This window comes from Spermophilus citellus (assembly GCF_964194105.1).
Source record: "Spermophilus citellus genome assembly, chromosome: 3".
Classification (NCBI taxonomy): Eukaryota; Metazoa; Chordata; class Mammalia; order Rodentia; family Sciuridae; genus Spermophilus; species Spermophilus citellus.
The window spans coordinates 80779071-81039842 of record NC_138184.1 but is presented as its reverse complement, the minus strand read 5'-3'; the positions used below and the strand labels follow the sequence as shown (position 1 = coordinate 81039842).

Sequence of the window (260772 nt, the reverse complement as noted above, 5' to 3'; positions counted from 1 at the left end):
ACTGAGATTATAGGTATGCACCACCGCACTGAGCTCTAGTTTATTTTTGAGATAAGGTCTTGCTAAATTCCCCAGGCTGACCTTGAACTTGTGATCCTCCTGTCTCAGTCTCTTGAATAGCTAGGATTACAGGTGTGGTGCATTGCACCCAGTTCCATTCCCATTTCATAATTAAGAAAGCAGAAATATGGAGACTTATATACAGCAAGTAGTTCACAGACTACAACGATATTGCCATTTTTAAAAAATATTTTTGGTTGTAGGTGGACACAATATACTTATTTGAATTTATGTGGTGCTAAGGACTGAACCCATGCCTCACACATGCTAGGCAAGCACTCTACCACTGAGCTACAACACCAGTCCAACATTGCCATTTCTGTAGTGCAACTGCCTACAGGTTTTCTGTCCTTCTGTGGCACAAATATATGAAACACTTGACTCAACTTAGGTACATGTGGGAGCTTGGATAGGTCATTCATTATAATCAATCAAGTCTCAGTTTTTTTCCTCTTATTTTTTATGATACCAGAGATTGAACTCAGGGGTGTCTAACCACTGGGTAACAACCCCCAGTTCTATTTATTTATTTATTGTACCAGAGATTGAACCCAGGGGCCACTAAGCCACATCTACAGCCTTTTGTTTGTATGTTTTTTAAGACAGGTTCTTACTGAGGTTTTGGGGGCCTCACTAAGTTGCTGAGTCTGGCTTTGAACTTGCAAACTTTCCTGCCTCAGCCTCCCAAATCACTGGGATTACAGGTGTGTTATCCTGGCACACAGTTCTTTCATCTTAAATGAAAATCTCGGGGCTGGGGATGTGGCTCAAGCGGTAGCGCGCTCGCCTGGCATGCGTGTGGCCCGGGTTCAATCCTCAGCACCACATACAAAGATGCTGTGTCCGCCGATAAAATAAATAAATAAATAAATATTAAAATTCTCTCTCTCTCCTCTCTCTCCCTCTCTCACTCTCTCTCTAAAAAAAAAAAAGAAAAGGAAAATATTTTAAAAAAAAAAGAAAATCTCATTGAGATTTAAAATGATTTAGTGTCTGCCAAAATGTCTGCTTTGTGATAAAAGTGCTGTGTGAAGTTCAGAGCTTTTCTTTTCTTTTGGCAGTGCTGGGGATCAAACCTAGGGCCTTGAGTATGCTAAGCAAGGTCTCTACCACTGAGGTACATGCCCAGCCCCTTATGAACACTTTATATGTGACAAAACCAGGCGCTTAATAATAATTATTTTTATTTTATAACCAACATTGATATTTTGCCCAACTAATGGAATCATAAGCTTTGCAATACCACAACAAGTCACAAGAGGGAGTTCAGTTATGCTTTTTTTTTTTTTTTTTTTTTTTTTTTTCAGTTGCAGGTCATTTAACAAATACTCTGGGACACTTACCAGGTGAAAATCCCTAAGATTACCACAATTTTCTCTTCTCTCTTCTCCCTCCTCCTCCTCCTCCTCCTCCTTCTTCTTTTTTCTTTTTTCTTTTTTTTTTTTTTCCAGTGCTGAGATTGAAACCCAGGCCTCATATTTGGGTAGGTAAGCACTCTACCCCTGAGCTACACCCCCAACTATTTTGTCAGAATTTTTACCTTATTTTTTGGATACACCCACAGGCCACAACAGAAATAAGGATTGAACTCAGGGGCATTTCACCACTAAGTTACATCCCCAGCACTTTAAAAAAAAAAAAGGGGGGGGGGGGCGGATGGTCAAAGTCTCAATTAGGTTGCTTAGGGCTGTTCTAAATTGCTTAACTGGTCTCAGCCTCCCTAGTTGCTGGGGTTACAAGTGTGTACCACCACATCTGGCTTTTGTTAGAATATCTGAAGTGCTCAAGTGAGCAACTCTACTTTTATTTATTTACTTACTTATTTATTTATTTTGGATGCTGGGAATTGAACCCAGGGTCATTTGGTCATTACCAGTCATTTTTGTTTTATTTTATTTTGTTTATTAATTGAAACAGGGTCTCACTAAATTGCTTAGGGCCTTACTAAATTGCTGAGGTTGGTTTTGTGTGTGTGTGTGTGTGTGTGTGTGTTTGTGTGGTTTCAAAATTTTATTTTTGTTTGTGGGGGGCTGTTTTTAATAATGAGGATTGACCTTAAAAAACAAATGCCAAATGACTGCTTTGATATAAGGGGAGTAACCAAGGACAGGGTAGGGACGAAGAGCTTGAGAAGAAGATTAACATTAAACAGGGATGAGAGGTGGGAGGGAAAGGGAGTGAGAAGGGAAATCGCATGGAAATGGAAGGTGATCCTCAGGGTTATACAAAATTACATATAAGAGGAAAGGAGGGGTAAGAGAAAAATAATACAAGTGGAAGAAATGATTTACAGTAGAGGGGGTAGAGAGAGAAAAGGGGAGGGGAGGGGAGGGGAGGAGAAGGGGGATAGTAGAGAATAGGATAGACAGCAGAATACATCAGTCACTAGAATGGCAATATGTAAATCAATGGAAGTGTAACTGATGTGATACAGCAATCTGTATTCGGGGTAAAAATGGGAGTTCATAACCCACTTGAATCAAACTGTGAAATATGATATATTAAGAACTATGTAATGTTTTGAACGACCAACAATAAAAAAAAATAATGAGGATTGAACCCAGGGGCACTTAACCTTGAGCCAAATCCCCAGCCATTTTTTATATTTTATTTAGAGACAGGATCTCAGTAAATTGCTTAGGCCCCCACTGAATTGCTGAGGCTGGCTTTGAACTTGGGATCCTACTTCCTCAGCCTCTGAGATTGCAGGAGTGCTGCCAAGCTAGGCAGCCTGAGACTCCTCTTTAACTTGAAATCCTCTTGCCTCAGCTTCCGGAGTCGCTGGAATTACAGATGTGTGCCACAACTTTGACCTCAGTCCTTTTTTTATTTTTTAAAATTTTGAGGCAAGCTCTCTAAATTGCTGAGACTGGCCTTGAACTTGTGGTCAAATTGCTAGGATCACAGACATGTGCCACCATGCCCAGCAAAGGTCTGACATTTATATATTATTTTTCTTTCTTTTTTTTTTTAAGAGAGAGTGAGAGAGGAGAGAGAGAGAGAGAGAGAGAGAGAGAGAGAGAGAGAGAATTTTTAATATTTATTTTTTAGTTCTCGGCGGACACAACATCTTTGTTGGTATGTGGTGCTGAGGATCAAACCTGGGCCGCACGCATGCCAGGTGAGCGCGCTACCGCTTGAGCCACATCCCCAGCCCTATATATTATTTTTCATGCATCAAATATGGTTCTTGGACTTGGGACAATGGCACACACCTATAAGCCCTGTGACTTGGGAGGTTGAGACAAGAGGGTAGCAAGTTCAAAGCCAGCCTCAGCAATTCAGCAAGTCCCTCAATGACTTAGTGATACCCTCTCTCAAAATAAAAAGAATTGGGAATGTAGCTCACTGGTAAAAGCCCCTGGGTTCAGTTCCCAGTACCACTTGTTACTATTATTATTATTATTGGACTGTGGATATAGTGCAGTGGTGAGTGCTTGCCTAGCATGCATGAGGCCCTGGGTTTGATACCCAGCACCACACACAAAAAAATGGTTCTTAGTACTTTTGTATACATTAATTTATTTCATCATCCCAACAACCCTATGGGGTAAATACTATTTTTCTATTCTTATCATTTTTTCACCTTGAACCCAAGGTGAATTGTAGCCTTGAGCTATATCCCAGCTCTTTTATTTTTTATTCTGAGACATGGTCTCACTAAATTGCCCAGGCTGGCCTCCAACTTGCAGTCCTCCTGCCTCAGCCTCTCATGTGGCTGGGATTACAGGCATGCACCACCTCAGGCCAACTTGTCACTTTCATCTGCCAAATTTCTCATTTACTCTCCCAAATCCAAAACAAAAACCAACTCTCCTAGAAATCTTTCCTAAATATCCCAGGTAAAATAGGAGAAATAACTTATAATTTTTTTTTGCTTTTCCCTTGATTGTGTATTATTTCAGAGCAGGAATATATTTTAAGCATTTTAATTCCTACCTTTTTCTGATGCTCTGCCATTGAGCATAGTCTATAGTCTGATAAGGGGATGTAAGTATTAAGCCAACTGTGGAAAAAATACCTATGTCTCAACTAGCCTTTCATGGGAAAGATTCACTTGGAAATTACTTGCTTCATTCATTTATTCATTCCTCATGGTGAAATGTTAGTCTGCTTTGTTTTTTGTCTTGTTTGTTTTTTGTTTTTGTTTTGTTTTGCTTTTTTAAAGACAGAGAGAGAATTTTTTAATATTTATTTTTTAGTTTTTGGTGGTCACGACATCTTTATTTTATTTTTTATGTGGTGCTGAGGATTGAACCCAGTGCCCCGCGCATGCCAGGCGAGCGTGTTACCGCTTGAGCCACCTCCTCAGCCCGTCTTGTTTGTTTTTGAGGTGCTGTGGAACCTAGGGCCTACTAGGCAAGTGCTCTACTGCTTAGCTGTACCGCACCCGTCATGCAGAGGGCAAGACCCAGGCCAAGGAAGCCAGATTCAGAGATCTAGCAATTGAAAGAAGATGAGAGGCATGGTAGGAATATTGGCCATTCTTTATTCCGAAGTGGCAGTAGCCTCTACCCAGCCCCTGAGCCATTTCCATAGGCCCTTTTTTTTTTTTTTTTTTTATACACAGGCCAAACAAAGAAGGCACATGGCTAATGGGTTACAGTAGTGGGTGCATGCTAACAAGTGAATGTTCATGAACTTGAGTACATAGGCTGAATCAGGGTATTTCTGACCTGACTGCACACTGACCATGACATAGCTGATTCATGGCCTTGGCCACACACTAAAAGCATACCATAGCTCACCAGAAGCCTTGGCAAGGAAGCCTAACTATAACCACTCTGGTCCTGCCTCAACACCACCCCTTTAAGATTTCTCACCGAACAATCTATGTATCTGAAATCTTCTGCAATGACCCCTTAGTGAGGAGGACAGAGCCCTGCACCCATAGGCCACAACAGAAATACACATTGTAACAACATACAAACAAAAACAAGTCCCATCACCTAGGATTAATAAAAGCCATTGCCATCCCATATTGAGTGGCAATAAAAGTCTTTCCCCATCACATCTAGCTGTCCAGTGGTAGTCTGGATTTGCCAGGTAGTCCAGCAGCAGAACTCCCAGGCACTTCGGTGCATACCCAGCAGGCAGAGGTGTTTGCTGCTCTGGTGTAGGCTTGTGCCCAGTCCACAGTGGTGTTAGCAAGGACACACCTATAAACAAAAACACAAAGCAGTTCTGGGCACTAGCACAGACAAGTCATGTCCATCAGGGAGGATGCACGCCAGCTCTGAATCCTAGGGAGGTACGGTGGCTGTTTGTGGCGGCTTCCCTGCTGTATAGTGGTCCCACACTCACATGACTTGGTCCTGAACTTCAGCAAGCTCTGTGTGCACCACTACCGGGAACTCATAATTGGCCAAGTGGAAATAACAAATGTGCCCTCTAAAATCTGTGTCCCAGCCAGGCACAGTGGCACACGCCTGTAATAATCCCAGTGGCTTGGGAGCCTGAGGCAGGAGGATTGCAAGTTGAAATTTAGCCTGAACAACTTAGCAAGGATTTATGTAGGTCAGCAAGACCCTGTCTCTAAATAAAATATAAAAAAAGGGCTGGGGATGTGGCTCAGTGGTTAAGCACTCCTGGGTTCAATCCCCAGTACAAAATAATAATAATAATAATAATATTATTATTATTATTATTATTATTATTATTATTATTATTATTATTATTATTTTATGTTCCTTCTGCAGGACCCGGCCAAGTTACCTGTCAGGGAGAGCAATTCACTAGTCACCTATGGTGTCACAAGGAGATCACATGCCAAGCCTCTTCTCCTTAGGGCTAACAGGGCTACCCAACGAAGGAGGGGGGCTTTTTATTGTTGAGGGTCTCATCCATGCCACAGTTTGCCCTGCTCAATCCAGTGGGAGCAGGTAGAGAACATCCCCTTGCTTCTCAAACCCAGGCTTAAGTCCACATCCTCTGCTGTCACCTGGACCTGTATTGGGCCCTGTGCAGTGCAACAAAGCCTTCACAGGAGCTGGTCCCCCTCGCTACAGACACACATTCAGAGCTCTCACAACTGCCCAGACACTGTGCCCACCTGTTGGTGGCAGGTGGGTTGACTGCTGTTCTGAGTCCAGCAGACTGTGGGTGACCTGGGACTCACCGCTTCCATTGAATCTGTAACTGAGTTGCCCATTGCTGCACATTGTAACCTGGGAAATGGGTCCCTTGATCACTCTCTATTGTGATGGACCAGCCATACAAGGCTGTGAATACGGTCAGGGTGCAAATCGTAGTACTCTGGTCACTTGACCACTGGGCCAGGCAAACAACAAGGCTGCAGCTTGTCCACTACCGTCAAGGCAAATGTGGCCCCTTCAGAAAGCTGAAGGGCCAACGTAGTCAACCTGCCATCATGTCAAAGGGATGCGTCCACACATTACCTGACCACCTCTGGCTCCAAGTCATTAGTGGTGTGAGCATTGCTGAGCACAAACCACACATGCCTGGCAGGCCCCTACCAGGGCATCTTATGTTAGAGGCAGAGCCCGCTGTTTGACTACAAGCCACCTGCATGCTGTAGACATGATGCAGCTGCTACCACACCCTGGCCCAAGCCTCTGCTCCATCATTCCCTGGGCTAGTCAGGGGGCGTGGCCAGGGCCATGTACTATAGTTATCTCCTTCTCATGGCCTGTGGCCCAAAGGTCCTGCCCCATGGCTTGACCCCACAAAGGCCAATGCCCTACCATCCAATTCTCTACTTCCCAGGTAGTCACCCACAGAGTTAACCCCTCAAACAGACCAGCTGACTGGACAGATAATCAGGGGTCCTGGTTCCTGCAGTGCCACAAAACTCAGCCCTCTAGCAGCTCTGTTCATTCTCGCATCGTGCCACAAGGTGTCAGTAGAGAGCTGTGAAGCAACAGATGTCCCATGGGCAGAGGGCCCTGTACTGGACCCCTCAGTGCTCCAAGCACTGTGGCCTACAGGGCTGGCCCTTCCTTAAAGGGCATGACTCTGTCAGCTCAAGTTCATCAACACGGTCTGGTGCTTCCTCAGGTGCATACTGCAGCAGCCCTGGAACCTGTTGAAGTTCATGGGACAGAGGACTAGTGGACAAAGCTCTCCTGTGTTCTAAATATGCCCCCTGTTTCACTAGAGCAGACTATGCCTGTCCTTGGGGTGACTGCCCAGTTCCACACCTCTCCTCTCAAAGGATTCGTGGTAGGCACCAAACCCTCAGCAGCACCAGTAATGGCCTCCGTGGCCACCAGGCTACACACAGGGCTGCAAGCTGCTTCTTCATCAGGGTGCAGAGATCATCTGTACTCTTCACTACTGTGACGGAAACCTACTGGTCTTCACAGCCGCTCCTGCCACTGCCACAGGCCCCACCCCAAACCCAAACATGAATATCCAGCTCAAAGGGGTGAGCGGGGTCTACCACTGCAGGACCTGAGCTTGCTGAGTGGCCCTCTTCGTGGCCTGAAAGGCCAGCTCAGCACTTCACTCCAGTCCCCCAGTGCCCCTTTCTTCACTAGAGCATACAGGGGATGACACAACAGGACTACATGGGGACTGAAAGCCCGCCAATATCCCAATGGGCCCACAGAGGTTTGCAATTGTGCAACTGTTGTTGGTCATATGCCTGGATTTTCTCAAAAGCTTCTGGCACAACTCTTTTTTTTTTTTTTTTTTGGTACTAAGGATCAAACCTATGGGTGCTAACCACTGAGACACATCCCCAGCCCTATTTTTATTTTATTTAGAGACAGGGTCTCACTGAGTTGCTTAGTGCCTTGCAGTTGCTGAGGCTGGCTTTAAACTCGCTATCCTCCTGCCTCAGCCTCCAGAGCTGCCAGGATTACAGGCATGCGCCACCGTGCCTGACTTCTGGCACAGCTTTCATCTTACCCAACCAAAAAACACCCAAGAACGTAACCAAGAAGCCAGGCCCCTCCACCTTGGCAGCGTTTACTACCAGCCACACGTCTTCAAATGGGCCACTAAGGTCGGGGATGCAAGCTCTAAATTCGTATAAGAGAGTCAGAAGTCAACGAAGCATCATCAGCATAATGAAACAGTAGGTGGCTGAGTCCACTGGATCTGGTCACTGGCCACCAAACCATGGCATGTGGTCAGGCTATGCAAATAACCTTGTGTCAACACTTGAAATGTCTGCTCAGCCTTTCCATGTGAAAGCAAACTGCTCCTGGCTCCCTGGGGCCAGAGCAATAGAAAAGAAAGCATTAGCCAGGTCCAGCACAGAGTGATTAGGGCACAGAGTTGGCTGGTCCATGAGATCATGCACTGCAGGAATGGCTGCATACAGGGAAGGCACCACTCTGTTCCATTCTTGGTAATCCACAGGCATTCTCCACGTGCCCTCAGGCTTCTTCAGTGGTCACACTGGAGAGTTAAAGGGGTGGGCTGGGGGCCATATTTTGCCTACTTCCTCCACTTCCAAGACAGTAGCTCCAATTTTTTTTTTTTTTTTTTAACTCAGGGGCACTCCACCACTGAACCACATCCCCAACCCTTTTATTGCATTTTATTGAGAGACAGGATCTCACTGAGTTGCTTAGTGCCTTGACATTGCTGAGGCTGGCTTTGAACTCGTGCTCCTCCTGCCTCAGTCTCCTGAGTCGCTGGGATTTCAGACATGCGCCACCATGCCCAGCGCAGTAGCTCCAATTTCTGCATGTCCCCCATGAGGCAATAGTGTTTCACTGTCACAGTCCTCCAGGGTTGTGGCACGACCTGGGGCAGGTGTTTTGCATATCCTGTCATAACCGCCTTCACATCTCACACATGGAGGCAGAATTGCCACCAGGGTCTGCAGCAGTGGTCCTTGGAACACATCTCTACCCAAGATATACTCTGGGATACCAGACACTTGTACCGTATATGCTCATAGGGGCAAATGACCTATCCCCCGTGGTAAGGACACTGGCTTTACCTTGATGGTCTTGCTGGGGCTGACTTTGAACTCACAATCCTCCTGCCACAGCCTCCCGAGCCACTGAGATTACAGGCATGCGCCACCATGCCAGGCTACTCTGTGCATTTTTTTTACTGCCCTCTGCCCTCCTTGGCTTCCCCCAAGCTAGCCATCATAGTACCAACTTCATTAATGGGACACCCAACATATGGGGCTAAAGTAACCATCAAAGTAGAGGGTGGAGCATTCTGCAAATCCAAGTCTCTAATGCCACCAGTAAACTTTTCACCATCTGGTCCCTGTGTATTCAGATTAAATATCACCTGACGCATGCCACGCTCTTATAGAATCTGCACCAAATCGGCACACGACTGCCACTTACTTACTGGCCTCAGTCCACACAGCTCGCACAGCTGCATAAATCCAGTCTATTGGGGAGCGATTCCATTTCCAGGCCTGCAACTGTTCTGCGATGGCTGTCTCTGGGAAGGGTGGGTGGTGATGGATGCCAGGTGCTCCATCTCCTCTGGACAGCAGACCATGCTGTCCACCCCTAGATCCTACAATAACAAAAACCACGCAGCCAGGGACTCCCTAGGCTGCTGGTGACACTGCTTGCCCAAGTCCACTTATTCTGCCTGGGTGTCTGGCCAGTATGTAGTGTACTCTGTAGCATTTGGCTCCCCCACTGCCTGACCTCCAGGGGTCTGGGGCTGCTCATGTCTCATCTTCTGCACCATAAGGTGGGCTTGCAGCCGGGGCTTCTCCTCAGACTCTTCTTCAGATTCTACCGTGACCTACAAGGTCGAGGTCCTGCCTGTTTCATATACATCAGCTTCCAAACTGCAAATGCGCTGCTTCAAGGCTTCCTCCTTCTCCTGGAGGGCCTGAAGCCTGGCAGCTTCTGGTAGAGCCTGGTCCGTGTTGGCTTTCAAAGCAGGGAGAAAAATCCACCCCTCTTGTCCCTCTGCTTCCTGGGCAACACTGTCTTTTAAGTGGGAACTCAACGTTTGCAAAGGTTCCCCTGCATTCACAGGTGACCCATCCACGGTATCCCAATTCTCCACAGGAACCCAATTCAATATGACTGTGGTGACTACATGCTGCCTGGTGGCCACAGGTACCCCCCTCGCCCCCCAGGGTCAATGTATCTCTTACCTGGGCTGAAGCCTGCTGACTATGCCAATTGTCACACTGAATGCAAGGCTCAGGCCTGGGAAACCAGGTTTGGGAATCTGGCAGTTGAAAGAAGATGAGAGGCACTGTGGGAATATTGGTCATCCTTTATTGAGAGGTGGCAATTGATCCTAGCCAGACCCCTGAGCCATTTCCATAGGCCTTTTTTTTATATAGAGGCCAAAGATGGCACACTGCTAACAGGTTACAGAAGCGGGTGTCTGCTCACAAGCAAATGTTTCTGACCTTGAGAACACACTGATCATGACATAGCTGATTCATGGCCTCGGTCACACATTAAAAGCATAACATGGCTCACTGGAAGCCTCAGCAAGGGAGCCTAACTATAGCCATTCGGGGCCTGCCCCAACATCACCTCTGACACTGTTGCCTTAAGTTCTTAATGAGCAAAACAAAAAGTTGTAACCTTATGTTGGTTCCTAGTAGTACTTTGAGAATTTTAATGGTCTGTGCACCTATTTGACAGACCTGGAGCACTGATTGTCTGGTGTTATGGCTTCCAGTACAGAGGCTTAAAAAAAAAAAAAAAAGTGTTCCAGAACTTTCTTATCTGAGTGTGGCAGCCAAGATTGAATGGAGGCATACAAAGGAAATCGGAGAGAAAATTTTTCAAACTCAGAAGTAACCTTGTAGCTGGGTGCAATGGTGCACACCTGTAATCCCAGCAACTTGGGAGGCTAAGGATCACAAGTTTGAGGCCAGACTCAGCAATTTAGCAAAGTCCTAGGCAATTTAGTGAGACCCTGTCTCAAATCAAACAAACAAAACAGCTGGGGAAGTGGCTCAGTGATAAAGTGCCCCTGAGCTCAATCCCCAATACCAAAAAAAAAAAAAAAAAAAAAAACTTTTTAAAATTAAGAGTCAGTTTTACTACAAAGAACTTGGATTTTAGTTTATATAGAAGTGTTGAGAAGCCAGGAGTGGTGGCAAACACCTGTAATGCTGGTGGCTTGGAAGGCTGAGGTAAGAAGACCACAAGTTCAAAGTCAGTCTCAGCAATTTAGCAAGACCCTGTCTCAAAAAAAAAAAAAAAAAAAAAAAAAAAAAAAAAAAAATTAAAAAGGGGGAGGGAGTTGTGGCTCTGTGATAAAGCACTTGCCTGGCCTCACTTGCGTGAGGCCCTGGGTTTGATCCTCAGCACCACATATACATAAGTAAAATAAAAGATCCATTGACAACTAAAAAAATATTTTTAAAAAAATTAAAAATAAAGTACAAAATAGGCTGTGGATGTGGTGTTCAGTGTTCAGTGGTATCCAGCTCCTGGGTTCAATCACTGATACAAAAAAAAAAAAAGTGTTGAAAAATTATTTTCACTACATCCTCACCTGGTTGATTTCCACGTTTAAAAGTTTAAGGGTCAGTTGGCATCGTGGTGCACGCTTGTGATCCCAGCCGCTAGGGAGGCTGAGACAGGAGAATGGCGAAGCACTAAGCAGCTCAGTGAGACCCTGTCTCTAAATAAAATCTAAAATAGGCTTGGGGCTGTGGCTCAGTGGGGTCAAGTGCCCCGAGTTCAATCCCCGGAAAAAAAAAGTTTAAAGGGTAAAACTTAATTAAAAGCAAGTCAGTAATACTTTTTTTTTCTTTTTAACTTTTCTGTAGTTGTAAACGGACAGCATACCTTTATTTTGTTTATTTTAATGAGGTGCTAAGGAGGGAACCCAGAGCCTCACGCATGCGCTCAAGTATTGAGCTACAGATCCAGCCCACTCTTGTCAGTAATTCTTAAAATTTAAAAATAATTGATTGGCTTTGAAATGAAACACTATAAGTCAAAAAGCTCTTACCTTCACTTAATTTTTTGTTGTTGTTGTAGATGGACAGAAAGCCTTTATTTGTTTATTTTTATGTGGTGCTGAGGATCGGACCCAGTACCTCACATTGCTTAGGCAAGCACTCTGCCACTGAGCCACATCCCCAGCCCTATTTTGTATTTTATTTAGAGACAGGGTATCACTGAGTTGCTTAGCAACTGGCTCTTATTGAGGCTGGCTTTGAGCTTGAGATCTCCTGTCTCAGCCTCCGGACCACCTACACTTTTTTTTTTTTTTTTTTTTTTTAAGAGAGAGAGAGAGAGAGGGGCAATGATTTCTTTTTTTTTTTTTTTACATGTAATCAAATTCTTAGAAGTTTTAGAAAGTACATGAAGTATAGTAGTATCTGCCATACATGTTTATACCCCACATTCTTGATTCTTTGAATTAATGTTTGTATTTATGTGCTTTCTTACACCTGAATTGAAATTAAAGACTGGTTTAAAAGTGAAAAGAGAGAGAGAGAGAGAGAGAGAGAGAGAGAGAGAGAGAGAGAGAGGAGAAGTTTTTTAGTATTCGGCGGACATAACATCTCGGTTTGTATGTGGTGCTGAGGATCGAACCCGGGTCGCACGCATGCCAGGCGAGCCACATCTCCAGCCCCACCTACACTTCTTAATAGAAAAAAATAATTCCCTGTATAGGACTTACTACATATCCCAAGATGCAAGAGAAACTACATTTCCCACGATGCCTTAGTACAGGAAGGAAGTGAGAGGAGACCGCTTCCCGTCATTGCATATAGACCGGAAGCCCGGTACTTAGTTCTCTTTCCCATCTAGCAAGGTAAGGGAGGCGGCTCTCTTGGAAAGACTGAATTTCAAGACCTCAATCCTTCGCCATCCGAAACCCGAGGACGTTAAGTCGACACCTACAGGGGTCGAGCATGCTCAGGGTCAACTGAGAGGCTTTCCAGACGCTTTATTTCTTTGACCTGGATTGGCGGCGGGGAGTGAAGAGTGAGGTGGAATGCGGTGGAGGCTCCGGCTGTTCCCCACGCTCTGGGGCTGGGGAACCGGGGTCCCTGTGGGCTGCCGGAGCGAGCTGGTGGGGCCAGAGGGACGCGGCAACAGCGTGTGCTCCGGCCTTCTGAGCCCGGGTCACAAAATACGCTGCTGAACTAGTCTCAGCCACGTTGAGGTTTGAGGCTGCAGCCGGTTGCTCCCGCGTCTTCCCCCACGTCCCTGACCGGAAGTCGCTTCTTAGTCGTGGAGCCTATGTCTTCGGGAATGATCCGAGTTTGGGCTGTCATTTCCCTAAACCGAATTTGTTGAATTGAGCTAGTGGTCTTAAGACTTGGGAGCAAAGATTTTTGAAAGCAAACGATTTCAAGCTCTGTACTCGCCTCTTCCAAACTTTGCAAATTTTGTTGAAGACTCTCCTAAGTTTTTAAGTTTGCAAAACAGTAATACTAAAGTAGGTCTCGCCGGATATTTAGCAAAAATCCAACGGATGTAAGAGATTTGCAAATTCTCAAAAGTTTAGTCTGTTGGCAGGGGGACCTTAATATGGGTTAGTGTGGAGTTGGGGAAGAAAGCCAATATCTTAAGGGGGAAGGCTTGTAGAAGGGAAGCCCAGCCCACCTCTGTGTGCAGTTTTAATATTGCCTTGTTTTGGGGTGATTGATGAAATGTCTTTTTTATTTTTTTTGGTAGATGGCGGGTGAAAAGGCTGAGAAGCCAGACACTAAGGAGAAGAAACCTGGAGCCAAGAAGGCTGATGCTGTTGGCAAGGATAAAAAGGAAGACTCTACGGATAAGAAACCCAAGAAAGGAAAGCCCCACTGCAGCCGGAACCCTGTCCTGGTTAGAGGAATTGGCAGATACTCCCGATCTGCCATGTACTCCCGAAAGGCCATGTATAAGAGGAAGTACACTGCTGCTAAGTCCAAGGTATGGAAAGAAGAAAACCAATAACCATTATGTCTCCGCGTTCATTCTCTGTCTCTGACTTTTTGATGCATTTGTCTTTGTAGGTTGAGAAGAAGAAGAAGGAGAAGGTTCTTGCTACTGTTACAAAACCAGTCGGTGGTGACAAGAATGGTGGTACCAGGGTGGTTAAGCTTCGCAAAATGGTGAGATTTGGGGGAGGCTGTGAAATGGGATTTTTAAATTAAAGTTGAAAATTTAACGATGTTCTTGTGCACTTAAATAACACATAAGCTCCTGCTTACCAGAGGATTGCTAGTTGAAGATAAAGGTTCTGGTTTTGCAAAGTTGTCTTCAAAACATTTACTACATCTGATGTAAGTTGAGTTAACTTTCCTGAGCTTTGTTTCTGATAGGTTTATAGTGAAAGTGAGACTGCATGAAATAAGTTACTTATACTGGAATTGTAGCTCAGTGGTTGGGCTCTTGGATAACATGCACAAAGAAAGCCCTGGATTCCTTTGTGAATAAAAGAGGAGTGAGACCTGTTGCCGTGAGGATGTCATACTTGATTTCAACTAGAAAACAAGCTGCATCTCCTTTTTTTTTTTTTTTTTTTTTTGTTATTTGGGTTTTCCCCCTCTTAGTACATATAAAATATAGTATGTCTGAAATGCTTTCTGAAGGAGAGTTTGTATTAGAGGTCAGTGACCCTGAAGAGGTGGAAAAGCTTGTGTGAGAATGGCTCCCTTACAGCTGTGTAGGGTAGCTTGCCAGGCATCTCTGTTTCCAAAGTCTGAATAGGTGACCTACTTGCAGTTTTCTTTTCTTGAACACTCAACTCCTGTGTTAAATTGTATGCTTTGTACATAGAAGATGTGAGCTTTTCTAAATTTAAAGTCTGTTTTGGAAGATGAAAAGAGAAGGATGTAACTAAAGCATTTGAGTTTCAAACAAGGAAAAAGATTAGCAATGTTTTCATGATACCAGATTTGGCTCTTCTGATCTAATGGTTTACTTAAGTAAGTGGAGTCCATGAACTGTCTCTAGCCTAGATACTACCCGACTGAAGATGTGCCACGGAAGCTGTTGAGCCACGGCAAGAAACCCTTCAGTCAGCACGTGAGAAAGCTGCGAGCCAGCATCACTCCTGGGACCATCCTGATCATCCTCACTGGGCGCCACAGAGGCAAGGTAAGCAGAGTGCCTAATACAGTATGATTTAACCAGTATAAGTAACTTATTTCTATCATCATTACAGATGACACCTATCCATTTGCTTGGAAATGTGTTAGCCTAGTGTGATTGCTTCCAGAACTGCTGAGCTACCAAATTTGGGTGGCTTGTGATGTGGTTAATTCAGAAGTCAGTTTTTTGTGGTGCTAAGGATTGAACCCAGGGCCTTGTGCATACAAGACAAGCACTCTAATAACTGAGGTATATTTTTAGCTTTCACAATTCAGTTTTTAATTGGAAAAAATCTTTTGTTTAACTTATAGAGAGTGGTTTTCCTGAAGCAGCTGAGCAGTGGCTTGCTACTTGTGACAGGTAAGAAAATCCGTAGATTTTTATGTTCTGAACCGATTTTAAAACATTTGCAGTATATGTGTTTCTGCTATTTATGCTGTAGTTTCTTAATACTGAGCTTCTGGTCCTCATTTCATTGCCTTATATATGTGAGATAAAGGGGGCAAGTATTTAAATTTTTGTAGCAACATATCAAATAACTTTCATCTAAAATACCGAATGAGCCAGGCAAAAGGGCTGGGATGTGGCTTAGTGGTTAAGTGCTCCTGGATTCAATCCTTGGTACCAAAGTAAACAAAAAACCCATGTTTTTGATCAACCTGTAAAAGTAAGTGACGTGTCTTTTACCAGCCTGGGTCACCTGAAAAGATTTGAGGGGGCAAAGGCCCTGGACAGACAGATACTAGAACATTCTAGATTCTGGTACAGTTGAATTTTTCTAAATCAGGATTAATGCCAAGTTAAAATCAGTAATTGTTTCCATTTTACCTTATTAATGTTTTCTTTAGGACCTCTTTCCCTCAATCGAGTTCCTCTGCGTAGAACACACCAGAAATTTGTTATCGCCACCTCCACAAAGATTGATATCAGCAACGTGAAAATCCCAAAACATCTCACTGATGCTTACTTCAAGAAGAAGAAGTTGAGGAAGCCCCGACACCAGGAAGGTGAAATCTTCGACACAGAGAAAGAGGTACAGTTCTTTTCTCTTGTCACTTGTGACAGCACTTGGGGGATGGGGATTGAGGGCTAAGCATTGTATTTGTAACTTGGTAATAGTAACCTTTTTTAAATGTCTCATTTTCTCTTTAGAAATACGAGATCACAGAGCAGCGCAAGGTTGATCAGAAAGCTGTGGACACACAAATTCTACCCAAAATCAAAGCTATCCCTCAGCTCCAGGGCTACATGCGATCTGTTTTTGCTCTAACAAATGGAATTTATCCTCACAAATTGGTATTCTAAATTTCTTACGAAGAATCTAATTAAATAACTGATACATTTTATTTATTTGTGTCCTTTTTATTTTATTCTTGTTACGTTGGTCTTTAGACAAATTCTAACCTTCCTGTAGGTAGGGCATGACCCTGCTGGTGTGATGGGGTTTTGCCTCTGGTGTAGGGTGGGATTGGAGGAGACCCCCTCTGGGGAGTGGAACCGCACCCTCCTGGGCCTTGGAAGAGCCCTTTGGCTTCAGATTTATCCTTAGTATCCGGTTTGTTTTTCACTAACCGCCCCCAATGTCAGCCCACATTACTAATCAGCCTGAATGTCAAAGCTAAACCATGCACAATAAGAAACCACACACTGTCCACCCCTCCAGTTACTACCCATCCATCTCTCTGTAGTGCTCAACTCTCAGCCCCCCAGCCATAGGCATAATAGTCTTTTGTGTCTGCAATCCAAACAAATAGCCAATGAGTCAGTTATTTTTATAGCATAGAAGGTGTATGCTTTGTATACTATTGAACAGTTGATAGATTTTGATTATTTTACAAAAAAATGCCCCTAGTCTAGTATTCCATCCTATGGATAGCTGATGTACCATAATTTCTGGTTATATAAGTGGTGCACTAAAATAATCAGAAGTATATATATAGAGAGAGGCAAGTCTGTGTAGAACAAATTACCCAGTAATTGTGTTTTGCTGGATCAAAGGATTTTTTGCATTAGATGGTCCCAGACTACCCTCTAGTTGTAATACTCTATGTGCCTGATAATGTATGAGAGTGACCCTCTGAATCAGTTTGGTTTTTTTAAGATATTGATGGGCATTTATTTATATGTGGTGCTGAGGATTGAACAGAGTCCCTTACATGCTAGGCAAGTGCTCTACCACTGAGCCACAACCCCAGCTTCCTAAATCAGTTTTATTGATATATATTACATAACGGCAAAATTAATCCTTTTTGACCATAATTCTATGAAAGGACCTCAAAAAGAATTTCCATCACCTCATAATCTTCCTTCAAGTTAATTTACATAGTCAGCTGTTAGTCCTGGCAACCAGTGATCAAATTTCAGTTCATATAGTTTTTGCCTTTTTCTAAAATGTCGTTACTTAGGTAGCTTTTTGAGTCTGGCTTTTTTTTTTTTTTTTTTTTTAATATTTCTTTTTTAGGTGTAGATGGACACAACACAATACCTTTTATTTTTATGTGGTTCCGAGGATCAAACCCGGGTCCCGCCCATGCTAGGGGAGCCCTCTACCACTGAGCCACATTCCCAGCCCTGAGTCTGGCTTCTTAACACAATATCTAATATCATAACTCAGTGATTATTATTAACTAGTATTCCAATGTATTGGTCTTTCGGTGTATCCTTTGAAACGCATTTGGTGTGTTTACAGTAATTTATGATCATGAGTAAAGTCACAACATTCACATACATGTTGTATGGACATACTTTGTGATGCTGGGGATCCAATTCAGGGCCTCATGCGTGCTTGACAACTGCTCCAACATGCAGCTACTACCCCAGCCCAAATGCATAGTGTTTTAATTTTTTTTTTAATGTGATGGGTTGTTTATAAAAATGGTCACAAGGAATCTTACATTCCTCTACATTAAACCAGTGATCCACAAACAGGAAGTTACAGAAAAAGCAGTGGGTTTTTTGTTTTATTTTGTTTTTACTTTGAGTTCCGAGAGGTCCAACCAAGGAACCACTGGTTTTGGTGATGGCCTTGCCAGCCTAGTGTAGAGGTGGTACAGGGTATCACATGATTGGGGGATGCACACAGGTATGTGTTCTGGTCTCTTCCAACCCCTCTGAGTGTTATGTGCTGTTGAAGATCAAGCAAAGGCCTCACACAGGCTAGGCAAGCCCTCTGCCATTGAACTATGGCCCAGCCTTCCCTCTTCTTACAATACCACCAGTATTTAATTTGGATTTTTTCAATTTTTTATTTGTTCTTTTTAGTTATACATGACAATATAATATATTTTTGACATATATACATGGAGTAGAACTTCCCATTCTTGTGGCTGTACATGATGTGAAGTTACACTAGTTGTGTATTCATATATGAATATAGGAAAGTTATGTCTGATTTATTCTACTGTCTTTCCTTTTCCTATCCTTCCTCCCTTCCCTGCATTCCCCCTTTGTCTAATCCAATGAACTTCTATTCTTCCCTCTCCCCACCCCACTACCCCCTTATTGTGTGTTATCACAATATCAGAGAGAACAGTTAGCCTTTGGTTTCTTGGATTGGCTTATTTCACAGAGCATGATATTCTCCAATTCCATCCATTTACTGGCAAATGCCATAATTTCATATATATATGTATATTTTGTTGATAGATCTTTTTTTTTTAATTTATTTATACATGTTGCTGAGATTTGAACCCAGTGCCTCACACATACCAGGCAAGTGTGCTACCACTGAGCCTCAGCCCCTCATTCTTTTTTATAGCTTGGTAATATAACATTGTGAGACTTTATTCTAATCACTTCCCCTAAACACCATAATTGCCCAAGCTGGCTACCAAGTTAGAATCTTCTTGCCTAAACCTCCCAAGTCATAGATTAAAGGTGAGTGCCACTAAGCTCAGCTGTTTCCATTTCACCCTCTTTTTTTGGGGGGTGGGGGAGTACCGGGGATTGAACTCAGGGACACTCAACCACCGAGCCACATCCCTAGCCTATTTCGTAACTCAGTGAGACAGGATCTCACTGAGTTACGAGTAGCTGCTTAGCACCTCACTTTTGCTGAGGCTGGCTTTGAACTTGAGATCTTCAGGATCAGCCTCCTGAGCTGCTGGGATTAAAGGCATGAGCCACTGTGCCAGGCCATTTCACTCTTAATTCCTCACAATGAGTATTAAACTCCAACATGAGTTTTATTTTGCTTTGGGGTACTGGGGATTGACCCCACTGGTGCTTTACCACTGAGCTACATCCCCAGTTCTTTTTGAGACAAGATCTTGCTAATTGCTTAGGGCCTTGCTAATTTGCTGAGGCTGGCCTTGAAGATGTGATCCTCCTGCCTCAGGCTCCCTGGTCACTGGGATTATAGGTGTGTACCACTGTACTCAGTCTGTTTTGCCCAGCCTGATCTCATATTCCTGCGCTCAAATTGGTCCTTCTACTTCAGCCTCCTGAGTAACTAGGACTATAATCATAGACTATTGTACTTGGCTTACATTTTATTTATTTATTTGTGGTACTAGGGATGGAACTCAAGGGTGCTTTACCACTGAGCTACATCCTCCAGTACTTTAATTTTTTTCTTTCTTTTTCTTTCTTTCTTTCTTTTTTTTTTTTTCTTTTTAGCTGGTCTTGCTAAATTGCAGAGACTGGCCTTGAACTTGTTATCCTCTTGTCTTTGCCTCTGGAGTTGCTGGGATTACAGGCATGGACAAACCTTGCCTGGCTTATGTACAGTTTTAGAAATACATGGGAATACACATACATAAGCCAAAGGTTAAAAAGGAATACAATTTACCCAAATGAGTTTGGAAACATTCACACAAACACCTACACACAAATGTTTTTAGAAACCTTACTCATAACTGCCAAAACTTTCAAGCAACCAAGATGTCCTTCAACAGGTGAATGCATAAACAAACTGGTACATCCATATAATGAAATATTTAGTGATTAAAAAAAGTGAGCTATCAAGTCATATTCTGAGGAACCTTAGATACATATTGCTGAGGGAAAGAAACCAAACTGAGAAAGATCCATATTTTATGAGTCAAAATATATGACATCCAGGATGGGGATGTAGCTCAATGGTACAGTGCTTGCCTAGCATGTGCAAAGCCCTGAGTTAATCCCCGGCACCACAACAAGAATCATCATCATTATAATAATAAAAATAAAAATTTAGAACTAATTCTATGAGATCGTAAAAAAACAGGCGAAACTAGGACGATAAGAACAGTAGTTGCTAGAGATTGGGGATAAGGGATAGAAATGAACAGCAGGGACAAATATTTAGTGATAAACAGTGGGTAAATTATATTGTATGATACCATAATGATAAATGTATGTCATAGATTTGTCAAAAACCATAGACTATACATAACAAATAGCTCTGATGTCAACTGTAGACTTTAGTAATAAGTCAGTATTTGCTCATCAATTAAAATAAAGATGCCACACTGAGATACTAATTATAGAGGAAATGGGGAATTGTGAAAGGTATATAAGAACTCTGTACCTCCTACTGAATTTTTCTGTAAATCTAAAACCACTCAAAAATTAATGTCTTGCTGGACATGGTGGCACATGCCTTTTTTTCCAGTGGCTTGGGAGGCTGAGGCAGGGGGAATCTCGAGTTCAAAGCCAGCCTCAGTAATTTAGTGAGGCCCTAAGCAACTTAGACCCCATCCCAAAATAAAAAAACAAAAGGGGGTGGGTTTGTGGCTCAGTGGTTAAGCACCCCTGGGTTCAATCCCCGGTACAAATAATTTTTTTAAGTCTATTGGGTTAGGGATATAGCTCAGTGGCAGAGCTCATGCTTGGTATGCATAAGACCCTGGGTTTGAGCCCCTCCCCCCCCACACACATACAATCAGAGTCTATGTCTAATCCCCTCCCCAAAAGTGGCTGGAAGTGTCCTTAATTCTCTTCCAGAATTGAGACCTGTACCCTGGAGTTACAGATGGGGAAAGCAAGTCCAGAGAGGCTAAGATATATCCAAGGTCCCCAGCAGATTTAGTAATGGCTCAGGACTAGAGACCATGATTCCTGCAGAGCTGCTTTGTATCCAACACCAGGCAGGAAAAGCACAGAGAAATTAGTGTTTGATGACTTTGAAAATGAGAATAGTCTGAGAGAAAGAAGAGCCTGGAGGGAGATGGACCCAGCTTTTCCCACTGGAAATCTGAAGAACTTCAACCGTCAAACATGGCTGGGGTGGGGGGCAGGTGTACAGATGCATTGCGAAGGTAGTAAGGGGATGGCTCTCTCACCTTGCCAGAAAAAAAGATTGTAAATTTTTTAAAAAATCTATTTCTACTTAAAATTATGTTCTCATGACTCTCAAGCATCCCTTTGAAAGGGATTCTGTATATAGTGTATATTTGGAATTTTATTACCATTTATATTATAGCTATAGTTGTTAATTTTTTGAAAATTTTTTATTCGTTCTAATTAGTTATACAGGACAGTGGAATACATTTATGCACTTTGGTATACTTTACGTAAGTGGAGAAATTAATTTTAAACTACAAAAAAATCAAAATCTATTAGTTAAAAAATATATATATGGAGGTGGGATTGTAGCTCAGTCATAGAGCATGCGCCTAGCAATGTGCTGTGTTTGATTCCCAAAACCAGAAAACAATAAAGCAAAAAACCACCTGTAGTTCCAGCTACTCCTAAGGATGAGGCAGGAAGATCATTTGAGCCCAGCAGTTAAGGCAAACCTGGACAACATGATGTGATCTCAATCAATCAATGAATAAATTCAAAATGAAAATAATTTTTTGCAGCTCAATTGGAAATGGCATAGGATTGAAGTTTTGCTTTGGGGGTCAGATGGACTTGTATTAAAAAATCTGACTTGGCTGCCTAATGGTTCCTTTTTGTGATCATGGGTATGTAACAACGATGGCAAATGCTGTGATCCCGACTACAGGCAAAGCACCTAAGTAAATCATCCTCGGAGCTTTTTTTTTTTTTTTTTTTTTTTCATTTTGAGACAGGGTCTCACTAAGTTGTTGAAGGCTTGGCTAAGTTGCTGAGACTGGCCTTGAACTTGGGATCCTCCTACCTCAGTCTCCTCAGTCCTCAGAAGTGTGCCACTGTGCCTGGTTCTGCGATAATTTTTAAAGAACTTTTATTGTGTGGGACATGGTGGTACACACCACCATCGAAGTGGCTGGGAAGGCAGAGGCAGGAGGATCACAAGTTGAAAGCCAGCCTCTGGGGAGGTGGCTTAGTGATTAAGTGCCCCTGGGTTCAGTCCCCAGTACCAAAAAGAAAATAATTTTTATTGAGGCAATATACGGAATATATAAAATTTACCATTTCAGATGGTGTAGTTGGGTGGTATTAAGTATATGCAGATTCCTGCATAACCATCACCAGCATCTCTGAACATCCCCCCCACCCGCCCCCAGTATTGGGGATTGAACCCAGGACCTCACACATAGTAGGAGAGCACTCTGCTATTGAGCTGCACCCCCAGCCCCATCTCTAGATCTTTTTCATCATCCCAAACTGAAATGCCCCCCATTAAAAATTAAGTCCCCAAGCCAGGCTTGTTGGCACACACCTGTAATCCCAGTGGCTTGGGAGGCTGAAGCGGGAGGATCTAGGGTTCAAAGCCAACCTCAGCAACTTAGTGAGGCACTTAGCAATTCAGTGAGACCCTGTCTCTAAATAAAATACAAAACAGGGCTGGGGATGTGGCTCAGTGATTGAGCATCCCTGGGTTCAATCCTCAGTACAAAAAAAAAAAAAAAAAATTAAGTCCCCATTCCCTGCAACCCCACCCCAGTCCCAGTTACCACCATTCTACTTAAAAAAAAAAAAATATATATATATATATATATATATATATATATAATGATAGAGCTTTATTTTATTCACTTATTTATATGCAGTGCTGAGAATTGAACCCAGTGCCTCACACATGCTAGGCAGATGCTCTCCCACTCAGCCCCAGCCCCAGCCCCCCTATTCTACTTTCCATCTCTCTTTTTTTATTTTTTGGTACAGGGGATTGAACCCTGGGGCACTTAGTCACTGAGCCATATCCCAAGCCCCCCCTTTTTTTAAAAAATTTCATTTAGAGACAGGGTTTCACTGAGTCGCTTAGGGTCTCACTAAGTTGCTGAGGCTGGCTTTGAACCTGTGAACCCCCTGCCTCAGTCTCTGGGCTTACAGGAGTACGCTACTCTACCCGGCCCATAAGGAGACTCTTCTATGGGGAAACTAAAACCTGAAGGATGAGTAGGAGCTGGCCAAACCTAACAGGCAGGGAAAGGCCTTCCAGGCAAGGGGAACGGCAGATACCAAGGCCTAGGGAAAAGAAAAATCATACAATCATCTAACAAAAAATGGACGAGGCCAAGGTGATTGTCTGAGATCAAGAAGGGCACTGGCCTGAGATGAGACCAAGAGGCAGGTGACAAGCAGGGAGCAGAGGATGCCTGAAGTGCACCCAAAAGGTGGAAGAACATGGTGGCTTAACGTTTGAACTTCTCCAGCAAGGCATCTTCAAATTCGTTTAGTGCTAAAAGCCTTTACTAAGCTGCTGCTTTATTCTAAGCACCATGCCAAGCATTCGGAACTAAGGGATTAGACCACAGAAATCTCAGTGGCTGACAATATTGAACATGAATTGCACCTTTCCTGGGTCTGTGGTTGACTGGTGTGGTCCCTGCTCCCCAGCTGAGACGTTAGGGCTTGGCTCCAGGCCCAGTAGTCATGTAACAAAACACATGCATGTATAATCTTTTTTTTTTTTATGGGGGGATGAACTCAGTGGTACTCGACCACTGAGCCACATCCCCAGTCCTATTTTGTATTTTATTTAGAGACAGGGTCTCACTGAGTTGCTTAGTGCCTTGCCATTGCTGATGGCTGGCTTTGAACTCACGATCCTCCCGCCTCAGCCTCCCAAGTCACTGGAATTATAGACGTGAGCCACCGCACCCAGGGGCTGTATAATCCTAATAAGGGAGAAAGTGAAGAGTGGAGAATTAGTATTTTCAGTCGCCACAGAGCTACAAACAAAGCTCAGGAAAGGGAATGGTTCAATGCAGTCTGTGGGCAGCAGGTACTTTGGTATATTAGGTGGTGGAGGGAGAGGACTGTCTGAGAAGTGACACACTATGCATGATGGTTCCCAGCCCATGTTTATGTTTCATAACTGTGATCCCAGTGACTCATGCAGCTGAGATAGGAGGATCACAAGTTCGAGGCCAGCCTCAGCAACTTAGTGAGACCCTGTCTCAAAAAAAAAAAAAAAAAAATAATAATAATAATAATTTTTAAAAAGGGCTGTGGTTGGGCTGGGGTTGTGGCTCAATAGTAGATCGTTTGCCTAGCATGTGCAAGGCCCTGGGTTCAATCCTCAGTACCACTTAAAAATAAATAAATAGAATAAAGTTTAAAAAATAAATTAAAAAGGGGGGGCTGTGGTAGAATGTGGGTCAGTGGTAGAATGCCTCTGGGTTCAATCCTCAGAACTCCTCTCCCCCCAAAATCACTCTATATGAAGTCTAGAATAGAGAAAACACTGATAAAAAATGAAAAAGTGCTAGTAATATAGAAAGATCCTGAAATCTGATTGACATTGATTTTTATTTTATTCTGAAAAAGTTTTTTTTTCTTTTTTTGTGGTGCTGGAGATTAAACCTAGAGCCAAGGGCTTCACTCCTGAGCCATACCCCAAGCCATGATTTTTATTAATTAGAACGTTTTATAAAAACGAATTTTTATAAAAAACGGATGTAAAAATAAGTAAGTTCCAGGACAGTGTGAGACAAAAAATTCCAAAATTTGTGAAGAAAAAGAATTTAAAAAAGCTGGGAGTGGTGGTGCATACCTATAATCCCAACAACTCAGGAAGTTGAGACAGGAGGATCACAAATTTAAGGCCAGTCTCAGCAATTTAGCGAGGCCCTAAGCAACTTTGCAATCTCACAATAAAAAATAAAAAGGTCTGGGGCTGGGAATGTGGCTCAAGCGGTGGCGTGCTCGTCTGGCATGCATGCAGCCCAGGTTCGATCCTCAGCACCACATACCAACAAAGATGTTGTGTCCGCCGAGAACTAAGAAATAAATACTAAAAGTTCTCTCTCTCCTCTCTCACTCTCTCTTAAATAAATAAATAAATAATTCTCTAAAAAAAAAAAATAAAAAATAAAAAGGTCTGAGGATGTAGCTCAGTGGTAAAGTACCCCTGGGTTCCACCCCTACTACCACACACACAAATCATACGTTAAGTTGAAAAAAATTCACGTTGGGTTGGGGTGTAGCTCAATGCTACAGTACTTGCCTAGCATGCTTGAGGCCCTGGGTTCCATACCCAGTGTTGAAAAAAAAAATTCATGCACTGATGTCCTAACCCCTAGATACCTTAGACTATAACCCTGTTTGGATATAGGGTCTTTACATAGAAAATCAAATTAAAATGAGATCATTAGGGTGAGCCTTGAACCAATAGACTGATGTCCTTATAAGAAGAAATTTGTAAGAGAACATAATCTTGTAAAACAAAGTCTGGACAGACAGAGGGGAAACAGTATCTGTCTACAAGCCAAGAAGAGAGGTCTGGAATGGACCCTACCTTCACAGCCCTCAGAAGGAACCAACCCTGCTTGGTTTTAAAGGTAGGTACTCTCATCCCTTTAATTTCTTTCTTTCCTGTTTGTGGTACTGGGGATTAAACCCAGGGCCTCTCAAACACTAGGCAAGTCTACTGATCTACATCCCCAGCTGTCATCCATTTAAAGATGTGAATCTAGGGCACAGACAGGTGATATAACTTGTTCATCATCGGAACATGCGAAGGAGTTGGGACCAAACCCAGGCGGTTAATGATCCAAATACCACACACTGTATTCCACATAAATGCTCTTCTCTGAGTAGTCATGCTACTAAGGAAGTTTCCCCATCATCCTCGAAATACATTTAGTGAATGTAAACCTGTCAATTATCAGCTTTAACCACAGCATCCCACTGATCCAATGAGGTCCCCTTAGACAACTTGATCTCAGGCTCAGGATGTGGCTCAGTTGGAGAGTGCTTGCCCAGCATTAGCAAGGCCCTGGTTCCATCCCTAGCATCGAGAGAGAGAGAGAGAGAGAGAGAGAGAGAGAGAGAGAGAGAGAGAGAGAGAGAGAGAGAGAGAGATATGCAGGTTGGACTCCCATACAAAGAAGGCACTCAGTGAATACCCAATCAGTGGGATTAGTTTTGCCCACTTTTCCTTTGTGAAATGACCTTTATTTTTCTTTTCTTTTTAAATTTTCTGGTGCTGGGGATTGATCCCAAGGTCTTGTGCATGCTGGGCCAGGCCCCTACCATCGCGTTACACCCCCAACTCCGTCCTTTCCTTCACCTGTTTTTGTAGCAGGGAATGTTTGCAATATTCCAAGCCAGAACTGGAATTTCTGGCGCAGCAGTGCCTTCTAGGTCCACAAGAGGGAGCCGGAGGACGCGGCTCCTCTCAGATCTCCCCGGGGCTGATTTCTGGAGCGGAGAAGGCTGCAGTTGCTGCGGCTTCCTCCTTGGGCTTTTTCCCATCAATGTGGAGGACTGTTCCTTAGTTTGGGTAATTCAGCGGAGCTCCAAGGAGGATTTCTTTTTCCTCGTTTTCGAATAGCTCTTTCATCTGATTTCCTTTCCCTGCACCCTCATAGACCCACCCAAGAGCCAAAATAGTCTCCCTTGACAGGAGACCCTGGAGAGCCTACAAAACTGCTCAGAAAGAAGATTCCGAGTAGGTGTGTGCATTTCCTCCTTGAGCTGGTGATTAAAGGGATGGGAACAATCTCCCCCGCAGGTTCTGTCAAGTGTGTGTGTGTGTTCACCAGATGTTCATTTGTGGTTTATTTCCTTGGTGTTTTTCAAAGGCCTTAAAAATGAACACGGCTGCTTCGTCTAAAACCATCCTTCAATTTCTATTAAGGTTTATCGAGGGCCACTTATCTCCTCACCACATGCACATATTTGTGGGTCCAGTAAAGGATTACACACTCATTTTAGACAGTCAGCTGGTACAGCAAATCAACAGAAGGGAAAGATATCACAAAATCCCAGAGGGGCCCAGCTTAGCCACGGCCAGTGACTATCACGTCAGCAGCTGGGCCAGAGGGAGATGGTCTCCCTGGACCAGCTCACACCCTCTTGGGGAGATGCCTCCCAGGGGTGATGAGGTCCAACCTGCTAATTCTTTCTGATTTTCCTATGCTTCCTCTTAGCTTCTAGCTTAGAGTCGCCAGGCCAACAAATTCCCTCGCTCCTTTCCCCATCTTAATTCTCTTATTTTCAAGTGGAAAGTAGAAAGGACAATTCCAAACAAGTCAGAAGTCACAGCCCTTTCTTGTCTATGAGTGGGTGTTTCCTGTGTGTGTGTGTGTTGTCTTGACTAAATATGGGTTCCCTGGTTGACAAAGGGAGATTTCTTTGTCTTCCTGATCCATTCTGAAAATTCCCACTCAAAGACACTATTTCTAGAGGGGGGGGGGTCTGTAAATATTAATTCATCAGCTGCCTCATGGAGATCCCGCAGTCCTTGGACTAATTACTGTTGTTAAATATTAAATAACTAGCTAAGTGCAATGTCCCACACCTGTAATCCCAGAGGCTGGGGAGGCTGAGGCCAGAGGATCGCAAATTCAAAGCCAGCCTCAGTAATGGTGAGGCATTAAACAGCTCAGTGAGACCCTTTCTCTAAATAAAATCCAAAATAGGACTGGGGATGCGGCTCAGTGGTCGAGTGCCCCTGAGTTCATTCTCTGGTACCAAAATTAATTAATTAATTAATTAAATAACTAGGGCTGGGGTTGTGGCTCAGTGGTAGAGAGCTTGTCTAGCATGTGTGAGGCACTGGGGTTGAATCTCAGCATTGCATAAAAATAAATAAATAAATTATATACAAAATATTAACTAGCTATTCATTATGTAGTCTGAGGACCTTAAGACCTAAATTTGTGTTGTTTTCATTAATTTAAGTGAAAGACAATAGTTCCTGGGCATCTTGACTCCTGATCTTTAAATATAAAATTAAGTATACCAAGCCAGGTGCAGTGGTGCATGCCTATAATTGCAGTGACTCAGAAGGCTGAGGAAGGATGATCTCAAGTCTGAGGCCAGCCCCGACAATTTAGTGAGACCCTTTCTCAAAATAAAATTTAAGGGGCTAGGGTTGTGGTTCAGTGGTATAACGCTCACCTAGCATGTATGAGACACTGTGTTCAATCCTCAGTACCACATATAAATAAAATACAGGTATTGTGTCCACCTACAACTAAAAATATATTTAAAATAAAATAAAACAAAATTTAAGGAATAAAACAAAGTTTAATGTTCTTTTTTATGTTTTAAATTTTATTTATGTATTTGTGGTACTGAGGATTGAAACCCAGGGGCATTTTACCACTGAACATCTCCAGCTTTTTTTTTTTTTCTTTCCTGAGACACGGTCTCACTAAATTGCCCAAATTGACCTCAAAGTTACTATCCTCTTGCCTCAGCCTCCCAAGTAGCTGGGACTGCAGACTTGCATCCCTGCACCTGACTCCTGAAAACAAAAATTTTTAAAGACCTTTATTTTATTTATTTTTATTATAAAAATTGTGATGCTGAGTATTGAACCCAGTGCTGAACACGTGCTGGGCATGTGCTCTACCACTGAGCTACAATCCCAGCCCTGAAAATAATTTTTTTTAAAGGGCTGAGGGTGTAGTTCAGTGATAAAGCACCGAGGTTCAATCCCCAGTAACAGAAAAAAAAAAAAAAAAAACAAAAAAAAAAAAAACAAAAACAAAACCAAAAAACTACTAGAGCTTTCCTTTGAGCTACCTTCGATGGCTATTTAGAGTTTAAAATTGTGAGCAAAGGGAATTAAGGTGTTTCCTTACAGCAAAAATAAGGAAACTGGGGTTGCAGAATCAGGTAGCCCTGGCTGGGTTCAAATCTGAGCTTTGATGTTTACTATTTTGCGGCCCTGAGCAAAGTGATTCTGGGTGGTTTCCCAGCTGAAAATGGGGAGAATTGATACTACCTGTCTAGGGTTATAGTGAGGATTTGATGAAACAGCCATTCCATTGTGCGCATGCGCTGGGAATTGCTAAGCAAGGACTCCACCGCTGCTTGCACCCCAGCCGCGGGCCCATCACAGTGGCCTGTGTTATTGTTTTCTTGGCACTGATCTGCTCCAAACTGCTGGATTTGAGGTTTGCTTGCTTCTTGTCTCTTTCCCCCCATCAGGCTGTCAGTTCCATAAGAGAAGACTTTTCTACCTTGCTCATTCTTGGAAACCCAAACCACGAACTATGTCAAATAGCAATATGTTGCTAGACTTGGTGGCGCAAGCTTGGAATCCCAGCGATTCAGGAGGCTGAGGCAGGGGGATTGCAAGTTCAAGGCCGGCCTCAGAAACATAAGGAGACCCTGTCTCAAAATAGGGCGGAGTGGGGGGGGGGGAGTACTGGGGATGTGGCTCAGTGGTAAAGTGCCCTGGTATTAATCCCTTATGCAACAAAACAAAACAAAACAAACAACCCTATATATCTATGTATATCATATAAATAGATCTATCTATCTATCTAATCTATCTATTTATCTATAGTTGAATGTGTAAGAGGAATAGCCATGTCATTTTGGAGCATTTTCTACATATATTGGAATAGCTCTCTAGTTCTTTTTTCTTTCTTTCTTTTTTTTTGTGGGGGGGGGGTTGCCGGGGGTTGAACTCAGGGGCACTCGACCATTGAGCCACATCCCCAGCCCTATTTATTTATTTATTTATTTATTTGTATTTTGTTTGGAGACAGGGTCTCACTGAGTTGTTTAGTGCCTCGCTTTTTGCTGAGGCTGGCTTTGAACTTGCGATCCTCCTGTCTCAGCCTCCTGAGCCGCTGGGATTACACGGGCATGCGCAACCGCGTCCAGCAACTCGTTTTTTGAGGGTCAGGAGTCAATTTTTCATTATTATTTCAGATATTTGATTATCTTCATCCTATATGCCACCCTAGGCTTTGACATGGGGGGGGTGCTAAACAAATAATTGTGAAAATAATATCATGACAATAAAATAAACAATTGTTGTAAGGAGCATGAGACTGTGATAACAGTACATCTTGTAAGAATTATTTAGTTGGGAGGGAGGCGGTGCAGGGTGGAGGAAGCAGTAAGTTTGAATCTTGTTTCTGCAACTTAGTAGCCAGGTCTAAAGCTGTGTCATTCTGAGCCTCAGTTCTTTAAACTATAGGACTTTCTGTGAATATGCTCTGAAGGGCATTACATTCCCTTATGAATGGTTGGGTAAATGACTCCCAAGTGCTACATAGATTTTCAAATTAAAAAAAAAAAATCTGCATTTATTTTTTTCAAAAGCCATATATGCTCTAAGACAAAACTTAAAAAAAAAATTTTCAAAGTAAAAACCACAAGTCCCCAGGCTCCTTTAAATATACTGTTTAGACTCACCCAAGTGTTATCAGCATGATACTTAGACTTTTATTCTATACCTGTACTCATATATGCATGTGACTTTTTTTTTTAAAAAGGCAATCATCCTATAAAGCTTATTTTCTATGTAGCAGGAGCAGTGACACAGGCTGAGGCCGGAGGACCACAATCTCAAGGCCAGCTTTATCAATTTAGTGAGATTCCGTGTCACAATAAAAAACAAAAACATCTGGGAATATAGCTCAATAGTAAACATCCCCCGGGGTTCAATCTCTAGTACTGCCCCCTCAATATATATATATATATATTTGTTGTTGTTGTTTGTTTTTTTTAAAGATAGGGTCTCAAAAACTATGTTACCCAGGTTGTGTTACCCAGACTCAGTTGTTCAAAAGACTCCCTATCCCAGCTTCCAGAGAAGATGGGACTGGTGTGTCCCACCACAGCCAATTTTAAAATTGAATTTTAAAATTTACTATTTTAGGCCAGCTGCCAGGACACATGCCTGTAATCCCAGTGGCTTTGGAGGCGGAGGCAGGAGGATCAGGAGTTCAAAGCCAGCCTCAGCAATTTAGTGAGGCACTAAGCAACTCAGTGAGACCCTGTCTCTAAGAAAATACAATATAGGGCTGGGGATGTGGCTCAGTGGTCGAGTGCCCCTGAGTTCAAACCCCGCTCCCCATACCTTCTTGCCCCCCAAATTACTATTTTAGTTGTTTTTTTCCATTTAGTAATTATATCATGAACATTCACTTGTATTAATATTCTTTATAAACATTATTATGATTATTATTGTTTCTGTGGTACTGGAGATTGAAGCCAGGAGCATTCTACCACTGACCTACTCCCAGAACCCTCCTACTCTTTTTTTTTCCTCCCCCCAATTTTGTAACAGGGTCTCACTAAATTGCCCAGGCTGCTCTGGAACATCAGTCTCCTGGGTAGCTGGGATTACAGGTATGTACCACTGTGCCAGGTCATAAGCATTGTTTTGAATGGTTTCATAATATTCCACATTATTGACATGTATTTCAGTTAACCAATCCCACATTTAAAATAATTATATTTTTTCCTCTTAAAAACAAGACTGAGGACGATTTTTTTCTCTGAGCCTATTCACTCTCCCTTGAAGGTTTTTTTCTCTCTCCTTTAATAAACTCTGCTATGCTTTAACTAAAAAAAAAAAAAAAAAAAAAAAAAGAAAGAAAAACAAAAACCATACTGAGCTGCATATCCTTGTACTACTCCCTTGACTATGTGTTTATTTCCTTCAGACAACTTCCTCAAAGTTCAATTGCTGGAACAAAGGGAGTGCACCTTACTATTCTTCTTGTTGTTTTTAAGTAACAAGAGTATAGAAGTAATATAGAGAGAACAATTTCACCTCAACTATTCCAGACCAGCCTCACTCCCTTGGGGTAGCTCATATTAACAGCTTGGTATGTTTTTCCTCTACACATTTTTCTCTAGACATATAGCTGTTCCTTTCTTGTTTTTACAAAAATGGAATGTCATTAAGATCTTTAAGATACATTTCAGTGTTGAATATAACAGTTAAAATTACTATTAAATGCCAGGCATTGGCCTCCAAGAGTTGTTGACAGCTGCTTTACTTTCACGCTTGTTTTTCCCTCCCTCCCTCCCTCCCTCCCTTCCTTCCTTCCTTCCTTCCTTCCTTCCTTTTTTTTTGGAGTGTTTATCCATACTACACTATTCAGTAAATACTAAGTATGTACTGCACAGTTCTACCCATTGCTTATGACCGGTGTGCAATGCCTATTCTGCGTCAGGCTCTCCCCCACCCTCCTCTGCCTCTGGTGCTGTTTGGAACCCACGATCTCGAGCATGCTAGGAAACCGCTCTACCCGAGCCGCGCTTCGGATTTCTGCAAGGATCTCATTTAAACTAGACTGCAGGGTTGTGAACCTCCAAGTTCTGCTAAGGATGGGGGTATGGCCCCAGAGAGGGGTTACACCGGCGTGAGGGAAGGGGAGGTGGTGATGTCTTCTCCTAGTGCTTGCAGACCAAAGGTGACCCCGAATGGCTAGGGGAAGAAGGGGCCGGTCGGGTCAGCCCGAGGGCAAGGTGGAATGGAGGGCAAGGTGGAAAGCTGGGCGAGGTTCCGCAGCCCCAGCGCCCGGGTCCGCGGGGGCGGTGGGCGGGGCCAGGCGGGAGGGCGGGGCCTGTATTGTCCGCTCCGCGGGGCATGCCGGGAGCCCCGCCCCCAACATGGCGTCTCACTGACAGTTGGCTGCTGAGCGGCAGAGGCGGATCCTGCTCCTCAGGGCGGCGGCGGCTGTGGCAGCAGCAGGGCCGGGGTCTCCGGGGCCGGGGTGGGAGGATGGCGGCTCGGGCCGCCTAGGGCGGAGCTGCGCGGGCGAGGCGGCCGGTGGGGCGCTGCGGGCGGGCGCGGCGGCCGCTGCCATGAGCTGGTGAGCGCTGCAGCTCCTGCTCGCGTCTCCCGAGCCGGGCGTCTGTCTCTCCTCAGCGCCAACCCCTCAGCCCGGCCATGGGCTCGTCGGCGGCAGCGGCGGCGGCGGCGGCCGCGGACTCAGCGCAGTGGCTCTCGGTGAAGGAGGAGACCATCTTCCTGCACGACGGGCTGATCCGGGTCACCGACCTGGCCGAGCTGCCCAGCGAGATCCTGGGGGCCCCGGAGGCCGCCGACACGGACCTGGAGGTGAGCGCGCCGACCCCGGCCCCGCCGTGTGGCCCACCTGGGGCGCGGGCCCGTCCCCGCCGCGCCGTCCGCGAGCCGCCGCCGGCTGCCCTGCAGGTGTGTGGGCGCCGGGCGAGCAGGTGCGGCCGGGCCGCAGGTCTGCAGACCGCACGCCGCCCGCCGCCTGGCGGCCCCGCGCCCGCCGAGGATCTCATTTGTGGTTTCCTTCTGAACGTCCCGACACCCGGCATTTTATTACACCATCCCTCTGCACGGCCTGGATGCCCCGGAGGAGCCGCCGCCGTCTCCCGGGCCCTCTCTCCCCTCCCCCACAAGCCCCCTGCGCTCACTCCCAGGGCACACCCAGGTTGCTCAGCTTTGGGGACGTTTTTATTTAAACATTGCACACCCTCCCCCTGCTCTCCTTCCCAAGTTCTGTGTCGGGGTATGTGTGTATGTGTTCGGGAGAGGGTAGTAGCAGCTGCCGGTCCTCGATGGGCAATTCAGCAACTTCTCTGTGTCGTGCCTCGGATTGACACCCGGCCTTTGTCAGGGAAGCGGGGTGTAGACAGCGAGAGGGATGCTACCGCGGCCCTCCCTGCGCTCACGGTGGAGGGTCACAGGCTCCTTAGGCCGCAGGGCCTTTTTGTGTGCTCAGGGGTCGCGGAGAAGCCCAGGCTTAGGGATCCTCGGCAGGTGCAAAAGCGGGTCTCAGCAGTTGTGCTGCTGGGGTTGGGGGCAGAAGGAAACCGAATATGCCTGGTGGATGGGAACTTTCCACTGGCTTCGCTCGGTTTGATGTTTGCCTAGAGGTGGGAAAACTGGCAGTATCGTTTTATCCGCGCCGGCAGATGCTGACGCGGCTGCCATTCCACTTTGTGGGATGACATTTTGGTGTGTAGGTAGCCTGGGGTGTCATGAAATTCTTATTGTCGCAAGGAGGGCCCTCTGGGTAAGGCACAGAGAGGATGGTCTGTCTTCTGTCTATAAACGGAATGCGAGGAATCTTTTGTGTTTTGTGGTTTTCCATGCACTTTGGCTTTCAGCACAAGGAGCATTTTATAGAAATGGATTAAAACCCATTAATGTGTGTTTCTGGAAATGGCAGTGATCTGTTCGCGTTGGCTGAGACATTTGGACGTGCTTGAGATGCGAATACGTTCCACTGTATTTGTCTGGTTTTGAGGTTGCTTCAGCATTTCCGTTTTGAACTCTTAATTGACTTATTTTACAATCTGGCCACCAAAACTGAGAAGATATAAGTTGGTAGGGAATTCCTAACATGAAATTATAATTTTATTTTATTTTATTTGGGACTGTTCTATAAAAAGCAAGGTGTGTCTGAGTATCTTATCTGTCTGAAAACTCAAGGAGTATTATGCTATGACGGTGGAATCTCAATTTAATTGGCTCTGTTATATGTGAAAGGTGGGGATTGGATGCTCTTTGTGTCTTGGAGATTAATCTAAGTTCATGGAAGCAAATATAAATATGTGTATACATATATAGAGATACGGATGTGTATGAATTATTTGCAGGATCAGAACGAATAAGATTAGCTAAAATACCTGTGCCATTAAATTGGCTTTCCTAAAATGTTTACCATATATATTGTGTGAACTTGTCAGCTGTTTCACCCAAAGAATGATTTTAAAAGGATTCTCTGACCTGGTAGGTTTATTTATTTATTTTTTCTTTTAATTTGTGGTATAGCCTCTCAGAAACTAACATGTGAATGAGTGGTAAATATTTGTGACTGGCAGTAGTGAAGAACTTTTTTTTTTTTTTTTTTTCATTTCTTTCCAGGTATTATATGGGCTACATAGCATCAGAAGATAGACAGCTAAGAAAAGCTTTTGTGGCTATTAGCTTTGTTTGTGAGGGTATACTCACATTTAATTATTTAATAATGATTATGATTAAATATATCCTTTGTGTCAGGTATTATTTTTTTAAATTCTCAAAATACCTTGGGAGCTAAATCTTGTTACACATTGTAAGAGTTGTATATAGTACACTGTACAATTCTTGTATGTACAGGTGAGACAAGTAAACGTTAACAGGTATACAGCTTGCTCCAGGTGACATAGTTAGAGAGCCTGGAAATTAACCCAGTTCTGTTCATTTCAAATACATTTGCTTCTAATCAATACTTTACTCCTCCATGCATGTATGAACCCCCCCCCCATGAAACCCAGGGCCTCACCCATGCTGAACATGTACTTTCTCACTGAGCAAATATTCTAACCCTATTTGTAATTATTATTTTTTTTTAAAGAGAGAGAATTTTTTTAATATTTATTTTTTTTAGTTATTGGCGGACACAACATCTTTTGTTTGTATGTGGTGCCGAGGATCCAACCTGGGCCGAACGCATGCCAGGGGAGCCTGCTACCGCTTGAGTCACATCCCCAGCCCTATTTTTTTTTTTTTTTTTTTAAAGAGAGAGTGAGAGAGAGAGAGAGAATTTTTAATATTTATTTTTTAGTTCTCGGCGGACACAACATCTTTGTTGGTATGTGGTGCTGAGGATCGAACCCGGGCGCACGCATGCCAGGCGAGCGCGCTACCGCTTGAGCCAAATCCCCAGCCCCCCAGCCCTATTTGTAATTATTTTAAATCTCATAACTGGCTATGGTTGGTGTAATAAACAAGTATCTTTATTTCCTTCCTAACAACTGTTTCTTTTTCATATTTGAGGAAGATTAGAAGTTTATCAATTGTTTAAAGATAACTTTTTTTGTGTGGGGGGGGTACCAGGGATTGAACTCAGGGGCACTCAACCACTGAGCCACATCCCCAGCCCTATTTTGTATTTTATTTAGAGATAGGGTCTCACTGAGTTGCTTAGTGCCTCGCCATTGCTGAGCCTGGCTTTGAACTCCAGATCCTCCTGCTTCAGCCTCCTGAGCTGTTGGGATTACAGGCATGCGCCACCATTCCTGGCTACCATCCTAATCAAATGCACTCTTCTAAGCTTCGATTTCCAATGCATATTTGGTTGAAAATGGCTATTCTTTATTGGGTTTTATTGTATTGGATCCTCAGTTAACAATTTGATTACGAGGGGTGGAACCCAAACTAGTTTGAGTAATTTGTGACTGGCAACCTTAACGCTTAAGACTGTAATAGATCACAGTTTTAGAGCATGAAGGGAACTTAGAATGACCCACAGAGATAATTGTTTCCCTCATTTTAGAAAGAAATCATTCTAGATGGTTGGGAGAGATTATGACTTCTTGGTGTTATAGCATCACTAGTTATGGCAGGGCAACAAATAGACCGGGGCTTTCCTGCCTTTGAATTCTGGTGGTTTTTCCACTCTATAAGTGCTATGCAAAGTTAAATATCAATCTGAAAAAAGAATCCACTCTAAGAAGTCAATTAGCATTGATTTAGTTTTTTTTTTCTTTTTTTTTTTTTTTTGTATCAGTGATTGAACCCAGGGGCACTTATCCTTGGAGCCATATATCTAGCCCTCATTTTTTATTTTTTATTTTGAGACAAGGTCTTGCTAAGTTGCTTAGGGCTTCATTAAATTGCTGAGGCTAGCTTGAATTTGTAATCCTTCTGTCTCAGCCTCCCAAACTGCTGGGATTACAGGTGTGTGCCACCATGCTTGGCTTGAGTTAGTATTTTCATTTAAACAAGAGCAAAATGTTTGAATTAAAATTTTTCTTCCCAGTTAATTTTAGATAAGTTTTTGAAAAAGATCAATAATATTTAGTCAGAAGATTAATATAGAGCTGGAGTTATAGCTCAGTGGTAGAGCACTTGCCTAGCACATGTGAGGAACTGGGTTGTATCCTCAGCACCACATTAAAAAAAAATAAAAAATAAAGGGTATTGTGTCCATCTACATCTAAAAAATAAAAAAATTAATACAAATATTTGTGGAATTCAGAAGTGATCTCGTTTCACTCTCCTGGATGTTGAGGTTATAGCAATGGATGAAATAAAATCCTTGTCATTAAAAAGCTTATATTTAGGGGCTGGGGTTGTGGCTCAGTGGTAGAGTACTCGCCTAGCACATGCGAGGCCCTGGTTTCAATCCTTAGCACCACATAAAAATAAATAAATAAAGTAAAGGTATTGTGTCCATCTACATATATACATATATATGTATTAAAGCTTGTATTTAGTAGGAGAATATAGATAATAATAAATAATAAGTATGTGACATGTACAGTCATCCCTCAGTGTGTACTTGGGGGAATTGGTTGCAAGACCCCCTTGAATAAAGTGGTGTGGTGTTTGCATATAACAGAGGCACATTCTCCTACATTCTTTAAATAGTTTACTTATAATACTTAAAACAATGTGAATGGCAGGCAAATAGTTGTTATACTGTATGGTTTAGGGAAAATGATGAGAGGAAAAGGTTTGTACATGTTCTAGGTCTAGCTGCATGATACATAAATGACTGGCAGGGGAACCCTGCTCAAACAGTGAGTGCTGGAGCGAGACTTAGGGTCTTTGAAATGGCGGGAGGCTGCTGAGGGCATGCTTACACATCACTTCAATTGTGTGGATTCAACATAATGCTTGGTGCAAGGCAAATTCAGGTTTTGCGTTTTGGAACTCTCTGTATATTTTTCCTGAATATTTTCTATCAGTGGTTGGTTGAAACTGCAGATATGGAGGACCAGTTCGTGTGTCTGCATCCATGCAAGTGTTATGGCAGATGACAATTGTTGTGGGAAAAGAATATCTGGCTAAAGAGATGGAGAGTAATGTGGGAGGACTCTGTTTTATATCAGGTAAACAGGAAAGGAAAGCCTAGGATGGCTTTTGGGTGGAGACTTGAAGGATGTGAATATAGAATGTGGCTGCTGAAGAAAGAGCAGCCCATGCAGAGAAGACGTCCTTAGCAAGTTTGGAGCTCTTAGTCCTTGTCCAGTAAGCAGAGGGGAGAGGAGAGTGATGTGAGTGCAGGGTGCAGATCAAGTAGGGCCTTGTATGTAAGGTACTTGGATATTAGTTGAGTGGATCAAGTATGCAGAGCAAGGCATTTTCTTCTCCTGTAAAAATATCTATCTTTCTTTCTTTTTGTATTGGGGGTTGAACTCACAGGTGCTTTACCACTGGAGATAGATCCTCAACTCCTTTTGTTTTTGGTGAGACAAGATCTTACCAAACTGCCTTGAACTTGTGAGCCTCCTGCCTCAGCCTCTTGAGTGTGCACTACTGTGCCTGGCTAGAACATTAGTGTTTTTATAATAAAGGAAAAATTTAAAAACAAAATAATGGCTTATTTGTGAAGTTCCAAAAGGTTTCTGTTTTCTATTTCATATTTCTTTACAAATTCCAGTTTGGCATAGGCATTAGATAGGTAGCTAGGTAGATAAGTTGATTGCATCCCGGCTAAGATATGACTGGGCTACATCCCCAGCCCTTGTTCTCAGTCTTCATTGTTTGCTTATAAGGACCTCCCATTCCCTGCCACATATACATCCCCCAAATCAAGACTTAAACTTGAATGTTCAAATCAACTTTATTTGTGACTTCCCCAAACTGGAAACATTTTGGCTATATAGTGAATTAAATAAACAAATAAGTAAATAAATGGGTGATACATCCATACAATGGAATACTACTCAACAATAAAAAGCAACAAACTGTTAATACTCACAGCATGGATTTATGCTGAGTGGAAGAAGCCAGACAAACAAGAATAAATAATTTTAAGATTCCATTTATATGAAATTCTAGAAAATACAAATGAATCTGTAGTCATTGCCTGGATATAAAGGTGGGCAGGAAGGGATTGGAGGGAGGGATTATAGAGGAACATGAAGAGATTTTGAGGGTGTACACTTTAAATATGTGCAGTTTATTGTAGCAACTTATTACTTGAATAAACAAAACCCACGAATGCCCAGAGTGTTTTATGAATACACTTAGGACATGAAAAAGGCTAAGCAGTGTTTTTTGTTTTTCGTAAGGTTCTTGGATATTAGTTAAGTGAATTAAGTGGGCAGAGCAAAACATTTACTTGTCCTGTAAAAATAGCTTCTTTCTTTCTTTCTTTCTTTCTTTCTTTCTTTCTTTCTTTCTTTCTTTCTTTCTTCTCTCTCTCTCTCTCTCTCTCTCTCTCTCTCTCTCTCTCTCTTTCTTTCTTTTTGTACTGGGGGTTGAACTCAGTTGTCATGGAAGGGCAAAAGCATTTGGATTTGGAGTAATCAGCTGAAGTAGCCAAGGCTTTGGGAACTTACGTGAAATCTTTGAGATGATGTGTAGATATTTGTTGATCTGTTGTCCTAGGAGAATACCACTATCCTTTTTATCTTTAGGGCAAAATCCTTGGGAAAGTCTATACATACTTTATGGAATTCCAAATTTTAGATTTGGAAAAATTGAGGAATAAATTAATAAATTGCTCTTGTTGATTGGTAGCATTCTTTATCATGTAGTCAATGAGCGCTGGAGTAAGAGTCCCTGAATCTTGGTGCAGTGTTCTATGAGATTGGGCAAAAGCTCAACCAGCTCTTAGGCACATTTGGTAGCACTGAAATGTGAGAAGGAAGCATCTGAAGCCCTTGTGAGGTAGTATGGCCTGGAGTTAAAGTCACATTTAAAGAGTCAGACTGGAATTGAAATTCTAGCTCTGACCCTTGCTGGCTGTGTGACCTTGGGCAAATTCCACACCTTTCATTATCCCTGTTTCTTCTTCTGGTGTAACATCTTTGTCATCATTGTTACCATCACCATGACACCAGCACAGCATAGTTCATGCCAGTGTCTATGCTGAACGTCCACACCCATTATCTTGTTTAACCTTCATGAAAACCTTATAACCTTGTAAAACCATATAGCCTTCATGAAAACATTATCTTTTGAAAAATATAAGTGTATACATAAAAAACTAGGGCACTCTGGCACATACAGAAGTAACTTGAAGAATATCATATACATAGTGGCAAAGCTCAGGCTTAAATCCGTTATTCCGGCCCAGGGTTCATATTCTTAAACTTAGTGTAAAGATTAATAATAATAATGCTTATAATAATAACAAATAGGGTTAATGTAAGAAATAAAAATGGAAGTGATTATTTTTTATTTTTTTTAAGTTTTTTTTTTTTTTTAGTCATAGATGGACACAATATCTTTATTTATTTTTATGTGTGCTGAGGACCAAACCCAGTGCCTCACGCATTCGAAGCAAGTGCTCTACCAATGAGCTACAACCCCAGTCCTGGAAATGATTATGTATTTGAAGTGTATTGACTCTTTATTTTTTTTAAATTTATTTTTATTTATTTATTTATTTATTTTTTTAGTTGTTGATAGTCCTTTCTTTATTTTACGTGGTGCTGAGAATTGAACCCAGTGCTTCACACATGCCAGGCAAGTGTGCTACCACTGAGCCCCAGCCCCAGCCCTAGCCCTTGACTCTTTTTATAAAGTGCTATGTTGTTTTATGCATATTAGTCAGCTGCTTTTTATAAATGAAAGCAAAATTCTTATTAACATATTAAAAAAAAAGATTTCTCTGGAATTTTCTTCCTTCCCAACTGGGTTTGCATTAGCTAGGCAGATGAGATAATAGTCTTCATTTCAGCTTTTCTCCAATTGTATTTCTAAAGTCTTGCTAAATAAATCAGCTTTGATTATTATCTGCCTTCTTGGCTTCCATATTGACTGTTACAAAATACCTTCTGTTGGCTAAGGCTACTGGGTAGGTTGTCATGCACCTGTTCTTTCATAGGTTATAAAGTGCCTGTGGTGATAATTATGAAAGGGATGTAGATTTCTGAGAGTTTCCCATGCTTTCTCTTCCCTCCTCTTCTTTCCATTTTCTATAACAGTGGTCATAGGGTGGACACAAGGAGTGTAGTCTGCAAGAAATTTAGTCAATAGTGATACACAAACGTAGATAACAGCAGATGAAGCCAGGTTTGGTGGCGCAATTGTAATCCCAGCTACTTGGAGGCTGAGGTAGGAAGATTAAAAGTTCAAGACCTGCCTGGGCAATTTAGTAAGACTTTGTCTCAAAATAAAAAGGGCTGGAATATAGTTCAATGGTAGAGTGTCCCTGGGTTCAATCCCCAGTAGTCCCCCAAAACAAAACAACAACAGCAAACCCAGCAGGTAGTCAGGTATGGGACAAGTACAGTTATTTCAAAAGGAGAGAAGACTGCAGAAATTGTATTATTTTTTTTGTATTTTTGGTTACGCTGGGGATTGAACTTAGAACCTGAGCATGCTAGGCAAGTGCTCCACCCCTGAGTAACATCCCCATCCCTTTTTATCTTTTATTTAGAGACAGAGCCTCACTGAACTGCTTAGGACTTTCAAAGTTAGGTTGCTGAGGCTTGCTTTGAACTTGTGATACTCCTGCCCAGCCTCCTTAGTCTTGGGATTACAGGCAGGTACCATCTTGCAGGTTCCCTCATCCTTTTTTAAAAAATATTTATTTTTACTTGTAGTTGGACACAATACCTTTGTTTTATTTATTTTTACGTGGTGCTGAGGATGGAACCCAGAGCCTGGCATGTGCTAAGTGAGTGCTCTACCACTGAGCCACAACCCCGGCCCCTCCCTCATCCTTTTTATAAGGACACTTGTGATTACATTTAATTTATGGCCCACTCAGATTATGGAAATCCCCATCCCCAAATCCTTAATCACATCTGTAAAGTCCCTTTTGCCATCAAAGCTCCTGTTCATAGTTCCAGAGATCAGACGTGGAAGGTGTCATTTTTAGTTAGGTGTTTTGGGAGTTTTCAGTTTTTCTTTTGCAAACCAGTCCTTCAGTGCACATCATTGCATGTCCATGGGTGCACATGTGATAGTATTTCTCTAGGGTATATCCTTAGAGGTAGAACTGCTGGGTTCTAGGTGACCATTTTAATAAATACTACCAAATTGTTCTCCCAAATGGCTGTGCCAGTTTCTACTCCCAGAATCAGTGTTTCATGGGACCGCTTTTCTTCACACCCTTGTGGAGACCATTTTAGAATTCAAGAGTTTGCTTAAAATTTTTCATTTTACTTAAGCCAGTGGCTCTCACTCCATAGATGACATTATGTATCACTGCTATTTCTTCAAATCTGCTATTTTTATAGTAGGCATAATTGGGTATCTGGAAATGCATGCCAAACCCTGGTCAGCTGTAAGAGCCAGAGTTTTCCCTTGGTGCCATCCAGCTCTTATCAGTTCACTTCAGGACCTCTCTGCTTGATCTCCTTCAGCTCCTGGCACAACCTCATTTGGGTCAGTAATCCAGTTAATACAGTCCATGTCCATATATAGGCAGGAAAGAAGATGACTTCTTAGTCTGTGATGTTTGGGGACGCTGCCAGAGGCCAGCAGAGCCAGGGAGCTGCTCTCACCAGGCTGAGATGCCTTGGTTTTTGAAGTATGCTCAGAGTGCACAGCACTTGTTTTAACAATTTGGACTCAGATTCCCTTAAAAGTTTCTCTGTTCCATATTAATATAATGAGTAGTTCCACATTTTTGAACCTGATATTAAGTGAATTGTATTTTGTGATATGCAAAACTTTGTGTGGGGGATGGGGACAGTACTGGGAATTAACCCAAGGCCTTGAGATGCTAGACAGATCTCTATCAGCCCTTTTTCATTTTTTGTTTTGAGACAGAGTCTCATTCAGTTGCTGAGGCTGCACTCAAACTTGCCATCCTCTTGCTGCAGCCTCCCGAGTAGCTGGGGTTACAGGTGTGTGCCACCATGCCCAGCTGCAAAATCTTTTAGATTATAAAAAATAATACATGAATACTGTAGAAAATATTAAAAAATATGCGAGACACTGTTTAAATAGCCTGGAATTGCATCAGCTAGAAAAAAATATTATTTTTAAAATTTTGAACCCAATACCTTTATTTTAGTTATTGAGTTTTATGTGATGCTGAGAATTGAACCCAGTGCCTTGCACGTGCTAGGCACATGCTAGGCAAGTGCTTTACTGCTGAGCCACAATCCCAACCCCCCAAATTAATTTTTAATTATGTTCTTCAAATCATTCTTTAGTATACCAAACTGGCATTATATACTATGTATTGTATTCTTACTGGATACATTTTGTTGGATTCTATTTAAAACAATTTTTAATGGCTATATAGTAGTGTCGTGCACCCCCACCTCCCAGTTTCAGAACTTGGGGTAATGGGGCACTACCAGTGAGCTGCATCCCCAACTCTTTGTGTTTTCTATTTTGGGAAAAGGGTCTCATTGGATTGCCCAGGCTGCCCTGGAACTTGCCATTCTCCTGCTTCAGCTTCTAGACTAGCTGGGATTATGGGCAAACACCACCATGCTTGGCTACACAATAGTTTTTGGATGACTATGATTGTTTTTTATTTTACTACTATTACTTTAAATCTGTTATTATAAAGATAATACCAATTTATAGAAAGTTAAATGATTTTTAGTGCTTAGAGTCATTGTTTGATAAAAAGCTTGGTGAATTTTAAATTTGTAGCTAATAAAGTGTGTTTCTGCAACCTACTACTGTTGACAAGTTACAGTATAAAGGTATTTAAATAGTACTATATAATTCCTCTCCTAATAACATTGAACATATATGTGGAGCTTTGAGTTTAGAAAGTGCTATTACATACATATATGGGATAATTAATGTTCCATGATGGGACACATCAGAGTGCACAAATTTGAATCCCTAGTGTTTCTACTAAAACCCGCAGTTGGATGAATTACTAGGTCAGAGTACAGTATGTAGCAATTTTAGATTAACAGTAAGGAGATACATAATTTGCAAACTATTTTATGCAAAAATTGTTTATTTAGTAATGCTAATAACTACAGATGCTTTAAGTAGTGGTTTTATACCAACAAAATATTAACATTCAGCTTGTATTTGTAATGGATCTTTTCTGTGTTTACTGTGCTTGCTTTGTGCTCTGTAGTTTGCATTACTGATTTCATATGAACAATAGGTGTAGCTATTTACTGGACTGAGTAGAAAATCAGGACCTTTGTCTTTGTTGATATGTTTGGTTTTCTTACTGTTGAAATAAGAATAGAAGAAGAATCTGTGTCAACATATTTGCATTTAAACAGTGGTACATAATAGAACTAACTATCTTTATTTCTTTTTTTTTAGTTTGTTCTTTTTAGTTATACATGACAGTAGAATGTATTTTGGCAAATTATACATACATAGAGTACATAACTTATTCTATTTAGGATCCCATTCTTGTGGTTGTACATGATGTGGAGTTACCCTGGCTATGTATTCAAATACAAGGCTAGGGAAGTTATGTCTGATTAATTCTACTGTCTTTCCTATTCCCCTCCCTCCTCCCTTACTTCATTCCCCTTTGTCTAATCCAGTAGATTTCTATTCTTCTCCTCCACATCCTCCCTTGTTTGGGTCAGCATCCACATATCAGAGAGAACATTTGGCCTTTGGTTTTGGGGGACTGGCTTATTTCATTTAGCATGATAGTTTCCAGTTCCATCCATTTACTGACAAATGCCATTATTTCTTTCTTCTTTACAACTGAGTAATATTCCATTGTGTATTTATACCATACTTTCTTTTTTTAAAAATTTTTTTATTAGTTGCTCAAAACATTACAATGATCTTGACATTTCATACATTTGATTCAAATGGGGTACATAATCTTATTTTTCCATGTGTACAGATTGCAGGATCACATTGATTATACAGCCACGTTTATACATAGGGCCATACTAGTGTCTGTTGTATTGTGCTGCCCTTCTTCTTTATCCAGTCACTTGTTGAAGGACACTATGTTGTTTCCATCCTTAGCTATTGTGAGTTGAGCTGCTATAAACATTGATGTAGCTGTGTCACTATAGTATGCTGTTTTTAAGTCCTTTGGGTATAGACCGAGGAATTGGGTAACTGGGTCAAATGGTGGTTCCATTCTAAGTTTTCTAAGGAATCTCCATACTGCTTTCTATAGTGATTGTACCAATTTGCAGTCCCACCAACAATGTATGAGAGTACCTTTCTCCCCACACTCTCACTAACATTTATTATTACTTGTATTCTTTATAATTGTCATTCTGACTGGGGTGAAATGGAATCTCAGTGTAGTTTTAATTTGCATTTCTCTAATTGCTGGAAATGTTGAGCATTTTTTCATGTATTTTTTGACCATTTGATCTCTTCTAAGAAGAATTTGTTCAGATCCTTTTCTCATTTTTGATTGCATTATCGATTTTTCAGGTGTTGAGTTTTTTGAGTTCTTTATATAATCTGGAGGGTAATGCTCTTTCTGAGGTACAGGTGGTAAAAATTTTCTCCCATTCTGTAGGCTCTCTGTTCATGTTCATGTTCTTGATTGTTTCCTTTGTGTGTGTGTGTGTGTATGTGTGTGTGTGTGTGTGTGTGTGAAGAAGCTTTTCGGTTTGATGCCATCCCATTTATTGATTCTTGATTTTACTTCTTGAACTTTAGGAGTCTTATTGAGGAAGTTGATCCCTAAGCCATTATGATGGAGAGTTGGGCCTACTTTTTCTTCTAGTAAGTGCAGGGTCATTTGTCTAATGCCTAGGTCCTTAATCTACTTAGAGTTGAGTTTTGTGCAGGGTGAGAAATAAGGGTTCAATTTTTCATTCTATTACATATGGATTTCCAGTTTTCTCAATACCATTTGTTGAAGAGGCTATCTTTTTTCCAATGTAAGTTTATGGAAAAAATGTATGTCTGATTAATTCTACTGTCCATCCTATTCCCCTCCCTCGTCCCCTCCCTTCCCTTCATTCCCCACTGTATGTCTAGGATGAGATAACTGTATTTATGTGGATGTGTCTTTGTGTCTTCTATTCTGTTCCATTGGTCTTCATGTCTGTTTTGGTGCCAATACCATGCTGTTTTTGTTACTATAGCTCTGTTCTTTATTTCTTGATATCAGTTCCTACCAAATCATTAAGTTATAGTGTAATTGTAAAACAGTTTATAGGTTATTTAATCTAAAAAGAGGAAATACGGGTAAAAAGTTCAAAATATGTTTAGAGACTTTGGGGAAAGGGTGTTTTGATGAACTTATAATAAAGAAAAGTTTATTTTCCCAAGGGGATATTCCCTACCCCCAAGACTTTATGGTTGGTAAACTTTAAAATAAATTTTTTCTTAAATTTTTGTAGTGCTAGGGATTGAACCCAAGACCTCACACATGCCAGAGAAGCACTTTACCATAGAACTACATCTCTAGCTCCCTGTAGAGATTCTTTTTAAATTTTTTTTAGTTGTCAAAGGATATTTTTTTTATTTATACGTGGTGCTGAGAATCAAACCCAATGCTTCACACATGCTAGGCAAGTGCTCTACCACTGAACCCCAACCCCAGTGCCCCTGGAGGGATTCTTATCCTGAATAGAATTCCCAGGGTTTATGAACTTGGATGGGAACAGTAAAAATTCATTTTTACTTTCACATACTTTTAGCTGAAATTCAGCATTTCCTCCAGTTATGAATGTAGTCAACAAACCTCCATAGAATTGGCAGAACCTGTGACTTTGCAACAAGCATTATAGGTATTATTTTATCATATTGCAGTTGTTGAACTGTCTTAAAGTATGGTTTATGCTCACTATTGCTTAGGAAATATGGTAATTATTAGATCTTGTTATCCAATGTGCTGATAAATGAAGCTCCTATGTTATGATGTCATAGGTTTGTTGAAATATTTTGGTAACTGTATTTAAGTGTACTATGACAGGTTTCTTATAATCCCATATTTTGGTTTTGGTTTTGACTTTTGTTGTTGCTGGGGTGGGGGAGGTGCTGGGGAGCAAATGCAGGGCCTTGAGTATGTTAGGCAAGTGGGTGTTCTGACTTTGCCCATTTGTCAAATATCCTGTCATTTACAATGAAGTTTTATTTATTTATTTATTTGTGTGTGTGTGTGTGTGTGTGTGTGTGTGTGGTGCTGGGAATTGAACTCAGGACTTTGTGCATGTGAGGCAAGTACTCTACCAACTGAGCTATATCCCCAGCCCTGAAGCTGGGTTTTTTAAGAAAATAAAATATCTGATAAAATGACTTTTTTTAAAAGCCCAATTTTCTCCCCTCCCCTTTGTCTGAAGAGAATGTTGGTCAGCTGAAGGTATGTGAAAAAAATTTCAGTAACACTTTATATTGGTGTCTTATACTTCTAATTGAAAACCATTTTAAACAGGTGGCCCCAGGCAGTAACAGTTGCTATCCCCAGAGAAACATTGTTTTTAAAGTCCGAAGTTCATTTTACTTTCATCTTCTCTATAGAGTACTCTTGTGGTTTCTTTTATTGTTCAATTGTTACTTTACATTTGCTGCTGACAGGTTTCAGGAGTTTTGCTTAAACAATCTCCAGAATTGTGCTGTTCAGTTGGTTGCCATTGCCCACATGTGGCTGCTGAGTACCTGGAACATGGCTAGTCAGAAATGAAATATGCTGAAAATATAATGCATAGAGTACTTGGACGACATCATGCCAAAAAAAGGAGAAAGATCCCATTAATATCAATATTACTTTATATTAGTTAAATGTTGAAATGATAATATATTGGATGTGATGGGTTAAGTAAAATATGACTTAAATTTTAAAACATCAAAATTAATTTTATATCTATCTATCTATCTATCTATCTATCTATCTATCTATTTATGCAGTGCTGGGGATTGAATCCAGGGGTGCTCTACCACTGGGTTACATTCCCAGCCCTGTAATTTTTTTTTTTTTTTTTTTTTTTTTTTTTTTTAATTTTGAGACAGGGTCTCACCAAGTTACCCAGGCTGGCTTCAAGCTTTGGATTCTTCTGCCTCAGCTTCCCAAGAACTGGGATTGTCACTGGAGAGAAATGTCTTTGGAGAAGGGTCCAAGGAGTTCTGGAGGGAAGGGGGAATTGGACTCAGAATCGGCTGAGTTCTTGGCCTATTTGATGGGAAAGAATTTCAGCACATCCCAGACAAAGGCATAGACAGAGGTTTATTTAGGAGGTAGATACATATTCAAGGGGGGTTGCAGAGTGTTTCGAGAATGGAAAGCCTCTCCTTGGGGCGGGGGGGTGGTGGTGCAGTATTTACAGAGGGCTGTATTTAGGGGCTGCACTGCAGGTGGAGCTAGGGTGGAGTGGCAGTTTCCCCTATAGCTTACATATTTCCCACATTTTAAGAGCTCTGCTTTCTGCATTTCAGTGACTTTTGGGAGTTTCCTTTGAGACTTAGCATATATCTCTCTCTTTATCCTAAATCCTTATCCCAGGATTATAGCTGAGCCCATTGGGTAGGTTTGTTATCTTTATTAATGTGGCTACTAAAAAATATTAATTTTTTTCTTTTTTTAATTGATTTTATTATTTTTTGAAATACATGACAACAGTGGAATGCATTACAATCCTTATTACACATATAGATCACAATTTTTCGTATCGCTGTATATAAAATATGTTCACGTCAATTTATGCCACTATACATGAACTAAAAAATATTAAATTTTTGTATGTGTTTTATATATTTCTTTTGGATAGTGTTCCTTTAGACAGATTGGCCAACTTGTCCTTAGGGCCATATCAAGATAACTTTTTCTCAGTAAAAAGCTCTTTAGTTGTTGTTTTGTTTGTTTTGGTATTGGGTATTGAATGTGGGGTGCTTTACTACTGAGCTGTTTCCCTGTCTTTTTTTTTTTTTTTTTTTGAGACAGGATCTCATTAAGTTGTTGAGGCTGGCCTCAAGCTTGTGATTGTCCTGCCTCAGTGTCCCAAGTTGCTGGGATTACAGGTGTAAACCACCACACCTGCTTAGAGAAATAGTTTTTTTTTTTTTAAGAGAGAGTGAGAGAGGAGAGAAAGAGAGAGAGAGAGAGAGAGAGAGAGAGAGAGAGAGAGAGAGAGAGAATTTTTAATATTTATTTTTTAGTTCTCGGCGGACACAACATCTTTGTTTGTATGTGGTGCTGAGGATGGAACCCGGGCCTCACGCATGCCAGGCGAGCACGCTACCGCTTGAGCCACATCCCCAGCCCGAGAAATAGTTTTAATAAACAGAGAAGCTGGGCATGGTGGTGCATGTCTATAATCCCAGCTACTCAGGAGGCTACAGTAGGAGGATTGCCAAATTTGGGGTCAGCCTGGGCAACTTAGACCCCTGTCTCAATATTAAAAAAATTAAAAAGGTCTGGATAAATTATTCAGTGTTAAAGCACCCCTGGGTTCCAACCCCAGTGCTGGGGTGGTGATGGAGGTGGGAAATAGTGGGAATATTCTCTTTAAAAATGCTATAGTAGGGGCTGGGGTTGTATCTCAGTGGTAGAGCACTTAGCTGGCACATGTAAGGCACTGGGTTTGATCCTCAGCACCACATAAAAATAAAAAAATAAAGGTATTGTGTCCATCTACAACTAAAAAAATACGGGGGCGGTGGGGGGGAGAATGCTATAGTACACATCTGTAACCATCTAGCTTTATTTATTATAAGTCAGAATGAGAGACTTTAGAAGAGACTTTGTTTAAATTGATGGGATTATTTTGCTGTTTGTGTTATACACATAATTAAAATCATGTTTATGGCCATGTGTAATGTAGTATATAAATTATCTGTATATTTAGAAATTTTAGACAGCACATGATTCAAAATTTCTAAGGTTTCCTACAGATGCAGCTCAGTGATAGAACACTTTTGTAGCATGCCTGAGGCCCTGAGTTTGATCCCCAGCTTCAAAAAACAAAACAAACAAAATTGAAAGTTTGAAAAGGGAATACAGGGGCAAGGCTTCACATCCTTCCCACTCCCAATCCCAATAACAGCCAGCATTACTAGCTGCCTAGGTCCCCCAGGGACAGTTAGTGCGCACACAAGTGATACATTAGTCTGATTTGCTGGTCTCCCCTTTCCTCTGTTCTAACCTAACCACCTTAGCCTGTTGGTGTTGTAATAGCAGGACTGAAAGGCTCCCATCCTCAGGGCCTTCCTCTTCCCTCTGGATGAAGTTAGCTTCCGTAAAGCCACCACCAGGTGGGTAATAGAGCTGGCATTTTTGAGACTATTAAAGAATGAAATTATTATTTTTTATTTATTTATTAGGTGTAGATGGCCACAACATAATGCCTTTATTTTTATGTGGTGCTGAGGATCAAACCCCGGGCCCTGCCCGTGCTAGGCGAGTACTCTACCGCTGAGCCACAATCCCAGCCCAAGAATGAAATTCTTAAAACTTAGCATGTTGAAAAATAAGTGAAAAACAGTGACATTACTCAGGAAAACTTAAGCCCTGTTTACAGATAAGTGGGGAAGTTTTGAAACAACTGGAACAGTGACTCTTTTCAAATAAATATATATAGTTGTTTTAGCACAGTCCCAGTGAGTACAGATAGATCTTTCAAGGACCATAGCAAAAGAGACAGGGGACCTTTAGCTCAAAGGCTTACTGATTGCAAGACTGTTTGGTAATTCTTTAATAATTGGGGATACACCATGTTAACTGGACCTAGAACAATTCTCCTAAATTTTGATATGGCAGGTTCATCTCCTCTTTCTCCAAGCAATTATGTCAGTACTAAAAAAGTCACCCTTCCTGCTTCTGGAGTTAGGCACTTATATGTTAAATAAGTATTTAACATATTTGATACAACATTAGTGTTTTTTTTTTGTTTTGTTTTGTTTTGTTTTTTTTGTGATGCTGGGGGCTGAACCCAAGGCCTTGTGCATGCAAGGTAAGCACTCTACCAACTAAGTTATACCCCCAGCCCAACATTAGTTTTTAAATATGTATAAAACTCTGTATTACATGGTTCTTTGCTTTGCCTATCATTTTTGGAATGCATCTTAACACGTGGGGTCATACAGATTATTGTGCCCTCTGGGACTCAGAAGGATAGTGTGCTGAGTCAGTGACAAATAACCTGGTACTCCAAAATGCTGCGCCTCTGGCAGATATATACAGATATAGAGAGGGAGCCCAGGCCTAGGTGGCAACACATCTAGCCAGCTTTTAGCCCAGCTCTTTTAGCCCAGCTCTTCTCTATCAATGAGAAGACTTAAAGGAAATATATGAGGTAACATACTCAACAGCGACTGGCACGTGGCATTTAAAAATGAAAAAAAAAATGTCTGTGAGATACAAGTTTTGCTATTAAATGCTCATTATAGTTCAGATATTGGACTTCTCAAGTTTTGTTGGCATGGTGCATTCTAAAATCATGTGTCATCACGGATAAATAGATAATATCCCTAACGTTCTTTAAAACCTGGAAAAAAGAGATCCTTATTTTTATTTACATATAGTTGAATAAAAGTAGATATTTGTCTTGATCTTGATTTCAACAGGAATAATATTGTTGGTTATTTTGCTAGGAACAGATGAGACTAAATGTAATTTCTCCAAATTGCATTGAAACAATTCTTATGATTTTTATAATTTTCTCTTATACATTCTTTTTTATATAGGCGTCTTCTCTCTTTTATTCTTTCATATATTGGGCATAAAAGGTCAAGGTATTTCCTTATTGAGAGTTGCCCCTCAGAATATTATTCTTGGGCTGGGTGTGATGGTGCTCACCCAGGTGGTACACACCTGTAATCCCAGAAGTTTGGGAGGCTGAGGCAGGAGGATCACAAGTTCAAAGCCAGCCTCAGCACTTAGCAAGGCCTTAAGCAACTAAGTGAGGCTGTCTCAAAAATAAAAAATAAAAGGGCTGGGAAGGTAGCTCAGTGGTAAAAGCACCCAAGGGGCTCTCACCCCAGTACCACAATAAATGAATGAATAAATAAAAAAATAAGTAAACAAAACAAGCAAGCAGAAATCATTTCTAGTTCATAAGTCAAGAAAAAACTATTGTTGCACTTGTGTACATTCCTTTCTCTTAATTTTCTTTGGGCCCTGTAGCAGCATGTGCATACCACCTGAGGTTCTTGTTAAATTTTAGTTTGGTTCAGTGATTCTAGGGTGGGACCTGACATTTTATTTATGTATGAACCATATTTTGTTTAACTGACTGCCTTATTTTGTTCCTCCTAAAAATAATCTTGTGAAATAGTATAGGAATTATCTTTTAGAGAAGAGAACACTGAGGCTTTGCAGTTAAAAAATAAAATAGATTTTAGTAGATGTTTATTGAGTTGGAGGCCTAGAATTATAATGATGCCATCCATACCATATGCCAGCATTTTGTAAGTGACAAGTAATATGATAGGGTTCTGAAACAGTGAATCTGGGAGTCTTTGAATACTATTTAATGTTTTGTTGTTTTGTTTTGGGTTTTGGTACTGGGTTTGATTCCTGAAGTGCTCTATCATTCAGCTATGCCCCTAGCCCTTTTTATTTATTTATTTATTTATTTATTTTGAGACAGGGTCTCCTTACATTGCCGGCCTTGAATTTATGATCCTTGTGCCTCAGCCTCCCTCCTGAGTCACTAGGATTACAGGCAGGCTCCCTGCACCCTGCAGTGTTTAATCTTTTTATCTTTGTTATATAGGTCTCTACTTTGGTAAAGAATGTTTTGTATTGTTTTTGGTACTGTGAATTGAACCTAGGACAGCTTTACCAATGAGCTAAGTCACCAGCCATTGTTTAAAATTTTTATTTTGAGACAGGGTCTTGCTGAGTTGCTTAGAGCCTCACCAAGGTGCTAAGGTTGGCTTTGAACTTGGGCTCCTCCTGTCTCAGCCTAACTAGTAGCTGGGATTACAGGCATGAACTACCATGCCTGGTTAAGAATGTCTAAAAATTTATTTAACCATTTTTTTTTTTAAATCACATGGACTTAATGTCCAATTTTCAGAGATTAATATATAAGAAAATTACATCCCCATCCTGAATGCTCCCAAATAACTACCGTGGTAATTGGTGTTCATTTTTTCTTCTTTTGAGATGGAGTCCTTGTATTATCTAGGTTGGTCTTCAACGTCTTCCTGGGGCAGAGATGCTCCTCCTGCCTAAACCTCCCAAGTAGTTAGGCCTATAGGTACGGGCCACCATGTCTGATTACTAATGGTATTTCTTACTTGGCTATATTTCCTCAGTGACAGTATTTGCTTCTCAGTTAAATTTCGATTCCTCTTCTCTGAGCTTATTTTTCCCATTCTTTCTTTCTTTCTTTTTTTTTTTTAAGTAAGTTTTCCTCTTACTCTATTTGTGTGAAGAGAATGGGTGCCATTAGGAATGTGGGTTTTACTTTCCAGTCACATCACATCTTAAGCTTTTATAGTCATAGAACTTGTAGAGCTGAAAATGTCTTGAGATCACTTAATCCAGCTTTTTGTTCAGAAGATACTGAGTTCCTTTGGTCTATCATGGTCGATACTGAGAAGTTGGTGGCTTTTAAAATTTCTCTGGAAAATTCAATAGGTTACGTAGAGCAGAGCTTCTCAAAGTGTGATCCATGTACTGGGAACCATTTGTTACTCTGGTGACAAGATATATACAAAGATGGAGAGGAAATACTTAGAAACTTCAAAGTTTGCTATCTGGGCAGCCTAATAATAAAACTTAAGACTTATATTTTTTATGTCCTATTTTTCACTTTTTAAAAAATGATTGATTTTGTTTACATTGTATAAAAATATTATTCTACAGTAGATTGAAAGAAAATAAGACAAACAAAAAAACTTGATTTTTTAGCATAGTGTGTGAAGCACTGATGTAGAATATCCAACACAGTGTCATGTAGAAGTCTCTTCTGCCAGTTTTCAAGTACAAATAACTGTGGGTTTTTTTTTCTTTTATCTTAAAAAATATTAGTTCTGGGCTGGGGATGTGGCTCAAGCAGTAGTGCGCTCGCCTGGTATGCGTGCGGCCCGGGTTCGATCCTCAGCACCACATACCAACAAAGATGTTGTGTCCGCCGAGAACTAAAAAAATAAATAAATATTTAAAAAAAAAATATTAGTTTTGCTGTAGTTTGAAGAGAGATTTATACATGGTAGAAATGTAATACATATTTATTCTGATCTTGGAGATACTCATTTAATGTGTTACTATACCCCTAGCTCAGTAAGGTTGGAAAAACTTAAGCTAGTAAGCTATATCCAAAATATTTGAATATGTCATGGCAATATTTGTATGTTACCATCTTGGATAAGAGAAGGAAACGACCTAGTGAGAGAAGTATTGGGACTGGGGTCAGATTTCTTGTCATTTAGCTTTTGGAAAGCACATAGTTGTAACATTATTTAGTGTTCATTTCTATTTTAATGTAATTTTGTGTCATTTGTAATGCCTCTTTTAGTTTTAGCAATCATCCCATGTTCTTTGGAATTAGAGTAGCCTTCTCCTGGTTTCTTTTTTTGGGGTGGGGATAACCAGGGATTGAACTCAGGAATATTCAACCACTGATCCACATCCCTAGCCCTGATCCTTCTATTTGTATTTTATTTAGAGGCTGGGCCTCACTGAGTTGCTTAGTGCCTCGCTGTTGCTGAGGCTGGCTTTGAACTGGCTATCCTCCTGCCTCAGCCTCCCAAACTCCTGGGATTACAGGAGTGCATCGACACATGGCCTCCTGATTTCTTAATCAAATTGTAGGTGAGCATATCTGTGACATAATAGACATAGACTATCAGAGGCTGTGAACTTAAGTGGTGTTCACAGGTTTGAGGGACATAACTTCATACTACTCAGGATCATGAAATTGTCACTCCCTATTTAATAGTAGAAAGGTCAGTGACGAAGCAAGTGACTGTCCATCCCCTAAAAGGCACCTCTTTTTAGAATTCTGTTTACAATCTAAGAATCCTTAAAAATAAGATTCCTTTTACTTACTACATTTCACTTTGGCAAATTTTAAATCCTCTACTTGAACATTGTATATGATGTCTACATAATATGATTAATCTTTTTCCATATGATGAAATGGAATGACACATTTATTTTTCAAAATTTTATTTGGCAAATCCCTCTTCTTCCTTTTTTTTTTTTTTTTTTTTTTTGGTGGTACTGGGGATTGAACCCAGGGCCTTGTGCATGCTAGGCAAGCACTCTACCAACTGAGCTATATCCGCAGTCCCCAAGTCCTTCATCTTATGTTTATTTAAATATAGGTGAATATTTTATCTGTAGGGCAGCTATTCATCTTTTTTTTTTTTTTTTTTTTTTTTTTAGAGATTGTGAGAGAGGAGAGAGAGAGAGAGAGAATTTTTTAATATTTATTTTTTAGTTCTCGGCGGACACAACATCTTTGTTGGTATGTGGTGCTGAGGATCGAACCCCGGCCGCACGCATGCCAGGCAAGCGCGCTACCGCTTGAGCCACATCCCCAGCCCCTCATCTTTGTTTTGAAACTAGTTTTCTTTTTTTTTTTTTTTAATGGTACCAGGGATTGAACCCAGGGGTGCTTAACCACTGAGCCACATCCCTATCCCTTTTTATTTTGAGACAGAGTCAGCTAAATTGCTGAGGCTGGCTTTGAACTTGCAGTTCTCCTGCCTCAGCCGCCCAAGTCACTGGGATTACAGGGTGTGCCACCACATCTGGGTTGAAACTAATTTTTATTTGTACAAAGCTCAAATTTTTAAGGTATATGATGTTTGAAATTGAGTTAGGATTTGAGATAACCAACACATAGTCTCCTTCATGGCTATTAAATTATATGTTTTTCTTTTTTTCTTTTTTTGACACTGGGATTAAACCTAGGGGTGCCCTACTGCTGAATTACATCTCCAGACCTTTTTATTTATATTTATTTATTTATTCATTCATTCATTTTTTCTTTTTTGGGGGTGGGGTGGGGGGTACCAGGTATTAAACTCAGGGATCACTCAACCACTAAGCCACATCCCCAAATTGCTTAGCACCTGGCTTTTGATGAGGCTGCCTTTAAACCTTTGATCCTCCTGCCTCAGCCACTGGGATTACAGGTGTGTGCCATAGCCCAGGATCTCATTTTGTTAAAGAGACCAGGTTTTATTGTGTTGCTCAGGCAAGCAGTGATCCTCCTGCCTTAGCTTACTGAGTATCTGGGACCACCAGTGTGTACCATCACACCTGACTAAAATTGATAGTTTTTTTTTCTTTTTAGATATACATGACAGTAGAGTATATTTTGACATATTATACATACATGGAGTATAATTTATAAATCATTTTTTAAAAACTGTTCTTCTTTGCTTCCTATATTTGCAGAGGCATAAGTAGAGCAGGGAGATTTTTGTTAAGTGTCTAAGTGTTATTTTATGGCTAAATCCCAATGAGGCTTTCTGTATTATGTTATAATGACCCACACGAAGTTCTTCTTCTGGGTTGGACTGCTTGTTGTTCTCTCCATCCTGACCTTCTTTTCCCATCCTTTAGAAATGTCTTTAAAAGCCATGAGGAAGGCGATGTGATGTTAATGTTTGCACTGCTTTAAAGCCCACTTCTCCAACTTGTATTTATACCTGGATTATTTCTGCCTAGGGTTTGAAATGTTAGAAAATAGACATGAAAATTTTCCTACGAAACCTCTGCTTTCCTTTCTTTGATAGGTTATGTAGATGGTCATTTTTCTCTTACTTTCTAAACTAAATTCACCCATACTCCAATTTATGTAAAAACAAACATTCAAACTGAACATCGATGTTGTCATATGTGCGCACGCACATACGATATAGTTCTGGTCAGTGCTTTTTTTTTAAGAGAGAGAGAGAATTTTTTAATATTTATTTTTTAGTTTTCAGCAGACACAACATCTTTATTTGTATGTGGTGCTGAGATTGAACCCAGCGCCCCACGCATGCCAGGCAAGCACGCTACCACTTTCTTTTTTCTTTTGTTACTGGGATTGAACTCAGGAATGCTGTACTGCTGAGCCCCAGTCATTTATTTATTTATTTATTTTTGAGACAGGATCTTGCTAAGTTGCTGAGGGTTTCACTAATTTGCTGGGGGTTCTTGCTCAACTATTGAGACTGGCCCTGAACTTGTTATCCTCCTGTTCAGCTTTCCCAGCTGCTTAGATTACAGGTGTGTGCTACTGCACCTGACTGTGATTTTTCATTCTGTGGCCCAATTCTTTACCTCCAAAAAAGAGATGAAATTGTGTTCTTATGATATGGTGAGGAAAAACCCAGATTTTTGATCAAATCAATTTAGTATTGTAAAACATAAGAAATAGAGCTTTTTTTCTCTTCAAAAACCTGTGGTTTTAGAAGATTCAGTGAGAGATTGCACAAAACTTTTAGATTGCAGAAAAGAAAAGCAGTGTTCTTGCCGTGCACAGTGGTGCATGCCTGTAATCCCAGTGGCTCAGGAGGCTGAGACAGGAGGATCCAGACTTCAAAGCCAGCCTCAGCAAAAGCAAGGCCCTGAGCAACCTAGTAAGAACCTGTCTCTAAATAAAATACAAAATAGGGCTGGGGATGCTGCTCAGTGGTCAAGGGTCCCTGAGTTCAATCCCTTGCACCTCTGCCACCAAATGGTAGAGTAGGTATAGAAAAGCATTTGATGATTGCTAAAATTTTAAACATAGAATTACCACATAACTTACCAATTTTATTCTTAGCTATATTTCCAAATGAACTTAAAACGCATATTCAAACACTTGAACATGAATATCAATGGCATCACCATTTACACTAGGAGATATATGAAAATCCAAATTTTCATCAGGAATAATAAAACAAATGTGTCTATGTATTTATATGTATCTATGTCTGAGTAAGCACATGTACATATAGATATATTCATACAAACAAATATATATCTATATATAGCATCCAAATATATGTTTGAATATTACTCTGCAATAAAAATGAAGTACTGGTACAGGCCACCATGTAGACAAATATCAAAAATATTAAGAAAAGTAAGCAAATCAGATATGAAATTTAACCTGTGTTATAACTACATTTATATCAAATATCCAAAAATTGGAAATCATGGAGTTAGAAAGGAGAGAGTTGCCAGGGGCTTGAAAGCCATTTAAGTGAGTGGTTGCTTAACAGTTTACATGCCTTATTTTCAGTAATTAAAATGTTTAAAACAAGGTAATTCTTGTAATTATACCACAACATTGTAAATGTCACTACATAACTTATTTTTGATGGGCACTTTTATGAGAATTCAACTCAATAACACCAATACAAAAAAAATCTTGAAAACACTGAAGTCTATAGAATTATAGCTAGAGATGACAGAAATGAACTATGGAATTGAACATAACTTTCTTATCCTTGTATTGAACACATGAAAAGAGTAACTGCATTATTTAGAGCCACAAAAATAGAATCCTAAATACAATGAGTTATACTCCATGTATGTATAATATGCCAAAATATATTCTATCATCATGCATATCTAAAAAGCACAAATAAATTAAAATTAAAGAAAGAAACTATGGAGTTATAGTCTCCCACATATACTATGCATCACCAAGCTAAAGTATGGATGGTAACACTGGATGCCAGAATTCAAGAGCCTTCTCTGTGTCGGGCAGTACTCTTGATTCATTATTTACTTTGTCCATATCTTTCCAGTATCTTGAGTCCTGATTGGAAGACTTCTGATCTTACAGATGAGTACACTAAGTTTGAGGTCACCATCACTGCAGACTAAGTTTCTGACAATTAATTTGTGTGATTTTCAATTTACTGAATCATGTATCACAATTAAAAGTCAGTCTTGTCCCCCCCCCCCCCCCCTGGGAGGAGGAAGCAAGAGGTAGAAATTACAACAGGGCAACAAAGCCATCTGCATAAACTATTAATGTTAAAAACTTGATTGTGGTCATTGTTACACTGGTAAATATATATGTCCAAACATGAAAAAGTATGGAATATATATATATACACACACACACACACACACACATAGTTTATTGTATTTCAGTATTACCCTAATACACTTGTTTTAAGTTTGAAAGAAAGAAATACATATATTCCTCAGAAAAACAAAGTATATATTTGGAAAGTATAGGAAAAGATGCTAAACATTATATGTCATCAAGAAATTACAAATTAAACACACCTATAAAAATTTACAAAATTTTAAACCTGACAATATCAAGAGCTGGCAAAGATGGGGCACAAGAAGAACTCTCATAAATTGCTGTAGGGATAACAAAATTGAACAGCCACTCTGAAAGACAGTTTGGTAGCTTCTTAAAAATTAAATATAGACTTAATATGGCCCGCTAATTGTATTTCTCAGGTTAATTTAATGAAATTGAAAGCTATGTCCACACAAAACCCACATACAAATGTGTACAGATTCTTCATTCATGATTGCTAAGAGCAGGAAGCAGCTAAGAGAGACTTCAGTAGCTATTTACCTGTTATTAATTTAATTACTATGATATATCCATACACTGGAGGGTCATTCAAAAATTAAAAAAAAATGAAATTTACTATTAAACATGAAAACACATGGAGGCATCATAGATAAATATTGTCTGAAAGAATATACTGTCTGAAATGCACATTTTTTGTGATTCCAAATTTGTGACATTCTGGAAAAGTCAAAAAATTAAAAATGTTTAACATTGACAAGAAATCAGGGGGAGTAGAAGATGCTAAAGAGGGGAATAACAGGGATTTCTGGCATGGGGAATCTATTCTATAAGACACCATCATGGTGAAAATTGACATTATTCTTTGTCAATGCTTAAAAAACTGTAAAATCAGTGTTTTACTAAATAATTAAACTATGTATTAGCATTAATAATTATTTAATACCATCACTATTGACAAAATATTTTGATTTTGTGCTTACATCAAATATTTCTCAGTAATATGCAAAACAAAAAATAGTGAAAACTCTGAATAAGGAAAGGCATATGGGAACATGGTACTATGTGCTTCATTTTCTTGTAAATCAACAACTCTCTTTAAAATAAAGTCTGTTCATGTAAACAATCACAGAAGGCTTGGTAATCTTTCTAGCCTCAAACATGGCCTGCCCTAGGACTGGCCCTCAACAATAAAATTTGTACTGAGAATAAATAATTTTCAAATACCTTGTTTTTCTTCTTTCTTTCTTTCTTTTCTATTTTTACAATTTTCATTATCTTTTTAGAGAACAGTGAACATAAGACCTTAGTGAATAAACTAGTACCTTACATTCAAAATATTTTTTAGTTTTCGGTGGACACAACATCTTTATTTGTATGTGGTGCTGAGGACCGAACCCGGGCCACACGCATGCCAAGCAAGCGCTCTACCGCTTGAGCCACATCCCCAGCCCCTCTGAGATTTTTTTTAAGTCCATCTCATTTCCAATATGCTACCTATAAAATGAGAGTACTTTCTTTTACTCACTCAACAAATCTCTGGTTGAAATAAATGAAGATAGTCCAAGTAAAGAGGTATGCTGATAGACATTAAGGGACAGATAAATTGTGGGTGATATTACTGAGAAACACAGTCCTATTGATCAGATAAATAGTAGGCATTTGGTGATACTTAGAGCTCTATATTCTTCTTCTTTTTTTTAATATAATTTAACCCTTTCCACGTGGGTCTTGTATTTCTGAGCTATGGTAGTTACTAACACTAACCTACCAGAAACAGATAACAGGGTCTGTGAGTCATTTCTGTCCAGATCAAGTTCCATTATGCTCACAACAATGTTTAGTAGAGTTGGACATGACCAGGGCCAGTCAGGAGCTTCCCTTACGTTCTCAGCCAAAGTTAACAGAAAAGAGGTTCTTATTTTGGTTCCTAGAATGGGAAAGAGAAAATCCTGCATGATTGGCATCCACAGTTCTTTTTTTTTTTTTTTCAGTTCTTAAAGTACCTGCCATGACTAAGCTGGACGGTACAGTAGCTGAAGAAATTATCTTCAAGCACAAATTGGTTCATAATGACAATGTATACCTGCTAAATATTCAGTATGATGAGGGTGAGAGAATGAGAAGATGGACTCCAATGGGAAGGGGTAATTAGAAGGAAAACTGGCTCCCTCAGGAAGAAGGTGCTTTAACCTGTCTTCATTCCCAAATGAGAAAAATCATTAGTAAAATTTCTTCCTTCCTTTCTCTCTTCTCTACTTTCTTCCTTCCTCATTTCATTGGTTATTTCCTTCTTATCTCTCACTCTCCATTTCTTCCTTGATTTCTTTCTAAGAGAAGATGTCTCAGTTCACTCTCCATATTTACCTCTCAGAAACTTGTCATTTGGAAAATAAAGCTCTATGGGAGGCATATCCATTTATATTGGGTGTCATTACTCTGAATTGTTTTCAATTGAAAAACCTGAAAAATATATTTTAACAGTATATATACTCACATGAAACATTAGTCTGGATCATTTATTTGTTTATTTATTTTCCTATACAACAAGCTATACATACCTGGGGTCTAGTGAGAGGCCCTACATTGTTTTGCTAGGAAGAGAAGCAGAAAAAAAAAAAACACAACAGCAATAAAAACCAGATTGTTTTTATCACATTACTGACTTTTCTATAATAAAAGAAGTTTATAATAATTTAGAGAAAGTTACCTTATCTTTTCCTGAAAAATATTCAAACTTTCAAAGGTATTTTCACTGATTTTTCACCAAAATATCAAAGGATAACTTTATTCCCTGAAAACTTTAAAGAAAAAATGTTTTTCAAAGGCAATTTAAATTCACTCAATGAATGACAATGGACTTTGGGTGTTCAGGTAAAGTAAGCGTTTTCTATAGAAATTTTTGTAATTTTAAAGGAGAAAGGTAATTGGATCATCAGAGTACAGCTTTGCCCCAAATATCTGAATCCACATATTGATGTCAGGATGGCCAAAGCTTGGGAAAGCAGTGTTCTTAAAGAAACTCAGTTTCTGGGGCTGGGATTGTGGCTCAGTGGTAGAGAGCTTGCCTAGCATGCGTGAGGCACTGGGTTCGATTCTCAGCACCACGTACAAATAAACAAAATAAATGTCCATCAACAACTAAAAAAAATTAAAAAAAAAGAAACTCAGTTTCTTAAAGAAATAAAAGCATAGAAAAAGATTGGAGCAAAGTAGAAGACAGGAGACCTCAAAACTTGGGCAAAAGGAAGAGTGTGGCTCTCCAGCTTCTTATTTCTTATTCGTCAAATTGTGCTCTTGGATATTAAGGAAAGACTGGCTGATAATTAAATTTCTCTAGCAAGAAGAAAGATTTTTGCTTTCCTTTTTTTGATTAAAAAATTTTTGAGGGGGCTGGGGATGTGGCTCAAGTGGTAGCGCGCTCGCCTGGCGTGAGTGCGGCCCGGGTTCGATCCTCAGTACCACATACCAACAAAGATGTTGTGTCCGCCGAGAACTAAAAAAAAAAATAAATAAATATTAAAAATTCTCTCTCTCTCTCTCTCTCTCTCCTCTCTCACTCTCTCTTTAAAAAAAAAAAAAAAATTTTTTTGAGGGACTGACGTTGTGGCCAGTGGTACAGCATTCGTCTAGCATGGGTGCTGGGTTCCATCCTCAGAACCACATAAAAAAATAAATAAATAAAATAAAGGCATTGTGTCCATCTACAACTAAAAAAATATTAAAAAAATTTTTTTGAGTGCAGATCAAACCCAGGGCAAATGTTCTACCACTGACCTATACCTCCAGCCCTAGATTTCTGATTCTTAGTGATTTGATTCTAGGATGTTAAGTTTTCTTGGTGTGTTTTCTCTCTTTCTCTGTCCAGTTCGTATTTCACAGCATGATTCCAAAATGTATAACTTGGAAAAATATGTGTGTGTATATAAATATATACATATATAAATATACAAACATATGTAGATATATATATGTGTGTGTAAATTAAAATTTTTTTGCAGTGCTGGGAATTGAACCCATGGTCTCATGCAAGCTAGGCAAGCACTCGACCCACCCAGCCCTATATATATAGATAGACACACACACACACACACACACACACACACTCACACACAAGCTTTTTATATTTACAAGCTTTTTCTTTCCTAAGTAATGTAATATTCAAAGATGGTAATCTGTTCCCCTGCTATGGTAAGTTTCTTTTGGTTGTTTCTGTTCCAGTAATTCTATCCTTAGGGAAGGTTTAATGCTGATGGCTAATGATCTTATTTTGGATTATTTTTCTTCATGTTTTTATTTTTATTTATTTTTGGTACCAGGGATCAAACCAGGGGAACTTAACCACTAAGCCACATCCCCAGACCTTCTTATTTATTTATTTATTTATTTATTTTTTAAAAGATGGAAGGATTAAAGCACAAGGCTAGTTAGCTAGGAACAATGGCTAATTAGCATTTCAAATTTTTCTTTTTTCTTTCTTTTTTTTTTTTTAAAGAGAGAGAGAAAGAGAATTTCAATATTTTTTAGTTATCGGCGGACACAACATCTTTGTTAGTATGTGGTGCTGAGGATCGAACCCTTGCCGCAAGCATGCCAGGCGAGCGCGCTACTGCTTGAGCCACATCCGCAGCCCCCAGACCTTTTTATTTTTTATTTTGAGACAAGGTCTCACTGAGTTGCTTGGGGTCTCACTCAGTTGGTGTGGCTGGTCTCAAACTTGTGATCCTCCTGCCTTAGCATCCCAAGTTGCTAGGCTTATAGGAGTGTGCTCCTGGGCCCAGCCCATGTTATTTATTTAAAAATATTTTTAGTTGTAGATGGACACATTATCTTTATTTTTATGTGGCGCTGAGGATCAAACTCAGTGCCTCACTCATGCCAGACAGGCATTCTACTACTGAGCTGTAGCCCCAGCCCCTCATGTTTTGTATTTTGAGCTACCTAATGTGACTTAAACTAAGTAGATATCTTATGTATGTATTTTTATTATCGTAATCATTATAATTTTGGTTGTTGTTGTTGTTGTTGTTATTATTATTATTATTATTATTATTATTTTGATGCTAGGGATTGATGCTAGGGCCTCACATGTGGCAAGTGAGCTATACCCCCATCCCCAGAGAGCTTGTATTTATTGATCATTTTTCTATCTCCAGATGATATTGAAACTATCCTGATATATTTTAAGAACTAGGCATTCTGTAAAATAAAAGCCAAAAAGCTTCTGAATTGGAAAAGGTCTCAATATCCCCAAAACTGCATGTGCTCTTGAGCCCTCTTATTATGCAATGTGGTAGTTTTATTTATTTACTTGTTAAATTGAATGAAAGCACCAAAATATGAAAGTAAATGGTCAAGGTAGGCATGTACCTTATTTATTCACATTTCTGAGAGGTAGCTAGTTATTGGTCATTTTGTCCTTTTTTTTTTTTTTTTTTTGGTGTGTGTGTGTGTGTGTGTGTGTGTGTGTGTGTTCTGTGGTAGTAGGGCTTGAACACAGGGCCTAATGCATGGTAGGCTGTAACCCTGCCACTGAGCTGCACCCCAGCAGTCTTTGTTTTAAAGACTCGAAAAAAGAGGAAGAGAAACACAAATGAGCTACATACGGTTGATTAGAATTTTTCCTTTAAACACACCAAGCAGTATTACATCTGTTAGTCTACATTACTAAATAGGTATGATGAAGTTCTTAGCAATGAAATCTTTCTGAGTGTAGCGTTTTAAAAAATTTAAATTAATGTATTATGATCGTCCATGATGTATCTACTGCTTTACAGGTGCATTGGGGTGCAACTAAACACGCTAAATTAGCACCTTTCACTCTTACCCCTTGCCTAGAAATTTCTATTTACTAAAGCAAGAGATTCATTTTTATCTGCCCAGCTACTATGCATAGTTTATTTGACAGACAAGGAATCTCTAGAGTTCTCTTTATGGGGATACTTGCTTAGCCCTCTTTCCTAAGCCATTCTCTAGTTTTCTACTATTAAAAGACTATTCAAATTGGTAACCTGGAGAAGATGTCCATGTTTTGAGCCATCTTCTGAGATAGCAGAAATAAAGCCACCCATACTCCCTTATCTGCGCCCTGGCAGACACTGAACACACTCCACCCTGCATGTTTGGGTAGAGGTGATAGTGTCAAACCACCCCTTCTGACCTGATGATGAGCCTGATCCCCTTCACACACTGGGGACCTTTCTTTTTACAGTAATCATCTATTACCTTGTAAGCAAGAAAACTTGAATTCTTTGTAAACACTAATAAGGCAGGTCAGGAAGGGTATGCAAGGGCTAGCTACTTGATGTACCTATGCAGAAAGGTAGATGCAGCTCTTCAGGTCTCTTAAGATGTAGAAAATAAACCCTTACCCAAATAAAACTGATGATTTCATCCATAAAATAGGAAGCAAGGTAACCAATGACCAAGTCACCTGCACATTTTGAATTGAGGAGATGATTTTGCTGTCATTCACATTCTGGTAGATATCTGACATAGAGTCCAACACTTGCTTAGGGGAGACAAATTGGCCCTTCATGTAGATCAAGACACTCTTAGTATTTGGTTCTAATTTGCTGTTAGCCATGTTGTCCTGAAGAGTTGATCTAGCCCTCTCACTGAAAGACTTAATAACCAGGAGAGCACAGGGTGGTATGGTGTGTGGCCAGAAGTACTGCATCATAAGTCACAGCAGGTTGTGAGTAGAGAATAAAAATTGAGGCTGTGTCTTGCCAGCAGCTTATTTTAAAAAATTGGATTATCTTTCTTATGAGACAGAGTCTTGTCCATTTGAGGGACGCTGCAAAGATGCTTGATTCTGTGAAGACTAGAAAAACGAATTCATCTGAGAATACTAAAACATATAGCTTATAAGGTAAAAACATGTTAGGAGATTGGGTAGGGTCTGTCTTACTTCATTGGCTTTGTGGGTAGCAGTAACACGTGTCTTTGATAAAGGGAAGCAAGATAGGTCCTTCTGAGTTTCCTCAGAAGCAAACTCTTGAGTTTCTATTAGCATGCTTGTGTTCTTGGGAGAGCATGACGGTACTGCTCTGGAAATCTGTGAAACCAAAACAGGAGAGGTTGTGTAAAATAATAGTAACAAGCTACTTCCCCAGAAATGATCATTGCCTTCTTTGTTTGGGCATATTATAAGAATAGCATGTTTATTTTGGACTTTTGAGTTCTAAGAAGATATTTGATGCTAAAATAAAAAGTTCTTTATTATATTTTTATATTTTGTATTGTATTCTTATTTCTAATAGCCTTTCCAAAAATATAAAAATTTTCTGAAATATTAGATTATTCAAGGTATTCCCATCCTACTTTTTTAGAATTAAATAGGCTTCTTTAATCAAATTCACTTTTCTCCCTTTTCCTCAGCCTTTGCCAAAAATAAAATCCTCCTACACCTGCTCACCCATTTTTTCTGTGTAACACTCCAGGCACTGTTTCTAGGAAAAGGTTAAAATTAAGAATAAGGCATTTCCTGCTGACCACCATATTTGTACTTCCATAGCTGCATTTTGGGCCAATTTCTTTTGCCATCTGTTCTCAGCATGGATAAGTTGAGATTCATCTATCAACAAGAGAAAAGCAAAACTACATATTTTCATCTAACTTCTTCCCCAGAAGCATGGCTTAGCTTTGCCTATTAGACTCTTCACTGGCAAATAATTTGACATGGAAATGCTATACAAATTTTTTTTAAACTTTATTTTTTTATTTAGTTCTCTGTTTTTAATGTGGTGCTGGGGAGCGAACCCAGTGCCTCACATGTGCTAGGCAAGTGTTCTACCACTGAGCTACAGCCCCAGCCCCCATACCATTTTTTAAAAATGTCAATTTTGCTTTATGTATAATTTTAAAAATAGTAGAAATATTCTATTTTAATTTTATACCCTTCTTTATTTCCTAATGTAGTATTTTAAGTATTTTCCCATGATCGTATGTATGTTGCTCATCCCTGCCCCTTTCAAAGGCAATTGCTATTTATTGTACATACTTGGGAATAAAAAAAAGAATCAACCATAAGTGCTGGGGATGTAGCTCAGTGGTAGAATGTTTGCCTAGCATGCAAGAGTTCCAGGGTTCAATCCCCATACCTTAAACAGAGAGAAAGAGAATTAGCCATAATTCCTGTTAATCCACTGTTAAAATTTTGAACCTGTCCCTCCTCTCTCCCTTTCTTACATATATAAATATCAGTGTATATACATATATATAAAGCATATATATGCATATTTTAAAATAAGAACTAGGGTTATACTTTATATAATTTTTTAGTGAATATAAATTTTTTCATCTGTATTTCCATTTGACAAGGCATTTCAGGAGCATCATAGAACCCTTTTTCAGGGGCATCCTAGAATCTGTTTGTTAGGACTTATTTCTTTTTAACATTAAAATCGATCAGTGGGCTGGGGATGTGACTCAAGCGGTAGCGCGCTCGCCTGGCATGCGTGCGGCCTGGGTTCGATCCTCAGCACCACATACAAACAAAGATGTTGTGTCTGCCAAATACTAAAAAATAAATATTAAAATTCTCTCTCTCTCTCCCTCTCTCTTTAAAAATAAATAAAATAAAATAAAATAAAATCGATTAGTTCCTTAACTCTTGCTTTAGAGTTGCTTTTACAAATGGAAAGGTGTTAGGGTCACCCAGATGAAGTGTAGGTCCTGTCCTCCTAATGCACCCCCTTGTAGAGCAACTCCTGTGTTGATCTAGTTTTTCTTTATATCAAAGCAACTATAGCTTTCCTCTGTGCTTAGTGACTTGATTAAGTAAAAAATTTAAAAAAATTTTTTTACACCTGCAATTAGAATTCTTGGTCTTTAAAATGTTCAACTTTAACACTTCACCGTGTTCCACCATTTCATGGCCTGTCATCTCTATGGCTTGTTAAACTAAGGAAAGAAGTATTTCTGCTCAAGCTTGGGGTAGGGACACTAGCAGAGCCTATGAGGTGACAGCCTGAAAAAACTCAAGCTTGGAATCCTGCATATTGCCTTATTACACATCATCCATATAAATGGAGTGTGTTTATAGTTCATCTGGCGAGCAGTTGGCACGAGAACAAACACAGCTTGGGCCACCATACTGTCCTTATGTTCTAAATCAGCAGTTCTTAACACCTGCTACAGGGCCCCTTCTCCTGCCTGAGCATCTGTGCTTTAGGGAACCGGAGTGTGATGCATCTCTGAGATTTGTTGAAAGAGAAGAAAGGTTGTGAACCACAGCTCCGAGTTCTGTCCACTAGGGGTTCAATGTATGATATATGCATACTGAGATTAGTATTGGAAATGGAAATGCAAGTAAATTCCTTAAGTTTACCTGTTTTTGTTTTTGTTTTCTTTTAATCACTAGATTATTTCCAGTTCTGGAGTCTCATTTTTTAAAGAACTTAACTGATAGATGCCAACTCATTTATCATCATTTTTTAAATTGGACATTGTTCCCCTTCCTGTGAAATATAAATATATATTTTATATAATAAATGTATATATTTTTTGGGAAAGATGTTGAGGTATGAAATATTAGAGCCCATAGGGATTGTGAGCAGTAGTTGGAATGCTAAATTTAATCCACAGATAGGTTTTGTTTGGCATGCAGAGGTTTTAAAATATATATGAATTTAGCCAGGCATGGTGGTACACACTTGTAATCTCAGGTACTTGGGGTGCCGAAGTGGAGAATTGCAAGTTCAAGGCCGTCAGGAGCAACTTAACAAGACCCTGTCTCTGAAAAAAAGGTAGAGTGTCCCTGAGTTCGGTGTTCAGTACTGCAAAAGAAAATTCCAGGCTTGATTTTGAGTGCTTTGAGAGATGTACATCCTCCACGTGACCCTGGGCATCACCATCTCCCCTACGTATAGGTATATGAACTACCAATGCAAATAAGTGATAACCTGTTTCTACTAGGAAAGATCTTATTATTTAGGGATGTGAAATTCCATGACTCCTTTTCTTCCACTTTAAAAAAAAAAATGAGAGCAACCAAGTAGGACAGTCACTGAACACATTGTCCTGCTCCCTTCCTCACCTTTATTTTATTTTTTTTAAGAGAGAGAGAGAATTTTAACATTTTTATTTTTTAGTTTTCGGCAAACACATCTTTGTTTGCATGTGGTGCTGAGGATCGAACCCGGGCTGCACACATGCCAGGCGAGCGCGCTACTGCTTGAGCCACATCCCCAGCCCCCTTCCTCACCTTTAAATTCATGATTAGGGGAAAAGAAGAGCAATTGTCAAGACTGTAGAAATCAAGGAACTTTGGCAGCCTCATACAAAAGCTTTATTTCCTGCTTCTTGTTATGAAGTGGTTGCTTCTCTCTATGGAAACCCAAACGTAGCTTCAATCATTAGATTGCCTTAGTTTTGTCTTTGAGATTGCATGATCTGGTATTTAAATAGCTCATTTTAGCAACGAGGGCCAATTTATATGTAGTAACAGACTTCCTCTTTTTCCCTCCCTTTTTTTTAAATTAGGGGTTGAACCCAGGGGTGCTATATCACTGAGCCACATCCCCCGCCCTTTTTATTTTTATTATTATTTTTTTTATTTTGAGACAGGTTCTTGCTAGATTGGTTAAGGCTTCAATAAGTTGCTAATGGTAGCGTCAAACTTGTGATCTTCCAGACTCAGCCCCCACAAGTTGCTGGGATTACAGGTGTCTACTGCCGCATCTGGCTAGACTGAATTCTAAATAAAAAGTTAGGGTGGCAGCGGAAGGTGGGAAGCATTTCCCAAGTTGTACCTGATAAGAATTACTGGAATGCCCTTTACATATGCAGATTCCCAGGCCCTCTGGTGGTGGGGTGGGGTGGGGGTGGGGGTGGGGGGTTGGAGGGTATGTCCTCAAGTGATTCTTACCAGGCATGTGTGGGAAACATGGGTGGTATGATTCAGAATATGGGCACTGAGTGAAGTGACCTTGGCCATTGGTTTGTTCTAGACCAACCATTTTCTTATCTGTAAAATGGGGACAGTAATCTTCCTTACTTAACCTAGACTGTGGTTTTCCAGATGAAGGACGTAGTGAATAGAAGCTTCTTAGCAAAGTTTTTGGTACATAAGAAGTATTGGTAAATGTTGTTCCTCCATTAGCAGGCTTTCCATGAACTCCTGAGCCATAGCTTTCTAGAGCATTCAGGAAAGACTGATGTTTGCTTTCTTTTCTTTCTGAAATAGCATCTAACAAAAGCATAATGTATTGATTGGAGAAAATTTGAAAAAGCAAAAGGAATAAAACATAAATTACTTTTACCTTAATTTCATGAATTTACTTCTGACAAATGCTATAACAATATAGTCAGTTTTCTTTTGAAAAATAGTGAGATTCCCTTAAATTGCTTATTTTGCTGCTCAGATTTGTGTTTCTTATATTAAGGTTTTGCTTGTTTGGTTGATTTTGTTTATTTTTATACACCCTGATTAAAGTCTCAGTGTGTGTGTGTGTGTGTGTGTGTGTGTGTGTGTGTGTGTGTGTTGGGGGAGGAATTGAACCCAGAATGTATTACATGCTAGACAAGTGCTCTACCACTGAGCTACACTGTAGCACCAGGCCATGTTCTTAAAGCTCAATACTCATTAGGTTCTAGAAACTATTATAACATTGCTGCAGATTTTGGTTTTTAGTTTTAGTTGTTTAATTAAACAAAACAGTGTAGGATATTTTTTTCTTTTTTTCTGATACTGGGGATCCAACCCAGGGGCACTGTACCACTAACCTACATTGCCAGCCCTTTATATTTTTTTATTTTGAGACAGGGTCTTACTAAGTAAGTTGTCCAGACTGGCCTCAAACTTGTGATCCTGCTGCCTCCATTTCCTGAATCACTGGGATTACAGGAGTGCACCACCATGCTCAGCTATTATATTTATGTGGTTATTGTTGTTTTTTCTCCTTAAAGCCATTATGGATTGGAAATGGTTAGGGCTAAAATAAAGTCCCAAGAGTGACTGTTCTAAATAAATGGAAATAAAAATTTATTACTAAAAATTGTTAAGTGATCTCTAAAACTTGCCTCAGGAGGCCTTGTGAAGAGAGATTTCGGGTACATTCAGTACTATTCAAAGCCTATGCCATTGTCTTTCTGCCATAGTTGGCCTCTTCCAGGCATGTACATCCCAGCTCAGCTTGTTTAGTCACAAAGGCTAAAGATACTCTATGCAAGATATATAGTATTGTGTGTGGGGGTTTTGTTTTGTTTTTGTACCAGGGATTGAACCCTGGGGCACTTAAACACTGAGTCACATTCCCAGCCCTTTTTTGTATTTCATTTAGAGACAGGGGCTTGCTGAGTTCCTTAGGGCCTCAATAAGTTGCTTAGTCTGGCTTTGAACTCGAGATTCTCCTGCCTCAGCCTCCTGAGAAGCTGGGATTGCTGGTGTACGCCACCACAACCAGCATGTAGTATTGTCTTTAAAAACCAACCAACCAACCAAACAAACAGCCAGAGCAATTAGACAGATGAAAGAAATTAAAGGCATAAATATAGGAAAAGAAGAACTTAAACTAGCACTATTTGCTGATGACATGATCTTATACCTAGCAGACCCAAAAAATTCAACCAAGAAACTTCTAGAACTAGTAAATGAATTCAGCAAAGTGGCAGGATATAAAATCAATACCAATAAATCAAAGGCATTTCTGTATATCAGCAACAAATTCTCTGAAATGGAAATGAGGACAACTACTCCATTCACAATATCCTCAAAATAAAATAAAATAAAATAAAATAAAATAAAACACCTGGGAATCAACCTAACAAAAGAGGTGAAAGATCTATACAAGGAAAACTACAGAACCCTGAAGAAAGAAATAGAAGAAGACCTTAGAATATGGAAGGATTTACCTTGCTCATGGATTGGTAGAATTAATATTATTAAGATGGCCATATTACCAAAAGCACTTTACAGATTCAATGCAATTCCCATCAAAATCCCAATGACATTCCTTGCAGAAATAGAAAAAGCAATCATGAAATTCATCTGGAAAAATAAGAGACCCAGAATAGCTAAAGTAATTCTAAGCAGGAAGAGTGAAATTGGTGGTATCGCAATTCCAGATTTTAAACTATACTATAGAGCAATAGTAACAAAAACAGCATGGTACTGGCACCAAAACAGGCTGGTAGACCAATGGTACAAAATAGAGGACACAGAGACAAATCCACAAAATTACAACTACCTTATATTAGACAAAGTTGCTAAAACCATGCAATGGAGAAAGGATAGCATCTTCAACAAATGGTGCTGGGAGAACTGGAAATTCATATGCAACAAAATGAAATTGAATCCCTTTTTCTCACCATGCACAAAAGTCAACTCAAAATGGATCAAGGAGCTAGGAATCAGACCAGAGACTGCGTCTAATAGAAGATAAAGTTGGCCATAATCTTCACGTGGGGGCAGGCCCCAAATTCCTTTTTTTTTTTTCCTTATTGGTTGTTCACAACATTACAAAGCTCTTGACATATCATATTTCATACATTAGATTGAAGTGGGTTATGAACTCCCAATTTTACCCCAAATGCAGATTGTAGAATCACGTCGGTTACACATCCACATTTTTACATACTGCCATATTAGTGACTGTTGTATTCTGCTACCTTTCCTATCCCCTACTATCCCCCCTCCCCTTCCCTCACATCTTCTCTCTCTACCTCATCTACTGTAATTCATTTCTCTCCTTGTTAATTTTCCCATTCCCCTCACAACCTCTTATATGTAATTTTGTATAGCAGTGAGGGTCTCCCTTCATTTCCATGCAGTTTCCCTTTTCTCTCTCTTTCCCTCCCATCTCATGTCTCTGTTTAAAGTTAATCTTTTCTTCCTGCTCTTCCTCCCTACTCTGTTTATAGTTGCTCTCATTATATCAAAGAAGACATTTGGTATTTGTTTTTTAGGGATTGGCTAGCTTCACTAAGCATAATCTGCTCTAGTGCCATCCATTTCCCTGCACATTCTATGATTTTGTCATTTTTTTTTTTGCTGCATAGTACTCCATTGTGTATAGATGCCACATTCTGGGTTGGTTCCACAGTCTAGCTATTGTGAATTGTGCTGCTATGAACATCGATGTGGCAGTATCCCTGTAGCATGCTCTTTTAAGGTCTTCAGGGAATAGTCTAAGAAAGGCAATAGCAGGGTCAAATGGTGGTTCCATTCCCAGCTTTCCCAGGAATCTCCATACTGCTTTCCAAATTGGCCGCACCAATTTGCAGTCCCACCAACAATGTACAAGTGTATCCTTTTCTCCACATCCTCGCCAGCACTTGTTGTTGTTTGAATTCATAGTGGCTGCCAATCTTACTGGAGTGAGATGGTATCTTAGGGTGGTTTTGATTTGCATTTCTCTGACTGCTAGAGATGGTGAGCATTTTTTCATGTACTTGTTGATTGATTGTATGTCCTCCTCTGAGAAGTGTCTGTTCAGGTCCTTGGCCCATTTGTTGATTGGGTTATTTGTTATCTTATTGTCTAATTTTTTGAGTTCTTTGTATACTCTGGATATTAGGGCTCTATCTGAAGTGTGAGGAGTAAAAATTTGTTCCCAGGATGTAGGCTCCCTATTTACCTCTCTTATTGTTTCTCTTGCTGAGAAAAAACTTTTCAGTTTAAGTAAGTCCCATTTGTTGATTCTTGTTATTAACTCTTGTGCTATGGGTGTCCTATTAAGGAATTTGGAGCCCGAGCCCACAATATGTAGATCGGAGCCAACTTTTTCTTCTATCAGATGCAGAGTCTCTGATTTGATATCAAGCTCCTTGATCCATTTTGAGTTAACCTTTGTGCATGGCGAGAGAAAGGGATTCAGTTTCATTTTGTTGCATATGGATTTCCAGTTTTCCCAGCACCATTTGTTGAAGATGCTATCCTTCCTCCATTGCATGCTTTTAGCCCCTTTATCAAATATAAGATAGTTGTAACTTTGTGGATTAGTCTCTGTGTCCTCTATTCTATACCATTGGTCCACCCGCCTGTTTTGGTACCAGTACCATGCTGTTTTTGTCACTATTGCTCTGTAGTATAGTTTGAAATCTGGTATCGCTATACCGCCTGATTCACACTTCCTGCTTAGAATTGCTTTTGCTATTCTGGGTCTTTTATTTTTCCATATGAATTTCATGATTGCTTTATCTATTTCTACAAGAAATGCCGTTGGGATTTTGATTGGTATTGCAATAAACCTATAGAGAACTTTTGGTAATATCACCGTTTTGATGATGTTAGTTCTGCCTATCCATGAACAGGGTATATTTTTCCATCTTCTAAGATCTTCTTCTACTTCTCTCTTTAGGGTTCTGTAGTTTTCATTGTATAAATCTTTCACCTCTTTTGTTAGGTTGATTCCCAAGTATTTTATTTTTTTTTGAGGATATTGTGAATGGAGTGTTTTTCCTCATTTCCGTTTCAGAAGTTTTGTTGCTGATATACAGAAATGCCTTTGATTTATGTGTGTTGATTTTATATCCTGCCACTTTGCTGAATTCATTTATTAGTTCTAGTAGTTTCTTTGTAGATCCTTTTGGGTCTTCTAGCTATAGAATCACGTCGTCCGCAAATAGTGATAATTTAAGTTCTTCTTTTCCTATTTTTATGCCTTTAATTTCTTTTGTCTGTCTAATTGCTCTGGCTAGTATTTCAAGGACTAAATTAAATAGAAGTGGTGAGAGAGGGCATCCCTGTCTTGTTCCAGATTTTAGAGGGAATGCCTTCAACTCTTGTCCATTCAGAATGATGCTAGCCTGAGGCTTAGCATAGATAGCTTTTACAATGTCAAGGTAAGTTCCTGTTATCCCTAGTTTTTCTAATGTTTTGAACATAAAGGGATGCTGTACTTTGTTGAATGCTTTCTCTGCATCTATCGAGATGATCATATGGTTCTTATCTTTAAGTCTATTGATGTGGTGAATAACATTTATTGATTTCCGTATATTGAACCATCGTTGCATCCCAGGGATGAATCCTACTTGATCATGGTGCACAATTTTTTTGATGTGTTTTTGTATTCGATTCACCAGAATTTTATTGAGGATTTTTGCATCTAGGTTCATTAGAGATATTGGTCTGTAGTTTTCTTTCTTTGAGGTGTCTTTGTCTGGTTTCGGAATCATGGTGATGTTGGCCTCATAGAATGAATTTGGCAGAGCTCCCTCTTTTTCTATTTCCTGAAATAACTTGAAAAGTATTGGTATTAATTCTTCTTTAAAGGTTTTGTAAAACTCCGCTGTATACCCCTCTGGTCCTGGGCTTTTCTTGGTTGGTAGTCTTTTGATTGCTTCTTCAATTTCATCCATTGATATTGGTCTGTTCAAATTGTGTGTATCCTCCTGACTCAGTCTGGGCAAATCATATGACTTAAGAAATTTATCGATGTCTTCACTATCTTCTATTTTATTGGAATATAGGTTTTCAAAATAATTTCTAATTGTCTTCTGTATTTCTGTAGCATCTGTTGTGATATTGCCTTTTTCATCCCGTATGTTAGTAATTTGAGTTCTCTCTCTTCTTCTCTTTGTTAGCATGGCTAAAGGTCTGTCGATCTTATTTATTTTTTCGAAGAACCAACTTTTAGTTTTGTTAATTTTTTCAATAGTTTATTTTGTTTCAATTTCATTGATTTCCGCTCTGATTTTAATTATTTCTTGCCTTCTGCTACATTTGCTGCTGTTTTGCTCTTCCTTTTCTAGGGCTTTGAGATGAAGTGTGAGCTCATTTATTTGTTGGTTTTTTCTTTTTTTGAGGAATGACCACCAGGCAATGAATTTCCCTCTTAAAACTGCTTTCAGTGTGTCCCATAGATTCCGATATGTTGTGTCTGTATTTTCATTTATCTCTAAGAATTTTTTGATTTCCTCCTTTATGTCTTCTGTAACCCATTGATCATTCAGTAACATATTGTTCATTTTCCATGTGATGTAGGATTTTTCCTTCCTTCTTTTATCATTGATTTCCAGTTTCATTTCATTATGATCAGATAAAATGCATGGTATTATCTCCACCCCTTTATATTTACTGAGGGTTGCCCTATGGCATAATATATGGTCTATTTTTGAGAAGGATCCATGTGCTGCTGAGAAAAAAGTATATCCATTTGATGATGGTTGATATATTCTATATATGTCAGTTAAGTCTAGGTTATTGATTGTGGTATTGAGTTCTATAGTTTCTTTATTCAACTTTTGTTTGGAGGATCCATCCAATGGTGAGAGAGGTGTGTTGAAGTCACCCATAATTATTGTGTTGTGGTCTATTTGATTATTGAACTTGAGGAGAATTTGTTTTATGAATGTCGCAGCACCATTATTTGGTGCATAAATATTGATAATTGTTATGTCTTGTTGGTGAATGGTTCCTTTTAACAGTATATAATGTCCTTCCTTATCCCTTTTGATTAACTTAGTCTTGACGTCGATTTTATTCGATATGAGGATGGCCACCCATGCTTGCTTACGAGGACCGTGTGCGTGGTATATTTTTTCCCATCCTTTCACCTTCAGCCTGTGTATGTCTTTTCCAATCAGATGTGTCTCCTGGAGGCAGCATATTGTTGGATTTGTTTTTTTAATCCATGATACCAGCCTATGTCGCTTTATTGGAGAGTTTAAGCCATTAACATTCAGAGTTACTATTGATATATGGTTTGTACTTCCAGCCATGTTTGATTATTTATCCTTTTTTAAAAAAATTTAGTTTGTTTCTCCATGATTATCTTTCCCCTCGCCCTCTGTCTTTACCGAGGCACTTCCCACTGATGGTTTTGGTTATTGTTTTTCATTTCTTCCTCGTGTAGTGTTTTGCTCAAAATGCTTTGCAATGCTGGTTTTCTGGCTGCAAATTCTTTTAACTTTTGTTTATCATGAAAGATTTTTTATTTCGTTGTCATACCTGAAGCTTAATTTTGCTGGATACAGAATTCTTGGTTGACATCCATTGTCTTTCAGTGTTTGAAATACGTTGTTCCAGGATCTTCTCGCTTTCAGTGTCTGTGATAAAAAATCCGTTGTTAACCTTATTGGTTTACCCCTGAATGTAATCTGCCTCCTTTCTCCTGTAGCTTTTAATATTTTCTCTTTGTTCTGTATATTGGATATCTTCATAACAATGTGTCTTGGCGTTGGTCTACTGTGATTTTGTGTGCTCGGTGTCCTGTATGCATCTTCAATTTGTATATCTGTTTCCTTTTTTATTTCTGGAAAGTTTTCTGTAATTATTTCATTCAGCAGGTTACTCATTCCCTTGGTTTGAATCTCTGTACCTTCTTCTATCCCGATGACTCGTAAATTTGGTTTTTTTATGTTATCCCATAACTCTTGGATGTTTTTCTCGTGATTTTTTACCAGCCTTTCTGAGTTGGCTAGGCTCTTTTCAAGATGATATATTTTGTCTTCCTTATCTGACGTTCTGGCTTCTACTTGCTCCACTGTGTTAGTGATACTCTCAATTGAGTTTTTAATTTGGTTTATCGTTTCCTTCATTTCTAGAATTATTGTTTGATTATTTTTTTATAATCTCTATCTCCTGATAAAGATGCTTAACTTCTTCTTTTATCTGTTTATGTAATTCATTCTCAATGTGTTCTTTCACTGCTTGAATTTGCTGTCTCATGTCCTCTTTAAGGTTGCATTCCATCTGTCTAAGGTGTTCCTTGAGTTCTTTATATGACCATTTTTCTGATGACTCTAGGTCCTCCTGAATATTTAGGCTGTCCTGCATTGTTTTTACTCCTTTTCTTCCTTGCTTTTTCAAATTGCTCATGTTACTTCTTGTTCTGTTTGACTGCTGAGTTACTGTTTACTCCTATAAATTTATTTGATGCTTGGGAGGAAAGGTATTAGAAGGGAAGGGAAGAAGTCACTAAAGAGAATGAGAGTAAGTAGGTAGAATTCAAAGGAAGGGGGAATAAGAAAATTGAAAAGAAATGAAAAAACAAAAGAAGAAAAAAAATAGGAAATAAAAAAAGAAAAAAATTTTAAAAAATAATAAAAAAATTAACATTAAAATTAGAAGAAAAAATTAAAAAAAATTGTAAAAAAAATTTAAAAAACAAGAAAGAAAAATGAAAATGAAAGAAAAAACCCAAATCAAAAAAAAAAAAGAGAAAAAAAAAACCAAAAAACAAAAAAACTAATAAATGCAGTGTTAGAGTTTGATTAACTTCTCTTCCATTAGGTGGCGCTGTGCCCACCAGGCCAAGTTTCTCCTGTCAATACGGGGAACCAATCACTGTGCAGCAGCTCCTCCCAGACTGGGCGAGTCTCCAATCCTGAGTGCCTAGGGCCTCCTCTTGTGTCTAGTCACTTCCCCACTTTTCCTCTAGTCAGGCCCCTCTCACGGGTGCCACTCACCACAATACTGGCTACACGCCAGGTCTGCTGCTCCCGGGAGCCCTGTTTTCATGGACGACTGGGCACACTCTCCCTGTTTGCCATCCCTCAGACCCTAAGTTTGTAGAGCTTGGGGCTGAGAATCCTCAGTGAATTTTACTTACCCTCCAGTAGCCATGCCCCCAGTAGCTGGTGCAAGAGACCTCAGTTGTCAGCACTGGTGAGAGCGGTAGCTGGGAGTTCCGCTCCGTGGGTCCCGCGCCACGTCTGATTCCCTCGGTATGGCTATCGCGCTCACGGGAGAGCTGGAAGGGGCCCTTACGGGAGAGCTGGGAGGGGCCTTTGGGGTTTCCCCGATGTGTGGAGAGGGAAGGCTAGGGAATTACACACCTGTAGCCACAGGTTTCAATGAAGTTATCTCCTCCGCCGCAGTCTGGTGACGTCAGTTCTCTGCCATGGTGGTATCTCTTGCAAATGGCGACAGTTTGTTTCCCTTTGCCGGGTGACCAATGCAACGGGTGGGTCCTTACTGTCTCTCCCAAGCCCCGTTTCAAACCTGTGGCCACTACCTATGAAGGCTCGGTTGGCATTTACCTCCGTAGGAACAGAAGGGCCGACCAGTTGTTTCAGCTGGATGGATTAGTGCTGAGTCACAGCTGTTTGTCTGCGGGAAGCAGGCGAACGGGAGCTTGAATTCAGCCGATCCGGGCTCAGTGTGTGTTCTGAGAGGCCCAGACTGATCGCCCCAGATCCACGTCAGTTCAGCATTGCCTAGTGATCCTGAGCAAACAGAATTTAGATTGTTTATGACTCTCTATGCCCGCACAGCTGAAGAGGTCAGAGACTTGATCTCTCTGTGCCCGCCGCCATGTTGGAATCCTCTCCCCAAATTTCTTAATAAGACACCTATAGCATAAGAGTTAAAACCAAGAATCAACAAATGGGACAAATTCAAACTAAAAAGTTTTTTCTCAGCAAGAGAAATAATATGTGAGGTGAATAGGGAGCCTACATCCTGGGAACAAATTTTTACCCCTCAAACATCAGATAGAGCTCTAATCTCTAGAATATACAAAGAACTCAAAAAGTTAAACAACAAAAAAGCAAATAACCCAATCAACAAATGGGCCAAGGACTTGAACAGAAACTTCTCAGAAGAGGATATACAATCAATCAACAAATACATGAAAAAATGCTCACCATCTCTAGCAATCAGAGAAATGCAAATTAAAACTACTCTAGGGGCTGGGGATGTGGCTCATGGGGCTGGGGATGTGGCTCAAGCAGTAGCGCGCTCGCCTGGCGTGTGTGCGGCCCGGGTTCGATCCTCAGCACCACATACCAACAAAGATGTTGTGTCCGCCGAGAACTAAAAAATAAATATTAAAAATTCTCTCTCTCTCTCTCTCTCTCTCTCTCTCTCTCTCTCTCTCTCTCTCCTCTATCACTCTCTCTTTAAAAAAAAAAAAAAACTACTCTAAGATACCATCTCACTCCAATAAGAATGGCAGCCATTATGAAGTCAAACAACAATAAGTGCTGGTGAGGATGGGGGTGGGGAAGGTACACTCATACATTGCTGGTGGGACTGCAAATTGGTGCAGCCAATTTGGAAAGCAGTATGGAGATTCCTTGGAAAGCTGGGAATGGAACCACCATTTGACCCAGCTATTCCCCTTCTTGACTATACCCAAAAGACCTAAAAAGTGCATACTACAGGGACACAGCCACATCAATGTTTATAGCAGCACAATCCACAATAGCTAGAATGTGGAACCAGCCTAGATGCCCTTCAACAGATGAATGGATTAAAAATGTGGCATTTATACACAATGGAATATTAGTCAGCACTAAAAAATAACGAGATCATGGCATTTGCAGGCAAATGGATGGCATTAGAGCAGATTATGCTAAGTGAAGTTAGCCAGTTCCTAAAAAACAAATGCCGAATGTCTTCTCTGATATAAGGGGGGACTCAAAATGGGGTAGGGAAGAAGAGCATGAGAAGAAGACTACCACTAAATAGGGAAGAGAGGTGGGAAGGAAAAAGAGGGAGAAGGGGAGTTGCACGGAAGATGGAAGGAGAACCTCATTATTATACAGAATACATATATGATGTTGTAATGAGAAAAAGAAAAAAAAGTGTCACATTAGATTAGATAGAGAGAAAGGATGGGAGAGGAGGGGAGGAGTAAGGAGGATACGAAGGGCAGCAGAATAGAATTGACAATATGATTGATGTATGTACATTCCATGTATGTATTATATGTCAAAATTCATTCTGCTGTCATGTATGACTAAAAAATAAAGAAAGAAAGAAAGAAAGAATGAATGAATTAAAAAAAAACCAACCAACCAAAGAAACAAAGAAACAAACAAATAAACCAAAAAAATCAGTATTGTTACATGTAGGTCTTTTCAATTAGAGTTTTACACACACACACACACACACACACACACACACACACACACCCCTTTGGCCTCATTATTATTATTTTGGTTTAGGTGATTGAACTCAGGGCCTCCTGTATGCTACGTGAACACTCTACTACTAAGTTACATCCCCAGCCTCATTCTCATTATTTTTTAATTTCCTCATGTATTATTTAGCCCTTCTCCTTTTGGTGGATATTTTGGTGGATTTTTTTTTCTTTAATACAATGTTCAAAATCTTTGTATCTCCATACATTTTTGAATCCTCATAGTGTTCATCAGTACTTTCTACATCAAAAGTCATGTTATAAATAAAGATTATTGAATTGGATTTGGAGAATGCTGTTTATTTGAATTTACTTATTTAGAAATCCAGTAGTATTTTGTCAAAGAATTTGAAGTATAGTTTTGAGATAATATCTCCACTAGCTACCCATATGCAACAAAGATATTTTAAACCTTTTTTTATTTTCTGTTATATTTGATACAATATATCCAGTGTAATAAAAAAAGATTTGACATGTCTTTGAACGTGATTTTCTCTGTAATCTTAAGACTTTTGGTAAAATTAAAAAATTGTAGTTACTTGGGAAAAAAAAGGAACCTCATATTTCATTGCATTAGTATCTTCTATATATTATAGAGTGTTGTAAGTTAAATAAACATCAGTGTGGTAAATTACAGTGTTTAAGAAATAACTTTCCAAGATGTGAAGCTTTGGGGGTATACTTATATGGTTTATGTTTTATTTTATTATCTCTTAACATTGCCTTAAGAGAAAGGACTCCTTTGGTGAAAAATCATATTGGAAAGAAATTGAATTTTAGGAGTGTTGTCACACTTCAGAACATATTATAACTGAAAAAGTTTTTTTTCTTTTCTTTTTTTTTTTTTTGGTGGAGGGTTGTGGGGGTACCAGGGATTGACCCAGGGGTGCTCAATCATTGAGCCACATCCCCAACCCTTTTTATTTTTTATTTAGGGACAGGGTCTCACTGAATTGTTTATTTATTTTTATATGGTGCTGAAGATTGAACCCAGGGCCTTGCCCCTGGTAGGCGAGTGATCTACCGCTGAGCCACAATCCTAGCCCCACTCACTGAGTTGTTTAGAGCCTCACTAAGTTGCTGAAGCTGACATTGAACTTGTGATCCTTCTGCCTCAGCCTCCTGAGCTCCTGGGATTACAGATGTCTACCACCATGCCTGGCTATCCAAGTTTTTCATGTATAACTTTGGTGGCAAAAGTTTTTAAGAAAATCCTACCATAACTAGGTCTTTTTTCCTGTTGTAGAATATTTTTGTGTATTCATCCTGCATCATTTCTAGGGAAATCTTTTAAAATTCAGAAGTAATATTAAAAGTAACATCAAGAGGGGGAAATTTATATATTTTACTTTAATAATTGACAAAACTTTCAGAATTGTGAAGTTTTAGGTTCCAGATAGAGACCATAAAAATTGGATTTTTTTTTCTTAGTGTTTTTCTGATCATGGGATTGGAACAATTATTCAGCAATGAATCCTCTAACTCTCAGATATTGTAAAGTGACATTCTAGGTTATGAGTCCATTTAGGCTTTCTGATGTCCAAAAAGAAAAATGGATGAGTAGATTTTGGGGCTGATAGTCATATTATTTTGAGTGAGCAATGTTTAATGTGTGTCAATTTTTTTTTTTTTTTTTTTTTTTGTAGAGGGTATTGAACAGGGGTTCTTAATAATTGAACCACATCCCCAGCTCTTTTTGTTGTTTTATTTTAAAACAGGATCTTGCTAAGTTGCTTAGGGCCTCACTAAATCCTGAGACTGGCTTTGAATTATGATTCTCCTGCTTCTGCCTCCCAAGTTGCTGAGATTACAGACAGGCAGGTACCACCATGCCCAGCTAACCTGTCAGTTTTGCCCAAAGAGTTTCTGGATTCACTCTGGTTCTGCCAAGGTGGAAACTAAAGAATAACTAAGGAACATGTATTATGGTATTTTTAGTGGTTTATCCTTGGACTTCTTGCTCCTGGTCCCCAACAACATATAGTCTTAGCTAGGACAGGTATTTTACTTTTAGCTACTTGGTTAGTTTTTCTGAATATTTGTTCTTTGCAGACTTAGGAAAACAGATGGATCAGAATTCTAAAGTAGAGGCTTTTGATTTAGAAGAAATAACCAGTAGAGTGATAGGTGAGGTTTCTAGGCAGTTTTAATTAACCAGTTACAGCTGTGAACAGGAATGGAGAAGGGCAAGATGCAGTGGCATATAATAGGCAGCATTTCTCATGTTTCTTAGCAGTCCTCAGTGGTCAGCCATGGTTATCCGTGGTTTATATTAAGGAGTTGCTGGGTGCATATTTGTATTTTATCCTAACTTAGCCAAACTGTTAGAGGCCATAATTGTAGAATTAAGGTTTCAAATCTGGTAATCAGCTGTGGATGACACTGACTTCAGCTCCCTTGTTCAGGTCAGAAGCCGATGGCCTGACTGGGGAAGTTACAGCAGAGGCCAGGGGCCTCAAGGGGAAGTGCTAGGAATACATTTGGAAGTGGCGCCTTACCATATCTGCTGTTCTTTCTGTTGTTCTGTTTGTTCTGTCTTGTTTAAGGGGAAGGGATGTGCACTGTTGGGCAGCATTTTTAGCTACTTGCTCATTGTGTAAATACTTAACTGAATATTGGTACCTATTATGTGCCAGGTTCTCTGGTGCTTGGGATGCATTAGTGAACAAAATAGCCAAAATTAAAAGCTATATTGACAGTTCGAAATAATTTTTAGAAAGATTTTTCAAAATAATATTAGCTAATGCCATTGTGCTCACCACACGCCAGGTGCTGTGCACTGGTTCTTATTTCAGGGAAACAGTTCAAAACATATTGAGCTTTTAGTGCATAAAAGTTGAATGAGTCTGTACCTTACCCTTGAGAAACTTACAGTTTAGCAGAATCCTCTTGGTACTTAACAACTATCTATACAACTTACGTTCAAATGTTCAAATTTAGCATATGATTAAAATTCCTTCTGTGCACAAATATGAGGAGTGTCAAAATTTTTTAAAAAGAGAAGCAGGGTGCAGTGGTGCACACCTGTAATCCCAGCAGCTCTGGAGGCTGAGTCTGGAGTTTCATGAATTCAAAACCAGCTTCAACAACTTAGCAAGGCCCTGAGCAACTTAGCAAGCCCCTATCTCAAAAAATAAAAAGGGTTGGGGATGTGGCTCAATGGTTAAGCAACCCTGGGTTCAATCTCTGGTACCCAAAGAATAAAAAATTAAAAAATAAATAAATAAAATGAAGAGGGTGCATTGTCTACTCAACATAAGATGGCAGTGGTTAGCCTTATTGCACACTCTCTATCAAGTGCTCACCACAAACTAGGATTCTCAACCTTGGCACTGTTGATGCTTTGAGCCAGATAATGTTTTGTGGTGGGGCTGACCTGTGCATTGATGGACGTTTAGCAGCATCCCCAGCACTAGATGCCAGTAGTACCTCTGTACTGTGACAACCAAAAATATCTCTAGGCCTTGCCAGATGTCTCCCTGGAGGCAGTCTCCACCACCAATCCTCTGCTCTAGACTTTAGTCTCCCCCAGACAACCAGCAGCTCTTTCCAGAGTCAGAGCTGATAACAGCATGACCCCAATTCTAACTTGTGTATCAGCTGCTACTGTTCCTGAAGGCACAAAATACCTGGACACAAATACCTCATATTGGAAATATTTTCATTATATAATCATAGAGCTACATTTCTAGAGAAACCTTTAAATGCTTATCAGCTGTAAGAATTGTGATCTTGTTCTGCTTTTTAGGGCTGGAATGATAAGAATTACAATATTTTAAATTATTTATTTAAAAGTTTGTGTGTGTGTGTGTGTGTGTGTGTGTGTGTGTGTGTGTGTGTGTATGTCTCCCAAAGCTAGAAGAGGCAAGAAGTGGATCCTTTCCTAGAGCCTTTGGAGGGAGTGGAGCCCTGTGAGCACTTGGATTTCAGTTCCAGGGTACCAATTTAGGACTTCATCCTCCAGAACAGTACAAGAATAAGTATCTATTGTTTCAAGCTAAGAGAATTGTGGCGATTGTTACAGAGTTATTGGAAATTAGAGTGCTCTTTTTTTTCTTTCTCTCTCTCCCTCTGTCTCCCCCATCCCATGCACACCTTTTTTAGTAGTGGCAATTAAACTGAAGGACATGGTGCCAATGAGCTACATCCTAAGCCCTTTGTATTTTTTATTTTGAGACAGGGTCTCACTAAATTGCCCAGGCTGGCCTTGAATTTGGGATCCTCCTGCCCCAGCCTCCCAAGTAGCTGGGATTAAGGGAGGCGCCACTGTGCTTGGCAACATATTGCATTTTCATTTTAACTATATAATGCCATGTTGTTTATAAGGTTTTTGTAGCAATTTCTTTTTTCGTCCTTTTTTTTTTTTGTATTAGGGATTGAATCCAGGGGCTCTTAACCACTGAACCACATCCTTAGCCCTTTTTATTTTTTATTTTGAGACAGAGTTTCATTAATTGTTGAGGCTGGCTTTGAAGTTTCAATCCTTCTGCCTCAGCCTCCCAAGCCACTGAGACTTGTGTCACTGTGCCCTACTGTAGCAATTTATATTTCTATTAGGAATGTCTGAGGATTCCTACTGCTTCACATTCTTGTCAACATTTGGTACTTCTACATTTTACAAGGAATTTTTATTAATTCTGAATGTAAAACTAGTGCAAATTTTAAAAAATTTAGAGAGAGAGAGAGAGAGAGAGAGAGAGAGACAGAGTGAGAACACAAACAAAAGAACACACAGGGCAGGGGCGTGGGCAGAGAAGGGACCAGAGATAAGATATAGTCTCCAAGGGCTTGCCTCCAATGACCTGCTTCTTCCAACCCCTCCAACCTGGCCCCATTTGCCTGTAGCTTCCACTCTGTAGTATGTTAAAATTATTAACCCAGCCAGGCATGGTGGCTCATGTCTGTAATCCCAACAGTTTGGCCGTCTGAGGCAGGAGGATTGCAAGTTCAAAGCCATCCTCTTAGCAATTTATCAAAACCCTGTCTCAAAATAAAAAATAAAAAGGGCTGGGGATGTGGATCAGTGGTTAAGCACCCCAGGGTTAAAATCTCAGTTACCAAAAGAAAAAAAAAATATGTGTAAATCTCTCAAGTAGATTAATCCACTAATGAAATAGCCCTTGCAAATCAATCATTTCCTAAAAGCTTCACCTTAGATATTGCTGCATTGCCTTCATCACATTAGCTTTTGGGGGACATTCCAGATTCAAACCATAATACTCCATCCCTAGTCCCACTTCACAATGTAAATGCATTCAGTCTATCTCCTGGAGTCCCCACAGTCTTAACAATTTCAATATTACTCAGAAGTCCAAGTTCAAAGTCTTCTCTGAGACTCAAGGTATAGTGAGTTTCTGTAATAAAAAAAAAAAATAATAATAATAGGGCTGGGGATGTGGCTCAAGTGGTAGCGCGCTCGCCTGGCATGCATGCAGCCCAGGTTCGATCCCCAGCACCACATACAAACAAAGATGTTGTGTCCGCTGAGAACTAAAAAATAAATATTAAAAAAAAATTCTCCAAAGCCAATGTCCCCTCCATGGTGATGATGATTTCTTTAAAAAATAATAATAATAAGCAGAAAAAAAAGTTACATGCTTCCAACATAAAATGGCACAGTGTATACAATCCCAATCCAAAAGGGAGGATTAGGGGCATAGAAAGAAGGGGTGGGACCAAAGACAGAAACCTTGCAGAGCAGACATTAAGTCCTGAAGTTCCATACCTGACATCCAGGGCTTGTGGTGGCAGGCATGGGCCCCTGAGGGCTGGGGCACCCCATCCCTCTGGCCTTGCCAGTTGCAGCCCACACGGACTCTTTCTTGGGCTGGCTCTGCCTGCTGCTTGCCGCTGTCTTCCACAGCTGCTCCATGTTCATGTCCCTTGCATCTATAACTTCCTGGGCCCTCCATTAATGTTTTGGCTTCAGTTTTAAAGCTGCACACATTTCCCTCTCAGGGGCTGTTACAGGAATTCTACCCCTGCCACACACAGTGTGGCCCCCCAGGCCAGTCTTTGAAATCTCAGTGGAAACGTCAGGATTTTGCATTTCTGCAAAACCAGCTCTATATGGATGATGCCAAAAGGCCTGCATAGAAGCAATACGTCCCCCTTGGACTTTGCAAACTTTGCTAAATGAGAGAGGCCAGTCAAAAAAGACCTTATATACTCCCAATTACATTTATATGAAATGCAAAAAATTAAAAAAGAAACCCTCTATACAGGTAAAAATTAGATTAGGGGTTTCCTAGGGCTGGGGTATTTGGGAAAATAGAGAGTGGCTGTTAATGGGTACAGGGTTTATTTTAGGGGTTATGAAAATGTTCTAAAATGTGGATACACTGAAAGTTGTTAAATTGTATACTTTTAAGTAGATGAATTTTAAAGTATATAAATTATAGTATACCTTTTTTTTTTTTAAAGAGAGGGAGGAGAGAGAGAATTTTTTTTTAGAGAGAGAATTTTTTAATATTTATTTTTTAGTATTTGGCAGACATAACATCTTTGTTTGTATGTGGTGTGAGGATTGAACCCGGGCCACACGCCTGCCAGGCAAGCGCGCTATCACCTGAGTCACATCCTCAGCCCTATAGCATACCTTTAATAAAGATTGTATCACTTAAATTTAAAAATGACTACTCAGAGTCCCCTGAGAAGCCTGCTTAAAGGTACATTCCAGTGCTTCATCCTAGACCTTTCAAGACAATCTTTAGAAGTGGATCTTTAAGGCATTCTTGATCTAAAGTAAACATACAAGGATTCTGATGCACACTGTGAATCACTGTCAAAGTTCTTTATTATACTGTACATCCCAGTAACTTCCAGTTTCTGCTTTTGGAGTGATAGAGAATAGCTCTTCTTCCATGTGATAGTTCTTCAATTTTATTACGGCTGCTGCCCCTTCTGACTCGTTTTCTTTTGTAGCCTTCGCCTCCTCAATTCTTTAACCATTTCTCATGTGACACCATTTCTATATTAGTCAAATCACCATCTTCTGGATACAATCTGTAGTCTGTCAATTACTTCTTAAAATGAGATATTTGGAACTGAAGAATATACTCCAGTTAGATTTTGATTGTAGAATATAAAAGGGATTATTACTTCTCTTGCTTCTGACACTGAAATTCTACAGATGCATTTTAAGATTGTGTTAGCATTTCTAAAACAGCGTTGGCTCACGTGAAGCTTGAGTTTAATTCAAACCTCATTTTGTTCATCCCACCTCTCCTAGCTTTTTTCTAGTCAAATCTTCCTTCTGTAGAGTCATCTGGAAAAAATCCTTTCTTATTGGTGCGCTAGTTTAAAATACAGAAACATTTTAATGTCTTAATAATTGATTAGTAGTTTTTTTTTCTTTCTTTGTTTTTATTTTTGGGGGGGGGTGGTGGGGTGCTAGGGATTGAACCCAGGGCTTTGTGCATGCTAGGCAAGCACTCTACCAGCCTTAGTATTTTTTTTTTTCCTTTGGTGGGGATGGTACCAGGGATTAAACTCAGGGCACTTAACCACTGAGCCACATCCCCAGCCTTATTTTGTATTTTATTTAGAGACAGGATCTCACTGAGTTGCTTAATTTCTCACTTTTGCTGAGGGTGGCTTTGAACTTAAGACCCTCCTGCATTGGCATTTTGAGCTACTGGGATTACAGGGGTGTGCCACTGTACCGGGCTCCTAGTAGTTTTAACAATTGATTAGTAGTTTCAACTTTTTCAGAACTCTACCTGTACATGACCCTGATTTTACAGCTGTAGGAATGAACACACACTGAGAACATAAAGGGAGACTTATTTGCAGAAGGTAGGGTAGAACCTAGTTCTCCTACCTCGGTGGTTGGAAACTGGCTGCTCATTGCATTCACCTCTATAAGTTAACACTAGGCCCCGTCCCCAGACAGTTTGAGTTAATGGGACTGAGGTGGGGCTCACTCTTTAGTTTAAAGAAAGCTCTCTATAGAATCACTATCTCCCACCCCACCCCACGCTGGGGGTCAAGCCAGTACCTTGTATATTCTAGGCAAATGCTCTATCACTGACTCCCCCAGCTCATAAAATCAATTCAAATGTTCAGCCAGAGTTGAGAACAACTGCCCTAACTCATATTCTAATGTCTACTTCCTGCAACACATGTATACTCACCTAATTAAAAGGGTCTTAATATGGGAGAGAATTATTGTCCATTGTTCCAGAAGGCAGAAATTAGACGTAGTCCAAATGGGAAAGGGTTTCTCAGATGTATAGTGGAAAACAGATGTAAGTCCTAAGAGGATTATTCATGAGATTTATATACTTCTCATTCATTCAATTAACAAGCATCTGTGTGACAGCCAGTGTGCTAAACCCCAGCAATACCAACACAAGTAAGGCATAGTTTCCCCCTTTTGGAGATCAGAGTTGGAATGGAAGACAGTACAAAGAAACCTTACAGTTGAGTGTGGTGGGTGTTACCTGTTGGAGCTGTGTATGTGTGTGTGTGTGTGTGTATGGTTCTGGGTATTGAACTCAGGACCTTGCGCATGCTAGGCAAGCACTGTACCATTGAGCTACACTCCCAGTCCAGTTTGTTTTCTTTCTTTCTTTTTTTTTTTAATTAAATACTGTCGATTCAGGGCTGGGGATGTGGTTCAAGCGGTAGCGAGCTCGCCTGGCATGAGTGCGGCCCGGGTTCAATCCTCAGCACCACATACAAACAAAGATGTTGTGTCCGCCAAAAACTGAAAAATAAATAATAAAAATTTAAAAAAACAAAACAAAACTGTTGATTGAATAGATGAGTTGGCACACACTATTTTCCTCAGCTACACAGGAGGCTGAGGAAGGAGGATAACACATTTGAGACCAGTCTGGGCAACCAAAGCAAGACTCTGTCTCAAAATAAAATAAAAAATTTAAAAAGGGCTAAGGTTATAGACTTTCCTAATATACATGAAGGTCTGTATTCATTCCTCAGGTACTGCAAAATAAAAAAATGATTTTTTTTTACTATATTTATTCTAAATATCTGATGAATATATCACATTACAGTAGTATTTACATTGAATATATAATTGAAGCAACTAATAAAGTTAGTCTTTACAGGGGCTGGGATCATGGCTCAGTGGTAGAGTGCTTGCCTGGCATGTGTGAGGCCCTGGGTTCGAATCTCAGCACCGTGTATAAATAAAATAAAGGCCCATCAACAACTAAAAAAAAATATATTAAAAAAGTTAGTCTTTGCAGAGATATCTTTTTTCTTTAAATTCTCCCATTAATAACATTTATAATAGTATCAAACCATTTTGAGAAGTTCATTCCTACAATTTTCTTTAATTTGATTCTGTTGATTATTAAGTATAGAAAGATGATCTGTATTGGTTAAGATTTTATGTTAATGAGAAAATGATTATATAGAGAAATTTTAGAAGTTGTCATGGCAAGAGAAAAATCACAGCTGGCTTGCTGTGTCCAGCATAAGAACCAGAGAACAGGTTGGTTTCTAACATACTGTACTTGGCAATTAAAAGTTGTCACATAACATGGAGAAATTTTAAAATGTAGATTTTATGCACTGGATCAACTTTACAGAGCTCCTCTGCATCATTCACTCTTTCCTTTGTGGATATCATTTTTAAAAACCTCATTATTGATCCATTCTTGAGATTGCAGAAACATTTTTTAATGTAGTTTGTAGGTGACCCTTTGATTAAGAAATGTGTAGAATATTATGGAAACACAGGAAAGCTATTCTGGAAAGTTGGTGGTGGAGAGAGAGAGGAAATCAGAATTTCTGAAAGTAGACGGTGATAAAACTAAGCTAAATTCTGAAGGATAGACAGGATGTATACTGAAGGGGGTGGATTCTGGCACGAAAAGCAGAAAGATGGAAAAATAGGACCCTGCTCATGGGGATGTGAGAAAAGTTGAAAACTGGGTGGGGATCAGGACCATAGGGAGCTTTCCTGCAGAGAGACTTTGAAGGGAGACTTCTTATGTGTCGAAGTCTTAACAATTTTGACAGCCCTGCTATCAACAGCAGTTATGTGAAGCTCTGGGAAATTCATGGAGTGCTAGAGAAAGTTTTCTAGGACTTAGCCAGAGCCAAATGATCTAGTGACAACTGGGGTCCATTCCAGGTTTGGCACCAAGCTAGCAGCTAAAACACAAAGTGTGGAATTTAATATGGTGGTTATCAGTTAAATGGAAGACTCTTTAAAAAAAAAGAGAGAGATATTGAAAGTGAGTTTGAATGAGCACATTTCTAAGATTGGATAAAGGTTATTCAGCTTCAAGTCTACTTTCATTGATTAGTGATCCATTCTTGATTTCAGCTTCATGATTAGAGGTAGAGTTTTCTCCTTCCATTCATGAGTCATTCACTTGTTTCACAAGAGATCTTTCTGGTCTCTTTGAAATGCCATATGTCATTCAATTTGGCCACGATTACTATCTTCACAGTGTGTGAACAATGGTAGAAAAATCATAGATGGGTTTAAAATTCCACACTAACATTTGTGAAGTTTTGGTATTCTGCTTTATTAAAAAGTTTTATATTGAGGTTGCAAATCTGGTCAGTTAATCTTCTTTGAAATAATCCAAATATAAATTCCTTTTATGCTGACAAATTCATATAATGAATTGGTTAATGTACTGTACTATAATTAATCTCATGAGAGCTTGAATGATTTAGTTTTCAACTTTTTTTTTTTTTTTTTTTGTTTGGTGGTGCTGAAAATTGAACCCGGGCCTCTTGCATGCTAGGAACTGTGAATAATTTTTTGCTTTATTTTGAGAGAGAGTCTTACTAACTTGTCCAGGGTGGCCACCAACTTGAGATCCTCCTGCTTCAGTCTTCCTAAGTATCTGGAATTATAGGCTTGTAAAGCCACCAACCCTGGCTTTAAATATTTATTTCATTTTGGAGATTGAAAGATTTTAATACTCATTGACAGTTTCCAATATTTGGTGGTTTTTCCCATCCCACCACCTGGTCATTTTTCCTAACTGGGTACATAATCAGCCCTATATTATTTGAGATAAAACTGCTGCCAAAGTACAACAGATAGGATTTAGGGAAAGCAATACCTATGATAACTTGTGATTATTCTTTGTTAGATATGTCCACTACATTTTAAATATATTGTCTCAACATTTGTTTGACTACCAGTTATTGATTGATCCATTGATTGATTGATTGATCTGTACTGGGGATGGAACTCAGGAGTGCTCTACCACAGAGCTACACCCCGTTCCTTTTTATTTATTTTTAAAAAATTTTTGTAGTTGTTGATAAACCTTTATTTTTATTTATTTTTATGTGGTGCTGAGGATGGAACCAAGTGCCTCATACATGCTAGGCAATCACTCTACCACTGAGCCACAACCCCAGCCTTTATTTTTTGTATTGAGACAAGATTTTACTAAGTTTCTGAGGCTGGCCTTGAACTTATGATTCTCCTGCCTCAGTCGCTGGGATTACAGGCACCCGGTTATTTAAAGATAGCACTGGTGTGTAAAAAAAATCAGTTCTGTTTACGACTCTTATATAGAAACAATTTTAAGTTGTCATTGCTCCATTTTTTTTAAACTGAGAAAAAAAGAGCACCTATTTTTCTGTTACCATAAATACTACTGGAAATTAAAAATAAGTGTTATTTACTTACTTACTTTTTGAGATAGGGTCTTGCCCATTTGCTCAGATTGGCCCCAAACTCTTGCCTCAGTTCTGTCCCATAACTGGAACTACAGGCACAGGCCACCATGCCCAGCTGATATAATTTTAAATTTATTACATAATATTTTGTTTTGATATAGTATGATTTAAACATTTAAACATTTCCTTCTTGGACATTAAGCTTTCTCGGGACTGGGGCTGTAGCTCAGTGGTAGAGTGCTTGCCTGGCACGTGTGAGTCACTGGGTTCAATCCTCAGCACCACATAAAACCAACCAAACAAATAAATAAATAAAATGAAGGTATTGTGTCCATCTACAACTAAAAATTTTATTTTATTATTATTTTTTTTATTTTTTATTTTTTAATTTTTTATTTTTTTTTTAATATTTATTTTTCAGTTCTCGGCGGACACAACATCTTTGTTGGTATGTGGTGCTGAGGATCGAACCCGGGCCGCACGCATGCCAGGCGAGCGCGCTACCGCTTGAGCCACATCCCCAGCCCCTACAACTAAAAATTTTAAAAGGACAGATTGCTTTTACTTTTTTTCACTGTTATTAAGAAGACTAAAGTGAACTGCTCTATGCATTTCTTATTTCTAGAACATTTATTTCTTCAGGATAAATTCTTAGAATAGAACTACTTTCTACTTGATGTAAACATTACACAGTGTATGCATGTATCAAAACATCACATAGTACCCCAGTACAACTATAATGTTTTTATGCATCGGTTTAAAAAGAAAGCCAAATAATTTTTTTTTCTATTTCTTTGGGATGCTGTAATATAAGAAAAGGTAATTTTAGGTTCGTTCTTTACTGTTTTAGAGAATTGCCTCTCTGTTATTCTGAATAGCAAAGCTGGTGGAAATTGATATTTACATTTAGAGTATTATAGTAGTTTATGCCCAAATCCTTAGTTTCTGACTTTCCTGGTAACAATTAGTCTAGTCACTGTCTTTAAATGTACATATAATATTCTCTACCATTGCAAAAGTCTGTCTGGGCTCACCCTCACTGCCATATTTACTTGAAATACATATTGGCACTTCACATTTCACATCATAGCTCTTCTGTATTTTCCCAGTTATAAAGTATAAATAAGTTATCTAAAATGTTTTGATTTTCTTTAACTGTTCTATGTCAACTATTGAAGTTTTGGTCAAAGCCAAATTTGGCTAGCAAAGACTATTTTGCCTACCTTATTATTAGACTTTCCAGAATGACTTTTTGTTGTTGTAGCATAAAAATACAAGTTATGTATCACCAAAAAAATTACATTAAGCTGCGAGTTACTTTGCAGTCACTCCCTAACTGGGATGATTTCAGCATTTATCACAAAAATACAGTTAGTGGCCCTTCTCATTAAGGATGACAGAGATCTTCCCTTTTTTTTAAATAGCCTCCCCCCTTTTTTTAGTTGTTGATAGACCTTCATTTTATTTATTTATATGTGGTGCTGAGAATCCAGCCCAGTGCTTCACACATGCCAGGCAAGTACACTACCCCTGAGCCCCAGCCCCAGTTTTCCCCCTTTTTAAAGAGAAAAATATTAATTTTCTAGTGACATTTTGGTCGGAAGCAGTTTCTGAGAGCAGTGGTTTTACATAAGGTCTGAGACAAGTCATTCAATATTCATAAGTACCAGAATAGATCCCCATAGCTAACTTACTAAAAGCCAAGGTATGATGTCTTTATAAAATGATTTAAACTGTGACCTTCAAACTTCAGAATTCTGAAACTCAGCAGCAGCACAGCCTGTAGCCACGAGTTTTTGTAAGGGCCCTGGAATGGGTGTTGCTGAGTAGTCCTCAGCCCTGTTTTATGTTTTATTTAGAGACACTTCTCACTGAGTTGCTTAGGACATCACCGTTGCTGAGGCTGACTTTGAACTTAAGATCCTTCTTTCTCAGCCTCCCAAGCTGCTAGGATCACAGGCTTGTGCTGTCACACCCAGCTCAAAGGGTTTTATTGGGTGAAGAAATCACAAAATTAGGATTGGAAAAATTAAAAAAAAAACATAAATTTTCTTATTTGTTTAGACATTCATAACTGTGAAGATCAGAGTTTACATTTTTTGGATTTTTAAATATCATTAAAAATATCTCAATAATCTTGGTTTATTGAGTATCGTGTTGGAAGCTGGTTACTGATTTTTGCTTGGGAAGAGGCACTAAAAAACAAAGTCTATGTGTCTGTGTCTGTCTGTCTGTCTCTCTCCCCCCCCCCCCCCACTCAGAATTAAACCTAGGGGTACTCTAGTATTGAGCTAGACCCCCAGCCCTTTTTATTTTTTTATTTATTTAAAGGTTACTGATGATCTTTTAAAAATTTACTCATTTATTCATTTTTATGTGGTGCAAAGGATTGAACCCAGTGCATCACACATGCTAGGCAAACCCCCTACCCCTGAGCTACAGCCCCAGTCTCCCTTTTTATGTTTTATTTGGAGGCAGGGTCTTGCTAAGTTGCTAAGAACTGGACTTGAACTTAGAATTTCCAGTGTCACTGGGTTTACAGGCCTGCACCCATGGGCCCTTTGTCTCTCACTCTTGAAATAGCTCATATTCTCTCTTGCATACGTATCTGCTTTCCCGTATAAATCTGTATCTGAAAAACAAACGAACAAACTGGGCTGGGGATGTGGCTCAAGTGGTAGCGTGCTCGCCCAGCGTGCGTGAGGCACTGGGTTCGATTCTCAGCACCACATAAAAATAAAATAAAGATATTGAAAAAAAAAAGTTAAAAAACCAACCAACCAACCAAACAAACAAACAAAAAACCCTCAAAAAACAAAAAAAGAACTTTCTCTCTTAATGGGTTGTGACTATCCAAAGTACAAATGTCCCTAGTTCTTATTTTAATAATCTGATTTTTAATATAGCCTTACCCAGTAATACCTAGCTATATACAACTGTACCTTAGTTCACATTTTTCCTTTTTTAATTTAAAAAATTCTCCTATAGTAAAACTGACCTTTTGAAAGGCATGTACAATTTTACAAATTTTGCTACATTTATATTTAACTATTACCACCACTGGAATTAAGAAGAGTTTCTTCACTCCTGCAAAACTCTCATAGTATTCTTTTATAGTCATACCCTGCCTACCCTGACAAACATTGGTGTGTTTCCCATCATTAGTTTCATTTTTTTCCATAATGTCATATAAATGAAATCATACAGTATTTATCAGTAATCTGGTCTTTTGCTAAATTGTTGGTTAAAAATTTTATGATATTTGGATATTTTTTCTGATCTGATAGATAAATTGGCACTGAATTTGGTTATCTTTTTTTTTTTTCTCTACATCATGATCAGAAAAGTGATTTCAGGGCTTGCATAAGATTTAAAGTTTTGGATTTTTAAATATTGGCCCCAAACTCTTTTTCTTTTTTCTTTTTACTTGTAGAGGACATAATACCTCTATTTATGTATTTATCTAGGGTTTTTTTCCCCCCCCTAATGTGGTACTGGGGATTGAACCCAGTGCCTCATGTGCGCTAAGCAAGTGTGCCACCACTGAACTACAACCCTAGCCCTCTTTTTTTTTTTTTAATAGTTCCCCCTCCTCCCATCTTTTCCCTTGTTTGCCAATAGTACTTGTTGTCTTAACTTCCTCTTCTACTTTCTCTCCTGCTAACCTGAGCAACAACAACTTCTTCTTTTTTAAAAAAAGATGTTGATGGATCTTTATTTTACTCATTTTTAAAAAATTTACATGTGATGTTGAGAATCAAACCCAGGGCCTCACACATGCTAGGCAAGTGCTCTACCACCGAGCCACAACCCCAGCCCTTGAGCAACTTCTAATTTAGCTTTTTTTTTTTTTTTTTTTTTTTTGTGATGCTGGGGATTGAACCCAGGGCCTTGTGCATGCAAGGCAAGCACTTTGCAACTGAGCTATATCCCCAGCCCTTCTGTGTTTTTCTTTACTTTTTGCTCCATTCTTTTTGCTTTGTGGTTGTTGTTAAGCTGTAAACAGGTTTTTTTTTTGTTTATTTGTTTGTTTAGTTTTGTTTTTAATTCAATTACTTTTTTAAAAAATTCAGTTACTTTTATAGCTAAGCAAGTCAGTTACAGTATTTGCATTGCTCTGGAAGTTTATTATTTTATTGGGCTAGCAGTTTATAAAGGCAAAACTTGAGACAGAAGAAAGTATTTTTCATGCTTGAGAGACAAAAAGTGAATTCTGACCTTTCTTAATGTCAATGCCAATGATGTGACAGACGTTTCTTTGCTTTTATTTCAAGCCTCTTCCACTCCTTATCTCCCTGAGAACCACACCCCCCTAGTGCCTGATAATCTGTTTCTGTGTGCCTGCCCTAGAGTGTCTTCTTTTATTCCTTGGCAACAATGGTCTGTTTATTCTAACTTACTCAGGTTTATTTATATAAACTCTTTGCATCATAAATTTAGTTGGATTCTCTAACTTGAGAGCTGATTCCTTTCTTAATTGATAGAGGATTTAATTATTATCTCCCAGCTGCTGAAAATCTGGAGGAAACTTGAAAATTGTATGTTTGGGCAAGAAAATAATGGTGATTCCTTAATGTATGAGAACCAGATAAATCTATGCTGTGTCACAAATTGAAATAAAGGATTAATAATAGTTAGAATGGAGAGTGCTTCAGAATCAAAGAACATCAGACAATCCACTATTTATTATTGGATGTATTAGATTTTAAAGAATAAAGATAAAACAGTTTTTTTTTTTAATATTTATTTTTCAGTTTTTTTGGCGGACACAACATGGTTGTTTGTATGTGGTGCTGAGGATCGAACCTGGGGCGCACGCATTCCAGGCGAGCGCACTACCGCTTGAGCCACATCCCCAGCCCCAAGATAAAACAGTTTTGTTCTCACAATCTACTTGGTAGAGGAGTTAGAGACTTAATATTTTTAACTTGAGCTGGTTTTACATGTGTTTTCTATATGGTCGCAATTAAAATACTTTTAATGCAGGCAGTTTTTTAAAAATATATTGTTAGTTGTAGATAGACACTATACCTTTATTTTATTTATGTTTTATGTGGTGCTGAGGATCAAACCCAGTGCCCCATACATGTTAGGCAAGCACTCTACTGCTGAGCCACAACTCCAGCCCTAATGCAGGCAATTTTTAGATACCATTAGACATTTTTGCTTCCATAGATGACTTTGGTGAAAGCAATACATGCCCACTTCTCCACTGTTTTTTTTTTTTTCTTTTTTTTTTTTTTTCAGATTTTAACATTTGAGACCAAGAACCCCACAGAATTAGCAGAACGTTTGCGCTCTGTTTGTGGGAATCAGAGCAATGCCTATGCCCGCCTGCTGGAATACCGCCTGAATGCCTTGCGAGGACTGTGGAATGCCCAGCGCCAGCTGGCCTTGGAAGAGCAGCATGAAAGGGAAAGTTCAGGTGACGAAGAAACTTTGGCCCTGCTCAAGCGCCAGGGCTTGTTGCAGCAACCTGAGCAAGCGCCTTTCACATCTCGGATGGGGCTCCTGCTGGTCTTCCCCCTTATTCAGTCCCAGAGTAGAACAGATCCTTCTCTCTGTAACATAACTGCTGAGGTGCTATTGAACTGCCTTCGTGACTGCCAACCTTTGAGCCTGACCAAGGAGCCCGCTGACTGTCTCAATGGAATTGAAACTTTGCTGTGCTCTTGGCTGGAGGAGACTTCTGACACAGGCCGCCACATTCCACAGAAGCAAAAAGAAAATGCTGCTGCTGCCCTGGTGGCTTTGGCATGTGCCAGGTAAGGAGAACTGAACGTACTTGGTAACCTTGTGACTGCTCCATCTGGGTTGGGTGAGTTATAAGAGGCCAGTATATTTGATGGAAGTCTTAATGTTTAAAAGTTCCTGGGCTGGGGTTGTGGCTCAGCGGTAGAGCGATTGCCTTGCACATGCGAGACCTGGGTTCGATCCTCAGCACCACGTAAAAATAAGTAAGTGATATAAAGGTATTGTGTCCAACTACAACTAAAAAATAAATACCAAAAAAAAAAAGTTCCTCTTTGATTTCAGTATTGAATTTTACATCCTTGACAGTGCATATGATGCTTTCACCAAAACTTGGTACCGGGGGCCTGAGTTGGAACCCGTTTTCTCTTCTATGCCATGATAACAGCTTAAATAGCTAAACAACTTAGATTCTGAGAATCAATCCTTCCATATCTATTCATCCTTAAGTTGTTAATGTTCTCTATCACATAGCCACAATGTGATGGGAGGATGGTCACATATTTTGTAGAGCTTTTAATTATTTCATATCTATCTATAAGGAGTACATCAGTGAGTTAGAGGGTTATTTCTCACTGGAATTGCATCATAAGTGTGAACCCAGTACTTGCTTTTATCAATTTAGTTGAAAGATCTCTTAGTATATTATCAAGATTTAAAATGAGCATGGTGCCACAGGGAATCCTTTGGGAGGCTGAGGCAGGAGGATCACACCAATTTAGAGCATCTGACCAACTCAGGCCCAGATTACATAGGGCCTGATGAGCCATGAAAGGAATTTGAGCTTTGCTCTTACAATCTGACTGAAGCTAGCAGGTGTTAATTTTTAGTTAGTATTCGTTCTAAATGTTGATGCTGTTGCCCCTTTATTTGAAACTCACTGTTCCCCAGGGAGGTATCCCTGTTGGTCAGATGAAGAAGCAAAAATTCAGAGGAGTTAGGTGATAAGACTGAGACTGTACAGTGCCAGGTTTCGGAGCCCCTGTAACCTGGCTTCCAACTGGTGCTTTTATACTGTGCTGCCTTCCTGCTTTATACTTCTTTGTTTTTCTGTTCTTTGAACACTAGAGATAGTGAAAGGAACAATTAACAGGAGGCCTCTAGGTCTACTTGCTCCAGTGTTGAGTATCCATTTCTGTTGGGGGGTAGGCATATGATACTTAGCTATCAAAGCCTGGCTAAGAGAAGGAAGGAGGCAAGCAAGCTGAAGACTTCCCATCTGATATGGGCAGTCATTTAGTTTGGGAAGTATTCTTGTGGTGATTTATACTCGAGACATGACAGTTAAGTCTCATGCATCTTAAAAGCACCTTTTTTTATATCCTGCTAATGGTGTTAGACTTCCCAAAGCTTAAAGCCTTGGAAACCAAAAGGAAATTGTCCCATAGTGTGTCCTGCAAGGAAAATCGTGATATGCTTAATAGCAGGGGGATTCAGAAGACATACCTCTCAGCACTAAGTATGAATTATTTGAATGTATTTTGGTCATATTAAATGTGATGAAGTTTAGTGCAAAATGGATGAACTTAACAAAGATATTGAAAAATCAAGCCTGGAAATACTGTTGGACTTTAAATATAACCTCATCGGAGAAATCTCTCCTAGACTATAGAAAGAGGTATGGTGACTAAAGCAGTATCCAAGCACGATACCATCAAGTTCTTTGCACTTGGGCCTTGTTTTTTGAATGTGTTAGAGGAACATTGTTTACCTTTACAAATGCATGGAGAACATCTTCCTAACTGGCCTGATGCCACTCCCACAGTCAGGTTTTGTATGAGCCAACAGTGATCAGTGAGAGTCCAGTGTATTTTGTATAATATATCTTTTGGTTGGTAGGAGCAGATAAACACTTTATGGAATTAACCATGGGGTTAATGAAACTAATACTCCCTAAATTATCTGGCTTTCAATTTTGATGATTTTTTTTTCTTCCTTCCTTTTGTTTTTAGGGGATCATTGAAAACTTTTGTCCACACAGTCCACCTGTTGCAGAAACAGACTGATCTTGGGTCCCTGCCTGTTGCTGATGTACTGTATAGGTAAGTTCTCACATAGGATCCTTATACTCCTTCCAAACAATGCATATTTGTGCATAAAGGCTCGTATGATAAGTATATTGCTAAACTCTTACCAATTAATGATTTATATTTCTGAATAAATATAGAATCAAATTAACTTCTTAAGAATTTTGTTTTCTTCCTTTCTTTGAAAGTATTCTTAAGTACATTATTTTCATTCTTTTTAAATTTTGTCTTCATAAAAATGCAGTAGCTTTTAATAAATTCTTTATAAATTTGAGATGATAATGTACTAAAGCATGAAGAAGAAAGTAAAAATCATTCGTAATCTCATCGCCCAAAGATGACTCATTGCTCCTAAAGTTTCAGTATGTGTGCTTCCTGGCTTGTGCCCTCCATTTCTCTCTGTGCCCTCTATTAGTGTCTCTTTTTTCTCACACAAGTATATGTTTAAAATACGTATATTTTACACACAGAGGTAATTTTGTTATAACATTTCCATAAGCATTGCTTTGTATTTTTTCATTTAAAAATATATTAGAATGTCTTTTTAGATGTGTATTTATGTAAAACTGTTTTAGTTTCTGCTCTTGGAGGGTGTAGATAGACTGTTATTTTCTTGCTGAAATGGATGGTCTCAGTTTCTTTGCGATTCTCCTTCTCCTCTTATAGACTGTTGCTTTTGGAAGGGGGGCCTGGATCCCCCTCCTGTTTACTTGGGGGCAAACACATAGTCTCATGGGGGTATGAAGACATGCTGCCTGCGCCCGATAGCAACACTGGCTCCAGTTCTGAGAATAAAGGTAATGCAAGATTTTTTTGATACTGTGATTAATATTAAGATGTAAGAAGAATGGTTTTGGATTATTGTTGCAAGTACTTTAGATACAGTTCTGTGTGTTCCTTTATGTTCCTTATAATTAAGAGCTGAAGATTCTTGTACAGTGTGTTTGTTGTTTGCTTTATCAGTAAAAGTATAAAAACTGATACTCAATGAGGTAAGAAAGTGGGTAGGTTTTACCACAGCAAGGAAGAGGGATCCTCCAAACACTCCTGCCAAGGCAGCATGAATTACTTAAATTGGTCTCAGGATATTTGACTTTGGACATGGAAGCCTTAAGTTGAAATTTTTGGTCTTGTTGCATGATATGTATTTCTTTTATTAACTTATTGTGTCTTCAAGAACCCTCCTGTCCTAAAAGCAAAATGAGAAGGTTCATGGGTGTGTGAATTGTTAAGTAACCCCTTTAAATGAAGTAGGCTGCTTTAAACTGTTTTTATACGGTTCCACAGGATTACATTATCTCAGCAAAAATGGCAGAAGCTCTCTTAAGTGACCTCCACTTGACTAATGTGCCAGATGAATTAGGCCTCTCTTGTCACTTTATATGGAATTTAAAAAAAAAATGATTACCCACTTTAACTGGTTTGTTATTGTTGAGGAACTAGTAGGTACAGGTCCCAGTTGTCCAGAGTTGTCCAGACCTGAGCCATGGTCCTCCATACCCAAGTCCATGGGCCCCTGTGTTCACTGCTACTCCCACTGGTAGGACTGCCTGCTTGCCAACAGTCAGCCTTGCTCCCAAACTGGTTTGTTGTTGTAATTGGTACTTGTTATTATATCATTAATTATTATAATGATAATATTAGTATTATATTATTATTAAATATTATGTATCTGATAAAATAGGAATTAAAAACAAAAAAACCCTTCCATTTAAAAGGTGACTGTTTAGAAAGACTAGACCAAATGAGCCTTGAAACAATTGATGCCATTAGCTGTAAAGTTGAGAGCCCCTTCTGTCCCCCCAAGTCCCCTTTGTTTCCAACATTCCATGGGGCAGCCTACCTGGGCAGCCCTGAGAGCATGGAGCCCCATCTAACCACACCCACAGACAACCTTTCAGATCTCAGCCCAGTGCCCTGTGCCTTTTCACAGTCCACTGTGTCTTCTAGAGAGTGCTGAGAGGAAAAGGTAAAGCTTCTGAATGATTAATGACCTTCCCAGAGTTAGTGAGACAAGCAAAAATCCTACAGCACCTCTGCAGTTCTCAGACAGTATGGGTGCTGGCTTCCATCTTTATTCGGAATAGAAGCCCTGTCTTTATTCTCTCCCTTTACTGGCATCTCCCTAAAAGTAGTTTCTCACCAACGATGATGGAGTAAGCTTATCTGTTTGCTTTTACTTCCATGTACCTTTGGTTTTGGTAAGAATTGTTTTTCTTAAAATAATTTTTAGAATAATGTTTTTTTTTTTTCCTCATTGTGTTGCTATGTTATGGCCTTAAATTACTGAGCTCTGGGCTGGGGATGTGGCTCAAGCGGTAGCGCGCTCACCTGGCATGCGTGCGGCCCGGGTTCGATCCTCAGCACCACATACAAAGATGTGTGTCCGCCAAAAACTAAAAAATAAATACTAAAATTAAAAAAAAAAATTCCTGAGCTCAAGTGATCTTCTTGCCTCATCTTCTCAAATTAGAATAAGTCTATTTAACCTTTAATATAAAAAAATTCAATATTGACAGAAGTTGAAAGGAAGCTGTAATAATCCTGTATACTCGTCACAATCTCAAAAAGTATCAGTTCCCAGACAGTCTCATTCAGTCTGTCTCCTTCAGTTCTACCCCTCATCAGACCCACACTCAAAAGGGGCTGGGCTCTAATCTAATGATGCCTGAATAAATAAAATTTATTAATGTTAGGTTAAAATGTTTAAGGTATGGAATTAAAAAAAAAATGATTACCCACTTTAACTGGTTTGTTATTGTTGAGGAACTAGTAGGTACAGGTCCCAGAGTAGTAGACTGAATTTTTAAGATAATAGCAGATTCAATACTGATTTGAATGGTGTGACATTGAATTTCTTCTAGCTAATACGACCTGTTTCAGGAAGACAAACTCCCCTGAAACATAGTGAATGGAATGATTATGAACATAAACACGGAAATCTTTATCTATAAGCCCAATTTTAAGGCAAATTCTTGGGAATATAATTTAGGAAACCATTTACTGTTACGTAGAGAAACTATTTTAGTTGGGGAAGATAAGCTAAGAGAAAACATAATTACCATTTTTAAAAGGAGAGAGATTATTGGGCTGGGGTTGTGACTCTCTAGTAGAATATTTGCTTAGCACATGTGAGGCATTGGGTTCAATCCTCAGCACCACAAAAAAATAAAAGTAAAGGTACTGTGTCCATCTACAAGTTAAAAAAAAGAGAGATTTTATGTATATGTATGATATATACATACATATAAATGCAGGTAACTTTTTTTATTTTTATAGTTGCTTGCTGACAGCATACATTTATTATATTTGTTCATTTTTATGTAGTGCTGAGGATCGAACCCAGTGCCTCACACATGCTAGGCAACTGCTCTGCCACTGATCTATACCCCTAGCCCCCAGAGATTATATTTTTATGCTGTTATTTGTCTCCACAACTAAAATTAGTTGCTGAGACTGGCCTTGAACTTGTAATCCTCTTGCCTCAACCTCCTGAGTTGCTAGGATTATAGGCATGTACCACCCAGAATTGAAATTAGGGTATCCGAGTAGAAAATCCACAGAAGCAGATTTTAGTTCTGCTTACACCATTAGTAAATCAACATAATTTAATATGTCATTTATGGAACCCTGGCTTGGTAGCAGTGAGCAATGTAGGTGTGTTTTCTGATTTAACCATCGCAGTAACCCTGGAAGTACATATTATTATCCTTATCTAAAAGAAGAAGAAACCGAACTTCAAAGACATCCAAGATCATTTAATGAATGGTCAAGGCTCTTAAGAGTTCATGCCTTTCTTACTATGAATTCATTTGTAAAATTATATTCTTAGTCATTTCAGATTAGAATTAGGAATGTTTAAGCTTGGCTCAGTACTTTTGTTTTTCAAAAGAAAAAACATTTGTCAGGCTGAACCAGGTCCCTCTACTAATAACTATGAGCCCTCTTTCCTGATGTCTTTCCCTTATCTTCCTTGTTCCCACATGTTTTTAGATATTTGATTTTAGGGGTTCAAGCCATCTACAGGGTAGCACTTTTTTTGTTTTCTCCTTAAGCAGGAGATTATCTTTCACTCAACTTCCTAATGACTTTTTCATTAGAAAAAGCATGTTTATAATTTCATTAGAAAAAACATCTAATTTACTTGTTAAAAAAAAAACGATTTCAGGGGCTGGGGATGTGGCTCAAGCGGTAGCGTGCCCATCTGGCATGCGTGCGGCCCGGGTTCGATCCTCAGCACCACATACAAACAAAGATGTTGTGTCTGCTGAAAACTAAGAAATAAAATATTAAAATTCATTCTCTCTCTCTCTCTCTCTCTCTCTCTCTCTCTCTCTCTCTCTCTCCCCCCCCCCACTCTCTCTTTAAAAAAAAAAAAATGATTTCAGATGCTGATTTGGGACGCTGTCTCACTGCAGACGGTCTTTACCTGTACACTACTAACTCAGTTGGAAGAGGAGTAAGCAAATTGGGGTCTGGATTACATGGTACTCTAAGGTCAGTTGCATGGAACATGCTCAATGATTTGGCTGGAACATTTTCCTCTTTTATAAATCTCTGAAGAAGGGCAGGGGGTGTGTCCTGGTTACCCATACACTACTACTAAGTAACAAGTAGAACTAATTCAAATGGTCCTATCTTATTGCCACCTCCCAGTATGTTGTTCTAAAATGCAGTGTACTGTTGACTCTGTAGAGTTTGGTACCCCTAAGGTCGGTGTTTCCAGCCAGAAATTTCTCTGTGATCAGGATTTCTACATGTTGATAAGTGACATTTTTCTAGTTAAGTCTTTTTGTACTTGAATTTAACATTAGATTAGCAGTGATTTTTCAGTTGGGGTATAAGATCTATGAATTCCTGTCAAAAGAAATTGCAGTTTGAAAGCCCCAAGTATATTCAGTGAAGCCTTTTCCCCAACTTTCTCTCCTCTCTATCTCATTGTGGAAAATTGATATTTGCCATAGTTTGTCAGTTCCAGAGTTAATGTAACATTCACTCTTTGGCTCCCTTACCTAGTCATTTTTAAAAATTAGGTCAAAAAATGTTCTATGTGCCTAGTGTAGTTCCTTGTAAGGCTCTAGGCACAGCTCGATGGTCCACCATGTCTATTTCTCTTCCACAGAGGGTTTGTGTACTGCCGGAATGAGGAGCTGGAGCCAGGGTGGGTGGCTTTTGGCAGTGGCAGTCTTCTCCACCGGCCTGTGTCTTTCGATAATAAACCTCACTCCCTGTTCCAGGTCATTGATCAGAACACCCTTCAGGTAAACAGAAAACCATGGCTCTTGGCTTTTGTATTTTGGAGACAGTAAGAGAAGTTCCTGATGTCATTAGAAGTAGCCTCTTTTTAATTGTTATAGTTTGGGCATTTTTGTTTTTTCTTTAATGTCTCTGAACTTTCTCACATGATCTGAATGAATGTGCTCTTTATCTTTCAAAGTCCAACAATAAACTTTTCTTTTTGTGTGTGTGTGCTGAGTATCAAACTCAGGACCTTGCTTATACTAAGCACTTGTGCTACCACTGAGCTATGCCCCTTGCCTCAAATATTAAACTTTTTTTTTTTTTTTTTTTTTTTTTTTTGTGGTGCTTGGGATTGAACCCAGGTCCTTGTGCATGTGAGGCAAGCACTCTACCAACTGAGCTATATTCCCAACCCTCAAACAATAAACTTTTTAACTGGATTAAACCCAGAGTCAGTCTATCACTGAGCCACACCTCCAACCCTTTCTGTTATGTTTTCTTTATTTATCTTTTTGGTACTGGGGATCTAACCCTGAGGTGCTTTTCCGCTGCTTACATCCCCAGCCATTTTTATCTTTTATTTTGAGACAGGATCTTGATAAGTTGCTGAGGCTGGCCTTGAACGTGAGTTGCTGGGTTTATAGGCGTGCATCACCATGCCCAGCTCACGTCACTTTTAGTTTGTCACTCAAGTATGTCTTTCCTAGAGAACAGGGATTGAATCTTGTTCACCACTACCATCTCCAGAGCATAGTAGGTGCTCAATAATTATTGGATAAATAAAATGAACTAATGAATAAATGGATGTCCAGTTGACGTTATTGTTTGTCACTAATGCAAACATATAAGAACATCTCATGTTTATTTGAAACAGAAATGATAAGCCCAGGAGTTAAGCAGATGTTAAATCTCAGAACATATTTTACATTTGAAGCAATGCCAGTTTTCCCTGTGGTTTTGCAAAAACTTTTTGACACTGTCCAAGAAAGCAATACTGTTGTCATGAACTAGATATGTGTACTAGGAGTAATCTGGGAGCACCATAGGCCACTTAGTAGCTGTCAACTTTCTAGACTTCCTGGCATGATAAGTTCAAAGTGTAGTTACAGTAACTAAATGAGTTTTTGTGCTTCAGGTAGAAAGAACAAATTTGGATAAAAGTTCATGGATTGAGGAGTCAGAATTGCCTGGGGAAAACTAGTGACCCTGCCAAAGCAATGGAATAACTAAAAATTGTTCTTACTTTCTTATGAAGGCATTAACTTTCTCTAATGAGTTTTATTTTGACGTTTTCAGCTCTTCTATTCCTGAATTAAGAAAAAAAAAAAAAAGGTCTAGTCAGCAATTTTCTTGGTTTTCATGTGCCCTCATTTTAAGTGCTAATCTCTGGCATCAAAATAGTGTGTAACTATGTGTTTAATGTAGAATGATGCTGAAACTGAAGAAAGCTTTATATTGGAAACACTTGTTTTCACAGTACACAGGGATGGACATGGTCAATTTCTTTGAGGCTCTATGTGCTAAGTTAGGCTCCATCATGGACTGTCTTTTTTTTTTTTTTTTCTTCTCCGTATTGGGGATTGAAATCAGGGGCACTTAACTATTGAGCCACATCCCCAGCCCTATTTTGTATTTTATTTATTTAGAGACAGGGTCTCATTCAGTTGCTTAGTGCCTTGCTTTTGCTGAGGCTTTTGCTGAGACTGGCTTTGAACTCAAGATCTCCTTCCTCAGCCTCCCTAATTGCTAGGATTATAGGCATGCACCACCGTGCCTGGCATGGACTGTCATTTTTATTTTTAAACTTCATTTCTCCTTTTCCCTTCTCCCTCTTCTGTTTTCCTTTTGACTTCCTCCTGCTGTCTCTTTTTTCCTTTCTCCCAAATTTACTAATTCACTTTAATTAGGCTCTGAATTAGGTGCTTGGGATATAATATGAACAAGACATTATTCCTATCTTTTAAGTACAATTATGGTCTTAAATTTCTTTACTAAGAAATTTCAGGAAGTATTATTTGTCTAAAATTTATTTTTTAGTAAGTGTTAGATAAAACATATGCATAGCAGATTCAGTGTTTTTTAAAAATATGTTTTAGTTGCAGACGGACACAATACCTATATCTTATTTATTTATTTTTATATGGTGCTGAGGATCAAACCCAGTGCCTCACATATGTTAGGCACTCTACCACTGATCATATTCCAGCCTGTAAGTGTTTTAGTAATTATTTTTCCTACTAAAAAGTAATTTGAATTAGTATCAATAATCTATCTTTTCATCTGTTACATGGTTGTTCATGTTTATTTTATTGCTCATTTTATGAACTTTTTTATTTTTGCCATGTATTTTTCATACATTATTTTATTTTGCCCATGAAGTCTATTGAATTATCATTTGTGACTTAGTAGCATTAACAATGGACTGAATTTCTTCCCTTTGGTGTCCAGGTGTGCCAGACAGTGGCCATGCCAGCCAATCACCTCCCTGTTGGCAGTACTATGAGTACCGTGCACCTGTCTTCAGATGGTACCTACTTCTATTGGATCTGGTCTCCTGCCAGTTTGAATGAAAAAACACCAAAGGGACATTCTGTCTTCATGGACATTTTTGAACTTGTGGTAAGTTTAGCTTTCTTATTTTGTGTTTTTACAGAAACCCCCTTCTATTTTCTTTTTATATTAATGTACAGACAGTCTGGGATCCTAGCATACGTACAGTATGTTCAGTGTTTCCTTAAAATTAATTTTCCTTTCATGTGTCTTTGAAGGTGTTTTATGTTTGAGGTTAGATGCATAAAAGGCCAAGCTTTCTAAAAGTTTAATCTGGCAGTGACATTCCTGGATGTGCTGACAGTGGGTTGTTTATGGAGAAACCCCATGGGTGGTGGAGTATGGGACTAAACTCAGTAGCAAGCCTGGTTCTGTAGAGAAACTAGGAGTATTCAAGAGTAGAGACAATTGTGAGAAGGTGATTCAAGCAGTGTTGTACTCAGGTGATGGGAAGACAGTAGTGGGCAAGGTAGGCAGAGTATCTTACTCAAATTAACTGAATTCTGTCTCTGGAATTGGGTGGTTTGGGTGATGGTGGTGGAGAAATTTAAAAATTAATGATAAACAGTAAGCAAATAAGTGAACAAAATAATTTTCGTCAGTGAAAAAAAAAGTAGTAGTTAACCTGATAGGGGGTGGGGGTGGGGTGGCAAATGAAGAACATCAAGGAAGACAGGACCATAAGTACAAAGTTCCTGTGGCAGGAGCAAGCATGTTTTCGGAAATCAAGGCAGGCCAGGGTAGCTGGAATACAGAGAAGCTTGAATGAGAAGAACTCGGGCACCCAGGGTCTGGATCTGCACTGTTCAATGCAGAAGCCACCAGCTATACATGGCTATCTAAATTTCAATTAATCAAAATTAAGTAGAATGAAAATTTAGCTTGCTCAGTTACATTAGCTACATTTCAAGCTCTCACTGTGGCTAGTGGCTGCTGTGTTGAACAGGAAAGACAGAGAACATTCCCATCATTGAAGAAAGTTTTCTTGTATGAGCTTGTGTAGATAGTATTTGTAGGCATTTACCAAAGAGAAAATTACCCTAAACTCGGTCTGTAATAAAACTTATTTCATGATGTGATTTAGAACCCCCTTCTGGAAAGAGATTAGTATTTCTGAAGGGGAGAGAATGTGATAGCAATTGTCTAGTAAACCTTGAAGGTTCCAAGCCTGTTCTGTTCCCACCAGTTGACCATCAGTCAGGAGTCCAGTAGCCCTAAACAATACATTCTCTTTCTTTGTTTTCTAGTCTCACAGTTTTCTTTCTCCCTCTCCCTGTCTCTCTGCCTCCCTCCCCACCTCCCTCTTCCTTCCCTCTCCTCCTCCCAAGCATATTATAAACTGGTATCCTAAGGAAGCCATGACCCATAGTGTTCTCTGAAATAGCCCCATCAGAGTGTTCTCTGAGTAGGTCTGTTAGCGATTGTACTGTTTCTTACACTTACCTTTAAAAGTGTAAGAAAACTTTTCCTTGTTTATTTCTTCCTAAACAGGCTCATCAGCTGTTTCAAGAGTTTAGATCTTTATTTGAGGAATAATGGGAACATTGAAACCCCTTCCTCCCTGATATGCTTTTGTCAAATTAAAAGAAGAAATTGTATCAGAGAAATCCAAGTGCAAGGTTTCAAACATCAGCCTCTCACATACTGAAAGGAGCTTCCTTTGCTCCACCTCCCCTAACCCTCAGCAGGTGTCACAGTTTTCACTTTCATGGGTTTTTAATTCTTCTCCTGGTTACCTTCATGTCTCTAAGTGAAATGCTTGTGTTGCTGTTTCTTTATTTATGAATTCCAGATTTTGTCAATTTTTTTTTCTGTGATGATGATTTGGCTAAATTTCCCCTTTCTTTTATTATTCCCAATGTGCTTATTTCATGCATTTTAGTTCTTCCTTTGGCTATCCTTGTGATTTACAGTTAAACCTTTCCTTCATGTTCATTAGCTCTAGGCACTCTTTCTTGTCCCCACTTTAGAAGATGTAGAGCGTGATGACCCTTGCCACACTTTGGTGTGGGGAATGTTAAGACTAGAAGAATATATGTTCAGGGGTGCCAGGAGGAAGATAGATGGCTTATGCCCACTCCTCCTTAGAGTGTCACAGGAGTTAGAGGCATCAGATGTGGCACAGAGCTGTTGGGAGACCAGGATTCTAGACTGAAAGTTGATCCAGGTCCTGTCCGCCCACTTCTTGACACACACATTTGCACTCAGATGCTTGCTGCCCAGGCAGAAGACTAGACATTTATTTTCTGAAGAAACTAAATGACCCTGGTTGAAAAAAAGATCTCTATGTACAGACATTGGAATTGCAAAGAGTTCTTCTGTGGCCAATCACCCACTGGTGATGTGTTTTACCATGTAAGCTTCAACCATGTCATTAGAATTCCTGACTAGTGCTGAACTTTTAAGAAAAAAGAGTAGAAAAAACCCAAACCCAAAACTTTGGAGAGGTGGTGTGTGGAAGGGAGAGCAGTAGATAAAAAAAAATTTGGCAAAACATCAGTAATTATTGGAGCTGGGGAGGGCACATAGGGAACACATGCTGCTACCATTCTCTTTTCGTGTACATTTAGATCTTTCTTTTTTTTTTTTTTTTTTTTTAAAGAGAGAGTGAGAGAGGGGGAGAGAGAGAGAGAGAGAGAGAGAGAGAGAGAGAGAGAGAGAGAGAGAGAGAATTTTTTAATATTTATTTTTTTAGTTATCGGCGGACACAACATCTTTGTTTTGTATGCGGTGCTGAGGATCGAACCCGGGGCCGCACGCACGCCAGGCGAGCGCGCTACCGCTTGAGCCACATCCCCAGCCCCATTTAGATCTTTCTTTATTAAAAATTAAAAAACAGAGCAAATAACTAAGGATCATGAGACGAATGAGGAAAGCCTCCAATATGAAAACTTTAAAAGAAGTAGAAGGGATGGAGAAAAGCTTCATCAACACTGACTACTTTATGAGATATGAGAAGATATTGTACTCATAAGACAGAAGAGAGCTGGGCACGGTAGTGCATATCTGTAATCCCAGCTGCTCAGGAGACTGAGACAGAGGGATGGCAGGTTCTAGGTCAGCTGCCGCAACTTTACAAGGCCCTGCTTAAAATAAAAATGTAAAAGTAGAAAAGGGCTGGGGATATAGCTCAGTGGTAGAGCACTAATGGCTTCAATCTCTAGTACTGCAAAAAAATAAAAATAAATAATATAGAATGTCATTTAAAAAAACTATCAGAGAATGAGGGAGAGCCCCTAGAAATTAAAACTACGATTATCCAAAATTAAAAATTCATAAGAGTTAGTGTTATCTTCCCAGAAGATAGGATACATAAAGAACAATAAATATGAGAGAAAAAAATAAAAGATATAATGGAGTGACCCATCCATTGTCTTCTTAATAGGAATTCCAAAGAGAACAAAGAAAATAAAAAAGATTCCATGATCAAGAAATAATAAAAGAGAAATTTCAGACTAAATGATGCTGCTGTCTTGGCTAAAAAGGAATAGGATCTGGCACAGGAATAGAAAATGCCCACATCACGGAACATCCTCTGAAATGTTAGATTACCAAGGCTAAAGAGAGGATTCTAAAGCTTCCAGAAATTAAAAAAAAAATCACAAATTATGAATTAGAAAAGCACCAAGCTATTCAATAGCATTTATTCCTGGTTGCAAAAATGGAGAAGCATTTTCAAAACTCTGAGGGAAATTTATTTTCAACCCAGAAGTCAGTATTCAACCAAAGTATTAATCAATTGTGAAGACAACATAAAGATATTTTTAGACATGTAGTTATATAATCAAAAGCTCATACCTGCCCTAGAGGAAATGGAACAACTAAAATAGGCCCTGCCCGCAGTGTGAAATAAGAAGTTGGGGAGGAAGGAGCTTGCTGTAGGTTAAAAGAAGCACCTTTGAATCATTTTTCGAGTCTGAATCAAATAAACCAACTATAAAAACTTAAAACTGTAAAAACCAACTAAAAAGAACTTTTGAGGACCATTTGAAATTTGAATATAAAAGTATTAGTAATATTAGATGAAACCAGAGGATTAGTCTTAATTTATTTTTTAAGGAAATTAGTTTATTTTTAAATAATTTAAGTAAATTAACATTGTGGATACATTTTAAAAGTGTATATTTTTAGAGATGTTTCATGAAGTATTTGGAAGTAGAACCACATGGTGTCTGGAATACACTTTAACATATTTGAGCAAAAAGAGGGTAGGCAAAACAGGTATGGCAATATCTGTAATAGTTGAATTTGGATGATGACATATGGACATGTATTATTCTTTTTTCTCTTTTTTCATATGTTTGAGGTTTTTCATTGTTAATTTTTTTTTTTTTTTTTTATGGCCATGGTAGATTTGCACACCTGCAATCTCAGCAACTTTGGAGGTTAGTGAAGGAGGATCTCAAGATCCAGGCCAGCCTGGGCAACTTAGTGAGACCCTGTCTCAAAATGTAAAAAATAAAATAATTAAAATAATTTTAAGTCATCAGTGGCCACTAATTTAGCAGCTTTCCTAAAATGCCACCTTAGGAGCTGAACATAGGTATCTAGCATACTGCCTCTGATACTTTCTCAGAATGGAACGCTGTGTAGTCATTAAAAAGTATGAGGCATAGAGTGAAACAGATTAATTTTTAAGTTATATTGTTTAGTACAATAAGCTAGGTTCAGACCCTGCTATGGGAGAAGAAAGGTAGGGGGTGGGTTTGGTTTTCTTTTCTTTTCTTCTCAACTGTGCTCCTGAGTTTACACCTTTTCTTTCTCAGTGGATCAGCATTCCCCAGGCATACTGATACACAGAAACGGCTCTCTCCACCATCCCCACCCTTTACATACAGCAAAACTCTGGAATGGGTTTATTGTTACTGTTTTCTCTTACCTACTTGCATTCTTTCTTGAACCTCTGCAGTCAGTCTTGTATCCTCTTCACACCACTGAACAGCTCTTACCAGGTTCCAGTGACTTCCACATTGCTAACTTCAGTGGTCAACTCAGCCTTCTTTTTACTTGGTCTTTCAGCAGTATTTAATAGGGTCAGTCTCTCCTTCCCAATCCTGTTTTCACCTGGCTTGTGGCCACCATAGCATTCTAATTCATTGATTATTCTTTCTGAGCCTCGCCTGCCCCACTCTTAACAATCATGAGCACCAGGACTTGTATCCAGGACACCTTCCATCTGCTTCTTTGCTCTTCCTCTTTAGTTGATTTCATCTTATTTTGTCTCTGGAAGCACCTTCACCTGCTGAGGATGCTCAAAATTGCTTCTTAGCCAAAACCTGTCCCCGAAAAACTATGTGCACATTAATGTGGGTGTTTGTATGTGCACAAAATAGTAGAATTTACAGTTGAAGGTCTGATAGTCCCCTAAAGCTAAATATCCACCAATTAAACTCCTGATTTTAATCCCAGACCTGCTCCTCTTCCTTTCCCTTTTCAGTTAACAGCAGAGGTGCCCTTCCAGTACTGGCCACTATCATTTGATATTGCTCTTTTTTTTTTTTTTTTAAATGGACACAATATCTTGTTTATTTTTTTATGTGGTGCTGGAGATTGAACCCATGAACTCACACGTGAGAGGCAATCTCTCTACCACTGAGTAATACCCCAGCCTGGTATTACTCTTGATTTGCCCCCCCCAAAAAATATGGTGGGAGATTAGAGAGGGGAGAGTAAAATTCATTGTGGTGAGGTTTTTTGGCAGGGGGCACTGAGGATTGAACTCAGGGCACTCGACCGTTGAGCCTCATCCCCCGCCCTATTTTGTATTTTATTTAGAGACAAGATCTCACTGAGTTGCTCAGGCATCGATTTTGCTGAGGCTGGCTTTGAACTCACGATCCTCCTGTCTCAGCCTCCTGGGTCTCTGGGATTACAGGTGTGTGCTACTGTGCCCAGCTGTGGCAAGGTTTTAATGGAAGTAGAGGACTTGATCTAATGAGCACAGGAGCAGATGTAGAGAAGGAATTTGTCCCCTGAGGAGAAAATCTGAATAGGTTGGTGGTGAGAGCCCATGTTAGAAATTTGGTTAGCTGGTCTGTACCCTCAGGTTGGAGCATCTGTGATTGGTAGCTTGTTAGTTTTATTTGGTTTTGCAGAGAATTACCTCTTTCCCACAGTGACAAACTCACAGTAGCTTGATTGTTTTCTTCTCTCTTGGAACATTGTAACTGCAGTTGACTTCCAAAGGTGACAAGCAGGACAGATGGTGCTGCTTTGAGCTGGTATAGGGAAGTTGTGACGATCTTTCTTGTTTCCTCATTGGATATTCAAATCCCCTCCACAACCTCCTCACAGTTTTTTTTTCCCCCCTCTGGCATCTTTAGTTTGTGGAGAGCTTGTGATCCTAGCCCACTGTATACAAATGGACGTTTTCATTTAACCTTACTCCCATGAGTCCTGAACATATCCTTCAGTAGCCACCTCTGAATCTGTCATTCATACCTCTTCAACATTATGGATGAATGGTATGAATGAGGAGGGCCTTCTGCATGCCAGGTAGTATTATGGGAGCCTGGAACATAGTGTTCTGAAGCTTATATTCCAGTAGAGGAAATAGGCATCCACTTTCAAGCAGTGATAAGTATAATGAGGAAGATGGAGTAGAGTGAGGTAACAGAAAAATGATTTTTTGGGGAGGTGGGCTATTTTAGGTAATGGGCAGGGGAACCTATCTTAAGGAGGTGATATCTGACCTAAGACCTGAATAGAAATCAAGGCATGAGGCATGTGAGACCAGGCAGAGGAGCATTATAGATAGAAGAAATGGCTTGTGCAGCCACCCTCAGGCAGGGATGTGCTTGGCCTGTTGAGGGTGGGACATCAGGAAGAGCTTTGTGGCTCAAGTAGAGGGAAGAGAGAGTGAGTTGAACAATGGATGATACAGTGGGAGGAGCATCCAGGCCCTTTGCTTATAGGACCTGAAAGTTATTTGGATTTTATTCCAAGGAGATGAGAAGCTCTTGGACAAGAGTTTTGAGCAGAAAGGCGATAGGATTTTGTTTTAAAGGTTTATTGTAGCTGTTGGGTCAAGAATAGTCAAAAGCCACATATAAAGACTCTTTTTTTTTTTAAAGAGAGAGTGAGAGAGGAGAGAGAGAGAGAGAATTTTTAATATTTATTTTTTAGTTCTCGGCGGACACAACATTTTTGTTGGTATGTGGTGCTGAGGATCGAACCCGGGCCACACGCATGCCAGGCGAGCGCGCTACCGCTTGAGCCACATCCCCAGCCCCTATAAAGACTCTTAGAAGCAAAATAACCATAGAAGAGACCAAAAAGATGAACCAAATGTATATAATGTATAGATTGTTCTAATTGTTTTATTTGGATCTAATTTATGGACTCAAAATTAGGTCATGTTAACAAGTATTGTTAACTTTGTTAGGTGTGATTACATTGAAGTCATTTAAGAAAATATATTTTATAGGAATACATATTGAACATGTAAGGGTGAAATAACATGATGTTTGGGATATATGAAGAAAATATGGTATTTTTCAACTCATATCCAGATGACATATAAATGGATTTAAAAAAATTATTGTTAAAAATTTCATAATGAAACAGTTTTTAAAAGAACATAGCATAAATAGGGGGCAAGAATGGGATCAGTAGGAGGCTACTGCAGGGGACCAGGTAGAGAGCACATTGTTAGGGTGAAGTCGTGTTGGGGGACATAAAGGGAAGAGATTCAGAATGTATTCTTTATTTATATATATATATATATATATATATATATATATATATATATATATATATATTTACCTTTATTTTATTTGTTATTTCTATGTGGTGCTGAGAATTGAACCCAGTGCCTCACATATGCTAGTCAAGCGCTCCACCACTGAGCCACAACCCCAGCCCAGGATGTCTTCTTTTTAAAAGTCGGTGACACATCCTTTTATTGATCCCAATAATAACATGCAGTATCCAAAGCTATCTTTGGTTTCTTTAAATGCTGGAACTTAAAACATTTACTGCCTATCCCTAAATAGAATAATGGGGCTTTTTGTGTGTGTGTGTGTGTGTGTGTGTGTGTGTGTGTGTGTGACACTGGGATTTAAACCCAGAGTGCTCTACCACTGAGCCACATCTCCAGCCCTTTTTATTTTTGAGACAGAATTTCACTAAGTTGCTGAGAGTATTTATGGACTTTGGATCCTCCTTTCTTAATCTCCCAAGTAGCAGAGATTATAGCTGAGAGCCACCATTGCAGGCTTATTTTCTTACTTATGATCTCGATCTCTCTCTCCCTCCCTCTCTCTCTCTCCTTGAGATTTCCAAGAGAGACCATATGTTAACTTTGTAATTAGGGGGAAAAAAACATATTTTTGGACACCTGAACAAGCTAATGTGATAGTGGATGGGAAAGGGGAGCTACTCTAATTTGGGTTACTGGTGAAGACTTTCCAAGGAAGGACACTTGAACTCAGACCTAAACTATGAGAAGCAGCCACTGATACACAGGGTAGCCAGCCATTCCAGTTTGCTTGGGATTGAGGGATCTGTGGGGCATGGACCTCTTAATGCTCAAACTAGGGTAGTCTTGGCCAACTGAAGTGGCAGGTAGTGCACAGCAAGTAATAGGGCCTAGAGTCAGGGGGCAGAGGACAGGGCCATGTAGTGAGAAAGGTTGATTGAGGCAGCTGAAGAGGGAGCCAGATTGAAGCAGGAGACTGGTTGTGGGGCTGGTCCAGTCATCCAGCTCGAGATGATAGTGGCTTGGACCCATGTGGTTGCCAGCAGGGCAGCCTCCCATCACTCCCAGCACTGTGCTGCTCCTCACCCCACTTAACTCTCTCCCTCCTTCCTAAACCAGTGCTTGTTAGCCTCTGAGGAGCTGCTCTGCTAAAGTCGAGGTTTCCAGCAATTGGCCATGTGTGCAGCAAACCCCAATCCTCCTTGCTTCTCAAAGGTGCTTTATCAGTTTTTTTAAAATTTTTTGAGTTGTTGTATTTTTTATATCTTTATTATTTGTTTATATGAGGAACTCACCCAGTGCCTCACACGTGCTAGGCAAGTGCTCTGCCACTGAGCTACAGCCTCAGCCCTCAGTCTTTCTTTTCAATATTCTCAAAGTACTCAAACACAATAATGCAGTTTTTTTTTTTTAAGTTATCCATTGATTTTTCTCATAGGGCCAGATGGGTAATGTTTTTGAATGCCAAGTTTAAAGTGATTGATTTTTATCTTGGCTGTCTTTGCAGGGTTATATTTAGAGTTGTGCAACATAAATAGACTTAAGACCACTAAACGTTGATCCAGCAGGAGGGCAGGGGTAAAGCAATGCATCAAGAAGTAGGTATGTTACATTTTAGGTGACAAGGGGTTATTCAAGTAGGAATGTCAATGAGGAGTGTGGGGGAAAATTTAAAAGGTGGGGCTAGATCTTTGTGGCAAGGATGGATCTGTAGATAAAATACCGGAGTTGCCACAGAAAGGTAGGTTGAGTTAGAGAGAGTCTCAATTCAATTATTCAGTGTTTTTTTGAAGGTTTCCTAAGTACTGGGAGCCTTATGGAGACCAAGCAGAGGCAGGATCTCTGCTTTCAGGCAGCAAGCATGCAGTCAGGGCAGGAGAAGGGCTATCAGTGAACGAGCCAATGAGCAAAATGATTCCATAGACTGATAAGAGCTGTGCTGAAATAAAGTGGTGTGATGTGATCTGGATTGGGGGATGGAGGAGGTTCTCTTTCAGACTGGCAATAAAGGAAGGCCTTTTTGAGTAGGTGACTTTCTACCTGAGTCCTGAATGATAGGAAAGAGCCAGCCACAGAAAGGTCTAGGGATAGGGTCCAGATGAGGGTCTGAGGACTAGAGGCTAGGGCTGACCCTGGACAAGCACCACTTCAGCAAGCTGAGATGTGGAAGCAGCAGGGAAGCAAGAGAGGAGTGCCGGTGCACCCTGGGCTGGCTCCACAAGGTAGCACAGTGAGTGCCTTACTGTAGCTGAGTGCTCATGGGTGAAGAAACAAACCAGGATCGTGTTCCACCACCATGGCTAGGGACAGAGAATCCCAAGAGGGCTGGCCACGCTCAGTCTGCAAGGAAGTCCAGAAGAAGGTGGATGGTTCTGGTTTTAAGTTTCTGGTGGGCTATCAAGATGTCTGCTCCTTCGAGGGTGCTGAGCTCAGACAAATAGGAAGCAGAGGGTAAGGAAACAGGCAGCATTTTCCCACTCTCTAAGAAGTCCTCGTGAACGCTTCATCACTGTATGAATCGCTGCCTTGTTACCTCCAACTTCTCTGCTACCAACTTTCCCTTGCATTCCTGCTTCACTTTCTGTTGGCTTCTGAAGACTTCCATTTCCTCCTGTCTCCTCAGCCCACCACCGCAGGCCAGTCTTGCCTACCTTCAGAGGTGAGGCCTGTTTCTCCCCAGATCCAGGAGCTGCATCTAAAGATTCTTGGGTTGGAAGAGAAATGAGAAGGAAGAGATATTGAAAGTGGTCAGGGTCTTTTTATCAAGAAGGAAAGCCAGGGAAAAAGAAAAAGTGGGAGCCGGTGGTCTGCTGGAAGTCAAGCTCCAGATTGGTGAAGGAATTTTGGCATCATAATTCCAGAGATTTTCCTGGGGAATAATCAGTTGATGAATGAAAGAACTGCTGGGTTCAGTGGTGGTGAAGTGGGGTGTGTTCCCAGCAAAGTCTGCCTCCCTCCTGGCGGCTCTGCCAGCACCCGAGCAGCTGGGGCCAATGGGAACCACTGCTGGTGGAGAATTTGGATGTTAGCCACCAACTGTATTTCAAGAAGGCATTAACCTCATAGCTCCCCTTAGCAGTAAATCAAAGGCTGATTTGTTTTCCTCTCATCTTACTTGTACCTGTCAGAGGCTCATGATTAGTGAGTGTTGCCTGTAGAATTGAGTAAAAGGAATTTTAATCAACAACTTTTCCTAGAATTTAAACTTGGCTCATTACATTTTGAATATAGGCCATGATGAAAAACGAGAGCACTCAGACTTAACATAGCCTTCCTTTTGTTGGCAGTAATTTCTGTGGAGGTCTTAAATTTTGAGGGGTAAGTGTACCCAGATGCAGATTTTGCATTGTTTTTAAGCAATGAGGTCATGATAATATCAAGTAATAATTTTTTAACTAAATGGAAACAGATATTATTTCAGGATCTTGTTTTCTTTAAATATCAGGTTGAAAATGGTGTATTTGTAGCCAACCCACTTCAGGAACGCACAATTCTAATGCGAAAAGAGGGTGAATCTGCCAAAAGCATTAATGAGATGCTTCTGAGTAGACTTTCTCGGTATAGAGCTTCCCCATCAGCGACCCTTGCAGCCCTGACTGGCTCCACCATCTCCAACACGCTGAAAGAGGATCAAGCAGGTAGGTGGCTCTGCCATTTCAGGCCTGTTTCTTGGGATGGTTCCAGTCAGCAACTTTTTATTGAGAACTTACTCTGTGCCATCCGAAGTGCTTTACTTTGCAGAGTTCATCTTATATGATCTTCTCCTCATTGTCCAGTTTCATTCCAGGTTAACTCCTGTTGTGGGTTGTGGACATGAATTCATATGAATCTGTAATAACTCAAACAGTCTAGCTTTACCTGTAAATATCTTACCATCATTACTGTTGGGATACATTAATTGATTTCATATTTAGTGTATGATTCATGAATGTGAAAGATGATATTTAGCATTATGTTCACTAAATTCAATCTTGAGCAGGCAAGAGATATACTGTCTACAATGGAGATTTTGTTATTTAGAATTTATCATTTAATATTTTAAGATAGATGATATATTTACAAAGTCTGAAGGTCAAAACGATGTGGTAACCTAACACCTATTAACATGTTAATAAGAATGTGTTTTATTAAAAACATCTTGGTGAAAATGTTAAACCCACATGCACAGAAGTCTTATTCCCACTGAGGTAATCTGTTCTGTGCTCTTCCCCTCTAGTTAACTATAGTTATCAAATTTTATTTGCATTTCCAGGGTTTCTTAATGCAAATGCAATTAAAGCCAAATTTATGTTTTCTTTTTTCACCTTTTTAAAAATAAAAGGTATCATATTATAAACGCTGTCTATTCCTTGAAGGCAGGAATTCCTAATTAGGATAAGCCTTTAATGGGTTCATAAACATGCTCTTCCAGTTTTAAATAACATTTCATATATGTCCATCATAACTTTCATCTGATTTTCAACACCCCCCCGAAAAAGTTAAGAACAATTATTCTAAGAAAGTTCACAGCTTATATATCAACTGCCTTGGTTTATGACAAATCATGAAGTGCAGTAAAAGATAAATTTAGAAAAAGATGCCATATATAGAAAAATGTATCTTAATATGAACTTATTGCAGTTTTATGCTTTAATCTTTTTAGCGTTTGAAACACTAGGAAATAAAAATATTTATGGTTCGTTCATTAAAGACTATTAAATAAATCCTTATTAGTTTTTATTAGAATTTAAGGCTATTATTGTATTGCCTCAGACCTTGCTTATACTAAACATAAGTGAGAAAGTATTAATAGTTGTAACTTGAATGAGTGTGTTATTTGAGTTCAGGAAATACTTTCATAGGGTAGTTCTTTTTCACCTATGTAAATATTTTCATGACAGGATGAATGAAGTGTTTTATTTTCCTCCACATTTTTTATTGGTACATTATAGTTATGCTTTATGGTGGGATTTGTTGTTACATATCAACACATGCACACAACATAACAATATAGTTTGGCCAATACCCTCCCTGGCACTTCCCCCTTCCTTCCCCTCTTCTCCTCATCCCCTTCCTCTATGCTGTTGGTCTGCCTTTGCTTTTCATGTAATCGTCCCCCACCTTTCTTTTCATTCTTCCTCTCTAGCTTCCACATATGAGAGAAAACACACTAACCTTGACCTTCTGAGTTTGGCTTATTTAATTTAACATAAGGTTCTCAAGTTCCACCCATTTTCCTGCAAATGCCAGAATTTTTTAAAATGACTGTATAAAACTCTATTGTGTATATGAACCACATTTTCTTTGTCCATTTATTTATTGTTGGACACTTACGCTGGTTCCATAGTTTGGCTACTGTGAACTATGCTGCTATATAAAATGGGTATGCATGTATCTCTGTATTTTGATGACTGTAATTCTTTAGGTTAAATACTGAGGAGCAGTATAGCTGGGTCATCTGGTAGTTTCATGCTTAGTCTTTTGAGAAACCTCCATACTGATATCTCACAGTGGTTGTATTAATTTACAATCCCACCAACAGTGTAAAAGTGTTCCTTTTTCTCTGTCCTCTCCAGCATTTATTATCATTTTTATTCTTTTTAAAATTGGTTCTTTTAATTATACATGATGGTAGAATACATTCTGATAAAATTATTCAAGCATGGAATATATCTTGTTCTGATTAGGATCCCATTCTTGTGGGTACACGATGGTAGGGAATTCACTTAGGTATTTTCATGTATGTACATAGGAAAATTATGTTAGATTCATTCTACTGTCTTTCCTATTCCCATCCTCCCTCCCTTCCTTCATTCCCCTTTGTCTAATCTACTGGACTTCTCCCCATTCCCTTTATTGTGGTTTAGTTTCCACCTATCAGTGAAAACATTTGACCTTTGGTTTTTGGGGATTGGCTTATTTCACTTAGCATGATAGTCTCCAGATCCATTTATAACATCTTGTTTGTATTCTTTTTTTTAAATATTTATTTTTTTTTTAGTTGTAGTTGGACACAATACCTTTATTTTATTTATTTATTTTTATGTGGTGCTGAGGGTTGAACCCAGGGTCTCACACATGCTAGGCGAGTGCTGAGCCACAACCCCAAACCATATTGTTTGTATTCTTGATGACTGCCATTCTGACTGGTGTGAAATGAAATCTCGGTATAGTTTAGATTTGCATTGCTCTAATTGCTAATGGTGTTGAACATTTTTTCATATATTTGTTGGCCATTTATATTTCCTATTTTGAGAAGTGTCAGTTCAATTTATTTGCTCATTTAGTAATTGAGTTCTTTGTTTTTTGTTTTTGTTTTTTTGGTGTTAAGTTTTTTGAGTTCTTTATATATATATATATATATACTAGATATTAATCCTCTGTCAGGAGAATAGCTAACAAAAATTTTCTCCCACTCTGTAGGTTCTCTCTTCACATTCCTAATTGTTTCCTTTGCTATGGAGTAGCTTTTTAATTTGATGCCAGCCTATTTATTAACTCGTGGCATTATTTTCTGAGCTTTAGGGTCCTATTGAGAAAGTCATTGAATAGGCTGAATTCTTGATCTTGGTTTGTCTGTTGGGAGAAAATCGAATCCTACCTAAACAATGGACATACTAAGGAATATCTGTTGGATAAGAAAATATGTGCAATATTAAGAAAAAAAGACCTCAGAAGGCAAAAGTATATTTAGAGTTCTGTTAAAACTGGTATCTGTATTCAAAACATGTGATCTCATGTACTCTTATTTATAGTCTTTGTATTCATTTAATCTGATATTGCTACATTAAAAATTTACCAGCTTAAATGGACTTTTGAAATTTTTTTCTTTTTTCTTTTTTTTTTTGGACTTTTGAAAATTAATTAAACATTCAGAGGATCTAGAAGTTTCATTCCATGACAAATTAATACCTATTACCAGGTTAATAAGAATGTTGATTAACAACTCTTAGTGAAAACAAAAAGAAAAAAAAAAAGAAAAGAAAAAAGAAGACATCTTTGTGAAAATGTTAAGCCCACAAAGTTGCTAAATCTCTAGTCATTGCTGTTTTGGGGTTTCTTTCTTTCTTTTTTAATATTGTTATTATTGTTGATGGACCTTTATTTTATTTATTCATTTACATGTGGTGCTGAGGAGATAACCCAGTGCCTCACCCGTGCTAGGCAAGTGCTCTACCACTGAGTCACAACCCCAGCCCAGGGGTTTCTTATTTATGAAAATTTATGCTAGGAATTTATGTCCTGAATTAACAATATATTTGGTGTGGGTTACAGTTTTTTTTTAAATGGTGCTTTTTAGAAGTACAAGAATTCAAATATCAGACAGATTAGGTTTCACTTTACTCATTTTTCTGATCTAAACTATCTGAAAATGATTTGACATCCATCTAAGCTATAAGTTCTGTTTTACAGCCTGATTGTTACCCAAGTCAAGTGCTCTGCTTCATTTTCTGTTGACATCATCAGTCTTTACTAGGCTAATATATGGACAATATATTAAATAATTAAATTAAATAAATTAAATTCACTCCAGGGCTGGGGGTGCAGCTTAGTGGTAGAGTGCTTGCCTAGCATGCACGAGACCCAGCACCACAAGAAAAACAAAACAACACATCTTTGGAAACGTCACTGTAGGAGAGGGAAAGGGTAATACTAGGGAATGATATTGGCCAAATTATATTTTTGAATATGTAACAATGGTATGTATTATGTATAATTATAATGTGCCAGTAAGAAATACAGAAAAAAAATTCACATCACATTTCAGCTGTGCCAATAAGGGAGATTGTAGTATGCTTTATATCTCTTGATTAGAAATAAGAATTATTTTATTAATGATTACTTATGCCACTGAACATGAATAAAGAAATATGTTTAATAGATTATCATAAATTATGTAAGTATTATTTTGTTATAGATGTTGTGAAAGCTTTTACTAGGTTGAAACTTTTGGTTGATTAAATATTTGAAATTATTTGTAATTAATATAATATCATGGGGCTGGGGATGTGGCTCAAGCGGTAGAGCGCTCGTCTGGCATGCGTGCGGCCCGGGTTCGATCCTCAGCACCACATACAAACAAAGATGTTGTGTCCGCCGAGAACTAAAAAATAAATATTAAAAAATTCTCTCTCTCTTAAAAAAAAAGTGATTAAAAAAAAAGATTAATATCCAGAATATATGACCAGGATATATAGCTCAGTGGCAGAGGCAGAGTGCTGACCTAGTATACAGGAGGCCCTGGGTTCAAGCCTCGGGAGAGGGAGACTAACATGTTAATATGCAATATAATATCACAAATATATCAAGAATTTGTTCTATGTAAAATGAAAAGAAAAAGAATATTTAGTAGAGTATTAGTTTCCTCAGGAGAACACAAGTAGGATTCTTATTTTGAGATTTAATCCATGTGAGGATTCATTCTTTTGAAAGGATTTTTAGAATCAGGAAGGAATTGAATATTGGGAACACCTTTAAGAAATGGTCATAACAGCTCTTAGATGGATGCCTAGACATCAGAACTTTTCCAACTGGAGCAAGATAGCTCTTCAAGCCTGTGCATATGAATTGTAGGCACATTTGCACCAAATTCATTGAAGAGCTGCTGAAAATTCTTATCAACACCTCTAACCAAAAGCCGCACCCAAGTTACACTACCAAACAAAAGTATGTTTTGGAAGTCAGCACTGAAGAGGCAAGAATCCAGATTTGGTTTCAGAGTCACAGAGCTAGGCACTGATTCCATATAATGCCAGAACTTAAGGAGGCTTTGGAATCAAGCCAAGGCCCTGGGTGAGATCACCTTTGGGAACAGATTCAGAGGTCAGACAGTGTTGTGCCACCTACAGCCCCTCAGCTGCACACCCTCATCAAGGCCTTCACGGACAATCCCTACCCTGGGATTCATTCCAGAGAACAGCTTGCTAAGGAAATCAGCCTTCCTGAGACCAGAGTCCAACTTGGTTTCAAAATAGACCTAGTGTGCATAGAAAAAGAGAACCTGATGAATCCTTCCAACAGCTTCAGGGACAAGGTCTCTGTCACAGATCAAGGTATAGAAGACACATAAAACGGCACCAACTTGAGCCCTTGTGATCCAGTCACTTCCCAAAAGCCCCACCTCTGAACACTACTGCAGGACCCAGCCTTCAACACAGAGCATTTGGGGAAACTTTCAGATCCAAACTATAATGGTAACATTGTTGCTGGTAACCAATTTCCTTCTCAAACTGAAAAGTACTTTGGCATTAGTGGAAGTAGGGCAGAATTAGTTCTGGTTCTACCTGATAGACACATTGCCAGTATGCTTCATCCTCTGCCCTCTCTCAGTTCCTGTTAACCATCTGTGTGGAGTTTAAAAGTGTTTAAGAGAAGACAGAAGCAAGGCTGATCCCCAAGAGCAAGGTAGGAATCTTGTATTCTGAAATATGTATGTGGAACAGTGTCTTATTCAGGACAGAAGCAGAACTTAACTCTGAACTCAGTTTGGCCAGATGTCCTGCCACCTGCATCAGTGACCTACTGAGAGTCAGCAGTCATCACCAAGGTGCAAGGAGATGCACTTGGAAATTACTACCGAGGAAGAATTGGATCCTTCTGGCTTATTCAACAGAAAAGTCCAGTGGCACCAGTTGGCCAGCAACTCAAGTTAGAACATGGTGAACATAGAGACAAATCCAGCATATTTGATATCATCACTCTGGTCCCTAAGGCTTTTAAGTCTTTCTGGGAGTGTCCCCTCCTGATGGGACTTTAAGCCAAGCCTTCTGGAGATGATAAAAGATTATAAACAGGACTTCAGGAGGCAGAGACAGGCACCAAAGGCCCCGCACAGTCCTTCTGATCCAGCCTGGCTTTGGAGTTCATCAGACCTTGAAACAAAGAAAATAAACTTAGTAATTAAATAATTTTTCAGTAATTACGATAAAAACTGATTCAGGCAAAAATTATTAACTGAAATTAATAATCTTAAAGTCAAAATTTGAAGAACAAGATGTACACCATCTGGAAGAATTTCCTCACTCATTTTTTTTGATAAATAAAAATTGAATATTAAAAAAAGAAGGAAATGGTTATACCATATAATAGGAGTCTTGGTCAGACTCTGAAGCAAGAAAATAATTATTTTTTTCATTAGTAAGTTTAGGTGTATCTTTGTTTGGGTTTGGGGCTCCTTCATTATATGCTAATCTGGTCTGATAATCAAATTAATCTGTCAGGTATTTTTACTCAGCATTTTCATTTTCTTCTCCAGCAAATACTAGCTGTGGGCTACCTCTGAAAATGCTCCGGAAGACACCCATTTATACCTGTGGCACATACCTGGTCATGCTGGTCCCACCTCCAGGGGGATCAGGCAGCTCAGCCACTCGTTCTCTTTTTGGTGGAACAAGTGGCTTGTCATCTTTAAAAAGTAAGTGAATTTCATTTATGACATGTTCCCTGATTTATCTCAAACTCTGAAATTTAAGACTTTCTTATTAATTAGTTTAAACTACTCTGTTAAACACTTTTTTTGCAATAACTCTCTGGTAACACAAAATAATAATTATCAATGTCATTATAAGTCAGGAGAAAAATTTAAATATCTAATGTTTAAGCTTATTATAAATATGTTTTTATTTACTTATTTATTTTTGGTGCTGGGGATTGAGCCTTGTGCATGCAGAGTGCCTGATGCCCCATACCTGCTTATGCTAGACATCTTTCATATGCTCATTGGCCATTTGAATATCTTCTTTTTAAAAAAAAATTTATTTTGGTACCTGGGATTGAAACCATGGGTGCTTGATTACTGAGTATAATCCCCAGCCCGTTTTAAAATAATTTATTTTGAGACAGGGTCTCGCTAAGTTGCTGAAGCTGGCTTTGAACTCGTGATCAGTTCCAGAGCCGCTGGGATTGCAGGTGTGCGCCACTGCTCCCAGCTATGTGTATCTTCTTTGGAGGAATATCTATTCAAATGCTTTGTCCATTTTTAAATTGGACTATTTGTTTTTCTGCTGGCCATTAATCCTATTAAACTTTTTTAGTCTCCTTAGCATGTTTTTTCATTCTATTGAAATTGGCCCCAGTTGATTAAAGCAGGTCTAAATGGTGCCATGTTTTTTCAGGAGGGTATAGTTGACACAGTGATTCTGTTTTAGTCCAACAAATCGGTAGATGCTTAAATTCCCTCTACCATGTTCCACACTGGTTATTGTGAGAGCTGCTCAGTACAAGGAAGAACTGGTGTTTGCCTTTAGGAGCTCCTAGTCTAGTCAGGAGAAATCGTAGAGATGTGTGAAACAACTAGAAGACGGTAGATGGTGCTGTCTCACTGCTCAAAGCATGGGGAGCAGATGTACATGCTGCAGAATCAAAGAAGGGATCATGGTGGAGTGGGACAGGAAGGAAAGACTCCCTGAGGTCTTGAGTGTCAAGCATGGAAAACAGGTATTATTCATAGAAGTGGTCAAGTGGAGGGAAAGCAAATATGCACAATGAAAAAGAGATTTGGGGGAAGATAATTTTGTTGGTGTGCAGGGTGGAATAGTAGAAAATAGAGAAGAAAGAGTATAGATTAGGGTATGACTCAAATCAGATGGATGAAGATCTAGATCACTAAGGTGATGGGAACAAGAAGAAGAAACACATTCAAGAGACACAGTGCCAGAATTTTATGTTCTAAAATAGGGAAGAAAACAGGATGTCACTACTAGTAACTAACACATAGGTTTCATGTTTTAAACTCATCTTCACAGTCAGTGTCAAGTAGTTACTTTTATTGTTATCTCCACTTTATAGATGAGGACCCTGAGAGGTTCAGTAACTTTCCCAGGGTCACCCAGAAGTGGTAGAGCTGGTATTCAAACCCAAAAACCTGAAGCCATTGCTTTCCAACACTCTTCCACCCTGTGTTAAGGGTAGAGGCTTAAGTGCCTGCTAGTGTCAAAATCTGACTTTGAAGGAGAGCAGTTGAGCCATTGTGTGTCTACCCGCCATTACTGAGCACCAACTTAAAAGTGAAGCTTCTTGTGAATGTTGCTGCCTTGTGAGGTTAATAATCATAACCACTTGTGCAGTTGCCCTTTTGATAATCCATGTTGAAAAAACTTTCATGAAGTAGTTACTATTTTAAAAACACTTTAAAAAACATTTCATTATAAATGTTTGTTTGTTTGTTTTTGTGGTTTTGGGGACTGAACCCAGGGCCTTCAGTAGGCTAGGCAGGTGCTCTACCACAGAGTAGCATCCCTAGCCTTTCAGATCTTATTTTGAGAAAGGCTACAAGTTGGCCTCAAACTTGTGGTCCTCTCCATCCTCCCCAGTACCCAGGACCATTACTGGGTGTGCACCATGCCCAAATGAATTTTAAATTTATGAAGATATTGTGGTGATAGTTTATTTTAGTGGTCTTGCATATTTTCTGCCTCCTCATTGTTATCACCAGTAGAAAACAACAAAAAAGGTGTGATTTTAATAAAAGTCTTTGTATTAGCATTTCATTGCCATGACATAGACAACTTTACGGAGGAAAGGTCTACTTTGATTCACCATTTCAGGGGCTCTAGTCCATGATTAAATGGTTCCATTGCTTTGGGTCTGAGTTGAGGTAGAACATCTTGGTGGAAGGGCATGGCAGAGGAAAGAACTCAGCTCATCTTAGCCAGGAAGCAGTCAGAAAGGGACTAGAGACAAGATAAAGTTCCCAAGGGTATACCCCCACTGACTTTCTTCCTCCCCGCTATACCCTACTATGTTCAGTTTCTACCACCTCCCAGTAGTTCATTCAGTCATCAGTGGATGAATCCACTGGTGTGGTCAGAAGCCCTCAGGATCCAGTCATTTCCTACAAGCTCCACCTGTGGGGCTAAGACTTCAACACATGGGTCTTTGGGGGACACTTCATCTGCAAACTCTTACAATCTTTGAAAAGTAGTCTTTAGGCTCATTAAATAGCTTACTGTTTGTTTCCAAAGTCCTAGCCTCCAGCTTGGTGTATAATATTTCGGATGGTCAGTTCACAAGTCGTGCGGATCTCATAGATGCTGCTGGAAGTTCACTGGGGCGTGGTGCTCTTGTACCAGGATTGGGTAAGAAATAAATGCACATGTTTCCTTAGAAAATGCAAAGGTTCTGCAATTTGGAAATATCTTGTCAATTCCTGTGGCATTCTAGTTTTTCTGAAAAGAATTTTAATACTACTCTTTAATTTGAGGAATTAATACAAGAAATTGCCATGTGTAAAATTCTCTGCATAAACTGCTATTGAAGATACTGTCTCTTAGGTTGTATGATGATGCCTACAACAAATTCTCAAAGTTTCTGCCATAAAAAAGTTCCTGTGAAGAATATGCTTAGTAGAGAACGAACGTGATGTAATATGTTGTATTGTTTTCTTTGTTTGGTTCCTAGGAAGCTCATGTCTAAGTTTTAGGCTTAATTACTAAGGCTTTTTGTTGTATGTATTGTTAGTTGGTCCTCTTTTTACCTAGGTTTTTAATGTAAGCCACTTAAACCCTTTTTGGAAGTAGGTCGCATGTAAATCAGTTGCTAAGAACTATATGCTTTGCAAGACTTATTCCTTCTCACATAGGAGTTAAGCAAAACTGAAAATTAAATCCTGGCCTCTTGCTGAGTCCCAGTCTAGCACTTTGCCAAGGAAATCTGTGAGAGCAGAGATGTGGTTGTCAGCATTAGAATCCTTACCCTTCCATCCTTTAGCAGTGCTTGTAAGAAACGTGTACAGGCAGCTGGCTATACAACAACTAAATAATGTCTGTACTCCACAGGCGCCTGTTATGATACAGTGAACAACATGCTGTGGACATGCTCAAATGATTACATTGATCAGTGGTGTAATCCTGGGAATCAAGCCTTCCATTATGTGTGCCAGAGGCTGGGAGTCAGCCACATCATCACTGAGCCTAAAGGTGAGGTGCACTCTTAGTCCTGCACTAAGATCCCACCCACAGACTGCAGCAGCACTTAAGTAGGTAGGGACATGGAGCACCGACAAATGCATCCCAGCCTCCCCTTGGAACTTAGGAACCCACAATCTTTTGTTATCTTGATTCTGAAAGGTTGGTTTATGCTTAAATAAGTATGTAAATAAATAGAGGTATTGAAGTAGTCCATAGACTTTTTCAAAGAGAAATCCATATGTCCCTCCATTGTCAGAACTTTAGTGTAAGAGTTTATTATTGTATTTGGCTTGGAATTATATGCTGTTATAATGCTTTACATTGATAACAACTTATTCATACCTAAACTTAGATTTACCAATGAAGGATCTTTGTTTCTTAAAATTCTTAATATTCACTTAAAATCTTGTGACTTTAAAGTCAGCTAGATTGGTGTGGAGGAATGAAGAGCTCAGCAGTTTCACTCCCCATAAAGCAATCCTAAAACAGACAAATTTGTTAAAAACAACCAGACTCTGGAAATTGGTCAAAGGCACACCAAATTGAGAAGTGGCTCCAGTCCTGTGGTGATCTTAGCTGGAACTGCTCCCATCCCGCATTCAAGTTTGTTCAGCACAGCAGTCCTGGGGGAAGGGGCAGACTGTGAAAAGCAGCAGTTTTGCTGCCAGAGGGGCTGACTTGATTTGGAGCAGAGCAGAGAAAATCTCACACCAGTAGTAGTAGTAGCTTTGGTGACACACAAAGAAGGCCAGTGGCTCAGCTTAAATTATGACCCTGGTTAGCACAAGCAGCAGATCAGCATGCTAGCTAGAAATTTAGTAGTGAGGTTTGGGGACACATCTACACAGAAGAGGGCTGGGAGAGGCCCAACTGTTCAGACGTCTCTGCTCAACATGAGCCTACATAGATATACAGAGATGTGAGATGTCCCAGCAGAAAGTAAAAACTGGATGGAGTGTAACAAGGCCTGAACTTTGATGCCTTCTTGCAAAATACATAGCTCCATTCAGGATGGAAGTGTTACTGGCTCAAGGCTCACAGTACTAATTGTTGGTTGACAATGAACTGGGATATCCCCTGGGAAGCTAGACTTAAAATTCAAAACAAGGGCTGAAGATGTAATCAGTGGTAGAGCACATACTGAGCATGCAGGAAGCCTTGGTTTCAATCCCTAGAACCTAAATAAATAAATAAATAAGATAATAAAAATAAATGAAAAAAAGAAAGAAGTCTTTCAAAAACGACTCGAGCAGAGAAATCAGTAAACATACACTGCAGGGAAATGCATATTGTACTTAGCACATGTAGTCGTTAAGCAGCCGTAATACATAATATGTCTGAAGAACTGAAGGGAACCATGTCTGAAAAGATTAAAATATGATACTATGACTGAACAAGCAGAAAACTTCAATAAAGAAATTATTTAGGACTGGAGATGTAGCTCCGTGGTGGAGCACTTGCCTAGCTTGGGGGTTAATTTCCAACATCAAAAACAAACAAACAAACAAAAACCAATCAAACAAAATCAAAAAGAAAAAAGAAGAAAATGGAAATTCTGGATTTAAAAAGTAAAGAGACATTCATTAGAGTAGCTCAGCAACAGATTTGAGTTGGTGGGAAAAATAATCAGAAAACTTGGAACAAAGAATGCATATCAGTTTGGGTTTGTCTGATGTTTTCTCATGATTAAACTGAGGTTGTGGATAGTGGGGAAGAATTACAACAGAGCTGATGTCCTTTTCAAGTTACATTATATTCCAGAATACATGTTAACTTGATTTATTACTAGTGATTTTTAAATTGATCACCTGGAGCTGGGGCTGTAGCTCAGTGGTAGAGCTCATGCCTAGCATGTGTGAAGCCTTGGGTTGTATCCCCAGCACTGCAAAAAATAAAATTGATCCTTTTGTTTAAGTAATGTCTACCAGCCTCTTCCACTGTGAAGTTACTGCTTTTCACTTTCCATATGCATTATTAGAAGCAAGTTTTTAAGTCCAGACCACCCTCAAGGGAAGAGGAACTAAGGTCCACCTCCTAGAAAGAATATTATCAGAGAATTTGTGGACAAGTATCCTAATCATTACCATAATTAATAAATATTTAAGGGCAGGGGTTGTGGCTCAGTGGCAGAGCGCCTGCCTTGCATATGTAGGGCATTGGGTTTGATCCTCAGTACCACATAAAAATGAATAAATAAAATAAAGGTATTGTGTCCATCTACAAAAAATTTTTTTTTTAAATTTTGAATTGTGTTTTATGGTATTCAAATTATATCTTCAGAAAGCTGTCCCCCCTCCCACCAAAAAACAAACAAACAAACAAACCAAAAAACCAACCAACCAGCCAAACAAAAAATAGCAAAAGAAGAGAGAGTCACCTATTTATTAGTGGCTCCCAAGTCTCTCGCCTACACTCCAGACTACGCATTCACCTTTACTTGGTCATCTAGTAAGCATTTCCATCTAAACATGTCAAAACAAACTCCCTATTTCTCTTTTTCTCAAAATCTGTACCTAGAAGTCTTTCATATATTGGTATATGGATTCCCATTCTCTCATATGCTCAGACTGAAATTTTATTTTTTCACTTATTTATAACTATGTTGTAAGGTAATGTATAAAAAGCATTTAGCTCATTGCCCAGCATAAAAAAACAGGCTCAGTGAATGGTAACTACTTCTGTTCTTAAAGAATTGAAATTCCCAAGTGTTTTCACCCCTGCACTCTGTGGTGGAACACTCTATTCTCCAGCAGCAGTGGAAGAGACAGGAGCCAAGTAGTCTTTCCTGATTGATGTACACGCATACTCTGTTCCTCAGGGGCCATCTATAGTACATCTTTCCTCACCGAGTCTCCATCTTCTCTTCTAGAAGAGGCTATAACCACAAATGAGGTTATAAACCAGTTACTGCACCACGTTGGTGCCATGTGCATACACCAGCTCAATCTCTTGGCCACCAACCCCAATCTTCCCATCACAAGTGTCTTGGGCAAGCAGCATCCAATTGAAGCCCACCATCTGAGCAGCATTTGTGACATCATGGAGAAGGCCATGGTTAATGGAGATACTTGTATCATACGCTGCATTCTCGTTGTCTTTCAGGTAAATAACACTGATGTGAGGTAAGAAAGTGGTAGAGAAAAAAACACAAACCTCAGCTTTAGCCAGCTAATTTCTACCAGAGTAAGAATTCAATAACATTCCTGTTTTGCATTTTGCCACTTTTTAGTCATATAATTAGAATCATATTCATTTCACTGTAATTAATAGAATATTGCTATATCTAGCTTATTGCAATTAATATATGTAAAATATTTACTATAATTATACCTTTAAACAAGAGATAGCAGTTAATAATCTACCCAGTTGTCTACTTATAAGAGTATCTAAATGTGATTTCTTCAGGAGAATAATTTTATCCCCAGTAGAATGAGCACTTTTAGACATACCCCTTCTGTTTCTGTAGGTGGTGTTTAAATTTTTCTTCAGCCCACAAACTGAAAGGAACCGAGACATCATTCGACGGTCAGGACTGCTTCTATGGCAGTTGTTGATGGCACCAAAAGATCAAATCTGTCCTGAAATTCAGAAGGAAGTCTGTCTTGCCATCAGGTAAACAGCAAATCCTTTTCTTAGTGCTCTCTGTAAAATTATCCTCCTGCAAGGCTTTGCATTCTTTCCTGCAAGCTGTTAGCAGCCCAGTCTTGGTGCATTGGGAATGATATATAGATAGGGATTTGAGCTAGTCCTTCTGGGCCAAAGGCAACTGTGCACCGACATTTCTTCATCCCACCTTTTGAACCTTAAAATGAAAACAAAATCCCTGTTAGTGGACAGTGTATTGCAATCAGACGTTCTCATTGGAAGTGTTGCAGTGTGGTTAGGAGTAGCTTTGGCAACCAGCAACCCTAGGTTCTAGTCTTTTCTCCACCCCTTACTCACTGAGACCTTGGTTTGAAGCTTCCATTTTCTCAGCTATTCAACGGGTTTAAAAATAGTACCCATTGTGGGGTCCAGTGGCACAGGCCTATAATCCCAGCAGCTCCCTAGGCTGAGGCAGGAGGATCGTGAGTTCAAAGCCAGCCTCAGCAAAGGTGAGTTGCTAAGCAACTCAGATCCTGTCTCTAAATAAAATACACAATAATCCTGGGGATGTGGCTCAGTGGCTAAGTGCCCCTAAATTCAATCCCTGGTACCCCCCTGCCCCCCCCCCCCCAAGTACCTACTAGCTAGATGAGTTGGTGTACCCCTGCAATCCCAGCAACTCAGGAGACTGAGGCAGGAGAATCACAAGTTCAAGGCCAGCTTTGGCAACCTTGACTCAAAGTGGACAAAACAAATAAAAACATCTGTTGTCTAGGTTTGTGAGGTTCTCATAAGAGAAGGCCTGATGTAAGTTATATCAACCATGTTGACCTTTATTAACCTGATTAAAATCTTGTGAATTTATTGACCATTTTCTATTGTCATTTAACCTTTTTTTTTTTTTTTTTTTAATTCGGTGAACTTTTTATCTAAGAGGGTAGCCTTAATGTCACCAAGTCTGGTTTAGTAACCAAGAGAGAACTGAGTGGTTGGTTTGAAAGAGTCATATGGTAGGGGTGAGCACAGAGGGCAAGGAATTCTTTTTCTTCCACAGTAGATTATACTTCAGATTGTTTTCTGTTGAGCATTAAGTCAGTATTTGAAATTTGGTGCCATATTGGGCACAGTGCCACATGCCTGTAATCCCTGCAGCTCAGGAGGCTAAGCCAAGAGGATCATCAGTTCAAGACCAGCCTAAGCAACTTGGCGAGGCCCTAAGCAACTTAGCAAGATCCTGGCTCAAAATAAAAAAAGGGCTGAGAATGTGACTCAGTGGTTAAGTGCCCCTTGGGATAAGTCCCCAGTACAAAAAAGAAAAGAAAAACATCTGGAGCCATGAGGAAGGTTGTAGAGGTGATGGGTATATTCACTGTCTTTATTTAGGGTGGTTCTATAGGTATATATGCATGAGAGTTATTAAATTGTGCACTTTAAATATGTGTACTTTATGTCAAACTTCAATAAAAAAAGAATAAGGAAAAATTCTTATACTATTTGTCATTCTATGCTTCCAGCCTTTTTGGAAAAACCAAGAATCCTTTTCTTGAGTGATGGGGAGAAGGGGCACTCGAGACACATTCTGTTCTATAACTGGCTCAACTGTACTGACTTTTCATCACTTACCAGTTCTGCATGGAACCTCACACAAGTTATCATGTTAGTAATTCACAGACAGAAGGAGGAGAGAGATCCTGTTTTTCAGGGAAGAGATTGGACTAAATCATGACAGTGAATTTAGGTTCAAATGCTGTTTTAGTAATGAAAATTTAAAATAATTAAAAATGCTTACTTCAGATATATGTAATCAGGATATTTTTTTCTTTTTTCTTTTGTGGTCTAGGGATCAGACCCTAGGCTTCACACATGCAAAGCAAGTGTTCTGCCACCAACCTACATCCCCAGCCCTCAGTTTTATGTAATCAAACTGTCACCTTTAATAAAAAGAAAAAATTTAATATTTAGAGATTCTAAACATTTGTTTAAAAACTTTTTGACTTTTCTGTCATTTCAGCTCTGGTTTAAATATCTTGTACCCAGGCGAAACTGAAATCAATAACTTACTTAAGTTGGTCTTAACAGAAGGTGAGAATTATCTGTTAAATTATCCTTGAACAACTATTCTTTTTTATCCCTAAGGAAACAACTGGATGATAAGATAATAGATTCTTATTTCTTATCTGTTATCATATTTTAAAAATGTATTTGCATAGATACCAACACCTTAGCCAGACTGAATGCAGAAATCATGTTTTATGTATTTTTAAGCTTTATAAGCCCATCTGTTTCCAAGGCTTAACTTCATATATCAGGCTGTAGATATTTACCAATTAAAAATAATGATTTTGGGGTGATTTCTAACTATTTTTTCACACATTAAATCCAACTTTTCAAGTTGGACTGAACAACAATAACAAAGGTATGTTAAAGATACTATGCATTTAAAAGCAAAATTAATTGGAGGAATTACAAATCACGCTTCATGATAGATCAAGAAGGTAGTCACACTTAAATCAAGAAGCTCTGGCTAGAAACAGTTTCCAGTTGGTTGCAATGTAGTTTTGCCTCTGTTGTTTTATATATATCTGCCATACCTGGTGCCCCTTGGTGGTTGACTTATACTTTGTTTAAAAACTTTTAAAAAATAATAAGTGCTGTTTATCAGGGTACTTTATGGAGTTTTGTTGTGTGTTAGGAGAGAGAAACAGTGGACTGTCCCAGCTTCGAGATGTGATCCTAACCAATTTAGCTGAACAGCTTCAAAACAACCGATTTGGCAGTGATGAAGATGATCATTACAGGTGACACCAGTTATGTTATTCTGCTAGTCTCTTCTTTGTGTTCTTCTGAATACTTAATTTAAATGTGTTTGATCAGTGTTTGTCTCTAGTTATAGCTAATGGGGTCATTAGCATGTTAAACCTGAAAAGACTGGATCAATTGAAAGATAACAAATTCTACAGTTGATAGGACATGTAAGTTATATTAGTAAAGTAATTTGGGCTCAGAGAAAGTACTTAATAAAAATACGAGTGGAACTCATTCCAAAAATCTTAGTGGAGAAGCAGTGCAAATTGATGAACTATGAAAGAAGCTATGTGTGTTAGAGCTGATGAGAGGGAATGAGATGTCATTTTTCTGTGCTATTTATAAAATACTTTGATTAGGTGATTGGGTACCATTTTGCTATGTTTGGCTTAGATATTACCTAGTTGCTAGCATTGTTATTTAATAAGATGATTTGCTTGTAGAGTCAATTAATTTTGTATCTTGTATTTGTTATATCAGACCAATTATATAAAAGTTATCCTTTTACTAATAAACCATCAACATTTTATTGTTACATTTCTCCTGCATTTTAAAGACTAAATGATGAACTTTTACACTACATTCTGAAGATTGTTGTACGAGAATCCTGTATTTTAATCACCAAGTGCCAAACTGTCTCTAAAGATGATTTTCAAAAGCTCCTTTCAACTGTGCCTGTAAGTAAAAATGTATTTACTGAAAGCACAATTATATCAAATGTCCCTGTTTTCATTTTACTGTACTGAGAGGTGTGTGTGTGGACACACAGTCACTTTATAAAAGTCAGTGAATGATTGTTCTTATCCTAGAACTATAGAACTAGAAAAATCCACTTGAAGTGCTTTTTAATAAGACTTCATTATAATTTATGGCTTGATGCAATAAACTGTTTGACTGAATTTGGGGGTTTTTCTTTTATCTAATGAGGGTCCCCCTTCCTCAGTAGTTTAGCATTGTTTTCTAAACTATTAGTGTTTTGCAGAGACTGATAGAAACTAAAAGGTTTTTAAGGGTTTGTGTAGAGTCTTCTATGGGAGATGGGGATGGGGAAAGAAGAAGTATTAAGAGGAAAGATTTGTTTGAATGACTAGTGAGGATTGTGCAACAGAAGACAAACAGTAAATGTGTCCAAGTCTGTCATTGAAAGCCATGTGTATGCAAATCACTTGAGAAACTAACTTGGTCTGTTTTCTGTACTTTCTCTTTTTGTTTCTCTTGTCAAAATCTTTTGAAAACATGAGGATTACATGATCCCTTCTTTGAGTAGGGTTAGATCATTTAAATGCCCTTGTTTGTATTAAAGGCTGCATCCTCCTGCCTGCGCTATCTGATGGCAGTTCAGAATCACCTTCTCAGTAACACTATTTTGATTAAACCTGATGAGAACGATGACAGTGACAACTCCTTGCAGGGAGAGACATTGAAGGTACAGGTAAACACCAAGCTTGATTTTAACAATGCTTTCTACCCAGTATGTGAAGCACAGCTTACTCAGCTAAATCTCTGTGTATTATGATTTCAGAATTCACCATGTAACCTATATTCTTGTGAGAGGTATTAGGCCACTCATTTCATAGATCTTTATGTCATTGCACAGTAATTACCATATTTGTGACACTTTCATAATGTGTCATCCGTGTGCTCCTGTCAGTCTTTTCGTGCCTTTGTTTATTTTCATCTTTTAAGAACTGTAAAATATGGCACTCACAAGTGATCTCATCACACCTGCAAGATATATAGATATATGTATATATATGTTTATGTACATCTACGTGCACATACATACATGCACACACATAAACACATACGTACATATATATGTATATATATAAAAATCTGATAGCATAACATTTTAAACAGTTTTGATATTTTGAATGGATTATTATAGTCTCAACCCAGATGACTTTAAAAGGTGATAATTTTATTTCAATATTGTATTAAATAATTTAATTTCTAAACCTATATAGATCATTTCATTTTGTTGTTACTTCAGGTCAGCTTCTATGTAAACTTGATTATCTGTTCCTACAGGACAAAAATTTATAGCAGTCCAAAGACTTTTTTCTAGCAGTGGTTATAACTTTGACAGATATTCAAGGTGGTTGTTTGCATTATACAAATTTCATCTCTGTGGGAAAATTAGAGAAATCAATGAGAACTTCATTCTTTACACTGTTGACTTGAACACACTGGAAAATTTCCTGAGGAAGCCAAATAAACTGTGGCAGTTTGCTCTTTCTTAGTCCTTTATGCACATGTATTGTATAAACCAGATGTGCTAGTTTGCATTCACGAGTTTGTCTCCTATGACCAGTTTTTAAACAGTGGACATGCATGAATTTTTAATTTGAATTATTGATACTATTTATTTAAATTTTCTTGCCTTGGTTTCCTAATTAGTAAAAAGGGACAATAGCATTTTGCTTATAAGGTCACTAATTCTTGCCTGGTTGTTAGATAATCACTGATACTATGAGTGTGACTTCAGGCACAGTTCAGCTCATTCTACAGGTCAGAATTCCTTTTATTTTAAAGATAAAAGTTATTATAATAATACAAAAAAGACCCTAGGAAATCCCAACAACAAAAAATGGGTGTTTTTTTCCTATTTGAAAGGCTAAATTTCATAAATCCTTAATTAAACCATGGAGAGAAATATAGATTCTTAGTAAAGGTAGAATAGGTTCAATTGTCTAGTATTTCCAGGGAAAAATGTGAGAACACATAGATGTCACCTAAAGTTAGTTTGGTCGTATTTTTTAATAGAAAATATTTGTAAACATTTCTATGATATTAACTAGTGTTTCTTAAAACACTCATTGGTATTCGTAGGAATTCTTAATTTTTAATGTTTAATAGCCCATAAGCAGCTGCTGCTTTAACTGAATTTTTTAACTTGCTGAATTTTAAGCATAATAGGTTTAAAATATTAAGTGAAAGGTCACTTGTACTTTTTCAGAATGTTGTGTTTTTGTCTCATTTTATCCACCGCCTATACATGCGCCTTTTACTGTTCTGTTTTTCTCTTTAGCTATCCTCATACCACCCAAGGCAATCTTCCACCTGGAGTTTCTGGGCTGGCCACCAGGCGTTCTCTTGTGCTGGATGGGATGGGAGCTAGGCCTTTTCTCCTAGGCACGCAGTGTGCTCCCTGTGAGATACTGCATATTTCTGTCCACACTCCAGACCTTAGCCTCCCAAATTAATTGCTACTGGCCATCCCAGAGGAACTTACTGCTTTGGGCTTATTTTGGCCACCTCATCATTTCATTTGAAAATGCATCATTAAATACATCATTTCATGTTGTCATTGTGAGGGACTGTTCATCACAGACCTTAAAAATAATATTATGATGTTTTCTACCTAGGAGCTAAAAGTCAGTATTTTGGCTCTTGCCACCCAAATCCTGACTGGATGTGATGAAGTGTTGGAAATGCTACAGCAGGTCACCACTGCCCTCATAAACAGTGACATAGCAGATCGGGAGCAGAGGTGAGGAAATGGATTGGAAACTGACTTGCTGCTCTTTAGGAAGAAAAATCTGCTTATAAAAGTGAAACCTTTTTAGAATGGAACATCAAATGTTTATTCAATATAGAGGCATTTTTGAGAGAATAGATTGAAACAGCAACTGTTTCAAAGTCAAATGCCATTCAAGTCTTTAGAATGCTTTTAGGTAAGATTAGGCCATCAGCCACATTCCAGGGCCCTCCACTCTGATTTTTGGAACTTCCATCATCACTCCCCAATTGGCCTTTCTTATAATTGTCTAGCTTGGTGCCACGCCCACTTACTTTCAGGAGGAGAAGTGGCTTAGTGATACAGATAATCAGCTACTGTACAAAAGATGATGTTAACATGATATCTCAAGACTTTACTGAAAGTTGATTTCTTCAAATATAGGAGTGACCAATATAGGGAGTAACCTTCCCTTCACAGAAACAAGTCCCTTTTTTAGCACTTCACATTAAAATTCCTGCTATCATTTGCTATTACAAATGAGTTGCGTACTATGTTTTTTGAACATATGAATGTTAGAGATATTGATCTAAAACAATCCTGCAGTGTAACTTTTGTTTCAGTACTTTTGTCGGTTCCCACATCCTTGGTTTTCACCAACTTCCAGAGAGTAAATGGGAGTTAGGGGCTGAGACCAATATAATCAGATAGGTGTTGCCTTGGAGTTTATTAAAATATGTAGCCTGGAGACATGAGGTCTACTTCTGTGTTCAACACCAATGTCCTCTTAGCTTGGAGAATTTACATGACCTATTTCTTTCTTCGGGGGACCTGCATACTTTAATTCCTAGCAGAGGATGGGAATATTCAGAATGTGATTTTAAAGAGAAGTTAAAAATCTACTGAGTCATCCTAGTTAGAGTTGTCAAAATCATAGAAACAGCAAATTAAAAATTTTTTTTAATTAAAAAAACTCACAGAAACAGCAAGTAGAATAGTGACTGTTGGTGGGGGATATTGCCTAATGGGCATAGAGTTTTTCTTTACAGTGCTGGTAGTGATGATTGCACATTAATTAATAATACTAAAATGTATACTTAATGATAGTAAATTTTATGTGTGTTTTACCACAATAAAAAGCATTGGCCCACATGAGCCTCAATTACTCGAGGCCAGGAGCGGCTTTCACAGCAAAGGCAGGTGAAGCAGTATTGTGGCCATTCACTTTATCCTTTTCAGAATCTCAGTGCAGTAAGCAGCCTGTAGCCGGCAGCCACAGAGGCCGAGAACTTTCAAGCTAGTAACCACCTAGAGCAGGTATTTGCATTTTAGAATCCATTTGTAAAATGCTTTGAAGGTGCTATGAAATGCCTTGCCTAAATTTTTTGGCCACATCACAGGTTGAAAGTGCAATCTATTAATAACTCTCTGTTCTTCCTCTCTCCCTTAGTGGTAGAAGGTAGGAAATTTGAGGACTGCATTGCCAGAACTATTTCACTAATTCAAGGAGACATGATTAAAAGAATTTGTCAGATACTGATGATATTAGGGGTTTCTCTACATGCTCAGGCATTGCTTAGGCTGTGTGTTTTCTTGAACTTTTTGTAGGTTAAAAGGCTTGGAACAAGTTACCAAGGCCACTATGCTCGGTCACCTTCTCCCAGTGTTACTGACCTCCCTGATGCACCCCAATCTGCAGACCTTGACCATGGCCGACGCCCTGATGCCTCAGCTGGTACAGCTGGTGCTCTACACCAGCCAGGTGGGACCCCCAGCACTCCACTGACCTGCTCTCCAGCCAGCCTGCATCATGGCGCAGGAGACACAACAAACATAATTACGCCTTTCAGAAACCAAGAAAAACATCCTGCTCTAAAAACAAGCTAGAGTGTTAAGGGAACACATTTTATTGTTTTTTGGATTAAATTACTGACTGTAGTCTTTCAGCAAGTTTTTGTTGTCAATAGGCTATAAAAAGGCTAACGTACAACACAACTGAAACCTACTGCTACATTTAGTCCTCGCCATCTAAGAGTAACCATTATCAATGTGTTAAATAAAATGGTGTTCAGTGGCCTCAGTAGCAACGCATTTCTTAGTGAAGGAAAGCAGACAGGGATTGCAAAAAGGTGATTCAAGCGGAAATTCTGTTTGTCTCTAGTACCATCCAGGTGACTGACAATAAGCACTTAAAGATGCACCCATGGTTTTATGTTGCAGACGGCTTTGCTGCTTAAAACTCAGTGTCCAGTGTTTGCTGAAGTGGGCTGCTTCCCATGTGGCACATCCGACCAGAAGTGTAGGCTGTTCCCCGATGAGAGGTAATGGGACTGCTGCTTTTTTTTTTTTCTGGTGAAAGCCTTGTACTCCTTTTACAACAATAATTTTTAGCAAAGATTATCTGAAAAAAGGAAAAAGATACAGGGTCAAAATTTTACAGATAGAATTAATTTATAGAATTATAGAAACAAGTTAGAATAAGTTTTCCCATGAATTAAGAGATCAATTCAAAACTGGCCCAAAAATCTCATACCCTAATGATGAGGATGTAAAATATTATGATTTAGGCAAACATTTTGGCAGGGGTTGTTTTGCATTGTGTGTGTGTGTGTGTGTGTGTGTGTGTGTGTGTGTGTTTTAAAGACAGGGTGGCACTATGTTGCTTAGATTGGCCCCCAATTCCTAGGCTCAAATAATACTGTCACCTCAACCTCATAAATAGCTGGGACTACAGGTAAGAGCCACTATGCCCAGCTGGAAGTTTCTTAAAAAAATTAAATATACACCTGCCATGTGACCCAGCTGTTCTGCTTTTAGGTATGCATGCAAGAGAAAAAAAAGAATAGGTTATTAGAAGATTCGACATGAAGGTTTATAAAAGCTTTAGTTAGAATAATTCATGACTGGAAACACCAAATGTCCATCAGTAAGTGAATGGATAAACGAATTGTGACATATACATACAGTGGACTCCTACTGAGCAATAAAAGACATGAGCTCTTGATACATGCAACATGTGAATATAGGTGCATTTGTATGTGAATCTCAGAATACTTAGCTCAATGAAAGAAGCAAGATTTTCCCAGGTAATATATTATGTGTGTTAGTTAGCTTTCTGTCAATGTGGCAAAAAAAAAAAAAATAGATTTCAGCAGAACAACTTCAGGGAGAAAAAATTTATTTTGGCATACAGTGTCGGTGCACATGGCTTTGTTGTTTCTGGAGCTGTGGTGAGGCAGAGGCAGAGTATCCCGGCTAGGAGGTATGGCAGAGTAAAGCTGCTCACCTCATGGCAGCCAGAAAGCAAAGTGAGAGAAGGGGCCAAGGACAGGATATACCCTTCAAGGACCTGCCCTCAGTTACCTACATTCTCTAACTAGGCCACACCTCTTGATGTTTCCACCGCCTCTTCCTAGTGCCACCAGCTGGAGACCATGCCTTTAGGGGACATTCTTGATCCAAACTTTTAACACTATGAGATTCCATTTATATAAAGTTCTAGAATCTACAAACCAGTCTGTCTAATGACAGAAATATGATTGCCTCAAGGAAGGAGTAGCAGGATTACAAAGAGAAGAAGGAAACTTCGTGGTTGTATGCAAATGTCCAAACTTACCAAGTCGGATGCAAGTATCTATGAAACATATTTATGTTTCACTAAAGCTGTCTGTAAAAGTAACTGATCAGAAAGGAAGGATTTGCCCTGTTTCTCAAGAACAGTGTGCTATCCTATTGAACCTCAGGTTGTTTCCAGTTTTACAATTATGAAAACTTTTATCTGTGCTTTCCAACACCTTGCCACATATAGTTAGGGAGCACTTGCACTATGGCCAGTGTGACCAGGGATGTGAATTTGACATCTTCCTTAATTTAAACTTAAATGGCTTCATGTGACTAACACCTACTATATTAGACAATACAGCTCCTCGGCTCCACCTACAGAGTTGAAAGAGAGTAAGAGAATAATTTCTTGGCAGCCAAATTTAGGACTTAGGAGTTTGTGTTCCACGAGCTCACACTCTAAAGACCTTGAGAGTTCAGTGATAGTAGGAAAAAGGGCTCTCGAAGATTCCTTTCTGTAACAGCAATCACGGTGAACAGGAGTCCCATAGACTCATGGATTTTCAATAGTTGGCATGTAGAAATGAACAAAAGGCAATTTCAAAGGATTTGGAAAATGGCCAAACCTAAAAGGTTTTTAACAGTGTCTGTTTTTTCCCCTGAGTAAATGAGAGTTAGTGAGGTCTTCTACTGGGTATCAATGGGACTTAGTCTTTAAAAATAAAATAGTATTCTAAGTTTATATATTCTAAATTTATATATTACTTTGTGAGTATACAGCATCTAACAGTAGCAAGGGGGAGAGACCCCTCAAATACAAGAAATGTTTAAATACTTCTTATTGCTAGTATTTAAAAGTCACAATGTGCCAAGGGCTATGGCACGCACTTATTATTCCAGTGGCTTGGGAGACTGAGACAGGAGAATTCCAAGTTCAAAGCCAGTCTCAACAACTTAACAAGGCCCTAAGCAACTTAGCAAGACCTGTCTCAAAATAAAGAATAAAAGGGCTGGGGATGTGGTTCAGTGGTAAAGTGCTCCTGGATTCAATCCTTGGTAAGCCCCAACCCCCAAAAAAGTTACAATGTGTTATAGTGCACTCTGTGGGAGATTTAAGTGCATTTACTGAACTTGTTTCTGTTGCGTTTCCATCTTGTTATTATTCTTTGCTGCTAAGCTAAGCCACTTTCTCCTCCTCTGGTTTTAGAATGCTGGAAGAAAAAGAGGAGCCAGGCTTCCTCACTGGCCTAAAGATTCCCGCCCCGTGGGCTGCTGGGAAAACCGTGGAAACAGTACACCCTGTCAGAGACAACTACAAGTTTAAAGAAACTGTCCATATCCCAGGAGCTCGCTGCCTGTATCTGAGATTTGATAGCAGATGCTCTTCACAATATGACTATGACAAAGTAAGCAAGCACTGGGTTCTTGTTGCTTCTGCCTAAGCTGATTTTTTTTTAGATGCTTCTTATTTTTCTTTGCTGCTGGTCACCATTCCTGACTTATTTCTGTCTCCAGATATCTTTTAGGAAGACTTTCCTAAAATAATGCCTTGAAGGGTAGTGATTGAGGGACTTAAGCGCCATCACCTCTGCAGCCTAACAACAGTGTTTTAATGGCAAGTTGAAAGCGTACCTTTGTAAGCTTTCGGAAGCTTCACTCTGAGTCAAAGGGAAATTTCCTTTTATTCTGCTGACTTCCTGCCTTCCCTCTGTGCTTGGGATTCCTGTAGATACCTTATGGTCATTCATCTGGAAAGGTCTTACTGCCCCATTCTTGGGGCTTCTCATGCATCTTTTTAGAAAAGGTGGAAGGGAATCAGATGTATTAAAGCTTTCTTTTATGTGTATTTACATTTTTGTTCTTCTTTGCCATTACTTCAGAGCCCATATAGATTTTGCCGAAGAGTAGTCTCCAACTTGGTGGTTTTACTGTTGCAAAGAATAGGAATTGCATTAGGGGTATTTTCTTCTATTGATAATTGTTTATTTATAAATCATGTTGAACTTCTGAGGAAAGGCTAATGAAACTAAGATAATATGAAAGAACAACTAGATGATTAATAGCTTTGTACACACAAACTAGCTCTCTACGCACTATTTTTATGTAGCTAGTTAGCTGTGTGTCATCTCTGTCCTCTGTGAATTCAGAGAGGACATGTGGTCTTAAATTCCACCAGGGGAGGTTTTTAGGTTAAAAATAAAGGCTTTCCTAACTTTACTTGCCTTGAAGTGGTAAAACACATGACTGGGATTATTGATTCCCCACTTCCTTTTAGTATAGTCAGGAGTCCCAGATGTCTGGAGGAGTTTAAGACTTCTCTCCAGAATTCACCTTAGCTGGGAGCAAGAAGCAAGAACACGGGTTTTGGTGGACCTTTCAAAATACATATCCCCTAGCATCAGTCTAGCCTGCTTCCTGGCTCCTGCCATTAGCTACCCCCATTTCCTAGGTTTAAGTGAAGTGGTTATTTAAAGTGCAAGTGGAAGAGGTTGCCATTTTAGTTGGTGTCATTTTGTTTCTCCTTTAAAAATAGTAGTTTGCATCTTCTGATGTGCGCTAATTCACGCCTGCAGTGGACATTAGTGTTAGTGATGGAGCACGAAAGGCTTACTACATGGGTAAAAAGTACATTTACTTTTCTAGAGGTCCCTGGCTGGGGTCAGCAAAAGGGTAAGAAATCACAAAACGATAAACATCCAGGGCTAAAGACGCAGCTTTTAGATACAAACCTGGGTGCAGTGTAGGTAATCAGAGTGCACTGTGGGGACAGGGCTTGGTGTTGACAGAAGCCAGAGCTTTGTTTCTCCTGTGGAATTGTTGCAATGCCAAATGAGCTATCAGAGTTTCTCCTCCAGATTAGGAAATCAGCCAGCTAGACATTAATGTGCAGCCTGTAAGGAAAAAAAGTCTTTGACACATGTAAGCTGACCTAAGAAGCAGCAGCCCCGTTTCTGGCCCAAATTTGTGTCATTTTCCTTTTATGCCATTAAGCAGCATTCTAATTATATATGGCTTATTTTCAATGTGTTGCATTTTTTAAAATCCTATGTATTCATTGATTTTTTTTATGTTTTTATTTTGTTGTTATGTTAGATATTATCATCTTTCCATTTGTATTTGCTCAGTTTATTAATTTTGGGGGGTCTTAAGGGGTCAAACTGTACCTATTATTAATAAGTTATATATTAATAATTAGGATTAAAAATAGCATTTGAAAAACGTATATGGATAAAAAATATTAATATTTTAATGGAGCTTCCCAAGCCAATTAAAGTGTGATAATAAAAAAAAGTACATTTTATGTTAATCATTGTTATTTCTCTGTGATTTTCCTGTAATACCAATGACTGACTGCTTTGACAGTAGTATCAGTTATAGCCAAAAAAATCAGGAAATATTAGTTATATTATGATACCAGTGCCTGGTTTATAAATGTGTTTTTAAACAAATATTTTTTGCAGCCTTTTTATTTGTAGATGTTGTTTTTGTTTTTCTTTTACAGTCTAACAGTCTATTTTCTGTTTTGAAGTTGGTGATATATGCGGGGCCTAACACAAACAGTAGGAAGGTTGCTGAATATGGAGGCAATACTCTGGGATATGGCAGCCGTAGTGTCTTAGGAACTGGTTGGCCGAAGGACTTGGTGAAGGTATGGTATCCAGTTATGATCACTTTCTCGAAAAGAAAAGTGAACCTAAGTTCCTCAGGGACCCAAATGCCAACTATAATCCTAGAACACATTTGTCATGGGGACTTTTGTTGAGGTGGGACCTTGCCAAACCTGTCAACTCATCCATTTCCCTTCAGAATGATCCTCCTTTCACTTATAGGATATCAGATCCCTGTCCACTCCAGAGCTGGGATCCCTTCCTCAGATCGCTCCATGGATGGAGGTTGTCATGGCATTTTCTTCCATGTTCATTAAAAGGTCTGCTAGTTCCCCAGACTTCCTGATGCTGAGAAGCCAGAACTACAGGCCACTGCAGTTTAAAAGTGTAGAGTTAATGTTTTCAAACGAATTAGGGCCTTTGGAGAAAAATAATGGCCCATTCTCAAACTGATGCGATTAGGGCCATGCTTTGTAATCTGGGCCCTTGAATTACTTATTAGTATGTGCCTAGAATGTGAATATGAACTCAGAAGTCCATCAAACCCCAAAATGTCTCCTAATTCTGTTTCTAGTCCCTTATTGACAAATATTATGTACCCTTGTAACTCAGCCAGAGACAGCTGATGATCTCCAGGATGTAGTCTGGTTGCACTCAAATCCGGATCAGCACCCTTCGTGGTTGCTCTCTAATTCACTGCCTTTGCTCCTTACTTGTGGAACTGGTTCCCTATCACAGAGCCAGGCCTCCCACCATAGAGTTCTTCAGGAGAGCTTGTCATCTGCCTGCCTTCTTGACCCAGTGAAGTGGGGAAGAGGCAAAAAGAGAGCAGAAAGAATAGAAATATGAGAAACTCATTAGGATTATGCTCAAGATTTGACTAATCTTTACTCTGAGCCTACTGTTGGGCAGTCATAGCCCATTTCACAGATGCCTTGTCCCTAAGGCTGCTTGGTCAGAAGGGACACTTAAAAGGTTGACGTCTAAATGAGAGGGAATGAAATTTGAATCAAAAAGCAAGTGAGAAAAGGAGTGAGACATTTCTGTGGTCCTTTGGAAAGTAAATCTCTAACATTCATTGCTCTCTTGAAAGTTATATGTCTTGCTTTTAAAGTGTATTTTCCCCCCTTAAATTTTAAGGTGGAAGGAGATACAGTCACCTTCTCCTTTGAAATGAGAAGTGGCCGTGAACACAACACTCCTGATAAAGCTATGTGGGGCTTTGCGTGCACAGTTCGCGCTCAGGTACTTGAACCTAACCACTGCTGTGGGAAAAATGTACTTTCTCCTATATGCCTTGGTTACATACATCATATTTGCCTTGGAAACAGGGCCGCTTTCCATCCATCTCTTCCATCTGGCTGTAGTAAATTACTATTAGTAATAGGTTTATGGAGTAAAATGAACTGTTACCTAAAATCAGTTCAGCAACACAGAAATAATTCATTGCCAGGGGCTCCATCTTCAGGACTTGGAGAGGTGCCCTAACTCTGGCATCTGCTCACAGGGCAAAGAAGATTCCAACACTCAGTAGAAAGGAAGTACTTGGGTTCTGTGTTTTAATAGTAATAGGGGAGGGGCTGGGGATGTACTTGCCTAGCATGTGTGAGGCACTGGGTTCCATCCCCAGCACCACATAAAAATGAACAAATAAAATATAGGTATTGTGTCCATCTACAACTAAAAAAAACTTAAAGAAAAATAAAGGTAATAGGAGTTCCACTGACCCCTTTAGTTGCTGAATTTTAAAAAATATATTTTGACTGGGAAGTTGCTTAAGTCAAACACTCTCTAGAGGGGAACTGTTTGCTAGAATGTAAGCTTCATGAGGACAGGGATCTTTGTTTTGCCCTGTGCTGTATCTCAGGCACCTAGAAGAAGAGCTGTACACACAAGGCCCTCAAACATTTTCTAATGAACTCAGTACAGTCACTGTAAGCATTGTGGTTTGAGCACAGGACTGAGATGACAAAAAGAAATAGTGATTTGTGAGTGGATGGGCACAGCAGGGAGGGAGCTACCTAGACAATCTGGGCTCCTTGCACATGGTTCATGCTGTTTGTGATATGCAGTCCTATCAGCTATTCTCTCTCCAGAATTGTGATGCAGCCTCACTCAGAGGTCATTCCAGTGTGGCTACCTACTGTCGATGTTGGGTGCTGGACTTGAGTACCATAGGGATGACACCCAGTGCCGCTCTGTGAATCCCCATGGTAGGGATGGTGCAGACCAGGTCGCAAGCTCTGCCAGTGTCCACTGACCAGTGTGGTTTGCCTGTCTGCATTGTAGGAGTCCTCGGAGGACGTCTCAGGAGGCCTGCCCTTTCTGGTGGACCTGGCTTTAGGTCTGTCTGTGTTAGCTTGTTCCATGTTAAGAATCCTGTACAATGGACCAGAAATTACCAAAGAAGAGGAAGCCTGTCAGGAGCTTTTGCGGTCCAAACTTTTACAAAGGTAATGAAAAGGTTCAAATTGAGCTTGTTTTGCCCACAAAGAAAAAAGAACTTTATGTGGAAAACGACTTTTTATACATTTCCCTACTAGTTGTGCCTATGGCCTGACCATCTCATTGGTTTTGGGTCTGAGGAATAAGAGGAAAATTACACCATGGTGCTTTCTGACCTTTGCATTACTAAATTTAAATTTATGTCTTTGAACTGCCTAAGTTTTTTTCCAATCCGAATAGTGTGACATTAAATTGAGGGATCCCCAAAAGGATGGGTAGATACGTGATAAATCAATATGATGGTGTAAATTGTAGAATCCAGGCAGTTGATATGTGGATATTTACCCTGTAATTTTTTTCAATTTTTCTGTATGTTTCAGAATAAAATGTTGGGGAGGAGGTAAATTCGCAAAAATGTGCTTTCATACATTGCTCATTTTTCTTTAGAAGGTTTGATGAATAAATATCTAACACAACAGCTCCTTCATATGTTGATATATCTGCAAGCAGCAAGTAGCTTTCTAGTAATCTTGATCTGAGAGCATGAAGAGCCTCTTTATTGTCTGCCTAGGTGCCAGTGGCAGGTGGAGGCCAATGGCGTCATCTCGCCTGCCCTCACCCCAAGCCCCTCTCCACTGCCTCTGACCATAGAGGAAGACCGAGAGTTCACCTACCCCTCGGATGTCCTCGTGCCTCCTGTTGGGAACTACTTTGACCTGCCCCGGATCCGGCTGCCTCCAGGAATCATGATAAAGCTCAGGGAAATTTCTGGGCGAGCTAGACCTCAATTTAGACCAAGTATAAAGTATGTTGCATTTTTCTCTCCCCAATGGCAAAAAAAAAAAAAAAAAAAAAAAAATCAACCATTTGGACTATGGAAGGGGTTATATTTCTTCTCCTGGTCTAGCAAATGAATCTTAAATTGTATGTTAACTTAGGGCTGGGGGTGTAGCTCAGTGATAGAGCACTTGCCTAGCATGCACAGGGCCCTGGATTTGATATCCTGCTCTACCAAGAAAAAAAAAAAATTTTTTTAAATGTTATGAACTGAGAACTCCGGAGAGCTCACCCCACCAGGTAGTATTCTAGTTTGTGATTTTTCAAAGTGATCTGCAGCATTAGCATCACCTAGAAATTTGTTGGTGGTTGAGTCTCTTTTTCACACCTACTGAGTCAGAAACTCTGAGGATGGAGCCCAGTTAACTGTGCCTTAACAGGTTTCCCATGTGACTCATGAACACTAAAATTTGGCAAGTTCTAGGTTTTTCTCTGGTAGTTTGACCTTCTACTAGTACTCAGCCCCTACTTTGATTAGAGTCTAGAGCCATGTCTTCATTTTTAAAAAAATATTTTTTTAGTTGTTGATGGGCATTTATTTTATTCATTTATTTATATGCAGTGCTGAGAATTGAACCAAGTGCCTCACACATGCGAGGCAAGCGCTCTACCACTGAGCCATGACCCCAGCCCCATGTCTTCATTTTTGATTCCTGCAAAAGTGGCAAGCATGAGGGGCTGGGGTTGTAGCTCAGCAGTAGCATGTGTGAGGCCATGGGTTTGATCCTCAGCACCACATAAAAATAAGTAAATAAAATAAGGTGTTAAAAAATAAAGTAGCAAGCATGAAGGCTCGCAGTTTCAAATGTATTTGTGGTGTTCTTGTTTTATGTCTGTTTTGCAGCCTTTGGCCTGCCTTCCCAGGCAAGACTGGCCACTTCTGAGACAAAAATTTAGAATGGTTGAAATTCAAAATGAATACAGAAAACACTATTATTTTTATTCCAAATATCCATATGCATTAAATATCACAATCCTTAGTACTACATAATATTAATTAGTCGCTAAATGATTATGAGGATCATTTTTATCCTTAGACCTATTCCAATGACTCTAGCTCAAAATATACAAATCATAATAAGGGGAAGCATCTTTAATTTTGATTTTTCAGCTTTATTGGCTAATAAAACTGAGTTTTATCAGTGAATATGCTATATTACCTGTCAACATACAGCCCCACAATGCACCATTGATACACATGTAATATTGTAATAAAGGAAATATGTCAAATATTTATGTGTTTAAATCAATTCCTGCATTCTTCAGCATACAAAGTACAGTATTAGTAAATTGAGAGCCTGGAAAATACCTGACTCACATCCATTGTAATCCCAGGGAAGTGATTCAGCCAGATGTGATGGAGGAAATGGTGGTATCATGTGTTATTAAGCACTTGAACTTGGTCGATGCACTGCAATCCCTAATAAATTTCCAATATCAAGAAGAACATGCTGAGGAATATGACTTACTATGTAAAATTATGGGAGAGACCTTTAAGAAACTCAATGCCATGGAGAGACAGCTGCAGGTAAGTGAAAGCTAAGATGTTTTTACCCGTCTTAAAACTGTTAGAAGTAATTTCTTTCCTGGAAAGTTAGAGAAGTTTGAAACAGGATAAAAAATTTTTAAATTACTGTTACAAAATCAATGTCTGAAGTTGCATATTGCCTTTGTTTTCATTTTGCTTCTGTTCACCCACTGTTTTATTTTTGTCTCTGTTAGAGTGTTGCAGAACTGGAACAGAAGTGGCAAAGTGAGGTTGATGATGCCATGCAGGGGAAACTGGAGAACAACATGCCTTTCTTTTATGATTACCATTTTAATGAGGTGAGCAAAGGATGTGATTTGCCATTGGGGCTTTGCCATTATGGAAGAGAGGCATAGCCATGTGTGTGCAGAGATAGTGTCACTTCCTAAACCATTGAACACAACAGGAATGCACTCATTCTTTAAAAGGATCAAATGAAAATTGTTTAGAACAATATGTCAATAGTCATGTCGATATATAAATAATTATTTTCAATTAGTTTTAAAGTTTAAAGAAATGATCATTATTATCAAAAATTTCTTTCAAGTCTTGAAAAACAAAACACAAGCAGAGTAATAATCCCCAGAGAAATCCTCAGAAAGCAACCCATGTCATTTTTAACCATTAGAATATCAAACAATAACTTACAAATGTGCTTTAAGAATAGACCTATAGGGGCTGGGGTTGTGGCTCTGTGGTAGTGCACTTGCCTTGCACATGTGAGGTACTGATTTGATCCTCAGTGCCACATAAAAACAAATAAATAAAGATATAAAGATATTGTGTCCATCTACAACTAAAAAAATATTTAAAAAACAAAAAAGAATAGAACTATGTACCAAAGGTGGTAGTTATTCCCTGACCTTTTCTGTTCCTTTTAACAGTAAAACTTGGTTTCTGCAGATCTGCATACCATCTTTTCTTGATTTTTCCTTCTTTAGAACAAAATGAAAGAACTAGAACTTTTGTGTTCAATGAAGGAAGTCTCCTTTGATGGAAATGATCTTGAAAACATGGTCCTATCACTGAGGTTAGTGATGTTAATAACTATTAAAACTAATTTATCACCTTGATGCTCAAAACAAATTGTGAAGATCTAGTCTTTTGATAGATTCTTTTGTAAATGTCATACAGTCCTCAAATATTTGAGAGTTGGAACTCATTTGGGAAACTGGAAGTTTTGATTTAAACCTTCAAAAGGCAGCATAGGCTTTGAGAACAGGAAGGGGAACTAAAAGTGATCAGAGTTTATAGTCACTCCCTTTGGATACAGAAAGGGGTGGGTAAGCAATGTTGATTAGGTTTGTTTTGCTTATTTTCCTCCCATCTTCTCTGTCATTTTAATAAAACATGGTTTTGGTAAGCTAGAGGACTAAGTGCACATCAGTCTTTCTTTATAGGGAGAAGTTCCTACAAGAAGTGAATTCTCTTATTCAGAAGCCCTCTCATCCACTGGCTAAAACGAAGACATTAGTGAAGAGTCTAATGAACCGCGCTGAGCTGCTGCTGCATGTCACCATTGCGGCCCAGTCTGGCCTCACCAGGAGCATCTCGGGAACCCCTGCAGAGACACCGGGTACTCTCTAAGACCCCTTCACGGCTTCTGGTGCCACTTTGCTTATAATGTAGATATCAGCCACTTTGTCAAGAATTCACTCCAGGATACTCCTAGAAAGAAAGAAACAAACAAAGGGGGGCAAAGGATGTATACAGGTGTTGGAGAGAGACGTGTACTGAGTGTTGGTATGATCACATGCCAAGGAGGTCCAGTATACTTACCACTTCCTGGCCATGTACACCTAGATTGATTGAGGTTCCTGTGTGAAGACCTGAACCACTCAGTAAGGCTTCCAAACGGCTCTTGACCTCTGAAATGGTGAACCAGTAGTATTTGCAAGACTTGAAAGATAGAATTCTATAAATTTAATTCTTCAAGAATTATTAGATTTAAGTTTTCTAACTACTCTTTAGACAAAATGACATTTCCACTTTTTCAACATTGTTTTTTCTTAGCTGGTTTTTACCTATAGTTTTGTCCTCTTCCATTTACATGTTCTTTTATAAAACAACCACTTCCTTGATATGGTTAAGGAATATCCAATAGATAGGGTCAGTCCCCTTCCAGCTCAAGTATGATATTTACTCCTATCAACTATAATCAAAGGAGAGCAATCACCCAATGGCAGTTAATAAATCTAGAATTAAAAGGAGACAAGGGCCATCTCTGGAAACAATGTATCTGGATTTATTTGAATCAAGAAATTAGTGCTGGGCTGGGGATGTGGCTCAAGCGGTAGCGCGCTCGCCTGGCATGCATGCGGCCCGGGTTCGATCCTCGGCACCACGTACAAACAAAGATGTTGTGTCTGCCGAAAAATTAAAAAAAAAAAATTAAAATTCAAAAAAACAAAAAAAGAAATTAGTGCTTCCAGAAGTTACTCCCTGTGTCCTCTATTGCTTTTTATAATGTTTGTACTGAAGTGAACATTGATAGTTACAAAATAAATTGGCCTAAAACTCATCAGTGCTGTGCTAACTGGACTGATGGCTGAGCCCATTGCCAAACACCATTTGGTAGTTCTGTGTTACATTTAGCTGTTGCTGCAGCTTCTCACACATTGGATAGCAGGAAGTTTAACCTTGTCCTCTTTTTGTTCCAGCTTGTAAATCAGCTTCTGAAACAAAGGTGATATCTCATGCCATCCGGCAGCCAGTTTTTCTCCGTAGTATGTCGGCTCCTTCTGACCTAGAAATGATTGGTAATGAAGATTTGGAATTTACTAGAGCAAATCAGAGGTAAATGGCTAATGGCCAGGGTTGGATTCCCACATGCTGCTGAATGTGTTGATTGAAACAACACCCCCTCCCCCTCCCCACCACGTATCTTGTTTGACCAATGGCTGGTTTGTCTCTCCTGTAGGCGTCGACATGTGACCAGCCACCGCAGCAGCTCCTTTACACTCCTGCAATCATTGGCCATTGAGGACAGCAGGGACAAGCCCACCTATAGCGTCCTGCTGGGGCAGCTGTTTGCTTTCATTGGCACCAATCCCGACCAAGCTGTATGTCACATTTTGCAGACTACAGATGAAAAGTTCCTGACAGCGCGGAGGGTCTTGTGACAGCAGGAGTCAGTGTTCTTCCTTCTCATGCCTTTCAGGTGTCCAGCAGCAGCTTCCTTCTTGCTGCACAGACGAGGTGGCGGAGGGGAAACACACGCAAGCAAGCCCTGGTGCACATGCGAGAGCTGCTCACGGCTGCCGTGCGCGTTGGGGGAGTGACACATCTTGTGGGGCCAGTGACCATGGTCCTCCAGGGAGGACCCAGGTCAGTTGTTTCTGTTAATAAATGGCAGTTAATAAACCTAGGATTAAAAGGAGAAAAAGGCCATCTCTGGAAACAATGGATCTGAATTTATTTGAATCAAGAAACTAGTGTCCTCTCCAGAATGGGCAGAGCTATTCAAAGGTCACTGTCAGGCTGAGAACATAGGCAGTGGCATTTGCTGATGTTTTCCCCTAGAATATTTTATTTTTATAGACATGGCACTTGATTTTGCAAAAATCTCAGTATACATAACAGAATGTAAGTGTCTATGTGTTATTCTATTCGGTGAGAGTTTGTTGTATCAATACTACATGTATAAATGGCTATTTAATTCTCTTTGCACATATAAGAGTATATCATTTTTTCCATAAATCAGATCATATTCTATATGCCTTTCTATAATCATGATTGTTTCACTCATATCTTGGTTATCTGTCTTTCACATCAATACAATAGGTCTATTTTGTCCCTTTTTTTGGTACTAGGGATTGAACTCAGAGTGTTAACCACTGAGCCATATCCTTAGCAGCCCCCCACTTTTTAGTTGTAGATGGACACAATACCTTTATTTATTTACTTTTATGTAGTACTGAAGATCAAACCCAGTGCCTCACACATGCAAGACAAGCATGCTACCATTGAGCTACCCTAGTCCCCCCAACCCTTTTTATTTTTTATTTTGGGCCAGGGTATCAATAAGTTGTGGAGGCTGGCCTCAAATTTGCAATTCTCCTGCCTCAGTTTCCCAAGTCTCTGGGATTACGGAGTGCACCACTGTGTCTGGCTAGAAGGGTTTTTTTGTTGTTGTTGCTTGTTTGTTTTAGGGGGTACTGGGGATTCAACTCTGGAGCACTTGGCCACTGAGCCACATCCTCAGCCCTACTTTGTATTTTATTTAGAGACAGGGTCTCACTGAGTTGCTTAGCACCTTACTTTTGCTGAGGTTGGCTTTGAACTCATGATCCTCCTATCTCAGCCTCCTGAGCCACTGGGATTACAGGTGTGCACCACTATGCCCAGCTAGAAGAAGGTTTTGTAGCTAATTTGGGAAGAGTTTTTCTGTATGAGTTTCCTGCTGGGCTTCAAAGATCCTCAAGTAGAAATAGAAAAGGCATTTATCTACTTGTCCTGAATTAGGATTGCTGGTGGCTGCTTGTGCCTCCTGGCAATTCTTTGAGGAACTGTGGACAACAGGAGAGGGTCAGGTAGAGAAAGATGTGTTAACTAAGAGTTAAAGTGAATATCTTGGGAAATTTCTTGTCAATTGGAAGAGGCCAGGCAATTCACTACTTCCTGGCTTGTGGTCATCAGGTAGCCACAGAGACCGCAGTCTTGAGAGCAGTTGTTTCCTTGTCAGAGCTCTGGCTCATCATCTCTACTGGCCACAAGCCCTCTCAGCCCTGGGGTGCCCAGAGGGAGGATTCAGGGAGGAGCACTGGTGGGCACCACAGCTGCTTCCAGAGTTAGTTCTCTACAACACAGCAGCATTCTCCTTTCTCCACCCCATTTTTCAGTGTCATTTGTAAAATATTTGAAAAATGCAGAAATTTCTAAAAATTAAAATAAAAGCCACCTGTAAATCCATCATTCTAAAATAACATCTGCTAATATTTTAGTGTGTTTGTTCTTTGTTCTGTCAGTATCATCTCTGGTGTTTTGGGGGATTGTGTAGCATTGCATCATATTCTTCATCCAATTCCCTATTATTAAACCTCACCTTAGTTTTACTTTTTAAAATTTTTGCTAGCATAAAATATTATATTGCATATTTCTGAAGATAAATCCTGATTGCTTCAGTTCTCAATTAATATTAATTTCTGTAGAATTGATCCCATCTTGAGTTTTTACTTTTGAAAGTCTTATTTCACATCAACAGATATCCCATACCCTGCTAACAGTTGAAGTATAAACTTTTTTTGAGGGGGTACCAGGGATTAAAATCAGGGGTACTCAACTACTGGGCCACATTCCCAGTTCTATTTTGTATTTTATTTAGGGAACAGGGTCTCGCTGAGTTGCTTAGTTCCTTGCTTTTGCTGAGGCTGGCTTTGAACTTGCAATCCTCCTGCCTCAGCCTCCTGAGCCGCTGGGATTTCAGGCTGTACCACCGTGCTCATCTGAAGTATAAACTTGAAAAAGACTCTTAGCTAATCTATCTGGGCCTTGGTTTTCTCATACAATTGCATTTATAGAATTCATGCTGCATGGGATGTTGTGGACCTATCTCAAATAATGGTTTCTTTATCAAATGGCTTTGGTAAATATTGAATACTATTTTTCTGCTCTTAGAGATGCTGTGTCCTTTAAATTTATTAGAAGTTCTGCAGTAAAGGACCCTATTGAACTTTCTCTAAGCCAGGGTTTCCTGGAGTTTTCTTGAGTGTGGGCCATGATGTTTGAGGCACATTCAGAAATCCTGACCAGTGGTCTTCTATGGTCCAGTAGTTTATCAAACACCAAGTTTGATGATCTCCAAGGTCCCTTCAGTTCTGGATTTATCTGGGCATTCTGGGTTTCTGGAAAGAACTCTTTTGCTCCCCTAACCCCAGTCACTGTTCTCGATATGTTCAGGAACGCTATCCTTGGTTTCTGTGTCACAGGATTGAAGAGCTCACCTGTGGTGGGATGGTCGAGCAGGTTCAGGAAGCCTTTGGCGAAACCATGACTTCAGTCGTGTCGCTGTGTGCCCGTTACCCTATCGCTTGTGCAAATAGCATTGGACTCTTGTGTACCATACCTTACACCAGGTAAGCATGGAAATGCCCTTTATTCCTTTATTGTATATAAATTGTGCCATAAGAGTTCATTAAATAAAAATTTATAAAATTGAATTTTTTATTTGATTATTCAATACTTATCAAATAAGCTTTCCTCCTGACACACAAATAAAGTTCCTATGTAAATTCCTTATGATTGAGTTTCTACTGCCATTAGGATTACATTACATTATAAAGATAGGGAGGTTCAAATAAAAAAGTAAGTCCTTGGGAAATTACTTATACACTTGGCAGGATTCTATTTTTTTTTTCCTCCTTTGGGAGGTGGTGGCTACTGTTCTTGAACTTGCAGTCCTCCTGCCTCAGCCTCCTCAGTCAGTGAGATTACAGGCATGGACCACCACATTGGCAGGAATTTTTTGGATAGATGCATTTATTTCCTCTCTTGGATCATACAGTAGTTTGAAGACGTCAAGTGCTTATGGAGTTATTCTTTGACTCCCCTTATGATAAAATATATTATTTTTTTCTCTCATGGCATCCATTCTATTGATTCCATCAAGTTTTACTTTGCTGTTCTGTATGAACAAATGAGAATTTGAAGTTCCTTATTTAGGAAGGAAGTCACCATTATGAGAAAATAGTTCTGTGTTAATTGCACATGGCACTGTCCTTAGTTGTTGACAAAGAATTACACCAACCTGTGTCATGCACCTTTGATAATCTGAACTTCCTGCGAGTTTCCCTCAGTTGGTCAGCTGCGTCTCCTTCACTGTGTCTGTGCCCCTTATCAGGAGTGAGGAGAAGTGCCTGGTGCGCAGTGGCCTTGTCCAGCTCATGGATCGACTGTGCAGCTTGAGCAGTCAGACCGAGTCCAGCTCCAGTGAGAAACAAACCAAGAAGCAGAAAGTGGCCACCATGGCCTGGGCTGCCTTCCAGGTACTGGCCAACCGCTGTGTCGAGTGGGAAAAAGAGGAAGGTGAGAAACTTCCTACTTACCAGTTTCTTGTGTTGGTGAATTGTGTGTTGTGTGTGTGTGCTGGATGGGGCTTGGGAGAAAGGCTTTGTTAAATCACAGGACTGGATGGGCTCTCATGAAGGCCTTTCCCCAGCACGGCTCTGTGAAATACAACTATGCTGTAGCACCAAGTGACATCCTAGCACTTTCAAGAGGTGTGGCAACCCCAGAAAATTGAAAGGATAATTGTCAACACTGTTAACAGGCCCTATGTAGACAGGTTTATGAAATAGCTGTTCAGTTGCATTTTTAAGAGGATATTTTGAAATTATATTTTTAGTGACCAATCTGATTTAAAAAGTAAATGTAAGAATGAATTCCCACAGTATCCCAGGTCTTTTTTTTTTTAATAGAACTTGTTGATTTATCTGTTTATTTGCTGTGCATTTTAATGACTTGAGAGCTTATTATATGCCAGCAGAAGATGAATCAGGCATTGTTCCTCCCTTGAAGAACTTTGGTCTGACAGAGGAAATAGTGCAATCAATGCCATCATCAGGTTCTTACAAAGTGCTGTGGAAGCACAGAGTCTTCTAGAGATGAGCTGTGCTAGGTATCAAGCAAAGCTTCCCAGAGGAGGTGACGTGTGAGCAACTCCTGAAGGATCAGGAGGACTTGGAAGCATAATAAACAGCATGTGGAGGCTCAGGGATCCAAAAGCATATGGGAAATTCAAGAAATGATGAATAATATTTTGTAGCTTTTACAAAGGATGTTTAAAGAGTTTTGGAAGTACAGTGAGCCTGATGCAGGAATGAACCACAGAGAGTTTGAGAAGAGGAAAGTATGACTTAAAAACAACAACAACAACCAACAAAAAAAAAAAATAAGATGTTTTGCCAGGTGTGGTGGGGCATGCCTGTGATCCCAGCGACTCAGGTGGCTGAGGCAGGCAGATCACAAATTCAAGGCCAGTCTCAGCAATTTAGTCCCTGTCCCAAAGTAAGAAGTTAAAGGGGCTGAGGATGAAGCTCAGTGGTAAAGCATCCCTGGGTTCAATCCCACATACCAAAAAGGACCAGGAGGGGATCAAGATGTTTTCATCACCAGTAAAACAGTAATTCTTCCCTAGAGTGCATGTTCCTTTGTCATATTTGGATTAATTGTATTTGGTTTTCAATAAGAACACTGGATGTTTTTGGAGTAACTTAACTTTTTTATGTATATATATATATATTGTCTAATGAGACACTGATTGGATTAGTGAGGCATTGAGCCATGTAAAGAACATTTAGTCAAGAGAAGAGCTTTTAATACAGGAGGCCAAGAGAAGGACTTACCACACCCTCAGGCTCATCATGGCTTCCTTGAATTGTCACTATGCCTTTTCTCTTTCTTTTTACCTCTGAAGGTGGCTCCACAGAGGCTGTGCACTCGGGGCTGGCTCGGCAGGTGTCCAGCCTTCTCACGAATCATCTTGCCCGAGCCACTGAGTGCTGTGGCAACCAGGCTGCAGGAAATGATGCTCTGCAGGATGTCCTGAGTCTGCTCAACGACCTCTCGAGGTGTGGAAGGTCCATCCAGAGCTGGGGGCACCTGACTTTTCCCTTGAATAGTTGCAGTGCCTTTTGGTGGTGGTTCTTTTGAGATATTCAGATTATTATACCCTTTCCATAAGGTCCTGCTTCAAGATTGATCATGAAATAATGTATTCTGATTGGCTTTAGTATAGCTAATAGCTATTAGCCTTTCGAATATATGCATTTATGTTTCATAGCCAAAACTCTTACCCTTGTCAGTGCAAGATTAAATAATCATGAGTCAGAGCATGTAATTAGCTCATTTTCTCATACTGTGTCTTTAAAACAAGCAGTTCTATGGTGGTTGACTACCCACCATAGTGTAGCTCAGTGGTAAAGCTCTCTGGGTTCCATCCCTAGTACCACCACCAAAAAAAGGAATAAATGAGTAACTGAAAGGCTTCTAGTTTAGGTTCCCAGTCTCGGCGTTCTGTGAAGCCCTGAATCTAGGATGTCAATTAAGTAGACATCAGAGATCAGAAAATAGTCAAAAATCTTTTTTAAAAAGTCTTATTGGTCAATTATGAGCTCTCATCAAATGTTTACCAAAAAAAACAAAACAAAAAAAACCCTTAATTTTCCTTCATAAAAGCATACTGCCAAATCATTACATCTTCCTTCTGAAATCTGATTTCTTCCATTTGCTTAACTTCACTTAGGGAACTCTGGCTCTGCGTGTCTGTAGGTCAGCCTTTCCAGCACTTTGGACCTTTTCTTCTTTCTGCAGGAGCCACATAGGGAAAGCCATCCTGAGCCAGCCAGCTTGTGTGTCCAAGCTCCTCTCCCTGCTGCTTGACCAGCGCCCATCTCCAAAATTGGTCCTTATCATTCTTCAACTGTGCCGGGCGGCGCTGCCACTGATGAGCGTAGAGGACTGTGGAAATGTGGAACTCCCGCCATGGAGCTACTCTGTCCCCTCCCTAAACAGTGAGCAGGAGGATCCCAGTGACCCAGCTTCCAAGATCGCCTCCTTGCTCTTAGCAAAGCTGGCAGATTACGTGGTCCCAGGTGAGAAGCTCCCCAGGAGGAGGATGGCACTGATTGCACGCCTCCTGTGAGTCAGGCCCAGGATGGTACCTGAACTTCCTGTGATTAAGAAGAAAGAGCTGGGCTGGGGATGTGGCTCAAGCGGTAGCGCACTCGCCTGGCATGCGTGCGGCCCGGGTTCGATCCTCAGCACCACATACAAAGATGTTGTGTCTGCCGAAAACTAAAAAATAAATATTAAAAAAAAAAAAAAAAAGAAGAAAGAGCTGGGGGGTGGGAAGCGGGGAGAGATTCCCAAACCAATGTTGCTCATTAGGGGGAAACGATGCTGCTGTTTTCTGAATGGGCCTGCTTTTTGCTTTAAGGATGTCAGACAGTTCTTTCTCCAACTGCTTCTGAACCGGATACCACATTAACAAAAACCAGTCCCAAGAATTCTTTAAAAGGAGATAAAGATCCTGGAGAAGAGAGTGAAGCAGTGGACGGCAAGCTCTCCATATTTATTCACAAACGGGAAGACCAGTCCTCCCACGAAGTTCTCCAACCATTACTAAGGTGACTCTAATGATTATAATGTAGCTATATGTCACCAAGCACTATTCATGCCACAGACAGTGTCCTAGAGTAACCCTTCACACACATTGACTACACAGCCCTCCTAACAGCACAAGCAGACACACACTGTTGCTGTCACCCCTGCAGAGACACGTGGAGAAAGTGAGGCAGAACTGACACTTTGACCTCCGGTGGTGTCCGCAGTCTAGCAGAGCTGGAGCCCTGCTGAAAGCGCCTTGCTGTTTGTGTTAGGTGCAGAGTCCATGGCACAACTTGGGTCATGAGGGGCAGTAATACAGTTTGGTTTTCAGTTGTTGGTATCTTTCAGCCATCAGCAAATATAGAGTGAGGTGGAGAAAGAGACTCTTTTGTAAAGCTTTACTGAAATGTGAATGGCCCAGCTGCTCAACAAGAAAGTGAAAGCATAGTTATTGCCCAAATGTTACAATCCCATAGTGATCTAGAGTGACAGGAAAGCCTGTCGCTTAGCACAGGGGAATTTAGAATAGGTTTTTGTCTCAGATGGAAGAGCCATCCATTCACATGAGTGACCCGACCAGGTTGTCACCCTCATGATTGCACCCCTTCTGCCAGTGCGACAGCCGAGAGAATAGAGGTGTCATGAGAGCAGGGTCAGGCAGGTCAGTGCTCAGGTGAGCATATCTCTAAGGAGTGTCTGTTTTAGGAGGAAGTGAAGCTGAATTATTAGAAAAGAAGTTTCAGTGTTTCCCCCAGGGAGCCACAGTCTAGCTACTGGTGAAACTTCCCTGCTGTGACTTGGAGGTGACTTTCAGAGTGCCTCCTGGGCACCAGCCCTCCTTGCAGCTAGCTTCAGAGCATCTGCTTTGCTCAGCTTTATTGTTGTGCATCATTTTTGTGTGGGTGTCTAGATACCATCACAACTCTAAAACAGCTGTTTTTTTGGACTTCAAAAGTGCTATGATTATGCAACAATAAATCAATTCCTTTTTGAAAAATGCAGAGTATTACTGTAGATTTTAAAAGCCAGGGTTAGCATCTAAGGACAGCCTAAGCATGACGGAGTTGCCTGGCAGCGAGCAGCCACCTCCAGTAGTGTATCTAAGGCCACTCAGTCTCTGCCTTCCCTTTTTCAGTAGCTCAGAAGGGCGGCCCTTCCGACTTGGTACTGGTGCCAACATGGAGAAAGTTGTGAAGATGGATAGAGACATGACCAAGGTAAACCTCGTGGGAGAAACTGCTATAGTAAACCCATGATTAATGAGCATTTGCCACATTTACGAAAACTTTTGTAAAAATTAGTTCTGCCAGGCACAGTGGCTAGTAGCTGTACTCCGAGCTACTTCAGAGACCAATACAAAAGGACTATGAGTTCAAGGTCAGCCTGGGCAACACAGGCAGCATAGTGAGACCCTATCTAAAAAAAAAAAAAAATCAATTTTCCATAAATGCAGGGTAAGAAGTTAAAGCCAGTGGCTTAAGAGGCCATGTTAAAGAGAACAAAGAGAACTCGTGAAGCCTGTAGGTGTGGCTTAGTGGTAGAACATGCACTTAGCATGCATAAGGCCCTGGGTTCAATCCCCAATTCCCAGCACACCCCCATCCCCACCAAAAAAAAAAAAAAAAAAAGAAAAAAGAAAAAAGGCAGAGGTAGAAAATAGTCAAAATCAGTTTGTCATTAATTTAAAAATATAATAGAGAAATGCAATAAAAAATGTAATAGAGAATTCTTAGGTTGACCTATGAGTTTTTATCAGCTTGTTTAAGATAGTTTTAGAACCTAAAAATAGTTGTAAAATTTAAGAGAGGTGAAAGGTTGCTAAGACAATAACAGGTATTTAATAATTAAAGACATAAAAATATTTTTTAAATATCCAGACCCCAAAACAATTGAAGGAAAGTAATAAAAGCAACAGTAACATATTACTCTTTACCTATCACACAGGTAATGTTAGCAAAGTTTGATGGTACCCATTATTCTCAAGTGAGAGTACATAAACATTCTCAAGTGTCCAACAAAAAAACATGTCCATTGCATATTTTTCAGAGATTTGTTTGAAAAACAAAATAGAGTCCATGTACCCATAAATAGGAGATTGGTTAAAGAAATTCATAATTTGTAAAATAAAATAGTATGCAACTATTAAAATATGTGTGTGGCAAACTGATAAAAGTAAATTGTAAAGGTGTGTGTAGTAGGATCCCATGGTTATGGAAGTTGTGATTTGCAGGAACAAAATCTAGAGGACTCACAACTTGCTCAGACTGGGTGAGAGCATGGGATGTTTATGGAAATTTGATATTCTCTGTGTAATATTTGACGTTAGAATTTTTTACAAATGAACCTGCTGGATTACTTTGGTAATAGAGGGGGATTTGGAAGTGCCTAGTGCTTGGGGGTGAAACGAGTTTCTTCAAATCAACCCCCAGGGTGGCTGTTGTGAAGTGATCACAGAAGAGGCTGCAGCCGCCCTTCGGAAAGCCACCAAGTGGGCACAGTCAGGCCTCATCGTCAGCATTGGGCCACCAGTAGAGTCTGTCAATCCAGAGACTGTGAGTGGACTGTCCACAGGTGACAAAAAGAAAACTGCCCAAACCTCCATCTGCAGAGAGAGGAACTCAGAACTCGCCAGGTAAACCTGCCACTGATAGAATCTGTCCATTCGTCTCAGATTGGCTTTGTAATGGGCTTATTTTTAGAGTTTTAATTTTTTTTTTCATCCTTTAACCTACTGAAAATGATGGTTGGGGCCTAAAAATACCCATCTGTTGTAGAAGTTGGTCTCAAAGTAGAGTCTGGGGCTACATCAAGGAGCGAACCCATTCAGGTAGATCTGAGATTGTCCAATGGAGGCCCAGGGAGTTGCTCCTGATGTAGTGGACATTATGTAGAGAGCCAGGGGATGCTTCAAAATAGGTAATAAACTCCTGTTTTGCAGCATTTTTTCCTTTCAAACTGGACTTCCCCACTGAACACATGAATTTTTTTTTTTTTTTTTTTTTTTTGGGTAGGAATAGAAGGGATAGGTGAGTATTTCCTCAGAGGAGTTTGTACAAGATGTTTGTACTTGCAAGCAAAGAGTAGCTGCAGCACAGGGTCTTTCTTTGATTCTGTGGCTCATGCAATAAAATATTTAAGGTCTGTTGTTTCAAAGTGTCTTATTAGCTTCGTATCACTGTAATGAAATACTTGAAATAGCTAGCTCAATAAGAGAAGAGGTTTACTTAGCTCACAATTTGGAGGTTCAAGGTCATGGTGCTGGCATTATCCCAGTTCTGGACTGCGTCACAACATGACAGATAGTGATGATGGGAGTGTGTGCAGAAATGTGTAACTACAGCCAGGAACAGGGAGAGTGGGGAGGGCCAGACTCAGGCTTTTACGACAAAACCCTCTGAGAGGGTTGTCATGGGAGAAGTGATTTCTTCTTAGTGCTGATTTTGCACCACTTTTAACCCTCCTTGGGTATTGACAGTTTTCCCTATTGACATTTGCAGGACTGACCCTGTCCGACCCTTCATCAGTGGGCATGTGGCAAACAGCATGGCTGCAGAAGTGATCGCTTTGCTTCATAGCTTGCTAATGGCACCTGAATCTAACGCGGCTCAAATATGGACCACAACAGCAGAAAAGGTTAGTGTGGCATTGCTGCTTATCTGAGGAGGGAAGAAGGGAGCTACTTTCCACCCCAGCCTTAGAATCATGCACAGCAATGGACGTCTTAGTGAAGAAAGACTTTCCAAGTTAACCAGATATACAGACTACTTTTCTGCTGGAATTTGCTTTGATTTAGCAGTTTCAACTCTGTTAATCTCTGTCTCCTGTGATTGCTGGCTCAGGATAGTTTCTCAGGGAGAAATGGCAGTGCCTATTCTCGCTTGTGTTAGATTGGTGCTGACATTGGGAGGTCATGCAGCCTTCATTTATTGGATGTGTTAAGTGTACTCACTAAGTTTTAAGGAGGCCCCATCAGTAAGTAATTCATCATTATAATAGTAGCCAAGTCACAAAACCAAATATCTGTAATCAGTTCCCCCTCTCCATAGTCACTCTTCAAGTGAACATCTTATACGAAGTCCTAAAAGTAATTAAGTGCTGAAGGCAGGCAGTAAGCTGAGATGGGCTTCCTTCAGACGAGTGATTGCTTTATCTTAGTGCTTTTAGAAGCACAGTGTTTGATTCTCCCATATTTTTAGGTAGTGTATTTTTCAGATTTGTCTGATTATATAAGGTATGTATATAATATGTCACTGGCCACACCTGGGGTTTTTTTGGTACCTCCTGTATCCAAATGTCATTGGCCACACCTGGGGTTTTTTTGGTACCTCCTGTATCCAAAATTCCTTCAGCACAAACACAACCCAGGTACTGTGGTAAACACTTCATTATCCCTGGCATCAAACAACCAAGTGTAACTCCTGACACCCAGGCTGCCTCTTGTGCTTAGGTTCTGTCTCGTGCATTGATGTACATTCCACAACTGGGGAAACATGCAGAAAGCATTCTGGAAAATGGCAGCAGCAGTGGCAGAAAACTTGCCAAACTTCAGAGAATTGCTCGCCAGGCTGTTGCTGCACTGTGTGCACTTGGAGGCTTCAAAGAGACAATCAAGATAGGATCTGAGGTTCAGGTAATCCACCGCTATTTCCCCCTCATTGCTTCCCCCATACAGAAGCAGCTAAAAAACCAACCAACCAACCAACCCCCAAAAACCCAGCCCTCATTCCTTCAAAATAAATAAGGAGGGCTGGGGATGTGGCTCAAGCGGTAGCGCGCTTGCCTGGCATGCGTGCGGCCCAGGTTCGATCCTTAGCACCACATACAAAGAAAGATGTTGTGTCTGCCAAAAACTAAAAAATAAATATTAAAAAAAAAAATAAGGAATCTGAGCAACATGAATTTTAATCTACATGGTACTATACATTTTTCAAAAAACTAATGCAGCACTTTATAATGTTAACTGCAATATGTGTGTTCTCTAAGGTCATTAATATTGGCAATATTTTAGAATTGAAAATTTGAGAGCTAGGCATGATAGCACACACCTGTAAGCCCAGCAACTCAGAAGGCTGAGGCAGAAGAATCCCTATTTAAAGCCAGCTTCAGCAACTTAGTGAGACCTGTCTCAAAAGAAATTTAAAAAAAAAAAAAAGTCATGGAGAGAGCAGTTGGGGATGTAGCTCTGTGGTAGAGTGTCTCTGGGTTTTAGTCTGCAGTACCCCCAAAAAAGAAAGAAAATGGAAGGAAGGCAGGCAAGCTTGAGATGATGGCATGTTGTGATCACCTTGCTGTAAGACTTTAAACCTACTATTTTGATTCATATCCTGGGCTAATACCCACACTAGAATAAATGATTACTATAGTGCAGGTAATGACAGCTGTAAATGGACACTTCCTGCTTGTCACTTTAGATAACTGCACACACATCAGAGCTGACAGGTAGTGCTAATCCATCTGTCTCTAGGTTTTAGGTAGAGGAATATCAGGAAGCATTGGAGTAGTGGCTTCTATCAACGAACAGGAAGGTATCGCTACAGTCAGATTTCCACCCATAGACTGTCGAAAGACTTCTCAAGCGTCAGACACATTGACTATTCCATTGTCTAGACTTTGTGTTCCAAGGTCAGAGGTAAGATGATTTTGAAATATTTTATAAATGTCACTGAAAATCGTAGCTGTTCTGCAATAGTTAACATGCACTTGCCTAGTAAAGAAACAGATACTTTGGTATTTTAAATTTTACTTGTGATGTGTATTTATTTATTTATTGGTTGTAACTACTGAAGAGTTACATTTGTATGAAAATTTTTCCTCTAGATAACAAAATTCATTTCTTTGTTGGTTAGGAATATTCCATAGTATATTGTATTTTTGATAAATTTGATCTGGTTTATGACTTTCTCTGATGATTTTACTTTAACTTTCTGTCCCCATCTTGTCCCACGTTTAGGCACTGCCCCTCCACAAACTGTCCATTACTGAGAAGGTGGTGCAGGCAGTTCATTCCATGCTGCTTCCACAGGAAGGCAGTCTCTCAATTCACACCTCGCTTCCTGCAACAGGAGATGGCTCTGCACCTGTGATGGCAGTCGTCCGGCTCCTGGCTGAAATAAGAACGAGGTGAGCACCCACCCCAGATGCTTCCCAGGTTATCTGGAGTGCTGGGTGGGCCCTACCACCTCGGGCTTAAGGGTCTACAGCTTGAAGCTCATGCCAGCTGTGGAACAGAAACCACTGTCTTGTACTGTTTACTGTAGCTCATTGCAGTGCCTGATTTTTGCAGTTTTTGTTGCATCCTGTTTCTGCACTCAGAAATAAAATTGAGCTGTCCTCCTGAAAAAATAAGCAAGCAGTTGAGCTACTACATGTGGAATGCATACACGAGCTGCATGGTTTGCTCTGGCAGAAGCACTTTGTTCTGTCACAGGAATAACACTGCCATTTTTTCAAATGGCTTCAGCCACAATGGTGTGTTTCTGGTCCATCATTTTCCAAACCGATAACCAGAAGACCAGGGAATGCTAGTATCTGTGTTGGAAAGGAAAGCAATCTCTTCCCACAAATACATTTATTTACCATTAAATAGGAGTAACAAATTTCTTTTCTGACCATGGAACCTCTCAGAAACTTCTAATATGTACATTGAATCATGAGAGAGAAATCAGCATATAGCTTTTTCTCTCTTGCTTCTGGAACTCTGTTATTGTCCAAATAGCACAGTTTAGAGAAAGCTTTTAAGATGGTCACCTAGGGGCTGGAGTTGTGGCTCAGTGGTAGAGTGCTTGCCTAGCATGTGTGAGGAACTGGGTTCATCCTCAGCACCACATAAAAAATAAAGGTATTGTGTCCATCTACAGTTAAAAAAAAAAAAAAAAGATTGGTCACCTGGCATTTTGCATTTCTGTTTAGTGGAGACTGTCTAAGCAGTTCAATAGTTACTGTGTAAGAAAAGTTGCTAATACAGTCGTTCTTGGACTTCTGTGGGAGATGGAATCCAGGCCTGCCTCAGATACCAAAATCTGTGGTTGTTCCAGCCATTGTATGAAACAATGTTGTATTTGCACTGAACCTACACACATCCTCCTGTATATTTTAAGCCCTGTATAGAATCTTTAGGATACCTTCTACATTATAACTAGTTGATAGATGGTATTATTTAGGAGATAATGACCAAACCAAAAAATTGTCTGTGTATGTTCAGTACAGGTGCAATTTTTTTCTCCCAAATATTTTCGATCTGTGGTTGGTTGAATCTGTAGATGCAAAACTCCTGTGGATATTATGGATATGGAGGACTGACTGTATATTTCCAAGCCAGTCCAGCCAAGAATAAAAGCAAAGGGGACGGGGTTGTGGTTCAGTGGTAGAGCGCTCGCCTAGCGTGCATGAGGCACTGGCTTCAATCCTCAGCACCACATAATTAATAATTAATTAATTAATTAATTAATAATTGTGTCCACCTTCAACTAAAAAATAAATATTTTAAGAAAAGAAAAAGCAAGAGGAGTAGAGAGTCTAAACTGGGGGACAAAATTGATTGAAATGTTTTTCACAGTTGACATTATAGAGAGTAAACATTGATGACTTTGAAATATTGTAAATCTTTTAACATTAAGAGCATGCCTGGTCATGGCCCAGCTTTTAGAAGACAGCTTATTTTGTGAAGAATTCATACAGCAGTGTCCAGCAGCTGTTGAAGTTCTTAACCTGGTAGCCCAGGAATGCAGTGCTGGTAAGTACCTGTTCCTTTCCTTACCACTCTCTTTGATGGCACATAATCAGCACCTCTACTGTTTGATAATGGATTATTAACTGTGTTCATACATGAGGCAGCTGAGTTCTAGGAGAGTGTATATCACAACTCACTTATATCCCAGACCTATAGATATAAGTCAAAAGCTTTCAGTCATACCAGCGAGGAAGCAGGCATTCTTCAGTTTACCTTTAGGCCCCTGCTAGAATATTTTCTTTTCTCCATCTATATTAATTCATTGCCTTTATTTCCCTATCAGAAATATGAATAAGAAGTCCCTAATGGGTGGCATATATATTCTGACTGTTGTCATGGGCTACATTTGAATTCAAGGTTGAGTTTACACTGACATCCATCCTTGGGGGTAGGTGTTAAGGGAAAGTACAAAACCATACAGAAGTAGGGGGGCAGTGTCCTAGACCCTCGTGTTTGCATCATTCAAATTTAATAGTTCACCTCACAGGGGATCCTGCTTCATCTATGCTATCATCCCTGGGATAATTTTAATCCTAGATATTATTTTATCTGTAAATATTTTGGTATGTTTCTCTAAAATATAAGACCTCTTAGCTGGGTACAGTAACTTACGCCTATGATCCTCCCTATGAACTCAGGGAGCTAAAGCAGGACAATGCAATTTCAAGGCCCACCTTGGCAACCTCATAATCCCCTGTCTCAAAATAAAAAGGGCTACAGTCAGGCATGGTGGTGCACACTTGTAATCCCAGTGGCTCAAGAGGCTGAGGCAGGAGAATCAAAAGTTCAAAGCCAGCCCCAGTAAGTTAGCAAGGCCCTAAGCAATTTAGTGAGACGCTATCTCAAAATAAAAACTCAAAAGGATTGGAGATATGGCTTAGTTGTTAAGTGCCCCTAGGTTTAATCCCTGGCATCAAAGGGGTGGGGGGTAGGGATACAGCTCATTGGGAGAGCCCCATAAAGTTTATTAATAATTCTTTAATATTAGTAAACATCTAGTCAGCATTTCACTTCCTAGTTTTCCTATAAAGATCATATTTGTTTTTACATTTGGTTATTTGAATAAGGACCCAAATAAAGTTCATGGTATAATTTCTATGTCTTATACAACTCTTGTAAAGCATAGTTTTCTCTTTCTCTTATTTATTTATTTTTTGGCGTGGTATACATTTTCTAAAAGGTTTTCCCAGTCTTGATTTTTCTGCTTGTGTCCCTGTAGGTGTCACTTAACATGCTCTTTAGCCCTCATATTTCCTATAAATTGGTAGTTGCCTTGCATTTTTTCTATTATTTGTTTATTTTTGCCTTTAGATCTCTTTAAATCCTCTTTTTGGTCATTTTTCTTATCTATATTATTTATTATTTCTTAGACCATTTACTTTGTCCATAACTCTCTAATACCTTTTCTGTCCATATTTTTTTTTTATTCTTTTTCCCTATGGTCATTTCTCTTGGGATTTATTTGTTTTTCACTTCTTAATTTATCTTTATTCTTTTTTTTCTCCCCAATATATTTGTCTTTATTTGTATCTGATTTACTTCTCAAATCTCTTCTTTTATAAGAAGATTCAGTAGAAGTTCCAATCGGAAGAACCAGTCATATGTAAACCTCAGAGAGATCTGTGACTAGAGAAAAAAAATGGGAGAAAATGAGTTACCTGGGCTGCTAGGGTAAAATTACTTGGGACAGGTCTTTGCCCATAATTTAGTTTGCTACTTCTGGTAGGTCCTTAGTTCACTGCCTCTGCTTTTTTCGTATTCTTGGCTTAGAAAACATTTTAAGAAATATTTCAATTGATTGTAGCAAACAATTTTTTTTTTTTTGCAAACATAAAATTTGCTGACTTAATCACTTTTTTTCTACAGGACCATTCCTCGTTGTTCTCTTCTACATATTTTATAGAATAAAATGGTCTTAATTTGTAAAATTAACATTGGTGCTTAATGTACAAGCCAAGATTTGTAGTAGTTTAGAGCAGTGGTCTCACATGGTTTTGATCATTGTCCACCTAACTGTATTCCTTATTGGAAAAGAACAAAGAGAATCATGTGGGAAATGCATACTAATAACTGTGACTAAAAATTCACTTATCAGATTCCCAGAAATAGCCCTGAAGCTTTAAGTAAATACCAAACTTTGCTACTGCAAGGTCACTTACCCATAATAATCAAAGAAAACACCTTGTACTCTGGGTTACTTTGTAACAGAGCAGTGGATTCTTATGGCCCAGGTGGGATCATAGTTCTGCTCAGGAGAAATTCTGTTTAATAAATGATATTAGGAGGGGTGGGGCATGAAGAGAAGCCAGAATGGAATGGATGTTCATTCGTTCATTCATTCAGAGATGAAGTCTCAGTATGTTACCCAGGCTGGCCCTGGACTCCTGGGGCTCAAGCCACCCTCCTGCCTCAACCTTCCAAGTAGTTGGAATTACAGGTAGTGCATGCCACTGCACCCAGTTTAGGATTTTAATTTTTTAATGCCTTTTATTTGATATATAAAACTGTCATGAAATTTATAACAGTAAATATTGATCCTCAGATTTTCAAAAATATTTCAATGAATTCCTCCCACTATTTTCCTTCGTCTGGTCTTACTTAAGTAACAGATATGGCCACTGTAATAATAACTGAGATCTAAATCTTATAACTTCTCTGTGTAAAGAGGAGAGCACTTAGTGTCACACAGGACGGGAGCACTCCCAGGAGCTGTTCCCATGAAGAAGTAGTACTCCTAAGAGGTTACCTGGATCTCTGAGTTGAAACAGCAAAGGAAGCCACGATTCAAACCTGAAGACAAAGCCCATGGAAACCAAAAGAGGTCTTGACTTGTTTTACACTTTTAGAGAACCAGAACCCCAGGTTCAGCTGTCTCTCCCTCTCCCAACTTTCTAATTTACAGATTTCTTGACCCAGATGCTCTCAAACTGAAAATTCCTAAGAAAACTTAGAATCATGTTAAACTACTTCCCAAGAAAATAATAGAAAAAAATAAAATGCTGCCCAAGAACCACCAGAAACTCAGGGCTGTTAAGAGTGGCCCAGGTGGTTATGGCACAGTGGCCTTCAGACCACACTCCAGGAAATGGTGCCCTGAGTTTGCCCTGACCCATCTTCTCCTTGCCCTTCTCCTGAGTTTTCACTGTCTCCCTTCTGTGGAGATCCAGGCCTGCTGGCTGTTTCTCCACCGTGTCCCCTCCCCAGCCTCAGGAGTGTGCCACATTTATAATCAGAGTTGCCGATTATTCAGGAATCAGCTCTCCTTCCTGACTTCCCTGCTCCAGTTAATACTCCGAGTACTGTGGCTGCTCCAGGAGTAGTCGAGCAAGTGCCTCCACCTTGTCCTCATGTCTCTTGCTGACATCCTTCTGGAGTTGAGCCCTGCCCTACCGGTCTCCACGCCAGCTCCCCACCAGCACTGTGCTCCCACCTCTTTCCTCTCACCTTGTTTCTTTCCACACTGTCACCTCTATCATCTTGCGGAAGCCCTGATCTGAGTGGCTGCTTGTCAGAAGCAGCGGCTGCCCTGTGTGGCTGGCTTTCCTAGCTACTGATGCCAAGCTGTTGCCTGTGCCCTGGACAGAGTCACAGCAGACCACTCAGTTTCTTATTACTATGACAGGGAAGAACGAGGTTTTTCTTCATTGAAGTGTAGGACTTTTAAATTCTCACACCAGACACTATAGAGTCTGCTGTTATCTTAAGCCAACCTCATGGCAAATGAAGTTTATCAAGTAAGCTCTGTTCCCTTCCCCAACCCCAAGCATAGCTTCTACCTTGTTATTTAGCATGAATCTTCACCATGGAAACTGCTACTGGTTAATTATAACAGCATTGTTGCAGGTGTCATTGTATCATCTATTCTGTATGTGAGGTCGTCCAGAATAATTTTCTAAGTCATTTAAACAAAATAGTTAGAAAGTGTATATCAGAAATAGTTGGTTTCCTTATGACTAGATGACTTATTTATGGCCGCCATAAGCTCTGTAATTGAACAGTTTCTCTCTTCCTCCTGACCACTGGGAAGCAAAGATCCACATTTGTACCCCAAATATAAAGGACCCAGGCACACACCTTATGGGCCCGCTGTACTGTTGGCCCCTCTTTGACTCTGTCTTAAAGTTGCCTTATCTCTCTTGTTTCCTGATTCATATCATGGGATTACATTGGGTGTGTCTGTTTCTTCCCTTAGGTGGCTATGTGTCTGTAGCTACAGTGTAAGTAGATTAGTCCTTAGCCACTGTCTGACACAAACCCTATGCTTTGCTTTGCTTTGCTTTTTCTTACTGGGGATTTAACCCAGGGGCACTTTGTCACTGAGCTGCATCCCCTATCCTTTTATTTTCTATTTTGAGACAGAACCTTGCTAAGTGACTAAAGCTGGCCTCGAACTTAATATTAGATCCTCCTGCCTCAGCCTTCTGAGTTGCTGGGATCATAGGCACCTGGCTGTGTACTTTACTTTTTTTTTTTTTTTAATCCAGGAATGTTTTAAAATTGAGGAATAATTTACAGACTATAAAATTTACCACTTTAAAGTGGACAATTCAGTGAGCTTCACCACTAATTCCTTAATATTTCTACCTCTGTCCTCTCAAAAAACTGCTCATATACACAGTAAGTGGTTACTACCCTAATCTCTACTCTTAGCCTCTGGCAATACGAATCTGCTTTCTATTCTATAAATTGGCATCTTCTGGGCATTTCATGTAAATGGAATCATATAGTATGTGGCCTTTGGGGTCAGGCTTCTTTCACCAGCATCATATTTTCATAATCATTCATATTATAGTACTTCATTCTTTTGTATGGCTCAATCCCATTCTGTTGTATGAATAGACCACATTTTATTTATTCATTGATTGATTGATGGATACTTGTGTTGTTTCTACTTTGGGCTGTTATGAATAATGCTTCTGTAAACATTTATATAAGTTTTTATTTGGGTATATATTTTTAGTTCTCTTGGGTATATACCTTGGAGTGGAACTACTGGCTTACATGATAATTCTGTGGGGTTTTTTGTGGTTTTGTTTTGGTGGTGTTGGAGATTGAACCAAGGGCCTCACACATACTAGGCAAGTTCTCTACTGAGCTCCACCCCCAGCCCTTTTACTTATTTATTTATTTACTTACTTACTTAACTATGAGACAGAATCTCTAATTCGCCTACCCTGCTTTCAAACTTTCAGTCCTCCTGCCTCAACCTCCTGGGAACATGGAGTTATAGCATGTGCCACCACACCTGGCTATGTTTAACTTTTAAGGAATTGCTTTCCTTTTTGAGGGACTGTTTTTCAAGTGACCATATCATTTACATTCCAGCAACATGTAGGGCTCCAGTTACTCCACGTTTTACAAATGTTGGTGTTGTCTACCTTTTTTATTATAGCTATCCTCACAGGTGGGAAATGGTCCCTCATGATGGTGTTAGTTTACATTTTCCTAATAACTGATCATGGTGAATATCTTTTCACATTCTTATTAGCCATTTGTTCATCATCTTTGGAGAAATTTCTGTCCAAATCCCTTGGAGATTTTTAAATTGGGTATTTGTCTTTTTATTATTGAGTAACAAGGGTTCTATATGTATTCTAGATATACTAGTCCCAAGTCAAATGTAACTTGCAAATATTTTCTTCTGTTCTATGGGTTGTTTCTTCACTTGCTTAACAATATACTTTGAAATAATAAAAATTTTCATTTTGAAGAAATCACTTTACCCAGGTTTCTTTTGTGACTTGTGCTTTTGGTGTCATATCTAAAAACCATTAGTATCTGTTGTAAATTTGTGTCTATAAAAATGGTTTAAGGGCTGGGATTGTAGCTTGGCAGCAGAGCACTTGCGTAGCATGCTTGAGGTGCTGGGTTCTATCCTCAGCACCACATAAAAATAAAGAAGTAAAATAAAGTCATTCTGTCCATCTGAAACTACAAAAAAAAATTTTTTAAGTGGTTTTAAAACCTTAAGAAATAGGCCATGCATGGTGGCACATACCTGTAATCCCAGCAGCTCAGGAAGCTGAGGAAGGAGGATCATGAATTCAAAGCCAGCCTCAACAAAAATGAGGCACTAAGCAACTCAGTGAGACACTGTCTCTAAATACAATACAAAATAGTACTGGGGATGTAGCTCAGTGGCCAAGTGCCTCTGAGTTCAATTCCCAGTACCAAAAAACCCAAAAACCTAAAACAACAACAAAAAAACTTAAAAATGGAATGAAATAAATATTAGCGGATTTATAGTCCAAATGGCCTAACCAGAGTCTTTACGCCTATATCATCTTCTAAGAATTTTATAGTTTTAGCTATAGGGTTTATGTTGTTTAGGTGTTTTTTGATCCATTGTGTGTTAACCTCCATGTGTCGTGTGAAATATTCTTTAAAAAAAAATTTTTTTTTTAGTTGTAGATGAACACAATACCTTATTTTGTTTGTTTATTTTTATGTGGTGCTGAGGATTGAACCCAGTGACTGACACATGCTAGGCAAGTGCTCTACCACTGAGCCAGGATCCCATCCCATGAAATATTCTTAATACCTCTTGCACTTGACTTTTCTAGACCTTTTCTCATAGTGTCAAGCCACCAGAATTTTCTTTCTTCTCTGTTTATTGCATTTCTGTCTCTTGTAAGATCGAAGTCAATACTATCTTCATTAAGCCTGTCTGGATTCTAGAATGAAGTTATTGCCCACTCATCTGTGCCTGGGCTTAGGCCTTATGTCACATAAACATACAGTGAAGCTTTATGCTCCTTTGTGTGGATGTGTGTTTGTGTGCATGCTCACACTTTTTATATACCCTCCTATGTCTTCATATTCTCCAATATCTAGCAGTGTGCCTGGTTTATAGGAGGCATTCAATAGACATTAAGTAATTTATTGATTGGATTATTTTTATTGGGGACTGGACCTAGGGCATTTTATACTGATATATAAAGATGATTTTTATTTTATTTATTTTTATTTTTTTGATACTGGAGACTGAACCCAGGGGTACTTAATTACTGGGCTACATCCCCAGCCCTTTTTTGTATTTTATTTAGAGACATTGAGTTGCTAAGTGCCTCGCCAAGTTGCTAAGGCTGACTTTGAACTCATGATACTCCTAACTCAGCTTCCCGAGTCACTGGGATTACAGGCATATGCCACCGCACCCAGTAATTTTTATTTTTGAAGCAGGGTTTCATTAAGTTATTGAGGCTGACCTTGAATTTGCAGTCTTCCTGCCTTAGCCTCCCAAGTTGCTGGGCTTACAGGTGTGCACCACTGCATTTGGCTCAATACGCATTAATTTTTAAAAATCATTTTAGATATTAAGAATAATAGCCTTAATTTACTAGAAATATGAATAATAGTTCCCATTATTTGCCCTGTGCTAGGAGCTAAGCTTAGGGCTCTACCTGAGTTAATTCACTTCATCGTCTCAAAACCCTACAAAAGGGCTGGAGTTGTAGCTCAGTGGTAGAGCACTTGCATTGCAAGTGTGAGGCACTGGGTATGATCCTTAGCATAACATAAAAATAAATATATTGTGTCCATCTACAACTAAAAAAAAAAATTAAAAAGGAAAAAAAACCATGAGATTTAGGCACTATTATTACCCTTGTATTGGAAGTGAGAAGTGAATACAGAGTAGTAGAGCCAGGTTCTGCATCTAAACAGCCTCATCCAAGCCATGCACGCAGCCACATGGCCATGCTGCTGACTGTGTCATAGTCAAAGGTGTCCCAGGGCATTTGCTCCTTTGTAAGGAATTAAATGATGTCTATAAATGAATTTTGCTTCAATGCTACTCCAGAGGAGTCAGAGTTCTGTTCAGGGTTGTAGGAGTTGTTTCCACAGATTCCCTGTGCCCCTCTGCAGGAGAGCGACTTGCTGTTGTGGAGGTGCAGTGTGAGCGGCTGAGGATGCTCTATCGGGACTGCGCCCGGCCCCCGCCCCCTCCCCTGCAGGCTGACCGGAGACAGGTGAGCCCTCACACCTCCTACCTGGCTGCAGGCTGCAACACACGTCATTAAAGAAGGCCAGCAGCTTGTTGAGGACATTTAGGATGAGCATTGCAAAGCCCTTTGTAGGTGCTTGCGGTCATCCGAATATCAAAGCATATTGAGCTGACATTATAAATACTGAAAAATTACATTAGGGGCAGAATTTATTGATTTATTAATAGTTCTCTTTGTTATCAACAACAGAGAAAGAAAGCCCTTAAAATTTTAGCTATTTAGTCCACTTTATAATAAGTGTATTTGGAGAGAGAATGAGAGACTAATTTAAAAAACCAAAGTGACAAAATATTTAAAATTGCTATATATTTGATTGTTGATAGCAACATTACTTGCAATAGCCAAAAAGCGAAAATAACCCAAGTGTCCATTAAGTGTTGAATGAATAATCAAAATATGATATATCCAAGCAACTGATTATTTGGCCATAAAAAGGAATGAAGTGCTAATAAATGTTATGACATGGATGGACCCTAAAGTCATGCCAAGTGAAATCGACAAAGACCTCATGTTTCTTGGTTCCATTTACATAAACTTTCTAGTTCAGGCGCATCCATAGATAAAGGAAACAGATTAATGGTTGCCAGGAGCTAGAAGGAGAGAGATGGGTTTTGAGTTCTGAAGTACACAGTTTCTTTTAGCAGGGAAAAACATGTTCTAAAATTAGATCATGGTGATGATCACACAACTCTGCGAATACACTAAAAACCACTGACTTATATATTTGAAATGGAGAATTGTATATTATGTGAATTACACAAGATAAGTTGGAATATCTAGGTAGTGTATAAGACTTGCTGTATTCTTGCAGTTTTTCTGTGATCTTAAACTTATTTTTTTAAAGACATTAAAAACGTATAAAAGGGGGTTGAGGTTGTGGCTCAGTGGTAGAGTGCTTGCCTAGCATGTGTAAGGCACTGGGTTCGATCCTCAGCACCACATAAAAATAAATAAAATAAAGATATTTTGTCCATCTACATGTTAAAAAAAATTAAAATAAAACATATAAAAGGAAAAAGTCCCTTTAAACATCGTCATCTCCAGTTGCCATGGTCAGCACATTGATATAAAAGTTTTTTAAACACAAATGAATTTCTGTCTGTACTTTTGATGCTCAGGTCTTTCTCCTCTGTAGATGGCGAATCCCTCCCTGTCCGTGTTAGCCAGCAGCAGCGGAGCGTGTGCTCGAGCTGTTATTGCCAGGCATCCAGGTTGACTTGAGCTACCTCTATGAGGGCGACCTGACGCACATCTCTGGAGCTCAGTCTTTCCCTGCGTCTCATCTCCCAGTTCTCTCTGTAGGATACAGTGAAATCGGGGGTCAAAAAGACAGGCTTTGTCCAATAGAAAAGACTATTTCATGATATTAGGTTGATTAAAGTATTAGCATTAACATTTACAGAGTTAAAAGAGAAAATATTCCTGGGGAACAGGAGTGGACATGGTGAAGGAGATAGCCTTTAAAAAAAGAAGTTCCCTTTGGGGAAAGAAATCAAAATTTGTATATATATGGCTGGGGCGTGGCTCAGTGGTTGAGCACTTTCCTAGCGTGTGTGAGGCCCTGGGTTTGGTCCTCAGCACCCCCAACAAAACCAATGTTTCTAATAAAAAGTAAAATTATTTTATATATATGTACACAACTGAATATGCTGATATTTTAATACCATCAGATAACCTTTGTTTTCTTTGGGAGATAGAGGCATTTGTGTCTGCAATTTTATTGAATGAGGTTTCTCCCCCCCCCCACCCCTTGTAGCCCAAAGAGATAACTTGGAGCCCCTCCCGAGTGTTTCCTCCAGTGCGGGCCTGCATGTTCTCATCTCACCTGACCTCGGTCACATTCCTGGCTGACCCCAGCGCTGGGGGAGGTCTGCCCCGGGGCACCTTTATCTACGCCACCTCACCTCTGCCAGTTCAGGTGAGACAGCACACAGCACATTGCCTTTAGCTGCTTCTTCCAAACTGAAAGAGCAAGGAAGTGGTTGGGGCCCTGACTGAGCCACCTGACTGTGCCCTCTGCTGGTGTCTCTTCAGGCCCCATCTTTTTACTGGGAAATTGAAATTGTTTCCTATGGAGATACTGATGACGACACTGGACCAATAGTTTCCTTTGGCTTTGCTACAGAAGCCGAGAAACGAGATGGAGCTTGGACCAATCCAGTGGGCACTTGCCTTTTCCACAAGTGAGTGACTGCTACTACTTTTATTTAAAGAGAAGAAAAGTGGGTCAGTGTTTCAGAGAACAGCAGCTTCCCACAAGGTGTTTGTAGATAAGAAGCCAAAATCGAGGTGTGTCTTCAAATAAGCTTGAGGAAAGGAGCCGCTGCTTCCCTCGCTTGGACATTCACGGTGCCTGTTGGCTTCGTTCCTTCCTAATTGTCCTGCAATAAGAGATTGGTTTTGTTTCCAAATGGATTTGAGCCTGCATCCTTTATTCTATGAAGACAGTTCGGGAGACGTCGGTGTGGGTGTATTGATGCTAAAGTGATACCACAGTCTCTGCCCCCACAAAATGTGAGAAATGCCTGTTGAAACGCACTCACATTTCAGGGTTCCTGGTGGCCCTCATGCTGCCGATGCCCTCCCCGTGCACTTCGCCTGCCACTGTGTGGGCTGATGCATCTCGCCCTTGACTCCCTCCTTCTCTCCCTAGCAATGGCCGAGCCGTGCACTACAACGGCTCCAGTCTGCTCCAGTGGAAGAGTGTTCGCTTAGACGTGACTCTCTCTCCTGGTGAGTGCAGTGGGGGCTTTTTTAACTTGAATACTTCTGGTGGTCCCAAGTTTGGGTCTAAATGGGTTAAAGTTAAATAAACTTGGGAACTGTAAATGTGGTTTGTCTTTTAGTGAAAACCAAGTTCTTGTCATTGCTGACCCTAGTGTACACCAAACCTCCTACTTTATAAGGCCATTACCCTTTTGGTAACTTAGGGGGCACTTTTTTCTTCATCTGGCTGCCACACAGGTTGCAAATTACAAGTTTGTTGGAGAGTCAATAAAGGGAGGAAATGTGTGTGTGTCCTTCCTATTCTCTACTATAGGTGACGTGGCAGGAATTGGCTGGGAGAGAACCGAGGGTACTCCACCTCCACCAGGGCAGCCAGCCAAGGGCCGGGTGTACTTCACATATTGCGGGCAGCGCCTTTCACCATACCTTGAGGATGTCTCTGGTGGGATGTGGCCTGTGGTTCACATTCAGAAAAAGGTAAATCACCTTGTTGGGAGAAGAGAGCAGATCTTAGTAATTTGTTTCTATCAGGAAGGAGAAGGAAAAAGGCAGTAAATGTGTGTGCTTCTGTACATACCTCATTGTGCATGGTTAACAGAAAGGAGCACAAAGTGAGCCTAAGCAACGTGCTGATCCCACAGTCTAGCAAGCACTTAGAGTCTAACTGCTCTGACTCCTTCTAGCCATCATTCTAACAGCAGTACAAGGACAAAAGTAGCAGTGCTCCTTCAGATGCTGGTAAAATGATTCTGTGGTTAGGTTTTGACAGTGACCCTGTGGTTCAGTGGCAGAGCACTCGCCTAGCACATGTGAGGCGCTGAGTTTGATCCTCAGCACCACATGAAAATAAATAAATAAATAAAGGTATTGTGTCCAACTACAACTAAAAAAATATTTAAAAAATAAAAATAATAAAGAAGAAAAAAAAAATCTGGATGCAGTGGCGCATGCCTATCATCCCCGTGGTTCATGAGGCTGAAGCAGGATAATCACAGGACTGAGGCCAGCCTCAGCAACTTAATGAGACCCCAGTACCATGAAGAGAGAGAAACCAGAGACCTTTCAAATCCTTTATTTCATGCCCTTTCCTTCCAGAACACCAAAACTCGAGCCAACTTTGGCTCCCGCCCATTTGCCTATGCCGAGGGGCAGGCCCATCGCAACGCAGCTGACCTATGCACTGACCTGGCAGAGGAGATTAGCGCAAACTTCGAGGCCCTGCCCTTTGCCATGGCATCTGACAGTGACAACGATGCCGGCACCAGTATTGCATCAGACCCAGGCACTCATGGGCCACCGTGCCGGATTGCAGCCGTGGCCACCGCTCAGCAACGTAAGTCACCTCCTCCTGAGGTCTCATTCTGCCAGGGTTGAGAGTGCTGTGCATACCATAAGCCCATTTCACTGGGCCATCCCCATTACGGAGACCTCAAATTAAGTACCATAGGTCACTTGAGGATGGCGGGCCAGTCCAAGTGAAAAAACGGGGTGGGAGGCATGGCAGCCAGGGAGGCGCTTTCCACCTCAGGGAGCTGTCACAGGTTAGCAGCAGCAGAACGGAATGAGGTAGCTAAGGATCACAGAGCATTTATAAAATCTCTTATTTTATAGTTAACTCATTTAAAAAAAATGTTGATTTAAAACTGTGGCCATCAAAGTATAATAAGATGCCTATGATAGAATCGAGATGGTAGGCACATAGGTGTGTATCATAAACTTTTCTTTATTTGAAAAATGTCTTAATAAAATTGAGTAAAACTGAGCTCACCAAACTGAAGCTGTCTGTAGGCCACATCTGTAGGCCACATCTGGCCCCTGGGATGCTGGTTTGCAAACTGGGTGAAGTGTTTGCTTGGTTCTCTCTCATAGGAAAGAATCTTCCAAGTTCTCTGAGTTGAATAAATCAGACCCATAAAAACTATCTTGGGGGCTGGGGATGTGGCTCAAGCGGTAGCGCGCTCGCCTGGCATGCGTGCGGCCCGGGTTCGATCCTCAGCACCACATACCAACAAAGATGTTGTGTCCGCCGAGAACTAAAAAATAAATATTAAAAAAAAAAAAAAAAAACTATCTTGGGATTCAGGGGAATCATAGATGCCTAGTTCTTCTTGACTCTGCTTTAAGTCTGTCCACCTGCTAGGAGTCTACCCATGATGCACACTCAGGAAGTCCAGCTTTTCCAAGGGTAGGAAGTTAATGGTCTTTCTAGCTTGCTCTTGGTTGATTTTGCTGTCGTCCTGCTTTGTTATAGAATACGATAGTGACACCTCCTGTCATTATAAAGTTGAGCTCAGCTATGAGAATTTCATCACCTCTGGCCCAGACCCTCACCCGCCTCCCATTGCAGACGATGAGAGTGATGACGATGACGATGATGACATTCCACAGGTAAGAGGCCTGAGACCCAGGTTAGGAGGTGGCCATATGTATTTAGCTCCCTGATGGCTGCCATGAGCTTCAGGGAATGATTTTGGTGTGAGGTTGCAAGGCCAGCGCTGGTATGGTTCAGCTGGGTGGCTGTGCCTGAACGGTTGTGACGTGCTCATCTTTCCACACCACCAGTTGATGTCGGTCTCTGCTGGGCTATGGCCAAGTACAGGTCCAGGTGCTGGAGAGGGGCAGTCCGGTGGCAGTAGTGCAGCAGTGAGCTCAGAGCATTTCAGTGGCTGTTGAGGGAAGGGAAGAGCTTGTTGAGCTGTTCCTCCCTGGCATCTGAGGCTCTGCCCCTTGCTGCTATCACTGGTGTCACCTGGGCGAGGCCACTGGGCAAGAGCTGTAAGGGAGGGAGGCATGCTGCCGGCTCGAGGCGCTCCCCTCTGCTCATGGGTTGCCTCTCCTTCAGGAGGACCACTATGCCCTGCTGGTGAAAGCTTGGGAGACCAAGGTTTTTCCCACCATCCGAAGACGCTTCCGGAATGAAGCAGAGAGGAAATCCGGCCTGGACCAGATCAAGGGTGCTTTACAACTAGGTCTGGTGCTTTTTGTTCTCCCAAGGAGCTCATTGCATGGCTTGAAGAGATGGGGGAGATGTAAAATCAGGAGAGGTGCTCGTCAAGTGTCCAGCCTGACTTGACCTTGTCTTCTCCCATACTGCCAGTGAGCTCTGGATCTTTTGCTTTCATAGGCTCTATTCACCTGTCATTTTAATTCAAATGAACTGCTAAATGCAGCTGGAATGGTTGTCCTGGGAATCTGAAGAACCCAGTGGTTAACAGTCACATCTAAAGTCACTGATGTGCTGTTTATCAGCTGCGGGAGCTTGGGCTTTCCTCATCTTTAAAATGGAATCAGTATGGTAACAGTCTCATTTGTATATGAGAAATAAATGGGCTGATATAGGTAGTTGAAACTCCTAAGAGCAGTGCCTGGCACAAAGTAAGCACTCAGTTAATGTAGTTCTGTATGTCACAATGGTAATGATGGAGGTGAGACTTTTCCCCTTCAGCAGAGCAGTGGAAAGGCTGAAAGGAGGATAGGTAGATGGTTCATAGTGCCCAAAGGATCCCTCTGTAATGGTGATCAGCCTCCTGTCATCAGGTCCCCCGGAGAAGGTTAATGAAGCTATCTATCCCTGGCCTCCACAAGCTTTACTTTGGCATTCTCCCTTTGACTCTTATTCCTGCTTATTGGATAGTATTTTTTTTTCTTCCTCTCCACTATTTGGAAAGATTATTTAATTCCAAAATGTTTTAATATTAAGCCACAGTTTCTGTTTGTTCTCTCTGACGCTTCTTTCCATAAGCATCCTTCTATAATCACAATCTCTTTTTAAACTATGCTTAGAAAATTGCCATAACGCTTCATTACAGCAAGATAGCAAATAAAGATGGTGGGTTTATGTAATGGAAATAGGCTTTGTTTAAAAAGAGGTGCTTGCCAGGCCCAGTGGTACCACCTATAATCCTAGCTACTTGGGAGGCTGAGGCAGGAGGATGACAAGTTCAAGGCCATTTAGCAAGACCCTATCTCAAAGTTTAAAAAAAAGGACTGGGGATGTAGTCAGTCATAGAACACCCCTGAGTTCAATCCCCAGTACCCAAAAAAAAAAAAAAAAAATGACTGCATAATAATGATCCATCATTTTTAACCATCCTGTATTGATAAATTCTTGAGCTATTTCCATTTTGTGGTTATTATTTACTAACAGTGCTACAGTGAATGTTCTTGGATCTTTGCACACTGGTGCTTGTATTGCTGCAAGAGAGGTCTGAGAGATTCTCAGAAGTAATGCCTTTAGTATTTTACACTTGGTAGAAACTGCATAGTTGCCTTCTCTAAGAAGTACACTGTCCCATAAATAGTGTTTAAAAGATTCTGTGTCATTTCACTCCAGATACTTGTCAGTGTCATGGTTGATCTCAAGACTACATGCTCTGTGGAGAGTTACTGGGTCTGTTATGTTTTCAGGCATGGTGGATATTGCCCGGCAGACGGTGGAATTTCTATATGAGGAGAATGGCGGCATCCCAAGAGACCTGTATCTTCCCACCATTGAGGATATTAAAGATGAAGCAAACAAGTTCACAATTGACAAAGTTCGAAAAGGTTTTCCTTTCCTCCTTAATTCACCTGTGAACTTTCCTATGATATCAGTAGTTGAATTTTCCCAGGCATGAACCAAGCAGCTGGTAGTTTTCCTAGGGTGACCTCCATATGTCAAATAATTTGACCTCTTCCAAGCTCTCCCATGTGAAGCCCTCAAGGGCAGGGGTAGGCATCAGCAACTGTTTGGCCCTTGGTATCTCTGTCATGTTCCTGGAGCTCTCTGATGTGGGCAGCTGAGGCAGGGCTGGGAGGGGAAGGGGGGAAGCAGGGCCTGGGCTGAGGGCCCAGCTCTGAGCCAATAAGCCCTATGTTCATGGTTAAATTTTAAAATGTTAATAGAATATAGTCACTTAATTTAAAAAATATTGCATATTTTAAGGAAAAAGAAAAAACAGAAAGCACAAAAAAAATAGAATTTAAAACAGCTCACTTTTAGAATTACCAGATGACCTTCACAAAAGTACCAGAACATCATGGGCAGGCACAGGAATAGATATTTATTTTCATCTCTTCTTCCTCTTCCTCCTCCTCTTCCTCCTTCTCTTTCTCCTCTTCTTCCTCCTCCTCCTCTTCTTCTCCTCTTCTTCTCCTCTCCTCCTCCTCCTCCTCCTCCTCCTCCTCCTCCTCCACCACCACCACCACCACCACCACCACCAAAAAAAGTTTACCTTTTTGAAGGTACAACTCAGGAGTTTTGAATATGTTCACTAAGTTGTGCGACCACCCAGTGATTGCTCCTCTATAGTTGCTCAGCAGTTCCGTCCCCCCTCCAAAAAAATCTTGTGACCTCGTTACTCCCTGTAGTTTTTCTAGGGTGACCACAGCCTCTGGGCACCGCAGCTCTGCTTTCTGTCTCTGTAGATCTACCGGTTCTGGATTCTGCTTCAATCCTACAAATGGAATCACATGTCATGTGGTTTCTTCATCCAGGTTCATCCATGCTGTGGCCAAATAATTTTTCATTGTGTGTACATGTTCCATTTTGCGTTTCCATTCATCCATTAGCAAATATTTGATAAAAATAATAAAAAAATAAACATTTGAGCTGTTTCCATTTTGGGGCTAATATGAATAATGCTGCAGAGAACATTGGTGCACGAGTTTTTGTGTGGCCATGTGTTTTTGTTTCTTCTTGGTGTGTATATAGGGGTGGAATTGCTGGGTCATTTGGTGGTTTTGGGTGTAACTTTTTGAGGAGCTGCCCAACTATTTTTCAAAATGTCTGCAGCACAGTGCAATCCCACCAGCAATGTGTGAAAGTTCTAATAACCACATATCCTTGCCAGCACTAGTTATTGTCTTTTTTATTTAGCTGTATACTTTGTGTGAAGTATCTCTTTGTGGCTTTGACATGCGTTTCCCTAATGATTAATAACTAATATTCAACATCTTTTCATGTGTTATCTTTTCCTTCTCTTTGGGGAACTGTTTATTCAAATCCTTTGCCTATTTTTAAGTGGCGTTTTTGTATTTTCATCCGTGAATTACAAGTGTCTTTAAAACATGCTATTGTATTGCTTTTCAGGCTGAGCTGTGCTCTTTTTTTGTTGTAAAAATGCTGAGGGCATTGTTTAATGCCATAGAGCTATTTTTGACCCTATAATCTAGGGTCTCAAAGTGACATGCTACTTCTTCCTAAAGAAGTTTCTACCTCTACCTCCTCAGGTCTCACAGTTGTAACTCGCTCTCCAGACAGTAATAATGTAGCCAGCAGTACCGTTGGAACTGCTTTGCCAAAATTTGCCATCCGTGGGATGCTGAAAACCTTTGGACTTCATGGAGTCGTCTTAGACGTTGATTCAGTAAGTGAACAGCCATTCAGAGTGATCAGCCCTCTCATATGCTGAGGCCTTCGTGCCCAGACTCCCATGCACCTTAGAAAGTGATTCTGGGAAGCCAGGTACAGCGCACATGCCCATTATCCAAGCTATGCAAAAAGTTTGATGGCAAGTTCCAGTTCAGCCTAGAGAGCTTAGGAAGGCCCTGTCTCAAGATAAAAAATAAAAAGGACTGGGGATATGGCTCGGTAGCAGAGCGCCCCTGGGTGAAAGCCCCAGACCTGCAAATGAAAACGAGCTCGTGGGCAGGGGTGCAGCTCAGTAGTAGAGCATATGCCTAGCACACCTGAGGTGCTGGGTTCTGTCCCCGGCACTGCAGAAAAAAGGGATTATTCATTTGGGTTTCTCTTCAAATTAGGGACAAAGATGCCAAATAAAAATGCTCTCATGCCAAATTTCTTGCCTGAGTTTTTTTTTTCGTGTGTTCGAACCAGGAATCAGGACTGATAGCTCACTGTTAGCTCCTAACTCTTGGTGCCATCAACTCCCCGAGACCACACCAGCTCTACCACACAGCCGTGTCCAAACCTCATCTCCACCCAAGTTCCAGGGGAAGTTCTCCCGTTGTTCTGGAATGGGTGTTAGACACAGCACTGTCAGGATTGTTAGACACAGACCAAAGAGCTTTGTCATTTGGATCACATCATCTCACTAATTGTTTCAGCCTCAGTTTCCCTATCTGTCAAGTGAGTTCGTTAACCTCATTCACTAATTGTCTCCATTTTATGAAACTTTCTCATGGGGCTCATGAGGATTCGGAGTGACCGGGGCAGAGGAAGGACAGAAAAGAGTGAGAGAAGGCAAAGCCAGAGCTGTCTTTTGAAAACAGGATTCTGTTTGAAAGCTGTAACTACATGGTTTTGAACTTTCCCATGTAAGAAAGACTAATGAAATCAAACCTATGAATCTCCGATGAAGAGTTATCTTTTTCACTAGGTAGATACAAGCTTCAGTGTCATTCAGGAGTATGATAATGTTAGGTACCATTAATACTTTGTTTTTTGGGGGGTACTGTGGATTGAATCCAGGGGTGCTTAACCACTGAGCCACATTCCTGGCCCCTTTTTTATTTAGAGACAGGGTCTCACTAAGTTGCTTAGGGCCTCTTTAAGTTGCTGAGGCTGATTTTGAACTTGTGTTCCTCCTGCCTCAGCCTCCCAAGCCACTGGGATTACAGGCATGTTCTACCATGCATAGCACCATTAATGCTTTGAAATTGACCTTTTAAAAATTTACATCTTTAGCTGACTACATTTTACCAGGACTTAATGTAACTCAATAAATTCTTCAGAGGGGTCATTGACTAATGGTTTACTGAGGTGACCATTTAAATAGAAAACTCCATCAGTAATCCTGAATCTCCCACTGCCATCTAATACAGACTTCTAATTTTAGTTATCAGAAGATAATTGCTAATGGTATTTTTCAGCAATGGAAATGTATGAAAATAAAAATTAGAAAAATGGAAATTTTGTAAAGTAATCATACTATTATTTCTCAAGTAATTTGATTACTTCGGTAATTTTAATTGTCCCTGAGTAAAAATCACATTGGCATTTAAATCCAGAATGCATGATATATGTGAGCTTATTTTTTATTTATTTTTAAGTTGTCAATGAATCTTTTGTTTTATTTATTTGTCTGTGGTGATGAGGAGCAAACCCAGGGCCTCACATATGCCAGGCAAGCGCTGTACCGCTGAGCCACAACTCCAACCCTCCACCGTTTTCTTTAATTTTTTTTTTTTTTTTGAGAGAGAGAGAGAGAGAGAGAGAATTTTTTAAATATTTATTTTTCTTAGTTTTCGGCGGATACAACATCTTTGTTTGTATGTGGTGCTGAGGATCGAACCCAGGCCGCACGCATGCCAGGCGAGCGCCTTACCACTTGAGCCACATCCCCACTTGAGCCACATCCCCAGCCCCTTCTTTAAATTGTTAACTTATTATTACATTGAAGGTCTTCATTAGTTTTTTTATACCAATTAAAATTTTCCATCTGGTATGGGAAACTAAAACACTGTCAGTACCAACCACATGTCTGAACTTTTAGACTTAATGGCATGAAACTAGCATTTATTGTTATAATCTGACAATACATATTAATTTGCAGATTATATGTAAACACACATTTGTACATGTGTGTGGATATATGTACATACATGTAGACATGTACACGTGTTTATTTTTATTTAAAGTTTTTTCTACTTTGTGGGGTTTTGTTTGTTGTTTGTTTGGTTTTTGGCACTGGGGATTAAATCCAGGGGTACTTTACCACTGAGCTACATCCACGGTCCATTTTATGTTTTATCTTGAGACACATCTCACTAAGAACTGCCTCAAACTAGCAGTCTTGCCTCAGCCTTTCAAGTTGCTGGGATTCCAGGTGTGCACCACCAAACTGGCGTTTTTTTGTTTTAGTTTTTGTTTTCTACTTTGAGCATTGTTTGCTTGCTTGTTGGAATAACTGGCTTTTAGCCTTTCTATTTTGTGTTAATTTATAATTAAGAATTTATTAAACAGGAGACCAAGGGGCATAACTAAGTGGCAGAACACTTCTCGTTTCAAAGCACCAGAGAGAGACAGAATGTATTATGAATTCCTTTTCAGTTTATTAATTTTGTTCATGAAATAACAAGTAGATGCAAATTATAAGCATCATAGCTAAAACCTGGGAGTTTTTGTATATTGTATATGTATATAAATTTGGAAAACGAAGTTATTAAAAAGCAGACATTTCCTTTTCCTGTTGTAGGTGAACGAGCTGGTGCAGGTGGAAACATATCTCCGGAGTGAGGGGGTGCTGGTGCGGTATTGGTACCCCATTGACATGTTGGAGAGGCCCCCTGCAGGTTACCGAAGGACTGCCACCAATGGGCTGGTCACACTGGACAACACCAACCTTCAAATTCACAGGTAAAGTAGAGCCCTTCTTTCTGAGGAGTCACAGAAATCCACTGTGTTTTTCTGCATGTACCATTAATCCTTGACAAGAAGGCTTTCCTTCCAAAGCTGAGGGTTAGAGAAAGAGAGAAGACAACCAGAAAAGGTAGTAGAAAAATTTGGGGAGTTAGGCAGAAAAGTTGAAGGATATAGAATCATCTGGTCTCTGCCACAAGCACTCTGCTATAGATTGGGGGGCTGAGGACAGCTAGAGATTCCAAGAGTGGAAAAAATTATTCTGAGGAAAGCAACTCAAGAAGAGGTAGCGAATCAGGAAGGGGCCCAGGCACTGTGGGAGCAGTCAGCCCACTGTTCTCGCTAAACTAGCAGGTGTCCCAGGAATGCTGGCTCTGTGCCTGGCACTGGACACACGCTGGAAGCAAACTGAAGTACTGTGGCAGCTGCCTGCGCCAGCAGATTAAAACCAAAAGACCCAGCGGCCAGGGCTGTGGCTCAGTGGTAAGCGCTCACCTCGCACATAGGAGGCACTGGGTTCAATCCTCAGCACCACATAAAAATAAATAAATAAAGGTATTGTGTTCAACTATAACAACAACTACATGAAATCACACACACACACACACACACACACAAAAAAAAAAAAAAAAAAACCTAAAACGGAAAGATATGGCAAAGTTCCTGCTGTGTACCAATACAATTTCCCTGTGAATTGTTCCTTTCGGTCTTAAAAATTCTTATAACAATTCAGAGAAAATATAATAATAAGTGAGTTTTCTAATGAAGGTCTCTGTGTACTATTGTGCATGCCAGCCCTCCCTGGCCATCACAGTTCCTCCACACCAAGCTCAGCGTGTATCACTACAAATCCAGGTCCGTGTGTCCAGCTGTCTCCTCGCCATGTCCACTCAGATACTGCATTGCCCCTTTAGAAAATCCTCAGTTCAGTTAGTCAGATCCACAAGACCAAAATAGGTGACACTGGAAGACAAAGTAACAAGATAGAGGGCAGGAGGCGTGATCAAGAGTGTTTCTCCAGCACCCACAGAGACCCACACAGAAGGTCAGGGGCTGCGTGACCGCTCAGGAGTGAAGGGTCGACCAAACCCAGCAAGGTTCTTGTGATAGTTGAGCATCCTATGACTGGATCAGAGCCCAGATCTCCTGTGACTCTTCCAGAGATTCCAGCCTGAGGCATGCCACGCTCCAGAAGGCACAGCAGCTGTGGCTTCCCTCTGAGAGTGTCCTTCCTCACAGTCCTTGCAGTCCAGATGCTGCCTGCCAGTCAGGGGTCACTTTCACAGTAAGAGGCTAGTCACGTGCTGTCATTCTTTGTCAGGTTTTAAGAGGAATTGAGAGCACAGGAGACTAACCAAAGGTGATTCTATGGAGGAAAGGTCTTGATGACCTTTGACTCACACATCATCTCATAGGCACCTAAAATGTAATTCATAAGGTAGAATGTAATTCATAAGTTCCCCACAAAACCACCCCCTCTGGCTTTCCCATACCTAGAAAGTACAGCACAGCCATCCTTCTTCCTCACCGCCGCCTGTGAGCCGTCAGCAAGCCGCATCTTATCTGTCCCCGTCCCTCCCTTTCCAGCACTGCCATACAGTCTAGTCCTCAACTCCTGCTTCTTTCCATAATAGCCAGAGTGGATGTGGCCACTCTAAAAGGGTGATCTCTAGAAACAGATCCCAGCTTACTCTTCTAATTCTCACCTTCCGAGCCTCCCTGCTCCCCAGGAGTAGACTTCCCCACCTCCGCTCCAGCAGGGAGGGCTCTTCTGCTCCCCTCACACCAGGCTCCTTTCCTCCTGACAACTCTGCGGGGCCGTCTGGCTCTTCTCATGCAGATCCCAGTGAGTGATCCCCTCTTCAAAAAGGTCTTCCTTTCATTCCTTTTTATTGCAAAATAATGTTTTATTGTATGGACATGCCACGAAGTTAACGGACATTTGAGGTGTTTCCATATTTGGCTCTCACAAATGATGCTGCTGTGATTACACATGGACAAGTTTTTGTGTAGACATTTTCATTTTTTTTCCCACAGTGCTTTTGAATTAGGAAAAATCAAACATAACTAATGTGGTTTTTGTTTAGAACACAAGTAGCTCACTTGGGGCACAGAACGTGGGCCAGGAAAGGAACCTGAACTGAGGTCCTTCCCTTCAGAGCCCTGCTGCTGGCCCTCAGTACTCAGGGCCTCTCTCCCACTTTCCCCTGCAGGGAGCTGCTGCGGTGTGAGGCTGCGTTGGCCAGGCTCTACTGCCGCATGGCCCTGCTCAACATCTTCGCCCCCAAGTTCCCTCACTTGTTTACCCGCCTCTTCCACATCCCTGCCATCCGAGACATCACTCTGGAGCACCTGCAGCTGCTGTCCAATCAGCTCCTCGCCCCTCCCCTCCCAGGTAAGACTTAGCCCAGAAATCAGTGCAGATGAGAAGAGCCCTGAGCTTGCGCCAGGCATGCAAGAGTGTACTGGTCTGCTCGTCCCCACAGAGGGAGGAGACACGGTCCTGTGAGACCAGGGGCTAAGCGAAGCCCAAGAACTGCAATTGTGCTTGCTTGCACTTTGAAAAATGGAAGTATTTTATTCACATTAGTTATTAATCTGATGAGTGTTCATTGAACTTTCCAAACTAACTGTGGGTCAGGGAACATGGACTATTGTCTAGGAAATCTGATCACACTCCTACCTCCAGAACCTGGCACCCTGCTATAAGGACATACAGGTGGAGCAACTGACCACATGGAGAGGCCTGTGGTGAGAGGGGCTCTCTTGGTCATTCCAGCTCCAGACGAGCTCAGACAAATGGAGTCACACAGGTGATTCTAACTAGTATCACATGAGGCCTTGAACTGCCCAGTCAACCCAGAGGGTCACAAGGAATGATAAATAGCGTTTTTAAATCACTGTGCATTTTGTAGTAATTTGTCACATGTGTATGGGGTGAGAGGAGCTGGGAAGAGATGCTGACTCCTGGCACAGGGCACATAACTGATGGAGTGAGTTCTAAAACACTAAAGAGTTGGTCTGGGTGGAGGGAGAGCCACCTCTTCTACAACACAAAAGCAAAGACAAGCAGGTGTAGTGGTGCTCAGGAGCCTGAGGCAGAAGGAGTGCAAGTTCAAGACCAGCCTCAGCAACTTCACAAGATCCTGTCTCAAAATAAAGAAAAAGGTAGATCAGTGTTAAAACACCCCTGAGTTTAGTTCCCAGTACCCAAAAAAGAAGAAGAGAAACCTAGTCATTGTACTGCTGCCACAGACATTCTGCCTGGTGGAAAGCCAAGGTGTCCCTGCTTTCAGACACCTCCAGAGCAGACTGTCCAACTCCCCAGGACCTCAGGGGAGCTGCTTTAGGCTTCCTGTGTATCTGTTTGGCCTGAGGCCCTTGGTGGGGGCTCTCGGTGCTCCCCAGGAATGCCCCTCTGCCCCATCAGCTCCCCTTCACTTCCCCAAAACGGAGGTGGGAACCAGATTGAGGGAGGTCCCCTGCAGGCAGTACTCTGAACCCAGCAGCCTCTCAGCCAGCTGCCTCCCAGCTCACAGGCGCTGGGGTCCCGGCCAGCACCTGTGTGTGTCTTATCTACACTTGCTGGGTGGAGTGCTGGTCCCTCAGCTCACCCTGAGAATTTGGAGACTCTGAAATCTACCTGTAGGAAGCTTTACAATGATGACAGACACATTGCTTTAATGCCACTCTAAGGCACCCTAGCCATTCCTTGGAGCAGCCCAGGGTGGCCCCGAGCAGCTGAATAGATGGGGTTCTTGGCCTCTCATCCCAACAGCCCCGCTTCAATCCATTTGCTAGCCTCTGCTTCCTGTGTTATTCTAGGCAGCAGTTTTGCTGCTAAACAGAGAGCAGACATTTAGCTGTGTCCACTAATGCCACCCTGCTAGATGCTCTGACTGGTGGTGATGTCTGTTATCCACAGTGACCCCATCCAGGCCAGTTTACCCAGATGGGTCATTTGTTATTTCTGACTCAGGTGGTCACAAAGCTGGCTGCGGGGTTCTTGTAAACGCCTGTGCTCTTCCTGTCCCCAGATGGCACCATCAGCTCCAGCTCCATCCTCCTGGCGCAGTCCCTGCAGCACTGCATACACTCCCAGAACTGTTCCGCCACGGACCTCTTTTACCAGGGCAGCTCCCAGACAGTGAGAGAGTGGCTGAGTGTGGCCATCACCCGCACCCTGCACCAGGGCGAGGAGAGCCTTCTGGAGCTCACGAGGCAGATATGCTCCTTCCTGCAGGTAGAAGTCTGGAGCTGACGGCCTGAACTGCGGTTCTCGGGGTTTTTTTGTTTGTTTGGTTGGTTGTTTTTTTGTTGTTGTTACAAGTCTTCATAGCTTCCTAAAAATGGCTCCCCTTTCTCCCTCAAGCCACTGGCCGCTTTGATTGCCTTTTCATAGAAGCTCTTCTGCTTGTCTCATCCGGAGCTTCCTTCCTCCCAGGCTTTTTTGTTTTGTTCTGTTCTGGGCTTTGGCTGGATCCTTTAGCTTCATGAGATGAGAAGACAAAACGTTCTCCCTGTGTTTAGCCTGTGGCTTTCCTTATTTAATATCTCTTTGCAGACAGCACCAGAGCAGTTCCCCTCAGAAGAATTCCCGATATCCGAGTCCAAAGTCAATATGGATGTTAATTTTCCCGGGGCGGCTTTTGTTGTGGTGTCTTGTAAAGAAAGTCAATCTGGATTCCGCAAAGAGTAAGTTGCCCTTTCTCAAAATGAAGGTGATGGGGAGAGAAAAGCCAAATGGATTCTGGGAGCAGTGGTGGAGAAGAAGGGCTCATCTTCAGCTGTGAACATGTAGCATCTCTAAAGATGACTCACAGCTCTTCCCACATTGCCACGGGTGGGGAAATCACCTTATGCAGATGACCTTCTGGCAGGTGGTAGAGATGACAGGTGCCCGTTCACACTCAGCTTTCTGGTGTGCGTGGCCAGAGTCTGTATTAACACCTCCTCCCTCTCAGCTCCTCTCTGTACAAGGCACCCTGGGCACGCGTCCTCGTGTACGGGCTTGGCCACAAAGTGAAGCGAACCGGCCAGCTGAACCTCATCGAGGCTGCCTGTTACCCTCGGGATGCATCCCCGGCCAACACTGGGCTTGCACCTCCGCCCACGGCTGACCAGTACCCTTCTGTGGTGCTCTCCACAGACAGGGTGCACATCAAGCTAGGTGAGTCTGTCTCGGCTCCTGGGGATGCCAGCAGTGCACACCCTGCTCTGCTACTTTTCTTTTGCAAGATAGGAGGGATTTTGTGTCTTGCTGGGTCCCAGTTTCTACGGGTAAATAACAGGACTGCTTGGGGTAGGGTATTTGAGAGGCAATAGATTTCACAGCCTGTCAGAGGCTGCCCAGGCCACAGTAGGGATGTCCTTCCTTCACCAGGGTGCCCTGGGATCTGTACTGCTCAGAATGATCTCAACAGAGCAGTCCCGTCCTCACAGCCTCCTCGGCTCCCATGACCCTGTTGCCATTCCTCGGGTTCTCATTGAAACCGAATTCTGGAGTGTATAACGGGGCACTGACCAAAATGAGCACCTGCTCCCCATCCAGGTGGGAACCCACCTGCTCTCGACTCCCTGGCCTCCTTAATGCAGTCTCCCGAGTTCTGTATTTTGTTGAGATCCCACCTCTGCACTGTGGAAGCTCTAGGTGCCTGTCATCTTCACAGACTGAGGCCTGCAAAAGGGAAAGCATCTCAGTCCCCATCTTGCACTGCTCCTCACTGGCATGTTTGACAAGAAAAGATGGACACGCGTTGGCCAGAGACAGTGATAAACTATATTTGAACTTTCAGCCAGAAAAATGGGCCTTCTATCTCACAGCCCTCATTCTTGAGACCTTGCATTTTTAGGCAAAGGGATGAGGGACATTTCTTCAGTGATTTGGTCACTGCTAAACAACTTTAGGATCTCTGGATCTGTGTTCCTGGTGCTAGAGATTGAACCCAGAGCCTAGCACATACCAGGCAAATGTTCTACCACCAAGCTACAAACCCAGCCCTTTCATGTTTATTTTATTTTTGAGACAGGATCCCACTAAGTTGCTGAGGCTGGCCTTGAACTTGCAATCTTCTCCCCCACCCTCCCAAGTAGCTGGGATTACAGGTTTGTGCCACCACACCCAGCCTTTATGATCTTTTTTTTATTAGAGTCTGTTGTTTTCATAGCTGTTTTTAAACTTGGTGTTAAAAACAGAATCTGTCTGGGAGTGGGAGTCAGTGGTAGAGCACATGCCTACTGTGTGCCAGGCTGTGAGTTCAATCCCAGCACCATAAAAACCCCCAAATGAAAATTTAAAAATAAATTGAGATCTCTGCCCACCATTCCACAGTTACCACCATGTGACTGTTCACCCCAAAGAAGGCCAGCCAGCATGGTTCCTCCTAACTCACCCACACCCCAGCACACCGACTTGATCTGATCATTGTTTGTCATGGGGCTTGGGATAGTGTGGGATGTAAGGAGGAGCGGGTCTAGAACTTCCTCCCTCTCACTGCAGGCTGCAGGGTCAGGCTTAGACCATGACAGTAAGGTTGAGGGGTTGGGGGTGTAGCTCAGCAGTAGAGTCCTGTGTTTGATCTGAGAGAGAGAGAGAGAGAGAGAGAGAGAGAGAGAGAGAGAGAGAGAGAGACAGTCCTGGTAGTACCTTGGGTTTTGGGGACACCATGCTGGTCCACTTGGTATAGGCTTAAAAGTCTTGATGCAATTGCAGTCATGCAAAAGAATCAATTATTTCTTTTCAAAGCTGGGAGAGTTCTAGTGAAGTATCTTTTAAAGTATAACTTAATTCCCATTCTGGGCATAAAGGCCAGTTGGTTTGGTTTGAGGCAAGGTCTAAGTTCTGAGGCGGACCTCAAACTTATAATCCTCCTGCTCAGCCTCCCAAGTAGCTAGGCTTACAGGTGAGCACCACTACACCTAGACCACCAACTGGTTTCTAACTGAATGGGGGATGTTTATCCACCTCTGTTCCCATTGCTACTCTTTGCACACCAGCAAGTGCATCTGGAGCTGGCCTCTGTCCCCCCTGTGGCTGGGGCATCTGCAGTGTGGAGCCTCAGGACATCTATTTATTCCCACCCTGAACTGATGAGGGTTGGGCTTTCCGCCTCTGGTTCTCCACATGCACCTCAGAGAGGTCCTTTTTGCAGGCTTGTTTGGCTCAGATGCTGAGTCACACATTCTCCTTCTGGGCCCTTCTAGGAGTGTCTCCCCCTCCTGGAGCCGTGCTGGTATTGCATTCTCTGCCCCTGGAGTTCCCGCTGGCTATGGCCTTCGCAGAGCAGCTGCTGTCATGGAAGTCAGAGGATGGAGAAGGGAAGTCTGAAGATGAGCCTGACACGATTCCCACCTCAGTCCTCCTGCAGGTGGTGGAGCTGCTAGGTGAGGCGTGCCTTCCCTCAAGAGCCACTGGGTGGCAGCAAGGGCCTGAGGAGATAGCTGCAGATAAGTGGGGCAGGGACCACCAGCAGCCCAGGCGGCCGCCGCTTCCTCATTTGAGGTGGGCTTAAGAATAGACTGTAGCGTAGCCTAGACCCCTAAATGCATGATTTGTAGATTAAAAAACCATCATATTTAGGTGGCAACTAACCATGAAAATAGATCAATTTTGTCATACTTTATTTTAAGATGTAAATATGTGCCATTATTGTAACTTTAGGGGTGAAGAGTGGTGTGGGAATGAGCAATGCTACAGAATCAGGTGTCATGCCTGCACAGCCCCCAGAGGGGTGAAAAGGTGGTGCATTTTGCCATCTGCAGATTTACCTTAAAGACATTCTAAGTAAATATTGGACTTCCATTAATAGTTTGTCTGCGGATGTGTTTTGGGATCCACAACTTACTCAGAAAAAAGTAAAAATTAAGTTGATTTATAGATGAATAAAGAGATGGATATATGTGTAATAAAGCAAGTGTAGTATTTTAATGGTGGAATACAGATGGTGAACATATAATTTTCTTTACCGTATAATTTTTTCAACTTTTCTGTTTTTTAATTTTATCATAATAAAATGTTGGTGAGGAAAAACTGCAAACCCAGACACCTCTGGGGGTCAGATAATGTCAATGGGAAAAATAAAGAAGGAGAGGGAGGGTGTGTCCTGGCCGGCGGCTGCTAAGCCCTAACTGGTCACGATCTTTGAAGTTTCTGCCACAACTGGTATTTTCACTTCAAGAAAAGCTGGGACTCCAGATACAATGTGAATTCCCCAGTTTTTAAATGCTGACAATTAAATGAAATTCTTTAAAGCAGTCCAGGAGGTGCCTGTGGGAGGTAAGCAGGGAACCACTGTCTGTGGAACAAGATGGCGGTAACCAGTGCAGCTCATGGGTCACCATGTGCAGTTCTGGTGAACACTTCTTTCTAAAGCCTCTGACATAAATATCCAGTGGTCAAAGAAGGACAGTGAAGAAGGTTTACAAGAGCATTTGTAGCATCCCTCGGCCTGCCCCTGAAGACAGGAGAGCCTCTGTGTAGGTTGCAGGGGACCCCATGTTCTAGGATAATCACGAGCTTGTTTCCAGTGAGAACTCTCAAACAGCATTGCTCCTGAGAGAAAGCAGGGAACCCAGCCCCTCGTTTGTAGGTGCTGGACCTAACCAGAGGCTCCCAGTGGTCAGCCCCATCTCCAGCTCTGGAGACTCCCTGTCCAGTTATCTTCCCCTGTCCAGACCCATCCTGTGTAGCCAGCTGAAGCCTGCTTTTTGCAGCTGAGAGCTCAGCAGACTCAGTGGGATGTGGGCCTTTGATGTTCATGAGCCCTGATGGCTTATGCACACAAGCTTCCTCCATTTCCGTTCAGTTCCAGGTAACATGGACTATGAGAATATAAGATGCAGATCTTTTATGAGGGGGACCTTGGGACAGCTTGTTCTAGATAGTATTCCCCTAAATCTTTATATTGCTACTATAAAAAGGAAAAATTTATATCTTTTGCCATAACTGTAAAAGAAATACAAGGAAAATATACAGTTGCTGTTACAAAATTCTAGCTAACTAGCGTTGCCTATCAAAAGCTTGGGGTTCATGGTGCACTCTGTTAAGAATAAATATACAGGGGCTGGGTTTTGGCTCAGTGGTAGAGCACTTGCCTAGCATGTGTGAGGTACTTGGTTCAATTCTCAGTACCACATGTAAATACATGAATAAAATAAAGGTTCATCAAATCTTAATAAATAAACAGAGGCCGGTGGTGCAACCTGTAATCCCAGCAACTTGAGAAGCTGAGGCAGGAGGATTGCAGAGTCAAGGCCAGCCTCACCAACTTAGTGAGACCCTGTCTCAAAATAATAAAAAGGGCTGGGGCTGTAGCTCAGTGGTAAGGTGCCTGCCTAGCATGTGTGATGCCCAGGGTTCGATCCCCAGTACCAAATAAATAAACTTAACTAAGTAACCCAAAGTAAGCCTTCTCCCTCCCCTCCCCTCCCCTTCCTTCCCCTCCCCTTCCCTTTCCTTCCCTTCCCTTCCCTTCCCTTCAGTGCTAGAATTGAACCCATGGCCTCAGGCATGCTAGACAACTGAGCTACACCCCCAGCCCCTATCACACAATCAAGACTAACAGAAGTGTAGGAGGGAGTAGCTTTTCAGCGTGTGTTTCCATGCTGTGTGGTAAGGTGCAATTGTGCCCCAGGAGCAGGCATCTGTGCTTGGGGAGGCTCTGTCCTGATAACTTATCACTGCCTTGCTGGATGGAGCCTGGGGCACAGAAGCAGTGGCTTTGTCCTGACCTCTAGAAGCAGGCAGGCTTGCCATCGTGTGGCACAGAGGTTAAGGCCTTGACCAGCCTGCCAGCTCTGAGTCCTGGCTCTCCCTTGAGAACTGTATAACCTTGGGCCTGTGCTTCAGTCCTGAACCTGTTTCTTCATCTGCAAAATGGAAAGAACAACGTAGGAACTGCCCGCGGGGCGTTGTGAGAACGCGTGCATCTGCTGCGGTGCCAGAACAGTGCCTAGCACGGAGTCGTTGCCCCGTAAGTGATCGCTGTTATTTTCTGTCTGCCTCAGGAAATTTCCTGTGGACCACAGACATGGCAGCCTGCGTGAAGGAACTTGTCTTCCACCTCCTGGCAGAGCTCCTGCGCACGGTGCATGCACTAGAGCAGAGGAAGCACCCCGCCGGCCTGTCCTCCTCCATTGCCCTGCAGCTCAACCCCTGTCTGGCCATGCTGATGGCCCTGCAGTCAGAGCTGCACAAGCTGTATGACGAGGAGACCCAGAGCTGGGTCTCAGGCAGCACCTGTGGGGGCTCTGGGGCAGTGGCAGCCGGCGACCAGGGCAGGTTCTCCACGTACTTTCATGCACTCATGGAAGGGTGCCTGGCAGTTGCCGAAGTGACCCTGCCTACCAACATGAGTGTCACAGCCAGTGGAGTGACCTCAGCAACCACCCCAAACCTCAGTGACTCGTCGTCCTCCTCCTCTTCTTCTCCAGGACAGACACCGCAGAGTCCCAGCCTCCTCTCCAAGAGGAAGAAAGTCAAGATGAAGCGGGAAAAGGCCTCCTCCTCTGGGAAGCGGCAGTCTTCCCGCACAGTGGAGTCCGACTCCGCCGTGCTCAGCATCGGGGGTAGCAAGCCTGAGGACATGCTCTGGTTCCACCGAGCGCTCACCTTGCTCATCATTCTGCGGCACCTCACCAGGAAGGACCCCCAGGGCCTGGGTGTGACCAGTGATGCCGTTGCAGATGCCTGCCAGGCCCTAGTGGGCCCCACTGCCCATAGCCGCCTGCTGGTGATCTCTGGCATCCCTACCCACCTGGACGAGGGCATCGTCAGAGGTGCTATCCGCAAGGCCTGCAATGCCCATGGCGGGGTCTTCAAAGACGAGATCTACATTCCACTGCAGGAAGAAGACCCCAAGAAGCCCAAAGACAAGGCCGAAGGTGGCGATGGGAAGGCCGAGCCGGAGAAGACGCTGGGCTTCCCCAGTGCAGACAGCCTGGAGGGGAGCACGTCCAGCAGCCTGGCCCCGGCCATGAGCATCAGTGCCTCTGCCTCCACCAGCCAAGCCTCTGTCTGCAGCTCCCAGGGGGTCTCTCAGACCGTCAGCGACCTCTCGGTGGACCCACTGCCGTCCGGCCTGGAGTTGCCCATTCCTCCTGGCCTGCTGGAGCCCCACGTGGTGTCCAGCCAGGAGAGCCTGGACATTTCCCTGTGCAGCACTGGAAGCCTGGGCAGTCTGGGCAGCCTGGGGGAGCCTCTAGACAATGCGGAGACGGCCTCGGTGTCGGACATGGGCTCCATGTACACAGTCACTTCCCTGGACAACCAGTCCCTTGCGGCACGCCCCATCAAAGGCTTTGCCGTCGTGGAGGTAATGGCTCTCCAGCCCTGGCAGCCACTCGCAGCATGGCCATTTTGAATCCCCTGAGCCTTTTTAAAAATCTTCCCAAATTATTTCCAAGGGATGAGCCAACAGGTGATGTTGGAGCACTTAGGGGCTCTCTGGGGCAGCTCCTCTAAGTCACATCTCTAAGAGTGCCCCTCCAGGCCCATGTCCTAAGGGAAATGCAGGTCATGCCAACAGTAGCAGCAGGCGGAGGGGCTCGCAGAGCTGACCTTCATGATGGGTGAGCTTTACCAGGTGCCCCCAGCATAGAATAGATGCACACTCTGCCCTGGGCAGTATTAGTTTCAGACGGTGGGCACATGGCTGACTCACTCCAATTCAAGGCTCCACTTGTTTATTGTGCTCCCTTGTTTAGAAATCCTGCATCAAGCCAGGCACAGTGGCCCACGCCTGTAATTCCAGCGCTCAGGAGGCTGAGGCAGGAGGATCGCAAGTTCAAAGCCAGCCTCAGCAAAATCGAGGTGCTAAGCAACTCAGTGAGACCCTGTCTCTAAATCAAATACAAAATAGGGCTGGGGATGGGACTCAGTGGTTGAGTGCCCCTGAGTTTAATCCCTGGTACCAAAAAAAAAAAAAGAAAGAAAGAAAAAAGAAAAGGAGGTGGAGTAGAAACTGTCCTCCCACCACTGGAAGTGCGAAGCGCCAGGCGGAGCACTTGCCTGCACTGCCCTCCCCAGTGTGGCCGGCAGCCACTTCTTTCAGTCTGTTGGCCTCCTCCTGGGGATTTCCTCAGCTCCATGTGGAGTTAACTCCCTGAGCATCAGGGTGAAGCCATGGGCCTGGCCAGGGTTTAGTGATAGATTCCCACTTGAGTTGTCCCCTAAGAAGTCCCCATTTGGGGTGTTTCTAAGGAAGTCCAGCACACACAAGGCAGGCAGCTCAAGATGAGGACAGGATTCTAGGGAAAGGTTGGGAGGGAAGATGCCACGCATACCGAGTGGTCACTCTCAATTCACATCCTGACCTTTTTTCTTTGTTCACCCAGATAAGATCCCGAGCCAAGATTGAGAAAATTCGAGCAAGTTTATTTAACAATAATGATTTGATTGGCTTGTCAAGTTTGGATGGTGAAGATGAATTGATGGAAATGTCCACAGAAGAGATTCTGACTGTATCTGTAGTGAACCAGAGTTTGTTTGATACTCAAGGGAGCCCGGGGTTAGAAGATTATTTCAATGATAAGTCAATTAAAGGTAGGTTTTGGATTTTAAAACAGAACCCTTTTGAGAGTAATTTCAGGTTTATAGAAAAATTGATCAAAAATTTCCCCTCCATACCACCACCATTTCCTCTTCTCTGAACATCTTGCATTCAAGGACTCCACTACCATCCCTAGGAGCTGCAGGATTTGAAATGAGCGGAAGAGTGACTCAGGGACTTGGGGAGGTGGGCACTCCTGCTCCAGTCTCCCCTGGGGGCTTGCCTTCTGGGCAGTTTCTCCCTTTTGTCTAGCAGGGCTTCCCTTATCCAAGCTCGTGTGTATTTATTTTGTTCTGTCCTGTGCAGCCAGAATAAACAAAGAATTTGCTGATAATTCTTTGCTCAAATGCTCGGGGACACTGTGCTTTACCCTTTCCACCCCTCTCTTGGGAAAGAAACAGCTCCTGCTCTTGTTCACAAAGCCCCATTTCCCATCCCTTGTGTCATTCTGGAGACTTGTGGGGTAGGCCATGGCTGGCTTTCCCACATGGTACCAAGTGTCCATCCAGGACCCAGGAATTTAATGACTGCCCACAGAGCTGAATCCAGACGGGGCATCTGTCCAAGCCAGCTGTCTCCCCAGGCTCCCCTTCAGAAGCAGTGGGAGTTTCTGTCTAATAATTAGCAACAGTTCTTTGTCATTATTTTGTTTTTATCAGTCTTTCTCAAAATGTTTAATCTGTGTTTTTTTCTCTAAATCTTTAATATTGTTTGAGATTTCATAGTAGAGTCAAGTTGTTTTGTAATTTCTAGGAAAAATATATAACACTGAGTAGAGGTTTTGTTTTTTCAAATTATTGTTCCCAGCCATGGAATTTGGAAATATTCCCTCAGCGCTGGGATCAGGGGAAAGTAAGTGAGGTCTTACGCCCAAAATGTAAGAGCTCCCAAAAATCAGTCATTAAGATACACATATTTTGGAGAGATGGGAGGTCTAACTTAATGGTAGAACATATATCTAGCACATGCTAGGCCCTGGGTCCAACTCACTATCAAAAAAAAAAAAAAAAGATGAATAGTATTTTCATATGATATTTTGAAAAGTCAAATATAATACAACTGAACACGTGGTGCCCACTTTACAACCAGGTACTTGAGCTCAGGAGTTTGAGACCAGCCTGAGCAACCCAGAAAGACCCCATCTCCAAAGAAAAAAAATAATGTAAAATATCCACAAGGAACAAAAAATTAAAAATTAAAATGTCGGGCTGGGCTGTGGCTCAGCGGTAGAGCGCTTGCCTAGCACGTGCGAGCCCCTGGGTTAGATCCTCAACACCACATAAAAATAAATAAAATAAAGGTATTGGGTCCAACTAAAAAATAAAAAAATAAATAAAATGTCATGTAAGGACAGCATCAAAATCAATGTTACCATTTTTTTCCTACCATATCAGGCTCCAGTACTGCTTGAACATCACTGTTTATATTTTAATATCATGTGTATTTGGGTTTTGTTTTTTTTCCAGTGTCTCCTTAAATTTCCATCTGAGAGGCTACCTTGCTGCCCCTCAGTCCCAGCCCTGCTCCTTTGAGGGCGAGTATTTGCTCCCCTTTCCTGCCCACTTGGCGTAGAGGAGTCTACATGGGACGCCTGAGGGTTTCCCAGTCTTCACACTTTAAATCTGGAAAGTGCTTGGGTTTGGGTAACAGGCATTGACCTTGTGGGTTTTTTTTTTTTTTTCTTTTTGCCTCAAATCTACAGGAAGTCTTTTCCCCTGTGGCTAAATGGGCTCTGGAGAGTCTGGCCAGAGTGGTCGGGGGAGAAGGGAGCAGAGAAAGCAGGAGTGCAGAATTGTTATGTGTCCCTGATGCCCCCAGGAAAGGGCAGAGTGCCTTCTAGAGGGCTTGATTATGAACAAAAGAGTAAATATTTTCTCTAGCTCACAGTTTTCTTGTATCGGAGTCTCTGTCACACATCAACAAAGGGCAGATCAACTCCCAGACCCTGTTTATCATACTGGTTTTTCAACATGTCCTCCAATAATGCAAAAACTCATTTAATAACTGCTCAAGAGCACGTGGCTCAAACCCAGGGGAGATCATTGCTTGCATGGGGCGGCGTCCAGAATGAGCTCTGAGGCATGCCATTCCAGGGGAGCCTGTCATTTCCAGGCAGCCAGTAGAGGGGACAAGTGCAGAGGACAGCAGCCTGGCCCAGATATGGCTCATGACCCACTGAAAACAGAGTCACAGGGCTACACCTTATTGCACGGAGAGTTGAATACATTGCTAAGGTGTGTGCCCAGAGAGGGGGATCTTGTCACCTCCAGTAGATGCCTGTTGTCTGCACTCAAAACTGCTTTCTGAAACTACGGGGCAAGTCCTGGCCTAGCGTGCTCATGGCAGAACTGTTTTGCCCTCCTTCCCTTCCGTGGCAGGTGAGAAGCTGGTGCCTGGGGCCAGAGAGGTCCTGACAGAGATATTTAAGAGCTGTGCCCACTCAGAGCAGACGCTGAGCCTGACACCAGCAAAGCCCATCAGGGTCTCTGACATATATCTCAGCAAGGAGCAGATCAACTCCCAGACTCCAGGCAACCTCCTCCACATCTTCTTCACCAATGTCCGGCCTCCCAAGAAGGTGCTAGAAGACCAGCTCACCCAGGTAGTCCCCCACCCCCTGTGCTGTGCTGGGCCGTAGGTGCCCTTTTGGGTGAGCCTGAGACCCCCTTTCCCTATTTTTGTGCTCTGCAGATCCTGAGGAAATACGGCGTGCCAAAGCCCAAGTTTGACAAGAGCAAGTACAGCAAAGCTGGGAAGGAGCAGCACCCCGTGAAGGTGGTGAGCACCAAGCGGCCCATCACCAAGCCGCCTGCCAAGGACAAAGCCGTGCTCAACAGTGTCAGGTGCACGCCCGCAGGACTCGGGAAGACGGGGGCCAGCTGGCGGGCGGAGGCAGGGCCCCAAGCAGGCGCCTGAGAGGCTGTGGCACTCTTCTGCGCTGCCATGGCCTCCAGTCCTCACCAACTGTGAGACCCAGCTCACGGCAGCTGCAGCGTGTGAAAGCCAGAGCTGGCGGCAGGAGGGCAGACGGTCCACTAGGCACACGGTGCACGCCTGCCCAGAGGCCCAGAGGCTGAGGCAGGAGGGTCCCAAGTTCAAGGACAGCCCTGGCAATGTAGTGAGACCCTGTCTCAAAAAAAAAGGTGGGGGGAGCTGGGGCTATAGCTCAGCTGGTAGAGCGCTTGCCTCGCATGCACAAGGCCATGGGTTCAATCCCCAGCACCACACAAACAAAAGTGGGGAGGAGTTCTGGGGATGTAGCTCAGTGGTAAAGCACCATACCCAGTACCAAAAAAAAAAAAAAAAAGTATACATCTTTAATGTACAGACTTTTTTTTAAAAAAAAAACTATGCTAGTAATGCATAGTTATTATAGATTAGAAAGATTAGAAAATGCATATGTGTATATAGGGAAAACTGAACTATGGCTGGGGGTATAGCTTAGTGGTAGAGCAACTGCTTAGCATGTGTGACGCTCTGGGTTCAATTCCCAGCACCAAAAAAAAATAAAGATCATCCCAGACCAGCTGTTTCTAACACTGACACACAGAGCCTTTTATTTATGTGTGTGCATTATTTTCTTAAAGCATGTGCAGTGAAAAGCCACTCTTCTCCTCTGGCCTTGCCTTGGGCCCCCCTGCCTGGGACAGCCAGCATCACTCATGTGCCTTCCACGTCACTCACGTGTCTGAGCACATGAGTGAACATGGACATGCATAAAGCTGGCTGGTGTACATGTGTCTGCACCTCGCTAGTCTGTTTAGTACCAGTTTTGGAGATCTTTCCAGACCACCACAGAAGAAACTCCTCATCCTTTTTTTAGTGCTCCAACATGCTCCACATATGAATCTGTACATGTGCTTGATAGAATTTTCTTTAGGTACAAGTTTATGACTCTCAAATTTTCACAGTTGAAACTCTGACAGCCAAGTCTTGCCTGGCAGGAATGAATAGAGAAGTTGGTAAATAGCCAGAACAACTCAGTGTCCTTTCATTAATTTGCTTCGAGTAGCACTTTTAAATCAGCACCATTCCTTCTGTGGGTATGGAAGTCCGTGCTATTGGTGTAATGCAGTACTCTCACCCTGCCACATTTCAAGTGTTCCAGAGAGGGAAAAACTCATGATTTTACTTAACTTTAATTTAACCCCAAATTCCTGCATCTGACGAGTGTCTGCTTTGTTGGACACTGTAGCTCTCGAGTATGTAGAAAGAGTTTGAAAAGCATCTGCAAGATCCGGCACCTTGTAAAGCATTGATTTGCTGTGAAATTTGCTCAGTACATTTTTCTCACTCAGAACCAAGGCAGTCTTAACCCAGCCCTGTCTCAACCATGCGCCCTGAGCTGGTTAGCAGAGGGTTGGGGGAGCTCGTGTGTGTGTGCTTCTGTGCCTCCTGCGAGGAGGTGTGGACATGAGGAATTCTAATTCCAGTGCTTTGTCTATAGCAGGACTGCCTTAAGTGAGAAGAAACCAACTGTGAAGCCCAAGTCACCAGAAAAGAGCAAACCAGACGAAAAGGATCCAGAAAAGTCGCCCACAAAAAAACAAGAAGGTAAATGAGCAGCGTGAACAGGACACAGCCTGGGAACCACTCCTGAGCTGCACAGCCCACTCAGACAGAGCCTCTGGGCTCCTGCCTGCCGGGCTCCCTCCCACGGGGATCCCCCCACTCCCCACGGTCTGAAGTTTGGGCAGCCTTTCCGAAGACTTTGGGAAATATTCCTGGCCATGCCAGGATGCCATTTTTGTTGATTGAGTTGAGGTGAAAATAGTAGTTCTGCAAATACTGAACACCGAGATGAAAAAGGAAGAGGTGACAGGAGACTCCTGCCAGAGGCCCTGCCTGGTTCTCAGCTGGTGACCCGAGGCCCCAGCAGAACTGGGGAAAGCGGCTCCCTGTGATGTCAGTGGGGAGTTTCTGAGACTCACACAGAGGAGGGAGGGGGAGACCTGTTCTGTTGGGAGACCAGTGGGAGGCCGAGGCCTGGGGCCTCCCCTGTGCCTGCACTGCAGTGTGACCGGCCTTGGAGGCCTGGAGAAGGGATGGATCAGGTGGACCAGGTTACAAACAGGGATGCCAGGAGAGCAGGTTGGGGACCCGCGTGCACAGTTCTTACCAAATTCCTGACGCTGTGAATACTCTTCCATCAGTCCCCGAGGAGAAGTACCTGACCTTAGAAGGGTTTCACAAGTTTGTCATCGACCGAGCCAAGCAGGACATCCGCAGCGTCTGGAGGGCAATTCTGTCTTGTGGCTACGATCTTCATTTTGAGAGGTAAGAGGGTTGTTGTCCCTTGGACCAGCTAGCTCATGGCTTGGGTAGCAACTGCAAGCGACACCAAAACACAGGTTCTGGAGCCAGTCTGTCCCCCCAGAAGCCTTCTGAACTGTTTCCTGAATTCTCATAATCATTAGGTGATTTTCCTAAACATTTCCAAACAAGCCCTGTGCTCTCCCTCCAAATCTGACTATGGACGGCATAGTCAGCACAGCCTGGCTAACAGAGGGCCACACACAGTGGCTGCAGCACAGCCCTGGGGCTGGCAGGCCAAGGTAAAGCACACTTGCCCACTGTGCCTCCCCTGGTCTCTTCTTGGTCCATGTGTCTGTCCTATCCTCCTCTCATGAGGTCCTCTTATAAGGTGACCTATTAGAGTGGGGCCCCCTGTGACTACATGTAACCTCAGTTACCTCTGTAAAGGCCCTGTCTGCAAACACAGTGACACTGGGGGAGAGGGATCCACATGTGAATTTGTGGGAGGGACACAATTTAGTCAATAACTGGGACAATTTCCTATTCCAAAGATCCTTTTCCTTGGATTCCCCCTTCCCTCCAGTCTCCACTGCCCTCTGTCCCGCCCACGCAGGGGCAACAGCAAGGCATAGCTGACCAGTCTCCAGGGACAAACAAACATGGTTTCCCCTTCCTGTCTCTTCATGGATCCCAAGCAAATACATTTGCAGGACAGAGAGAGCCCTGCCCTCTCGCTTGCTCTCCCACAAGCCCACTCAGCCCTGCCCATAGCAAGACGCACTCAGTACTGAGAGGGGCTGCCTTGCACAGGCTGCTGCACACATCGGTTTTCAGAATTGAGAATTGTCTGCTGCTCAGGGCCAGCATCTCAGAGTGAAGCCTCATAGTCAGCCCTCAGGTGGGGCTCAGCATCATGACGGAAGGACAAGTTTTCTGGACTTGTTTTAGAAATCAGCAAGAGGGACAACCTTGGTTTTGTTGGAAAGTAGAATCACCTATTTGGGACTAGAAACTCATTTCTAACTGGGAAGGGACAAACTGGGCTAAAAAAAGACTGCAAATTGCCTAGTGCTCATTTGTGACAGAAGAAGGCCTGGTTCATGCTGGTCCAGGGTCACAGGATGCCTCGACACCTCCTTCCCTCTTTGCCAGGGATTTGTCTAAGGCAGCCAGCCTAAGAGGGGCTGTGAGGGCCTCTCTAGGGATGGGGATCTAGGTCTCTCTATGAGACTCCTTGGATGGGACCAAGGTGGCCTGTAGTGAGGAGAGACAAGAAGGTGCATCCCCAATTTGCCCTAGGTACCCCTCCTGGGTGGTGTGGTCAGTGTGGTATGTGGCCACTGGAGGCGCTGGAGGCACTGGCCAGGTGCCTGCCTGCCTGCTGGTTGCTACCCTGCCTTTTTCGGATGAATTGCACAAGGTTTGGGGAGGAAGGCCGTGCACACTGGACACCTCATATGAGTGTCTGCACACAAGGAGGCAATGCCCTGTGGTTCTGTGCCCCGAGGTGAAGGCTGCCTGATGCTCAGGGGACGCCTTTCCCAGTGTTGCCCTGGGAGCTGATGACTTCAGTGCAGCTGAAGAAGGGCATGCTGTCTGCAGTCTGCCTTTCTCCCACCACTCGGGGTCATCCGATTGTGGTGGTGTTGCACATGCTCCCATGATTCTCAGCGTTCTGTTGTTGAGCATGAACTAATCTACCCAGCAGAGCCCCAGCAGCAGGCAGTTGGGTGGCCTCTGCCCCTGCTGTGCTAACGCAGCCCTACGGCAAGGCCCTCCTGAGCACCTTGCGGACCAGCCGGGCCAACAGCCCTGCACGTGGATGTTGGAATAGGACACGGGGCAAAGGCTACTGATGTCCAGCAGCTGGCCCTGTGCACATGGATGTGCTGGGCATGGCCACGTGCTTGGCAAGCACCCTCTCTCTGAATTCCTTTGAAAATGTGACAGGTTCTGGCACCATTTTGAGCTCATTATACGGGTAAAGAAATCACAGATGCCAGGCACGGTAGCCCACGCCTGTAATCCCAGCAGCTCTGGAGGCTGAGCAGGAGGATTAATCGCATGTTCAAGGCCAGCCTCAGCAAAAGCAAGGCCTTAAGCAACTCAATGAGACCCTGTCTCACAATACAATGCAGAATAGGGCTGGGGATGCTGCTTAGTGGTCAAGTACCCCTGAGTTTAATCCCTGGTACCCCCCCCCAAAAAAAAAAAATTGAAAACACAGAAAGTCGGTGTACATTTAGCTTGGGTCACCATATGTGACCTTGCTTTCACCCTAACACAACAGGACACGTGCATGTTGCCAGAGGTTGCTCTGTGCATACTCCCCCCTGGAATGCTCCACAGGCCTGTTTTGAAAGAGCTCTTCTGGTGAGGAGCAGTTTGAACACCAAGAAAGCCCTGGAGGCTGGGCAATTCCAAGCACACTCCAGGGCTGGATGTGGCTCTGTAGGAGGAATCAGCCCTCATCCTAGAAGACAGCCCCCCACCTGGCCTTCTCCCCTCCCCTGCCCCAGGTGTGCCTGCATTGATGTCCGACATGCGCAGAAGGCCTCAAGGAAGTGGACCCTGGAGATGGACGTGGCTCTCGTGCAGTACATCAATCGGCTGTGCCGCCACCTTGCAATCACACCTGCAAGGCTCCACCCCCACGAGGTTTACCTGGACCCTGCCGATGCCACTGACCCCAGGGTGGCCTGTCTCTTGAGTATGTGGCCCCTTGGAGTAACCCCTTCCCTAATGCCCAGTGGGGACATACCCTGTGACAAGCAGTGTTTAGATGGGCTAGATGCCATTTAGACATCTGTTACAGAAATACTTAGGGGCTCCTTCTACCTGCTAGGTGTGTAGAGAGAGGGGGAGAGACAGGTGGCTGTGACCACGGCCAAGGGAGTCTCAGGCCTGTTCCAGTGCTCACTGCAGCAGGGTGAGAAGTGCAGGGCTGGAAGGCAGTGCCCACCACGGTGCTCACTGCTGCGCCCAGGACCCTGCTCCGTGCACATGCTCCTCTAGGCCAGGCTGCTGTGGGAGTGTGAGAGGGGATGGCCACCTGCATTATCCTGATGGGGAAGCAACGTATTTTTGTTGAAAGCTAGGAATACATTCAGAAAATAAGGGGCCAGCACCCACACCTGGATCTGCCCCTGGGAGCAGGCCCTGCCAGCGCCTGCCGGCCCCATGAGCTGCTGCCTCACCTGGCAGCGGGGGCAGGGCCTTGCGCTTCTGCACACAAGGGGGTAAAGGTGGGCCAGGACTTGTCCCTAACTTCAGTCTCTTGTGGTGGAGTGTGCCACAGGTGTGAGGGTGACAGTTAAGGCAGCGTGCCAGTGGGCCTTGTAACCTGGCTGGGCGCAGTGGTGCGTGCCTGGTGTGGGGCCTGGTTGAAAGGCACCCAGGACTCTGCTATTTTTGGATTTCCTGTAGGCTATAATTATTTCAGGTGTTTGAAGAGTTAAACAACATAAAGCTGGGGCAGTAGTAGAGCCCTTGCCCTCCATGCACATGGCCTGGGGCTCCCTCCCAGAGCCCACCCCGCAGCCCAAAGGAAGGCTGAAGGGCCTTCCATCCTCAGGGCCCCACACTTGCCTTCTGTTTGGCACATGTTCAGCCACGTTGAGGGTCCTTGCTCACTGATAGTGTCTCTGGGGTCCCAGGAATAAAACCAGCCCCCCGTCCCACTGTACATGGTCCTCCCCAATGACAGGGACCTCCTGAGTTTGCTGAGGTAAGTGTGTTGGTCTGGCTTGGCAGAGGTCCATCATGACCGTCCTATCCCCCACAGATGTGCCCATTGAGAGCCTGCGCCTGCGCTTCGCCTTGCTGCAGTCCCTCAACACCACGCTGGAGACCTTCTTCCTGCCCCTGGTGGAGCTGCGCCAGACGCCCATGTACACCCACAGCATCGCGGCCCTTCTGAAGGAGGCCAAAGGTCAGTGCCTGGGCCTGCCTGGACCCTGCAGGAAGAGAGAGGTGACCTTTAAGGCACTAGAGCCAGAACCTCCAGGCAGAATGACCAGGCCTTTGTCCAAACTGCCTAGAAGACGCCCACTGCCCACCTTATGTCTAGCGGACGGGCACCCTCTGCAGCAGCAGAGCCTCCAGTAGAGACCAACCACAGCCAGGCGCAGAGGCCCACGACGGTCATCCCAGCAGCCTGGGAGGCTGATGCAGGAGGATGGCCCAAAACAGTCAGCCTCAGCAACTTAGTGAGACCTTGTCCCAAATAAAAATTTTAAAGGGGGGGGGGGGCGGTGCTGGAGATGGGCTTGTTGGTTAATACCCCTGGTTCAATCCCTGATACCAAAACAACAAGAAGAAAAGAAAGAAACTAACTACAGCGGGGCAGGGCCTTGTAACCTGGCTGGGCGCAGTGGCACGTGCCTGTAATCCCAGCGGCTTGGGAGGCTAAGATAGGAGGATCATGAGTTCAAAGGCAGCCTGAGCAACTTGGCAAGGCCCTAAGCAACTCAGTGAGACCCTGTTTCTAAAAATAAAAAACAGGCTGGGGTCGTGGCTCAGTGGTTGAGTGCCCCTGGATTCAATGCCCAGTACCAAAAAAATAAAAATAAAAGTGGGCACTTTGTCTACTCAGTTTTGCACCCTCCTTGTTTGTGTCGACTGCAGAACAGGGTCCCCCGCTGAGCAATCAGAGGGCACATGAGGGCACTGAGCACTTGGATAAATAGCACAGTCATGCTTCACAATGCCACAGTGTGGCACTTGAGTGCCCTGCCTAGCACCTGCCTAGGGAAGACCCTGAGGGCCACCATAGCCTCTGATGGACACAGGGGTGACTGAGAAGGAAGGGAAGCAGCCCCGCCCATTTCTTCTCTCCCAATTCCTCTCTCCAGGGCTGATCTTCTATGACACAAAGGTGACCGTTATGAACCGAGTGCTGAATGCCACTGTGCAGAGGACAGCCGACCACGCGGCACCCGAGATCACCTTGGACCCATTGGAAATTGTGGGAGGTAGGGGTGGCTACAGAGAGCAAAATGGTGGTGCCTAAAAACTGGGTGGGGCTGCCCAACACAGAAGGAGCTTCCAGAAGGAACGACTAAGTCCTCCTTCATCTGGCTGCTGCTTTCATTGTGCTCTGGAGCCCCAGCATGTGGCTTCTAAGAAGCCCAGGGTGACCTCAGGGCTTCCTTTCCCAACAGCAAGAGACGGAGCCTTCCTTTACCCCATGGCCAGGCCTCACTGTGGGGCAGCGCAGCTGTGTTCTGATGGCCATGTGCCTGCTGATCGCTGGGCTCTGTCATCAAAGGGCAGGGGCGTACCTACAGGACGGCTGGAGTCTGCAGTAGCCCCACACACTGGCAGAATGCAAGGACTTGAGGGAGGAGCCCCCTGGAGGCACTCAGAAGCCTCTAGAAGATGAGAAAGACCTGGGCCTCATCTTTGGAGGAGGGAGGGAGGTTCTAAGTGGTGGGAACCACTTAGCAAGTGCTTAGGCCTGAGACATTTGAAGATGCGAGGACAGAGGGAGGGCACAACCCAGAGGCCAGGGGAGCAGACCGAGCCCAGCAGGCTGCTTCCATGATGGAAGGGTAGGGGACAGCCACTAGAGGCTTTGACCCACTCCTCTCTCGCTTCCCAGGGGAAATCAGAGCTTCTGAAAACTCCTACTTCTGCCAGGCTGCCAGGCAATTGGCCTCTGTGCCATCCTCTCAGCTCTGCGTCAAGCTGGCGAGTGGTGGCGACCCCACCTACGCCTTCAACATCCGCTTCACCGGGGAGGAGGTCCACGGCACCAGTAAGAGTCTCTCAGGGCTGCCCTAGGGAGTTTAGAATGCGGGAGCTCCTGGCTAATTTCCCCTGAGCTGCCCAGGAGCCCCCCCCCCCCACGCTCTGCAGGAGCCAGGTCTTCTGGACTGACCAACCCTATTCCCATGTGAGAGCTGGTGCCTGCAGTGGTCTGGGGCGAGGCCACTGTCCTTGTGGTAGGTCCAGCAGAGGCAGGTCAGTTCTTTTCCTGGGAAGAGCCCAAGCTGAGGGGCTGGGTGGGCTCGGCTCAGGGCACCAGGTAGGCCTAATTTCAGTGGCATGTGGCATCATTGCACTCTGCACTCTCTGGGAAGTCATGTTTATTTAGCTCTAGACATTCAAGAAGCGTCTCTGCCATGGGTGGGGTTAGAAGCCTCACTTCTCTTCAGCTGGGTGCACTAGGTGGGAGGGAGGAGGAAAAGTCCCCCAGCTCTGTCCTCCATTTCCCACGGTCTGTCCTTGGGAAACTGTTGCCAGAAGTGGCAGGGAACACTGGCCCCCTGGCAGACCCCCAGTTCTGGCAGAGCAGCTGATTCACTGAGTGCTCAGAACAGGCCACCCCGCCCTGCTCGGAGCACCAGAACCCGACAGGAAGCCACCATCGGCCGCTCCACAGGTAGAAGAACTTGGACGCCACAGAGTCAGGTCACTCCCCAGGCTCAGCAGGTCTGAAAGCCCAGGCCCTTGGCCTTCCCAGTCTCTGCGGTCAGGAGCCTCCTGCCCTGTGGCCAGGCCCTGCCATCAGCCCCCATACTGGGCCCCAGGGGGGCCCTGTGTGAGTGTAGCTGACCTTAGGGCACCTACAGGGGCACTCACAGGGAAGTCCAAGGACAGATGAGGAGTTTTGTAAAAAAACCAAAGATATTTGAAAGGCAGCAGCAGAAGAGCTGGAAGATGGCCATCCTATGTGCGTCAGTGTCCTCTAAATCAGCACACACTCCAGGAGACCGCCTGCTCCCAGCAGGGCCCAGGGGAAGGAACAGGGACCAAACAAGCCTGCAAATCAGGACAGGCTTGGGCTGGGGCTGTAGCTCAGTGGTAGAGCGCTCGCCTAGCATGTGTGAGGCACTGGGTTCAATCCTCAGCACCATATAAAAATAAAATAATAAAATAAATAACGTTGTGCCCACCTATAACTAAAAAATAAATATTAAAAAAAAATTTAAAAATCAGGACAGGCTTGGCACCAGGAGAGGTGCCGCCTATCAGGCTGGGCTGCGACCTCACTGAATCCTCTGCCCAGCCTGCAAGGCTCCACCTCTCCCCCATTCAATAGAGGCATGACTGAACCCCATTCAGAGATGTCCTGAGAGCAGGGCTACCCCTGGGTCACCCAGCGAGTGAGCAGCAGAGCAGGATTTTACTCAGCTCCCCCCGTTCTGCTCCACCATAGCCACAGTCAGGTTGACAAGAATTGATCATCCAGGCTAGGGTGTGACTCTGTCAGAGGCTTCCTAGCCTGGGGAGGCCCTGGGTTCAGTCCCCAGCCCTGCAAAAAGAGAAAAGATTGATTGATCTTCCAGGTCTCGCAGGTGAGGTGGGAGGGAGCCTCCAGGCGCTCCTCCTGGGGACCCCTGGGTGCTGATCCAGCCTGTCTGTCCTGCAGGTGGCTCCTTCCGCCACTTCCTGTGGCAGGTGTGCAAGGAGCTGCAGAGCTCTTCGCTGTCGCTCCTGCTGCTGTGCCCCAGCTCTGCTGTCAACAAGAACAAGGTGAGGCCATAGCAAGGCGGTCCAGTCGCAGGGTGGTGTCGGCTCCCTGGTGTACATCCTCCTGGCTCTCTGCCTTTCAAGCACCTCTCTGGTCTGGGTGGGCAGGCCTTGCTGTGCCACCTGGGTGAGCTCGGGCCTGTGGCAGCCTCTCCTGCCTGCGGTGGGTGGGTGCCAAGGACACCTGTTCACTGCTGCCTCTGCCCCTGCACCTCAGGGCAAGTACATCCTGACGCCCAGCCCCATCACCTACGGGGAGGAGCAGCTGCTGCACTTCCTAGGCCAGTTGCTGGGGATCGCCATCCGGGCAGATGTCCCCCTTCCCCTGGACCTCCTGCCCTCCTTCTGGAAGACTCTGGTGGGGGAGCCCCTGGACCCTGACCAGGACCTGCAGGAAGCAGACATCCTTACCTATAATTACGTCAAGAAGTTTGAGAGCGTAAGTGAAGGCTCATTTTCTCTGGGTGGCAGCAGGGCCCTGGGCCCCTGCCCCCCCACCACCTCCACTTGGCTTCAGGCGGGCCCCAGCCCCACTATGAGGAATGATCCCCAAGAGAACGCTAGCGGTGTCAGGAGGGCTGGTGTCGGAGCTCTGGCCCCTCCCTGCTGACTGAAGAAATCAGGGGTGATGTGACCTGCTCTGCCAGGCCCTCTGCTTACAGTGTCTGTCCGTGAGGATGCAGGTGGAGGGTTCTTGGCAGCTCAAAGAGAAGAGGCAGGGGGAGGCACCACAAGAAGGTCTGGTTTCTTTATTTTTGGTCCAGTTTTTAAATGTTTTCACCAGTGCGTTATAGTCATACATAATACCAGGGTTCATCTGGATATAGTCATATATATAGGCAACATACTAAGGCCCACGTCAGTCCCCAGTACTTCCCCTTTCTCTCTCCTCCCACCCTTTTCCCCTGTCCTCCCACCCTTTTCCCCTCTACTCTACTGAACCTTCCTTTTATTATATTTATTTATTTATTTTTAAAATATTTTTTACTTGTAGTGGAACACAATACCTTTATTTATTTATCTATATATATCTATATCTCTTTATATATATATATATGGTGCTGAGGATCGAACCCAGGGCCTCACACATGCTAGACAAGCACTCTACCACTGAGCCCCAGCCCCCGCCCTTCCTTTTATTTATATATTTTTTAGATGCATGCTTTATAGATACACAGGAAGAGGAAATTTGCCGTGGTGTGCTCACATACGCACACAGCAAGTCAAGGGCCCAGTTTCATCTTTAAGAGTCGCTCAGGGGCCTCAGAAAGCCCACAGGTGGTCAGCCCTGTGGATCATCTGGGATATACCACAAAGGCTTTGAAATGGAGTCCTTCCTCCCCTCCTTGAGCACACTTGAGACACCGGTGGAGGCCACGGCAACATCAGACCAGCCCCTCCTGGAGGAGCAGGTGGCCTGTGCCCCCCGGCTGCTGGTGTGGCTGAGGCTGTTGGGCCTCCCTTCCTCCCGTAGCATCACTGAGGCCCAGGTGGGCCGGGCTCTGGGCCCACTTCCTGTCTTCATGAAGTTTCCAGACTGCTTCCTGTATGTAAGGGCCCATGCTGAGGGTTTTAGTCCATCCTCACAAGCCCGGGAAAGGGCTATGGGAAGTGCCCTGCTGGCCCTGGCCATCCTCGCTGGCAGAAGGGCCAAGAACTCCGTCTGGCTCCTCAGCTGGAGAACCATGGCAGCAGGGTGGGGAGGGTCTTGGAGAGCCCTTCCAGTCCTCCTCTGCAAGGGCCCTCCGTCTGCTCCCATGGCCGCAGACCTCCACAGGGCGGTTTCAGGTGACTCTACCAACAGCAACTTCCAGGGCCACTGAGGCACCTGGTGGCCAGGGTCTCTGTAAGCAGCCAGCCATGGGAGCAACAAAGCAGGGGTCTTAGATGTCACCCTTCTGCTCTGCAGAAATAGGACTGCTGAGTCACCCAAAGGGGCTAAGCAAGGGGTCTGCTCCCTATGTAAGCATCTCTGTCAGACACGGCTCTGAGAAGTCCTCTGGGGCTCTGCATGACAGCAAGGGACTGGGACTGCAAGATAGTAATTAGGGATGCTACATGAATGCAGATAGTAGTCCAGCCAAGGCTTCCAGCTGAAGGGGACCACAAGGCCATTGAGGGAGGCTAGCTGTGCTTCTGCCAGCAGGATGCCTGCAGCCTTCACTGAGAAGGGTGCCACCGAGAACAGAGCCAGGTGGGTTCCAGCACTCCCAACTGTCACTATCCTCAGCAGCTGCAGGCTGCTCTCCTCTGGATCATGTTGTCATCTCTCCAGGAGCCCAGTACGCTTCTTCCAGTGACTTTTGGACCTTTATTCTGGCAAATGGTGGAAGGCAGTGGCCTGTACATGTTCCACAGGTAGAATTAAGTCTGGGCTCTGGTGGCAGGTGACAGGAATTCCAGGTTCAACTAACTTAAGAATATTTAAAAATATATAGTCACTCTTTATAGGTTTGGCTTTGGGCAGAGCCAAATCCAGGTGTCTTAGGTTGGATGCAGTGGCGCACGCCTGTAATCCCAGCGGCTTAGGAGGCTGAGGCAGGAGGATCGCCTCAGCAATTTAGTGATGCTCTAAGCAACTTAGTGGGACTGTCTCAAAGAACAAAAAGGGCTGGGGATGTAGCTCAGTGGTTATGTGCCCCTGGGTTCAATCCCTGGTACCAAAAGAAAACTTAGTCTCAGTCTTTCCCAGATGCTGGCAAAGATGGCCTCCGTAGCACCAGGGGTGCCATCCTGTCATCAGAGTCACACCAGCATAAGAAGGCTGCCCCTTGAACACAGTATTAGGAAAAAACCCAGGAATTTGGATCTCATTAGCTGGGTCTAGGGCACAGACCCAAAGCTGAACTGACAGCCTGGCCTGTGTCCCACGCCCATTCACAGCCAAGCTGGGTGGTGCCCAGATAGATCTCTGAGTGCCACTGTCCAGGGGCATTGGCAGTGCGGCAGGCAGTGAGCCTGAGTCTGCCCTACCTGTGGTCCCTGCAGATCAACGACGAGAGCGAGCTGGAAGCCCTGTGCGCCGAGATTGCCTCCCAGCACCTGGCCACCGAGAGTCCTGACGGCCCCAGCAAGCCCTGCTGCAGGTTCACCTACCTGACCATGACGGGCGAGGAGGTGGAGCTGTGCAGCCGCGGCCGGCACATCCCTGTGGCGTGAGTGTACACAGGAGGGTCTGACCAAACCAGTCAGCCAGGGTGACAGAGGCACTGGGCCTGGGTCAAGTGACAGGTGGGAATTTCCCAAAGGAGAGGACATTGGGCACCAAGAAAGATGGTCTTCAGCTGAAGGCCTTTCTCAAGGGCACACCAGAAGCCAGGGAGGAGTGAGCTGAGCTGCCAGGACTGGGTCCACCGGGGCGCTTGGGTCTGAGGCCACTGGAGAGGCTGGGGGCCTCTGGCTGCAGCAGCACCCTGTCAGCCTCTTGGGTGCTCTCCCTCACCCCAGGTGGGAGAACAAGGACATCTACGCTGTAGCCATCCGCAGCCTGCGCTTGCGGGAGCTGCAGAACGTGGAATGCGTGACAGCCGTGCGCGCAGGCCTGGGCTCCATCATCCCCCTGCAGCTGCTCACTACCCTCAGCCCCCTGGAGATGGAGCTGCGCACCTGTGGCCTCCCCTACATCAACCTCGAGTTCCTGAAGGTAGGCGGCCCTAGGCCAGGCCGGTTGAGCAGGCTGTGGCAGTGGACCTGGCACCCAACATTGCCCTTACCTTTGATGGCAGGCCGCAGCAACAGCTTGTCTTCACACTCTGTCCTCACCATGGACTGTCACTGTAATCTCCATAACTGCCCTGTGCTTGTGGCCCATGTGTAGACTCCAAGGCTGGGATGGCTCAGCGGCGACCCCGGCCTGCTCACATCTGGGGTCTCTCCTCCCCAGGCCCATACCATGTACCAGGTGGGGCTAATGGAGACGGACCAACACATCGAGTTCTTCTGGGGGGCCCTGGAGACGTTCACCCAGGAGGAGCTGTGCAGGTTCATCAAGTTCGCCTGCAACCAGGAGCGCATCCCCTTCACCTGCCCCTGTAAAGATGGGGGCCCCGACACAGCCCACGTACCCCCCTACCCCATGAAGATCGCCCCCCCGGATGGCACAGCAGGTACTGGCCCTCCCACTCCCATTCCAAGTAGGGACACTCAGGCCCTTCTCTGTTTGGAACCAGAGCTGTCAGGCCTGGCGTAACGAACGAACAGGATCCCACAGACCAAAATCCAAAACATAAGTGAGGGGAAGGGCCAGGGAGGAGCTGTGGCAACACAATCCTGATGGTGCAGATCTCCTAGCATTTTCAAAGAAAATGAAAACCCAGTATTTTTTTAATCTCCTAACTTTATTTTGGTGGGGGCTGGGGCTTAAGCCCAGGGCTTGGCTCATGCTAGTCAAGTACTCTACAACCCAAGCCGTATCCCCAGCCCCAAATCTCCTTTTAAATGCAGAAAAATAATTTTTTAAAAAATTTTGCTGGCCAAACAAACCCGGAGGCAGAGAGGCCAGCCGACCTCCCTGGGCCTCCCATAGCCACATGCACCTGGTCCTCTGACGTTGGCCCCCATGTTTCTTCTGTAGGTTCCCCAGACTCCCGCTACATCCGGGTGGAGACCTGCATGTTCATGATCAAGCTCCCCCAGTATTCCTCTTTGGAAATCATGCTGGAGAAACTGCGCTGTGCCATTCACTACAGGGAAGACCCCCTAAGTGGCTGAAGCGAGCAAGCCCAAGAATTAGGCTGTCACCAGGGCACTCACTGTGCCAGCCTGGGAAGCCTGCGACTGACTGCAGGTGCATCCCTCCAGGGCCCAGCGTGAGGAGTTGGCAACATTTTGCTTTTCTGAACTTTCGTCCACGTTCTGGGGCCTCCTGAAAGACTTAACCTTTTGTCTTTGTACGTTTTGTGATGGGTTTGGTTCTTTTGCTGCCTGTTTGTGGTATATTTGTAGGATAGTCTAGTTCCCACACAGTTGGTGTCTAATTTGATCTTCCTGGAAGTTGTGTCTCATGATTCCCAGATTCTGATGCCATATGGCTCCTGCTGGTTCCTTTTCACAGGACATTGCAGCAGGAGGCTGGGCGTGACATAACTTCAGCCACACAAAGTGTCCTGTTTTTTCTGCAGTGTCTCCACAAACACCTGTGGCCAGCCCTGCCCACTGGCCTCAAGCAGGCATCTCTAAGGCAGCGCCTCCAGGCCTCCTTCCATCTTGAAGTGGTTGGGCCAGTGCCCAAACATGCAGGGGACACACAGGGAGCTTTTTGTGTTAATCTTCCTGCTTTAGAATCTGTTCCTGGGAATAAGCCCGTGGTAGTTCCGCGTCTCCCACCAAGACAACCCCATCTGCTACCTGTCTCTTCTGGGCCTCTGGTCTAACAGTTTCCCCTGGACTGCTCAGGAGCAGAGGACACAGGGACATTCCTGGCCTTAGCTCAGAAACAGTCGGGATGTGTCCCAGCTGTGGGAGTTGAGGCATACTCAGAGCTGGAGGGACAGTGATCGAATGGGGCCTTTTCTGAAACCGCAGGAGTGAGAAGCACATGCTTCAGGCCTGGCCCACTTCTGTGCTCAGAAATGGCCCTTCCTCCCAGCACGTGAGGGTGCAGTGGAGGGGCTGCTGTGCCCATTTTTAAGACTGTCTGAGGTGCTCTGCTCAATTCAGGGTCTGCTTCAGAACTCAGACCTTCAAGTCCAGATGGAGGCTCCAGGGGGTCCCTCTGCCCCTCTGGTTGGCCTACCCGACACTCCTAACCCCGAGTGTGTGTGTGTGTGTGTGGTGGGGCTGAGCTGCCTCCAGGCTCACTCGCTGCCCCAGTGCATTTGTGCCCCAAATAAGTCTTTGTCCAATGGTACTTTGTTCCAGAGCAGCACATGCCATCTTGCTGGACGCTGTCATTTTGGGCCTTGCCAGTTCTTACAGAACTACAGCATTGTATTTATTGTATGATATTGTGCATACAGGAAGCCGTGCGCCAGTGCTGTCTGGAAGCTTCAGTGTGCGGACTGGCTAAGAAAAAGGATGTGCTCCACTTTCCTCTGCCATGACCCGGCCGGCTGGAAAATGTGTGGGTTTCAGGGTTAGAGCTGCTCGCATCTATCTCCTCCCTGTTAAGCTTAGGAAATGCAGTAAGGACCATTTCAGAAAAGATTCCCCAACCTGATGGCAAGACAAACCTAGGATCAATGGTGACGGCTGTGTCAGTGTCACATGATGCAGGAGTTGCCCCTAGAGGCGAGGCCAGGGCCCACAAAGCAGGTCCCCTGCTCAAAAGAAAGATGGTCGGCTGCTGCCTCCCCGGGGCCACAGCCCCCTTGATGGGGGAGGGGGGGGGTCACATCAGGAATATGTTCCTGACAACAAGGATCCTCTTATTTTTGCAAAATGAAAGAGCCTTGGAAATGACTAGAAGTGGTTTTTCCTCCCTGTATCTCTGATTCTTGGTTCCCTCCAATCCTTATCCCTTGAATGGACTTGGGTTTCTGTCAGCTTCCTCCCCAGGAGGGGCTCAGGGAGCTTCTGTTGGCCCATTACTCGGTCACATGACAGCTGTGAGTGAGATGTCTGCTGCCATCTCAGCTGCTCCGCCCAGAGAGCACATTGAGGTCCGGACAGATCCAAACCTTGGCCCTAAAAATATGTGCTGTAAAGTGACTTGATGTATATTTATTCTAGTTATTTATGGTTGCATTTAACAGACTTTTCATTCAATCTGATGCTATTTACACCATGCTGTGTAAAGGAAGCTCACTACAGGAAAAAAGTCTCACCAATAAATAACCTTCATCTAATTCTGATTTACCCTAAGAGTGTGTGATCATGTACTCTTGCTGAGCAAGTTCAAAGGCTGACATGCTCAGATGGCTCTGATACTAAGTGCCGCCAAGTGGCTAGGAATTAAAATGTTTCTAATTATTATGGTCTCTTTGGACTTGACGTGATTCTTATGCTTATGAACTACCCAACCCCTTGAGTCTATGCTTTTCATGTAGAAAGTGTAATTAAAAGGGTGGAAAGCCAAGATCAAGGCTAAGGCTGACCCTGCATGTTCTGTTAGTGGGGATTTTCTGTAAGCAGGCTGTTGTATGGAAGCATCTGACCATCCTAGACCACAGTCCTCCTTCAGGGGCAGCCTGCAGCCACACACATGCAGAGGGAAATGAATGTAGGAGCAAGCTGGAGACCAGGAGCGAGCTGGAGACCTGGCTCGGCCCTCTTGTTGCACAGGGAGCCACCACTGCTATACCTGGGAGAACCCAAGGCCATTCTCTGATTGCTCCCCTCCTGCTGCTTTGTGGGGTGTCTTCATCCACATCACTTCCTGTCCATTTTCAACTTAAGAGTTGCTTCGGGTAAGCTGCTGGGGCTGGCTTTGAACTCGTGATTCTCCTGCCTCAACCTCCCCAGCCACTGGGATTATAGGCTGAGTATGTCTCTATAGGGAATGCAAGGCCCGTGGATGAGGAACAAGTGGCTTTTCTTCCTTCTTTCTGTCTGTGTTTCGAGGTGCTGGAAACAGGGAACACAGTCACCACTCGCAGCAAGGAGCCCTATAAGGCTTGAGAAGCCAGAGAAAGAGGCCTAAGCTCCCAGGATCTGCCTGCTCACCAGTGCTGCATCTATCTCCTTAGACTGCCTCTCAAAAACTAAATCCATCAAAAAGGATGCCACCCAATAAGACTCATCCTCAGGAGTCAGCAGAGAAATACAGATTAAAACTGGTAGAAAGACAATCACATGGTTGAGGAAGGTATGGAGCAATCTGACTCCTCCTTCTGCTTTGGAGCTGTTTTCGGAAAACTGTCACCATGTACTTGGGAGTTACCAACAAATCTACACATGGCATTCACCAAAATTTCTGAGCACGGTGGCGCACACCTGTAATCCCAGCATCTCGGGAGGCTGAGGCAAGAGGATGGAAAGTTCAAAGCCAGCCTCAGAAAAAGCAAGGTGCTAAGCAACTGAGACTCTGTCTCTAAATAAAATACAAAATAGGGTTGGGGATTTGGCTCTGAGGGAATGTGGCTCGAGTGCCCCTGAGTTCAATCGCTGGTACCAAAGTCCTTGAAGAGAGAACCAGACTGAAAATCTGGACAAAAATCAAAATCTCTCCACTGAGCACCAACAAGTCCTCTCCCAGCCACACAACAGATTTTTTTTTTAAATATTTGTTTTTTAGTTGTAAGTTGAACACAATACCTTTATTCTATTTATTTTTATGTGGTGCTGAGGGTTGGGCCCAGGGCCTCACACATGCTAGACAAGCACTCCACACCTGAGCCACAACCCCAGCCCCAGACAGCAGATTTTGTACCAAGGATTGAACCCAGAGGCACTTAACCATTGGGGCACATCCCCAGCCCTTGAACTCAGACAGACAATGACATCTGGGGATTTCCAAGGAAAATAAAGGCCAGCTGAGGGCCCTGTGGTGAGAGCTTGGAAGGGCTGCTGAGTGCCACACTCAAGACACACAGCCAGGAAGCATCAGAGGTTTGAGGGAAAGTCTGCAATAGTAAATGCTAAAACAAAAAGTTCCCAGATACAGAAGAAACCCAAAACCCAACTATGCCACACAGGGAGTAAAAAAAAAAGCAACCATCCACAAAATTGAGTGTGTGTGGGGGGGTATATTGTGAAGATAAAAGACATGGGTTTTGAAAAGTAACATAATTTTGCTCTAAGGATGAAAGAACAAAGTTAAGAAAATCTCTCATGAAATAGGATAAAAACAATATAAGCAGGGCATAGGGATGCACACCTGTAATCACAACAACTTTGGAAGCGGAGGCCGGAGGATCACAATTTCAAGTTCAAAAGTTACCAAGAGCCTGATCTCACAATAAGATTTCTAAAAAGGGTCAAGGATATGGCTCAGTGGTACAGTAGCCTTGGGCTCAATCCCCAGTACCAAAAAAAAAAAAAGAAGTTTAGAGAAAATCCATGAGGATTTGAGAGTGTCAACATCTAACTATAACTAGAATCTTTCAAAGGGAGAAAAAAACAGACCTTGCAACATAATGATTCAAGAAAATTCTGAAAAAGGTCATGAGTTTCCAGGCAGAAAGTGATCACTTAATACCTAGCTCTTTGAATGGAAAAAGCACACACCAAACATGGGGAGGTTTCTTTCTTTTTTTTTTAAATAGATAGAGATGAGAGAGAGAGAGAATTTTTTTAATATTTATTTTTTAGTTCTCGGCGGACACAACATCGTTGTTTGTATGTGGTGCTGAGGATCGAACCCGGGCCACACGCATGCCAGGCGAGCGCGCTACCGCTTGAGCCACATCCCCAGCCGAAACATGGGGAGGTTTCAAATACCAAGGAGAGAGAACCTGAAAAAGCTTCAAAAGAGTAAATTTAAGTGCAAGTCCAAAGACATCAGACTTGATAGCAACCTAGAAAGTAAAAGTAAAAAATACATCCAGTGATACTTCTAATTTTAGCCAGAACTACCAAAAAGGAAAAAAAAAAAAAAAAGCAATGGAAATTACACAAATGATAGAATTACTTAGTCATGGCATTAGGCCAATTCTCCATGTTTAAGAAGCTAGCAAAATGTAAGTAAGTATAGACACGGAAAACATAAACATGTTGAATCTGAGTTGCTTTGAAGTGAAAAATACACAAATACACTGAATAAATTAATGGCAGGTTGGAGATGCAGATTTAATTTAAAGGCAAAAAGCAATGGCAATGACCATCTGAACACAGCAAAAAGAATTAAAAAATGTGAAAAGAACATCAGTAAACTCGGGCAACTTCATATGATCTAATACATGGGGGCAAAGAAACAAAACGATTAAAGAAATATTGGCTAAAACTTTCCAAATTTGGTGAGAACTATAAATCCAAGGACATAAGCTTAATGAACCTAAGCATAAGAAACAGAAGCAGGCAGGGGATGTAGCCCAGCTGGTAGCACACCTGCCTCGAATGCACAAGGCCCTGGGTTCAAACTGGGAACAGTGGCACACCCCTATAATCCCAGCAGCTCAGAAGGCTGAGGCAGGCAGATGGCAAGTCCAGCTTGAGTCCAAATTCAAGGTCAGCCTTGGCAACATTAGCGAGACCTTCTCAAAGTAAATAAAAAGCTGGTGACAAAGCACCCCTGGGTTCAATCTCCAGCATCACATACACACACAAAAAAAGGGGAGAAATACAACACCTTTCTAGTTTGTACTATGTCAAACTCAAGCAAGTCCTTCAAGCAGAAGGAAAACACACCAGATGGAAATCTGGATCTATAGAAAAAATATCAAAAATAATAATTACATGGGTAACTTTTAATAGAAATGTTCCTCTTCCTAAAACTCTCTAAAAGGTAATTGTTCAGTCAAGAGCAGTAGTGCACCTGTTGCCCCAGTGACTCAAGAGGTTGAGGCAGGAGGACTGCAGGTTTCAAGTCAGTCCTAGCAACTCAGCAAGGCCCTAAAGAATTTAGCAAGACTCTGTTTCAAAATTTTACAAAAAGGCTGTAGATTCATGGCTCAGTGGTTAAACATTCTTGGGTTCAAACCTGGTACCAGAAACAAATAAATAAAAATGAAAAATGCCTGGGATGTAGCTCAGTGGTAAAATACTCCAATATGCAGTGGCTGGGAGGAGGATAATGGTTCAAACAACACCTACTGGGGGATTTATAACAAATATAGAAAAAAATGTGTTAATAATCGCACAAAGGCTAGAAAGAAATGAAATATGCTACAGTAATACCAAAAATAGAATGGTACAATAGCACTTGAAAGAAGACCATAATAAATTAAAGGTGTACAAGAGAAACCCTAAAGGAATTAAATAACAATAAAGAGTCCTAAGTAGGTACAGTGGTACACACCTATAACCAAGCTACTCAGGAGCCTGGGGGGTTTTTTCAAAATAAAATTTAAAAAGAGGCACAAAAGTATTGGGAATATAATTTAATGGTGAGAGCTTGACCAGCATGATCAAGACACAGGGTTTAATCCCCAATACCAAAGAAAAATATAAGCAAATAGCAAGATCAGTGTGTTTAAGCCCAGCTACCACCAGTATAGTGGCACACACCTGCACTCCCAGTAATTTGGAAGGCTAAGGCAGGCACATCTCAAGTTTCAGTTCAGCCTGGGCAACTTAGTGAGAACCTGTCTCAAATAAAACATTTAAAAAAAAGGACTGGGATATAGGTCAGTAGTAAAGTGCTCCTGGGTAACAAAAAAACAAAAACCCAACTACCACCAGACACAGTGGCACATGCCTGTAATCCCAGTGGCTCAAGAGGCTGAGACAGATGGACCTCGAGTTAAAAGCCAGCCTCAGCAACTCAGTGACAGCCTGTCTCTAAATAAGATATTTTTAAAAAGAGCTGCAAGGGCTGGGGTTGTGGCTCAGCGGTAGAGTGCTCACCTAGCACATGTGAGGCCCTGGGTTCGATCCTCAACACTACATAAAAATAAATAAAATAAAGGTATCATGTCCAACTACAACAAAAAATCAATATTAAAAAAAAAGGGGGGAGGCTGGGAGCCAGTCACAATGAAACATGCCTATAATCCCAGTGGCTCAGGAGGCTGAGACAGAAGGATTGGGAATTCAAAGCCAGCCAACAACAGCGAGGGACTAAGCACCTCAACGAGACCCAGTCTCTAAATAAAATCCAAAAATAGGGCTGGGGAAGTGGCTCAGTGGTTGAGGGCTCCTGAGTTCAATTTCCATCACCAAAAAAAAAAAAAAAAAAAGGCTGAGGATGTGGCTAGGTAGTTAAGTGCCTCTGGGTTTGATCCCCAGTACCAAAGGGAGGGGAAAAAAAAACCCAAAACAAAAACCCAACTACCATAAATAATTAAATGTAAATACCATAAGTACCCCAATGAAAAGGCACAGACTGTTAAATTGGACCCATAGCAAATTAAAAAAGAAAAGAGAAAGAAAACCCACAGCACAAACATGGAAAATAACCAAATATTTGAAAAATAAATTTCACACTAATAACTACCCACTGCTCAAAGAAGAAACAAAAGGAAAAATTGTAAAATATTTGTAATGCAATGAAAATTAAAAAGCACATCAAGGTTTGTGAAATGCATCTAATGTAGCACTTACATGGAAATTTATACCAATGAACACATAATAAAATATCTCAAATCAGTCAAAACAAGTCAATTTTGTCTTTAAGAAACTAAAAAAATTAAGATCAAGAAAGGAAATGATTAGCCAGGCACAGTGGCACACGCCTATAATTCCAGCAGCCGAGAGGCTAAGACAGGAGGATCATAAGTTCAAAGCCAGTCTCAGCAACAGCAAGGTGCTAAGGCTGAAACAATTCTTCAGTAAAACCCTATCTCTAAATAAAATACAAAATAGGGCAGGGGACGTGTCTCAGTGGTTGAGTGCCCCTGAGTTCAATTCATGGTCCCCACCCCAAAAGGAAATGATTAAGATCAGAATGGAAATTAATAAAATGGAAACATTAAGGGCTGGGGATGTGGCTCAAGCGGTAGCGCGCTCGCCTGGCATGCGTGCGGCCCGGGTTCGATCCTCAGCACCACATACCAACAAAGATGTTGTGTCTGCCGAGAACTAAAAAATAAATATTAAAAATTCTCTCTCTCTCTCTCTCCTCTCTCACTCTCTCTTTAAAAAAAAATAAATAAAATAAAATGGAAACATTAAAATAGAAGAAATCAATATTATCAAAGCAAACTTGTGTGGGCATGTGGTGCTGAGGACTGAACACAGGGCCTTGAGCATGCTAAGCAAGTGCTCTACCACTAAACTATACCCCAAGCTCCTCAAAGTGGAATCAGTAACACTTATAAAGCTCTATATCAGGGATTGCCATACTAATCCAGATGGTTTTGTAAATAGTTCTGTTGTGAACACATCACCCATTCATTTGGATACTGTCTATGGCTGCTTTCCTTCTGTAACAGCATTGATGAACAGCTGCAGCAGAGACCATGATTTGCAAAGTCTTAAATATTTACTACTTGGTCTTTAAGAAAAAGTTTGGCAGTCCCTGCTAAAGTCAAACAGATGGAGGGAAAAAAGACAAATGATCAACACAAGGAATGAGAGAGGTGATATTACAGATTTTTTTAAAAACAATAAACACTTTTGATAAATAAATTAATGAAATAAACAAATTCCTAGGAAGATAAAAGCACTTTTATAAATCAAAATAAATAATGAATTAAACAGCCCTTTATTGAAACTGATAAAAGATAGCATACTTATTCATGAAATACTACAAGTAGGAACAAGACTATCACCCCTTCTATTCAACATTGTTACTGGATTTTCAGGAAAGAAAAAAAATACAAGGTTTCCAGATTGAAAAGGCATAGGTAAAATCATCTTTATTTGCAGATGACATGATGACATACACAGAAAAGCTAATAGAATCTACCAAAAAAGTTACTACAGTTTAGCACGGTTAAAGGATACAAGATTCAATATTAAAAATAAACAAACAAAAAAAACAATCATAAAGCCAGATGTGGTGATACCCGCCTGGAATTACAGCTGCTTGGGAGGCTGAGGCAACCTTGACAAATTAGCAAGACCCTGTCTCAAAATGAAAGAGAAAAACAAAACAAACCAACCAGGGGTGTAGCTCAGTGGGTTCAGTATCTAGTACAAAGAAGGAAGGGAGGAAAGGAAGGAAGGAAGGAGATAGAGAAGGAAGGAAAAAAAGGGAAAAGGGAGGAAAACTAGCCCTCATTATATCCCTTGGTCTGGCTTCTTCCTCTTAGGATAATTCTTTTCAGAGTCATGGCTATGCCAAGAATTAGCTACACAGTCTTATATAAATTAATATTGTTACATTTGTTTCATGTTACACCCATGAAATGGGGCAATTCTTTATCACCACCACCACCACCAGTAGGTTACTGGGAGAACAACTGAGCTCAAAACTACCTATGGTAGGGCTGGGGATACAGCTCAGTTGGTAGAGTGCTTGCCTAGCATGCACAAGGTCATGGATTCAATCCCTAGCACCAAAAATAAAATAAAAGACCTATGATGCTAATGATCCTGTGTGAACCATGACATTATGAGGGGGAAGAATAATCATAAGTCTCAACTTCTCAGGACTGGAGCTTTTGAAGAATCTGCCTTTTTCTCTTCAGTTGGAGGTAGCCCCTTATTCCTGTCATTGCCAGAGGTACAGCAAGCCTCAGTTTCCTCAAAAATGGAGATGAGAATACTACACCTTCAATGTCTGGAGCACTCTGAGAAGGAGCCCACACTGGAACTCCATTCTCTACAGAAAGCACAGGAATATGAACCACAAGACTTAGCTGAGCTCCAAGTACAAACTTTATTTCTATTACAAGAAAGCTGATAATAATTATAATAGTAACATAAGAAGGGAAAGGGGCTCTGACACTTGGTTTTCAGAGCAAGTGTGAGACTGGGGCTTTAATCCTCATCAGGGCAGAGCCCAGTGTGGCCCTAGTGGGAACAGGAAGCCCTTAGCCCTCCCCATTAGAGGGCAGTGAGGACAAAGGAGTCACCATACCCACAAGGAGCAGAAGGCAGTGATGCCAAATGACAAAGAAGTAGCCCCTGCTCCACACACCTCCAGCTAACTCTTCCAAAGGCCTTGTTCCTAACATCCAGCAGCTGGCCTGAGCACTTGACCAGAGCTGCTCCATACACACACCAGAGGCCCAGAGTCTGGAGCAAGCAGGGGAAGTACATGGGAGAAGTTGCCCAAAAGCCCCCAACTTAGGACCCCACAGGTAAGAAAATCATTTCACTGATGGGAACCAGATTTTCAGAACCCTCTACTCCTTCCACCAGGACCACAAAGCACCAAGAAGCAGTGGTGATGGTATTTCAAAAGGTGGAGTCCTGGTGGGCTAAGAGGCCATTATCTGTATTTCAATGCTACCAAGAAGTGGCAGCTAAGGCTGAAACAATTCCCAACAGCCTCCCTGCTAACCCTCCCTCAAACCCCCAAACTCCCACAGCACAATCTCAAAAGACACAAAATGGCCATAACCTAGAAAAAGAATAATCTTCCCCTGCCTAAAGAGCCAGAGAGGCAGGGCCTGCACCAAGGCAAGGACTGCTATGCATAGGTAGGAACCAAGGCGAGGGTTTCTGCAGACACCACTACTCCTCCTCCTCTTCCTCCTCTGCATCCCCAGCTCCCTGCTGCTTCGGGGGCTTTGCCTATTGAACAACACAAATGAAGAAGTTTCACACAGGAAGTGAAAGAGCATTCCTCCTCCCCAGGACCCCTGAGGATGCCCAGCTCCCACAGACGCCTCCTCAACAAAAGCCAAAGAATAGCCAGCCCTTCATTCTTTGGCTTTTCATGAAGAGGCTCCAACCTCTATACAGCCAGCCAACTCGCAGCAACTTCTCTGACTTCAAAAGCCTCACCATTCCCACCTGTGTGTGTCCTCCCTGAGTATTATGTGCTGGACCCTTAGTTACCTTTGCAGTTCTGTTGCGGTAGTTGGTAGCTGCAGGGGTGACCCGGGAACTTCTGCCACCTTCACTCCTACCACTGAAAAAATAGGATTAGAAACCAGTTCCTGATATGCTCCTGAGTAAAGGTCCAAAAACTAAGAGTGAATAAAACAGCTGGTAGCTGAGCAAAAAAAGCAGCCTTCCACTAGCAGACCAACAAAAAAACCTCCTGGACATAGGACATAGTGTTACACACCTGCAATCCCTGTGACTCAAGAGGCTAAGACAGGAGGATCGCAAATTCAAGGACAGCCTGTGCAATTTAGTGAGACCGTTTCAAAATAAAAAAGGGCTAGGATACAGCTCAGTGGTAGAGAGCCTTTGGGTTCAATCTCCATTACCACAAAAAAAGCATAGATATGGAATCAGATGACAATGTGGGCAAAACCGAAACTCTTCCCCATGACACTGAGGACATAATTCAGTGGTAGAGTACATGCTTAGCATGCATGAGGTCCTGGATTAAATTAGCTGCACACACCCTAAAAAAGACAAACTCCTCCCTCCTTTGCATGAACTGTAGTCTTACCCAGGCTGGACCAGAATGTAACTACACCTTTTGTCCAAATCCTCTTCAGCTACTCCTAAATTCCATTCCCACGCTAGATTCTTACCTCGCTCCATATCTCCCAGAAGGCCCAACGGGGAAAGAGGACACAAGGTATTCTGGGTGGAGATTTCGAACTGAGCATGCATCAGTGTCCATGGCCCCATTCTGGCTGCTTCTATTTCGCCCTCGGATGTCCTGGCTGTCTGAGTTGTTGAGTTTCAGCACTCGAGGAGGGTTGGGCTGGCACCCAGTTGTAGAGCCTGATGTTGATTTTGATAGTCGGTTACAGGTAGTTGTAATATTATTAATGGGTCTGCTGGGGGGCAGAGGGTAGATGGGTCCTTTAGCTATTTCCTGCTTGATATCATCCATATAGCTAGAAGACAATTCTCCTAGGAAGAGAACATAGTTACACCTTTAGGAAAAAGCCTGCTCTTACCATTATTGATGGATTCAGGGCAAGAACAAAAAGACTGCAGAGAAGACAACTGATCACCCGCAAAGGCTACTGGGGCCCATGACCCCAAGAGAGAATCAAGAACACTTACTTTGTCTATTCTGCACATTAATTACCTGACTCAAATACAGCCTGCTAACCATTCATCAACATGAACAGTTATGCAAGCAAACCTTGAATGTTTTTGGTTTTTTTGGAACCAAGGATTAAACCCAGGGCTGCTTAACCACTGAGCCATGCCTCTAATCCCCCATCCTTTTTTAAATTTTTTTTTTAGTTGTCAATGGATCTTTATTGTACTTACTTATGCGCAGTGCTGAGAATCAAACACTGTGCCTCACAGATGCTATGCAAGCACTCTAGCACTGAGCCACAGCCCTAGCCTCCTTTTTATTTTTATTTTGACATAAGGTCTGAGTTGCTGGGGGCCTAAGTTGCTGAGGCTGACCTTGAACTTGCAATCCTCCTGTCTCAACTTCCCATGTCACTGGGATTACAAGCATGAACCCTTCTAATTGTTTTTTAATTGTGAAGTGATAAGTTTCAATAAGTTTACTTGCCTAGTCATAAGGATCATAAGTAATAATAGAGTACAGAGATAGGAAATCTACAGGTTATAAGCTCTGACTCTAAGTGTGTCTCACAGCTATCCTTAAAGCCATTACCCTATCAGTCTATACTTAGAACCGCGTAGTCTAATGTGGAACTACAGCCAGCTGTAAAATTTCCTAGGAGACCCTACTGGACTTAGTAACTCAAGATCAGGTAACCCTATTAGAGCCATAGAAATGATAATCAGGCCCAAGCCAGCAGTGGGCCTGTGGCCTGGGCCATGTCCTGGCTAATACCCTGGTGTCTGACACGCCTCCTGGGCAGCTCTGGTGAGGTCTCTTGAAGTTGGGATGGCTGTTTAGGAATCCCCTCAATCACATGGTTGTTTGCCATGGCTGGGCGTTGGTCACATTGGTCCTAAACAATAAAAGTCAGAATTAGTACCTCAGAACTGAGAGTGATGAGAAGAAAGGGAAGAACAGCTGGTTAGGTGATCAGACCCGATCTGGAGGGGGTTCTTTGACAACCACTAAGAAAGTGCTAGGTACAGGAAACACACACTGGAATGTAGCATCGATTCCTATTAGCACTGTGGCACTCTCTGATCTGTGCAGGAGTAAAGGAAGAGCTGGTCTTGGGAGGCCAGAAAACCATTTCTATACTTTGCTCCCAGTATTTATATGGGGGCTTATTTAATAGACAACCAGCAGTAACCATCTACCTCTTTATCCCAAATCATAAGACTTTCTTACTAGACCCCAACTAACCTAGAATACAAGTCCCAAATGACACCACAATGGGAAGGATCTGCCTGGTCATGGTAAGGCCCCATGACCCTGAGTCCTCAACAAGTGATATGATGGTTTCAGTTGCTATAAGGTGGAGAAAGTCTCAAGGCTACAGGTACCGTATACCTCACATAGTCAGTTCATGGTGCAGGGCATGGCCAGAAGCCACAGGTGTGGATTTCTATTCAAGCTGGAATGCAATCCAAAGGCTGAAGTAGATTTTCAGTTCTGGAAGCCTCACATTTGTGTACAGAGAATCAGCATGGAGTCAGGGAGATGAGTCCGTCAGGGATTCTTACCTGGTGATGGAACAGCACCTCTTCTTCCAACTGTACCCCACAGAATTCACATGGGATGATGACACTATCTTCCACAGGGGGTGAATTGCTCAGACCCATCAAAGAGTCTAACTGGTTACTTGTAGCCTGCTGCAGAAAGTTCTGGAAGATGACATCAGGATCTTCCACCCCCCTGGAAGAAGAGCTTCCAGTATTGAGCGAAGGTAAGGCACGCGAAGGGTTACAGCTTGTCTGTCATTTAAAAAACATAGGTTAAAATAAAAAAATCAGAGGCTAAGGGAAAAAACTACATTCCTAAAACATTTTCTACAAGAAGTCACAACATTTTGATAGCACTTATAGTGAGGAGAAGGACTAATAAAAATAATAGGGGAATGCAGGTGGAACATTCACTTTACTTTTAAATATTTCTGTTGTTTTTTCCTGCTGTGTTTACGTGATTATTCTTTTTAAATTAAAAGATTCAAGATTCTTCCCATTGCCATATAGTAAAAGTACGACCCAAATATTCCTTAGCATCCTCATCAATAAATTGTCTTGGGCTGGGGATGTGGCTCAAGCGGTAGCGCGCTCGTCTGGCATGCGTGCGGCCCGGGTTCGATCCTCAGCACCACATACTAACAAAGATGTTGTGTCCGCCGAGAACTAAGAAATAAATATTAAAAATTCTCTCTCTCTCTCTCTCTCTCTCTCTCCCCCCCCTCTCTCACTCTCTCTTTAATTAATAAATAAATAAATAAATAAATAAATAAATAAATAAATAAATAAATTGTCTTTCACTGCTCCCAAACCAAAACCCATAAGTATTCAAATACTGTTCTCTCCATTTAGGAGGAAGGCATGCTCTGTCAACCAGAACACAGGGACTATTTAGCAGTCTTGAAAATGCCAGACCAAGGTACACCAAATCAGACGAAGGAAGTGTTGAGGGAAAAGGTGGTTCCTTCTAATCAGTAATCCTCAAACACATAGTACTGCTCTCTAATCATTCCTAAATGGCTCAAAAACCATCAATCATTCAAAAAATATCTGAGTTCTTTCAGACACAAAGTTTTGAGAGATTCTTAGAAACTAGGAGAACTCAGAAGGTGCCTAAAGGAACTTGGCAAAGTGGTACCACCAACCAGGAATCAAAAGGATCTTATCACAGGATGATAGGCTATTAGAAAAGTAGGTAACAAGGGAGCTGGGGTTGTGGCTCAGTGGTAGAGCACTTGCCTAGCATGTGTGAGGCACTGGGTTCGATTCTCAGCACCACACAGAAATAAGTGAACAAAATAAAGGCCCACCCAACATCTAAAAAAAAAAAAAAATTAAAAAAAAAAAAGAAAAGAAAAGTAGGCACAGATTCTCAGGGCACACACACGTATAACTCCTGACCTAGTCTTCAGAGTGTCCATCAGGCTAGTTTCCTAACAGTCAAGGCTGAACCAAATCTGCAAATACAGAGTCTACATTGTTGGGTATACTGAGGAGGTAAGGGCATAAGGGCACACGCCTTCCAGGAAGAGAAAGTAATAGGCAGAAAGGATCATCAAGCCTTTCATGGAACTGAAAGGACTTCAATAAAGCTCCAATAAATCAAAATATAGCACGAAATGAAACTGGATCAAAAAATGGCCAACAGAAATATATACATCAGTCACCACCATATGGAGAGTGTGCTGGTTGGGACGAGACTGTTGGATCTGCTGGAATGAGGATTACGGTTTCTAACCTACATTAGTCATTCCACAGTAGAAAAAAAAGTTGCCACTCTTACAATAGGCACTGTATTGAAAGTTTCCTCAAGACTTCATGGGGCTCACATTTCCCCTCACAGTTCTCAAGTAGTTCCCAACACACCTGATGGTCAATCAGCAGATCTTCTGGGTAGAGCTCCTCACAAAATTCACAAGGCAACATGGTCTCATCAGCTGCACCTAGGTATCAGGCCACATGGTCAGACTCAAAAGGAACAAAAACAAACTTGATTTCAACGTTTTATTCCCCTTGTGACATTTTATTTAAAAGTCTGACTTCAGTCTGGGATATAGCTCAGTGACAGAGCACCCTTGAGTTTAATCCCCACATACATATATAAAAGCCAACGGGGGTGGGGGGTGGGAGGAGGCTGGGGTTGTAGTTCAGCGATGGAGCACTTGCTTAGCATGTGCAGGGCCCTGGGTTCAATCCTCAGCACCACATAAAAGTAAATAAATAAAAAAAGGTATTGTGTACAACTGCAACTAAAAAATAAATATTAAAAAAAATAAAAAGAGCCAACAGGAACAACAAATAGCAAAAAATATACCTTAGTATTAATATTTTCAAACAGAAGAAAAAAAGTCTATTTAACATATTTAAAGATATATTAAAAAGGGAGCTATTGTGCAGGGTGCTGTGGTGCACGCCTGTAATCCCAGCTTTGAGTACAGTGCAGAATAAGCAAACCTACCCTTCATGTCACTCAGAGAACTAGGCCCACCATGCGACTGATCTGCCTCACAAACGGCCCTCCAGAAGTCCTGTTCTGCCACAGTGGAGGCCTGGCCCTCATTTTGCAGACTTAGGGCCAACATGAAGTCCAGGTTTGCACTATCTTCACCACCCTCTTTGGGAGGCTGACGGCTTCTATTCCTTTCCTGCCTTTCTTGTTCTTCAACTAGAAAAAAAAAAACAGCCAGTACTCAAGACAAATTAGAGATGTTGCCATCCCTACACTCAAGTCCCTACCTAGCAAAGGGCCAAAGTTTAAAGCCATTTGGCCAACTCCACCAGTACTCCTGGCCCTCATGGGTCTCTGAACTGTAAGTCTGACACGAAACAAGGATCCATTATTATTCTAAATGTATTATTAAAAGAAATGTTACTGTCATAACTATGACAGGCACTGTACTAAACATTTTTTGTATTACAGCAGTATGATTTAAAGAGGGGTCAGACTGCCTGAATTTAAATCTCAGCTATACAATTTACCTACCCTCATTCCTTTAATGAGAATTAAATGAATATATGCAAAACACTCTGCTTGGGCTGGGGATATAGCTCAGTTGATAGAGTGCTTTGCCTCTCATGTACAAGGCTCTGGGTTCAATTCCCTGCACCACACAAAAAAAAAGTTTGAGGTATGTTAGCTACTTACAGCATTGACATTATCATCACCATCATCAACTCTAACTGCAAACCAGTAAGGAAGAGCTTCTATTATTTATTTATTTATTGGCCCGGGGGAGGGGGGGAGAGACGGGACAAGGAATCAAATGCAGGGGTGCTCTACAACTGAGCTACATATCCAGCCCCATTTTCTAATTTTTAATTGAGAGGGTCTCATTAAGGTACCAAGTTTGGTCTTGAACTTATGAACTTTTTGCCTCAGCCTCCCAAGTAGCTAGGATTACAGGCATGTAACCACCTAACCTGACCTTTTATTTCCATTTTATAGGAAAGTTAGGTATTTTTCCCAGTGTTAACCAACTATAATCAGATTTCTCTAATCAAGATCTATTTGGCCCCAAAGCCCTGTTCCCATTTGCTCTGGAATTTTCATAATGTTCCAGTTTTCTAATTCCAAGCACAACTCACATAGATTATTCTGAATTGGAAAGGGGGCTGTCATATTCCTTTGGTTGGCAGTCCTACTGTGGAAAAGGTCTGGTTCAAAGGCTCTCAGAGGCCTTCGGGGTAGCCTCATTGGTGGGTCCAGAGCTTCAATCTGTCTCAGGAGCTGGGATGCAATCCAGATTCCATCTTGACCCCAGGACTCATCATATGCATTAGGAGATACAGTAACTTCATTTCTCCTTTCCTCCTCCCCTCTCCCACAAACTTCAGGGTGAGACTTCAGGTCTTTCACAAGGACATTGCGTCCACAGTTGCCACACAGCTCTGTCCGGGCACCACAGTAATCTTCATGTTCCTTCAGTTTGAGAACAGAGAGTTCCAAATCACAGTGCTGGCAGACAGCAAGCCGCAGAGGGCATTCAGTCTCCTGCAACAGAGTAATAAGGCAGTTAATATGCACACCTAGGAGAGGCTGTTTTATTACAGGGCAAAGAAAGCAAAAATATATACTTTGATATCCTCTTCTGGACTGGATAGATGTAGCTCAGCATGCATAAGGTCCTAGGTTCAATCCCCAGCACAACAAAGAAAAATAATTTTTTTCTTCCAACCCTAGCTTTGCCTACTATGCTTTCTATGTATTTGATTATCACAGTTTCCCCTTTTATTCCTGCCACAGGTTCTACAAAAGGAAAGAACCTCTGAGAAGGAATCTACTAAGCAACCCCAAAAATAGCATCATTCTGTGCACACATAACAAAGTTAAACAAAATCATTCATTGTTCAAAAGCAAAGAAAAAGAAGCAAAGCAACTCAGATATTTTACCAAAGCTCCACCAATTTCCCCTTATTATTACAATTCAGTCTAAAGTATTTAGTAATGAGGAAGACTGCGCTTTAGAAAAACACTGATTTTTAAATCTTCACATTTGTATTTGCATTGGCTTTACCTGGACCAAATCCTCCAGGAATCACCAATGACCCCCAGAGTATAAACATACTCAATAGTTAAAAAATAAAACCTTTACATTTAATGGGAAAGTCTCACTAAAGCAATAAAAACATTACAATGATACAATGGGAGCTGGGGATGTAGCTGAGTAAAGAACTTGCCTAGATGGGCCTGTAGCTCAGTGGCAGAGCACTTACTTGCCTAGCATGTGTAAGGCACTGGGTTCAATCCTTAGCACCACATAAAAATGAAACAAATAAAGGCATGCTGTCCATCTTCAATTACAAAAAAAAATAACTAAAAATAAAATAAAAATTAACTTGCCTAGAAGGCACAAGGCCATGAATTCAAGTTCCAGTACCAAAAAAAAAAAAAAAAAAAAAATTCACATATTTTACAAACACTATATCAAAGAGCACAATTTCTTTTCAACCAAATTAAACTCATGTTATGTTCTAGATTCTACACCAGACGACCAGACGTTTTTAGAGATAATTTTTACATATATTCTTTCATGCCCTTAAAATTATATTCCATGTGTTTGTTCAAGTGCCTGGATTCAATCCCCAGCACCAAAAAAAAAAAAAAAAAAAAAAAAAAAACATTGTTTTTCATGTAGCTATGTCTCATTCAGAATTTGTGTGTGTGTGTGTGTGTGTGTGTGTGTGTGTGTGTGTGTGTATGTGAGTGGTACTGGGGATTGAACCATTGAACCCAGTGTCTTGGACATGATAGGCAAGTGTTCTACCACAAACTCCCCAGGCCCTTCTCAGGAGCTGGGATGCAATCCAAATTCCATTTTGACCCGAAGACTCATCATATGCATTAGGAGAATCAAAAAACTTCATTTCTCCTTTCCTCCTCCCCTCTCCCATAAACTTCAGGGTGAGACTTCAGGTCTTTCACATTTTTAAAAATTTGAGATGGGGTCTCACTAAATTTCCCAAGCTGGCCTTGAACTTGAGATCCTCCTGCCTCAGCATCCTGAGCATTGAGAACTGAGATTACAAGTATCCACTAGTAAGCTCAACTATAAAAAAAATTAAAAAAAAAAAACAAAAAACATTTCAGTAGCCAGGTGCAGTGGCGCACGCCTGTAATCCCAGTAGCTTGGGAGGCTGAGGTAGGAGGATCCTGAGTTCAAAGCCAGCCTTAAGAACAGCAAGGCACTAAGCAATCCAGTGAGACCCTGTCTCTAAATAAAATACAAAATAGGGCTGAGGATGTGGCCCAGTGGTTGAATATCCTTGAGTTCAATTTCCACTATCTTCCCAAAAAAACAAAAAACATTTCACTAGAGCTGGACACGGTGGCACACACCTGGTATCCCGGCTGCTCGGGAGGCTGTGGCAAGAGGATCACGAGTTCAAAGGCAGCCACAGCAAAAGCAAGGCGCTAATCAATTCAGTGAGACCCTGTCTCTAAATAAAATACAAAATAGGTCTGGGGATGTGGCTCAGTAGATAAGTCTTAGAGTCTGATTCCTGGTACCCCACCCCCAGCCAAAAAAAACACTCACTAGAAAAATACTAGATTAAGTTTTAATTACAAATGACAAATAATCATTGGCCTGTGCCACATAAGTACTGTGTTAATAATCTTAAAAAGTGCCAGGAATTTAAAATAAAGTAAAATGCATTCAAGAAAAACCAAAGTTTTTGGTTTTTTGTTTTGTACTGGGAATTGAACCCAGGAGTGCTTAACTATGGAGACCTATCACCAACCCTTTTGAGACACGGTCTGGCTAAGTGGCTGATGGACCCACTAAATTGTTGAGGCTAGCTTGAACTTGCAATCCTCCTGCCTCAGCCTCCCAGGTTGCTGGGATTATAGGTATGTGCCACCATGCTCGGCAACAAAGAAGAAATTTAAAAAACACTACATAGTTAATCTCTGACCTAAAATTGTCATAGTCAGTCTTATAGACACATTAGGGAATATCCTGTATTCCTATCTTTACAATAATTGTTCTATCACCAAGGGACTTCCAGAAATAGGTGAGAGAGAAGTTAGGAGAGAGAACAGTTTATTGGAGGTTATTTTACACAGCAAGCAGATGCTACAGCCAGAGAAGTTTTCATTATGTTTGTTAATGTGATCTCAATCATATCCCCAAGGCTGCTGAAGTCTAATAAAAGATCAAATGCTTAGGAAAAAAATAATAAAATTAGTGTGCAAATGTATTTGAAATGTTGTTCTCTAGACTGTGGGGTTATGAGTGGTTCTTATTTTTTTTGTTGTTGTTTTTGTTTGGGGGGTTTTTGGGTGCTGGGGATCGAACCCAGGGCTTTGTGCATGCAAGGAAAGCACTCTACCAACTGAGCTATATCCCTATGAGTGGTTCTTATTTTCTTGTAATACCCTCTTTTTCCCAAATTTTCTTTTCTTTTCTTTTTTTTTTTTTTTTTTTTTTAGTACAGGGGGTTAAACTCAGGGGCACTTGATAACTAAGCTAATTCCCAGCCCTATTTTATATTTTATTTAGAGACAGGATCTCTTGAGTTGCTTAGCACCTCACTTTTGCTGAGGCTGCCTTTGAACTTGCGATTCTTCTACCTCAACCTCCCCAGCCGCTGGGATTACAGGCATGTGCCACTGCGCCCAGCCTTGACACCATGTTCTCTCACCAAATGATGAGTAATTTCTTCAGATGTAAAAAGCATGTATGTTGGGGCTGGGGTTGTGGCTCAGTGGTAGAGCGCTTGCCTAGCATGTGTGAGGCAATGAGTTCAATTCTCAACAACACATATAAATAAATAAAGGTCCATCAACAACTAATTAAATTTGTATTTTTTTAAAAAAAAGCATATTATGCAAGTGATCAAGAAGTCATAATGAAATTACACCATGTAAGGCAGGCTGAATAGATTACCCTACATTGGCAACACCAGGCTTAGTTTACTCAATAAGACTGCCAATAACCAAACCCCAGCAGAAATGATAAGTATCAGTTCCAAAAGGAGAGACTCTGAAGACTAAGCAGCCAGACAGTACAACAGCCAGGCCGCCAAATCAGGCAACAGCTAGAGTTTCCAGTAGGCTATAAGAGGCAGTATACATGTGAGCTGGTAGAGAAGAAAGACATCATCAAACTGGTTTCCATTGTGCAAGTGGCTCTGTAATCTCAGTAGGACTGGCCCCATGTTCTCTCACTCCCCTCATAGTACAAGAAGACTAACCTCATGTTTCTTTAATTGTCTCTTCTCCAACTTCTTATTGCATTTGCACGTCACCTAGGATAAGAAGTAAAAATCAATAAAGTGACACAACGACAACAGGGCCACTGACATTTGTGCAATTAGCAAGTATGATACAGTTATGGACAATAGCAAGTACAACACATTTATAAACATTTGGGTAATTGGTAGTTTACCTGACAGTGTTCTGTAGCCATGTGAATCTCCATGTCAGATTTGGGAAGTGGTTCCTTGCAGATAGGACACATACCAATGTTCCTTTGACAATGGATCTCATGGATGGTAAAGTTAAAAACAGGAATTTCTTTGTTGCTGCAGAAATAGGCCAAAGAAAAAGGCAAGTATTACTAACTATTCTATCTATGCTTTTTCTTACAGTGATTATCAATGAAAATCTGTTCTGTCCAATTTCTAGTCTCCATCATCTCTCTTTAGTGAATACCTAGATTACCAACTTCAAGAATTAAATCCTGAAAGCTGAATCTCTGAGCAACATTCTGAGTTACCAGTAATGTGCATTACCTCTAAAAGCTCTCAGCCTTGCTTCCTCAAAGTCAGAGCTGATTACAACCAACAATATGAAGTCAGATGCAAAAAAAGCTGCGTTAGGCTTTTCTTTTTCCTTTTCCCCCCACTCCCAGTAATGGGGATTAAACTCAGAAGCACATTTAAAAAGGGCTACATGCCTAGGCTTTTTTTAATTTTTTTTGAGACGGGGTCTTGATAAGTTGCCCTGGCTGGCCTCAAACTTGGGATCCTCCAGCCTAAGCCTCCCAAGTCACTGGAATTATAGGCCTGTGCCACGACAGCCGGCAAGCTTGGCTTTTCTAAAATCATCCACTCCAGGATTATTTGAAAAACAAAACCAAACAACCTACCACTTATTTTCATTATCAATCTTAAGTAGTTTAATTTCATTGGGTTTCATTACCTGAACGGATCAAACCAAAAAGAGTATATATCCCAGCTCTGGGATAGTCAAAGTGTAAGGGGAAATTACCTTCATTATGTCCCACATGCCTTGAAAATCTCTGCCTGGGTCAGTATAAAATACACTGTAAAACTGTACAAAAATGAAATCCAAACTGTTCCCACACTGTCTCCTCACTCACTCACTCTGTTTAGTGATCCAAAAATCATATCTCTGTTGCACAGAAGACTAGAGTAAGGGACAATCCAAAGTGTAAGAGGGATACCAATAAAGTCGAAAAGAGTATACATTCCATCAAACTGCAGATGCACTATTCAAAGACATTACTTTATTCATTTAGATGTAGTCACTGGAAAAAGCCAACTATGCAGTCTAGCTAAAGACTGAATTTAAAAAAAAATGTACCTATTAGTATGTCACCTAGGATAAAAATTCAGAAAAATAAATACCAAACAGAATCAATATAGATAGTCATATAACACAGGAAAAAAATAATTGTTTTTCGTCCTTTTAAAAACTTTCTTTGAATGGAGGCATTGCTGTTGCCCAAGCTGGATGCACCTGCCTCAGCCTCCCGAGTAGTTGGAACTAGCAACAAACTTTTAATAATCAAATTTTGCTCCTGAAGCTGAATACATGAACCCTCCACTGCATTAAGAAACAGACAGAAGGAAAACTCCTTTTATAGTTTTAATCTTCCTACATAGTCAAAGAAGTATTTCAAAGTAGAATGAATGATATGCCTCCAGTTATACTCAGTCTCTCAAACTGAAACATCCCAAAGTACCACTTCTTTTCATTCAATGGTGACACTGTCAAGTTTGGAACCCCAAGGAACTCTCATAATATGGCTGGATGGTGAAAGAAATCAACTATAAGAGATGAAAACTCAAATGAATAAACAAGGAAACTATGAATAACTTGACACATTTAACTTCCCATATTTCTCCCAAATTCCTAATTTCTTTATTTTCTTTCTTTTGCTTTTTCTTTTTTTGAGAACCACTGGTTTTAAATTAATTTTTAACAATTTTGGGGGAGGGACTGGGGTTGTGCCTCAGTAGCAGAGCACCCCCCTCTCACATGTGAGGCACTGGGTTCGATCCTTAACACCACATAAAAGTAAATGAACAAAATAAAGATATTATGTCCATCTATAACTAATTTTTTTTTCTTTTTAATTTGGAGAGGAATACTGAGGATTTAATCCAGGGGCACTTTACCACTGAACTACATCCTCAGTCTTATTTTTTATTTTGAGACAGGTCACTAAGTTGCTGAGGGCCTTACTAATTTGCTAAGGCTAGCCTCAAACTTGGGATCTTCCTGTCTCAACCTCCTGAATAAAATTTTTTAAGAATATAAAATATATAGTGGAAGGAGAGCTATAGATCAAAGTTATCATCTTAACTGTACAGGTGGCACACACCTATAATCCCAGCTATCTGAGAGGCTAAGGCAAGAGGATTACAAATTGGAAGCCAATTTGGACAACATAATGAGAGCCTGTTGCAAAAAACAAAAACAGCGGTAACAAAACTCAAAAGTTATCTTAAACTACTGTTTTGTTGTTGTTGTTATTGTTGTTTGTTTTTGGTATACCCAGAGCCCTTTCTATTTTTTATTTTGAGAGAGGGTTTCATTAAGTTGGACTTAAATTTGTGATTCTCCTCCCTCAGCCTCCCTACTCATTAGGATTATAGGCTTGCACCTTTGCATCAGGCCTATTAAAATTAACAAAAAGGCAAAGTGTGGTGGCGCATTCCTGTAATCCAACAGATGGGAGGTTGAGCCAGGAGGAACCCAAGTTCAAAGCCAGCCTCAACAACTTAAGCCATAAGCAACTCGGTGAGACCCTGTCTCTAAATAAAATATAAAAAGGGCTGAGGATGTGTCTCAGTGGTCGAATGTCCCTGAGTTCAATCCCTGGTACCCCCCCCCACACACACACACACACAAAGATGCTATAAAACTAGTATTGGAATTCATTACTGATCTTAATATACAAACTGCTTAAAATAAGCAACCTGGAGCTAGGAATGATGGTGCATACCTGTAATCCCAGCATCTCAGGAGGTCAACCTTAGCAATTTAACAAGGCCCTATACATATAGCCATTCCCTGTCTCAAAGGAAAACAAACAACAACAACAACAACAAAAGGCTAGGGGTGTAACTGAAGGGTACAGTGCCCCAGAGTTCAATTTTCAGTACCAAAATTATACACCCTTGCCAGGCACCAAGGCAGATGACTGTAATCCCAGCATCTCTGGAGGCTAAAGCAGGAGGATGAAAGCCAGCCTCAGCAACCATAAGGCACTAAGCAACTCAGTGAGACTCTGTCTCTAAATAAAATACAAAATAGAACTGCGGATGTGGCTCAGTGGTTGAATTCAATCCCTGGTACCCCGCAAAAAAAAAATTATTAAGCCACTGGGATTATAGGCATGTACCACAAAATTATACACTCTTTTTTCTTTTTTTCCTTTGGTACAAGGGATTCAACCCAAGGGCTTTTAAACACTGACCCACATCCCCAGCCCTTTTTGTTTTCTATTAAAAAACCTGTGATGTTCCTATCTCAGCTCCCCAGTCAATGGGATTACAGGCTGGTGCCACTGTAAATACATAGACTTGTAAACCTAGTAATCCCACTCTTGGGTTTATGCATGAATAATTTCATTAAAGTATCATAAAATGATTTAAAAAATGAAAGTTAAAAATTTCTCAAGAAACCGAGCATGGTGGTACACACATGTAATCCCAGTGGCTTGGGAGGCTGAGGCAGGAGGATCATGAGTTCAAAGCCAGTCTCAGCAATTTAGCAAGTCCCTAAGCAACTCAGCAAGACCCTGTCTCTAAATAAAATATAAAAAAGGTCTGGTGATGTGACTCACTGGTTAAGTACCCCTGGGATCCATAGCCAGTACCCACCCACCCCCCCAGAAAAAAGGTCTCAAGAAGGGAACAGCTAAATTACAAATGGTATACCAACAAAGTGAAAGCAGTGCTATATTATCATTGCAAAGCATATATACACAAATTCCATGAAAAATTAAAATCTAGGTTCTGGAGTTGTGGCTCAGCAGTAAAGCACTCGCCTAGCACGTGCAAGGCCCTGTGTTCGATCCTCAGCACCACATAAAAATAAATAAAATAAAGGTATTATGTCCAACTAAATATATATATATATATATATATATATATATATATATATATATATATATATAAATCTAGCAGGGTGCTATAATACCAGCTATTTGGGAGACTTGAGGCACAGGAATTGTAAATTTGAAGCCACTCTGAGCTACTTAGCAATCCTTTCTCAAAATAAAAATAAAAATTTTAAGAAGGGCTAGACATGTAGCTCAATAGTAGAATACTTGCCCAGCATGTGCAAGGCACTGAGTTCTAACCCTAATACTGAGGGAGAAAAAATTGAAGTCAGTTATTACTACTTAAGAGTAAAAAGAAGGCAGGGGTTGTAGCTCAGTGGTAGAATGCTTGCCTAGCACACCTGAGGCACTGGGTTCTATCCTCAGCACCACATAAAAATAAAGATACTGTGTGTCCACCTACAACTAAAAAATAAAATTTAAAAAAAAGTAGAGTAAAAAGAACCTGGATTCCTTTTTCATCATTTTAGCTCTTATCTTCTTTTAGAAGAAAAATCCAAAAAATAAATGTCTAGTTTTCATTTTGCAGGATTACTCAGAATAATCTGTTGATAAGTATTCTATATACACAAGACCACTAAAATTTTAGAAATGAAACAAAAAGTTTAGAGTTGAAATCATAAGTCCCTGGGTGCAGTGGTGCACACCTGTAATCCCAGCGATTCAAGAGGCTGAGGCAGGAGGATCACAAGTTCAAATCTAGCCTCAGTCACTTAGAGAGGCCCTAAGCAATAATAGCAAGACCTTATTTCAAAATAAAGGCCTAAGGATGTGGCTCCTTAAGGATTAAGCACCCCTAGGCTAGTCTTGAGCTTGGAATCCTCCTGTCTCAGCCTCCTGAGTTCTTGGGATTATAGGCAAGCACATGTGAGGCACTGGTTCAATCCTACCACTGAGCCACAACTCCAGAACCTAGATTTTAATTTTTTATGGAATTTCTGTATATATGCTTTGCAATGATAATACAGCACTGCTTTCACTCTGTTGGTATACCATTTTAATTTAGCTATTCCCTTCTAGAGATCTTTTTTTGTGTGGGGGGGGGGCCTATGTAACCCAGGGGTACCTAACCAGTAAGAATCAAAGCAGCTGTCACGTAAGTCCACAGGGCATTTACTATCTACATAACTACATAGCAAAAACTAGCTACAGGGCTGGGGATGTGGCTCAAGTGGTAGCGCGCTTGTCTGGCGGGCGTACGGCTCGGGTTTGATCCTCAGCACCACATACAAACAATGATGTTGTGTCCGCCAATAACTAAAAAATAAATATTAAAAAAAATTCTCTCTCTCTCTCTCTCTCTCTCCCCCTCCCTCTATAAAAAAATAAAAAAATAAAATCTGCCTCTTTTTTTTTTTTTTTAAAGAGAGAGTGAGAGAGGAGAGAGAGAGAGAGAGAGAGAATTTTTAATATTTATTTTTTAGTTCTCGGCGGACATAACATCTTTGTTGGTATGTGGTGCTGAGGATCGAACCCGGGCCGCACGCACGCCAGGCGAGCGCGCTACCGCATGAGCCACATCCCCAGCCCAAAATCTGCCTCTTTTAAAAAAAAAAAAAAAAAACTAGCTAAATAGCAAACTTAAAAGATATAAATTGCTTACCTTGATAATACTGCTAAAACTCCAAGGAAGGACCAAGCCAAGTTAAAAAGTGAACTTTCATTTTAGATAGAAAAGATTTAAAAGCAAGCCAAGGCTTCTACAAAACAAAGAATCACAAATCTATTCTTGAGTATGTACAGTCTTAGCCTTCTAACATTGACCTTTCCACTTCCTAGAACTACACCTCCCTTGGATCAAACAATATCACAAGAGAGAACTGCAAACATCTTCAGTCACAACAAATTATTGGCTGCCTATTGGGATCTAATCACAGCTCAATATTGATGAGGACTTTGACTTTCCTTAATATAGAGATAAAGCTCTAAATAAAGACAAATTTAAAACATGAAATTAGCTGCCAGTCGTGGTAGTGCATGCCTATAATCCTAGGAACTCAGAAGGCTGAGACAGGAGGATTCCAAGCTCAAGACTAGCCTCAGCAACATAACAAGGCCCAAAGCAATTTAATGATATCTTGTCTCAAAATAAAAAATTTTGAAAAAAGGGTTGGGGTATGATATAGCCCATTGGTAAAGTGCACTTGGGTTTAATCCCCATTACCAAAAAAGAAAGAAATATTAAGAGTTGCTTAAAGAAAGAAATTTAAATAAGATTGCTTAGATGGGAGGGCTTTGTATAGTCTTTTTCAGCCTTCCCTGATAATCTGCTTTCTTCTTTAAATAAATTGCTCAGGTTTTGAATAACCTTGTCTTCATTAGTTTCTATTAGCACACCATTCTTAAACTCCCTTAGCATAGTTATTTACAAGCTGTCCTAGGATCTAGACTCCTTCAAGTGTGGATTGAAATTAAAATAAAACCAATATGTGTGTTTTATTATAAAATCACAATAATTTCTTGTAATCATTTGCTTGATTAATTTGAAATCAACAATTATACATATAAACTTAAACAATGCCAAAATAGTTTAGTAAGCAGCAGAAAAGCGATAATGGCTAATACAAAGAAACACCTTATTAAGACATCCTTGATCTATATAGTTAAAGAATATTACGACTAGAAGTTGCTCTAATTATATCCTAATTCTGCTGAAAGTCAGGCTGAACATAAAGAAAAAAGCAACAACAACAACAAAAAAATTTTATCTGGCTCAAACCTTTCAATCTACAACAAGCTATTTTCCTTATTCAATATCTCCTTCTGCCACAATTTGTAAGTTAAAAAGCATAGACAGTTCTGCTTTGTTTTTTGTTTTAGCATTCAGTACGAGCAGTTGTGTATCATCAAAAAAAATCAAGGTAAGTTCTTGAGAAATCCCCACCAGGAACCAGCTCAGAAACCAGATGATGCCTAGGTTTCATTTCAGGAGGAAAGAGTTTCTCTTTCTTATCACTATGGGCATTAAAAACACAATTGAAGACTTAACATTCAAAATTAAGCCAGTCCTTCACTAACAGCTGTGGAACCATGAAATGAAAATGATTAAGGTTGGACTTCCTCCCCTATTTTTTTAAGCAGCAAAACTTTTATAAAAAGAGTTAAGGGCTGGGATTGTGGCTCAGTGGTAGAGTGCTTGCCTAGCACCTGCAAGGCTCTGGGATTCAATCCTCAGCACTGCTGAGGGCCATTGCCAAGTAGGAATGACGCATCGATATTTCCTTGCCAGCGTACCCCATGTTAAATGGACTTGCCTTGGAATTTCGCTATTGACATTGCATGTGTGTTTGAGAAAGGTGACCCTACTCAAGGACGAGGGTGGATCCAGGATTAGGGTGTATCCTGCAGTTTGAGGAAGTATAGTATCCTGGTCCTTGGGTTTAGGGCGTTCCCAGTTTAAGACAATAGGGAATTTAGGGAAGTTGGAGGTTGAAGATTATTGCTGCCGAGATTAGGGCGTTCCTGCTGCCTGAGCTCCCGTTGAGCTCTCGTGAGATTCAGAGAGGATTTTGGGAAGAAAGCCTCATGTAGTAGGTGAATTGGGCGGAGGAGAACTGGGATTGCCCCAGAACGTGTGTGGAGGCCGGTGTGAGTTCGGGAATAAAGAATTGCTGTTTGAATCTACAAAGCTGTGTGGTGGCTCGTGATTCTGTGCCCAGCCAAGACTGCGGCACAGCACCATATAAATAAATAAATAAATAGATAGATAGATAGATAGATAAATAAATAAATAAATTGATAAATAAATAAAAGTATTGTGTCCAACGACAACTTAAAAATAAATATTAAAAAAAAAAAAGGGTTAAGTCTGAGCTGTTCTGGTTGAACTGTTGTCACTCAATGTACAGCAAGTTTCAAGTACTTAAAACCTTGCTCCTAGTTACTAGAGTGACTCAAGGAAATCCTGGCATCATACTTTGAAACACACTAATCTACTCCAAATATTTTATTTACATAATTTTTTTTTTGGGGGGAGGGTACCAGGGACTGAACCTAGGGGCCCTTAACCATTGAGCCATATCCCCAGCCCTTTTTATTTTTTGAGATAGAATCTTGCTAAATTGCCTAGGTTCTTACTTAGTTGCTGTGACCCTCCTGCCTTAGCCACTGGAGCTGCTGGGATTACAGGCATGCACCACCACACCCACTATATAATATTTTTCAGACATACAAAAAATAAGTTCTCAGCCAGGCATGGTACATGCCTGTAATGCCAAGTTAGGGAGATTGAAGCAGGAAGATGACAAGTTCAAAGCCATCAAGTTCAGTCAGCCTCAGAAACTTGGCGAGGCCCTGAATAATTTAGTGAGACCCTGTCTCAAAATAAAATATTTTTAAAAAGGGTTGGGGATGAGGTTCAGTGGTTGAGCACCTCTGGGTTCAATCCCTGGTACCAGGGGGGGAAAAAAGGCAGGGCTGGGGATCTAGGGATGTAGCTCAGTGGTAAAGTGCCCCTTTGTTAAATCTCCAGTAGGAAAAAAAAGAAAGCTCTGATCCCATTTTACTTGCACAGTATACCATACAACTCCAATTTTAACCTGCCAATAAATAAGCCAATTTTTATAGAAGCTGGTTTGTCCTCATTTCAATAACATTTATTAGATTTAATCTCTTACCAGTTGTCACATAGTCGAGTATCCTGGTCATCCAGAAATTCAGCCATCTTTAGCTCTTCCTGAAAACTACAAAGTAAAAAAATATGAACTTTCTATTTCATTTCTGCTTTAAGGATGACATGCAAAATAAATAAAACTAAGCTAGCATAAAGAAAATGGGATCAAAACCAGTGCATTGAGGCATTCTGATAACAAACACCCTTGGGATTTTTCTTTTTATTACTTTTAAATTTTTATTTTATAATAATTTGAGCTACAAAAACAGTTGCAATAAAACAGTATGAAAAACTCTCCCAATTTCCCCAAAAGTTAACATCACAAATGACCATTGTAAAATTCTCAGATATAGAGTGGGTGCAGTAGCGCAAGCCTGTAATACCAGTGGCTCGGGAAGCTGAGGACGGAGGATTTAGAGTTCAAAGACAGCCTTGGCAAAAGCAAGGCGCTAAGCAAAAAAAAATACAAAATAGGGCTAGAGATGTGGCTCAGTGGTCGACTGCCCCTGGGTTCAATCCCCAGTACCCTCCCCCCAAAATAATTTTTCTCAATATAGAAAATTAACTCTACGGATACTAGTAACTAATCTATTGATCTTTTTCAAATTACAACACAACTACCAATGCCCTTTTTCTGGCTCAGTATGCATAATGCATTTAGTTGTTGTTATTTCTCCTGTCTTTTGTGATCCCCCATGCTACTACAGTTTTAAAGATCTTTCATCACCTTGTTCAACTAATTACTAACAGTTAGTAGTTACTGCTTAATTATCTTGTAGGAAGTCGTTCAGTTTTGGTTTGACTGATTTTTCTTTTCAGGATTAAATTCATTTTTGGCAAAATACCATATAAGTGACATTATGCTCATCTTGGTGCATTATATCAGAAGACACATGATGTCAACAGCTGTATTATTATTATTGGTGACGTTAACTCTGAGCATTTAGTTGAGAGGGTGTGTGCCAGGTTTCTTCACTATAAAATTTTTCCTTCTTCTTAAACAAGATGTCAATTAAGAAAGCAAAGAGCTGTCAACTTTACTACCAATATTTATGTTGTATTATTCCTTTCCATGATACACACAAAAAAATGGTCTTAAATACTAACCTTTAATAAGGCTCCCCAACAGGTTTGGCATTATCAAACTGTCAGTTTTAAAAACATTTTTTGTTGTTGTTACAACATGTTACAACCCACTGTGCCCTGGCACTAAGAATATATTACAAATTTAAAAAATAGAGAGAGCTGGGGATGTGGGTCAAGCGGTAACGTGCTCGCCTGGCATGCGCAGAGCGCTGGGTTCAATCCTCAGCACCACATAAAAATGAAATAAAGATGTTGTGTCCACCGAAAACTGAAAAATAAATATTTAAAAATTCTCTCTCTCTAAAAAAAAATATAGCATCTGACTTAGAACAATTTAGTGACCAATAAAAACAATAAACAACAACAAAAAATAAACCTAACTTAAGGTGAGGATCTTAAGGAAAAGTACATAGGCAAAAAGGAATAGGGTGTCTGTGGGGTGTGGCAGTGCATGCTTGTAATCCCAGCAGCTGGGGAGATTAAGGCAGGAGAACTGAGAGTTCAAAGCCAGCCTCAGCAACTTAGCCAGGCCCTAAGAAACTTGGGGAGACACTGTCTCAAAAAATAACAAGGGGTGGCATATGCTCAGTGGTTAAGCGCTCCTGAGTTCAATGTTCCAGGGAGATGACTTTTAAACTAAGACCTGAAGTGCAAAGAGCCAGCCAGGCATAGACAAACAAAGGGATAGAATGGAAATAGGGGAAAACCCCTCCAGTCACTGGGAAGAGCAAAATGCCTGAGGAAATGAAAGAGAAAGTAAACGGAGATCTGGAAGAGCATAATGAAAAAAAGGGATGACTTGAGAAGGCCTTATTATACAGCACAGAAAGGACACTGGGTTATATTCCAAGAGCAATGATAAATCACTGAGGGTTTTTAACTAGGCAAGGAGCTGATCCAAGCCATCCACCCCCATATGAAATGTCAACCAGGGACAGGCAGCACACAAGCACAAAAACAAAGTTTGTCTCTACCCCTTCTACTGTAAATCATTTCTTCCACTTGTATTATTCTTCTCTTACCCCTCATTTCCTCTTATATGTAATTTTGTAAAACCCTGAGGATCACCTTCCATTTCCATGCGATTTCCCTTCTCACTCCCTTTCCCTCCCACCTCTCATCCCTGAGGGGAGGGGAGGGGGGATAGTAGAGAATAGGATAGACAGCAGAATACATCAGTCACTAGAATGGCAATATGTAAATCAATGGAAGTGTAACTGATGTGATACAGCAATCTGTATACGGGGTAAAAATGGGAGTTCATAACCCACTTGAATCAAACTGTGAAATATGATATATTAAGAACTATGTAATGTTTTGAACGACCAACAATTAAAAAAAAAAGGGCTGGGGGTATGGCTTAGTGGTTAAGCACCTCTGAGTTCAATCCCTGGTCTAAATAAATAAATAAGAGAAAGAAAAAAACAAAAACAAAGTTTGTCCCTTGAAAGGGAAAGTCTGACAACTTTTTTCTCGGGGCTACCTGATTGATTCTAGGTGTAGTCTATTCTAGTCCACTAAATGGCCACTCTCAACTACGACGAAGAGCCTACGACGAAGGAACTGCCCAGTTTTCTAGCTGCAAGGGGACTGGAAGTGACCACAGGCAAGGCTTCCACCAGCCCCTCCAGACCCCCGTGTCTTCAGCCTATCTGGGCCTCAGATGCCTACGACAGACGATGACGGTAGCTCGAGGGTCTTCTTGAGGAGTAAAAAGGCACAGAAAAAGCCTTCAACCTCAGGAGAGAGGGCCATCCCTCGGGTTTCCAGAGCGGCCACCAGAGCGGCCACCGCGGGCTCAGCGAGAGGAGAGGCGGCAGCCCCTTAAGTAAATATCAGTTGACATTCACCCTGCGTGCATTCGCTGCCGGACGCTCACACCAACCACCCTCCATCCTGACCCCAATCCTGGCAGGTGAAAGTCATCATCCCATTTCACAGAAGCGGAAAGCGGAAGTCCGAAGGCAGTTACCCGCCGCTTAGCGGGTCGGAGCGGGGGCTCGAACCCGGGTCGCTCCGCCCAGGGGCCTCACTGGGCCTCCCGCGACCCCGGACGCCAGCGGCTCGAGGCACGGGCACCAAGCCCAGGCCGGCGCCGGGCCCAGCTCCGCCCCGGGCGCGGCGGCCACGGCGGCGAGGCGGACGACGCCAGCTACTCGGCGCCCCCGGCCCAGGCCGCCAAGGGGGCGGCGCCGCCCGGGGCTGCCAAGGCTCCGGGTCCCCGAGGAGAAAGCGCGGCCTCCTTTCACGGTCTGAGGAGACGACGCCGCCCCGCCACCTTCCCGCAGCCGCCACCCCGGCCTAGCGGCCCCTCGCCCACACGCCCCTCCCTGAGACTCCGGCCTCAGGCCGCAAAGGAGACCACGAGAGCGCCGCAAGCGCGGCCGCCGCTTCGCTTCACCTGGGAGGACTACAGGAACGTCGAGCTGTCGAGACAGCCACAGACTCGGAGCCACCTCCCTCAGTCCAAGCACTGAACAACGGCCCCGAGAGCTGCCTCAGCGCCCCCGACCGCCGCAGAATAGCGCGCTCATTGGCCAGGGGCGGCCCCGGATCTAGGCCCATTGGATAGCATCATTGTCGCTCTCAGGGGCCCGCCCTCCGAGCTCCGATTGGCTCCTTAGTGCTCTGTGGGGGCGTGTCCCAGAAATCCCAGCCCCTGCACATCTGGAATGAGAGGCTGAGCTGAGCTGTGAACCTGAAGCTGGGTCCAACAACTGCTGCTGACACAGATTCATGTTTGCATGAATAATACTGTGCAAGCATTACTAACATGCCTAATATATTAAAATAATTAATGACATTTGTTCTCTTGTCATGAGCCATTAATACTTATTAGTCATTCTTGTTGTCATTATAATGCTCTTGTACAAGACTTGTGCAAGATCCAGGACCATATTTAAGCACTTTGCTTTTTGCAGTGGAAGAATAAACGCCTGGGATGCGGGTTTGAGAGCCAGTATTTCTGCTTGCAGACGAAATGGATTCTCTGAGCTCCTCTTCCCTCCAGAGTAAGAGAATTATTTCATAACTGAGCCTGTAATACAAACAACATAGCTATTCAGAATTTCGGTTATATTGAAGATTACAATTGCAAAATGTTCGTAAGATAGTCCTAAGCAGGAAAATCAGGTTATGAAGCAATACTTATAACAAGGTAGACAAGTTAGTTTAAATATACGGTATTAGAGGGGGCGTAGGTCAGTGGAAGAACACTTGTCTAGCACATTCAAGACTCTGGGTTAGATCCCTAGCACTAGTTTAAAAAGAAAAAGAAAAAGAAATACCATAAATATTCAGTATATTCCATGTAATTTCAAACATTTCAAGGGAAAAAAAAAAAAACAAGGCACGGTGGTTCACGCCTGCGATTCCAGCAACTGAGGAGACTGAGGCTAGAGAATCGTAAATTCTCAACAATTTAGCCTTGTATCAAAATTTAAAAGGGGGGTGAGGGGAGTAGGGATGGTAGCTCAGTGATAAAGTGCCCCTGCTGTCAATCCCTATTACAGCAATAAATAAATAAGTAAATAAGTAAAGAAATAAATAAGTCAAAACAGGCAAAGATGTTGCCGAAAGCTCCGTTCTTGTTTCCTATGCCAATCCAATAACAGGCTTTGAGAAAAAGGAAAAATCAGGTTTATTGCTTTGCTAGCAAAGGAGATACACAGGGGACTCCTACCCCAAAGGTTGTGATTCTGCCCATCAGCAGGAACTGGGGGGCTTTTTAAAAAATATTTTTTAAGTGGTCAATGGACCTTTATTTTATTTATTTACATGTCGTGCTAAGGATTAAACCCAGGGCCTCACACTTCCTAGGTAAACTCTCTACTGCTGAGTCACAGCCCCAGCCCCAGGGGGCCTTTTAAAGAGGTGACTCACCAGCTACTTTCCACTTGTTCTGTGTTTTCTAGTCATTTCTGACCTCTTCTGTATCATCCCCAAAGTCTGGATTACTTTGTTCCTATGGTGGGTGTGTACTCAGGGACTGATAACTCAGTTTAGAATGGGGAAGAAAGGTAATCCTATTCCTCTGAGATTAAGGAGGGGGAGAGATTAGGGAGGAATAGAGAGAGAGAAAGAAAAAGAAACACGTTCATTTTAAAAATAAACTGTAGTGGCAGAGCAGCAAGTGTTATATTCAAAGCAGAAAGTGTACCACTGTTACAAAACAAATATGAAGTGAGAGAAGTCAGGAACTGGTTTCATCCAAAGAGTACAGACTTCAAGGGGATATGAGAAGGATTTCCAGATCCTGGAAGTATTCTATGTCTCAGTGTGTAAAGTGATATACATATATTCATTAGTATATAAAAAAAAAAAGAAAGACTGAGCCAAGCACAGTGGCACATGCCTGCAATTCCAGCAGCCCAGGAGGCTGAGTCAGGAGGATCCCGACTTCAAAGATAGCCTCAGCAATGGCAAGGTGCTAAGCAACTCTGTGAGACCTTGTCTCTAAAATACAAACTAGGGCTGTGGATGTGGCTCAGTGGCCAAATACTCGGGATTTCAATCCCTGGTACCAAAAAAAGAAAAACTAGACAGATCAGACTAGATAGGCAATATGAAGAATCTTTGTCTTCATATGTTCCCAAATGCTTTTCCATGTTTTTTGTTTGGTTTGATACCAGGGATTGAACTCAACATCACTTATCCACTGAGGCACATCTCCCAGCTCTTTTTATTATTTATTTATTTTGTTTTGTTTTGGTACTAGGGATTGAACTCAGGAGCACTTGACCGCTGAGCCACATCCCCAGCCCTATTTTGTATTTTATTTAGGGATGGTCTCACTGAGTTGCTTAGTGCTTCACCTTTGCTGAAGTAGCTTTGAACTCACCATTCTCAGGCCAGCCTCCTGAGCCACCAGGATTACAGGTGTGTACCACTGCAACCGGCATGTATTTATTTTGAGCAAGGATCTTGCTAAATGCTTAAGGGCCTTGCTAATTTGCAAGGATTTACAATCCTCATGCCTTGACCTCAAATTGTTAGGATTACAGCCTTGGACCACCACACCCAGCTGTTTTCTGTTTTCACATTGAATTTCTCTGGTACCTAGGAAACAAAGAATAAATAGAATTTTAAATGGAAAAAGTGGGGTGGGAGCCAGGCACCCTGTGCACACCTGTAATCCCAACAGTTTGGGAGGATAAGGCAGGAGGATCAGGAGTTCAAAGCCAGCTTCAGCAAAAGCTAGGTGCTAAGCAACCCAGTGAGACCCTGTCTCTAAATAAAATACAAAACAGGGCTGGGATGTGGCTCAGTGGTCAAGTGCCTCTGAGTTCAAGCCCAGGTGCCCCCCACCAAAAAAAAAAATAGTGTGTTGGAGATGGTAAAGCAATTGCCTAGCATATTTGAAGCCCTGGGTTAATTCCCCAGTATTGCAATAAAAGAGAATGGTGGGCTAGGGTTGTGGCTCAGGTAGAGTGTTATCTATTTTTCTATATATTTGAAATATTTCATAATTTAAAAAGAAAATTGTTTAAGTAATTCTATGCAATAATTATACACCTGCTGGGCACAGTGGCACAAGCCTGTAACCCCAGCTACACAAGAGGATGAGAGAGTAAAATCACAAAGTTGAGGACAGTCCTAGAAATTTAGTGAGACCTTGTCTCAAAATAAAAATAATAAGAGCTAGGGATGTAGCTCAGTGGTAGATTCCCCGAGGGCTCAATCACCAATACTGTGAAAAAGAAAAAAGAAATTCAATACTTGTGTTGACTTTCAATTGAATATTTTTCTCACATTTAGAAAAGGAATATTAAATGTAAATAAACATTGAGAGAAAAAATTTATGTATTCTGTTTGAGTTACTACATTTTAAAGAATTTTGTAAGAAAATGAAAAAGTAATTATTCCCTTCCTGTTTACTTCCTAGGAAACAATATAACAATATGTTAATCCTCACAAGAGGAACTTTTGGGAAAAGCTCTAACCAAAGATAAGTTATGTTTTTATACCTTGATATTTGCTTTGTATGCTGTGTGTGTGTGTGTGTGTGTGTGTGTGTGGTGCTGGGGATGAAACCTAGTGCCTCACATGTGCTAGGCAAGCACTCTATCACTGAGCCACAACACCATCCATGTTTGTTTGTTTTGTTTTTGGTGCTGGGGATTAAATCCAGTCTTTGTGAATGCTAAACACATGCTCTACCATGGAACCAACCTGCCCCGTGTTCTATGTTTGAATGACCTATGATATAAAACGTGTTTTTTCTTCTTTACCCCATTTAAAAATTTTTGATTGGGGCATAATTTAGGGGAAAGGATACTGGGGTTTGAACCCAGGGATGCTTTACCACTCAGCCACATCCCTAGTCCTTTTTTATTTTTTACTTTATGACAGGGTCTTGCTAAATTGCTTAGAGGCATCCCAGCAACTCAGGAACTCAGGAGACTGAGACAGGAGGATGTGAGTTCAAAGCCAGTCTCAAAGGCTTAGTGAGGCCCTAAGCAACTCAGCAAGAACCTGTCTCTAAAAAAGATCTGAGGATGTGGCTCAGTGATTGAGTGTTCCTGGGTCCAATCCCTGGTACAAAAAAAAAAGAAAGAAAAAAGAAAAAGAAAGAAAAGAAAAGAGTAGACAACCACTAAAAGAATGGAGACAGATAATAAAAATTCCAACCCAGCCAACCCAGTAGAGGGGGAGAGGTCATGTACCCCTGTAATACTAGGGACTTGAGAGGATCACAAATTCAAGACCAGTTTAGGCAGTTTAGTGAACCTGTTTCAAAATAAAAACTAAAACATTCTGGGGATGTGGTGCAGTGGTTAAGCACTCCTGGGTTCCATCCCCCATACCCAACAAATCAAAACAAGTTGAAAGTGGAATTGTTACACCATCTACATCAATCATTGTAGAAGTCTTTTAATTTTATAAGAAACTGCCAAACTGTTTTCCAAAATGTTCTGCAGCAATTAATATTCCCACCAGAAGTAGAGAGTTCTAGTTGCTCCATGTACTTTGCCAACTTGGTATAAATACATTTTGAATAAATAAACAACAGAATGGTGTCCTGGCTCTTGAGATCAACAGTCTTTCCTTGAGTGGGTGACTCATAAGTTCCTCTGAATTCCAAGTTTATAAGGGCAGAGGAGACAAATGGTCTAGGGTAGCAAAGAATAAAGTAGAAATAATGATGATCTCAAACTTGGGATAACCCCTTTTGGTGCTTTAGTTGTAGATGGACATAATACCTTTATTTTATTTTAATTTTTTTAATGTGGTGCTGAGGATCAAACCCTGTGCCTCACACATACCAGGCAAGCACTCCACCACTGAGCCACAATCCCAGCACCAGCAGTTTTTTGTTATTGTTGTTGTTGGGTTTTTTTTGTAAGGAATAATAATAATAAGGAGACACAGAGGCAGGGTGCAAAGGCAGGGAAGGTGGCAGAGTGGCTCTTTGTCCATTAATGACCCTTGGGTCATTAGTACCATAACCACATCATTATTTAGAGTAGCAGTAAGGTTGTTTATTCTGTAGTTACTTTTTACAGTTACAATTTGTAATGTTAGGAGCTTTGTGCAGTTATCAAGAAAGTCCATTGTCTGAAGTTACTGTTAGGCAGGCAGCTCCAGGCTTGATGAAACATTGTAGTTACCTAGCAAACAAGTTTTTCTATTTCCAGGAGCTATGTGCCTGCAATCAAGGTTGAAGCTTGATGAGGCTCTAACACAGAGGCATCTCAGGGCATTGCCATACCAGCTAGACAATGCACATATATTAGCTACATTATTAGATCCTAAGAGAGATTATAGGGCATTTTAAGGGTGGGAAACGGGTGCCTGATACCCACCAGGAGTTTTCTTACCAGGGGAACACTTTCCTGTACATTTCCATGGTCAGAATCCCTACATCTCCTCTTTTTTATTTTTTATGGCCTTTTTGATGAACAATATTTGTTTTTTCTTAAACATCAGCAGAGTAAAAAATAAGGTAAACATTGGCAACAGCAAGCACAACATAATAATCCCAATATTAATAAACATCCACCTATGAATAATTGCTTGACTCAAGTAAAGTTGGGTAACTATGAAGTTAGCCAATTCAATAAGTCTAAACCTCCATCATCTTGTTGGACCTTACCAATGAGATCTTTAAAGTAATCTAACTCCTTTAAAATAGAATTACTGTTATCACTAAGTTAAAGTAACACATTTTACTAAACTCCTGACATCCTTATGATGTAATAATAACAAATAATTAATTGTAACACAATTGTCAAGTATGGCTTGATAATGTTGTTTTTGTTCTTTATTAAACATGTTGATTGTCATAAATGTATGATTAATATTTTTTACCATAGCTCAAGCCAGTTTTATAGTGGTTTTATAAGCCCCGACAGTTAGTTTAGGGATACCCACTAAGGAAAATGTCAGAGCGTTAAATTTTGTCTTAGAAGTTTTACTGAATCGTCACAGTTTTTATCAAGGGAAATAGACCTTTATGGATACGTTGTGTTTTTTTTTTTTATTGGTTGTTCAAAACATTACAAAGCTCTTGACATATCATATTTCATACATTAGATTCAAGTGGGTTATGAACTCCCATTTTTACCCCAAATACAGATTGCAGAATCACATCGGTTTCACATCCACATTTTTACATAATGCCATATTAGTAACTGTTGTATTCTGTTACCTTTCCTATCCTCTACTATCCCCCCTCCCCTCCCCTCCCATCTTCTCTCTCTACCCCATCTATTGTAATTCATTTCTCTCCTTGTTTTTTTTTTCCCATTCCCCTCACAACCTCTTATATGTAATTTTGTATAACAATGAGGGTCTCCTACCATTTCCATGCAATTTCCCTTTTCTCTCCCTTTCCCTCCCACCTCATGTCTCTGTTTAATGTTAATCTTTTCCTCCTGCTCTTCCTCCCTGCTCTGTTCTTAGTTGCTCTCATTATATCAAAGAAGACATTTGGCATTTGTTTTTTAGGGATTGGCTAGCTTCACTTAGCATAATCTGCTCTAATGCCATCCATTTCCCTGCAAATTCCATGATTTTGTCATTTTTAGTGCTGCGTAATACTCCATTGTGTATAAATGCCACATTTTTTTTATCCATTCATCTATTGAAGGGCATCTGGGTTGGTTCCACAGTCTAGCTATTGTGAATTGTGCTTCTATGAACATCAATGTGGCAGTATCAGGATGGTGGCCTATTAAATCCTGTGGGAATGGTAAGAACACAGTTAGTCTGCTAAGACAACAATGGGTACCATGAGACATTTTTGTAGGTAAATAACAATTTTAGTTAAGCAAACCCAGATATTATAATGGGTTTTAGAAGTCAAAGAGTCTGACTCTACTGAATTTCATAGCTGGAGTACAACTACAGAACAATATTGTTAAGACCAAAGTATTTACAGAGTTTTGTGTGTAAGTTTAGCAATCAAAGCAGTAACTAAGTTTTTTGGAGTACATTTTAACCTCATTTGAGCCAAGAGCTGTTGAGCTGATGTTGTTAATGATTTTATATCCCCCCAAGTCCCCGGAAATCTAGTATCTTGGGATCCTCTTTCAGTGTATCTTCTCTTTCGAGGAGAGTGATCATTGTCCTTTTGTTTGATGGGATTCTCCTCATTCACAATCAGACAAAACCTGGGGGATTAGGTTGTGAAGCCCCTGATGTCCATTCATAATTAAATTGATAGGTCTCACATACCGGAGCTGGAATCCAAACTGGAGCTGTGGGTGTAACCATAGCAGTCTATCCTTTTCCCATGTGATCAGAGGCAATGGGGCTTGTCATCCTGGGTCTGGTGGAAACCTATATATTACATAAATTTTTGGTAATGGCTGTTTGGGAATAAAATGTCTATCCAAAGTAGATGACCAATTGTCAGTATTAACTTTGTATTGCATGTTGAGTGCATAAACTGTAAATAAAATAATATCTAAAGGCATTATTTATATGATCGAGCCTAGATCCCCTTTTTTGTTTTGTTTTAAAAGGCAAGTTTTAAAAGCATGATGTTTTTGTTTAACTAAAGTTTGTCCAGTAGGATTATAAGGAATATCATGATTTAAAATTGTGTTTTGTTGATTATAAAATTGTGTAAAAGTATGAGATGTACATGTAGGGGTATTATTTGTTTTTAAACAAATAGGCTAGTCCATGGTGGCAAAACAAAGTAATAAATGAGAAATGTAAGTAGATAACATATAAGACCTTTTGGCATTAGCCCAAATGAACTTAGAACTGAGTATCAATAAAAACATAAAGAAAGGAGTAAGGGTGAAAACGAGGGAAATGGGGAACATTTATTTGTCAAAGTGTATTGGAATGTAGGTCTTGTGGATTTATAAATTTTTACATAGGAGTTTGGAGAGGTATATAGTGAGAACAGTTGTTAACTATAGCATAAACCTGTTGAGAAGAGATGGAAGACATTTTTTTAGTGATTGGACATTTTTTTTAAAACTTTATTTTATTTATTTTTATGTGGTACTGAGGATCCAACTCAGGGCCTCGCCCGTGCTAGGTGAGCGCTCTACTGCTGAGCCACATCCCCAGCCTATGATTGGGCATTTTGATGAAAAATTTATGGGATTTTATAGTATCTGAAAATAAAGGACAAAGGGATTTTAACAGTTTTATTGGTATGAATGTTACCTTTTATTAAAGGCTCAGGAATTTTGGTGTGGCTGTGTATATAAGAGAGGAAGATAGGAGACATATGATGTTGTAAAAGAGTTTAAGGGTTAAAAAAAAGAGAGAGAGAGATAGTAAATTGAAATCTAAATGAGAGCATAATACAGTTATAAAAATATGAGGAACGAGTTTAGTTATATATTGAGAATTTGTAATAATGTTTA

The 260772-nt window shown here is 41.5% G+C and overlaps 3 protein-coding genes across 9 annotated transcripts; 2 read left to right on the top strand and 1 right to left on the bottom strand.

Annotated features, from left to right (window-relative positions):
* The first annotated feature begins 12695 nt into the window (after positions 1–12695).
* Positions 12696–16375, top strand: RPL6 (ribosomal protein L6). Its single transcript, XM_081283362.1, has 7 exons — positions 12696–12759; positions 13629–13865; positions 13949–14047; positions 14892–15035; positions 15341–15389; positions 15878–16062; positions 16182–16375. Exons 2-7 carry the CDS (start codon positions 13629–13631, stop codon positions 16332–16334), a joined length of 867 nt encoding a protein of 288 aa, XP_081139488.1. The 5' UTR covers positions 12696–12759; the 3' UTR covers positions 16335–16375.
* Positions 16376–32371: 15996 nt separating this feature from the next.
* On the top strand, positions 32372–221267 carry HECTD4 (HECT domain E3 ubiquitin protein ligase 4). 6 transcript variants are annotated; one of them, XM_081286402.1, is made up of 76 exons: positions 32435–33153; positions 97454–97971; positions 99910–99999; positions 100651–100781; positions 104373–104481; positions 105107–105245; positions 107674–107844; positions 118920–119112; positions 125709–125867; positions 128416–128529; positions 129229–129369; positions 132230–132462; positions 132827–132972; positions 134957–135027; positions 135638–135743; positions 136307–136427; positions 137054–137176; positions 139119–139243; positions 140819–140972; positions 141431–141531; positions 143979–144177; positions 146274–146420; positions 147520–147624; positions 148669–148832; positions 149396–149629; positions 150997–151189; positions 151384–151488; positions 152131–152219; positions 152590–152765; positions 153850–153985; positions 154110–154251; positions 154350–154516; positions 157117–157263; positions 158028–158212; positions 159603–159756; positions 160499–160779; positions 161124–161313; positions 162429–162510; positions 163723–163925; positions 164791–164926; positions 165741–165923; positions 166758–166922; positions 167244–167413; positions 168910–169025; positions 176889–176992; positions 178785–178946; positions 179063–179211; positions 179682–179761; positions 180069–180232; positions 180851–181088; positions 182007–182143; positions 182598–182724; positions 184163–184300; positions 185966–186102; positions 188893–189053; positions 191270–191451; positions 193094–193299; positions 193621–193751; positions 194021–194226; positions 196260–196439; positions 199062–200368; positions 201390–201597; positions 203983–204206; positions 204296–204447; positions 206052–206158; positions 206758–206881; positions 209380–209570; positions 210645–210791; positions 211714–211833; positions 212463–212618; positions 214236–214339; positions 214554–214775; positions 217325–217491; positions 217784–217979; positions 218220–218442; positions 218910–221267. In XM_081286402.1, the coding sequence occupies exons 1-76, from the start codon at positions 32983–32985 to the stop codon at positions 219044–219046; spliced, it is 13272 nt and encodes a 4423-aa protein (XP_081142528.1). In that variant the 5' UTR covers positions 32435–32982; the 3' UTR covers positions 219047–221267. The 6 variants fall into 6 exon arrangements, 5 of the variants coding, with proteins under 5 accessions (XP_081142528.1, XP_081142527.1, XP_081142526.1 ...); XM_081286401.1 differs by having other exon boundaries at positions 137054–137182; positions 206055–206158; XM_081286400.1 differs by having other exon boundaries at positions 137054–137182.
* Positions 221268–227655: 6388 nt separating this feature from the next.
* Positions 227656–252545, bottom strand: TRAFD1 (TRAF-type zinc finger domain containing 1). Of its 2 annotated transcripts, XM_081284132.1 has the most exons (12): positions 252342–252545; positions 248859–248924; positions 240313–240448; positions 240119–240172; positions 236009–236414; positions 234882–235088; positions 234290–234366; positions 232445–232675; positions 231654–231774; positions 230413–230740; positions 229763–229835; positions 227656–229495 (listed from the first exon to the last, which is right to left on the bottom strand). In XM_081284132.1, exons 1-12 carry the CDS (start codon positions 252503–252505, stop codon positions 229436–229438), a joined length of 1923 nt encoding a protein of 640 aa, XP_081140258.1. In that variant the 5' UTR covers positions 252506–252545; the 3' UTR covers positions 227656–229435. The 2 variants fall into 2 exon arrangements, with proteins under 2 accessions (XP_081140258.1, XP_081140259.1); XM_081284133.1 differs by lacking the exon at positions 234882–235088.
* Between the last annotated feature and the right edge of the window lie 8227 nt (positions 252546–260772).

Bases quoted from the DNA above. Each gene is read 5' to 3' on its own strand.
- RPL6 (XM_081283362.1), top strand. From the start codon at position 13,629: ATGGCGGGTGAAAAGGCTGAGAAGCCAGACACTAAGGAGAAGAAACCT. The intron at 15,036-15,340 runs GTAAGCAGAGTG...TTTAACTTATAG, and splicing joins CTGGGCGCCACAGAGGCAAG to AGAGTGGTTTTCCTGAAGCA. The intron at 16,063-16,181 runs GTACAGTTCTTT...TTTTCTCTTTAG, and splicing joins TCTTCGACACAGAGAAAGAG to AAATACGAGATCACAGAGCA.
- HECTD4 (XM_081286400.1), top strand. From the start codon at position 32,983: ATGGGCTCGTCGGCGGCAGCGGCGGCGGCGGCGGCCGCGGACTCAGCG. The intron at 153,986-154,109 runs GTAAATGGCTAA...TCTCTCCTGTAG, and splicing joins TTTACTAGAGCAAATCAGAG to GCGTCGACATGTGACCAGCC. The intron at 178,947-179,062 runs GTGAGACAGCAC...GTGTCTCTTCAG, and splicing joins CCTCACCTCTGCCAGTTCAG to GCCCCATCTTTTTACTGGGA.
- TRAFD1 (XM_081284132.1), bottom strand. From the start codon at position 252,505: ATGGGCCTAGATCCGGGGCCGCCCCTGGCCAATGAGCGCGCTATTCTG. The intron at 235,089-236,008 runs GTGAGTTGTGCT...TTTTTTTTCTAG, and splicing joins TCCAATTCAGAATAATCTAT to TTGAAGAACAAGAAAGGCAG. The intron at 229,836-230,412 runs GTAAGAATCTAG...CTATTTTTTCAG, and splicing joins TCTGGGAGATATGGAGCGAG to TGGTAGGAGTGAAGGTGGCA.